The 264093-nt window shown below is 41.8% G+C and overlaps 22 protein-coding genes and 1 long non-coding RNA gene across 41 annotated transcripts; 13 read left to right on the top strand and 10 right to left on the bottom strand.

The window, feature by feature from the left end:
* The first annotated feature begins 37693 nt into the window (after positions 1–37693).
* si:ch211-183d21.1 lies at positions 37694–54355 on the top strand. Its single transcript, XM_037082217.1, has 12 exons — positions 37694–38189; positions 40281–41139; positions 41280–41460; positions 43336–43475; positions 45398–45963; positions 46934–47207; positions 47304–47499; positions 48853–49037; positions 49207–49302; positions 49769–49933; positions 51112–51205; positions 51718–54355. Exons 2-12 carry the CDS (start codon positions 40317–40319, stop codon positions 51779–51781), a joined length of 2784 nt encoding a protein of 927 aa, XP_036938112.1. The 5' UTR covers positions 37694–38189; positions 40281–40316; the 3' UTR covers positions 51782–54355.
* Positions 54356–54949: 594 nt separating this feature from the next.
* Positions 54950–70302, top strand: nlrc3 (NLR family, CARD domain containing 3). Of its 3 annotated transcripts, none has more exons than XM_037082282.1 (19): positions 54950–55181; positions 56514–56681; positions 60425–60688; positions 60983–62729; positions 62817–62903; positions 63185–63268; positions 63991–64074; positions 64182–64265; positions 64375–64458; positions 65345–65428; positions 65546–65629; positions 66148–66231; positions 66828–66911; positions 67421–67504; positions 67802–67885; positions 68141–68224; positions 69170–69253; positions 69680–69763; positions 69924–70302. In XM_037082282.1, exons 2-19 carry the CDS (start codon positions 56558–56560, stop codon positions 70012–70014), a joined length of 3405 nt encoding a protein of 1134 aa, XP_036938177.1. In that variant the 5' UTR covers positions 54950–55181; positions 56514–56557; the 3' UTR covers positions 70015–70302. The 3 variants fall into 3 exon arrangements, with proteins under 3 accessions (XP_036938177.1, XP_036938176.1, XP_036938178.1); XM_037082281.1 differs by having other exon boundaries at positions 56509–56681; XM_037082283.1 differs by lacking the exons at positions 54950–55181; positions 56514–56681 and adding an exon at positions 59959–60112.
* Positions 70303–78656: 8354 nt separating this feature from the next.
* Positions 78657–86973, top strand: LOC119009886 (glucagon receptor-like). 2 transcript variants are annotated; one of them, XM_037081603.1, is made up of 15 exons: positions 78657–79421; positions 80278–80321; positions 82080–82163; positions 82284–82386; positions 82576–82686; positions 83110–83231; positions 83786–83892; positions 84604–84760; positions 84893–85052; positions 85295–85355; positions 85461–85530; positions 85674–85765; positions 85968–86106; positions 86234–86275; positions 86449–86973. In XM_037081603.1, exons 3-15 carry the CDS (start codon positions 82092–82094, stop codon positions 86518–86520), a joined length of 1308 nt encoding a protein of 435 aa, XP_036937498.1. In that variant the 5' UTR covers positions 78657–79421; positions 80278–80321; positions 82080–82091; the 3' UTR covers positions 86521–86973. The 2 variants fall into 2 exon arrangements, with proteins under 2 accessions (XP_036937498.1, XP_036937499.1); XM_037081604.1 differs by lacking the exon at positions 80278–80321.
* A 323-nt stretch (positions 86974–87296) lies between these two features.
* Positions 87297–107222, top strand: wdr90 (WD repeat domain 90). Of its 2 annotated transcripts, none has more exons than XM_037081683.1 (43): positions 87297–87629; positions 87756–87847; positions 88233–88409; positions 88791–88929; positions 89024–89194; positions 89590–89716; positions 90209–90255; positions 90613–90725; positions 90822–91052; positions 91205–91267; positions 91373–91441; positions 91566–91676; positions 91894–92039; positions 92169–92226; positions 92439–92557; positions 93925–94086; positions 94210–94340; positions 94461–94577; positions 95065–95300; positions 95784–95920; positions 96136–96266; positions 96430–96560; positions 96772–96933; positions 97384–97512; positions 98144–98271; positions 98376–98416; positions 98523–98639; positions 99295–99423; positions 99553–99635; positions 99727–99829; positions 99929–100050; positions 100323–100479; positions 100881–101071; positions 101166–101334; positions 101538–101661; positions 102040–102211; positions 103422–103532; positions 103867–104035; positions 104276–104406; positions 104861–105004; positions 106025–106141; positions 106251–106335; positions 106466–107222. In XM_037081683.1, exons 1-43 carry the CDS (start codon positions 87617–87619, stop codon positions 106621–106623), a joined length of 5463 nt encoding a protein of 1820 aa, XP_036937578.1. In that variant the 5' UTR covers positions 87297–87616; the 3' UTR covers positions 106624–107222. The 2 variants fall into 2 exon arrangements, with proteins under 2 accessions (XP_036937578.1, XP_036937577.1); XM_037081682.1 differs by having other exon boundaries at positions 103422–103544.
* Positions 107223–107875: 653 nt separating this feature from the next.
* rhot2 (ras homolog family member T2) lies at positions 107876–118643 on the top strand. The gene is made up of 19 exons (XM_037081694.1): positions 107876–108115; positions 108914–108972; positions 109826–109907; positions 110032–110075; positions 110493–110546; positions 110645–110697; positions 111073–111181; positions 111325–111426; positions 111564–111662; positions 111767–111875; positions 111974–112094; positions 112296–112380; positions 112468–112613; positions 112744–112844; positions 114966–115096; positions 115229–115309; positions 115402–115524; positions 116954–117156; positions 117348–118643. The coding sequence occupies exons 1-19, from the start codon at positions 108079–108081 to the stop codon at positions 117463–117465; spliced, it is 1857 nt and encodes a 618-aa protein (XP_036937589.1). The 5' UTR covers positions 107876–108078; the 3' UTR covers positions 117466–118643.
* Positions 118644–118887: 244 nt separating this feature from the next.
* Positions 118888–172622, top strand: rhbdl1 (rhomboid, veinlet-like 1 (Drosophila)). 3 transcript variants are annotated; one of them, XM_037081697.1, is made up of 8 exons: positions 118888–119295; positions 139811–139969; positions 147851–148075; positions 148965–149113; positions 149266–149378; positions 167202–167302; positions 169406–169466; positions 172351–172622. In XM_037081697.1, the coding sequence occupies exons 2-8, from the start codon at positions 139904–139906 to the stop codon at positions 172620–172622; spliced, it is 987 nt and encodes a 328-aa protein (XP_036937592.1). In that variant the 5' UTR covers positions 118888–119295; positions 139811–139903. The 3 variants fall into 3 exon arrangements, with proteins under 3 accessions (XP_036937592.1, XP_036937590.1, XP_036937591.1); XM_037081695.1 differs by lacking the exon at positions 118888–119295 and adding an exon at positions 132314–132799; XM_037081696.1 differs by lacking the exon at positions 118888–119295 and adding an exon at positions 132835–133009.
* Positions 120078–121462, bottom strand: LOC119009943 (histone H1.0-B). The gene has a single exon (XM_037081700.1). It carries the CDS (start codon positions 121212–121214, stop codon positions 120627–120629), a length of 588 nt encoding a protein of 195 aa, XP_036937595.1. The 5' UTR covers positions 121215–121462; the 3' UTR covers positions 120078–120626.
* On the bottom strand, positions 162169–164402 carry LOC119009944. Its single transcript, XR_005071853.1, has 3 exons — positions 164224–164402; positions 163055–163192; positions 162169–162621 (listed from the first exon to the last, which is right to left on the bottom strand). It is a non-coding gene; the product is annotated as an uncharacterized LOC119009944 (long non-coding RNA).
* A 5791-nt stretch (positions 172623–178413) lies between the features above and the next one.
* zgc:112496 (uncharacterized protein LOC541336 homolog) lies at positions 178414–181035 on the bottom strand. Its single transcript, XM_037081698.1, has 6 exons — positions 180895–181035; positions 180658–180807; positions 179572–179665; positions 179238–179397; positions 178868–179020; positions 178414–178688 (listed from the first exon to the last, which is right to left on the bottom strand). The coding sequence occupies exons 2-6, from the start codon at positions 180780–180782 to the stop codon at positions 178513–178515; spliced, it is 708 nt and encodes a 235-aa protein (XP_036937593.1). The 5' UTR covers positions 180783–180807; positions 180895–181035; the 3' UTR covers positions 178414–178512.
* Positions 180983–187789, top strand: wdr24 (WD repeat domain 24). Of its 6 annotated transcripts, none has more exons than XM_037081691.1 (11): positions 180983–181072; positions 182203–182285; positions 182551–183031; positions 183227–183404; positions 183536–184208; positions 185070–185182; positions 185273–185400; positions 185507–185611; positions 185737–186074; positions 186498–186682; positions 186985–187789. In XM_037081691.1, the coding sequence occupies exons 3-11, from the start codon at positions 182551–182553 to the stop codon at positions 187151–187153; spliced, it is 2370 nt and encodes a 789-aa protein (XP_036937586.1). In that variant the 5' UTR covers positions 180983–181072; positions 182203–182285; the 3' UTR covers positions 187154–187789. The 6 variants fall into 6 exon arrangements, with proteins under 6 accessions (XP_036937586.1, XP_036937582.1, XP_036937579.1 ...); XM_037081687.1 differs by having other exon boundaries at positions 180984–181072; positions 182547–183031; XM_037081684.1 differs by having other exon boundaries at positions 180992–181072; positions 182207–182285; positions 182547–183031.
* A 2531-nt stretch (positions 187790–190320) lies between these two features.
* On the bottom strand, positions 190321–195056 carry anks3 (ankyrin repeat and sterile alpha motif domain containing 3). 2 transcript variants are annotated; one of them, XM_037081692.1, is made up of 16 exons: positions 194958–195056; positions 194334–194538; positions 194045–194243; positions 193758–193879; positions 193595–193676; positions 193379–193496; positions 193137–193286; positions 192791–192916; positions 192490–192605; positions 192233–192397; positions 192021–192145; positions 191784–191925; positions 191417–191684; positions 191267–191338; positions 191091–191182; positions 190321–191009 (listed from the first exon to the last, which is right to left on the bottom strand). In XM_037081692.1, exons 2-15 carry the CDS (start codon positions 194498–194500, stop codon positions 191100–191102), a joined length of 1935 nt encoding a protein of 644 aa, XP_036937587.1. In that variant the 5' UTR covers positions 194501–194538; positions 194958–195056; the 3' UTR covers positions 190321–191009; positions 191091–191099. The 2 variants fall into 2 exon arrangements, with proteins under 2 accessions (XP_036937587.1, XP_036937588.1); XM_037081693.1 differs by having other exon boundaries at positions 192266–192397.
* Positions 195057–195516: 460 nt separating this feature from the next.
* Positions 195517–197500, bottom strand: c20h8orf33 (chromosome 20 C8orf33 homolog). Its single transcript, XM_037081479.1, has 5 exons — positions 197239–197500; positions 196418–196872; positions 196247–196337; positions 195993–196139; positions 195517–195905 (listed from the first exon to the last, which is right to left on the bottom strand). The coding sequence occupies exons 1-5, from the start codon at positions 197264–197266 to the stop codon at positions 195697–195699; spliced, it is 930 nt and encodes a 309-aa protein (XP_036937374.1). The 5' UTR covers positions 197267–197500; the 3' UTR covers positions 195517–195696.
* Positions 197501–198830: 1330 nt separating this feature from the next.
* On the top strand, positions 198831–200850 carry h3f3d (H3 histone, family 3D). The gene is made up of 4 exons (XM_037082211.1): positions 198831–198989; positions 199773–199915; positions 200112–200265; positions 200378–200850. The coding sequence occupies exons 2-4, from the start codon at positions 199788–199790 to the stop codon at positions 200504–200506; spliced, it is 411 nt and encodes a 136-aa protein (XP_036938106.1). The 5' UTR covers positions 198831–198989; positions 199773–199787; the 3' UTR covers positions 200507–200850.
* Positions 200851–201487: 637 nt separating this feature from the next.
* c20h16orf91 (chromosome 20 C16orf91 homolog) lies at positions 201488–203293 on the bottom strand. 2 transcript variants are annotated; one of them, XM_037081361.1, is made up of 2 exons: positions 203069–203293; positions 201488–202072 (listed from the first exon to the last, which is right to left on the bottom strand). In XM_037081361.1, the coding sequence occupies exons 1-2, from the start codon at positions 203158–203160 to the stop codon at positions 201748–201750; spliced, it is 417 nt and encodes a 138-aa protein (XP_036937256.1). In that variant the 5' UTR covers positions 203161–203293; the 3' UTR covers positions 201488–201747. The 2 variants fall into 2 exon arrangements, with proteins under 2 accessions (XP_036937256.1, XP_036937257.1); XM_037081362.1 differs by having other exon boundaries at positions 201488–202069.
* Positions 203294–203645: 352 nt separating this feature from the next.
* LOC119009781 (uncharacterized protein C7orf50 homolog) lies at positions 203646–214937 on the top strand. Of its 2 annotated transcripts, none has more exons than XM_037081357.1 (6): positions 203646–203797; positions 204217–204368; positions 204478–204579; positions 211372–211583; positions 212708–212789; positions 213196–214937. In XM_037081357.1, exons 2-6 carry the CDS (start codon positions 204231–204233, stop codon positions 213373–213375), a joined length of 714 nt encoding a protein of 237 aa, XP_036937252.1. In that variant the 5' UTR covers positions 203646–203797; positions 204217–204230; the 3' UTR covers positions 213376–214937. The 2 variants fall into 2 exon arrangements, with proteins under 2 accessions (XP_036937252.1, XP_036937253.1); XM_037081358.1 differs by lacking the exon at positions 203646–203797 and adding an exon at positions 203871–204015.
* LOC119009776 (G-protein coupled estrogen receptor 1-like) lies at positions 204628–206076 on the bottom strand. Its single transcript, XM_037081350.1, has one exon. It carries the CDS (start codon positions 205795–205797, stop codon positions 204712–204714), a length of 1086 nt encoding a protein of 361 aa, XP_036937245.1. The 5' UTR covers positions 205798–206076; the 3' UTR covers positions 204628–204711.
* Positions 208494–211363, bottom strand: LOC119009777. Its single transcript, XM_037081351.1, has 2 exons — positions 210366–211363; positions 208494–209841 (listed from the first exon to the last, which is right to left on the bottom strand). The coding sequence occupies exons 1-2, from the start codon at positions 210366–210368 to the stop codon at positions 208780–208782; spliced, it is 1065 nt and encodes a 354-aa protein (XP_036937246.1). The 5' UTR covers positions 210369–211363; the 3' UTR covers positions 208494–208779.
* On the bottom strand, positions 213503–217478 carry gnptg (N-acetylglucosamine-1-phosphate transferase subunit gamma). The gene is made up of 11 exons (XM_037081352.1): positions 217337–217478; positions 217141–217195; positions 216984–217051; positions 216801–216855; positions 216589–216672; positions 216406–216499; positions 216067–216181; positions 215898–215980; positions 215157–215288; positions 214975–215056; positions 213503–214870 (listed from the first exon to the last, which is right to left on the bottom strand). The coding sequence occupies exons 1-11, from the start codon at positions 217401–217403 to the stop codon at positions 214791–214793; spliced, it is 915 nt and encodes a 304-aa protein (XP_036937247.1). The 5' UTR covers positions 217404–217478; the 3' UTR covers positions 213503–214790.
* Positions 217479–217783: 305 nt separating this feature from the next.
* Positions 217784–221216, top strand: tsr3 (TSR3 ribosome maturation factor). Its single transcript, XM_037081353.1, has 6 exons — positions 217784–217937; positions 218678–218888; positions 219309–219502; positions 219620–219787; positions 220572–220626; positions 220885–221216. The coding sequence occupies exons 1-6, from the start codon at positions 217817–217819 to the stop codon at positions 221012–221014; spliced, it is 879 nt and encodes a 292-aa protein (XP_036937248.1). The 5' UTR covers positions 217784–217816; the 3' UTR covers positions 221015–221216.
* A 296-nt stretch (positions 221217–221512) lies between these two features.
* On the top strand, positions 221513–229969 carry pdpk1b (3-phosphoinositide dependent protein kinase 1b). Of its 3 annotated transcripts, XM_037081345.1 has the most exons (15): positions 221984–222019; positions 222720–222785; positions 223619–223909; positions 224119–224161; positions 224263–224400; positions 224511–224655; positions 224743–224840; positions 224990–225065; positions 225179–225247; positions 225491–225587; positions 225909–226082; positions 226240–226457; positions 226682–226739; positions 227460–227612; positions 227746–229969. In XM_037081345.1, the coding sequence occupies exons 1-15, from the start codon at positions 221999–222001 to the stop codon at positions 227857–227859; spliced, it is 1761 nt and encodes a 586-aa protein (XP_036937240.1). In that variant the 5' UTR covers positions 221984–221998; the 3' UTR covers positions 227860–229969. The 3 variants fall into 3 exon arrangements, with proteins under 3 accessions (XP_036937242.1, XP_036937241.1, XP_036937240.1); XM_037081347.1 differs by lacking the exons at positions 221984–222019; positions 222720–222785 and adding an exon at positions 221513–221692; XM_037081346.1 differs by lacking the exons at positions 221984–222019; positions 222720–222785 and adding an exon at positions 221831–221954.
* A 265-nt stretch (positions 229970–230234) lies between these two features.
* Positions 230235–247582, top strand: LOC119009780 (BTB/POZ domain-containing protein KCTD5-like). 2 transcript variants are annotated; one of them, XM_037081354.1, is made up of 7 exons: positions 230235–230747; positions 237094–237202; positions 237709–237800; positions 237923–238018; positions 238213–238317; positions 241102–241227; positions 244227–247582. In XM_037081354.1, the coding sequence occupies exons 1-7, from the start codon at positions 230526–230528 to the stop codon at positions 244254–244256; spliced, it is 780 nt and encodes a 259-aa protein (XP_036937249.1). In that variant the 5' UTR covers positions 230235–230525; the 3' UTR covers positions 244257–247582. The 2 variants fall into 2 exon arrangements, with proteins under 2 accessions (XP_036937249.1, XP_036937250.1); XM_037081355.1 differs by lacking the exon at positions 238213–238317.
* Positions 247583–248600: 1018 nt separating this feature from the next.
* Positions 248601–255945, top strand: LOC119009782 (SUMO-conjugating enzyme UBC9-B). 2 transcript variants are annotated; one of them, XM_037081360.1, is made up of 7 exons: positions 248601–248661; positions 250581–250659; positions 250798–250881; positions 251222–251294; positions 252082–252191; positions 254135–254214; positions 255255–255945. In XM_037081360.1, the coding sequence occupies exons 2-7, from the start codon at positions 250594–250596 to the stop codon at positions 255316–255318; spliced, it is 477 nt and encodes a 158-aa protein (XP_036937255.1). In that variant the 5' UTR covers positions 248601–248661; positions 250581–250593; the 3' UTR covers positions 255319–255945. The 2 variants fall into 2 exon arrangements, with proteins under 2 accessions (XP_036937255.1, XP_036937254.1); XM_037081359.1 differs by lacking the exon at positions 248601–248661 and adding an exon at positions 248686–248843.
* Positions 255870–262877, bottom strand: LOC119009775 (interleukin-21 receptor). The gene is made up of 9 exons (XM_037081349.1): positions 262572–262877; positions 261380–261583; positions 260270–260411; positions 259961–260163; positions 259703–259857; positions 258021–258204; positions 257827–257929; positions 257657–257735; positions 255870–256843 (listed from the first exon to the last, which is right to left on the bottom strand). Exons 2-9 carry the CDS (start codon positions 261507–261509, stop codon positions 256382–256384), a joined length of 1458 nt encoding a protein of 485 aa, XP_036937244.1. The 5' UTR covers positions 261510–261583; positions 262572–262877; the 3' UTR covers positions 255870–256381.
* Positions 262878–264093: the final 1216 nt, after the last annotated feature.

Here is a 264093-nt window from a genome sequence, read left to right as displayed (position 1 = left end):
TCGAGATGCGACATGAACACACAGTCCCCGCTGCTCAGAATATGTCGCCGCACCCCTCCTGTTCGCCTTTCATTTAATCTCCCTGCCTCTCTCTGTGAATTCATCCAGACATATCAAGTGGAATAGCCGAGCCCAGCTGTTTATTGTCTGGAGGGGTGACTTCTGTGTCAGCAGCCGGGCTAATAAATTGATCCTGGCCGCCGCGCAGCTTCCAAGATATAGTGCTAATTATGAAAGCATGAAAAAGCCTGTGCTTCACTCATTACCATTATTTCTCTTGCCTGAGTTGCATTACTGTTATGTCAGTCAGCTGCGTGTGTATGTGCGACTGTGTGCTTCTCTTCATTTGCCTTATTTCTCCACTCCACTCCCATGACAGCCCATCAGCTCCATTGCTATAGTGACGGCGCCGGTGCTCCCTCCGGTTTGGCTTCTGTCCTCTTCTTGAAAATCAGCTCTAATTGAGCCCAAATGAAACAACTGGTCACCAGCCGCCCCTCCCAGTCACCCACAGCTCCTCATGAAAGTTGCCGAGCTTATTATGCTCTGTGACACATTTTGTCAGATGCGCATTTTCCTGGATTTTATCAGCCATTTCCGAGAGCAGACAAGCCTTTACCCAGTCTCATCAGGCGTAACTGAACTGTTGATGGTCTCCATTGTTTCGCTCGTCTCCCTCCATCGTCACTCTTGATTCTGTAAAGGTGACCTGATTGAGGGTGAAGACTTGTCAAGTGGATGTATTGTCTGCCTCATAGCATCTGTCAAAAGGCAATCCATCAGTAGATCATCGTGGAATGGGAATTACCGCTTACCTTGCGTCCATCCGCGCTCGTGATAGTGAAGGATCTATGTTGTAGACAAAGACAGGGATTAGACTGTTGATGTGCATGAGATCTTATAAGGTAACACAGCTCAAACATAATACAACTTAATGGACGTCAAATTAATGTAATGCAGTTCAAAGTAACGCAATTGAATATAAGGACCCAGATACACCAAATCAAAATGTAACTGGCGGTGAAGGTTGTCGACTGTTGCATCGCCTCATGTCAGAGCAAAGACTACAGCTGATGGCCAACTGGCATGTGCATTCTGCGCCAGTGTGGGAGGAAATAAGTCCCAATACCATGAGGTGGCGGGAGTCTGTGAGCGTCATTCAAAAATTAAATGCGGATATACATACTGTTGTATCATCAATAAGAATTTACCTACCATTTTCCCACCACTCTCTCTAATGTAGCCACTTCTAATCGAAAATATCGCTGATGATAAGTTGGGTGAAATACTGGATACTACGGCAACAGGCTCCCTTCTCTTTTCCATTTCATTACTCATGCATGGATTCGCTTAGCTGATCAGCCAATCAAAGTTATATTCCTATCCTTCGCTGCAGTTTTCACAAGCTCGACAGGAGCCGATCTAGTGGCGATGGTTCAAGATACATCGCAAAAAAATAGGAACCGACATTTGGCCGACATCCGACCATCAGCCTGGAGAGTAAGAATCAGTACACAACTCACGACAACGCATTTCAGTGTAACACAACACAGCAAAGCTCAGCATAAAGTGGCACCAGACAACTTATCCCTCTCAGCGCTTTCAACTGGCATTACAGTTGGCGGCACTGCTGCAAAGACAGTCGGATCATTTCCGTTTTCCTCAGTGTTGAAAATAACAAAATAAAAAATGCTGATAGTGACCAACTTGTGGAGAAAACATTTTTTAAATCCCTATTATAGAAAGGGTTCGCCAGTCAACCTTCCCTTTCTCGGGATCGATGTAAACACTGGTGGTGTCTTTATTCTGGCAGAAAACTTGTCTGTTGCCAGTTTAACAAAATTCAACATAACACAACATAACATGGCACATAACGACACTACACAGCTTTATACCACACAGTATAAAGTGACTCAACGTGACTTTATAATAGTACATAATTACACATTATTGCATCACTTTTTGATTTGTGTATACATGTAGCCTCCAACTCTGTGGCTTTGTAATACATCAGAGCCACTAGCATCATTAGACTTCTGTCGGTCGTTACAATGTGCAATGCTTTCATGGACTGTTATGACAGGAATTCTCAAGTTTAATTAAGACGTGTCAAATTATATCAAGTTTTATTGAAGCTCTAGAGAGTAGCCTTCCCAGTTCATCCTGATCCAGTGATCAAACTGTTTTCTGCCAGCAAGTGTTGTTGTAGGATCTCATGTAAATACTGTATGTATTGTGTCTTTAACAAAACAAAAAAAATTATAAACAAAATGTTAATATATGTTGAAATAAATTTATGCACCACATTTCCTGGCTCTGGGGTATTTCTGTGGCTAGTTAGAATTACTGTGGTATTTTTTTTTTTTTTTTTTGCAGGCAAAGCTAATTCAGCCCAGCTTTGTATGGTCCCCAGACTGCACATTAGATGAAGGTCAGTTTGAATCACATGCGATTTCCTGAGGCTTTGGTCTGGTTCGCCAGCGAAACTCCAGACTATATTAATATGCTGACTTCCTTCTGAAAGCCCAATTAACACATCTGTAGATAGGAGTTATCTGCTGCCCTCAAAGAGCAAATGAGTTCAAGGGCGGTTAGAGTATGGGACTGAAGACGAGTGCAGTTATCTGCCCACCACCCCTTCATCCTCAGCTGTTGTGTCAGAGTGAGGGACTTTGCTCAAGTTCTTATCAGACTGGGTTTAGACACTGGTGGTAAGCTGTGGTGTATCTGCCACTGAGGAAGGCTAATCAGCTAAGACAGTGCAAGAGAAAGAAAAGGTCAGCCATGACACGCAGGGTTTGTGTAGTGAGTGGAAGCTTGTCCTTTGTCATAGCCTGTTCTCTGCCCTTAAAGGGCTACAGCAGCCTGGTGGCAGTGCAAGAGTTCTAAAAGTGTTAGCTGAGAAGATGGGAGACGCTGAACTCAGGCTGAGCCAAAAAAGTAGCATTTTTGAATGTAAAAAACACACATTCTCCCCAAGTATACCTTGTGGAATTTACTCATTTTCTGGTTGAGGCATCACAAAAGTCAAAAAGTCTTTCAAGAAACAATGAGTTTCTTGCATGTTCCGGAGGCGGACCTTAAAGAGACGGGAACTAAAACAGAGCAGAGGGGGAATACAGAGTTGCAGCACTGGACAGTGTGAGAAAAAGGTTGCAGTTTTCGAGCATTAAGGCATGTAAACCTGTATTAGCATTAGCCCAAAATAAATGTATGAACCTAAAATTGAGTATGTCTACTAAAATAATTCAGAGATATACTGCATATATCTCCACAACTATCTGCATGGTCAGTAGGAAAATATATATATTTTCTGATTGGGCCTGAACCGAACTTGTAGATGTTCAGCATTCTGGATTATTCCTGAGCTGCAGCTTATAAAAGACTGTCAGCTAAACCAAATTGATTCCCCGGACTGGAGGAATCTGGATGCTAAGCCTTCAGTAGGTGGTCCAGAGCGTGGACAGCAAGGAAAGTGATCTGCCTGGATGCAGCTGTCTCCATGAGATCAAATGTTAAATCCTCTTCGGTTATGCTCTCTCAGCAAGGGCTAATGTCGGTAACGTGAGGTGACTGTGTGACTGACGGGGAGACTGTGCAATGTCCCGGATTCGTATCTCAACTGTCAATTCCCCGGTTTCACCGCCAGCTCTGTGATGTACAGCTTGGACAAATATGACAAAATTTAAGTGCGAGCAGAACAAAAACACCCCACTCAACTCTCAGCTTGATGTTATCACAGCATGAAATGTGTGGCAGGAGAAAAAGGAAGCTGTCAAATCCTCGTAGCTTTGCCGGGTAGTATAAATCAAAGCGCATTCGGAGAAAAATCAATAATGCAGATGCTCTTGCTGCACGAACTCCAATGCAGACTCAACTGTTTCACTTTTAAATGAAAAACGTTAATACTTAAATTCGAATGTAGCTTACATATTTTGGACCGAGGCTGTTCAGCTAGAAACATCTGGCTGTGCGTGGAGACCACATCCTCAGAATTCTGCTTGGTAATACACGAAATATGTTTTCATGGGGTTTTTCACAGTTGAAAATGAGGACAGATTTGAGCAAACAGAGGTCGCAGGCATGTAATTACAGAACAATGTCGTCTTGCTGGTGAACAATAAAAAGATGCAGCTGCGGTGTCTCCACATAAGCCACCTAATGTGGTCACCTTCAAAGGAAAATTCAGCTGTGTAAGTGGGCAAAACAAGTAAAGGCGAAGCATTCTTCTGGAGGTTGAACGCATAGTAAACAAAAGAACAGAAGGGGTATTTTAAAGTTTTCTAAGTTGCAGACTTGCAGAGTAATATTATTTTCTGCTCGTTTTAATACCACAGGGAACATACTGTACAGTAATAAACCTCCTGCGTCACCTCAGCTTCCTGCCTCTGCACCTAGAGATGAATCACTCCGAGAGCGTCAGATGCACCGTGAACTATTCTTCTGTCCCCAATGTGTTTTCCTTTTTTTTTTTTTATAATTTTTTTTTTTTTGCAAAACAGCTGCGGGCGTGATGCTGGCTATGCAGCCGAGGATTTTAGAAAAAAGTCGGAAAACTCTGAAAGTGATAGAGATCTCAGCAGGGGTCGAATGGGTGAGGGATGTTCCCCACTCTCCCTCAGATCAAGAGCCGGGCATCATGCGAAACAGTGTCTGATCTCAGCTGGAGAGCCGGGAAGAGAAAGGGAAAGAGCGGAAAAGAATGCCAGTGCAGCGACGAGGGGGAGAGGGATAGGAACAGGAAGGGATGTGTGAAGTGGGACAAATGTGCTTGAGAATGAGTCACACAAGGACGAAGTGAATGCATGCCAGAAATGTATATTCAGACCGGTGGGTTCACAAGAAAATAACCTTGTTTGTCCTAAATCTCCACCGCTTTTTAGGTCGCTGCAAACACATAATGCATCTGATACCTAACTGAGTGTGTGTCGCCTGAGGTATGCCATTAAATTTTGTCGGTGCCAGTCAGACATAAACTCTTAGACAGTATGTGGTCATCTTGCACCATTGCTATAGCAACTGAGATGTTCCCAGTTTAGAAGAGCTCTGAAATCCTTCTTCTTGTTTTAGAAACCAGCCCCAGAGGCACTCTACAGTATGGGCACTTACTGAGTGTTTGATTGTGTATTTTTGTGTTTTGGGTTTTTTTTTGTTGTTTATAATGAATACCGAAACATTTCCTTCTTTATGTTGGAGTGGGCGTACTCTCTGCCACGGATAGCTTATTAAGCTGGAGGTTGCTTGTTTGTGCTGCATTTTTTATCATATCTGTACTTTTGTGTACAGCTGGCGTGCTCTACACAGAAAAGCACCCAGTACAGTCTGTACAGGTTTCAGTCAACAGTACTATGTGTGCATATAAGGTGCTGCGTTTTATAATGACTATAGCATCTATTTCCCACATAATGCAATATTAAATCAGTCCAGACATGATTTAATATTAAATTAATAATTCATGAATCTAAAGACACTCTGACCTTCCCTGTAGCACCACTTTGATGGACAGATTTTTATCTAATCGAATCAAAGCGCCTCCGGTGACCTCTTGTCTTTCCTTTAGATTCAAAGTATGTCAAAAAATAATCTAAATCTAAAAAGAACTAGCATAAAGTGAACAAAGCGATTCATGATCTTGGAAAAGCTCTAATTTTTTCATCTTCTATCATCTGCCACCAACTTTTTTTTCTCTCGTGCAACTCAGGCCGATATTTCAGTTTCAGGTGCAATACGTAGCCTATGAACTGGAGTCAAAATTATACTAAAGAAGGGGCATTCTCTGCAACAGAATATGTCATCATGGTAAAACTGTTATTTCTTAACATTGTGTTGATAATCTAATTGTCAAATTCTTACACATTACACCTTTAATGTACAAATTAAAAAACAATCACCATCTTGTATGCAGTTTGCAGTTTGTGTGGGTTTAATAGATGCAGTATGGAGGCATAAAACAGTGTATTTAAAGGGAGTTGAACAGCAGGTGTTCAAGCAAGCCAAGAGACGATATATTGTCGGATGTAAACATCGTTTCAAGACGCTGGTCTGTTCAGTTGAAATGCCATACATTATGTGCCAAAAATTATGTCTTCATCCTGTTATAGTGCTTGAAATCAAAAGTCACATTTTGAATCCTGTCACTCATAAAAAAGAAAAAAAAAAAAACCTTTTGTGGCTTCAGATGAATCATGACCCCAGGGAGCTAAGTATTTTCATTCATATTCAAAATATCCCCACTCAGGGTTCACTTATCCTCACTTACCCTGCATTTTAAAGCCTGGATGTGTGCTGCCGGCTGCCACGAGACCAGCGTGTGCCACCCACCAACATCTGTCATCTCCCGTATGCTTCAATTCTTTCCAGCTCTTCATCCCCAGCGCAAAGGACAAACCCACCACCTTGTTGTGTATCACCAATCTGTGACGCTGTACTTAAGGAAGCTTAATGAAACATGTCCGTAGCACAGCAGAAATGCATACGTGAGGGCTGAATGACGACAGAAATAGCATAGCAAACAAAAAACATGCACAGCTAAAACAACAGCTGGAGCTTTATAGAGCTTGTTTCCTTAGTTTGTGCAAGATTATTTTTTTACATTTTAATCATAATTCCATAATTATTACATGCATTAATGCAAGATTTCAGTATAGGCAAGAGACCCACATCCACACAAATACCACAGCCAATGTCACTGAATGTGTTAGCTAACTGTACTTGTGCTCACTTTGGCTATACTTTTGCCAAAGTGGACACAAATGACAATCATATATATAAATGCTAAAAATGTTGATAAGCAGAACCACAAGTTTAACATTAGTGAAGTGACGCTACCAATGTCTATCTTAAGTATGCTAACATGGTGTCGCTATGGCAAGCTGCTGGTCATACTGAACTGTCAAGTCCCCCTTCATCTATGAGAGCATTAATGTGATATTTCTTCCTTTAAAAAAATCACAAGGCCTCGCTATACAGCAACGGTTCGACATTTTTGGAAAACCACTTACTTGCTGTCTCGTTGAGAAGATTCATACCGCTCTGGTTTCTGTCCAAAAACATGCCACAGCTAACAGCCTGTTAGGTCAGCTGTGTCCGACTAAAAGCCAGGGAAAACTGCCTTCTTGGCAGTGTCCAAATGTATAAACCTCCCAACCTTTAAAACTAACTACATCTAAATTGTTAACTTAGTGAAAAAGAAATGTTAGCAACTTTTACCACTTACCTGGTATGTGAATTGTGTTTCCCCGATTTCCAGCTAACCAACTGCTAGCCGTGGGTTTTTCTCATCCTGCTGTCAGCAAGAAAGCAAAAAATGTCTACAATATTCAGGTTAGCGACTTCATCGTGTGAATGCTACTAACACTTTTTTTTAACGCTTAGCCCACTTAGCTAACACTTCAACAGCCTTGATAGTGCCCCCAGTGCGGCAGATATAATGAAGCTTTGCTAATTCTGTGGAACAATAATACTTTCCCCAGTAACCTCAAGCAGTGGGCTTGCTTGGCAATGTATTGTTACTGCTGTAGACGGGAGCAGTAATCACAATGTCCATATCAGTTTGAAGTGTACTTTACCACTTTACCTTATGCTAACTCAAACAAGCTGAATGAGGCAGCTTATCCCTAGGCCTTTTTTAGTTGGCTACAACATTTTTCTGCTGTCCCTGTCCACAGCAGTACATTCATTCTTCTTGGTAAGTCTTGGGGATGATTTTTCCTTTGGCGAATATTATGTTTTTTAAACGCAGTCCCCCCCCTAACTCAAATTACTTTTTCAACAAGTGAGAATTCAAACTTCACAGCTCATCTCGGAGGTCAGTATTTGTGATATTGACGCAGGCATGCCGAGACACAACATAATAGTTAATCACAACCCAAGATTATGTTTTCCTTACCCGTAAACAGCACACCTCCCCCTTGGATTGTGGTAAACAAAAGCATCGTCGGGTTGTCACTGCCAGCTTGCAAATTGCAAAGACCCCCGGGATGCTGCTCGCGCGCTTCTCATAATCAGTGTCGTTACTTTCAATTATCTACTAATGACTTTCGGTAACAAGTGGGGAAACAAGAGGTGCAGCTGTGACAGAAGAATTACAGCAAGCGGCTCTGTGGGGTTGATTCATGTCCAGCACAATTCCCTGACAGCGAGAAGTAGACCACCATCTTAGGTCGGACATGGGAGACGATTTTCCTGCATTGTCTCGAGTGGATAATTTAAATGAATTCCGTTATTGCTGAGACAATGAGAGATTTATCATCATTTGACTGATTACAGACAGACCTGAGCAAGATTTACTTCCTGTGAGCATGCTGCTCACATCGGTAGCTGTGCATTTCGCAACACAGTACCAGGTAGGACACACTTTAATGACTCCCCTCCTGGCTCTCATTTAGGGTCAGGGGCATTTAACCTGCATTCAATTTGTTGGATTCGACAACTTGCAAAGCTCCTCCAGCGCCACAGGAGACATTACAAGTGTTCTGGGTAGTGGGGTGAGTCCCCATGACGACGTTTAAGGGAGTAATTTGTAAGAAATGGCCAGAATGTTAGCTCTAAACATTCAAAGAATTAACCAACATTATCAAGAGAGTGCGGGATGAAACAACAGTGTTGTTGTCGTGTCAAAGACGTCCATGGACTGTGTTGCAGGGATGCCAACTGTAAATGTTTACAGTGCTGGTAAGCTGAATTAGAAACGGCCTTAGTTTGAAAGTCACTGTGGGCTTGTGTAACCTGTGGGATATTCCTATATAGCCAGTTGGGTCAGATGGCCGTTTCACAAGGTCACGCAGAGGTAAACGCTGTGTATCACAGCGTGAAACCACAGTCGGGCGACAGTGAGTCAGTTTAATGTAATACACACCGTCTCCAATCCTCTATTAATCTCCACTGAAGGGCGTTTCTATTCTCCCAATCCGACCACCTCACGATATGATTTCCCCAGCGTCCACGTGTTTGCTGCCTATGACCTTGAGCAAGTTCCTTAATGCGATTTAGTTCGTCCTGCGCCCTGAAACATAGAAGTAAAATTTTTCACCCAAAGGAAAAAACAAAAAAACCAAAACAGCATTTTCCATATAATTGAGCTTGAACCCGGTATCCACCGTGCAAGACAGGCAGCCTCACATAAACCGCAGACGTCTCCGGGATGTCAGTGTTTGTGTTGCCTGAAGCTGCAGTGAATCAAAGAAGGAAGCTGCAGCAAGCTGGATGGAAGAAGGAAGTCAGCCGTCTCTGTGTGCACACATTTATCTGACTGGCCTCTTTTTCTCACCCTGTATCGAATAACTGACAGCCTCAGCATATCCCGTCCCCGCACTTCTTGAACATCGGAGCCTGGTTTGATGAAGCTCGGTGACAGCTAATAAAGGAGCTTTGACGTCACACGCCAGACTTGCTCACCTCAGAGTGCGCGGCACCACCACGGTACTCTGGGAATATACTCTCTCGCCTGTAACAAGTAATTCAGCCAGCGGTGACCCGGCACAGCATGCGGTCCCTGCCGGAGAAAGAATGAATCTATTTCTGTGTTACCGTGTGACATACTTATGGGGGAAGATTAGAGCCAGGAGGTATGATATTGGAATCTGTCACGCTCATAGTGAGTTGGTTGAATAAAAAAGAAAAAAAAAAAAAAAAGAAAGAAATGTGGAGGTGAATTTAAATTGGCCTTTATGAGGCACAGCTGGGAATTAAAACGCAGCAGCTTAAAGTCGACTTCTAGCTGCAATTACTGATTATGTTTTCAACTTCTGGCTTATTATTTATACACTTCGTGGCAAATCTAAGGACATTTACTCAACGCTACAATCTAAGTTCTGTTCTGTTAAGTGTAATATTTCCCAATTTATTATTTATTTAGAACTCGAGTCACTACTTACTTTCAGATTAACATTTTACATCTTAATAATAAGAGATTCCAGCTAAAATCGGGTGTATTGTCAGGTATGCCTTTTCAACAGATGTTGGAACCTTGCCTTTCTTTACTTTCAGTTCTTAACCTTATGTTGTGACAATGCTGTTCTTAAGGTCTCCTTAGCTTGAGGCACAAAAAACACTCTTATCCAACCAATCCTATGTATACATTAACTGTAAATGTGACGTAAAATATATTGTAATAATGTCGCTGTGACACATGCAAATTTGAACTTATCTGTGATTTGCATGAATGTAAAATGCCAGCGTTTTAGATTCTGGCGACTGGGCTGCATGTCGGATGGTGCTTTGCTACAGATTCACTGACTCCTGAGGGTGTTATTAAGTAGATAAACTTGGCTCCTCTGCCCTGAAGCGTCAGCAATGATCACCCAATAACAATATGTAACGTACATAATAATAAGATTGGCTCCAGCACTGCCTACAGTGCACTAGACCTGCTGCCCTGACAGAGTGGAGGCAGGTTCAGATGCTTCTGTGGCTGAAAATAAAAGTGAAAAAGTTTGGCATATGTTTATGTGCTACAGATCGAGACCTGAGTGAGTCATACTGTACACTCCCGTGAATGAACCGAAGGTGTGAATCACGCTCGCCGATTTCACTCCCGACAGCCTTCGCGCCACTCTGGATCTCTCGTCACAACCCATGATCTCATGTGCTCCCTCTGTGGGGCGGAGACCGAGTTTGACTCGGGTGATAACACGAGCCGCCGGTTTTACCGTGAGGTGATGAAAACAATCCCCCGTGCGGTCTGAGGGGCCTGCACTGTACCTGGAGTTAACACGCCTGTTCGTGTTGCCACGGTAATCTCAGTTCAGTTCAGTGACAGGATGCTTGTTTCTTTTTGTCGTTTAAAACGTCTGAGGAGAGAAGCGGCTTTCATGAAGCAAACCGGGCTCCGACTGAGGGAGCTCCATGTAAAAGATAATATATCATGAAAAAAGATGAGGTGCCTCAGAGCACCGGCAGCTCGGAGGATTTTCTTATTTGACTTATGTGGTGTGAATGAAAGCGAAGAAATGACTCGGGCAACCCACTAGAGAAGGAAGGAACAATAGCTCCACTTCTCATTAATGCATTTACACACACACAAAAAAACATAAGGCGCCATGGTCTACCTCATTAATTACCTCATTGTGTGTAATTGAGACAGCTCTGCCGGCTCTTCAGTTTCAACACATCATTAAAGAGGGCCGAGGGTGCGCCGGAGCGCTCGCAGACGAGGTCGAACAAACAGCTGAAGGTCAAAACTGATTTCTGAGCAGAAACTTAAAAAAAGCCGCATTTGTCAAAGGCTGAAGTTTGGTGGCAAACAGAGAAAACTGTACGCACGGAGAGAGGCAGATTTATTGTGCGAGTTTGAAAAACGCTGCTCTCCCACCCTGTCATATCTGTGGCATTCAGACTGAAGAGGAAGGCAATTTCTCTCGGCCTTTGTGAACACGTTTGTCACCGGGCCTGCACTCGCCTTGCACTCCATTCACAAGGACATAAATAATTTTCAATCCGGGTGAAACAAGGTCTTTCTTCCAAAGAGCCCCGGCCATCAACACAGAGCGAGAGAATACTTATCAAAGTAAGAGCGAGTCCAGTGAATTACTTCCCCTTTTCTCATAGTGACGTGTCCTGCAGGAAGATATCTCCATCTGAGTGATGGACCGTTTTTAATCAAGAGGGAACAAGAGGTCACAGGAATGCAAATGAAATGTTTAGAGGCTCATATGCCCAATTTAATATTTATCATACAGCCTCACAATAAGAATCCATTTTTAAAGGATTGCTGTTTGTTTTTGTAACGTTACCACTGTTATCAATAAAACACAACGTTTGAGTTGCCCAACAGGATGCGAGCCGCACTGAAGTGAACCATCCTCCCGGCTGCCAGAACATCTGGGCTGTGAAGAAACATCAATCAGGGACCACCGAACGAACATAAATTGTTGAAATTCTGTTTGAATTTTGAAAATCAACTGAGGGATTAATTATTTGCTTTGAGGTAGGGAAAATTCTCCTATCCCAGCAAAATGAAAAAATTCAAAATGCCAGAAGCAGTGTTGAGTCTCTTTCCCTCCACCAGAAATGTTCTTCGTCTATTATGCTGCCAAGGAGTTTTCACTTGTGTGAGTCTTAAAACCCAGAAGAAGCAAAACAAATTTTTCCTTGTAACAACATCCCGTGTAGCTGTGACAGTGTTCTCCCTGAGATATACATGTACACGAGATGCCCAAGAAGAAGATTTCGTCTTCTCTTAAACTATGGTATTCAAATAATAATCATAAACTTCTTGATGTGCACAGAAAAGACTGACATTTTATTCTTTTTTTGTTGATCTATAGATATTTTGTGATCAATGTTTTGATGTTAATGTACAAGTCTTTTATTTACTACTTTGGTCAGTTTTATATGACGGACAAATAAATACATACAGTTTTGGGAATGAAAAGGCTATTTCTTTGTTTTTACATGTATTTACATGTATTCATTTATACGCTTGTCATTTTGTCCTTGATAGTTTTGTGTGCATCAGTGAAAAGTAACTAAATATGTTATATATATTAAAGAACAATTTTGATGTTCACATGCTTTACTGCTTTAATTTCACTCTGCTTTTTAGTTCTACTCCCCAATATTAGATATTGTAATTCTTACTCCCACGTTTATCTGACAGCTGAAGTTACGAGTCACTTTTTAAAGTAAGCCTTTTATGTTAGAAATGTGACAAGCTGACAAAATGCATTGTTGAATGTAATAATTTAAAAATAACAGTGGTTCTCTAATGTATACTTTTCCACACTTTTCCATACTTTACTATGTTGAAGAAAATTGTGGCCTTCGCCTATTTATTACGTAAGTTTCTGCGGGCTGAATTCACATCAAATCTTGCCAGTTACATTATAAAAGAGTCTGGAAAAAGATACAGCTCCACCTACTGCAGACCAGAGCTGTAATCAGAGCTCACGAAGCGCAAAACTGAACCTGAGAATAAATCCAGTCAATACAATAAAAATGAAAGCATTAACAGCGCCTGATTAAGTATCAAATGACCCATTATGTCCTCTATATCGGGATCAGGTCACTCAAATATAATTACAATATGTACTGAGGTTTGGGTCTAAGCTTGTTACGCAACACACTCGGTGGTTGATTAAATTTTGCCACGTCACGTAAGCATTTCTTGAAAGCTGGTTTGCTGTACAACGGTGGGCAACAGGAAAAGAGTTTAATAATGTAATCATTCTTAAAGTAGTTTGGCCTTTCTGACTGAACTGGCTCAGTCCAGGCAAGATTGGCTCAAATCAAAACAGATGGATCAAAGCAGGGGAGCCAATTTGGGACTTTTAGTAACATTATGTAACTATTTCACCTAAAATAACAACTCAAAAATTTTGATGGTAGGCTGGCTTCTAGCAGGGAGAACTGTGCCTCTGCTAGTCCGACTCTTCACCTAGAAATTTGGTGAGCGGGAACAATCTACTACGAGTGGGGCGTAATGCCTTATGGAACAAACCACCAACTATCATTGATTGTGTAAACAGGCTCATATTTTATGGAGATTATATTTTATCTGGTTTTGACCTCTGCCTCAACTCTTGCTGATTTACGAGCTTTCATAATGGAGAAATAGCTTAAAGCTGCAGTCTGGAGTTCTGAGGTAAAAGTGAACTTAGCCAGAAAATGGGAGCGATACAGCTCCCAGGTCCCTCCTCCTTCCTCTCTGCTGCTGCAGCCTTGCCTTCAAAGCTCCTCCCCACAGAGAGGCAGGCTTGTAACCATGGTAACAGAGGACACCAGATAACCAAGATGGCGCGTTCAAAATAACAACAACAACATAAAGTCCGATTGTTCTATTTCTGATCAATACAACTGAATCACAGGGACAAGTGCCTCATGCAGATCACTGTAGTGACCCGAGTACCAAACACTATTCCTCTTGAGCTAGACGAAGTTATCAGCTAATCATTACCAGGCAAGACATTTTTTCTCTGAAGTATGAGTGACATTGTTTCTCTAAACCAATTCAACCACTTCAGAGCGTGGTATCAAGTCCTTACTTGTCCAGCAGAAAAACAGCAAATTCTGCATTGCTCTTGAGTCTTTACAAATCCCACAGCTCCCTCTACTTCTGAAATGACGCTCCAATATTTATCCCAGTTTTCTCTCTGGCTCGGTCCGATTCTTTGTTTTTAAACTGCTTTTCTTTATCAGCGGTCTTATTTATTCTCTTTGACGTGGGCAGTGGTGGAGCATTTTTCATCTCCGTTGTTGTTGTTGTCTGTTCTCCACCATTGTTTACAGTTTGGACATGAACGTACCTAACCAGGTAAGAGCAGGCACTGCGTCTGGAGGGGCACTGCCCAGTATGCGCGAGAATGATTGACACTTCTCAGACACTCCCCTTTGTTCTGATTGGTTGCATTGACCCGGGAGCGGTGGATTCTTGCAAATCAAATTAGAGCCACTGGGTGGATCCACATACAGTGGATTTCTACACAGCTGACCTGTATCTTATTCTACTGTCAGATCATAATGACAATTTTAACAAATACAACAAAAAAATAGTTACAGTCTTACAGGCTTAACTTGTTGGTAAAGTAACCACTAACCAGTGCTAACTGTAGCCGCGTTAGCTAGTTAGCTCAGCTCACCATGAAGTTGGGTGATTTTGTCTGGACCGGACTAGAGATTGGAGCATATAGTGTTGGCAGGAGGAGGTTTTTTTGAGGTCCATAATGGGGAATGCTGGAAGAGGCCGATAATGGAAGAAGGAGGTTTCTTCTTTCAGGACTCTTGTTTCCATTGGCTTTTTGGGATCAAAAGTACACATAAAAGTAGATCATACCATACAAATATTTACATATAAAATACATATACACATTAGGTGACTGTATACAATAAATCAGCAGTTCATAAATTTTGTTATCCAATTGCTGAGTTAATAAATGTGGTGGAGTAAAAAGTAAAACATTTGACTGCAAAATGTTATGTAATGGAAGTTAAAAGTAGCAGAAAATGAGTACTTGAGTAAATGTACTTAGTTAAGTTCATCACTGTCATTTGACAGACGTTTCAGGCAACCATCATGTAAATTCATGCCATTACAAAACCCAGACAGGAAGTGTTGCTTTGGAGGAGAACGGATGAACAGTCTGGCGACTACTGCACACACGCCGACACACACACACACACACGCACACACACACACACGCACACAGGCACGCACGCACTCACACACTTCCGCCAATCTGCAGCTTTAAAGTTGAGGTTGCCTAGCAGCAAACAAAGGTAGCCTACACGCTTCCTGTCTGCTCTCCTCAGCAAACCCTCTGTGCTGCTGCGGGCATCGCTGTTTTGGATAAATTACTGTGATGAATGGAATCATCTCCGTCTGCAGTGAGCATGTTCCTTTTTGTCCTCCACGCAACCATTCATTTCATCGTGGTGATAAAAATCCAGACAGCAATTTCTGCTGTGGATAGGAGACGTAACTTTCATCATAATGGCAGGAAAAAACACCCAGAATTTACCCTCATATGACAGCTTCCAAAGTTTTGCCATATTAAACTTTTCTTTTTCTGGGACAAAAGGAGAAAAGTTAGTTTGCTAACTAGCTGCTTTTACCCAAGAGTCTGCAACAAAAAAAAATGCATTATCAGCCCTTTTTTTTTAAGATTGTCTGCATAAGATTCATGACTTTTGTGCAATTACTGAGATGCAGCCAATGAAACTCAAGGTTAAAAATCAGTGCTGTGCTCACTTAGTAAATTCAATTAGCACCTGGCATTAGTCATCATGATGAACTGTGTTGTCTGATTCCGGCATTAATTCACAAGACTTGGACAAGAAAAACTGCAGGTCTAGTCTCTTTCACCTTGTGCAGGTGAGCATTGTTTTCTGTCTCATATTAACTCTTTTGTTTATTTCTCACATAAATAAAGGGCTTTCAAGGACTTAGTACTCCGTAGACAGAAGGCTACAGGAAGTGTGCCAAAGCAACAAGAACACATTAGCATCCTCTGCGTCCCCGTCTTCATAAATTTTTCCTCATCTCCTTCTCTTGCATGCATGAAGGTTTTATTCCCGTCTGTCACTCTAAAAATGCTGTAACACAGAGTGCAGCATTTAGAGGTGTGAGTAATCTCTGGCACGCAGAGTTCTCATTCAGAACCTTTGTCAATTTGTACTCCACTGATTAGCCCAGCACGGCTGGAACAATTCAAAAATATGATAATTGTGTTTTCACGCCGTCCTGATGAGTCGACGATGCTCACGTGGAGAAGGAGGCAAACCGCTGCGCTTTGCACCAAATTGCCGTCATTCCCCTCATCATCAGCTAAATTTTTAAATAAGTTAGTCACACATGTTAAGAGCTCTGCACGGAAAACGGTTGTTTGGCATCACGATAGACGTGCTGTAGGTCTACTCTGTTCTGTGTGAAGTGCACAGAGAGCGAGCGAGGACGGTATGTACTGTATGTGATAATAGGGTGAAGATAATAGGGTGAAGATAATAGGTCACAGAAGATGGTAGAGACGGATGTACCGAGGTAAGTAAAGTACATGAAATTATGGTTCATGGTTTTGAGTTCACATTGTACAAGTATGAACGTACAAGTTCTTATTATATATTATATATTTTATAGGCTACAAATTCCAGTAATTTTAAATGTGGGGTGTTGAATTTGGCTGCTCTTAGTCCGTTCAAACACAAAGGATTTCTCCATCAGTGTATGTCTTGGAGATCAGATGGTGGCCATTTTCCTCTGATGCCTCACTCAGGAATTCTGAGATTAAAGTTGTCGTGTTGCTGTGTTTTAGGTTGCAAGTCGTAAGTAATCAGACAAATTTTCATTCCATCACTGAAAAGATGATGGATAGTGAACAACATTTGGAGGGACATTGTGTCATATTCAAAGGTAAAACAACATATTCAGTCACCTATTAGTTAATGTTAGCATTCGTGTGCTTTCTTCTCAGTGTTTGGTCAAATCCCTCTGAGGAGGGTAAGGGTCACATTGAGAGGACTTTCATGATACAAGTAGTTGATAAAAGTAGAGTATGAATGCATTAACATCTTTCAGTAACTCTCTCATCACTTGTTTGGATCAGAGTCATTCTGATTTTTGGAAACCTGTGTACATCTTCCTTACGTATCCTGTTGACAGGCTAGCTGGGCACATTACAAGCTGTCCTTACTTTAAGTATAATATTTTGAAAAAACTGTTTGGGGCATATGTTCACACACACACACACACACACCCACACACACACACACACACACACACACACACACACACACATTATTACCAGCAGCAGCCCTAGATACATAAATCCTATTATGTGCACAGCCACGCTCTGTGTTATGACCATCATTGCATTGTCGCCATTATCTGTTTTAAGAGGCTTGTTTTTCCTCGGTACTGCTGATCTTTAAATATCACTGAAGATGGAAAACAGATTTAAAAGTGATTCACCACAGATTGCTGCACTATGTAAATTGATTTATCCGTTCTTCAGCGCGCCAATCTCTCAAACAGACTCAGCAGGAGGCCTTTCAGTGCTGCGGATTCAACGTGCAACATTTAAGGTGCGATCATCCATATTTTTGTAACAACGAGCATAAGACGAAAGTGTAGAAACAATGTGATTATGTGAAAGGCGTTGGTTGTCACCTAAATCTCTCTTCGGTTTTACCGAACTTTGCTGTCAGTTTCAGTTAATTGTTTGCCTCAGCTGCACCAAGGAGTCGTGCATTATCCTCAGACGTTGGTGGGGACCCAAATCAGAGCTAAACGAGAGTGAATCTTGGACTTGGATTCATCAGATGGGAGTGAAAAAATAGTTGGAAATGAGTTCACAGCTTGTTTCTGCTGTCCCAAAGTGGACAAAAAATAGGCTTTTGCAAGGAGTAACTGTATAAGAGCAGAAACAGGTCCATATATGATGTCAAACATGTAGATTTTTAAGGTCAGTCATCTGTGCAGAAAGGTTGCAGTTTAGAAGATTTTGCTATTCGGCTCCTGTAGCTATAGTCAAGTGTACCTCTGCTCACGCGTACACCTGTGACTGTTATTTTGCTGTGCGATGCGTGAATAACTACTCTCAGGCAGCGGTTAAATAATTTGTTTAGTTTATTTTGGTCTTTTTCAAACCCCACTCAGGAGGGATTTGAAGATGAAAACAAGGGGGAGCTTTGAAACCGAGTCGATCCCCCCTCCAGTCTCTTTCTAAACATCACTTCAATTCGAAACACTCACTTGGTGTAGTAAATTGGCATTTGCCTCGCCGCGGCATGCACAAACATTCATTCATCAATCTGTCCCCTCTCACATTCCCCCTCTTCATCTGTCTCTCTCAGTCACCTCCTTTTCCACTCCCATTTCCTTGTCTCCTCTTCGCCCTGCTTTCTCCATCAGTCCCCCTGTTTCCCTATCACCAAACCCCCCGCCCCCGATCCCAGCTCTCTCAGCATTTCTCCGTGGGACTACACCACCTACTCTCATGAATACATCTGCGTCATTCTCTTCATGCAACTACGTCAGACCCACTTAAGGATCTGGGGTGGGGGTGGGGATGGGGAGAGTTTTTTTGTAATGCACCCTCATCCATAAAGCCGGGTATGTGAAGTGTGGACGAAAGAAAGGGGAATTGATTAGGCTAAAGTAATAGGGGAAGTAGAGAGAGTGGAAGTGATAGAGCGGAAGGATGGATGGCTTTGAGAAAATGGGCATGAAGGAAATGTAAGCGAGAGGAAAAATTCTCGAGGGTGAGAAAAATGGGGTGCAGAGAATGACTCAACATGTCGCCCTCCGCGTGCACTCTGGAGATATGATATATGGTCAATAAGCAGAAATCGTTTACGTACGCACATGCATCTGTTTCCTAACCTGCAGCAATGGTTCAGCGCTAAAAAGCAACGTTGTCCTCATCTCATTTTAAGCTCCCATTCCCAATCCGTTGGCAGTATCAGCCAATGCAAACACCAGATCTGATTTGATATTTCTCATCTAACACTGTGTGGTTCCATCTTTTTTGTGTGTGAGTGTGTGTTTGCGTTGCGTAGTGGAAAGTTTTTGACAGCTGGTACAAACAAAGGACAGGAAATGGATCAGGTTTTACTGCACATAGTTGAAACTGGTCCACAGTCAAGTTCCTAGACCAGGCGTGTCCTGGTGGTCTGGTAGTTAGATGGATAATGCACGACCGCAACATCCCCAGTGTTTCCTGTCTGTGCGTACATGGACTGTCATAGATACAATATGTGTCCTGGATTGGCCCCAATTCTGATTTTGAGGATCAACTGAGGATTCAGATCACATGCAGCTTCCTCTGGAGTCATGAGGCTTTACATTACTTTTTTCACATATGCAGTACTACTCCACAAGACCTGTAAACACACTTCAATGTGTAAAATTAGTGGAGTTGCCCTTTAAAATGGATTTTAAAGTATGACCAGACATCTTTTCAGCTCCACTATCTATGCAGATTCACAGTGGAAAATTCAGAACAGCTTGCAAGACATGAGATACCTGATAAGATAAGCTCTTGTTGATCTCCAGAGGGGGAATTCAGGTGTTGCAGCAGCACAAGGACAGAAATAAACACAGATTAAGAAAGTGAAGTAAAGAATAGACAATAGAAAACCGGAACACTAGTGCAGGTTGTCAAAATAAATGTTAAAAGGAGGGATGGGTAGATGTGCTTAATAGTATTTTAGCAAAAAAAAAAAAAAAAGCAAACAAGTCAAACCAACATGTGTTATGGTTATTAAAAAAAACACTAAGGCAGGAGGGAAGGCGGAACAGATAGCCATAAAGCTGAATCATCCAAATAAAACAAAGGTAGGCACCAAAAGACAGACTTAAATATGATAATGAACAAAACCCACACGGGTTTACACAGGAAAAGGGCGGGAAAACGACAAAGGCGGTAAGTGGAAAGGCCCCACACAACACGTGAGGATGAGTTGTTCACTGAAAACCAAAACCATGACAACATGATCAAATCTGATATCACAACTATTACTTATATCAGAGGAAAATCTGTTTAAGACCAGCTGGGACCAGATGGAAGTAGGCTGTATTAATTTGAGTTTTTTTGTTGACTGTGCTTTCAATTTTCATTCAGTTTTCTGTGTTTTCTGGTTTGGTTTTCTTCTTTTTGTTGTTTTTTTTTTTTTTGTGTGAACATTTGCCGTAGTCTCTTTTGTGCTACTTAATTATGACTGAATCTGATCAAATGAAAAGCTGAAAAGATGCCTCTGGACATGTTCTTATTGCTCTACAACTTATTATCATGCCATCCAGATGCTCTGTATCGTGCACTTATTCAGCAGGCTGCCAAAACATTGCAGAGATCCTGGAAGCTGATGACATTAGAAGGACATCTAATAAGCAGGATTTGGGGGCAATGGCAGAGGAGAAGCTCAACCCTGACACTGAACGCTGCTCTGTTATTATTGCTCCGGGACTTATCTCTAATTAATCGCCTCTGTCTTATCTCCACAAGACAATGAGCTTTCAGACATGGAAGTGATGAGGGAGGCAGGGGAAGCTCTAGCCTGAAGAAATGGCTAATGACACAGTCATTTAATATGGGCTGTAAAAGTCTGTCACATAAATTCAAATGCAATGTTTTTTTTCCTGCAATTCATTATTTTTTGCAGAAATGTAAAAAAAAAAAACAACAAAAAAACCCAAAACACTGGGTCCCTCGCAGCCGTAAAAACCCACCGGAGATCTTACATCATCATCAGCGTCAGAGATGCCCCAGTCTGGATCGCTAAAGATGGATCACATCTAAACTGGCAGTTATTAAAAGAAGACCAGAAATACTCTTCCCAGCACGCTCGCCAGGAAATCTAAACAGGGAATCGGAAATTCAGTTAACCGCGGTTAAAAAAAGGACCCGGCGAGGTGAATTTGTCCGTTCAGTGCGATCCTCTGAGCTCTGTGACTCAATCCTCAACGGAAACATACTTCCACTTCTGCATTACAGTGTTATCACTTGTATGGTTGCCTACATCGAGCATATTCCCTTTATGCTGCGATTAAATTTTTATTTTTTTTCCCACCAGCCTAGTTCTTTTCTCCCTGAATTCTTTATGCAATGCAATGCTCTCTATTAAAAGGCTGTGGCTTACAGTGGAAGTGCCATCTGTCCTTGGCAGACTTGATCTTGGCGCCGATTCTGACGAGCTACTATAAATACGATCAGGACATGTGTGATGGAAACACATACGTCTGCCGAGATTAAACAGGCTGACGTGACTGCGATGTGTACCATTTCACGTGTGGCGATGTCAATATTGACTGCACTAGCCTAGCATTTTGAAACATGGGAGGAACGAGTTGTCGGCCTGAGTGACGAGGGTGATGATTAAGAGTTAATCCAGAAGGTGAGCAAGCAAAAACAGACACTACTGCAAAGTAGAGCCGAAACACAACACACACACACACACACACACACACACACACACACACACACACACACACACACACACACACACATACAGAGTCCCCGACACACGTCCCCTCCCCCAGGATCATCAGATCTTCATCTGCTGCTCAGTGTTATTCTTCTGGACGATTGATTTCCCCGATGCACTGAGCAGCCTCCTCCCTCAGCGCGGGAGTGCGTGTGTGTGTGTGTGTGTGTATCTGTAACTCTGCATGTTAGCGCGGCAGGCTGAGGCCAGTTGTGTGTGTTCCTGGGTTTCTGTCCCCTCTTCTCTGTGCCTGTCTGACCCATTTTCCATCAGCACAGTGAGGCCGTTGGGACAGCGGAGAGGCCACATGTGGGGAGGGAAGTGATGATCCATGGTGAGAATTTAAATGGTTCAGAAGGAACAGCTGACCACGCACTTGTTTATTGTCTCTCACGGAAAAAAAAAGCAGTCGTGTTGTGCCATTTGGGTTTTTTAAGGTAACGAGATTTGCCTGTAAAAGTTTTAAGAGTTTGTTTTGAGGATTTGAAGGGCTCACTGTTGTCCCATGTGGTTGTTTGAAATGTTGACAGCTAACGCTTCTGCAACTGACGTGTTCATGTGTAATATCACATCGACATTATGAGTTTATAAACTGACTTTTGTATCAGGAGACAGAGGGTGTTGTGGTGGTGTTACAGGTGAGAAGGCTGCCAAGCCAGTGACCACAGTGAAAGACTGTGTTTCAACATTTGTATGTGTGACACCACTGGATGTGTTTAAGGAGAGCTCGGGACAATTTATGATTTGTAATGTTTGTGGTGATAAAAAATGATATTTTGGGGGGAATCAGTCAAAACATGGTATTTTCCCTAATCCCAACTAAGTACAATGTTATCACAACAGCAACATAAACCTAGAGAAATGTACAGAAGCCCAGAGAGGCAAGTGAGAATTATTTCATTTCTGATGCTCCATTTTCTGATTTCTATCATTTTATTTATTGTGACATTTATTTCATCTGTGAAACAGAGTGGGAAAACAATTTTCATCAGCATTTTTTTTTCCACTCAATGACACACGGAAAGAAAAAAGCAAGAACTTAGAAAATAGAACCAAGAACAAAAATCCTCAGGGAATGAAAAATAAACTTTTCAACAGGAGATTAATGCAAAGTTTATGTTTCCGTATTTCTCATTTTGACCACAAGAGGCTACATACATACATTATGGTGACTTGGGAAACTGCTCGACACAGAGGTGGTTGATTCAAGCCAGATTGTAGAAATTAAACATGAGAGGCGCTCTGGGATTTTATATCAGGTTGGCTGCCATCCGAAGGCGCTCAGTGAGACTCAAAAATCATCTTCCCATCTTACAAACAGGAGCTTTACAGATTCTGAGGAAAAATGGTTAAATGTTGGGTTTCATCACCAGGTCATCAAATACCCGCTCTGGCTTGGTGGCTCGGGTTGGGCTTGCTGTAACTTGAACATGCCCACACATGTCCTCCATAGGCACCAAGTGTGCTCTAGAGGTGCACCCATGTGCTCATCTGCAAACTCTGTGAACAGGGTAATGCAGGACACTGTCAAGTCTGTGTGAGGTCCAAGTCGCACCGAGTAGCGGCGGAGCAGAATCACTTCATCGTGATTGCTACTGCAGCACCAGAAACTAGTTATTAAGCAGTAACGGACAGCCATCTTCACCAGACTTGACACCAGCAAGTAGCTTGTCTCTCTCTCATATTTGTGATCGGCAGGAAGGATGTGAAGATGCGTTCCCGGTCTGGATGGTGTCCGTAACGTTATGATGATGTAGTCTCTCTTGTTTGCCAATGATGATGTCATTCTGTGGGACCATGGCAGTGAAGAGAGATCTCAGCCACAAAGAAAAGCTCCTCAATTATGAAACAGTTGTCATTTTTCATTCGACTTCCTCTGTGGGTACAAGCTGGTTTGTGTGCCTGGTAAGGACGGACCAGGGTGTCTTCCTTTGCAAGCAGTGGTGCAAGCAGTGAGGGGGTGGACAAGTTGGTGGACTACATGTTCCAGGTGGCCAGGAAGGATTTGGGAACTCCCAGCAGGAGATGGATGGATGGATGGATGGACGGATGGTTCAAAGTGGAAAGTTTTCCTGTCCAAGCATTTCTCCATAACTGGAATTAAATTTAAGGAACTGAAATGTTAACATTTAAGGAGAACATGCCGAGACTTTTGTTGAATTCATTGGAACACGATTCACGAAACTGTTACGTCACCGGCGTTCAAAAGTACATATTCCCCAAACCATAATACACATGTCCTTTCTCAGGACACCACCAGTCATGCACATAGGCACTTATGCAAACAGGCAGACACACACGGCGCAGGCAGCCCGTTCTCCCTGAGGAACTTTGCCTTTTTAGCAAACCCTTGAATAAATAAACAGCACCGCCATGCAGCACGACGTTCTGGAATAGGCTCGGAGTTGACGGGTTTGTTTAAGAAAACATGAGCAGCACGCAAGCAGTTCAGCAGACTAATGTCAACCGCTGCGCTAGATATTTGGAAACAATATATGTGGAGAGAACAGATCGCACGTGGGGGGTTAAAACTTTTGCTGCGGGCAAAATCATGAAACGCATGAAGTCGTGGTGTCATTCCTGTGCGTTCAGATAAAAATGTGGTGGTCGCAGCTTTAAACTGGCTGCGGCAAATAAAGCGAAAGACAAATATGGTTAAAAGATCAGTGTGACTAATGCACAATTACCCAAAGCCTCTGTGTGCCCATGAGATTAACGACCACACACACACACACACACACACACAGTCGCACAACTGGGACCATGGAGAATACACATTACAATCACGTTATACTTTCGTGCCTTCATGGCTAAGACTCGCGCGGCTGACAGTGAAGAAATGAAATCCCATGCTTCCGGCACTCAATTGAGGACCTGCTGGCGAACTAAACAACCTTCTACATGATTAAATTTGTACAACTCATTAGGCAGCGGTGATTGAATATGCGGACGTCTGAGCGGCGAGGCCCGTGCGCCTGTGACCTTGCAGGCTGCAAACACACCTGCCGCACTCTGTCGCGTGGAAAAAGCTCCCTTTTAACGTTCTTAAATCTGCTGGGATCATTTCCAGCACAGCCGGCGGCGGCCAATCCGAGCTGCTTCTGTGAACAATATTCCCATGGTGGTGACCAATCAGGACCCCTGTCACCAGAGCGGTGGAGTTAGACTTAACAATCGATTCATTTTCTGCTGACAGCCCGAGGCCTGGGGAGAGAGAGTTGCATTCAGGGAATAGAGGTCTAACCTTCAGGTAGAAAAGATACTTCAGTGGTCGCGGGTGATTTGAGACACTGAAATGGCGCCTTTGCAGTCTGTTTCTGATTTGTCGCATTTTCATTCTATGCAGCTTTTTCAAAGAACACCGATCAAAATATCAATGAATACTTACAAAGTGTTCGGTATTCTCAGCACTGAGGAGGCTGAGATTCACTGTTGCAGTAACCAACACAAGAACACATAATGTGTGGGTGCCTTTTTAAAATATTTTTATTTATGTCCTCACAAATGCCTCAGAAGAAAGAACCGTGTGACAGTAATGCGTGTATTGTAGCAGTGAAACAAAAGCTCCCTCGCAAAGTTGTAATTATGGCAGAAGGCGAGAGGGTCCGGTAGGATTTTTCCATCACAAACGGTGACGCACTTAAAAACGAGTCCTCTGTGTGTGATTATATGTCTAAATGTCTGTATGTGTTTTTATTCACGTGGGCTGAGGCTATCATTCCTCCAAAGGAAAAAAAAACAACCTAATTATGCATGGAGAAAGGCACTGCAAGCAAATGATATCCATTGATCACACTGTACTTTCAAGCGGGGTGACACATCTCCTCGACTGTCATAGCGTCCCTGCGTGAAAACACAATGACAACTGTGGGAAAAACAATGTGACGAGGCACGGAGGAAGAGTTGCTAAATGAAAGGAGACGTCCCGACGTGATTAAATCCGGGTGCCGAGTCAACCAGCTCGCCCTCAGCTCAGGGTAAAACACACAAAGGGGTCCCGACAGAGAAGGATGCCTTCGTTTGTTTTAGGGTTTTTTTGTTTTTGTTTTAGTATTCATCACTAGTCAGGTAGTCAGAAATAGCTCGCTCATGCTACAAATGGAGAGATGAAAGAGTGTAAAAGGGCACGTCGGGGACTGAGAAGGCTTTCCAGGGTAATTGTGTGAGCTTCTGATAGTGAATGTGTCAGCACGCAGGGTGCTGTGTCTGTAGACTTCATGCCAGCAGCAGCAGTGAGGAAATGAACTGTGTGTATGAAGCTATTCTATCTTTTTAAAGTGCTAGAAAATGTAACATGCAGAACTTTGCCTTTACACTGCACACAGAGAAGTCGTGACCGGAGGAAATACGGTGTCAGGTTGTCCGTCTGTCCATACGTCTGTGTCCCCCTGTTCTTGTGAAGGCGATAGCTCAAAAATGCCTTCGAAGGAACATCAAATTTGCCAAAAATTTCTACTCGAACTGAAGGATGAATTGACTATATATAGACATTTGATATCCAAAATGTCAGAGATTAAATGCCTACGATATAATTTCAGTTTTAAAAATATCTGATGTTCAGTTGTGACTGGCTTTTTTTTTCACATGTGGAGTCAACGTGGCAGAAAACTCAGGACTTCTGAAAGCACTTCAATTTGAGGTTAGGAAGATAACAAATAAGGCATTCTTGTATCACCACAAACACAGCTGGAGATGCCACGACTTCATGACAATATATGTCAATATCTGGTGGTTTTATATTCACAAATGTTGAAGGGCAGTCTTGACCCGTGGTCACTGGCAACACCATCAACTCCACTTCCTGATATGAAAGTCAGGTTTTGGTATGACACCTTTTGTGTCTGAAACTGCAGTAGTGTTGAATGTACGTTGATAACATGTAAATAAGGTATCCTTGTGTTTGTGAGGTAGATGTCACAGTGCACAGATCGTACATTAAATGTACCAGTTGTTAGCAGTTCATAAACGTACATGTGTATTTGGAGCGAGATCTAAAAGTGGACTCCCTGTTAAGCTGACGCCTTCCATTGTTTGCGCTGTGTGACTTCAAAGTGTGACGTGTGATCTTACATAATTTCCCCCCCAATCCCATTCTGGAAAACCATAAAAAATTAATGAAGCTTCAAAAATGGTTGCTCTCCGGACTATAAATTCCATTTTAAATTATTATGACGCATTCAGGCGGGAAGTTTTCCCGGGGATGTGTGCAACTGAACGCCATGACCTGTTCCTGGAGGAAGAGATAGCACAAAGGTGACGATGTGCAATTACGGCCCAAAGCCGCGGCGCTACTCCTTCATGGTCGACCACACTGTGGACTGAGTTCGCGGGATAAACGACACATTCCCCTCACAAGGGAATAGAAGTGTTATCATGCACTTGGATCTTATTTTTCCAGTCCGCATGTCTCGTCTTGCCTCGTCTTAGCCTTTATTAAGTCGATTTAGCCCTCTATAAACAAAATGCAGACACTGTTGGCTGAGCTGTGGCTTTGCAGATGATTAGAAGCAACCTGCTATAGAAAAAGGATGCATGTTTTCTCCTGTTTAGGAATCTGGTGCTCCAATATTACACAGCTGGATGTGACAATGCATCTAACTTTGCCGTCCCAAGTGCACATTGGTCTCCACCCTGACTTCCCAATCAGCGCAACACAGTTTGTACAGACAGGGGGGGTTTGTGCCGTAAGTGCTGCACAAATTGTCCTGTTTTCTCACAATGCTGTGACCAGACACGATCGTTACACGTCTCCATTCTCCCGGCCTAATTTTCAGCATAACTGCCGCTAATAGTTCTCAGTCGTGTATCGTCAAGCATTTTGTCTCAGGAGATGTGCACTTGGTTTGCTCTTTCCCACTTACCTGATGATAAATAGAAACGAGACATTAAAGAGGTCTAAAGAAAACCTGGAGGATTACTCTGACAGACAGACTGGTGTTGTTTTCAAAGAGGTGAGTCATACATCGCATTTTCTGGTAGTTTCTGGTTGTGGCCTCTAGCCTTGCACTGCTATTCCCAGTCTTAAAACACCTGGCATTATTGAAGCCCTTCATTACTCATGCAGTTATCTTCTACGATGTGAATTATTTTAGTAGGTAGGTAGAAGATAAAGCACAGCTGTTGCATGAGGAATACGTTCTCTGATTCAAAATGAGATTAAATGAAAACAAAGAGTATATTCAATTTCAGGGGAAAACTTGTTTAAAGTATAACTGGTGTTACAGTAAATGTTTGCATACAGCCCCATTCAAAACCAGAGGCCAGGGCAGTTTCTTCTGAGGCTGCCAGGGGGTACAAAGACAGTACTCCAATGATTTAATCACACGAAATGAACTGGCTCGCAGAAAAGTCTTGAAGGTCCAGTTGTGTAGCATTTAGGGAGATTTAAAGGTAGAAATGAAATATAATATTCTTAATTCTGTTTTTGTAAGTGTATAATCACCTGAAACTATAGACTCACTGTGTTGCTGTTACCTTAGAATGAGCCTTCTCTGTCTCCGGAGGAAGCAGGTCTTTTTCCACAGAGTCAGCCATGCTCCTACAGTAGCCCAGAACGGACAAACCAATCCAAAACCTCTCTCTAGAATGTGTCATTCACATTTTTTTTGTGTGTGTGTATTTTAAGTGGTCAAGGAGTCATGACTGAATTTTTTTTTTAAAAAGTGATGGACAGTAATGAATAGACAGTTGAAAGTGGAAAGTAATAGATAAACAGGGGAGCTCTGAGTAATAGATAGCTTGAAGCAATGGATACGTGGTTAATGGTTATTATATAGTAATGGGTAAATGGTTGAAATAATTTGCTTAAAGTAGCCCAATAGATAAATGGTTGAAACAGTTAGCATGAAGTAACGGATAAATGGTTAAAATAGATCATCGTGATGAATTAACATTAGAAATAATTAGCTAACATGATAGGAGATGGTGAGTTAGCTAAAAAAAAAAAAACATCAGCAAAAACAGGCAGGAACCTAAAGTTCTACAGTAGCTGTTTTACCTTTATTATTTTACAGTTTTACATTAAAGGGTAACAATTTGAATCATTTTGCATATATTAATCAATTTACTGGCCAAATGTAAGCGGATGTGTACTGTGGCCTATAGCAGCATGTGGATGATTTAAGTGTTTTTAATGCTCCTGGGCATAAACTAAACAGCACAGATGTTCACAGAGCTCCTTTCACTGACATTCTTCTGTGCATCAATTCAGTTGCCAATACTTTGTGCATTAAGAAACGTCCGGAGTCTTGAAATGAGAAGCGACTCATGAAATTATCATCATTGCTGTGAAAACACTGCTGTAATTGGTATTAAAGAACTGGCTGGCATGAAGCAGACACATATTCAGGTGAACCTCTATGCTACTTTTTCGGCCCACTTTCCTCCATTTTGTGGATATATTCGTCTGGGTGAAAAAGTGGGCCAGAACCTTCCCATGAGCCTCCACATGTAGACAGGAATAAGATTTATTACCCAGAATGCCCCACAGGGGAACACTGTCCCCTGCCCTGTCTAGGCAGAATCGATGAAACATGGAGGGAGCGGAGTGGAGAAGAGCGAGACGAAGAGGAAACGTAACAGCTATTTTGGATCGCGCCGAACCCGAGAGAAGGAGAGAACGTTTTGTAAAGAAAAGAAAACAGAAAATGAGTGAGGGGGCAAGCAAGAGAGCAGGAGGTCCTCAAGTTGCATTAGGTTCTGTTACACCAAGCACAGATAAGCTCGAAGGTGTCATCCCAGCTGCTCTCTGCCCTTTTGACTTTTGAGCTGTGAAGATTTAGTCACGCTCACTCACCTCCCAACTCACAAGATGCACACGCAAAGCTGTGAACAGTTCAGCCGGAGAAGGTTTTATTTAGATGTATCAACAAAACGTTATAGCCCAACTCTACGCATCTCTTTATGCTCACTGTATTGGTTTTGCTGGCCTGCAACGTCACTGTTTTAGTTCACCCTCAGCGCTCTCAAAGCATTGTTTTTCTTCATCTTCAGTGACGCCCAGTGTTCACTACCTGCTGAACACCGGGTGGCAGAGCGGTTTCTGCTGCTAGCTGGTTAACAGCAGTGGAGCATTTAGTCGCCGAACAGCGAGATATTTCCCCCAGGAGTTGTTAGGCACCAAAAACAGAGCTCAAAGCAGAGCAAATATTGAACTTACATTCAGTGGTGTCGTGTTGCCTAGAGAAGTGGGACTACTCCTAATTTCTCCGGCATTTTTTTTTTTTTTTTTTTTGTAGCAGGCCCATACAGCGAGATATAAATGCCCTGTGATGTGTCAAGAGACATGTAAGACTGCTACTGCATATTTAGTTAACCACAAATGGGACATAAATGTTTGCACATTGTCACTTGACTATCTGCTGCATAATTTCAGTAGGAAGGACAGTTATGAAATTAAGATTAGCCACAATCAATACAGATCCACAGACACCTACATAATGATTAGCATTTTGAGTGAACCATCTGTACACACAAATTGGATAGCTTTTTTTCTCACCTTGCAAGAAGTCTAAGTCCACTGAACAATATGAGAAAAAGGACGTGGTTCTTGAGCATTAAAGCATGTAAAATTGCTCTATTAGTAACCCAAAATAAGCTACCTCTTCTACCTACCTATCTATCAGTGTGTGACTGGCCGTTTCTCCTCCGACACATTAACGTGCAGATGTTAATGATTAAGCCTGACATATGTTATTAACATAATTTACAAGGCCCTGCTATTAAAAAGTGCTCACCATGGTTGACGTCTTTGACAAGTTGCCGTCAAAGAGCTAAAAAAAAAAGAGAAAAGAAAATGTCCTTCAGTTCACTACTTAAAGATGCACATTTAAGGTAATTGAGCAGTGGATATACATTATTCAGATTTTGAGAAACCCAACCCCAAGTGAATGTTGCTCTGGTACTGCTGGATGTGTAAATAATACATTGCTTGCTAACATGTGCAACATATCTATTTATGATGCTGATGGTATCAGTATTGTGTTTTGGAGAGAAGACAAAAAGGGCTGAGGGCTATTCTGTGTTGAAAGACTGCTTTTCAGACATGTTCTTGTCGTTTCTTGTTCATCATACTGCAGCACAACACGTGTCTCTGAGCCACAAGTTGAAAACCACCACTGTTAAACTCGTTAATGCTCCTCTCAAAGTCATCTGTTAAGTGTCACAATAAAAGACGGACCCTCCATCACTCTCTATCTTTATGTCAGCTGCATCCCAAGTCACCATCTGACCATAAATCCTGACGCTCGATCTATTGCTCGGCTCCGGCTTGACGTCCATTCCCTCATCCATCAGATATTGATAATCTATTAGAGTCCGCTGTGTAATTCATTGAACTGGACTTTGTGTGAGTGGTGGATGGTGTCACAAAGGCAATTTAAAGGCAGGCATCAGACAAAAAAGATGCATAGAAAGAATGTAGTATACAAACAGATCATTTCACTCTCCTGTCATGTCAGGCAGGCATTTTTAAGCCAAACCATGATGTTCTCCTAACCCTAACCAAGTGGTTTCTATGCCTGAGGCTAAGCCGACTATAAGCACAGCTTTGTCAATGAGATAAAACTGAAACTAGAGAAACATAAAGTCTGCAACGTAAAGAAATGTTTAGATCTCTCTGTGTTTTGCAGAAACACACATTGCCAACATTTATTCTGGCAATGGGTTTGAAGTTTTCTAGCTGTTGAGCCAAAGTGAATTCCACATTCCTCTTCTCAGTTTTCTCTGGTCACGTTGTAGTACCAATTTCAAAAATGTTTATCTTTCGACTGCACAGACAGAACAGTTTTCCGAAAAGGCCGCCTTCGCAGCGGTGATATACCCCTTTAGAAAATTGCACGTTTTGCCATCTTTTCACAAATCATGTCAACACACTTGCAATAATACCCTCATGAATTTACAGTGCCTATTGTAAACAAGTGAAAGGCAGCTTGTCTCGATGTGACTTCCAGCCATTGTTGACACAACTCGCTGACAGCTTCTCAGAAATGGTGAAAGCAGCCTCCTGGCTCCTCTGTTTGTTCTCGCCATCACTGATAGACTCATTCAACAGCCACTCAAAGTCCTCATGAGCCGCTGTACACAATGACAGTAACAGATGTTTAGCGCCCGTTTGTATACATACAGCACATATGTAGGTCAGGTACAGCCATGGTCGCCGGTTTCCATGGGAACTGGGTAGCAAACATGAATGCAATCTCTCGGAGAAATCGACCTGTGGCAAAGCGGCTGCTCTCGCACCTCTCATCCCCTCGGAGCAGTTAACCCTTTCGGCTTATCCCGCAGATTATGTGGGGGATATTCACCGGGTGGAAGTCAACATCGTCACCTCTTAACATCGGCGTTTGACATCGTCCAAACAAGCTCAGACTCAGCCCGCCAGGGGAGAAGGGAGATGAGGCATCTCTTTAGATCAATAATCCAACACACATCTGGTCGGGCAGAAGCACACTGGTGGTGCCTTTGCTGCCATTAACCTAAATGTACTGTCGAAAATCCTAATCCCACACCCTGACCTAGAATATCATCCCCACTTCACCTCACACTCTCTGCCTGCGTCGAATCTGTTCACGAGTGCCTGTACATGACCTTGGGGATTCACAGTGAGCAACAAAAGGGATTCTCCCTGCACTGTCTCTGCCTGTCTCCCTCCATCACACACACACTCATTACCCACACACACACAAACATGCACTCTGTATGGTAAGCTCACGTGATTGGATGCAGTGAGCTTGGTGATGCATGTTGAATGCTGATGAGGTTCTTTGGGTGCTTTCTTTAAAAAAAAAAAAAAAAAAAAAAAGAGAGGGAGAGAGAGAGAGAGAGAGAAAAAAGGAGAAGCGGTAGAAAGCTTCCTCTGTGCCTGCAAGACAGAGAGGAAGGAAAGGAGAGGGAGAGAGAGGGGACGGGTGGGGAGAAAACAGACCTCCCCACATTATTCATCAAAGTCAAACCCTGCTCTCACCTCCTGGTTAGAGCGTGCACATGCGCCCAATCACGTATCGACACAGTGAAATACTTCTACACGGTCACATGGGGCTCTCCGTGATGCATGGCCGCCCTTTCATATCACATAATTCATCGTCGATACACCTTTGAGAAACCGTGCTGTACAAACACTATTGTTAACATGGCCTCACTCTCTCCTCTCCGCTGCATTGTCCCCACGTCTTCCCGCGGTGTGTGTACACATTACAAACCTGCTTTGTCCTCACGGCGTCCCAGTTTTTATGTCTGTCCGGGCTAATGAGGTGAAAAATTAGCTTGAGGCACACCAGGGAAGCTTTTAGGGTCAGCAGCATGCAAAGCAATTCTTGGTGTAAGATAGCTGCAGATAGGGCATCGGGTATTTATACGCAGGATGAACAAAAGATCGTACAAAAGGCCATTGTTGACGCCGCCTGTGCCAGGCCAAGTTGCAGATGCCCAAGTCATGAAAAATGTTCTCTGTTTTTCTTTTCAAAGACCAGAACCAAGGGCGAAGTGAGAGTGCTAAGGGGAGGATTTCGTGTGCAGCCAAATCCTGACATCGTGCCGTAGACTTTAAAACACATCGGTTAAAACACACCTGGAAGCTGCTCGGTACACCTGCAGCTTGATCTGTTGGCCATGAAGCAGCTCCATTGCAGCAGCTGGGGGTGGGGGGGTGTTCCCCTGTGGTCCAGGGTATTGAACAAGCAACAATACACTCACAAGCTCTCTTCATATGAAACATGAGACAAAAATGTAGAATACTAAGCCAGGGCTGTATTCATAATATATGTTGGGGGCCCCAGACCCTCCCTCAGATTTTGTCTTCTCTAAAAGCGCACTTTGTAGTTTTGGAGGAGAAATTCAAACTCAGAATTTTAATATTTACATTATTAAAGAGGTAATAATACAAACTCAGAAAGGTCAATCTTTTCCATTACTGACCATCTGTTCTCCAAGGAAAGTAAGGTCCCCTGAACACAGTTTGAAGCTAGAAAGGTGGCAAGGTCTGCCAAATATAAACAAAGTAAAACAGTACGAGACTGTGTTGTCCTTTAAGGTTGGTTGTTTACTCAGTTTATTAGGTTGTAAAATGCAAAGAAAGCTTATTCATTTAGTCTGTTTACTATTCGTAGACTTGCTTCTGAAAAACCCCAAGAAGAGTCCCTACAGGAAATGTGTTATCCTTTTAATACGACTATTTTGTATGTGTGGTGGTTGAATTTCCAATTTCCAGTGTGATGACAGTCGATCTGCATCCAGGCAGAACTTCATGCTGTGAGCTGAAATATCCTAATATTGCAATACTTCAGGGTAACATGTCTGCATTCCAGACTGTAGGTGGTCTTCAGTGAGAAGTCTGGGGCCGGATGCTCTGTGGTTTTGTTTGACCTCGCTCGCTTTTTTAGCAATTGATCCATCTAGGAAGTTGGTCCCATATTCCCAGCAGGTGAAAAATACACCCTCCCGTGGCTGCTACCGCTGCCTCTTGAAGCTCAAGCGATGATTGAGTCAGGGATGATGCCTGCTGTCCTCACTTCCCGAACAAAATGACTCAACACTCACATCCAGTCGCTGTCACACTCTGCACTGCAATCAAACAAGTGACATGGCAGCACTTTCACCTGATCTAAAAATAAGCGTCCTGCTGTATTTAGCACCGCTGGCATGCAGATTCATGATGACTTTGAGTGTCTTTGTGTTTTCCTAAATGACTCACTCAACCAAAGAAAACAGTGGGTTAAGGTGGCCTCCAAACAGCTTTGAAATTCTCTCAAACGGCAACCTGCACGAGCTGCTGACGCTTCATTTGATGTATCACACTGGAATGGCATAATAAAGCTATGTCACTGTTGATTAATAGCCCGTCAGCAGAGATTGAGTTCACCTTCTCCTCAGTTACTTATGAGTTTTAAAATGAAACTCCAGTTGACTTGCTAATGACTCTGCTGGACAGATGAGCCCACATTAAATCTTCAGATTAATTAAGTTAATCTCCTATGTTACACTGAGTATACCATCTTTCCACATTATCTGGCAGAGAGTTTTTTTCTCAAGCAGGGGCCGCGGATGAATCAGATGCAACAATGTCTAAGTAGTGAGTCATCAAAACAAGCCAGCCAAATGAATTAGATGTGCCTCGTCAAAGGCCTGTGGAGAGAGCAAGGTTCTGACAGCAATTCAATTGCAGTGTTTAAATAGGCTACCTGCACGCACACAAACTGTGCACGTTGTCAGCATTTTGACTGACCTTTTTTTTTTGTTTTGCTTTGTTTTTCGAACAGTGCCACACAAACACCAGAATATTACAGAAAGGGCTTCCTGTACAACTATTTCGCCTCGGGAAATCACATTTATTAGGTTTTTCTGTGTTATTTTTCCCCAGCTGACAGTTTGGCTTTGTTCACCAGCCTCAGATGAAACGTACCCACATGCTGATGGGGCCATCTTGTGGTGCTACAAGGCATTAAAGCCAGCCACACAATGTTCAGCAGAGGCTGTGTTGCTTCAGAAAGCACACTGTAGTGAATTGATTTCAGAATTTTAGCTGCTGGATATTTGCTTGACCTGAATCCGCCATTTTCCAAAGAACGACGAGCATACTAAATCTGACACATATCTAACCTGTGATGCACCACAGCTTCCACCATCGCCACCTCCCTTCAGCCGCATTATTATTATTATGTTCTGCCTTTATCTTACAGCAGAAACTATTTTCTCACCTATTTAGTTTAGTCACTTCCTGTGTGACTAAGCTCCTGTGAGGGAGATCAGCACTGTGTGAAAATATTCTTTTGGTGAATTTATGCGTCTAAGACATCCACCTACGTGATGGTTCAAAGTGTGGAGACATTAAAAGACCAAAAACATCCAATTCAAGACTCTAACGTGAAGTTGAAAAGTACTATTGCGCACAGAGTTTGCAATATAAGGAGTAAATGACAATGCAGATGCAGTCAGATTAAATTGCTGTGGACATCGGGTTATGATCTGAGCTCAAAGGGTCACAGAAACCTCTCGCTCACAGACCAATCCTGGCCTTCAAAATGATAAGCAGGACTTAAAGCTCATTTTAAAACTAACCATGCCACAGTGACCGCATGCAATCGTGTCTGTTTGTGCTATAAACAGCCTCTGACACAACTGCTCATTCACAGGAGGGTCCAAATACTACGATTTCACTTCCTCAATTCACTTCTTATTTGTTTTGTGACTGGGGGATTTTATCTGTGTCTATCTATCTATCTATCTATCTAAGTTTAATATTACATAACATATATTTTATGTCACAGCTACACCCTAGTTCCTCTAGCTTAGTCACTGAGTTAGAGCAGTCACTACAAATAGTTTCAGTTCCACAAAATGGACCCTCCATACAAACCAACTATTCAAACATAAAATGATTTTACATTGAGAATAATATCAAGGACAGTTACAACTAAAATGACAAAATGTAATCCTGTAGGACATAACTTTAAAGTATTTTTTATACCTATCTCTGGATATTCAACTAAATCACAAAAATACATGAATTAATTTATGTTCCTCAAAAGTTAATTATATTTGAATGTCGTCACTTTTATTTAAAAACTTGGGAAAGTTGACTTTTGGCTCTTTCACCACATTGTAAACTCCCTGACTCACATTGTCTCTCAGAAGTAGAAATGAAACCATGACTGTTGACATACTGACTACGCAAATTATGTTACAACAGCGTCCCTGACACGAGATTTGTTGTGGTCATCATGAACACGAAACATGAAATGATTCCACCGGAAGTTAAAAGACAGTATGTGAGGTGAGTCTGAACACAAGTCTGCAGGAGAACTGAGGCTGAAACGGTTTCCCAGAGGCTTCGGTGTGTTTAAGGTTCAACATATTGAAACGTTTGTTACACATTCTTTTAATTCTCAAGAGAGCCATAAATTAACACGTTCAAGATATAAACCCCATTCAAGTCTTTTGTTTGTTTGTTTGTTTGTTTTGTATTTAGAAAAGCATTTCAAAAAATTATATTTATATAATACATAGTGCTATGGTACTTCTAAAGATGACTTCTTGGTCATGCTATTTCTTAATTCTACTGTAGGGTCACACAACAGTGCACAGCCTACTCATCTTTTATTCACAGCTATTGATATAACACAGATAAAATTCTTCTTCCTCCTCTTCTTCTTCTTCTAATAATAATATATTCACTATGTCATCAAAGTTTTGAAAAAAAAAGAAAAGAAGATAAAGACATTATTATTTAGATGCTTATATATCTGTTATCTAACTCAGGTAAAGTTTTGGATTCAGGACATTTACAGGTAACAGAGTACTTTGACACTGCGCTACTTCTACTTTTCCTATGTTTTAAGATACTGTTTGGGCCACCTGTATGGGGGGACCCAAACTGCTAAAGTCAAAAAGAAAGAAAGACAAACAAACAAACAAAGGACTCTGTAAATTGATTAATATGCTATCAAATGCACCAAAATCACATTAAAACTAAATGTAGTCGAATTAATTCATCAAATTTGACAAAATGGCATTTCTGTTTTAATTTGCTTCTGTACTAATAGGCCTGAGTCTCAGTTCCCTCATCTGTTTACTTCCCATTTTAGTTAATTGACTGACTTTTAATTAATTAGGGAGCAAGGCATGTATCGTTGATCTAAGTGAAAAGTTGACCCTGACACAGTTTCAATGACAGCCACCCTCATTTGCATAGTGAAGCAGAAATGTTTTTTTTGTTTTTTTTTTTGTTTTTGTTTTTTTTTTTAAATGGGAAAAGAAAACACTGAGGTAATTAAATTAAATGAGGAGAATGAGGGGGACATACAATGGGAAAATAATACAGACACAATGCATGAATTAATATATAAATATATTTGAAAATGAATAAAATGGGAAAGCGAATGAATGGGGGAACACACAGAGAGGTGAATAAATACAATGCAAGACAAATAAAACAGAAGTATCAGTTTATATCACATTTGATGAATTAATTAATGCCAGCATTTTTTTTAAATATCCTGTTTGGTCCATTTAATGCTATATTAAACAATTCATTTGGTCATTTATTTTATTTTGGTAGTTATCCATAATCTCAGGCCTTAATCTAGCACTGAATACAGGCTATAAATTAAAGATAAACCATTAAAGTAAACTTTTTAATCATGTGGTCGGGTCGGACCTGCTGCCGGTGGGCGGGACTTGGGCTTCACTGAGGAGTTACAACTGACCCCAGTCTCCCCTGTTTCTCACAGAGCGGGGTCAGGGGCCCCTTCAGGTCTTTTACAAGGCTTCTTTGAATGAACCTAAAGCCATTTATTTGAGCTCTGAACGCATAAACTGGCACAGTTTTACAGTAACAAAAAACATGTTGCAGCTGTGGTGGCCGACAGGAGTGAGGATGCTGGGGGGAGATACCTTTACCCGCCTTTTATAGCCCAGCGGCGTTTACGTGTCGCCGGATTTACTGGTGTTTTATCTTCAGCTGTGGATGTGTGAATGGTGTACTGAGCCGTGGAAAGAGGGAGAAAAAAAAAGGAAAGAGGGCGAGAGGGAGAGAGAGAGAGAGAAAGAGAGAGAGAGCTTCCCTGGCAAGGCATCATCCCCCTCAGTCAGTCTGACCGCCCACAGTCCGGGGGGAGAAAGTGCTGCTTTGTGAATGAAGGGAGCGGCGGCGGAGGGGCAGGAAACAAACTTTACCAACATTTATTTCCGACGAGGAGGACGCGCTCACATCCAGCAGCAGAGGTTCCGAGGCAAGCAACAGGCGACACCTGGCCGACGAGCACCGACGACAAACACACGCAGTAAGTGACGACGCGGTTTTTTTTTTTTTTTTTTTTTTGGGTTTTTTTTGGTGTGTGGCACTGATAGAAAGCAGACTGACAGCGTTTCTCTCCCCCCCCCCCTCTCTCTCTCTCGACGGAAAGATGCATGCATAGCAGCCTGACCGTGACCGGAATAGCTGTCGTGAGATGGGAGATAATTTCCAGGATTTAACTCCATAGGCTCCTTCTCTCACCTTAAAGACGTATTAATGATTCTATCCCAGCGTGCTTTTGTTTGTTTGTTTGTGTGTGTTTTTAACCGAGAGCTAATCTAACATCTTCAAGATCTTTCTTTAAGAAGAAAAGCTGTGACCATTTTTCTGGAAGGGAGAGAGGGAAGGAGATGGGGGGTTGATTTAGGGATGATCGCTTAAATCGCATCATGCGTTCAACTTGAGCTCCGACAAAAATGACCCAGCTGCTGTTTGACATTTGTTTCTGTCCACTTCGTCCTGTTTTTTAATTCGCAAAGGCTCCAGCGTGTGTCATTTCGCCCCGGGGCTTTTTTTTTTTTTTTTTTTGGTCTCATTGCAAACTTTTCCATCTGGGTGCCAGTCAGTGTGTTTCGCAACGTTTTCGTGAGTCATGCAGAAGACGTGCCTCCCCAGTGTCACCACGCACAGAAAATAGCCTCATAGAAGACTCATTCATGGTGTTGTGATGAGGCTTTCTGCCCGTTGGGAGTCTGCCCTGCAAGTTGTAAACAAAAGGTTTGATTACAGTACTGTGGGCACGCTGCACATACAGTGGCAGGCCCTTTTCTTTTTATTATTATAATTTTTTGTGCTGGCTCAGATCTTGTGTCGCCTTTTTATAAGTCAATCAAAAAAACACAGGATTAAAGCTGTATTGTGCAGGATTTTCCTGCTAAACAATGCGTAGACTCACACAGATGCAATCCTTGTCAGACATCACTTCTGACCAGACAGAAGGTGTGTGGAGGTGCCAGGCCCTCTGACTACATTGTCTTATTATATTGCTGTATGTGGGACAGCGTGACACGGTGGAGCACTGCTGCCTTAAAAGAAGCTTTGGATCCACCACCTGGAGTCCGTCTTTGTTGCAGTTTGCATGTCCCCCCCCTTGTGTCTGCGTGGGCTCCATCCGTGTGCTCCAGCTGCCTCCCACAACTTAAATGGCAGCTCTAAATTGCCAGTAGGTGTAAATGTGAGGGTGATTTGTTGTCTGTCTGTATATATCAGCCCTGCGTTGAACCGGCGACCTATCCAGCCCCCCATGATCCTGCACATCCAGCCCCTCCTGCAAATGACAAGCAGTTGAAGATCATCAAAAAGCGTTTTTTTGGGCATCAGTGATTCTAGAGAATGACAGTTGATTGTTTAGTCTAGAGTCAAGTGGTTAGTCAAATTTTGGCTACAGTTGCGGCTGCCTCGAAAATGGCTTTCAAAAGCATGTCTTGAACAAAATAGCGCGGTGCTGTCGTATGTAATTGAATGGAAAAACAACAGTGCATCTCTGCACTGTGCACTGAAAAGTACAAAGATATAGAAAAATGTGCGCACAGCATAGAATCGCCTGCCGGCTGCTGCGTACCAGAGGAATACGGTGGTTTTGTTAGCGACGCGGTTCCATTTGGGACATCTTGGTGTGATTGGCCGCTTGTGCCACCAACCCAGAGTGTCTGTGTTTGACTCCACTGAATCACAGTTTGCAAACATAAACCAACACGTCTTTCATAATATGCCTTTTTAAAAGTCAAATTCATCCTCTTGCAGCATATCACCAGATTCACAGCTAACTGCTGCTAAGTGTAGCTCCTGTTAGCTATTTAGCGCAGTTAGCAGTGCAGCTAGCGGACTGCGAGCTCAGGGCACAGGGGGAGTTTTGGTGTTTACGCTGCAAGCCAGGAAACTTTAGGGCGAGTCTGTGTGGCTAGCTCATCAGCATGCTAACTTCAAATGTGATTTTTACAGTTAAAACAGTTTTTATATCAGGGAACATTCACTGTACACTGATACTGATATACCCTGATACTATTGCTAAACCGATACATTGGTCTACTTTTATTTTACTGAGAAATCCAACTGGTTGTCTTTTTTTCTCCTGGAGCTCCCCTGTGCAGGTCTTTTGGAGAAGCTGTAAATCATGGCGGTCAGTTTAGCCTCTGTGGCTTGTCTCTGCCTGGTGGCGGTGGTCAGCGGTGACCCCTGCCTCATCATCAGCGAGATCAACGCCGACAACCCGCGGCTGGACACCACTGAGTTTGTAGAGCTGTATCACACCAGTGGACAACGGGCTTCCCTGGATGGCTACACCCTCGTGTTCTATAACGGGAATGGAAACATAGCCTACAAGGTGCTGGACCTCAAAGGCATGAGCACTGATGACAGAGGATTCTTCCTGGTGGGCTCGGTGGACATGCTGCCCAAACCATCCATCCTCCTGCCTCCCAACACGGTCCAGAATGGCCCGGACGCCATCGTCCTCTACCACACATCTGCTGCTCGCTACAGTGAGAAGATGAACGTCACTGCTCACGGGCTGGTGGACGCCGTCGTGTACATGACCCGCCGCACTGGTGGAGCGGAGTTCCTCGCCGAAACTCTGACGCCCGGGGAACGAGCCTTCGTCGAGGATGAAACGGCACTCGAGGGGGACGAGTCGATTGAGAGGTGCCTGCTGTCTGAAGATCGCTGGGGCTTTCAGGTGTCCTCGCCCTCCCCGGGTCAGAGGAATAACTGCACACCGCCCGCTGTCGCAGTGACCGTTCCAGTCATCAATGAGCTGAAGCTGGGGGGAGGCCAGGTGGACGGGTTTGTGGAGCTGACAGAGGCCTCAGCTGCAGGTCCCCTGGTGCTCGTGGTGTTGGACGGGAAAACTGACCGGGTCAGCGTGAGTGTGGACGTGGACGCCACCACCTCGAGGAATGGGTTGATCTCCGTGACCATTGAGAAAAGCTACATGAAAGGTCGGTGTGCTCAGGTTTTCACTTATTCAGGTTTCACATGTGGAAGCTGCATAATGGCTCCATGTTTCAGTCAATTTTCATTAATTCCTTCAGTTTTGTTTAGTCTGAATCCAGGGTTCCCGTTTCTGTTTCTCTCTCAGGAGACGAGTCCGGAGCAGTGGCTGTTTACAGTGGCACAGCCTCAGACTTCCCCGTGGGCAGCCCTCTGAGCCAGATACAGCCTCTAGATGCATTTGTGTTCGCTGGACCCGGAAACAAGCCTAGTGCCAACCTCACAGAGACTCTCATCCCAGGCAGACTGCCCTACCAACTCAGCAACAGGCAAGGCACAATAATGGACACTGTAGAGTTTCCCACTGCTTTAATTCAAACAGTAAAACCAGCCCTGTTTGACCTTCAGTATATACAAGAGGCGGAAAGAATTAATTCAAGTTTGGTGGAGCTCATCATGTGTCACTGTCAGTCACTTTTGAGGCCACAGTTTCACTTGTTGTGAAACACGTTCTGTTTAAAGTGTTTCTCTCGGTGGGGAAAATGGTCAACTGATGGCCACACTTCCTCTTTGCTGGTACATCTTTTTCCGTTTGCCATGTGTCATCACTGTAAGAGAGTGGTCACTGTAAGGCTTTCACTGACTCACACTGACCAAAATACACTTCACGAAGTATTTCTACGACAACACTCCCATTTAACCAGAGAGTTTGATTAACGCCGCTATGATTCAAAGTTGTTCATTATACAGCAAGATTAAGGGTTTGCTGCCATGCTAGCAGACCTGTGAGGCTTTACTCACTTGAGAAAAAAATCTAACTTTGGTATGCTAACAGCAGTGACAGTGCCACAATGCTGAAGAATAGCAGGTTTCGGTCTGGTACCATTGTCCACATTTACAGTTTCCAGCAGGGAATTACCCACAGTTCATAGCATTGTAACATTTAAAACAGGGTAACCATGGATCACCAGGAGACGCCCCGGAAACTCCTCTTGAAACGATGATGATCCGGCTGCTTTAGTTAATTATTCTATATGCAACATTTTTGATTCACAAAGGATTTTTTTTTTTAAAACACTACCTTAATTCTGACATTTTCTCATAGAACTGACGCTCTACTAAAATATCTAACAACATTTTAACAAACAACAAAAAATATATAAGCTTTTGAAACAATGTGGAAATCCGTCCCTGAAATCTCTGACTTAATATGTTTCTATATGCATTTACTCCCAATGTTTGTTTTTATTGAAAGGCTATATAGTTGTGAAATTAAAAATCCAAACCCCACAAGGTAAAGTTAAATGTCACAAAGTGTTGTCCAATTCCTATTATACCATACTGGCCCTTTGCAGACTCTCTCACTCAAACAGTGGCCGGGTGACGTCAGCTAAGTCCATGAGGGTTCAGGGTGGGACACTGGGATTGGGCCTTAATGTCAACCATGCTCACTGCCACAGTTTTGAATGTAAGGATGTCATCATTTGCTAATTCATTAAGCAATTCATTGTCTGAACACCAAATGTCATGGCATTTAAAGCCAAGAATGTCAAACTGCATGTGACACTAGAAGAAAAGTCAGGCGATTGCCAACCTCAGTAAGATTTACGAACCCGGAACCATAAATGTCTGTTAAAAAATTGATTTCACTGAATTGTTGGTAGTTGATACTTTAGTCTTGGCCAAAAAAAGTTGCACCGGCTGACCCTAGACCCTTGAAAACGTATTACTAGCACGGCTAAAGACAAATGTAGCAATACAGTTAGTTTCTTTGTTAATGCTATATTATTGGATAGCATAATGTGTCACACTAACTAATTGCAATATAATAACACTTCATAATAAGGATAATACTGTGGATCCTTAATTCTTTACTGAATACACCTTAGATTACACAAAGTGGTTTCTCCTCTTCTTGGGGTCCTAATTGAAATACCAAGCACAACAAGTACAAATCAAAATATCAAATAATGAAATAACTATGAATAAAACAACCCCAACATTTGTATGTCCATACACAAACAATAACCCATGATGAAAACTAAAACACAATTGTCAAAAACATACAGCAACCAGAACAGCCATAACACAACAATATCTATGATATTCAGTATCTGTTTTATTGACTTCTTAGCACAAACTCCACTTTGATTCTCTTTTTAAAAAACATTTTTGTTTTCTCGATGATTCCATTGTTTTGTCAGTTTGAGAGAGGGAGGCTTCGATCTGAGTCGCTGCGGTGTGGCCGACTGGGAAAGAGATCCCGGGGTCTTCTGGGAGGCCCCGCAAACTCCTGGGCAGCCCAACCAGTGCCCCTGGCCAAAGATCTGCCCTCACAGTATTGGTGAGTGTCTTGCTGAACGAGCATCATGACTCTTGGATTTAGATACAAGATGCTCAACGTTAATAAGATTTGCAGGTTATGAGATGCAGTCAACTCTGCAGAGAAAGTGGATTTCACCCCCACTCCCACCCCCCCACCCCCCTTTTTTTAAGCCAGGCACATCTTCTGTCAAAACAAGTAGTTGTAAAATATATTTGACGGCAAAAACATATTGTTGCTTTCTCGCCACAGCTTGGAAATTGATGCTTTCAATATGCATTAGACATAGACAGTTAAGAGAGCAGATGAGATTTGTGAAAAAAACAAATAGTGCATGCCCACGACCTAATGACGCGTGGGAACAAGATCATCAAGTCATGCCTGTGACTAAATAATGTGAGAGAGTGAGATGATGTGTGGCTGTGAGAAAATTAGGATGACTCATTCTCAGAAAGAGATCCGTAATTCAGCTGCTCAGAATCGACACCGTTAAAGGCTCACGGTGCTCTGACCTCAGGGATGTCATGGATTTTAGTGTTAACCACCTGGGCAACAAAAGGGCACCGGTGGACCAATTAAATTAAAACCCAATTAAAGAACCGAGAGTTTGTGGGTGATGGTATTTTGGCCTTGAATGATTGCGAAAACAAGATAATGGGGATAATAAGATTGTTCTGCCACGCCCTCGCTCAATCAGGCTGTGGCATGTTTAGTTCAGCTCAAACCAAGATCACGGAGAAGGCGCCTTTGGCAGAAAAGATGGTAGCACAAAGTAAAAACCTTGCACAATTAGATAGAAGCCACATTAAGAGCAGCTGCCTCTAAGTAAATTGACTTCCAACCACAATCAGAGGAGTCGGGGGAGGCACGCCTACATGAGCACTGAAGTGTTCGATCAATTTCAACTTGCTGTAGGAGGGTGAGAAGACACAGCTGGTACAGATGTATGGTTATGTATCAATGTATTGATATTTCTAAAAAGCACTTAAGTCACACACACACACCCTATCGTTGGTATCAAGGGTGTTTTAATACTGAACAAGTTAGAGAAATGTGTCTTTTTATGTATTTCAGTTGAATAATGTTGAAAAAATGAAAGTAAATCCACTGTTAAAAAGAAAAAGTGTTGTTTGTCATATAAACTTCTATAACTGCATGATAGTTTCTAAAGTCAGTGTGTTTAATAATCACCGTCTCAGTATTGACCAAAATAATTGTTTGAAAAAATGATGTTATTTGCCATAATGGAGTGTTCTGACTGCTTTCATGGATGCAGATAAATTTGTCAAAATGTTACAGTGAAGTAATATAAATAGAATTTAAAACAAAATAAGTTGACAAGACAAACATCCTCATGAAATTCTAGCCATAATTGAAACCTACTGAAGGGACCTTGTGGTGAGATGTTTTTCCTGACCCACCGCCCCATCCCTTGACTCCGCCAATGATCTGTGAAAAGACTTCATGATCAAGAGGCGTTTTGTCTACTCGGATAAAACAGGGTTAAAACAGATAAACCAAACTTGTGTGGAAGTGACAAAAAAGTGGCTGAACTTCAACAGAACTTCAATCAGAGACACATCAAATGAGTAGGAATTTTGAGAGAAAGAGTCTGCTCTTTGAAGGAGTCAACAATATGGGTGCTTCAGTCCCATTCGTAGGAGGTTGCGGAGGTGGAGGGAACTGCAGCAGGAAGCGGTGCTGGCAGCAGTATGTTGTCAACAGCTTCTGTGCTCATTGATGCTCGTTTCTTGCCTCTCTGGACTTTGTTGTGGACCAGTGCCAGCATTGTTACGGTCCTTGACCATAACATTATTGAGTACATTTTCCAGCCCAAAACTTTAGCATTCTGTTGTTTATTAAATCCATAGAAAAGCCAAAGTGAAGTAAAGTGGAACTCTTTCTTTAACGGCAGCTTAGTGATATCTCATTTTATGCTTTAGTTATTCCAGGGGGCACAGATTCGCCGCCTCACCTCCCACCTTGGGGGAACAGTGACTTCCTGATCAATGAGCTGAACACGGACACGCCTGGGGCAGCTGAGGATGGAGAGTACATCGAGCTTTGGCACCCATCGGGACGCCGCGTCTCCCTGCAGGGCATCTGGATCCTCCTCTTCAGTGCGCACAACAACAGACCCTACAGGGAGATCAGCCTGAGCGGACACTTCACCACGTCTAAGGGCTACTTCCTGCTGGGCAGCGACCGGTTGGTGCCAGCTCCATCACTACGCCTGCCCCCTAACACCATCCAGAATGGACCGGATGCTGTGGCGCTCTATCGCAGCCCCTTTGGGCCACCATCAGCCAGTCAAAGGGGGATCCCCACAAAAGGTCTGCTGGATGCCGTCGTATACCGACAGAGAGGGTCAGATAAGGAGGCGCAGGAACTGAGTAAAGCTTTGACCCCTGGACAGCTGCCTCTGCTGGAGGATCCAGAGGTGCTGCTTGGTGATGAAGCCCTCAGTCGCTGTAGAGGCCTTTATCCTTATGACCTGTCTGCTTTCTCAGTGAGTATGAAGAGCCAAGGGTTCATGCTGAAACTGAAGTCACGAGCATGTGCTTTATTGGCTAACAGACATACCTAGTTCCCCCTGCTTTCACAAAACACAGAAACACAACAGAATTCTTATTCAAACTTTAATAAGAAAGACTAATTAAAGGGATAGTTCACCATTTGGGGAAATTTGCTTACTTGTTTCTTGCCAATAGGCAGATGATAATATCAATCCACCCTCATATCGGAATGCTAAATATTAAGCTACAGCCAGCAGCTAATTAGCTTAGCTTAGCCAAAAGACTGAAAACCGAACGAAACCAGTAACAAAATCCATTACTAGCATGTTCTTAGAGGCACTAAATAACAGATTATACCTAAATTGTTTAGTCTGAATACAAACCAAAGTGTTCAGAGTGTTGTTTTATTTACATTCCAGAGCAGTAACGTCCTTGTTGTCAGCATAGGGTTGCATGGCAACCCAGCAGAGACTCTGGGAAGTGACATGGCATGTTTTTCCAAAAATGTTGAACGATGTTTTAGCCGGTTTCGCCATCAAACTGCAGCAAGGTCTTTTAGGCTGGTCATGATTCATTTTAACCAGCCACAATCATTGAGAACCAAACACAGGATGCCGTTGAGCCATTGAGCCCCTGTCTGCAACGTACTGTCGGGGGGGAATATGTTTGACTTTGTGGAGTGGTGGACCCTAGGATTTAAGAGGCCAAAACTCCCCAAAAGACAGCGTAACATCTTTCAGTTTGTTCAGGTCAGTGCTGAGTCACTTGCCAATTTCAGCGTGTATGTTGCTAGTTCATGCAGCAGCCGGGATTTTGAAAACGTTAACACGCAGGTAGCTGATAGAAGAGGGGATGTCAGCTTAAGTAGGAGCTCATTGATAGGCCAACAGTCTACATCTGGTGAGTCAGACTATTTTAGAAGTAATCTGTAAAACAAGGTATGAAACGCACCTTTCGCCACAGGTGGCTGCACCCACGCCTCTGAGGGAGAACAGCTGCCCCCGCCCCCCTCCAGCCCCAGAGGGTGTGGTCATCAGTGAGGTGGCCAGTGGCTATTGGACCAATAACAGCCAGCAGAGGGCTTTTGTAGAGCTGCATGGCGCCCCCATGACAGACCTGCGGGGCCTGGTGCTCACCGTGTTTGACCAGGTGCACAGTGGGACCGTCATCGCCCTCCCTTTGACTGGATCCATTGACCAGGACGGATTTTACGTCGTTGGAAATGTCACTGGAGCAGGTGAGGACAGTATGGGTGCCTCTCGCGTTTCTTGTTTTGCACCCACTCCCCACTGCCTCTCACTGCACTCCTCCACCTCTTCTCTCCCCTGCATAGATCAGACTTTCCCGGAGGGCTCCACTGTGCCGGTGCGAGGAGCGGTGGTCCTGTGTTATGACCTGTTCAGCATCTGCAGAGCTGGCACTGCACTGACCAACTCCAGCCTCAGAGATGTGCTCGTGTTCAGTGAAAACCAGCAGCTGCTGTCCTCTCTGTCCACCACCAGAGGGAGACAAGTGATTCCAGCGCTCAGGTAAACACAGCATACACCCAACAGCATGAATCACTGAGGAGATTTACATGTTTTAACTTTTACACTAAGAATAAATCTTACGCCCAATTATGGATATTAATCTGACTGCTGGATATGTCATGTAAAGACTTTCATCTTGTTATTTAAATTGAGCTGATGACACAGAGCCATCCAAAAAGTAATACCCACGCAGCAAATGCCACATATTAATGAGTCGGGATCTGTCAGACTCAACTCAGCAGATGGCAGTGATTAATTAAGCTTACGCATTTCGGTAGTGCGCCATGTTAATTAGCAGAAGCAGCTTGAATAAGTGTCAGGGGGTTGGGTTTTTCAGATGGAAAATGTGCAGGGTAAACAGTTCAATCACTCACAATCAGCTACGCTAACCACTTTCCTGAGGGAAACCCTGGATTTCTGACAGTGATTGGCTTAGTGAAGGCTTCACCGCGGCACCCACATTCCATCATTTCTGCTTCATCAATGCAAACTTTCCATACAGATAAGATCGTGATGATCCTTCTTCTTTTCTCCACGAAGGGATCGCCACAGCCACATAAACCCTTCACACTGAGAACATTACAGTCTACATACAACATCTGGGTCAGATCTAATTAAACATTAATCAAACACCTGGTTTCTGCTGCAGTTTAATTAACTGCTTGTGTTGTAGATTGTGGTCATTATGATCAAGACCCAAGACCCTGAAGTGCACATTTTATTATTTTTTCTTTGTGTTCTTTGTGCAATTCAGAGGCAGGCATATTATGCTCTTCATCGGATTCTTGATTATATTTTCGGTTACTGCTAGAATAGGTTTACATGCCTTAATGCTCAGAAAACACATCAGTTTTCTCGTACTGCTCAGTGCTGCAGCTTTCTATTCCCCCTCTGTCCAAAACACTCCTGTCTCTGTGATGCTGTCCTCCTGAACACCCGGCCTGCTCTGATTGGTTTGCTCACACATGCCTGAGCCAGCAACCCAAAACAAGAACAGAGCAGCTTTGCTGACGTAATTATTACAGTAGTAGTTGCTAGGCATAAGTAATGGAAATATGTGACATGGCGCCGTAATGTGACGTCACAAAGTCACAGAATTAAAGGCGAGACAACTGACAAGGCATTTCAGGAGCAGTGTTTTCTGCAGGAGAGAGGAGCTTGGAGAGCCTAACTAAAACCACAACCATGTAAATGTTAAAAAAATACACCATTTTCTAAAACACATTGGTTTGCAAATAAATCCTAATTCTGTTTTACCTTGTATCATTATGGGCCGACGTGCTCGTGAATACTTTATTATCGTAATTATTACTAAATGCATATACTGTATGCGTATTCATACATGTCTTGCAGATCAGTGGAAGCCGGTCCTGTTTCGCTCAGCCGGTGTTCATGCTGCGAGGTGAGGAGCCCCTCGTCCTGGACGAGCTCCTCACCCACACCTCACAGCACCAACCTCTGTCCGAGCTCCGCCTTCTCAAGTCACATTGACATGTGCCTCGGACCGCTGTCCAGTGACTGGCAGGAGCAGGCAGGAGGTGAGGCATCACAACTTGAGAAAACCGAAATGTATGCAAGCTGATTTAATTACGCTCTAAGGACACACATTTGATTTGTAATTTTGGCTGATACACAGTGAATAAAATAGAAAATGGTCTGACCTACGATTCCAAAAGAAACTGATAGCTTCTTCTCTCTTTGTCCCAGACTGTAGCAGTCTCATCAAGGGGAAGAGGGTCGCCGAGGTGGCCGACTACCTGGAGCAGAAGTGTCACTGTGGCATCTCGGCCTTGTACCTCCAAGGTGAGGCACTTTGACTCAGTCTGAACTGAAAACATGTTTTGATGTAAGACAAGAAAATTGTGTGTTCTTTCAAAATAACGTTGGTGAAAAAGACAGATAAGATTACTTACAATCAATACAGTGGGGCAGGTCGCTGGAGTTGCAAGAGTAGTAATAACTATCTGTGGTTATAGGGCAGTATTTTTACCAAGAGTGAAGTGGCGCGAGAAAGTGCATTTGACTTTTGAAAGCAGCCCACACATAACAGTGTGAAGCAATTCAGATGAGAGGAGCTGCACTCTGCAGCTGCAAAGAATGATTTAACAACCACCTTCAAGCACTCCCACCTCTGGAAGATAATTCTCTCGAAGGATAATCACTGGGATTAGTACCATCTCCTGTTTCCTGTGCACACAATGTTAATATCTACCAGGTTATCTACCTTTTCATATGCTGCTGGTGAAACATTTCCCTGTCTGTGTTCAAGGAGCCAACTTTTCCTGTGTGTCCGGGTGGCTGCGAGTGTGGGGGAACATCCAGGCGCTGTCGGACCATCAGAAGGCCCTCATCATCCAGACATCACACGTGAATCCTTCGTCTGCTCAGGGGGACGTCTGCTCCGCTCCATCCACAGACCGTTATACGAGCGCAGGTAAGCCACCAGCTCTCAGTCAACAGTACCTTTAAAAAAAGTCTATGTATACATGTAGACACACTGCCATGGCAACAAATAAGAGACTCAATTATGTCAAGCATCTTCCACATCAGACATGGAGAATTGGGGGGGAGGGACACTTTATCATCCGATGACTCATCATGCTGTCAGCATATGCTGTACATTTTGTTCCGCATAATTCATCGTTTTTGAAATTGTAGTCACTCATAAATAACATGCCCTCCCTTTTCCTTAAGGTCCATGCATTATTCCTGTCACAGAGACTAAATCCAAAATGTTCATATACAAAATTACACAGGAGAATTCATTACCGCCAGGAGTCATTTTCACCCTTTGAATGTTAAATAATGTTTCATGATGTATAGCTCTTGTTTCATGGGCTGCAATTACCATAAATTGAAAGCACCATCATGTCCAGAGCAGCTCCGAGTCCTAACAAAACCCTAAGGAGGGACATAAACAGATCTCTTTGTAAGATATAATGATGTGACAAGAAAGAACATTGCAGCTAAACCCACAGTACTGGCCTGTTGTTACCTGCTGTTATGCTCAGCACAATGCTGCAGTCTGAGTTGGCTTCATGGATTATGGAGGTACTCAAGGCAACAGTCTGTAACTTGTTTACCTTAAAATAACAGCTTCATAATCATTGTGATGGTACAATGTCTTGTAATAGGGTGAATGGTGTTTCTGCCTCAGCCACTCTGCCCCCCACCACCTGTTTGTGCACTGCTACTTCAGTGAGAGGGATCACAGCGATACACACATGTTCAAGTTTAAAGACGTAACATCACTGTGATGTAATGAGCTTTGTTTTTAGTTGGCATCCGCATTACATCTGACCAATTATTACAGACCTGGGATTTGTATTTACGACAGTGGTATTGCACTCAGAAACTGCCAGTTTCTGCATAAGGTTGCTTTAAAGTAATACTCCTTAAGAATTTCATGAAAGCAAAGCCCTGTACAACATTTTTTGACTGATTCTTTTTATTCTATTCTATTCTGTTATATTCACTGTTGTTATGTGGCGTATCAGTCTGAATTAAACCGTAGATGGATTAAAATAAACCAACAATATCTGCTGCTGGTTACTGCCATGAAGTATACATATTAATTTATTCTGAAGTGAGTTTTTGTATTTGTCTCTCCAGCGTCTGCCCTGGGGCTACAGATAGGGCTGATAGTCGCAGTGCTCCTGCTGCTCGGACTAGGAGCAGCTCTGTTCACATATTTCTACAGAAGAAGGTAAAGGTCTTCTTATTTCTCACTTTACAGCTGGATGTACTGGGTTGCTGCAACCTTCACGAAGCCCAGATCGTAAACATTTATCTAACCCCTTGACTTGTAATCCCTCTTGCAGTTGCATAGTGATTAAGTGTTATGAATAGCATACTGCAGTTAGATGTGTACACTGCAGAGGGAGGAATGCTCATTAGGCTCCATTGTTGGGAGTCTTGCACTCAAGGTTGTTTCTTGTTCATATACATTATTGCCTTTATACCTTTCTGGTCCCTTTTTGTCAAAGAAGGCTTTGCTTATATCAAGAGAAGTCACACTCATAGTGCCTTTTTGTTTTGTATGTTTTATATATATGTTTAGACATAAAGATAACTAAGGTTGAGGGCAGAGTAGGAAAAAATGTTCTCTGTATATCACTCCTGGAACACACTTAACAATAGTTATTGTAAACTGATTGCAGTGAGTAGATGTGAAGGCATTATGGCTTGATTGTGTTAACATTGCTGTCTCTATTTTAGGCGTCCTCTGGACTATTACACCATGGAGCTGAGTGAACATGCAGAGGGACTTTCAGATCTATAATCCAGGCTTGGAATCACTTGCATCTGGATGTGCTCTGAAGAGTGTCGGGGGACTTCAGCAGAGAGAGTGTGAGACCGGGGTAATCAAAGGTTATTCGACCTGTACGTACGTAACTGATTGTCTGATTGTTTTAAAATGAATGCCACCACAAGTGTCCTTCTCTGTATCGCTGGGAAATCACTGATGAAATTAATCATTGTTGTCTGTCTCTAAGGATATGACGCTTACGACATCGAATCAGGAAAAACGTGTTGAATTGAAAAACATACAGATAATAACATATTTTTGTAGAGGTCACCTTTGCCTGTGAACAGTGCTGGTTACTACTTTTAAAGGAAAAGGAAGATAAAAAGGAGGATTTTTAAAAAATACTTGAGTCCTAAATGGTCATTTTTGTTGACTTGTTGGTGTTACTGTGGAAAAAGCCTTTAAATCCTGAAAATTAAACAATCATGCTTTTGATTTGTGCAGGAAGCTCCATCTATTTAATGACATTCTCAGCTGGTATTACGGTGTTTTAACAACAGACTTTATAACCAAGATAATACATGTCATGCTCACATTTATTCTTCAAAACTTCTCCCGCTACGTGCTGTAACAGTCCATTTCAGACTCACTCAAGGGCTTGATTGTCTTTTTAAATGTGAATGTCTTTAGCTAACTTGTGGTGAGTGTCTGTAACCACTTTTGTATGCTTACTTAAAGCAAACTGTTTACATTTACTTGTAGTAGAAAATTTGAAAAAAGGGATGTGAGAGGCAGATGTTGAAGTGATATCCTGTATGACAAGTATTTGGTGTGTGTGTGTGTGTGTGTGTGTAATGAGCGACTGCTACGTGTTAAGAAAATCAGAGCTATTATATGTTTCACTTGTGTTTTTTTAGTGGCTCAGAAACCGTCACTGTGCCTTTTACTTGGGTGTTATTTGATCAGCTGATTCCTCATTTATTAGAGGGAATGTACAGCCATCTCTGCTGCAGCCGTGAGTGTAAATACTATGGATGTGATGATAGTATTCTCGGGGTGGGGGGTGTTGAAATGTTGACTTACTGTAGAATTACAGTAAGTAGGTATAATCAGAGAAAAAGTGAAATATTTTGATTGGTTCCGGTAGTTTGATTCCAGCTTAATTTGAAAATAATCATACAAATTGATCCTACAAATAGCCATGGAATAAATCATAAGTGTGGTTATGCTGTATAATATAGTGAATGTGCCGCTTGCCTTGTAATGTTGCCTTACTCAGCTGCTGTGGTGCACAGAATTATTTCCTCTGTTTTTAATGCTTTGATTACCTTGGTAAGAAGATTTTCTTCCTCACTGACATGTAATAAACAACAAAATGTAACTTCCTTGAAAAATTGAGGCCTTGGGTTAGCAGCTCGGATTGGCTTCCAATCCAAAGAATAAGAATTTGAAGGAAAAAACTCAACTATCAGATCTTTCTCGAGGAAGTTACAGTTTGTTGCTTCAGGACCCATTTGTAAAGCAAAAGTCAACCATAAATCAGTTTTGTTTTACAGCAAGTTTACCTATTTGGATGAAAGCCCAGAAAAGTCATGTAAATTTAGGGCGTTTAACTTTTTAAGGTGCAATTTGTAAGATATGGCCTTTTAACAACAATTAAAAAAAAATTGAAGCTAAACATAATCAACCCAGTGTGGGGGAAAAAAAAGTGTACACGTTATTTCAACGATGTCTGCGTACTGTGTTGTATAGATGCTAACCAGCTAGTCCCCAGCCCTCGTCATACCACTTTGTACCACAAGAGGTGATTGTCCGATAGCCCCAACAGGAAATGCAAAAGCACCAAGTTTGCAATAAACTCTCAAAATCTCAAGGAAGAACATATTTTTACATCTGTTTTTTTTGTTTTTTTTGGTTTTTTTTTTTTACTAAAGAGAAAAACTGTATACCGTTCCTCTCTTTTATTGATTTGTTTTATCTGTACTTAATCGTCTGGTCATCTGGTTCAGTCGAAAACAAATCTTAAATTTGCAGAGTAATATGTGAAAAATATTTCAGCTTAATGCGCTGTATTAGCCCGCTGATGATGATGATCATAGCCCTGATTGGAGCTGCTGTAAATCGCCTCCATACCATATTCAAACTGGTACCTGTGGCTTAGGGGCTGTTCAGTCCCAGTCTGGGGTCCAGTTGTGTTCATTTGGAGCCAGTTGACTGTGCCCCGTTGCCCATGAGTCACCCAATGTGGGTGTACTCCAGTCAGCTAATGGAGCTATTAGTTCCACAGCTACCCACGCTACTTGCTAACAACAACAAGAAGTAGAAGTCCTGTTCAGTGAGCAGCAAAGTGACCAGTTCTGCTGCCCTGTACAGTTTTGGATCTACCTTAGAATTCTGGCCATTTTCTACAAATTACACCTTTTTAAAGTGAAAATATGGTGTTTCCCTCTCTTGAAATGATGTGATGTTCATAAAATGTGTTTTACTGTAAACGTTTATATTTTTAGGTTTTGTGTGAAATGGTACATGTAGAAAGTTTAAAACAACAATATATTGACATGCAAGTGTGTGGACTATTGAATAAAATGTGAGATACTTCTGCTCAGAGCACTTGTTTAACATTCCAATCAACATTCATCTCTCTATACTCTATACTGTATATAGTGCACTGATAACCATCAAAAGAAGTAGAATTATATGGCTGAACAAACAATCTTGGTTAACTATTCACAGATCAGGAGCAGCAGCATTCAGATCGAACATAAATGTAAGAGAAACTCAAATGTTAACACTGGGCACTAAACATCTGCGTACATGCCGTAAATATTTGTGGTCTACAGATTAAAATGTCACAGAAAACATTGGCAAAGAAAATGTATCATCTGCATTGCCAGATTGTAATTTAAAAAGCGCTCTTTCCGGTGTTTGCCTTCCACTTTCATTCCAGTGTCATGCACATGTAGCAGCAGATCTGAAATAAAATGCGTCCAAGAATGTCCAATCAAGTTTCACAGTTGTTTCTTGGCCTGTTGTTCCGTCGCTCTACATTCAGAGCAGTCTGAATAGCATAGACTGAAGCGTGGTTACACCCTCAGGCCTTGGACGATGTCACATTGCGAGCACACCCTTGTTTCTTTTTCACTGTACAACCCTCTAACCGCAGCACAGGAAGTCAGATCAGACAGACAGGAAGGAACCGCGGCATGATACCTCCAGCAGCAATGCTGACTGAAGATGCTGTGCATTTGCGACTCGTTTCATCAGCTCCGTAGTCCTCAAACAGATCTCACTCCGTTAGAGATCCTTCTGATTCACACTTGAAATTGTCCTGCGCCTGCTTTTGGGATAATTATGTCGCTGTCACATAAAACATCTGTGTGGGCAGCGTTTTACATCCTCTGAACACCTACAGGAAACTTCCGATGAGCCCATGGTGAGTGAACAGTTTTTTTCTTCTTCACACACTTTGCCACAGTGTTTACTATTCACAGCTACAGAAGGTGTTTAATGTTTAACACTGACGGCAGTTGTAGACTTCGACTTTCCGTCATGGCTTGAGTCTGTATCTGCTCCAGAACAATGAATATTGAATAGAATAAACACTAGCAGACTTCTGTTCACTTTTCCATAAGCCACAATACATTTCTGATGTATACAGACACTTATGCATGATTAACAAGTCTTAATCAAATTCACAACGTGTCTGTCTAACTTGTTTTCTTTGTGCAGCCTGTTGCATCATGAAAATGATGCTGCTACTTTTGCTTGTCACTGATGATAATGTGTAATTTTGCCGCCTTGTGTTTCTGTACCGGCGCATTTGTCAGTTTAACGCAGTCGTAGCTGTTTGACACCACCAACACATTTCTACAACATCATCAGTATTTCATTATGTGACTTTGGCCATTAAGGTTGTACACTGGAGATGGCAAGCTGTCACGCTCTGAGGTCTGGGCTTTTGAATCGGCTTCCTTTTGAGCGAAGTTACGTGATCAGCAACAAACCACACAGGAAGGCATTCGCCATTTCCCGCTTGTCGCTGTGAAACCCCAAGCATCGTTTTAAATTGCTGTTTGCAGTACTTTCACTGCAGTTTTGCTAATATGCTGTGATGTGTAACACAACATATAAATGTGCACACCACATTTCATACTAATAGACGCAATATAATGTGTTTTGCAAAAGAAAAGGAATAAATATGGAGGGCAAGATACTATAGATCATAGAATAAATTAAGTAGCCCCCCCCCCCCCACACACACACACACACACACACACACACACACAGGAGTTTCTACCTTTTTACTCAGGGTATTATAAAGTTAAACAGAATATGAATTGCAAGATTTGTCAAAGCAGATCCTTCAGATGTTATTTGACAACTACACATGACTTGGCTAACAGTAGTCAAGTGCAGTGATGGTCCTTAAAGAGACTGATTAAGAAAAGTAACAAGGTCATAGGCCTGAGGCAACTTATGTCAATTAGTGTTGCTGGAACTGATGGTGCTTTTTCAAGTTTTAACAAATCTGTTTATCTAACTGGTTTCATTCATATTCAAAACAGATGCAAACTTTAGAGCACATTGTTCTGTAAGCTCTGGGCTCATCTTGACAGTTTATTTTCTTTGCTTGTGAACAGAAATACTGAATAATAAACACACAATTTAATAAACTTTTGTGTTTATCGACAGTGGAGGAAGTTATGAAAGATGCGATGTGTGGTCGTCGGACTTTGAGTAAACGATGCTGTTTTGTGTAGCATAGACACAAACGGGAACTTCTGACGGCAGAGATTATCAGACTGTCTCATGGAGAGGAAGGCACATTACGATTCGATCCTGGACCGAAGCAAACGCATTGTGTGGCAGGACGACTGCTACGTGGATCTTCAGTCCACGTCCGGCTCCGTCTCTTCACAAGCAGACACAGAGGGTAAGAGCTTCTTTAACAGGTTCACCTATGAAATGATTCACGGCAGAAGAGGCTTTTCTGTGCTTCCCAAATCTATTCAGAAAACAACCATAAAAGCAGCCAGTCCAAATTACAGTATGGAGGACCGAAGCTGCCCAAAATAAATAAATAAATGGTAGTTACTATTAATGTATACAATGGGACATAAATGTATAATTCCTTTTCGTTTTGGTATTTATTTATTCATCATGCATTTATTTATTTATTGAAAATAGTATGTTTTTTTTTTTTATTTCAAGTAATCTACTTTTACTACTTTTCTTAATTAACTGGGTTTATTACTTTAATATTTTTTTTATTCTATTGGTGCGTTAGTGAGACTTTTGTTTCTAGCACCAGGCAGAGGAAGATCATTTTGTGGTTTTGTTCGGCGACACTATGTCATGAGTGATGAGTCTGACAAGAACGGCTTGCTCCGTCAACTTGCAAAAGACACAAACAGCAGGGTCGTTAAGTCTGTTCAATTCAAAAATGAGACTGACATCAACCAAGATCAGACCGGTTTGGATGGTATTTAACTGTTTGCAAAACAAGTGTTATTTAGATTTGATGTGGGGGTTTCTTGTTTGTTTTTTCTTCCTCCTGTTGATGAGGGAGTTTTCAGAGAATCAAATGAGGGGCATGATTACAGTGATACTGTGGAGGGTGGACGGATCACAATGAAGAGGACAGTGAAGTCTGGTTCTGGTCGTAAGATGAAGCCAATTTTTTCATGGAAATATATGAATAATGATTGTGGATACAACAACAACGTTAAATGTAAGAGATATTTGTAAGCGCATATTTTTATTCATAACAGAGCCAAAACACGATCTCCAGTTTAATTATACTGAAGATCAAGCTTTCATTCTGATTAATCTTCAGCTACTTTATTTATTTATGACACTGTCTACCACAAATTCATATTCTGCTCAGCCACAGGAGTGAGGTTGAAGTCTTATCAGTGAGGCAACAAGACCTATGATTGATGAAATGAGATGAAAGGGCGACATATCCGCCGTGGTTTGAAGTTTTTTCACTGAGCTCTTTCAAATATTATGAGAAAAAGTCATTACAATCAAAGGGTTTAACAAGTTTATATGGAGAGACCAGTGGTTTTAAGTTGGTCACTTCTTTCTGTTTGTAGTTGAACACAATGACTTTTGTTCCTAGTACTAGACGGAGGAGGACAATTTTGTGGTTTCGTTTGGCGACACTATATCACGCAATGAGTGACAAGTGTCTTTGCTCTGTCAAATGGCAAAAGACACAAACAGCAGGGTTGTTAGGACTGTACAATTATTAAATCAGAAATGAGACTGGCATCAACCAAGTTCACACTGGTAGGATGATATTCAACTGTCAGAAAAACAAGCTTTATTTACATTTGGTGTGTGGGTTTTTTTTTCCCCCGTTGATGTGGGAGTTTACAGAGAATCAAATAAGGGGACTGATTTTAAAAAAAAAGAGAGAAAGAAAGAAAAGGAAAAAAAGTTCACACTCAAGTTTCCCACAGTGGTCCACTTCCACCATCCTTATTTATCGTAATACCCGGTATACACCTCCATTTAATTTTTAGGCTAAAAAATGTCATATGTCAAATGTATATTCTCTGTTACACAAAAAATATACCATCAGCTATTGTTTGTTACTGTCGCCTAGTTACTAATGATCACAAATGACATACTGCTCACCACGTCCGCTCAACAGTTTCCTGGGGGGAGACCCTGCTAATGTTCAGGAAGCTTTCAGGTGTTAGAAATTACGTTGATCTTTCTCGAGAATAAGGTGCCAGAAAATGTAGGTGCCACTGTAGAGTTATTTTAGAAATGGTTAGTATCCGGATATTCGGCAGATACTCACAGAGGATGTAGAGTCTTGAGGACAATTTGGTGCTATTGATGTCACTGATGCTCGTTTTTTCAGGTTTGTATAGCTTAAATAGCAAGAATTGGAGTTTGTTTGATTTCGGTTGGATTATTAATGCAGCATGAAAAGTTTTCTATTACATCCTTTTTTTTTTTTTTTTTCTAAAAGCAGCTTACTGATTTTATGTTCAAGTGCCAGCAGGGTGTTTCATTGTGGATTTTTGAGGACTTCATGATAGCAGCATGTTACGACATTCAAATGACTTTAATTACGCAGTTAAGTGAGGTAATTAAGGCTGAGGAGAGACGCGGGTACTGTCTCTTTTAGTCACTGTTGTTATATATCTGACAAGCACTGATGATAATTACTGACCACAATAATTGCTGCAGAAAATTGCTGCAAGGAATTGATGATCTGTACCTGTTAAACTTAGGTTTCTAACAGTGATTAAATTGGCTTTTGGAGTTTGGAGAAGAGGCCAGAGCAAAAATCCTCAGCTGTACTTGTGTGGGTTTATATGCTAATTGGCTGTTGTGCAACACGTTATGATTTTTTTCTGTAATTACTTCATTATCGAGGAGGTTATGTTTCCACACGTTTGTTAGTTTGTTTGTTGGTCTGTTGATTTGTCAGCAAGATTATACAAGAAATAAATGGATTTCCACGAAACTTGGGTGGAGGATGGGTCCCATTAACTTTACAGATCCAGATAAAGGGACGGATCCAGGAATTTTTTGTCACTTTATTTAACATTGCCAAATATGTTTGTTAATTTCTCATCCAATTCATTTCTCAACAAATGCATGGATCTTTGAAAATCAGGCCTATTTAAGTGGCCGATATCTTTGAGTGAGCACAACACCAGTATTTCCTGAGTTGTGGGATTGTGAATGCAGTATCGTTTTCTCCTCCCTGCATCCTTTTTGAGGATGCATTAGAAATGCATGTTTTGGTACTGCATCATGTTTTTCATTTTTTCTATTATGAATTTTGGATCAATGGAGCTTTTCTTTTTCTTTTTTTTTCCTCCAGCTTAAAAAAAAAACTATTATAAAAAGAAAAGCGTCTATGGATCAAGCGGGAACATATAGGCGGGGCTAGCAGGAGAAATGTACATAATCAGTGGGCACCAAAGTTGTCATCCTGAGTGGATCACAAACACAAAATGACATTGCATCCAGTAGTTGTTGAGGTATTTCAGTCAAAGCCAAAGTGGTGGACCAATCATGTAACAGACAGACCAACATTGCCATCCATAGAGTCAGGCTGCTATCACAGTCAGAAGCAAGAGAGAGGGGTTGGAATAGAGTGAGGATATTTTTATTTTATTGTGTGTGTGTGTGTGTGTGTGTGTGTGTGTGTGTGTGTGTGTGTGTGTGTGTGTGTGTGTGTGTGTGTGTGTTATAAGATGGATGGTCAATTGAAATGTTTTACAGAACAAGCCATTAAATGAAGGGGATGAACATGGCCATACTCATGAAATTCATTGTAAATACCAGGGGAGGAAATGAAAAAGGAGAACAGACTGCTTCTCAGAATAATAGGTATTGTGCAATTTGATTTACCCCAACAGAAGAAAAACAATATGACGAATGCCGGATAAAGACAATATCTACAATTTTCTTTGAATGTCATGTCATGGTTAAGTGAAGCATTGGGAAGCAGCATGAGCTCTCACTAAATTTTATTGCAGAAACAGTTGTCCTGTGTCAGACATAATGACAGTAACTGGCTTCTGTCCTTAATTGAAAGGGCATGCATTTATAATTTTCAGTGGCTGATGAATCCTTATCAATTGATAATCGTATTCGTCATTCTTTTTTCTTCTTTTCCTTTATCTTTCTGTCTTGCTTCAGAGGTTGGCTGGATCCAAAAGCATCAAGAGCAGCTACGTCGCTTCATAACAGCCTCCTTCCTGGAAGGGCTGTTGAACCACCTGAGAAAGATGGATGTGCTGAGCTCATCTGAGGAGATCAAGATCAAGGAAGCGGGCAGACTTCAGGACCAGGTTAACATGCTCACGACTATTGTCACTGGCAAGGACACTCAAGGGTCTGATGTCCTCCGTGGCTTCATAGAGAGCTCAGACTCTCAGGTGGCCCAGCTCATCATAAACCATGGTAAGGGGCAAGAAATGGTATTGGTGATTTTTAAGAAGGTGACAAAGAAATGTCAGCTATGTCATTTAACCAAGACATTGAGCCCTACACTGCTCCTCTTGAGTGGCACAGTGTTGTACACAGTGATTGAATTTGTGCACGTAAACTAAACACATTGGAGAGCACCTGGCACCACTGTTGAGATAAAAGCACACTCACAAATGCAGTCAATTTCCTCCTTGAAGTTGTCATCAATAAATAAGAAACCTGATAATTTCCGTTTTACTGACTACTATAGCATGCTCTCTTCTGCAGACTCCATGGTGAAGGAGCACAAAGAAGCGCTGTTGCGTCGATATGAGCAGTACAGAGACAGAGATTCGGTCAGCTGCCCGAAACTGAACATCCCCTCCAGATCCTTGCTCATGGTCGACGGACTCTCTGACCTCCAACAAAAGGAACATGACTTAATGCAAGTGGGGGTGACTCGAGGAAGGAAAAGAAATCATCTCCGACAGCTGGGGCTGCCCAAACTCTTGGAGCCCCTGACTCGGGTCAGTTTACCTCCCAGGGTCTCCCTCACAGTAGGCGTGGCTGGTATTGGCAAGACTACCTGGGTCCGACACTTCGTCAGACAGTGGAGCCAGGGGGGAATCTGTGCAGATGTGAGCTTCGTCTTGCCTTTCACTTTTTCTGAGCTGAACTCACTGGAGAAACTTTCTGCAGAGAGGCTGGTGAAGATGGCTTTTCCTCATTTAACAGATCCCAGTGTGGTCCTGGGCAGCTCCTGTCGCACACTGCTCATACTTGATGGTCTGGACGAATTCCGCTGCGCTTTAAACTTCTCCGATGCAGTGCCATGCAATGACCCGAAGAAAGAAATGTCCATTGATGACCTAGTTACTAACATCATCCGAGGGAATCTGCTCCCTGATGTAGCAGTGTGGGTGACTGCCAGGCCAGGAGTGGCCTCTCTCATCCCCGGAGGTTTGGTTGACAGAGTCACTGAGATCCCAGGATTCAGCCCGAAGGACATCCAGATCTTCCTAAACCACCACTTCTCAGAGAGGGATTTTGCCAGTAAAATATGGGCACACTTGGAGTCCAACAATATCCTAATGGTGATGTGCTACATACCGTGCATTTGCTGGATAGTAGCTGATACTCTGATGTACATAATGCAGAGTGGAACGCAGGAGAGCCTTCCGAGGACTTGTACTGAGCTGTATGCTCACTTTTGCTCCATGAAGGCAGAAGTAGGAGAACCAAGAGGCAGGGAGCCTGTGAAAATGGAGCAGCTCCATGGGACCAATCGCAAACTGCTGGGGAATCTTGGACGACTGGCGTTTTATGGGCTCCTCAAACACAAGTACACCTTCAGCGAGCAGGACCTAAGGGCCTATGGGATAGATCTCCTGTTAACTCAGTGCAGTCTTGGTGCTGGAGTTCTTGTTCGGGACGAGTCACCAATTTCTACAACATACCGGTTCACTCATTTGACTCTACAGGAGTTTCTTGCTGCTACTTTCTACCATGGCTCCTCCAAGCGGGCCATCTTTGACTTATTCTCAGAGAGCACAATGTCTTGGCCCAAGATTGGTTTCCAGAACCACTTCAAAAGTGCCTTTCAGCACTCGCAACAAGCTGAAGATGGTCACTTGGATGTATTTGTGCGCTTCCTGACAGGCCTGCTGTCCTCAGTGGCACTGAAACCTCTTGCTGGAATCCTGGCGCTTGGGAAAGAAGATGGCAATCTGAAGGCATGGGCAGCAGGGTTCTTGCAAGGTCTCCTGGTCAGTGGGGGTGCTGTTGTGTCCCTGCGTGCAGTCAACCTGGCGTATTGTTTACAGGAGCTGCAACACACAGAGCTGTTGCGGAGCGTTGAGGAAGATTTACAGCTTGGTAGCCTAGCAGGGAAGCTGACGCGGGCTCACTGTGTCGTGCTGGGCTACCTGCTGCATGTGTCTCCAGACTGCAGTGAACAGACCAACTTAACAGGCTCTCTGAACTACTCAACAGTGAAATGTTTGCTTCCGCAGCTGCTGTACTGCAGCCATCTCAGGTCAGCTACCCAAAGTACTTTCTCCAAATACACTAAAACTTAAAAGACAGATGGAAGGTTGAAACTTTAAACGTATGTACTCCGCAGGTTAGAGAATAATCACTTCAAAGACGATGTCATGGAATTGCTGGGAAGCCTCCTCAGCGCCAAAGACTGCCATATCCAGAAGATGAGGTGAGAATAATAATAATTTCAATTCCCTGGGGAAATACATCATATGAAGAACATGTCACAGTCCAATAGGGTTGTGTCAAGTGAAATGCCTGATTGCTCACATAAATGGTAAAACTTAACATAATTACGAGTCAGTGTCAGTCTTAATTATTACGAAGGTGTAAGAGCCTCTTGATTATGAGTCCAATCTTTTGCGGGATTGGTGCAGTGATGATGGTGAATGTAACTACCTTTACTACTTTGTACCATATGAATGTATTATCTTTGATTCACCTCCTCAGTTTGGCGGAGAATTCCATCAGCAACAAAGGCGCCAAGGCCCTGAGTCGAGCCCTCTTGGTGAACCGGACGCTAACCTCTCTTAAGTGAGATCTGTTTTTTGCCATTGACTGATTACACAGGCCGTAGATCAATGTGTTATCACCATGTTGGTGTTGTACCAGAACATGATGATTAATGTTACTCCAGAATCATCATTTGAATTTACGAAAGACATAGAAAGTCTTGGGTCAAGTGTAGGATTCTCATTTAGGAAGTCTGCTTCTTATTTCTCTCCTTCAGTTGTCTGTAGCTGTTTGGTTAGGTTTAGGCTTCAAAAATACTTGGTTAGGTTTAGAAATTGTTTTTGAGTTGAAGTAGGCCGTTTCTGAAAACAAAAGACCCGGGTAAAATGGCGGTCGAGAAGGTCATTATTTTCAAATGTTTTAATTTGAAATGAGATGAGCTATAACAGAGCAGTTTTTTGCAATACACCACATTACAACATAATCTTTTTTAGCGTTGAATAATTTGTTGATTATTCATAATATGAATCTGTGAATAATATTGCCAATTCCATATCAGAGATGTTAGAAATGTTTTGGTAAACAATTGTTAAACATGAATCAGGGAAAACTTTCATGCTGATTTCTTTAACACAACTACTTTCTAATCTTATTTCATTTGAGCAAATCTCCAACCAACCAAATTCCTGCAGCTCTTATGGTCTTTCTCTTCATATTTCACTAGCATATTCTGTATATGGCTACATAGGGTTTCTGTTGTGATTTTCCATTGCTGTATATCTGACCACACTCTTGTGATTTAGTCTCCGGAACAACAACATTGGCTCTAAAGGTGCGAAGTTCTTGGCAGAGGCTCTGAAAATGAACCAAGTCCTCGTGTCAATTAAGTGGGTGATACTGCCACACATTTCAGTTTAACCACACAGTTATCCTGCAGTATGTCAGTCTGACCCACAGTTGCTGTAATTGTTCAATTTCCCAAACCACTCATCAGCTTCCAGAACAATGCCATTGAGGAGGAAGGTGCTCAGGCCCTTGCAGAGGTACTGCTGTGCAACCGCAAACTGGTGTCTCTGAAGTGAGTGTTTTCTGCTTTTTACTCATGTTTGTTCCATGCTCTTTGCATAGTATATGTGTTTGTTCATGCTGATGATGTGAAGTAAACAGTTGTTCTCTCATCCATTCAGTATACAGAAGAACACGATTGGAGCAGGAGGAGCCAAAAGGATTGCAGATGCACTGAAGACAAACCGGACTCTCACAAAGCTGATGTAATCTTAAATCAATACAGTATATTCATTCACTAAACTAACCTTGATTGTACTACACTGCGCTTTTCTGCATACTATTGAGCTGGTACAAGTATGCAAACATTCAACGGGGCAGTTTATAAGATATGGCCAGAATTTGAGCTTAAAACATGCAACAAATAGATATCATCAACAGAATGTGAGGAAACAAAAGTCTCAGCTAGCCCCGGCACATACTATCTCATAGATGCCCCAAGATGTGACAGTCCAATAGCTTCCCTAGTTTCGTCTGGGAGATCTAAACGCAGCACGCTTGCCACAATCAACTTGCAAAATGTCAAGAAAGGAAATCTTTTTGCACTTATTTTTTCTAATTTTAAACAGAGAAATGCACCTGTACACTGAGTTCAAGATTCTCTCTCTCTCTGAACTATAACAACTTTAACTGCCTTTTAAACTCATCATTAAACACACATCAGAAACAACCATGTTGATGTTACATCAAAGATATCTACGTATGTGTTGCAACAATGTCTACTGAAGTTAGCATGCTAAGGGGCTAGCCCTGGCACATGCTGTCCCCTAATACCAATTTGTACCTCAAGAGACAAAATATGTGTTCCCAAATGAAAAAGAAAATACAACCACACTCCTACTGAATTCAGTTTCTCCTTTTTTACCAAAGAGACCAAACGACGACTTAGCTTAATTGCCCTGTTTGCTAGCTACAGCCAGATTAGCTGCCAAAGAGCAGCAGGTAAGCATTTCTCTGATGATAGCTCGTTCACTAGGCTAGGCATCACCGTTGTTTACCACAGAGCCTTTAATTGAGTCACATACTGATAGTCAAGATTAAGTATTTGACCTTTTCTTAATGCATCCATTGTATTGTCCTTCTTGTCTGTAGTCTTTGTAGCAACCAGCTTGGGGACAAAGGAACCGTCGCTCTGGCAGAGGCTTTGACAGTCAACCACACTCTGCTCTCGCTTCAGTCAGTACCTTCTGTAGCCATCTAATCGGCCGTCATGTTGATTATAAAATTCTGCCGATCTGCTGATCAGCCTGTCTTGCGAGTCGTTTTTAGCATGTGTTTTCTCTCTTTTGGCAGACTTCAGAGTAACTCAATCAGCAACAGAGGGATGACGGCCTTGACCAAAGCACTCAGGCTGAACCGGGGTCTCGTCTCCTTGAAGTAAGTTTGAAATTTCTCTCTGTTTAACCAGGTCGCTTTCCTCCAACATCCGAAGATTAACGTTGTTCGGGACTTGATCCTGGAACTTTGTGGAAGTTTATGTAATTAAACTTAGTGGTGTGGTGGTGATGAGTTATAAGTTATACAGTTTATGTGACTTGGAAGAGATGGAGGTTAGAGCATTAGTTTAGGGTTAGAGCTTTAGAAGTGCTCATAGGGGGATTTTATTATCATTTGAAGGGGTCAGGCTTGCTGTTTCCCCAACTTTCAAGTCTTTATGGTAGGATAAGCACAGGAGCTGGTTGCTGTAGCCTCATATTTACTGTGCAGACTTGAGAGTGGTATCATCTTTTCATCATCTATCCCAAAAAAGGTCAATAGGTGTATGGAACCATCTCTGGATTTACAGTAATTATGAGGCTTTACTCTGTGCATGATGTACGCAAATTGATCAGTCAAACAATCAATCTTTCTTTCCTCCGTTTTTCCTTTGTATGTTTTTTTTGCTATCTGCTCAGTTTAAGGGAGAACTCAATCGGTGTGGAGGGAGCAAAGAACATGGCCCACGCTCTGCATGAGAACAACTCTCTACAAAACCTTGAGTGAGTCATTTCATTAATTGCAGTGTGTCCTGTAATGCCCCATAGAGGCGCAGAAATACCCAGCTGTTCAGAAATTGTTATCTTTGGTATTTCAAAGTGTGGCTAATGCATCCCGGGACACGCCGATGCAACTAATGGCCCCAGATTCTCCAACAGCACCGCAATCAAAAAATCAAAAGAGGCGTGTTAGTTCGTCTCTGTTGCTGCTCTGTTACCACCCCCACTGGGGAATCGGAGGCGGAGCAAAAATGTCCCTCACAAGTGTGAAAGCTGTGGCTGTTTTTTTGCAACGTTAGAACTTCACTGCTTAATATTAATGGCATTCATCAAACCATTTTTTAGGATAATTTCACCTTTAATCACTTTAAACTTTAAAGTACATGTCATTTTTTTAGCTTCAAAGCCATGTGTTTTATTAGCTGGAAAGCAGACATATTGCCAAACGCAGTAGTAGAATGACACATAATGTAGATAATGATGTCTTTGTCTCTCTGGCACTTTTTTACTCTGTGGGATCTTGTGTAATGTATTTCCTGTGTATATGTGTGTGTGTGTGTGTGTGTGTGTGTGTGTGTGTGTGTGTGTGTGTGTCTCAGTCTCACAGCCAACCTGCTACACGATGAAGGAGTTCAAGCCATAGCCGGAGCAATTAAGTTCAATCAAGGCCTCACATCTTTGCAGTAAGTGAGGAAATGTCGGCACACATAATGATACACAAACCTGCTCGTGGATCAGGCATAACCTGCTGCTTTATAAATCCTCCTGAGTACCACGATAATGGCGAAATTATAGACCCCGCGCCACTAGTTCCTTCAATAGAGTCGTGCAATCAGATCACAATATCAGAATGTAAAAAGTTAAGTGTCAGTGACAGTAATTCTTGCATTCTTGCACATGCTATTTGCTGAACCTGGTCGATATCTAAATACGCTACTCTTTGCTAACATGTTCACTACATCAAATTTATGAGGTCACAATATGCCAATGTTTTGTATACATCGCGTTGCTGCCCACCAGTGGCCAAAACATAAATAAATGTAAGTCGGTCACAGTCACAGAATCACCGAACATGATACTTTAGCGCTTCATCTGTACCTGTTTTAATTTTTCATGGCTGTGACATTGAAAAACTACACATGTAGTTTTGCCCCACAGTTGACTTGATATTCCTCTCGTCCTCTTTCCACAGCCTCCAGTGGAATTTCATCAAGTCCTCTGCCACCAAAGCTCTGGCCCACGCTCTCCTCTCGAACTCCACGATGCAGCTCTTGGAGTAAGGCCAGCAGTTCAGACGGCTGGTGGCAGCCTCACTTCACCCACCCCCTTTGTCACAAACTCTTTTCTCTGCAATTACATTGATCCGCTCAAATTTCAAAGCCGTATTCTCTCGAGGAAGCCTGGGCCAACATTACTCAGAACAAATGACCATCTACAGGGTTTCATTGACTGATCATGGTCCGATCAGCCACTAAACACTTAGGGGTACTTTCAGCCACAGGGTTGTATTGTAATTTCTGATTGTCGGTGTGTCCGCATCTAAGTCTGTTTGTGTCTCCATCTTTTGCTGCAGCCTGCAGGAGAATGCTATCGGGAATGAAGGAGTCGTTTTTCTTGCTGAAGCCCTGAAAACCAACGCTTCTCTACGTACTTTATGGTTGGTAGTAGAATTGTTGATCAGTATTTATTTCAGTCTATAAAGGACCAGTTGGCGCCAAATCAAAAATGCATATCAGTCCACTCACCTGTAGCATTTTATCCATCTAGACTGTTTTGATGTAAGTTGCCTAGTTTTGGAGATGTCAGCCGTAGAGATGTCTCGGCTAACTAAATGGCACTCGGCCACGTGTGTCATTTTGTGGCATCCAATTTTTGACCTACATCTTAAGTGTGTTGCGTGCTGTCTCTTTAGCCTCCAGGGCGTCTCAGCGGGAACAAGTGGCGCCATTGCTATGGCAAAGGCTCTTCTGACAAACCAAACCCTGCAAACATTAGAGTGAGTAAAACCTCGAGCTCTCTGTCTGTTTGTCTTTGCTTTGTTATGGGACATTCAGCCGCACACTCTGAAACAATCAGGCTTTTTAAAACCATCTTGCTCCTCAGTGGTACTGCGACTTTCTGCTTTCCTTTTCAGTCTCAGATGATTGTATCCTCAGCATAAGAGGAGAAACACTTTGGCTTGAATGTGTAAAGCAGGTCTGCTGGGTTAATGAGAAACACTGTTGCTCGCTCGAAGCTTATATCCTGCGATTACTTCATCCATCTGAGAAAAGCGTTTCCACTCTCATTTGTGTGGTGTATACGTTTGACAGCTTTTATGTTGTTTTGGACTTGAAATGTATTTGTCCCCTCAAGCCCGACAATGCCAGACCCAGTTTAACTTGCCTGTGCCCCACAACTCTACAGACAAGATGGATATCATTTTGACAGGGACTTTTCAGAAATTTTGAACATTTTCTGAATCAGTCGACACCATTCATTGGTTTATCAGTAATTTGATTTTATTAACCAAAATAGACATTCTTGTCAGGTTGTTTGATTGTGAAACATATTGATTGTCTGAAAAAGTGGACCGCACACTGACCATAATCTAGAGTAAGCCCCAGCTCCCTCATATAACCTTTCCGTGTTTTCCTTTATGCAACAAGCACAATGCAGCTTATTCTGAAGCGGCTGGCGTCCTACTTCATGGCAAAGCAGAAATTCTATCATTAGAAACAACACAAAGTAGATGCATAAGGAAAGATCTGGTTCAATAACAATTCTGTCTCTGGATTCATGCGTCTCTGGTGCCTTTTATCCTTACGGTCCATAATCTAGTAATCTAACACATCCTTGTATTTCTTGATGATGCCAGTGTTAAAACACGCTCTGCTATATTGCTTTGTGTCATACTTAATGTGAGTGTTTGTTAAAGTCAACACGTTTTCTGCTGTTTCAGTCTACGTGGGAACGCTGTCGGGATGGAGGGAGCCAAGGCTCTGGCTAATGCGCTGAAAAGCAACAGAAGCCTGAAGTCGTTGAAGTAAGTCCTTACTGGAACTGATCGTGACCCACGAGAACCATCATTTCAGAGTCCAGATTAGAAAGCATAAGTACAAATAGTACTCCTTAATTACTGTTCGACCCCAGTTCTTCACCGTATCAAACACACTCAACAAACTGAATTTTCTGAATATGAATCTGAATACAAACATTACATTTCTACAGGAAATTGACATTGAATGAACTGTTTAACTGAATCAGCATATTTTCTTTTGATTAAGATTAAATCTATTGATCTGTAATGGCTCTGAGGGATTCATTTACTGGACTCCCTGTTTGTTTCTATAAAAATGTCAACACAGTCCAGCATTTTACCTTTGAAAAGAAAAGCTTTACACTTTATACTGTAAACAACTGGACCATTTAATCAGAGAAAAATATGACTTGTCTCCATGTGCATCATCAGTCTGCAGGAGAACTCTCTGGGGATGGACGGAGCCATATTCATTGCAACTGCCCTGAAGGGAAACCACCAGCTGACGTACATCAAGTGAGTTTTTTTTCTTTTTCAACACCCCTCACTTTTTACTGTGTGTGACGGTGGCTGCATTTTATCACAGAAGGTAGTATTTCAAAGATGGGCTTGAAATTACTGTCCATCTGATTAATAAGTGCTCTGCTCGTATTTAAACTGGTGTCTGTTTTTGCAGTTTGCAGGGAAATGGCGTTGGAGAATCTGGAGCAAAAGTCATATCTGATGCGATAAGAGCCAACGCGCCGGGCTGTGTGGTCGACATCTGAATGAGAAAAGATCGGCTGCGGCTGAGGAAGGTTATCAGAGGATGGTGTAAAATATGTAATATAGTTAGCTGTATTTTTGTACTTGAATGTCACTCTGTAACTGTAATTTAAGATAAATGTATATTTATTATGACATTATCATCATTGGAGTATCAGCTGCCATCCAATGGATAGAAAAAGAGACGTGTCTCAAATGAGGATACATCCTAATTTAGACTTCCTGTCATTCTGTACAGTCGCTCTATTTGCACATATAAATCTGTTGTAATAAAAATAATAATAGAAATCCTCACTGCTCATTATGTGTCTGACTTATAATTCATTTAGATTTCCACAGCTAAATTATCCTTTCATTGCTAATGTGTGGCATTACTTCTTAAGCCTCTTTAGCATATGCACCAGTGCCAGGAAGAAAAAAAAAAAAGTTAAATACAATTATAGAAAACAGTAGTAATAATACTACTGATGCTATATATCAAAGTTAAATAGTAAAATCATGATCAGCCATGTGGATATTTGCATCAATCAAGAAACCACACAAAGGTCTCTTGCAAGGGGTGATGTGATGAAGTGGCTCAGGAGGCAGTGGTCAGAGGTTCAAGTGGGATCCATGGCAACAAGCGTCGTCTAGTCCCACAGCCCAGAGCAGAGGAGAAGGCTTGAACAGGGTCTTATGTGATCGATCTATTTTGTATTTGTTTGGGCTTAAACTGGCGGTCACTGTTGAGGAAAGGAGAGACAAACAAACAACTCCGATCCGTGCCAGAGTCTACATCACATATTAAAGTGGATTATGTACCTCTCTAAATGGAGTGAGACTTTACTTAGAGCCCCTTACTGGGTAGGGATGCACTCTCCTCCAATAATAATCCACTTGGACTTATCGTATAAAAAAGACAAAAAAAGAAGGCCTGTGTGTTTCAGAGCCACTTCACTTTGCCACACAGTATTTGAAAGATGTTTTTGAGAAGCTGCGCTGAATTAATTTGTATGTGCCAAAGTAGCTGCCAGGCATAGGAAATGCAAATGCGTTACATGGTTACATAGTGTGATGTCAGAGAGTGCTCCGAGACCCACTAATGGTAAAAATGCCAAACAGCTGGATCCAACTGGCCACAATGAGGAATCCAATTTTTGATGATTTTGATGATGGATGGTCAAAGCCACTGCTGTGTTGAAACCATGCTGATGACGGCACAATAAAACGTGACCATCTGCTGCCACCGTTGACGGCCTTTGTAAATGTGCAAATAGATTTTGAACACAGCTCTTACTGGTCATTTACTGACACGTTCATCAGGTGAACAGCCTATTCATTCTTTCCAGGAAGGTGATTTTGTATTAATCAAGTCTCTGGACAAAGTGTCTTTGTCTCCTCGCTGGTTGCCAGAGCTGTGCTATAGGTCAGTGAACACACACCAGCCAGGTGTGGACCATCTTCTCTAGGTAGAGGGGAAAGTGGCGCGGGAGGTGGCAAAGGGCCCTTCTCATCCTCTTTGCTTTCAGATGAGCAATCCGTGGTGTGCCCTCTATGTGCTTGGGGGACCAAACACGTAATTGCAAGGTTCTAGCAAGTTTTCCTATTAAATTGAGCGAAAAGGCTCGGGAGAAGCAGATAATGAGTATGCAGGGTCTCTGTGCCACAGGACGGAGGCCACACAGAAAAGGCTTCCCAACAAAGGGGCCTGATTGATGTCAGGCTAAGGTAAGTGGAGCTGACTCAACACAGGTATTCCACTAAAAGTCAGATAGTCCAGATTTTGCTGTGTGTGTGAAGTGAGTTTTGTGTATGTGTTTCTCAACCTTACACCCCCGTCATTCTGAAGCTGAAGTGGCAACAGAGGTGCAGTGATGGTTTGGTATTCAAGCAACTACAGGAGTTATGTTGTGTGTGTATATGACAGCTCACCAACAGAACAAAATGAGAGAGCCTTATGCATTTTGCGTAACTGTTCGGTCCATGTACCCACCCCCGAGTCGCTGCCCATGACTTAGCAAATGTGTCACTGTGTTCCTGTGGTGTAGGTAAAAGTTCAGGTATGTAATTAGCGTAGAGTCATTTCAACTGTATTTGATCTGTGGAGATAAAGCATATCTCTTCGCTGCCGTGTAGTGAGTCTCAAGTGACATGGGCTGTGGCTTACTTAATTCCAGTGATCAGAGAAGTAGAGTCAAAAGAGATAGCTGCGGAGTACCTTTCAGCACACGGGCCACATAAAAAAGAGTGCTCTCAGATCCAGCAAATAGCAAACGCTACAGCAGATGTTAAGGATATGGTTCATATGTCGATTTCACGCAGGCCGCTGCCAGCTGCAGGCAGCAGGCATTCACGACCAGGCTGCAATTACGAGTCAGATGGTTACTCACATAACTAATCAATAAGAGACATAGGAATAGGAAGGAAGCAACGTCAAATAACAACAAAAATGTTGCCACTGTGGTTTGTTTTTCAATCAAGCCCTAACTGAAATTGTGTGTGGCAACACAAGTGGTGCCCTTGGGGAACAATATAATTTGAGAGACTGAGCAAACACCTGAAATACACAACTGTGAAAGGTTGTGAAGTCATCGACTAACCGCCACAGTCTGACTGCGCTCTCTGACACGTGTCACTGAGAACGAGGTGCTGATTGCAACACTTAGAGCCAGCAGGGCAGCAGCGTGTCACTTTCGTTGCTTGGCTTTCCTTTGGAAACTGTGGACAAGCGGACACACTTTTCAGATGTTTTCTTTAAAAGGCCTGTTGTTCACTCTGCACTTGGGTTCTAACTGTGCTGAACTACATTCAAGTTTACACAGTGATTTGAGTAGTTAAATTACTCATTCCACATATTTTTGTTGTTGGCTTCTGAAAATGCAGATATTTTCGAGCCATAAAAGAAGAAGTTTTGTGAACACACAGACACTTTAGTCACTTGCACACCCTCGAGTCCTGGAGTCTGAGTCAGAGGCCAGATCTATAAATACTGCAAACACTCAAAAAGTCATGCATACACCATTTCCGACACACTGACTTCTCCTTTGTCTGGTGGACCAGACTTTTGTCCGCTGAAAGATGATTGCAGGCAATTGTGCATCCACTCATGGCTGCAGGGTAGGAAACTCTGCTTGTTTCCATGCGCGCCATTACCTCTTGATTGAGATCCGTCTATAAATCTGAGTGGAGTGGCCGTTCCTTTTCATATTTCAGCCTTTGTTCATCATTCCTGGGAGTACCATTCTGCTCCCAGCCGTAATCACTTGGAGGATCATCTCCGCTTGCATTGCATTGAAAACAAAGGCTTCATTTGATGTTTTGCAATCTCACTCATTTTTCTTACTGTGTTTCTTTGGCATTCATCATTTGGTGCAAACAATACCTTCAGATTTCATTCAAGCTCACCGACTTTTCCATAATTGGAGCGGCAGCCTGAATATTCAATGAGAGCTTTTTCCTCGCTCAACTTATTGTACTAAGCTCAGTATGCCAGTAGTATGTTAATTTATTATACTAGTCATTATATTACATATATACAACACATTACAATGCATTATTTAAGCTTTGTTAAGCAGTCTTTGAATATCAAAGATGCAGTATGTAGTATTTGGGGGAAAAGAGTTTTTTTTTTTTATGCCTAAACAAACTGAATTAAAAATATCTTCACTTTCACATCTGAATAAACACACTGAGCTCAAAGGAATAATTTCATACAGACTGTGAACGCCATCAGACGGACACACCCCTGTCCCGCCCTGCCGGCTTTTCCATTCAAACAGTGGTCATCTCGCCTCTGTTATTGACCTGCTAATGACAGAAGACAAAACTGACGCAGCACTAACGGTTTAGTGGGTGTGATAATCAGAATCTCGTTGCACTCAATAATGGAAAGTGTCCCCGAACAAAGCATTTTCTTGAGACACAGGGACTTGTTGTACTTTCACTTGGTCCATCGGCAGATGCTTTTTTATTCATTACAAGCAAGAAACACCTAATTTTCTTGATGTAGCCTCTTTTTCCAGTCATCAGCAGTAATCAAAAGACTGCTTGTCCAGCTGAGCCAACAAGGTGACAGGAGCACCACCAGCACGGATGCAGCACAGCACACTGAACCCCTCACTGCGACAGCTTTTTTTCAAAAAGCCCAACGTAATAACTGTAACCATAGCTACTTCACTCGTGCTTTTATTAACAAACACTGAATACAGATCCTGCGTGACTACGCACAGCTGGATCCCCCTTTGCAGAGGAAGAGCTACTCCCTCTTCAGAATCGTATGGTATACTACAGGTAGGAGAACTCAGATCAGCAGAAAGTTGTACCAGTGCCCTAATTTTAATCTGTAATATTTGAGGGATTTTAGCTCACGAACTCGCAGACTCTTGGGGCTATCAATCTATCAGTGAGAACAGTGATGAAGAGCTTATTAATACCCATCTTTATTCCAAGCGCTAGGTGATCACATGTACAACTCGGACATGCTGTCTAGCTGCCACTTTGACTCCCCGCCACTGCTAAGTAAATTTCACATTTGCAGCTCATCCACTAATCAAGACTCTCGGACTCGGGTCCACTGTTCATCTGCAGTCCTAACCAGCCTCCTTCAGACAGTCTTCTGCACTGCATCAATCCAGAATGAAACAGCATGTCTAGAATTATACTGATCAAGACTTTTGAAAAAATATATTTCAGTGTCTTCTGTATGTGTTCTGATGAGGTTCCTGCTGCTTTCTGCTGTTTTCCCATCACATTTGAACATGAAGAACATGACATGTAAGGAGGTTAAAAAAAAAACTGAAAGACAAGAAGAACAAACCTCCATTCTTTTGCACTCTGAGATGAAAGTGTCTGTACAAAGGGTCTGTTCACAAAAGTTCTCCTCAGCTGATAGTATAGAAGATCAAAAGGCTACACATGCCTTGAGAACAGACACATAATACCAGCCAGATTGTTTTTTTCAGTGACTACATTGGATTCCAGTTTGACGTCAGACACGTGTAGCATAATCCATTTCTCCTCTGTGCGTAAATGCTCACCACTAAAATGATTTTTCCCCAAAATGTGGCTAAATGGGTTTTGGCACAAAAGAGTGTAATGTTCTAATGGTTGTTTTAAAAATTGTGTGTGGAGTTGGCCAAATGTCTGTCTTTGTATCCCTTTTATTCAACCTCTACTCACGTTAAGTCAAACTACGCAAAACAAGAATATTGCTGCTGAGTGGCATGAACAATTGACAGCTCATTTATTCCAAATAACTGAACCATTAGTTACCCTTTTTGTGCACCGTCAAGTTAAGTGAAACATCATACTGAGCAGTTGACCCAACCGGCTTTCATGTGGGTTGTCAGAACTAGGTGAATCCAGATGTGAATGGCTGTTAAGCTGTCTGGGGAGGAAACTCGCCACTGCATTGTAGGTGGGTGATAAGTAACGTCTGAGGCCACCTCCTCTCTTCAGAGATGGACGTTCCAGTTTTACATAGATGGATTTTCCTTCTTCTCTCCTGTGTTGTGCCATTCGCTCATGGAGGGGTTGTTTTGTTTCCCCTTGAGTCCTCCTGAGTTTGCATTTTTCCGTCTCTTCTTCTCTGTTGTCGAACTCTCTATAAGGAGATCTCTGTGGAGATGCCCGTCTCCTCTCTTATAGAGAGTTCGACAACCCCTTAGCGTAGCCACAGGTCTTAAATGTTCCCCTGGTGCGCTGTCCACTCACATCTGACGGAGATATGTCAGAGTTCATGCGTGACGTTAACGATTCAACGGACAAACCCAGACAGGGTCAACTCCTTTCCAGTTACTTGGAACTGAATAATCCTCTCTGATGAGAGAAACATCTCCAAAAAACTGAAACAAGTCCAGTTGCCCACAATATAGCACTTAGAAGTACTATTACCTGTGTGGCTGAGAACCCTCATCAACTTCATACTGAGTAGTTACACAATATAGATTCATTAGTTACTCATTACTTGATCATTAGTTACTGTTTTTTTGTGATAACCGAAACACTCACCAGTTTGTGCATGCTTGACTCCTTTTCTTGCTTCCTCCCCTTGCCTCCTATGCTCGAGGCTTAGTACCCCCCACCCACATGCGCCACGGGCAGTTCGATTGTGCGTTTGATCATCTTACATAATCAATACAGTTTTTCGTAGCTTTTCCTCTCCACAAACTATATAGTAAAATGCTCTCTCTGTTCACTCAGCAAAGACACAAGATTGACAGGTAAATGTACTGTGACGTCATTTGTAGTGAGCCGTGAGTGCTTATGTCACATCGCGGTGAGGTTGTCTTGTCTTGGGATCTGTCTCGTGAATTTCATGTTTTATTTTGAAAGTAACTCTCCTCTCGTTTCAGGTCACTTGCCCTTCCTCTTGTGTCCCTGGTCTGACGTCATCCCTAATTCCTGATTGTTTTCACCTGTGTTCCCTTCCCCCATGTGTATAAAGTCTTTGTCTTCCCCTGTCTGCATCGCCAAAGTATTTCGCCTTCCATGTCGTGTACCGAAGCCCTGATCCACAGTCTTGTTCCTAGTCCTGATAAGTATTGTTCTTGTTTTATTTATTTGAATTTTGTCCTCTTGAGAAGAGTGATTTTGAGTTTGTATTTTTCTGGTTAGATTTTGTGTTTTACATTTTGATATTTCATAGCTTTTCTTTTCTCCTCCTTGTGAGCGATTTTTTTCTTTTTGATAAGTATGATAAGAGAGTAGATATTTTTCATAGCCTTGTGCTTCCTCTTCGGAGTGATTTTGTTTTGTAATTTTGATACTTTACTACATTTTGAGAATAGAGTAGGTTTTCCTCCTGCAGGAGCGTTTTGAGTTATTCTGTGTTTCATGTTGTTTGTCTTGTACGTCTTCCAGATTTTTCATAGCCATTCTGTTATCATTCATTCTGAAGAGTTGCAAAAACAGATTGATAAAACTTGACATTACTTCTGCCAATACTGCATCTGAGTCCTCTTTCCTGTCCAAGTCTGACAGCTTAATGCTCTGCAACAGCTACAGCTCATTCAGCGTGGCATTCCTGAACACCCATGTGAAGAAAACAAAACTCTGAACGTGCCCTTTCTTCAGGCGTTCCACACGACATTGACACGTGAGCGCAGGAACAGCAGAGGTGTAATTTCTTACATTAATGACAGCTTCAGTCCATTAAGTTGAGCCTGTTCCAGGGCTCTGGTATGGTGCATGTTCACTCACTGGCATGCTCACTGTGCTTTTCCTGCTTTCGCCCTGCACTCTCAGTTACTTTCATTTAGCTGGTGACATTGAAGTCCTTTGAAGTTAAAGGTCTTACTACTTGTGGCTTTTCTCAGTGGCAATGAACATAATTTGATTGTGGACACCTGTTTATTTCTTCTACCAGGAATCATGTGGAAATTGACTAGTGTAGATGTTTCTGGAATGAATGACAGCGACGCCTCCGTTTAAGTCACAGGTTCATTCCTGTCACAGACCCTCGTATGAATTTAGAGAGGGAGCGAAACGGAATGAATTCTCAACCCCTGGAAACCCTCAATCCCTTCACATTTCAACAGTTTTAACATGCAGACTGGGCAGACGGCTTCTGTTCTGCTTTCCAATGAAAACAAGAAATAAAGTTCAGCTGAGGTCCGCCTCTGAGAGGCGACAACAGAGAATTAAATCAAAACCAGAATGATATAAATCCCAAAACATCCCCCAGGTAGGTTGTGCTCAGAACTTCCTCAACCTCACTTATCTAATGGCATTTAAAACACAGGAGGACATCTATCCTCAGTTTCATTTTCATCGCAAACGCTTTTTTTTTTTTGCACCAGCGGTTTGATCTGAGCTGCAATTGTTCCACTTCTACTGCCTAAACATAAACATCTAACCTGTCGATCTCAAGGAGCTCTTATATGAAGCTCATATAAATCTAGTCTAAAGTCGAGTAACTGTACTATAAATGCACACAGAGAACGCAACAAGCCAAACAAACAAGCTAACTGGGAGTTGCAGGCTTTTAAAAGTCTGTGTGGAAGTGTCCTAACACAGTCGTTAAGGACACGTGTGAGCTCTGAATTTCGGAGATGTTAGGGCCATTTGTGGGTTGCAGACCCAGCCGGTCTTCACATGGGTTGCTAGGGGAAGGTGAGCGCAGGTGTGAATTTTTCCTGCCCAACTTCACACCTGTCTACAAGTGAATTATCACCTTGTAGCTTACCGGCTCTGGCCTTCCTCCTTTAGGTACTCCGGTGCAATGCTCATTAGTATTTGGAATGCTGACACACAGTTTCATTGAGCTCTCAAAACAGTGTTTTGGGACCTTAATTTTCCTCTGAGGACAGCTTGTTTATTCAGTTATGGAAAAATGAAATAAGTCTGAGTTTGTGTTATTGTCTCAATAATATTGTAAATTGTTATGGTGAGGGGACACACACATTTATACAAATGCAGAGGGATCCTAGACACACAAGCCAGAAACAGCTGGCGGAGGAATAACCAGGAACAACAGAACATCACAAAACGAACTGACAAAGGCAAGAGGGAGGACAAAGACTATATACAGACACACTAATGACAGGGTGAGGAACAGGTGAGGTGACAGAGGAGGGAAGAGGACAGGTGATATAATGAGGGGGAAAACACAGGAGAAACTGAAGCCTAAGAAGAGAGGCACAAGGGCAGTTTCAAAGTAAAAGCTTGAATTTCTTCTCCGAAACTCAGGCCCCTAGTTTCAGACAGACAGAGAGCTTAGCAGCTCCAGTTTGTGGCTCCTCCACAGGTGGCAAATCCTTCAAATTACATATTGCACCTTTAACTCCCAGATGTTCCCATAGGTGATGTTAAGTTGGTTCTCTACATTTACAGTTCCCCATAAATGTGCTTCATTGCACACCATAGCTTGAGCAAAGATTTGTGCACCATCAGCCTGAGTAAATTCTTTTTTCTCTCTTTTCTTTTTGCATTCTTTCTAGATTGGGCTCCGTACCAATTGATTTCTATGAAGGCACCTTAATTTTTAAGCTCTCTTGGTTTGCACTTAAATCCTTTGAATTGAACCAAAACCCACTATGAAGGCGGTGGTTGGTTGAAGATGCCCATTCATACAAATTATGGAAACGTGTTGCAGCGCCCATGTGTATGTACAGCTGCACCCTTTCCCCGCTGCGACTGGGCTCGGAGAAAACGCAAACGCATCACGTTCCCCGCTCATTACGCGCGCGCTCCATGGATAACTGCATGCAATAAATGACAGTTTTGAACAACCGAGGCTGTGGCGAAGAGAGGCTTGCTTTGTAAATGTTCTCTGTGTGATGAATGCCGGTGGAGGAGTGGGTGAATTTACAGCGCTTGTTGTTGCGGGGAGCGTCGCGCACGGACCTGCTGCGCTGAGCGTGTTCAGGTGCGTCGCGCTCAGGACGGAGCACACAGAGCAGCTTTCTCCTCGCCGAGGGACGCTTCATCTGTAAGTGCTGGTGTTTTCTGTTCTTCTCTTTTGTTTGTGCGGGGCAGTAGACTACCACAACTGCTTTATCCGGAAGATGTCCCAAAAGGGAGAGAGAGGGAAGGGGTGTATTGATCCAGAACGCATCATACATCTCTCGGGAAATGTGAGATGTATGTTGACATAACAAAAACAAAAACATCAACTTAATTAACAGTGAAGATAGCTTTCGTGCGTGCGCATGTCTTTTTTTTCTCTCCCTTTTGAAAGCCACTAAAAAGAAACACCTTTATTTTTCGCTTATTTTTGAAATCGCCATTGCAATTCGACAGAAAAAAAGTGCAACATACAAAACATAAAATCTGTCTTTGTAGGCAGCTTTTTGCAGAATGTGGAAGATGCAATGCCTGTTTTTTTGTTTTTTAATGCAACTGTTTTGAAAACTGTTCTGAAAGAAGCCTGAAGCTGTGAAAGTGCGTCAGGTAACTGCTCAGGAGCCAAGTGTAGTTCATGTGATCGTGCTGTGTTAGGGAGGAGGACCAACAAGTGTCACTGAAAAGAAATACTGATTAATAAAGCCTTGGACTAAGTGATACAGTAACTAATGATACAAAAAAAAAAAAAAGGTATGGATAGATTTGGTTACAAATTAATGTATCAATCAAGGCTATAAATAAATAGAATACATTTAGCTAATAAATACAAAAAACAAAACTTATTAAACAAATATTCAAACATTAACTCATAATTTAAAGGGTAATAAGAGATGATGTAGTTGCTCTCTTTATCGTAGTTACTTTCATCCTTGGCTTATGTTTCTTACAACCTTATAATGTGGGTGACATGACACTCCTCTGCTTGTTTTGTCACACAACAGAAAACGTCACAGCAGTATTCAACATCCTGTTAATCGTGTCAAAGGTAGGCCATGCAAGCCACACGGGAGCACCATATGAGTCAAACCAAATGGGAAATGTACAGCAATTATCCAACCAATGAGGAAAAACAGAAATAGAAAGAAATAAGGAATCAAAGAAAACAATGCAATACTTGCTGATGATTACAAATTGATGGGAATCGAGTTCATCGATTAGAATCACTCACATTATGTTTCCTGCCATTATAGAGTAGGGGGGATCTCCACATGGGACAGCTCTTGGCCTTACAAGGAACCAAACCCAATACAGCCTCATTCCTTGAGCTGCCACAGGCAATGACTGTCAAATGCCTTCTACCAGGAGACAAATCAAATCCATGCTTTGACAGTCTGTTGGTACACTGACGAAGGCTGTGCTGAGCCTGAGGTGGCACTGCCACAGACGGCTGACCCTCTGAGCTTGTTTTGCGAATAAATGTGATTCCACTATGCAATAGCGTGGTTTTATCCAGGGACACATCACTACTATAGACCACACTGCTAATCTAAAAAAAATGTCAATATAATATCACATTTTTTGACATGTGGGGAAAATCAAAAGCAACATTTCAGACATCACTGTGGTACACTGTGCCTGTCAGAAAGCTGCCACAGAAGTTCATGCCTGGTAACATGAGGGTCGACTAATACAGCAGTCACTGATTTAACACATGGGCTACACTACTGTCATCTATTCCATTCCAGTTTCAAAGAAGAATAGTTACATTTTTCTTAATGACTGAATCCTACATCACTCATCATCTAAGTGAGTGTCTGGGTTTAAAGGGCCTTGCAAGACCCCCCAGCAGGCCTTGTCCACTGACGATTAGATAGACATCAGAGCCATTATCAAACTGACCACTGCAGAAGCCCGATCCTCTGGCCATAATTATGGTGGTAATGTTCGATGGTAGAAGCCACATTCAGAGTGTATCACAGACTCCTTGGTATTATTCTGTTGGTGAAAGGTTAAATTTGAAGCCAAATGAGGCAGTGCTGGTGTGTCCTTTCAAACTACGCCAGTTTTGAGCATGGTGCAGGTATGCTGGAAAAGTGAATATGATAAAAATACAGTATATTCAAACATGTTAGTATTAAAAAAAAAAAAAAATCAAACCCCTTTAATTTTATTTTGAATATCTTCCTTTTTAGCTTATTTTTATCAAAAGAGTTCACACCAGACAGATCATGTTACAGATAAGTATTGAAATTGGGGAAGATGCTTTCAGTTGTTAGCGAATGAGGGAAATCTTTAAAGCTGCAAATTACTGTTAAATCCTCGTTTTCTCAGAGAACCAGACAAGATTTCTGAGTGATATACATCTGTACACTCCAGTTAATTTATGCACCAAAGGATATATTCTGGCTCTCTATATTCCCCCATTTGTGCATGTTTTATTCAAACTTCTTTTATCATTTACATTTGAATAGTTTCATTAAACAGCAGTATTAAACAGTCTTCAGATTTTAGCTAAATGTCGACGTATTTTGTCTAGATATAGGCCCGAGTGACGGAATAATACTTTGGTGCATGCATTTTGGCATGGGTCCAAAAGTTCAGTGCTTGTGAAAGGACACGTGATTGTGCCGAAAATGGATGATAATTCATATGTTTGATTGCGAGGCAACAGGCACCCACTTGCTCCATCTACTTGCGATGGATGCACAGCTGGTGGTACAGGATCCCAGTGGCCCTTGCTGAGCTTAATGAATAAGACCTGCTCTATCATTAGTGAAAAGAATTCTGTTCTTTCTCCACTCAGTTCGGAAAGAACATGTCTGCAGCGATGAATTGGACACAAGACGTAATAACTTTGATCTGCCTGCTGTTTCTTGAACTGCCACAGGTAGGCTTGACTAATGATGATACAATGATGATATATGTAATCTCATTCCCAGTAGCCCCTCAGAATAGCTTGACAAGTGAAGAAAGGTGTTTCTGAGGTATTTTTGTCTTTGCCTTACAGATTGAGATGGCCAGTGGGAAAGTCTTGGAGGAGACTTATCTGAAGTGGGTCCAGTACAAAGAAGACTGTGTGAAAATGATAGAAAACGAGCCGCTCAGTCAAGGTACGGAAAACTTAATTCGTTAATTACTGCGTCATTGTGTAAAAAGGGTTTGTGGCAACAGACGGAATTACAGGAAGAACAAACACTCAAATCATGCCATTTAAATGTGTGCCAGAAATCATCATCTATGGCTGTCTTGTCGAGTAGCAGAATCCTTTTCAGTTCCTTGTTTTTTGCCTTCCTTTCTAGTGGGCTTGTTCTGTAACAGGACGTTTGACAGATACGCCTGCTGGCCAGATGCTCCTGCCGGCTCTGTGGTCAACATTTCATGCCCCTTCTACCTGCCGTGGTATGAAAAAGGTAAGTCACACTTTTAGTCAGTCTGACTTTGACAGAACAGTGGGCTGAAACGTACATGTGATCCCGTCGGTTCCCGTCGGTTCGCGTGCTTTTGATTTGTGGTGACATTGGCCGGGCAGTGTGCGAGGGGAGTCGCTCCATCCATCTTCGCAAAAATTACGTCAATTCTTTCTACTGGTCAAGTAAAAAACTCGCTGTAGATTATATGTAGATCATTTTGCGTGTGTGTGTGTGTGTGTGTGTGTGTGGCCATTGTGCCAGAGTTTCTCTGTATCTTTGCGTTTCTTTCCCCCTTATGTTGGATGCTCAATATAACTTCTCCAGGCATTCAGCCTGTTTTCTGCCCACTGTGTGCTGCTATTAGTCTCAATCCCTGGGGATCCTAATTAGGAGTAAGCGGGTAATGACTGTTTCTCCTTCCAGTGTCCCACGGTGTTGTGCTTCGACGGTGTGGCACTGATGGCCTCTGGGAGAGAGATGACAGCGGGCAGGTGTGGAGAAACATGACCCAGTGCGAGGAGGAAAAAGAGGTCACATCTCAGGAGGTAGGGGGACTGAAATGAACCCAGCTCGGGGCTTAATTTGTTTCGACCGCAAGCACTTCTTGACACTCAAACATTTGAATGACACGTGTCCTCTACTGGGGAAGTTTTTTTCTCTTTTGCGAAGCCCACACGGCACCGATGAAACTGGGGTTGGTTCTTGTCAGACCAAGGTCATCATGTAAACATGCAATGGAAAAGAAAAAATGCGTAGGTAGACATAAGTGGGGTATATATCTACTGTGAAAGGGAAAAAGAAAAAAAAAAGAAGTAAACCATCAGGGTTTGTTGGAGACATGCGCTGTTGGACAAAATACTTTGAATTACCATCGTTGGCTTGATGGTTATTTGACATCAGACAGTGACTTGACTTAAGGACTCCTGTCTGCAAGACTGTGTGTGTCAACAACCAAGACGTTTAATGAGTTACTGTCCTTCAGCTCTTTTTTCCATGACAAGGTTTCCATACAGCAGCTCACATCTTCCATGAAGCTCCCGTATCTTATGCGTCTCTTGTTGCCTCTTGTCTCTCCTTTGTCTGTGTTGTCTCTTCACAGCTGTGGTTCAAGCAAATGATGGTGAGCTTCAGGACGCTGTACACTGTCGGCTACTCCTTGTCCCTCTTCACACTCACAACGGCTCTCATCATTCTCCTGGGCTTCAGGTAGGCTGTTTAACACAGATTGGATTACACGGTTACAACATAAATTCTAGATATAAATCAGATACCCAACAGCTGACAATATCTTCAACATTCACCTCAAATAAGTTGAGTTTGAGTGTGTATATAGATTAGATAGAAAAGTCAAGTGATGAAAGGGTAATGCCAACAATTTTAGACATTTAAATGTGTTTACAGGTCTCGAGGAGTTCTGCTATATATGTAAAGTACTTAAAAGCTTTTTGTGGCTCTGGAGGGAGTTGCGTGTTGTCTGATGAATTGCCTCTAGTGATGTCAATCTGTGGCTAAGTTGCATTGTGGGTAATGTAGGTGCCAAGTTTTGAAAGACTGCCCAATGAATGATAATGCATTGCACTGCTATAACACTACTGAATATCATTATGGATAGTTTTATGACAAATATACCGCAGAACTGGAGATAGTGATGTTTTTTCCCCAGCATTCCTGCTCCTTTTCAAAGCATTGTGCCTACATTACCCACGTTGCAACTTTGTAACTGCGTAACATCACTGGGTGCAAATGTATGTTCATTATCGGATTACATACAGCGTCCTCTGGCAACGTAAAAGGTTTTATAATACTTTACCAGTAAAGACCAGTAAACACTCTTTCATGTGTAAAATAGGTGGGGTTACCCTTTAAAATTCTGATAAGCAAAATTAAAATTTGTGTTACCTTCATATCACCTGACAGGAAGCTGCATTGCACCAGGAACTACATTCATGTAAACCTCTTCCTGTCGCTCATCCTGCGAGCTGTATCTGTCATCATTAAGGACACCATGCTGGAACGCCACTGGGGAAGAGAGATCATGAAGCAGACTGACGTGAAAGAGATGCTCAGTCATCAGGTAGATCATGACGGTTCAAAATGGTTCATGTGTTGAAAATCACAGCTAAAAATGACAAATGAAGAAAAAAATGTCTGACTTTAATGAGTTCCAACGTCAGCCTTGTGTTATTTGTATCATTATCGCCTCTAGGCTGCTATTGGCTGCAGGATAGCACAGGTGATGATGCAGTACTGTATCCTGGCCAATCACTATTGGTTCTTTGGAGAGGCCATTTATTTGTACTCTGTGCTCATCGCCTCGGTGTTCATCGACAGCACCAAATACTTACCCTACATCTGTCTTGGCTGGGGTAAGTTCCATCTCTGTTTCTGGGACTCACAACCTACATTTGTGGTGGAAGATCAGAATCTCTCATTGCATCAAAAACACATCTCACTATGGAGAAACAGTTCATAACTATGTAGACACATTGCAACCGCAAACACTTCCTCGTCCCATATTGCAGACCCTCTCTTCAGTGCACGTAATTACAGCCAACCAACAAACTGGATACCATGAAAAAACAGCTTTCTTTACTTTTTATTTCCACAGGAACCCCACTTCTCTTTGTGGTTCCCTGGGCAGTGATGAAGCTATATAAAGAAAACAAAGAGTAAGTGTGTGTGCATGCGTGTGATCACTTCATGTGCCGACCCCGTGACCCAACTGATCCAGATTAGACAGGGGAGAAACAGTAACACGAGCCTTGTCCTTGCAGGTGTTGGGCCTTCAATGAGAACATGAACTACTGGTGGATCATTCGTTTCCCAATTCTTTTTGCTTCAATTGTAAGCATGCAAATAGTGTTCGCAGTTTTATGTTGGATTCCATGCATGCGTCCTCATTTTACTTTGTGTCTGACTCCGCTGTATAATATGCGACGTAATGCTTTATACCTATCTGTACCTATTTTTTCTCTTCTGATCAACAGATCAACTTTCTGATTTTCATGAAGATCCTGAAGGTCATTCTTTCCAAATTACGAGCCAACAACCAGAGTGAATACGCGGATTACAAACTTCGGCATGTGGTCTCAGCGTATTTTCAGTGATGATAAATTACGTTTGTTTGACTCATCTGTTTTTCTTTTCCCAAGCCAAGGCCGTGACTGTTTTCCTTTGAAAAACATCCATACATTTTTTTTGAGGGAGAGGGAGCAAAGATTTAGAGGGGTAAATGAAAACTTATGTGGCTAATTGCTCTGCTGTTTGCTTTGTCCTCGCAGGCTTGCCAAGGCAACGCTTACCCTCATCCCTTTATTCGGGATTCATGAGATCGTATTCATCTTTGCTACAGACGAGCAGACAACAGGCATTCTGCGCTACATTAAGGTCTTCTTTACCCTTACTCTCAATTCATTTCAGGTAGGTTTCAAGAGAGAGTCTGATACTGTACAATAATTTAACTATCTAAAAATGATCTAATGTGTTCCTGTTTGACAAATATTGTATATATTCCTTAAATTAACTGGGCTTTTCTTTATATTTGCAGGGCCTTCTGGTGGCGGTGCTCTACTGCTATGCCAATAAAGAGGTCAGTTGTTTCATCTCAAAGTCTCATTTCATATTTTTTTCTCTACCCTCACAGCAATGATAATTTAATCAATACCACAATGAATGACTTTCCAGTTTCCATTCAATCACACTGGAGAAAATCACACAATGGCACATTATCTCTGAAATAGTTCATTTCCACTCTGGGTGCAGGTGAGGACAGAGCTCAAGAGGAAGTTACGTAGCTGGAGGATAGAGGCTGAGATTACATGCTGTGGACAGTGACTAGGCATGCATGAGTCTCGAGTAGACACTTTCTCCATCACCACGGGGCCAGAGCGCAACAGATCCTCTGGCACCATGGCAAGGCCACTACCAGATGGTTCCCCTACTCCTGAGAGCTCACTCGTTTTTAGACGTCAAGTTCAGCCGACTTCCCCACAGCCTGATGAGTCTTTGCCGCACTGTCCATCGTCGGAAAATAGAGACAACACCCTGCAGCTTGGGGATCAAGATGGCATCGGACAGTCATCTGTAGCAATGCAGGTGTCCTTCATCATTCATCTTCAAGACCCTGTAGAGGCACTCCCACATGCTGTAAATACAGATTCAGACTGAATACATTCTTGCATTCACTGTAATTGTTTGAGAATATTTGTGGTATGTTGTGAATATGTTAAATTGTGAATAAGTCATTGTTACTATGTATGATATAAAAATTGTGAATACGTGAAAGGATTATTTGTTCATATTGTCATTTTCTAAGAAATAAGTGTGTCTGTGGTGATCTTTTCCTGTAAGAGGTTGGCATCATTAACAGTAGGATAGTAAACAAAAATGGTATGTTTGACAGGATGTAAAAAAAAAAAGCTGTAAATTTCAAACTAAAGTTAATCTACACCACACCCATATGCAGTGTCTTCTTAAAACATACTTTATGTTGCAATTTGTAGACTCCTTGATTCCAAAAGGCTGCAGTTCTCTTCTCTTTTAGTACCCCTTTTGTTCTATGAACTTCATTACCCAGAAAGCAACGCACCGACGTCATAAGCGTCGCGCTGTCGTTGGCAACGGCGGAGGCTGGAGCGGGAAGGACATAACTGCAACTGTGCGCGCTTGGCGTCATATCAGAAATAAACAGTTATTTACCTTGTGTCCAGGAGAACTGGAGGAGCCCTCGCACCTCATGATGATATGGAACAAAAGGTTTTATGGTGTTGACCTCTGGGAAACGGAAAAGTAGCTTTCCTGCTCATTTAGCTGCGTGTTTGCTAGCTAACATCTCTAAATGTGAACTAGGTTAGCTGCAGGAGTTTGAACAAGTTGCAGCAAGGCTGAGACTTCAACAGGTGGATCTTTCCTTTTGCGACATTCGCTAGCAATGGCCACCAAAGGTAATATGAACATTCAAGTGTTTAATTGAAGTCGCTTGGTACATTGAAGCATACAGCAACAGAGACTGGGAGAGCAGTCATAACTTGAAACAGCAGCTGACGATGAAGCTTGTTTTGACTTTGCAGGTTGGCAGCATCCTTATGTCAATATATTCAAACACTTTCGAGTGGAAGACTGGAAAAAGTCGGCAAAAGAGGGAGATGTGTCAACATGCACGGTAAACTATCTGCACACTATAACTGTCACATGTCAACATATATCTGAACCCCCAGCTATATTTTTTCAATATTAAACACCTCTATAGGCTTGAAAGGTTGGTGCTACGGCTTTGCTTGAATTTCTTGTCAGCTAGAAGTAGGCCAAAAAACCAAAACCTCTATTAAAAAACATTCAAAACAATCCCTGAAAGTAATCCTTTTATATCTCCTCCATCTTCCGTTTTAATATGTCCTAACAGTTAAAATGCTGCTGTCTTAGTCCTCCTTGCCAGTGTTCAAGCCTAAACAGGATGACCTTTTTCAGCTGGATCATCATTTTGAACTGTAAATATTCAAACTAAAGTTAGTTTGTTTAATTTTCATCTCCCATGATACCCCCTCCAGAACAAGACACTGAGGTGTTCAGTGTTCCAGATCAGGGGTCCTGTTCCCGCCAACAGCTACATCCTGATGCCCAAAAACTGCAACCAGTCTCTGGGGCTGACAGGACGCTACTTCTACCTTCTCTTCAGGCCCACCCCAGGCAAATACTTTGTGGTCCATCTGGATGTTTCTGCTGAGGTAATGATCTGATTTCATTGATTGACCTACAGTGTGTGTATGTGATGAAATGAAGAATATTGATACATCTGTGTTGTTTATTTTTGTTCTAACAGTCATAACTGGCAACAATTTGAGCTTTCTTTACAATGTTTTGACTTTTTAAAGCGTGGCTTTTTTAATCTGATGGCATTTAAATCCAATTGAAATTCTCTGAGTACTCTTCACTCACTTTAAATATCATCCATTTGTGTGGGAGAAAAACACAAATTACACTTTTGTGTTTTATCAATTTATGTAATTATGTAGGTAACTGATTTGACTCCTATTCAGTAATTCCCTGTTGCACGTGAAGGTAGAATTAAAATGCCAATTCCCTATCTCTCTGCACTGGATGTGAAGGAGGGCCAGGTCGTCCGTATCTCCTTTTCCAATATGTTCAAAGAGTTCAAGGCCACAGCTACCTGGCTTCAGTTTCCTTTCCTGTGCGGAGCTGCAAAGGATTCAGTCTATGAAAGCACGGCCAAATCCGCAAAACATGGTAAATGTCATGCACACACGAAGCAATGCTTTCATACACATGATCTGTTGGTCACATGCATATATCTTCTTGTAACTATGTTTTTGTGGTCCAGGTTTGGTGGGTCCGGCTCCCACTTCGGTGCGTTGGACCTGTCTTATGCTGGATCTGCAGTATACACTCTCTGTCTACCTCAGCCGCTGCTACAGTCACCTGAGGAGCATCAAGCTTTGTGCCAACATGGCAGTGAAAAACATATTTACCAGTGACCTGCTGCTAGATCCAGGTTAGATTTGCTTGTAAATTTGATTTCTTTACATATATAGTCAAACTTCCTGTCTATGTGAGAATACTGCTGTTGGTTTTCCACTAGTTTGAAATGATGTTATGTGGAGAGTGAGAGGAATGTTACAGTGATCTTTTATTGAAGGGCACTTAAAGAAGAGAAAAATATAGGTTTGTCATTGTAGCATTTCAAAGACCAAACATCTTCTTTGGTGGAATCCACTAAATGCTGAGAGTATCTTGAGCTCTCTGAGAAGCCTCTATTAGCAAACCATTTACTTTACACACCTATTGTTCTGTGTTAAATTCAATCCGATTTCTGAATAAACTACATACCTCTTAATGAAAGCACGACATTTTGCTTCACTCTTCTGCTGCTCTTTTCTCTTTCAACAGGAGTTTCCTTCAGTGAAGCCAAACTGTTGGGTCTCTCCTCTTCTCAGGGAACAGGTCCAATGCCAAGAGATATGTCGTTTCCTGTGCCCAAGGGAGCCTCCTGGCATGACCTTTATGATTACATCAGGTATTGTGTCTTCTCCTGGGAACAGCATGTGCGTCACTTGAATTGTGCTAAACGCAAAATCTGATTTAAACTGTTTATTCTCATTTGTGGGGCCACAATGTTTGGTAGATGTTTTGTTTTTATTCCCATTTTGGTGACCAGTGCAATGCGGAGATTTAACAGCCTAAAATATTTGTTAATGTGATCTTTTTATGTTAAGTGCCCAAGTCAACCTCTTACGCTGGTTAGTTTGGACCAACAGTATCATCTGTTATACCACAGGAAATCCCTGTGGAAGGCCACTCAAATTCATTAAAATCATCATGTATCTTTAAAGAGGGCATTTTCCTTTTGATATTTCAGAATCACTACTAGCAGTTGTAGGTTACTTTTGGATGTTTTTCACTGAACACAACTTCTATAAACTAAGAACTAAGAGTCTATATTATAACTGATTTAAGAAAACCACAGTCACACTGCAGTGTAATCTCTCATCTTTTCCTCTCTCAACAGGTTTCCCTCAGAGGGAACAAAATTACCCTTTGACTCTATTCAAAAAGGTAATCCTAAGCCTGAGGCTCGTTAGTCATAAAATATCACACTACTCATCATTCAACCCTTGCATGCTATTCTCTTGGATCTGACTGTTTTTAGATCTTCCTTAAAACTGTGTTAAAATATATATAAGAATCTGTTTTTTCCACTTAATTTTAGAATTAATTCTAATACATTTTTCACTTAGCTCTGCAACAGAAAAAAAATTATATGATTTCTTGCATTACGCTCATACTTGCTGAAATTTTTTTAGAAAGTATTCATCAAAGTAAATCAGAGATATTGGAGCTTAAGAAAGAAAAATCGTAGGATGCTGTTTTCCTGATAGACACAAGTTTATCCAATGTCCCTGTCTTTTTCAGGATGTGTCTCCAAAATAAGAAGCCCTATCCGAGAGGAGCGTCACTCCATCAACCTCAATAAACCGGTTCAGGACCGTGTGTCCCTCATCCAGCAGATAACCACTCCCAGAACAGTAAGAGTGATAACATTCAGTACTTTTAAATCAATCTCTGGGATTCCAGGCTGCTATTTTTTAAGATCCATCTGTTTTCTCCTTCTGTCTTCTCAGCTCACAAGAAATCAAAGCCCCTTGGTGACCAAGATACCAGATCTGGTGTCCACTCATCCGAAAGATGACTGGCTCAGCCATAATGATGACCAGTATCAGCAGGACTCTGCAAGCTTCAGTTTACACCATCTCAAATTCAAGCCATCCTGTGATTCTGATGGTAGGGGAGTTCATGTGTACGTGCATCCTGAAGACGGCTTCAGCAAACATGGGGAGGAAAGTGAAGAAGAGGTGAAGCTTCACTCTGACTAGACTGTACATTCATTCTGAAGCTAAAAGCGTACAACATTTTATAAATGGCATTAATTTCTCTTTTTGGCATCATGTTTAACACAATTCATGACTCAACATTTTAAACACTGTTGATCTTGTTATATTCTCAGCTTGTCTGCACCCCTGTTCCACATTCTGTCCATCTAGCCTCGTCCAAAGGAACCAGGAAGCAGGTAAGAGTGAGGACAGCCGAGGGTGAATTGAACAAGCCGATGAGGAATCATCAACAGCTCATTACAAATGTCTGTCTTTATCCTTTTTTCTGCTCTCCTTGTTAGAAACTGCTTCCAGATCCGATTCTCAGGCTTAATCGAATCATCGGCTTTGGAGGAGCCACTACTAAATATGTACGCTTATTTGGAGTAAAGCCCTTACCAGACTGGTCTCTGTCATACATTTTGAGTTTGAAGATCACAAAATGCATTTTAACAGAGAAAGAGAGACCAACTGCTGTACACTGTTGCTCTATAGGCCCTATGGACCAAATCTGGTGATGCGGTGGTGTACCCGTGTCACGCTATTATCGTCTCTATGAAGATTTCCTCTAACCAGCAGAGGTTCTTCATTGGCCACACTGATAAGGTAAATGAGCTTTGATGTGCTGTGCATCCTCCGCAGCTAAATCTCTGCCAGTGTGTAGGATGGCACAGCTGATGGTGGCACCATCCTAAATATAACACTCTAGTGATTCAGTCGATTCCCCGTCTTTTTGTATTCAGTAAAGAGACATGATTTTTGTTGTCATTTCTGGAATTTAATTTTTTGCATCATCTTCATCCATTATGTGTTTACTCTGTAGGTATCTGCACTGGCTTTCAATGGCAACACAACAGTACTGGCCTCAGCTCAAACTGGCAACCACAGCGTAGTTCGAGTGTGGGACTACCACAAAGGAAACTGTCTGGCCATGTTCAGGACTCATGCGCATTCATTATCCTGTCTCAGGTAACCATCCACATATGCACATGCACTCATTCTCTTACATCTTACATATACAATGAGGTCAAAGCTTATGTTGAACACCATTCATCTACACTAATTGTAAGTATTTTGTGTTCTCTTTCCATTTCAAAGCTTCTCATACAGCAGTGGTATTCTTTGTGGAGTTGGTAAGGACAGCCACTGCAAAACAGTAAGCACCACAATGCAGATTTTCTTACATTAAAATTCAAAAGCTTAATTTTTAATTTGTGTTTAAAGGTAATTAGCTCTGGCTGTGCTCGGACTCTGTAAAGAGAGCCACAAGTATATTAGATACAAATTAAAAAATGCTAAGCAAAACTTAATATCATTAGTCAGTCACTCAGCTGTCTGTATTTGTTATCCTCATGTATCCTGAAATAGATGGTGGTGGTGTGGAACACTCTGAACGTTAGTAAAGGTGGAGAGGTGACCATCTTAGCCAAAGCACACACAGATGTGGACATCCACACCATGAAGGTTGCCTTCTTTGATGATACAAGGTACCTCGCTTGTCTGTGTTTGTGTTTGTGGCTGTGTATTTGATTATTTTGTTAGCCAACAGCGCATGTTTGCAAATTTGGGAACTTTTATGCATATGTCCATTAGGGCTGTAACGATACATGTATTAAAACTGAAATCACATTCAGATCCACAAGCCTTTGAGAAGGCATAATCACGACACAGCTTCTAGTCCAGATCCAGCTCTATGAGCTATAAGTAGCCACACAGAGATACCACATTAACATCACAGCGGTGGTTTGCCAGTTCTCTGCCGTTGGTCGTTCACACAGAGCGAAGCACCACTGGAGTAAAGACAAACCGCTGTGTAATTCACACAGAAATCCAGCGCTGCGGCTCCTAAAGAGACGTGACCGTACACGTCATGATGGTGATGTGTGTTTTCAAGGTGTTTCCCCAGTGTCCTCCCCATCAATCTAAACCCGCAGATAAGTTGTAATCATATGGATGCTGTTATAATGTGTAGTGATTGAGATCCTGCCCCACCAAACATCATGGAAAGTGACAAAGTTATTTTTTTCGCTCTAAATTACATAATTACATAATCGGCATCAGTGAACAGGTCGCTGTCTGACTCCGTCACTCCCAAGGACGGAGGCTGTTTTCTGAGGAAAAGTTCACTGAAGTCTCGGCCGGAGGGCTGACTGTTGCAAAGATTTTTTTTCATCATAAACACTTGGTGAGTATAAGTTTTTTTCCGGTGACAGACCCTGTTTTTCAGGCAGAAATGTGATAAGGAGGTGGGAGGACAGACAAGAGGACAGACGCTTCTCCACAAACTGCTGCAGTATTATTTTTCTCATTGCCAAAGACATTTACAGTTACTGCCTGACCTTAGTTTGGTTCTGTAACGTTGCATTGTGGGACATGTCTCAGTATTTAGTTGAGTGAGGGACCTGTGTAGTTAAACAGACTGTAAGATGGACACACCCTCCACACGCACAGCCAGCTCATCCATTCACACTGGTTCAGTTTGCCAATACTGCGCCTCTGATACTATCCGACGAGTACCATATACAGCGGTTATTGAAATGTTACATAATTAAAATGTTTAATTTGAATAAGAAAAGAGTGAGTTTAGTGTATCGTTACAGTCCTAATGTCCGTCCATCTGTTGACCCAAGAAATGTAAATGTTGATGAAATGGGCACATCTGCTCTGTTTTATCGAATTATGCAAATGTAGTTGAGATATTGTGTTTCTTTCCAGTGAAAATAAAAATTCTGATGCAAAAATGATAATTCCCACTAGCCGTTAATCATATGGCAGTCATAATATCTGTAAAAAATAATTGTAAATATTTTGAACTGTGAAACCGTTGATTAATTTTTGGGTGTGCTGGTTTAAGGATTGTGTCATGTGGCCGGGATAATGTTCGCCTCTGGCGAGTGCGGAATGGGACTCTGCGATCCTGTCCAGTCAACCTGGGTGAATACCACTCAGTGGACTTCACCGATGTTGCCTTTGAGGAGGGAAACTTTTCAAACCATAGTCACGATGATCGAACACTGTGAGTGGGCAAACCAGTCACTACTTTACGTAGCACTAGAAGAAATATGAATCTAATATGAATCCACTGAAAAGGTTCTTTTAAAAAGCTTGATATTTTGCCTCTGTGATTGCTTTCCCACAGATATGCCAGCAGTCGGAGTGGGCATATTTTTGAGATCGACTACAGCAGAGTTGTTATCAGAAATGTCAGGAGACTGTTGCCTGCACAGCAGCAGCATGCAGATCGTAGGGAGAAATTGACTTTTAACACAGGTGTGTTTGAAATCAATGATTTTAAGTGTATTATGTTATGTTTTATACATTTTCTGGTAGAGGGGGGAAAACATATTGCCTGTGAGGACATCAGAGTGTTCTTGTGTGGCTTTGTCCTAGGTCCAGGCATTGCCATCAACAGCATCAGTGTGTCCTCATCATTCTGTTGCACGGGCTCCGAAGATGGCTTCCTGCGGCTTTGGCCCCTTGATTTTTCTGCCGTCTTTCTGGAGGCTGGTAGGCAGAGGGGGGCTGTGGAATAACATTTACCAACAACAACCTAAAAGCAGTTCCCACTCAGGGGGAAATATTTATTCGGTTGTCTACTAATTGGCCATGAAACAAATTTAAAAGCAGAGAGTTAACTAGAGGTTCACACTTTTTGCACCACTTTGTGTCATGTATCACAAATAATTGTTCACAATCCTCTACAACTCCTGAATTTTAAGCTGTACCAAAACTCTAACATCAATTCAGTTGTCTGTCGACTCTGCAGAAGGCAGCAATGGTGATTGAATGTTAAACATCTAAACCTCTAAACTTAATTTTTCAACAATGACCAAAAAATAAACAAACCTGTCTCCATATATACATTATTTGTTTTTTGGTGATCATGTCATTTGTGCATTAACATTCCTATCCATGATTATAAGATTAATAGGTGCACTCTGACATCGTCACCTACAACAAACAAATAACTCTGACATTTGTCATCATATTACAGAGCACGAGGGACCTCTGAGTGTGGTGTCAGTCTCATCTGACAGCCTTCAGGTCCTGGCAGGCACCTCCACTGGAAACCTGGGTTACCTTGATGTGAGCAGCCGCGGTTACAACACGTTGATGAGATCACACACAGACACTGTGCTCGGCTTCAGTGTGGACGGCATCCGTCGGCATCTCACCACAGCCTCTTCTGATGGCACAGTGCGCATTTGGAATGTGGATTCCTTGCATCAGGTCTATCAACGCCACAATTTAAATAAGAATGATTTTTTTCAGTAATTATTACTACCTCTTTATTATAATCAGATCCTACTATTGAATGATTTATAATACATTTGCCAATGCCTCTGAAAGCCTTGAGGCAAATCATTTTAGTTTTGTCAAGGAGGTTATTTTTTGGTTTGGTTTGTTTGTTTTTTTGTCTTCTAATCAGAAAAAATATGGAAAGACTAACTCATGAAAATATATTGTAGTTGTGCTTGCAAGTCTGTGCATTGGCCAGTTTAGTGTCATGTCTGAAATCTATGGCCATGTTAGGCTGTTTTTAGTTCCCCGTTAGAGTGATTGGTGAAGTTTAAAAGTTGTCAAAACTTACTAAAAGTCTGGGTGTATGGTTAAGTTTTTAGACCCTCATTCTAAGTTTCTGACATTGTCTCTGTAACTATTGGATAATGTACTCTTTCAGTGAATGTCTGTTCTTTTGTCTCCTGTGCCTAGTTGTATGATTTTGTGTCAGAGGAAGGTCCCTGCTCCGTGGCCTTCCATCCCAGTGAGCAGGTCTTCTCTTGTGGTTTCAGCTCTGGCATCATCAGAGTCTTTGACATCTCCGGTGCCAAACTGCTCACTGAACACAGGTTCGTTCAAAACAAAACTAACTGCACATTCACATGAAAATTGGAATTTCTTGTCTGGTTTGATGCACCAAACCTCGTATGCTTTTGGTTTGTCAGTTGTGTGCATTTTAGGAAACTTTCAGAGTTTGTCTTCTAAGAGAGTGTAATGACTGCTTTTATGTTCTTGTTTCTCTGTATGTGTGCTTGTATTCACAAGTACATTTTATTTTTTACAGGCAGCACAGAGGTGAAGTTATAGGTCTTGCCTTCTCACCAGACGGGGAGTTCATGTACAGTGCCGATTCCCAGGGCTCTCTGGCACTTTACAACGCCTCTGACGAAGACCACAATGTGATCAGAGTTGTGTGTATGTATACAAAAAACAAACCTGAAATTAATTTCAGTAAATCATATGTGACAATTTACTTTAAGATCATATTGTAAAACATTCATACAGGAACATTATCAATATAGTGAAATGGTGAATCACACAATAGCATACCGGGCGCTGTTGTTTGATTGATTTTTAGGCAATGCGGTGGCCCGAGGCACTGAGCGCACTCCAGATGCCCTTGCAGTGAGCAGTGACAGCCGCTGTCTGGCTTTTGTCGGTCCCTCGGAGTACATTGTCACCATCGCTGACTCGCGGTCTCTAGATGAGGTATCTTGCACGATGTCTCTTTTAAACCCCATGCCATTTGTCGCTTAGTTCAGGGGATTTCATTGCAGTATTATGGTGACTACATACCGTACAGAAAATGTTCATAAGATTGACCCAAAATGTTTGTGCTGTTATCATACCAACCAATTGATATGGTCTTCTTATCACCTGTTCTTAAGTGTCTTCATTGACCCATTCTGTCTCTGTCTAGTTGCTCCATGTAGATGTGAGCATTTTGGATGTAGAGAGCTCCCGCCTTGATTCTGCACAAAAGGTCTGCTTCTCACCAGCCACAACTGAACACTTGCTCGTTGCCACATCTGCCAACAAGATCCTCTGGGTCAGCACCAAGACAGGCCGTCTGCTCCGAGAGGTAACACTACCGAACATGAACATATTAGCTGACCATGTTAAGCACTAGAAACTTATAAATTGGCTGCTCAGAGGGTCCAAAATGAAACATTTTACCCGAGACATTAATGGGGTCTGTCAGCACTTAGTAGCTGAGTCTGTATCCCGCCTATTGTGTTGCTGTCATTACACACATTAACAGTTGAGTGATTAAGTCTTCAAGATAATGGGGATTTCAAAAGTAGTGATAGTAAGATTGGCATAGGTTTTTGAAAATAGTTAGAAGATGGATGTTGGATAATAGCATCACCTAACAAGAAGCTGCAAAGATAATGATCACAAGAAACCAAGAGGAGAGTAACGGCAGTAAGAGGTTTATAAGCACATTTTGTCTCCACACTATTGTTTGATACATTTTCCAACCATATAATGGAGCTTTTTTTTTCTGACTGGACTTCTCTCCTCCTGACAGGTGTCTAAGGTGCACAAACACCAGTGCTCATCCCTGGCTGTGAGTGAGGACAGTCGATTCCTGCTGACAGCAGGACACAATGCTGTCAAAGTGTGGGATTACAACATGCAGCTCCATATTAACTCACAGGTAGAATTAATATCCTTCAGCATAAAAATACTACTGGAATCTAAACTTTAGAAAGTCCCTGTTGCTGCTTCATGTATTTTACAAGTGTAAGTCATCTAGTTGTTAATTGGACTGAATGCAGGTATGACAGGTCAGTCATAAAAACGTATAATTTAAACATCATGTGAAAAAACAAACACCTACAGTAGAGGAGCAACTAATAAACATCAACATTAATGATTAATCTGCCGATTATTTTCTCTATTGTTTATTATATAATACATCCAAAAATAAAAGTACAAGTTGAATATGAATTTATTGTTTAGTCTGACTTGCGGTCCAAAACCCAGTTTAATTACTCAGATATTTAGTTACTATAATGGAAAACAAAGAAAGTGATACAATATATTTCTTCATCTTTAAATTACTAGAACAATTTCTCAATAATCAAAAACTTTTTTCAATTAATTGTCTGTCATGCAGGTCATGACTTAATCGACTAACTGTCTAATAAAATTGTGGGAGCGGTAAATCAGTGGGTAGAACTGCAGTCATCATGATCATAGAAAGTATGTTGTTTCTATTTAATTCAGCAGAAGGAGTACTACCAGTTTATCCAACAGTTGTAACTTGTGTTGTTTCTCTGTACCAGATGTTCATTGGCCACAGTCAACCCATTCGCCAGGTGAGCTTCACCCCTGACCAGCTGGGTGTGGTCTCAGTGGGAGACGCCATATTCCTTTGGGACTTCCTGGCCCATCCTGCTGACTCTGACAGCTGGTAAGCATCCCCGTTACATGTCTGAATCTTATCATTAATGTTAACCTGTTACATTTTGTAAGTTTTATTGGAAAATATCTGGTATGATCTGTCTTTACTCACAGCTCACCCCTCAGATTAGGCTGCATTTCAGCCCCTAAATCAGGTAACTTAATTCAGAGCTCATATACAGTATCATAAGATGATTCGAATGTTCTTACTGATCTCAAATAAGTTGTTAATCATGTGTTTTCATGTAACGGTTCAACAAGATGCTGAAGTGAGTGGAGTTCAGTTGTCCAATGGGATGCCTCGACAGACAGCACCCCTCCCCTTCTCACCGCCACAACCACTAGATGTCAGCACCCTTGACCAAGTTGACCAAGGCGGTAAATTCTGTTTTTCAGTTTTAAGTTACCCAACACATCCTTATCTATATATGATTAGCTGTCAAAACTGAACATCTTTGTGAACACACATTTGTAGCTGATGTCGTATGTAACTGCAAATTTCATGAGAAAAAGGATGTATTCCTTATTAGCAATAAAGAAAGCGGGAAATAACCATAACTTGCTCTTAACAGTGCATAGTATATGTACCTATTATGTGTTATGTGCTATATAAAGTGACTGGTTGTTTAATTATAGCTATTACTGGCCAAGAAGCTTAATAAGCATCCGTTGATTGTGAAGTTTACGTGGTTGTGCCAGTAGAAACTAAATTGACTTCTTAAGTCTGGCTGGCAGTGTGGAAGCCCAGTTACTGACAGCAATGGTCAGCACAGTAGTTTATCATATATTCAAGCACAGCATATTGGTTCTGAATGAACTAATTTAGATCTGGGTATATACTGACCAGAAACAATTATATTTTAGCACTGAGACTGATTCAGATCACTGCTTTGAATAACAAATAAACTGTTTATTTAGTTGTTGCTAGTAAAGTATGTGTAACACATGTTTTTGTACCAAGAATTTGTTGCTAATAATGCTCAGTGGTGTTCAGCCCTCAGTTACAATGTCTTTTCCAATTTCCCTCCTGCAGTTTTGGGCTCCCTGTCCATTAATGATGAAACTCCGACTATCTCGACCACTCAGGTAGCAGCTAATGGTTTAGGTCCCTCCTCTGAACCCAGACCTGCAGCATCCTTCCTTAAAGTTACCGAGCTGGACAGTACGTCTCCTCTAAATACCAGTCACATGGAAGTACCCCAATAGATAGTTTGACATTGTAAGTTAACTATCATCTTTATGGTAGAACTGACCCTTCTGAACTGACCCTTTTTTGCCATGTTGTCATTAGCTGAGCTGAAAGCAAGGAAGCCAGTACGTCCTGATTGTTACAGGCACTTCATCCCACATTTCAAGACCTCCACCACTGATCCGGTAAAGAGCACTTTGTTCTGTGTAATGATTGCGTAATGACTGAATGTGTTCAGTTGCTTGATGTCCAGTCTTAATGATTTCTGTGATCCAGGCTGCCACGGCTCCCCTGCCAGGAGAAGAGGGCATAAAACTGAAAGCAGTGATTGGCTACAATGGCAATGGGCGTGGTAACATGGTGTGGAGCCCTGACCAAGGTTATTATAATATACTCAAAAGGAAAGTAACAACTGTGTAGAAATAATGTTTAGGAGCACTTATCTAAATTAGATAAAAAACAAAAAAATCTGTTGCAGGTTTGTTTGCGTACTCGTGCGGCTGTGTGGTGGTGGTGGAGTACCTCCATACAGGAAGTCAGAGATACCTACAGGGCCACAGCGAGGAGATCTCTTGTCTTGCAGTCACAAACGACGCACAGGTGCTTTTATTAGTTCTCAACGTCAAAGTTATGTAACAGTGATGTAAAACACAGTGACATTAGCTTTTTTTCATGACTGCCCCAGTACCCCAAATACTGTGTAGTCACGTGATTTGGGTCTTTCTAACAGGGTTTTGAGCTTTGCAGATGTCTTTTTTAAACAGTGTGCATGCAGCTGGTGTTGTTATGTCTAACAGAAAACCAAACTGTGAAAAAACAATTTAAATGATGAAAAATGAGGGTGATCTGTGTCTGTGTTTCCTCCTGTCCAGACGGTGGCATCAGCAGCTGGCGGCACTAACAGTGGCGGTAGCCTCATCTGCATTTGGGATGTCCAGAATGGAACTTGTCGTAAAACCATCTCCTACCACAGCAGCGCAGTGCAGAGTCTTGCTTTCTCCAGGGATGATCACTTCTTTCTCTCTGTCGGTCAGTAAAATATGGATTTAATTGCATCCATCCATGAGCATCTGACCTGTACATTTAAAGGGATAGTTCACTTCAGAATCAAAGACATATATTTTCCCTCTTTCCTCGTTTTTTCTTATGACGTTTGTGTGGTGTACGTCAATAGAAAGTAGATCTTACATAAAAATGCAGACAACTGTTTATTATCTACCTGTTCATGATTTCTGGAAAGAGACATTGCTTTTCAAATGTATTTTATTAGCACTTTGAGCACCACAAACCAAGTTGACACCATAACTTATTGATAGCATTACAAGTAAGAGGAAAAATATATATTTGGGATTTTGGGGTGAACCATTTCTTTAAACTAGATTTTTTTGAACCACTTGAAAATGCTACTGACCTCTGAAAATCCTTCGTAGGAGACTTTTCTGACCCAGAGGTGGCTCTGTGGAGCAGCAAGACCTTCCAGTTGCTGTCCAGTGTGAGTGTGTCAGGACCGATCAATGACGCAGCCTTCAGCCCCTCAGCAGCCAGCCAGCTGGCCTGTGTGGGAAGCCAAGGGGCGTACTTTTGCTTCATCCACACGCATGGCTCGGATGTTGACCTCAAGGTTAATTAGCACAGAGAAACACACAGATTAACTTTGAGGTTGTAGTTGTATTTGCTTTGGTACAGGAGGATTAAACACTGCATCACTTTTGTAGGTCCAGAGGGCGAAAGCACCGGCGGAGGTGGGTGATGTGGAGCAGACGGCTCTGTGCTACCACATGGACTCCTTTCTGTTTACCGCCACCAACCGAGGACATGTTTTTGTCTGGGACATTAACACACAGCGCTGCTTCATGACGTGGGAAGCTGATGAGGGCGAGATCGGTACAAACGGACCCTCTGTATATAACAATCTGTTTAGATAACTATTTTTTTAAACACAATTCGCTTTGTGTAGCTCTCTAAATGAAGAAATGTTATTTATTTCTCTTGGAGAAGTGCCTAAAATAGTCCTGTGATTTTGAGTCATGTGGCTTTCATGTATTTTTCCCAAATGCTAATTGGATTGCGGCAATTTCTTGGTGTAGGCGTGCTGCTGTGTCGAGGGAACCGTCTGTTGACAGGCAGCAACACTCGCTGGTTGCGACTGTGGGAGGTAGAAGCTATGTGGGGTGTAAAGCCTCAGGAAAAGGTCTGCAATGTGGAAGACAGGTCTGTGGCTTATTCTCTAAGGATTCCATCACTTTTCTTGAATTATCTTAAAGAACATGCCATTCTGAGTCTGTTTACTGAGTCTGAGGAACACAGTGGGGCTTGTATCATGTTACTTCAGTTCCAGTAGAGTTCTGCAAAAGGGCAATTATTTGGGCCAAGGTGTTATTATTGCTCTTTTTCTAAAGTGTCCCCTATATGTATTGCACTTCATTATTAAAGTAAGCAGCTTCATGGTTTTTCTCTCCTGCTAGACTTGATATATGATTTAAAGAGCACAAAAAGTGTCTGTACTATGTGAAACAGATCAAGAATGAGAGTGACACGTCTGCATTACAAATGGGCTCATTGTTCTTGGTTCATGTGTCTATCCTTCAGTGGGACCATGGTGGTGTTGGAACAGGAGATGATGCTGGACGGGACAATGGTCAGTGCAGCCTTTGATAACACAATGGACATGGGAATCGTTGGCACCACAGTGGGAACCCTCTGGTACATCAACTGGTCAGACAACAGCAGCACTCGGCTGGTCAGCGGCCACAATACCAAGGTACCACTGTCAACTTTAGGCAGTGAATGATAATCAACTGCACATCCTGTGTCTACAGCAGGAGAACATATTTATAACCAGGAGATATATTAGTGTGTTCTGTTAAATATTTGAAATAACAATTTTGAAAAGATGATACACTACTGACTTTGATTATTATCTGGCGTTTACTTTTGTGCCACTGTTATGTTCACATTTATGGTTTAAAATTACATTTAATGACTGTAGGTGGATTACTATGAAATTTTATACTCAGGTTTCTGTCCCCCGGAACTATGATAACTATGGTGATTTTCTGACATTAAGCGCCATTGTCGGGTCAGAAGTGTCATTTTTATAATAAATGCAATTTATGGCTGTTCAGGGCGGAGTGTTAGAACCAGGAAATTGAATTAAAGAAACAGCAGGGAAGCAAATAACCCTTACTGGCAACATTTTAATAAAATTATGTCAAGCCCACAAACACAATAAGAGTTTGATTACAAATTTGTACGTAACGTCAGCAAGATGAAATAATTCCAGGTCTTGGACGACTTTATACATTTGATGCTAGATAAACGCTGGCTGTCACCTCTTTATTAATACCTTTATCAAACACAGCGCCTGTTTCATATGAAAGTGCGCTTTTGCCTCTCCGGCTTGTGGACCGTGCAAAGTCCCAAAGTGAGGAATAAATTGTTGTTAATTATTATTATCAACATGTTATGATGTTGTATTTCCCCACTTTTAACATTATATTTGAATGATTCTCATTAACTGATACATATTCATTTTTTGTCTTTTAAGTAGTCAACTGATTGTCCTTTACTTTATGCACTGAAATCTTTTATAAATTCTACCTATGAATTATGAACTATGAATTACTTATATTTGCAATATAAGTGTACTTTTTTCTTCAGATAATATTCCAGAGTTACATGTAGTCATAAAGATGAGTGGGTGGATATAGATCATTAAACATTAAAGCATTTTCTCATTTTAGCTGATTATTTAACAATTCATTAAGACATCAAAAGTGTTTTGGTTATTCCACATTTCTACCAAGACCCCTGTTCCTAATACATCTAAATAGCATTTATTGTTAATTGATTGTTAAATGATTTCAGGATCAACAGGTGATCGTGTGTGTTGAGACAAGAGAATCCTCTAGTTGTCTACTCTCAAGCACAGGAAGCTTAATTTCCTGCATGCTCTCCCCTCTGCTGTCCAGGTGAATGATGTGGCGTTCAGCTCTGATGAGAGCCATTATGCAACCTGCAGCGAGGACGGCAGCGTGAGGGTGTGGTCGGCCCCCAGCAACGAGCTGGTGGTGCAGTTCCAGGTGCTCAACCAGGTGTGCCACTTGAGAAAAGGGTCAGCTCCAGTATAAACAGAAGGAACTCGAAGCTTTATCTAATAAACACCCCGATGGAGAATGTTCTACTTCTGTGAATTTCACACTTCAGAAATATCACGGAATTTTAAAATAAGAAATATCAAATCATCAGCAATCTTAGACGCAATCACATTTCCATTGTGAACATGACTACAAGAGTGTGTTTCCTGTACTTTTTGTAGGTAGGTGAGAGGTAGAAAGTGTCATAATTAGGTTCAAGAACACACACTATGCACCACCGTAACACCACTCTACCACTTCCTGTTTTTCTCTATAATAGGCCTGTGGCTGTGTATGCTGGAGTCCTTCCTCTAGGAAGGACAGTGCATGTGTGGCTGCAGGATACAGCGATGGGACCCTGAGGATTTTCCGTCTTGCCTCCTCAGAGATGGAGATGAAGCTGCATCCCCATCATGTAGCTGTCACTGCCGTGCAGTACTCTGCCAACGGTGAGCGATACAATGATTGTACTCCTTGCTTTGCAGGAAGAACTTTTTAATGAACCACTTTGCCTTAGTCTTTCTTCATTCCTTCACTTGATAATAATAGATAATTCTTGATAATAGAATAATGTCTAAATGAACAAAGAATGGGTCAAAGTGGGGTTAAGTAGTCAAGAGGAAAATTTCCCTTTGAAAGAGAACACCTATGTGCTGGCAGTGAATGACTGTTTTTGGGTCCCCTTGCAGGTCATGTGATCCTTTCAGCAGGGAAGAATGGTCTGGTAGCTGTCAGCAGCCCGGTGAATGGAGCGACTATCCGTGTCATCAGGGACCACAAAGGAGTGCCGATAACCACCATCCAGAGTGCGAATGAACAGGTCAGCTCACTGAATCAGACCAAGGAATAAAGCTTTACCAGAGATTAACACGGCAGAACAATAGAAAACAGTGAAAGAGGTCAGAATGACCCCTGAAGGGCGACGTTTACAGTGATCGGCAACAGAATTTTCTTGCCTCAGTTAGATGTGCTTCGTATGTGCAACACCTTATCATCATAAAATGTTAGCTGGGAAATGAAGTAGCACTCGGCTTCTCCGTTACAGTGCTGGTGACAGCTTCTCTGCCTTCCCTTCATACAAAAAATTACTTGGCATTTCCTTTCATCAGCCCTCCTCAGCTACATAACACAAGGTTATAGATCTGTCACAGTGCTATTTAAATGCAAGGGGGGAAAAAAACCCAATCTGAAATACTTGCTTTTGGTTCTTGTGACATTTTCTGACATTTTTTCAGCAGTACTTGTCTAAAGATGTTTTATCTTCTAATCCTCAGTGTCAGAAGTTCGGCCTGGAAGGAAATGAGATGTGGTTGGCTGCCAGTGCTGACAGACGCGTCAGTGTATGGGCTGCCGATTGGTTGAAGGACAAGTGTGATCTGCTGGACTGGCTGACGTTTCCAGCTCCGGCCTATTTTGGGGTACAATATGCTAATGACTAGAAATGTTGTTAACATGTGTTTAATGCTGCTTCATATCTTTTTGTTTTTATGGATCGTGGATACTCAGTCGCCCTTTTGTGTAGTATAGACATATTGTAATACTTTAACATAACTAACTAACTTCAACGTAACTATAAAGCTTTATTTTTTTTAACCTCAAACCCTTTAGCCATATAAAACTCAGGAATTTCTCTGTTAAATCACATGCTTACTAATGGTCAGCACTACTGCGCACTGATTTCATTGGAACAGAACCTTTAAAGGTACCCTGTTTGACTTCTAGTAGAACTATCGAACAACATGTTTATATCATGCGTGCAATACACGCTCTTGCTGATCAATCTACACAATTTCACTGATCAGATATTGGTATCAGAAATGTGTAAATAAGGTAGCACTGTGCCCGCAAAGGAAATGAAGATGACGACAGGTACATTACCCTCTCGGCAATTGAGGCCCTCATGCAACCTTGGAAAAGGACGTGATGTCATGTCTCTGTTAGAGGTCATGAACTTAAACATTGACCAGAGCAATGGCAGACTCCAAACAGTGTGTGAGAGCGACAGTGAAGTTTGAAGTTTGGTGGTGTCCGGCCTGCGAGCCTGCCAGAGCCGACTAGAGTTGCAGCAAAACAGTAAAATGCCTGAGAGGAATGTGTGTAATCTTAAACAAGGATGCAGAGGATTTAAAGGAGGGAAAAGCATTCAATGTGACCTTTAGACCTTGACACTTTGCTTTTTGGTGAGAAACACTTAAAACAGAACTTTCATCTGCTCACAAAAAAAGAAATCTCCAAAGGCCATGTCTGAATGAGATTTAGGCACCTGATCATGTTGTATGCTACAAAAAGAAAATGGGTTTGTTGTGAGGTAAAGCACAAAACGGCCTCAGGTGAGAGAAAAGACCGGCTAAGCCTTTGGTACTTCAGTTTGATATTAAGATCAGTCTATGTTTGAACATTACACATCTAACAATTTTTTCTTTTCTTTTGTGCTTTAGGATGACAGCCCACCTCCCAGCCTGGCTGCCTTCTGCCCTACAGACCCCGGCCTGATAGTCTACTCTGGCTATGGCGTAGAGAAAGAACTGTCTTTCTACAGCCTGGCTAAAAAACAGGTACCACAGCTCCCCCTGCTCTCACCACTGTGTTGTGGTTTTTCCTATCATCAGAGCATCCAAAAATGTGTGCCATAAAATATGATTGTTTTGTTTTTTGTTACTACAGATTATAAAAAAGATTGCCTTGCCCAACTGGGCCACTTGCTTTAGCCTCTCTTGTAGGAGTCAGCTCATAGCTGTGGGATCAAAAGGTAAAACCCAGATCTTGTTTTTAACAATACGGATTACATGTTTCCAGTAGGTAAATAAGATCTCAGCATTGTGTACATTTGGAGCTTGTTTTTAATTAATTTCTCATCTTATTTTCTAATCCCTTATCAGAGCGAGTTTTGAAGTTAATCAAGTCAACCAGCGGCAGGTTCCAGGACTTCACGCAGCACAGTGACTCACTGCAGACCTGTCACTTCTCTCCTTCCGGGACACTTCTGTTCTCCATAGCTTACAATGAGATCCTGCTGTGGGAGGTGGAGGGCCTCTGAGGGCCTCGTGTCTGTTTTTGAACATCAGACCTCGGATGTTTTGACCACTTTCACAAGTGCCTCATTTATACTTTTACTTGATGTAATTTATATAGTTTATATTTTTACAACCTGTAATTTTTTGTTTTTATAGTTCCATAGATTTGTTTTTATCTGTTAAATATTTCAAAGGAAATAGAATTTGTGGAGAAGATGTGTGCGATTCTTTCATGTATATAGTTTTTAAATACAGCCATTTTTTAATGTTAAAAGGATTTTTTTTTTTTTGTTCGACCATCTATTTTAGGGTTTTTTTCCTGTGAGTTATGTACAGATACTGATGAGTGACTACCAGTAGCTGTCATGTCAGCTGCTTTTTCAATGGTAGGTTTTTTATGAGTGGGTGTTTTTCTGTTTGTTTGTTTTGGTTTTGTTTTGTTTTGTTTTTAAGAAAGCGGCATGTAAAATAATTTTTTGAAATGAATGCACAAATACACGTGCAAATTCTGCTGACTGCTGCAATGACCTTTGCATTTTTAGAGTGAGAGAGGACAGTTGAGAACATTTTGCATGAATCAATGTTTGTTCAAGGATTGTCTGATTAAAACTCCTTTATGTTACGAGGGCGACTCAATTTGAAAGACTTGGCAAAGAGAGGGCATTTTTTTCACATGGTTGTGTTTTTTTCTTTTCACTTGCTTGTGCCATATAGTGTGTTGGGGATTCAGGCCTTGAAAATTAGGCCATAAATTTTCAGTCATTTTCTATAATGGTCATTTCATTGTGATTACAGCATTGCAATTATAGAAAATCGATATAATTATCTGAGTAAATGTGGTCTGTGTGACAGAGAGAGAGGATGTTTGTGTGTGTGATGCACTTGGAGGGATCATCTCTGTCTATATGTCCATCTGCAAAACGTAACTGCCTAACTGACTTTGTTTCAAAGAAGGAAAACAGTGTCTGAATAATGTGCAAACATTAAGTTTGTGCGTGTCATTTAACACATGGCAATGGATTTTTTTTCCCACTCAGAATAATCACTTCATTGTTTTTAAGGTAGAGTTGGATTATTTGCTACTTTCAGTTAATAGATTTTTTTTAATCAATCATCTTAAACATCTGTATATTTTGAAAGGGTTCATTTAAAAATATATATATATAAACAATTAAATTGTGTACAATTTTTTTTTTTATGCCACTTAATTTCAGGATGAAATATTTGTATTCCTTTCACCTTGTTCGCGCCTGCTAAATAGAAGTCAACGTGGGCAGCAGGGCGCCTGCTCGGCCACCAGAGGGCGTGTTTTCTCCGTCTCCTCCGTGAACCGGAATGATATGGTTTCACCTTGGGTGCATACATATCGCCGCGGAGGCACACAATTTATTGTAGCTGGGGATTTGACATTCAAATGAAAGATAAATGTCACTTTAGTAACGCAGTGCGTCTGGCTGTTCTTCAAACAGAGGGGAAACATGAAACAAGACGTCAGGATACTTCTATTGGGGGAACGTAAGTCCTCTTGCACTGACAGTTGACTACAGGCTAAAAGACTAGCATCAGCAAACATTAGCTTTGGTAGCTAACATACCAACTTGCAACTGAATTTACCTCGGTCCCTCCTGGTGGCATGGTGCCGATAACTCTCTGGAAAGGGAGATAAATGTCTCTGCGCTGCATGTGTGACCTGTCAAATACACGTTTTCTTCGCGGTTGCCGCTTCCCAGTTGTTAATTTCCGCTATGCTAAGTTAGCAAAAAGTAACTTTCAGCACAACTTGTTAACGGTTAGTAGTTAACTGCTAGCCACCACAGAGAAGTTAGCTAGTTAGTGTGATTCATCTTAAACCACATTATAAGTTATACAGATATATTTTAAAGGTCTGTTATTTTTAAAGTTGTCCGTTAGTGAGAGAGAGTTGGCTAACAAACATTAGCTGTGGCATATGAACTAGGTAGGTTAATTAACTAGCTAAATTAACGCTAACGGCTGAACAGTTAACTATTCAGCGTCGCGTTGTCTAGAGTTACATCATGTTATTACTGTTAGACTGATGCCATTTGATCAGGCTTTGGCTGAAGTGAAACATTTTCCTTTATCTTAGCTGTACATAGAAATGAACGGTTCAGTATAATAACAGTGGGGCCTTAGATGTTGCATAGGTCAACATGGACGGTCAGTTGTTTGATTTATGACTACATAAGGAGTAACGTTAGTCAGCCTCTTGCTGGTACATCTCATAGCAGTCATCTCATCCTTGAGTCCTTCCTAATTCTCCTCACATCCACATCATGTTGTCTGCTCCAACAGCCAAGGTGGGGAAGACATCACTCATCATGTCTCTGGTCGGTGAGGAGTTCCCAGAGGAGGTGAGTGTCAGCACAGCTATTTACCACCAGCGTTTTTGCTTAAAAGTCCTTTTTTCCTTTGGAGGATGCAGCATCCATGAAAGCTGATAGACTGCTGACCACAGTATGCACATTATTGCTACAGTCACCCATGCAGTGGTCAACATACTAGTTCCTTGTGTGCAGTAAATATGGGGCTAGTTAATGTGTGCAAGCTCATATAATTTCTATGTTTATTTGCCACTCACGTTGCACTATGTACAACTTTTTTTTTATTCCTCTTGGAAGTAGGATTTCTAACAGATGAGATGTCAATGCTTCAGTTTTAAACCACTGATATTGTATTGTAATATCAGTAAACAGTAATGTTTCTTTATGATGTTGGATCAAGGTTTCATACTAGGGTCATCAGTTGATTCCTCTACTCAGTATGTTGGTTTAAAAAAAAAAAAGATCCAAAAAGTAGTTCCCCTGGAGTTTGGAGGTCACTTAAAACCTCAAATTCAGCGTGGGGTTTCCCATGTTTTTGTGACTTCTGCAGCATGTTTTGTTTTTGTTTCAGAGCATGTAGTCAGCCTGCTCTGCTCTGTACTTTTATGACCTATTTTTAGTTCCAGGACACATTTGTTTCAAATGTGTAAGGTTGTAGTACATAGTGTGTATTTACTACTCAAAATCCCTTGGAGAATTTTTACATCTATATTCACATAGTATTAATGACTAATAGTGTCTGCACTGTTGTTGTCACACATTCCTCTCAAAGTGTTGTTCTTGTTTACCAGAACTAGAGCTGTATCCATGCTTAAAGCGAAATTGAAATTGTGCGTTTGTGTTGCGGGTTGAGAGTTAATTTGTGATCTGCAATCTCTGCTAGGTTCCCCCCAGAGCTGAGGAGATCACCATCCCCGCTGACGTGACTCCAGAGAAGGTGCCCACACACATTGTGGACTACTCAGGTAACATGATATGTAGCATCGTTCACTTTAGCGTGCGTGCAGTTTGCTGAAGCCACACATGATGCACGTGGGTCCAAATGCCAAGACTTCTATATGTGCTTACCTTTTTACTTGACCCCAACAGAAAAAGAGCAGACGGATGAAGTCCTTAGAGATGAGATTGTCAAGGTAGGTACACCGTACAGCACTAATGAATACACTGAACATCCTGATCATCATCTTTGTAAGAGATGAAACTCTCTGCGCCAGCCCTGATTTAAAAATAACTTGGAGCCATATAAGTGAATGATTGAGGTTTTTTCACAGTTTTGTTTAGGTCGAGTCATATGTATAAGAGGCCCAGCATAAAGTTGTTTAGGCTATTACTATAAACATGCAATGCCTTATCCTTTTTATAGTTGTTTTTCTAATTCTGTGTATTTTTCAACGATAACTCTTTTGCACTTTGTAGCTGTAACCTGAATATTTTTATTCTTATTTGTCAGTCTGTGTCACTCTTTTTATTGTCTTTCCTTTGGTCAAGTTTGAACTATAAAATGTTCATTGAATTCTTCTTCTCAGCTGTTCATTCTTTAACCCATACAGGCTAATGTGGTGTGCGTAGTGTATGATGTCACCAATGAGGAGACAATAGACAAGGTAGGAACAAGTACTCCACATTCTGTCTATAACAGGTTAATGAAACATATGTAGAAATACAACTCAAACAAGACTTACGTCATACTCTTCTGTTACAGATCAGAACTAAATGGATACCTTTAGTGAACGGAGATGCAGAGAAAGGGAACAAGTATGTATCAGCTGTGTGTGTGTGTGTGTGTGTGTGTGTGTGTGTGTGTGTGTGTGTGTGTGTGTGTGTGTGTGTGTTACCTGGGCTATTTAACTTTGTACTCCTTCCTGCTGTTGAAATGTAATGTTGGCAAACTAGGAATCAAATCTAGGAATTTGAGCCTATTTCACTAAGTTGCCCTGAATATGACAGAAGTACATGAGAATAATGCCCAAAGTTTGGGAAGTGTGAGTGCATGCAGGTCACATAGTTAGAATGTAGACTGATTTGCATTATATCTTGTAATGCAGAAATGGGATATCACTTTTATACACAGCGTGTCATGATAGTGTTTGAGTATAGTGTATTGAGAGTTGTCTCCTTATGTTATGTCAGAGTTCCCATCATCCTCGTGGGAAACAAGTCTGATCTGCGCAGTGGGAGCTCAATGGAAACCATTCTTCCCATCATGAACCAGTTCTCTGAGATTGAGACATGTGTTGAGGTCAGATTAACTGTACACACCTACTAACTTTACCATTGAAATGCAGTGACCGGGTATTTACACATGCACACTTTATCTGGCCTTTTAGATTGTGGAGATTATTGCATCTGACATTTTCTCTCTGCTGTTTTGTCTCTTTCAAGTGTTCTGCAAAGAACCTGAAAAACATTTCAGAGCTGTTCTACTATGCACAGAAGGCAGTTCTTCACCCCACTGCACCTCTTTATGACCCTGAGGACAAACAGGTCAGCCATTTTTGGAAATGGGATGCCAACTGTGGAGTCAGCCTGTCCGTCTGCCTTAGTCCACTTGTTTCTACATGTGCAGACAAATGATTGGTTGCATACTGATAAGGTTTTTGTCCTTCAATGTTTTTCCCCAGCTAAAACCATTGTGTGTCCGAGCTCTTAGCAGAATATTCTACATTTCAGACCAGGACAACGACCGTATCCTCAGTGACGCTGAACTCAACTGCTTTCAGGTGCCAGACTAAATCACTTTTCCTTTAGTCCTCTCAGCTCTTATATGAATCCGTGGTTTATTTGCTTTAATAAAAAATAAAAACCCATCCATTTGTATCTGCAGAAATCTTGTTTTGGGAATCCTCTGGCACCTCAAGCTTTAGAAGATGTGAAGACAGTAGTTTGGAAAAACACCAGCGATGGGGTGCAGGACAACGGCCTCACCCTAAATGGTAAAAATCAGTCATGAATGACAACATGCAACTTAAAACCATGTTGTTGCAAGGCCACACTCCACTGATGGCCAACTATTGTGTCTGTTCTTTTTCAGGTTTCTTGTTCCTTAATACATTATTTATCCAGAGGGGCCGACATGAAACCACGTGGACTATACTCAGGAAGTTTGGTTATGACGACAACCTTGAGCTGACTGATGATTACCTTTACCCCGAGTATGTTCTGTGACAATCCATTCATCTGTATTTTTTATATTGCTGATAACAATAGTTTTAAAGCAGGTTTTATCGCAGTAGTATTGGAGAAAAAAGATCCCTGTCCCTGTATTGTACTTACACACACTAGTCAGACACACTTGTACACACTAGATAGAAATCAGGTATCTCAATATCAAACTGTTTTATTTCTGTTGTAAGACTTAGAGTTCCAGTCGGCTGCACCACAGAGCTCAATCATGTAGGTCACCAGTTCCTTCAGCGGCTGTTTGACAAGTACGATGAAGTGAGTAGCATTCCTGACTCCCTTTGTTCACAGTGTCTCACTCGACAAAAAGTCCAGCATATTCAATAATGTTTTGTCTGCTCTTAGGACAGAGACTCTGCCCTGTCACCGACGGAGCTCAAGAACCTGTTCTGTGTCTGTCCTTACATGCCATGGGGCGCAGAGGTCTACATGACCGTCCCAACCACAGACAAGGGCTACATTTCTAACCTTGGCTACCGCTGTCAGTGGACGTAAGCATGTCTCTCAGCTTTTAATGATTTCATGTGATCGGAAGCATGTTTACGCTTTTGTACACTTTATGTTCAGCAGTGTATGTTGTGATCCAGAGTTCACATGTGTTTCAATACCTTTTACGCGCAGGCTTTCTGCATATCTTGATATCCACCGCTGCCTGGAGCACCTAGGATACCTAGGCTACCCTATCCTCACTGAGCAAGAGTCACAGACTGCCGCAATCACAGGTGTGTGTGTGTGTGTGTGTGTGTGTGTGTGGGTGTGGGTATGCATGTGCTTAATTGACTGTTCATTTTAGGAAATCCTGACAAACAGCATGTAAATTATAAAGGCTGAGACCATCTTACTATGGAACATGATAGACATTCTGTGCATCCTCTTTGAAAACTTAAATACAATTCTCATAGTCAAGCACTGTTCTGTCGGAGGATTACTAGACTTAATCCAGACCAAAGGCCTAATAGATTTACATACATGTACATTTGTCCTTGAGAGGCGAAGGACTTCAATTTGAATGAGAGTTTATCAATTGCATGTGATTTTAGACACTTTTATGCATGTTTGGATTGAAATGTATTGCTCTCTCTACATGTCATATACATTTTGTTCTTGTGAATATTAATCAAGGTAATAATGATTGCTGTGTTAATTTAGTGGCTGTGAGTCTTGTCATGATACTGGAATTTCTAACTTTGATACTATACTTTAAAAAAAAGAATTAAATCAAATTTATTTGATATTATGTTTGACATTAAGGGCATAAAAACAATGTAATTAACAAGGCTTGTGTTTGAACAACAGCCTCTAAGGTATTGTACCCCTGGAGGATGTGGCTGATAAGAAATTAGTGTTGAAACTGTTTGAAATATTAGAACTGATATGTATCGATATTTCAACAACACCAGTGGGTGCATAATGTAGTAGTGTCTCTGTGCAGACATCCTGTGTGTTAAGTAGTGGCAGACAGAGGACAGTTTGCCAGGACAGCTTTAACAAGATTGGCCAGTGTGATGTAATACGTCTCGCTTCTGCTAATCACATAGATGCTTAGAGGTGAGCTCCTTTAGGCCAGAGAGCAACAAAGATCAACAGAGATCTTTTAACAAGGGGACTACTACAGAGCATTATGTAATTTCTGTTTTTAGATAAGTAAAATCAATCTTTTGATTAATTACTTCTGATTTTAATTATTATTGTACATTTATTTTTAGATGTGCAAACAACTGTAATTTGGTTGTCATTCAAATACATTGCTCCATAGTGAAATGTATCAGCAGCTGTTGGATGCATTGCCACAGTGTTTAGTGCAGACATTCATTGCACCTAAAGTACCAATTGTAAGACCACAGCTGGGGCTGAAAGTACAGTTTTGACTTACTGATAAATAGTTCTGACAGTATAGATTGAAGTAAGATAAGCTGAGTCCCAGATATCATTATGGTTCAGACCATAAAACCCTCTTCATGTTGGTAACAACATGCATTTTTTCCCAGTTACTGGCTACAAGCTAAAATTTAGTTTCTTCTTTTTTCTTCTTTCAAATATTTACCTTTTTGTCAAATTTTGTTTTATGAATACGTATCCTATAACTACTAGTTTTGTTTCCTCTGACTGTGATGTAGCAGCATAGGCTGCATTTACACAGGTGTAATGTGCGCCTGCATTATATTCTAAACCTAGTGATGATGACTGTTGGAAATCCCCAAATTGCCACTAGATGTCACCGCCATTAGCCATTTGCCCACTAGATATTTATTTTTATATATATATATATATATATATATATATATATATATATATATATATATTTTTTTTTTTTTTTATTTATTTATTTATTTTTTTCCCACACTAATATCAGTATTTTCATTCTTCAATCATTCTTATCTCGATAAGCTTTATTGATGAGGTCTGTGGTGCAGTAGCTACAAATCCCCAATAATGACCACGTCAGCACAAGAGATGTTTTTTTTTTAATCACCTGAACTTTAGCCTGTATAATCTGTTTGGTAGCCAAGACAAAGCAAGCGGTGATGAAACTGGAGAGAAAAGACACATTTTTTGCCATGTAAAGAACTGAAACAACAGCTTCTGTGTCATGTTGATCTTTCTCAGCTGGTGGAGGAATTAATTGGTCTGCTTAGCCTTTTTAATAACAATGTTGGCCTGGTAAGTATCTCACAAATAATGTCTATCAAAGAGCATTTTCAGTTTTACCATTTGGTGAGGTAGGGCAAGGGTTCAGCTGTAATCTTTGAGTTTAGTAGTCAAATTCTAACTGACAGAAGGGCAACCCTGTGTGTTTGTGCATCATGCTTACGTTTTGTGTTTCTGCTTGTCTCTGTGTGCAGTAACACGGGAGAAAGAGGTGGACCTGGAGAAGTGCCAGACACAGCGGTCAGTGTTTCTCTGCAAGGTGATTGGACCACGGGGGACGGGCAAGACAGCCTTTCTTCAGGCCTTTCTGGGCCGCAACGTTGTGGTATGGCACCATGTGCTAGTCGGGAACTAAAAATAACAGATGTTGTATTATTAAACTGATGAACTTGTGCTCATCTGCATTATCAACACTGATAATGACAAGTAGTGATAGTTATGTTTTTGCCCTCTACAGAGTAAGGGAAATCCTAGCAGTGCCTTCTCCCCCTATGCCATTAACACTGTCCAAGTCAGCAACCAGGAGAAGTACCTTATCGTAAGTAGCTCCCCTCCTAATCTTAATGCTGACCCTTTTCCCTTTGACCCTGACTAAAGCTTGGGCAAAACACTCCTCTTCACTCCATGCAGCTCAATGAGGTGGATGTGGAGGTGGAGTTCCTGAAGGCATCAGACGCCTTCTGTGATGTTGCTTGTCTCATGTACGACACAAGTGACCCACACTCCTTCGACTACTGTGCCAGCATATACAAGGTCAGTCACAGCAACGGTTAAAGGAGCATTAGAAGAATAATGCAGTGCTTGTTTCTTATGAATTAAATTTTCGCCATTCACATAGGTTGCCTCTCTACTTTACACAATGTGTGCTGCCTTCTACACACACTCAGCTTACTTAATAATACAGCTCCCTTAGTTGCCCTCAGCAGTTTCTAATTCTTGTTTTTGTAATTACAAAGTGTTGAAATTAGCTAGTGTAAGATAATCCATCACATTAAAAATATGAGTTTGGCAGAGTTTGTTTTTACCGTTTTCAGATATACAGTAATTTCATGGTGCTCAGATTCAGTGGCTCGATCTACATGTCCTTGTTGTCTCATGAATCAGAAAAGTCCAAATGGCAAATCCATCAAAAGTATTAACCTGTGTACAAAAGCGAATTACGCAAAGATGTTTCCTTTTTCCATGCACATACAAAAAAGTGCTCCAACATTTACATCAAAGGAACAAGACATCGATCTTCCATTTGTGAATAGTACTCTGCAGTTATTTAATAGCCACCCCCAGCCACTGCCGTGATTGCTGTGAGAGGGTGTACTTGGTCTGGAGAGGTGTTTTGGGTGGGAGGTGTATGTCAAAATTTCATCCACATGAATGCCAGCCGAACATAGCATTGTAACAAGATGATCAATGTTGTTTACTTCAACTTTTAGTCTTTTAAATCTTAAGGGTGATGGGTGAATATGGTTGTCCAACATATCTGACATCGCTGCTGTGCTTATCTCATTATGTACTGTAAAATGTTGCCAGAGACTTTGGATCAACCAAATGCTAGTGAAGGTCTTGTTAATAAAGAGAAAAAGAAAATTAAGATGTGTACAAGGTATGTGATGCAGGGGTATCCTACGCAGTCATTATGGTAAACAAATATTTTGATTAGTTCTATACACAGTAATCAGGACTGTGTTTGTCACCTCTTCAAAAGTAAAACAGTCCTAAGTGGCGGGGTCATTTTGATTAAGGTGTTTACAAGAGGACATTTTGTTTGTTATTGTCAGTTGTTTTTTTCCATGCAATGAAAGTCTCCACATAAACAGTTACTGTTTTTACTATCGGTCATTTGACACCCACAGGGAGAAGTGTCTCTCTCTACCAATGAGTAAATGAAATAATCAGCAGAATGTTAGTGTGCAGGCGTTACCCTCATTTCATCCACATGATGTCCCGATACACCTACGTGATGTACGTGAGGTGCGTGTAGCCAGCCTTATCTTCTGCAGCTAATTAATCAACAATTTCATGTACAAGTCATGATAAGGGATCCTGACTTTTCATCTTTTTGTTTGCATTTAGAATGTATTGCAGTGAAGTTACCTGAATTTCATTATGAGCCCATTATGAACACAAGGCGGGTTTTCTTCTCACTCAGCTGAAGTTTTCTCCCTTCATCTCAATTTTTACTTAGCAACATTACATGGAGAGCAATATCCCATGTGTGCTGGTCGCCTCCAAGGTGGATCTTCCTGAGGTCAAGCAGTTTCATGGAATGGCTCCAGCAGAGTTCTGTTATAAACACCGCTTGCCTCCACCGCTGCCCTTCTCCAGCCTGCTCCTCGATGCCACCAGCAAGAACATCTCCACCAGGCTCGCCTGGGCAGCAACATACCCGTAAGTCAAATCAGACATTATTGAAAACCTGGAAAATGTCAAGATCAGTCAGAGGAGATATCTGTTTTATAACATTGAGTGATTTAATGGTGGTAGGTGCAGATGTTAAAGAAGCAGTTTTGCTTATGACATCAGCTTTGTGTTGCTTTCTGTGACTGATCCTCGTTGTTTTCTTTCCCTCCAATCTCCAGACACCTGAATGGTTCAGACATGACCAACACATCCTTTTGGCTGAGAGTGGCCTTAGGCTCGGCTGTGGTCGCTGTTCTCGGCTTTGCCATCTACAGAGCCATATCCAGACTGAAATGATCAACAACCAGCCGATGTTTTTTTCACCCACGCTTCCATCCATCCATAAAGACCAATCCTCCAAGACCAGATCCAGAACCAGCGCAGTCTGAAACTAGTCTGCGTCATTTTACTTTTCACGCTGAAGGCTCACAAGAAATTCTTCATATCTCTGCCCTTTCTCAGTATCTGACTTCTTGACTTTGTCCTTCCCTCTGAGTCGGTTGATCGCAATACTTCAAGGGCAGTTGGAAGCTAGTGATGATATTATTCCCCACACTGCTGTGCCCAGCTTTTTCTGCCTTATATTGTCCAGTCGAGCTAAGTAGGAGTTAGCCTGTCAGAGCTCGGTGCATTGATACATGAAGGCCAGTTCATGTCAAAAAGGTGCTTTATCAGAGGAGAAGAAATGTGGGAAGACGATTGCGTCTAATCTATTGCTCCCATCAATTATTTGTTATGTTTTGATGGTGAGATTGGAGAGTTTTTTTATACATGCAGATTTTCAGAAGCATATATTAGAAAAATGCCAAATTAACTACACTAGAGAACCAAAGGGCAGTACATGAAGCATTTTTAAGACCAAACATCCTGATTGGCTGCCACTGAATCTCTTGCTGCAGCTCCTCAAAGAACACTTCCTTTTCATCATGCCACCACAGATATAAGACGTGCATAACGGATTTGCCAAATAACTCCAGCAGCAATGAGCAGTCGTAGCATGTTATTAGCTCCCTAGGCATATTAGTTTGCCTGAAAATGAAACATTTTATTGTTTTTAGCTGTAAGGCCTCCACTTATCTGCTGTGGCAGGATGAGATGTGCATGAAGAAAAAATGGCGGTTTGTTTATGCGTCTACAAGAACTCTGTCAGAAATATGTTTGTCCTGTGAAAGGAGGGCGGCAAAAGCTATAAATTACAAATTGTGGAAGAAAAATCTGGTCGTGGTTATCGCTGCTTCCACTCATCTTCCCTATGTTCATTTTGAAATGGAATTAATTTTGAAACTGAAATAGATAGATAATCTGCTTTTTTTTCTATTGACACACACCTGACACTGTGCATACACTTTGACCTTACATAATCTGCCATCTTACTGTTTTCCCAACATGAGTCATTCATGTTAACGTCTGTTCTGTTGCTTAATTTGGCTGGGGACCTGCTGTTTCTGCAGAATACACTTGTGTGACTTTTAAAATATGGCTGTTTTCTTACTTGAAATTGAACTGATTTAGATGCTTAATAAAAGACCAGACCAGACTGGATGGGGACTTTTGCCCAAAAGACATAATGGCTGTTGGAATGAAAGATATGTTGTGAGGCTGTATGTTAATATGCCTGTGTTTTTACAGGTAGCACATTTCAGACCTGACCGCACACATGGTGTTTAAACTCTGCAGTACTTTGAGTGTTTATGACTGAACTGTTTAAAAATGTTCCAGAGACCCTGTGATTGCAATTACAAGATGTTTGTTGCTTAAAGTAATGGGTTCCAAAGGTAGTATAATGCTGTGGGTGGGCAAAATTCAGGATGGATTACTCTGTGATGAAGCAACACCAATTACTACCCCTCTGCACGTAGCATCTCAGAGTAGAACAGCAAGCCTCGGCAAGTTTGGGTGCTTTGATCGTTCAGCCTGAAGCTGCACATCAAGGTTAGTTTGATGCTCTTACACCTGTCATTCAAGATAATAATAAATAACAGTATGTGGAGGGTTAACTGGTGTGTAAATCTTGATCTTTGTATCAGTTTGACTCCTGCTTGTCTGCTGGCCTCTCAGTCCTGGCTGCAGTGACGAGAAGTCGCCTGTTCCCGTAAGACGCCACAAGATGGCAGAGTTGCATGTCAGGTGAGAGGCAGGACAAGTTAACACTGGGTGTGTCTTTAGAGCCTCTGCCTCGTTTCTCTGCAGCCACCCTTGAGGAAAGTGGATGTTGGGATTTCGAGCGCTAGAAAACCCGCGACTGCTGTAAATGTCCTGCATTGCTCACAGATGTTTAGACCCATTTTGCAGAAAACTCTTATTTTATCAGGTATATTAATGTCTTAGCCTGGTTTACCACTGTCCCATCCTCTTACGGACTTTTATTTATATACACTTCTGCTCTCTGTAGAACTCTTACGGTCTTCAGGTTTTCAATTCATATCACAAGCGCAAGCGTGTCCTACAGATCTTGCCTGTCCCCATGACTGGCAGATAAAGAAGTTAAACTAAAGGTCGGCCTAATCAGAGGGCAGGACTGTTGGTCTTACCTGATGATGTTTAACACAGATTTTTCATGTGACCTCTCAGCTCCTAATTTGTGTTACCCATGTTTATCAGCCTCTCTGCATCAGATCACCCTCCCTCTCATCGGAGCGTTCATAGGTGGGCTTTGTCTGCAACATCTTGGCGCACAACCGCCCAACTTTCATTCAGCAAGTTAAAAAATATATATATTTATATATCTGCCTCTACATATAACTTATATATGTGTAGTATACGTCTATCAACATGAGGTAGGCAGTATTATTGGTCTACAGTAAAAGATTGTTTTTTGTCTAATGTCTGACATGCACAGAAATTCCTCCGTCCAACTCACCAAGAATTTTACGCATGCGTAAAACGCGCGCAATAAGTTGTCAAACACATTTCGTAGAAGATGACAAAGGTTTATTGGATTGCAGTATAAACAGTCTTTAAAAGTGGCTGAACACAGTGAGATGCTTGTATATCATGAGTCGTCTGAAAATGAGGAAATTTACAGAATGGAGCTTGAATGACAACTATAGAGCATTTAGGAGAATCTTGCTGACGTCCACTGCCCATGGTCTGTACATTGTCAAGGCTCGACAATGCACACCATTGACACATTTGTATTTTCAGTATGACCTCGTGCAGAAACAATAACTATTCAATAGTTCAGCTGTATATACACATCTTTTTTTTTCTTTCTCAGCAAGACCCTATAATAGCTTATTTGTATCCAAGGATCAGACAGAAATTAACAGTATTATTAACTCGAAATAAAAAAAAAATGCTCACAATTATGTCTACAGCATCTATAGGCAATAGTGCAATGGAGAGAAAACTACTAGTAAAAACAGCATAAGTTTGCATCAGACCTTACAAAAATAATACATATACGAAAACATTTCCTGAAGTATTTACAGTGATTCTGTCTCTCTCATATTGTCCATTTACTTCTTCTTTGCTGTTTTGGCTGCCTTCTTCGCCGGTTTCGCCCTGGGCTTGGCCGCCTTCTTTGCTGGTTTTGCCTTGGGCTTGGCTGCCTTGGTTTTCTTAGCTGGTGCCTTTTTGGCTTTAGTTGGCGTCGCCTTCTTCACGACCTTTTTCACTTTCTTTGCAGCCGCTTTCTTGGGCTTCTCCGGCGTCTTGGACACCTTCTTGGGCTTGGCTGCCTTCTTGGGTTTGGAGGGCTTGGGTGCCTTCTTTGGTTTGGCAGACGCCGCTGCCTTGGTTGGTTTTTTGGAGTCCTCTGGTTTGGTCAACCTGAAGGATCCGGACGCACCGATGCCTTTGGTGTGGCGCAGCATCCCGCTTGCCACCAGTCTCTTCAGGGCCAATTTGATCTGCACGTCGACATTGTCGCCCACCTTGTAGTTCTTCTTCACGTACTTCTGGATGGACTGACGGGACGCTCCGCTCCGGCTGGCGTCGTGAGCGATCGCCGCTTTGATCATGTCCGAGTACTTGGGATGAGAAGCAGGTTTCTTGGGCTTTGCTGCCTTTTTGGCTTTGGCCGGAGCTGCCGACGTCTCTGCCATGTTGACTTTTCTTTTAAGTTAGTTGACACACACAAACACACACAAAAAGAAAAGTCCTGGAGGTGTAATTTCACCCGGCTCAGCTGATACACCAGGGCGTCAGGAAACAGCGATATGTCTGCTCGGCCACAAATAAAGCTTCTCCCAAAAAAAAAAAAAGTCCCAGTTGTTGGAAAATATAACGCTTAGAGTTGATATAGTAGAAATATTGTAATAATCGTCCACGCAAAGTGACGCGTCAATTCACCGGACCACTTAAGTGTCTTATTCCACAGGCGCTCCAGTGAGCCTATGAAGCCTTTCTGCGGACGTGATTGAGAACACCAACTGCCAGCAGCTGATGTAGCGGACTCCATGGAACTGGCGCCGTCCCGTTTGTGTTTCTTCATCCTCCAACTCCCGACAAATATAAAAGCTACGGCGGAGAACTGGTCCACAAAACATTATGGGCTGATAGCGGAGACATTGAGCTTCCCGGGGACACACTTGTTTCCGCTCGGACGCGCCGGCGAACAACTTTTATTCCAGGAAAACCGGCTGGAAGTCACGCGTGCTGTGAACAATTTTGCACATTTCGCGTTAAATTGACCCAAACGGACGGAACCCCGGCCCGAATCACCGCATGCATGTCGAAATTGAATCTATGCTCCGACGGATGCACGCGGTTCAGTCGCTCCAGGGCTCCGTTTTTGCTTTTAATACATCGATACATTTTCCCAACTAACACAGTCCGGCCATTGACTTTGAGTGACGTGGTCGAGATTATTTAGTGTTAAACCTGCTATAAATTAAATGTCACAATATCTAAGTCGCGGGTGACGTTTGGGACGACAATATGGGTTCATATAGGTCGGAACGGGGCGGGTGGCTTCGCTGTGTTTGCTGTTTTTTGGACAGAAGTGCTTATAACTGTCACTATGGCAGTCGCCACTCGAGCTCCATTGTCAGGAAAGTTGCCAACACCTCCAAAGATCAGGGATTCTGATAGTGCATTAGAAAATCGATCACCACGTTTCGGATGTTGGGTGCGAGTGGGCGTTGTGTGACCAGGTGTGGGTCCAGCTGTAAGGGGGACCGCAGCCGACACCAAAGTCCTTCAATGTAGGGCGCAGTGATGGCTTTCTTTTGTTCAGGAACTGGCGCATCAGGGCACTGTCAATAACAGGTCTGAGATCTGGCTCTCCTCATTCTCATGAGGGTCCGTGGTGCCGGTCCAAAGCAGCAAAAGCATCCCCAGTGACAAACTTTACAATAATTCTCCTGTTTTGATTTGTTATTTTAATATCTGGCGTGATGTCCCTCCCTGCAACGCCATTTTGATTCTTATATGAAAGTCACAGCCACTGGAGGATTGCTCTCCCCCGAGTTTTCTGGTATAATTATCAGAGTTAGTTAGTGGACACTATTTTTATTATTTTTTTTTAATGTGTGTGTATTTTAGTGATAGTAACCACATTTCTGCCCTCATCCACATCACAGGCAGTGGTGCGAGAGAAGCCAGGCAGTTAGTCCAGGGAGGTGGGTCCTCCACAGTCCAGACTACACTGGGATACTGTGGAGCAATGAAGTGTCCACTGTCCAAATAACATGATGCCCGTTCACCTTCAAATCTCACCTGTCTGTTTGGAAAACAGAGCCGGTAAATAATGTAAATGGTGAAAATTGAAGTTGAATCCAGTGAGGTAAAATGTCAGTGGCTCTGTCGTTGTGTCTCCACCTGTGTCCTCACAGGGACTTGATGACTGTGTGTGTGTGTGTGTGTGTGTGTGTGTTTTAGTAGCGCGTGTTTTTAACAAGGAGGGTGGGCGAGGAGGGAGTGAATGAGTGAAAACTGGGAAGGGAGGGAGGGGTGAAGGAGTGAGGGGTTCTCTCTCTCTCTCTTCCAGCTGAAGTAAAGAGGGAGGGAGGAGATGAGAGGGTGAGTTACACACTGTGGCACAAGTGCACAGGAGAGGGAGGGTGGGGGGAGTGAACACATGAGCGGGTGAGTGAGTGAGTGAATAAAGCGGGTGAGGAGAGCTGGAAGTGACTGAGTGAATGGAATATGTGCATGGCGATGGATGGAGGATGGGGGGGAGGCAATTTGGCTGTGCGATGATTAGAAAATATGAATAGTGGTTAAATGGCTCTGTGGTAATATGACCAACATGCCTATTGTTTCACAGCCCTGTTCGAGGCAGATGTATCCCAAATAGCTTTCGGCGTGTTTTGGTGGTATTTCTTTTGGTGGAGCGGTGAGTGTGAGTGCGTTGTTTTTGTCAGCGGTGGTCCGGAGTGTGATGTGTTATTGTCTCGTGCCCCGTTTAGGAAGCGCTGGTTGAGAAGGCAGCACAGCCCAACACACACGTAACCCCCCCCCGGTTAGACCACTCCCTCCCTCGGCCGACAGGAGGGACGTCCTCCACGCTGACTGGACCTCCCGAGCACCACCTCACCATCACAGTAATTATCACCGTAATGAGATGTAACTTAATGACCCGGACATTTTATTAAGCTGCTCTGTGTTGCGTTCCTGATAACTGGGCATAATTTATTGTTAGGCCATCCAATGGTTGGTGCTGAATTGTCCATGATAGAATTTTATTTTTTATTTTTTTTGTGTGTGTGTCTTTGTGGTGTGGCTGTGTTAAACGATTGATTGATTAATCAATTAATCAGCTGACAGACTATCACTTAGAAGCTATTCTGTTGATTCATTAATCATCAAGTTGTGTTTTTTAAGCAGGGATGCCAAAATTCTCATGATTCAAGCCACTCGAATGCAAGATTTTCTACTTCTCCTTGTCTTCCATTCAAGTGGATTCGATATCTTCCAGTTTTTCACTGTAAGCAACTGGATGATGTCACAGTGGGCTCCACGAAATTAAAATGATAATCTAATCAATATGAAACTAGGAACTGTTCTTATGATATTATTTATTATTATTGGTATAACTCTAAGAGCCGGGTGATCTAATAAAATAACATTAAGCAATTTTTATATTGTGATACACAGGGTTGGAAGGGTTACACTAAAGATGTGTTCTGATACAGTTACTCATTACATAATCTCACTTTATAAATGCCCAGTCTGGGCAACAAAATCATATATCAAGATTTTTTACCAAGTATTTATATTGATATTATGACAATGTTGTGATGAGGTGAACACAATGGCACAATGTGGTTTTTGATGATAATGTTCAGTAACGTGGATATAAATGACTCATTTGGTAAAGGTAATTATTAGAGGTAGTAAGTTCAGGAAATGACATCACTTGACTAATTCAGCCTTTAAAACCAGGACATTCATGCCATATAACAATACCCAAAGTCACATATCCGAACACCAAATATAGTCTCATGTCATTATAATGATACAATATAAATATATTATCCAGTTATTTTTATACATACAGCAGCTGTAGTACAAAAATACCTTAATGTTGTGATAATGGCACATCAACACATACAAATGTGGTATCCCTCGTGCCATTACTGGTGTGTACACAGTACAATCATACATTCAGACTGCTGCCAAGACATTGAATTCCAGCTTCCCAGGTTAATCTTTGGTCATGTCAGTGTCTGTGGCGCAAAGACATTCAGGTTACATAATGCTTAATCCATTGCTGGTTTAATTGTCAGAAGTTGGAGAGAGTTAAGTTAGGAGGGTTATCTCAAATACATTTACAGAGGACGGCCACACCATCGTGTCAGTGTCGGCGTTTTTAGCGTCGCGCCTCTAAATTTATCTGATGCCATTTTGTAATTTTAGCTGCCTGAAACCCTATTAAGTCTCTGCCCCCGGCCCAACATATTCTGGTAACGTCACTCACCGTTTCACTACTGAAGGCCTCAGTGTGCTCCATATCAGGACTGTGGATCAGCTGTCAAAAGGTCCAAAACTATCTAGCGCAAGATCACATTGTGCTCCGTTAAAAGCATTCTTTCTGAGTTGCTTTGATTCAAAGACTGTACGGTCGTTTACTCTAGCTTGAAAAAGTCAGATAAGGGCAAATTAAATCAGATCTTTTTTTATTTACTCTGGTGGAAAGAAAAGAAGGTCTGGAGAGAAGTTTTAGATTTGATCATTACTGTTCTGCTATTAATCCCCAGGGTTTCTCTACACTTTAAGGATAACAACTCACACATGATTTTGCTGGTTCTTTATACATGTTTTGCCAGCAGTATCTTAGTTTTCATGTGAAGTGAACAAAATCCCAGAAGATTAGAGATTGGTTGCTCTTTAAACAACGTCAGTGGTTAAAATCCTTTCAATACTACAGTAATATAGCTTTGCTTCATGCAGACTTAATAAATGAATTAACAATCCTCAAGTGTATTTGCTCATCAGATTTGTTGGTGTATGCATATTTACGGTACGTTGTTATGGAGTCGTCTCTGTGAAGAACTGAGTATGTGTCCAAAATAAGTAAATACCCAAAAAGTCATTCAGCTAGTCAATAAAAACAAACAGAAAAACAATGAACAGTAACTATGTTTGACTGCAATCTCACAACACTTTGATTTAATCTTGAAGCCAGAGTTTGTAATTGTGAGCAGTTCTGTTGTTGTGTCATGTAGATGGTCAATGTACCATTAAAATGAGAGCAGGATGTTTTCGTTATTTACTATAGAAACAATGTGAGTCATTCCAACCATACTGCTAAAATACATGGTGGGAAATTCCCTCCATTTTATCCCTTTGTTCGTTATTTGGCGCCCAATTAGGTTATTTGGAGTGGTTGCTAGATGTCATGGGGCCCACACAACAACCATTTAAGTTCAGACGGCAAAGTATGACAAGAAAATACAATAAAAATAGTAGGAGCCTATAATGTTAACCAAAAAGAAGATTGTCACAGATTCATGGCACCAAACAATAAACAAAACTAGCAACAATTATCCAAAATAACAATGATTTATTGTGACATAACATGATTTCAAATAACAAATGAAGTGTTTAAAAATCCAAGTTTAATCAGCTTTTAAATGAAGATGTAGGCAGGATGTGGCATGTTTGTTATTAACCAGAGGCCTAATGTGTTTTGGTAGCTGTTAATTACATCTACAGTCTCAGATGACTTTACTGCAATTAGAGTCAGGAAAACAAATGTTTGCAACACCTCCTGAACTGCCTAAAACACTCTATTGTTATTATTTTCAATCAACATATGTTGTGTTCTGCTGTCGTCTGCATATGAAATGAATGCTATATTGGTTTCACTTTGAGTAAAACTCGAACAAAACAGCATGGAAGCATGTATACATGTGTAGATTAGAGTGTATGAACAAGAGACAATAGCTAAATCTATTGTATAATTGCTTGTTTTTGAATATTTGACCAGTTGCATCTTCCATACTTGCATTTATCACCAACATAAGCGTGTGTCCAGGTTTAAAGTGCCAGTTATGCCTTTGAGCTGGACATCATTCAGCTCACCTTCCCCAAATGAAACTGTTTTATGTCATTGGTGGTCAGAGCTGCATTAAACTAACAGTGCGCTTCGCGAGAACAAGTCATCGACACACTCGCACTTTCAGTACACTTGTTCTTGGGTCAGCCAGGGGTGTGAGCGTGTTCATGAGAGGAGGTGTTTGTGTGTGTCTGGGGGTTCTGACAGTTGTCACAACACTTGGATGCATGAGCAGGTGTCGGTGGCCAAGTGCTGCGCTGAAACGGAGCCAATAGAGGCTCGTCAGTTCCGCCCACACCAAGGCGTTCTTTGTGAACATCTTACCCCCGCTCCTAAAAACACCCTCCCTCATCCCAGCATGTAGAGCAGGTAACTATTTCCACAATGTCAGCTGTCAAACCGCCTCTCACATGTCAGAGCACCTGCTGGCTGTCAGTCAAAGCAGCAGAGATTACTCTAACAGAAGCCATTGTCCCTCGTGCTAAAAGATGACACAGCATTTTTGTCCAACAGTTAAAAGAAAGGGCTTACAAACAGGCGCGCTTCGTAAACATTTCATATTACTCTTAAAAACTAAAATTCAGAGTTTTAGAACTACCTGTGTGATGCCACGCATGTGACATATTGACTACGAGCTATCACAGCTGATTTGGCACTGATTCACTGCCATTCAAGAATGCTACATTTAGCCCTAATCCTGACTGCAACCTTTGACCCTTTAATTCTCGGAGACTTAGGTAGAGTACACGAGTAACACAAGCTCCTGCAATAAGCCTGCCACTAAACTGTAGCTCTCCGGTATGTGTAGAACTAAACATAATTGGAAATTGTTGCCTTTAAAAAAATTGAATTTTAAAACTGTCCCTTGTCTTGTCTGAGAAATGTCTTGAATTCACTTTTCTGCCTTTTACTTTATGTTCTGAGGTTCTGATATTATGCCAAAGCTTTACTCTGAAAATAGCAACAGATAAGTTTTCTGTAGATGTTGATGGAAAACATTTGCAACATTTATGAGAGCAGACAGAAGCCTTCTGGTCCTCTGGTCGGAGCTGCTCCAACCAACAGAGGGCAGTAGCTGCTAAAATACTGATCAGAATCAGGAGTATGTTATTATTGATTCCCGAGGGGGAAATTTGGTAGTAGTAATTAATTGTGCTATTTACATCCCATTCAATCTCAGACCTGGTTTAAGTATAACACTGCTGCACAAAATGAGCATATATAACAGGCGGTTATATTTGCATCACATTAGATAGTAATTAAAGTAGAAACAGTGCAGTAAATGTGGGCATCAGCAGCATAACTTACTGTAAGTTATGTTGCGTCATAAGCACGGTCTTGACAACAGTACAGGAGGAAAGAGCTCCGTTTATTTCAGGTAACTCTGGAGGGACTGGTTTCGTCAGCAGCCTTTGGATACACGGTGGTTTGTTTATGTGGATGTCTGCCAAAAGGGCTGCCCCCAGTGCAGGATGCAGCTGCAGGTTTAGACAGCAGAGGTCTCTCCACACATCACCACTCTGCTGTGAATCTTAAACAAGAAGCTGCTCAGAAAGCCTGTGCTCAACTCCAACTGGAAGTGACACGATAATGTCAAAAATAGCGCTTGATGTTCTGGAGGCAGGCCCTGCCCCCCGTGTTGGATGTGAATATTGCAGAGATGGGGCTGAAAGTGCGGCACCCAGATGAATTCAGATCAAGGCGTTTTTACAGAAATTCAAATACGGCCCTCATTCTTTTCCACTTCCTCCTGTTTTAATGCTCTCGCCTTTTCAACCTCCTCCCTGTAAGTCTCTACTTCCCCTTCCTTGCCGCTTCTGTCCCCAAGAGATTTTCTAAGTGGAGCAGTTTGGAGTAAAACTGTGTCATTCAGTGACCTGATTCATTTTACTGCCATTTTTCTTCATACGGGTGATTCCCTCTATTGCACAATCACTGCTCGACATTCAGCAGCACGAGTGTGAAGCACCATCTATTTTAATCTACACAATAAGTTGAAGCTAACAGGTTCCAGAAATTCCCCAGATAAACGTGTCTTCTTATTCACTGACAATAAGTGTTGGTGTGTTAAGTGTTAATTCCCACACACATTAACAGAAGTCCTAACAAAGGTTATCATCACTTGAACTCTCAGTGTCGTGGTTACCTATATTTGTTAATTTTCCTCTTCCCCTCATTGTTTTTCAGGGTGATAAATGGCATGCGTAATTTTCCAGCACTCCACCTCACTTATGTGTCAGAAACAGAAATCTGTTTGCCGCTGGTCCACTTCGACAAGAATTGAGGTAATTTGCTTATTGCTTCCTGTAACTACAGCTCAGCTGTAGCTTGGTACACAGAAGCTTAACTCTTTGATTTTTTTTTAGCAGCTGTATGCCAGGCCAGTTTCCTCAGCCAGATGTGTAAAATATTGTTTAATTGGTTTACTTGGGGGCATACAAGACACTGGACAGTAAAAACACCCGAGGGGGTCACATGAGAGATCATACCATGCAGTTCCTCAAAATTAAAAACAGAACATTTCAAACAAAGGGTACAAAGTTCCTCTTTGTACCCAAAATCAGCTCATTAAAGATACAACTAAACATTTCAATTTTTAGACAACCTGTACAAATCATGATTCTGAACCGCATGTTTTGAACGAGCAAGCTCAAGAGGTAGCTCTATATAGGGGAATGAAACACGAGGGGAAATCGATTTTAAACATTAAGATTGCAAAAGAAAACTCTGTTCTTGTTTATATCTGCCGCTCTTAGTTCTCAGGGGTGAAGCAACAGCCTTCTTTAGAGTGTATAAAGTATGTTAGCTGGGTAAACACGCCAAACCTGTTGTTATATGTTATTATGTAAGGTTAATACAACAATAATATGCAATAATAAAATATCTGCTTTAGAAAGGAATCCATTAAAGATGAAGAGCTGGAAACTGCACAAATTAGCCTGAAAATGAGACGATCTAGGTTTTAACTTTGATCTGGTTCTAGCGGGTTGCCTGGTTGTAATTTAAAAGACTTGCAGAAATATGACAACTACCAACTTTATTGCCCCAAGATATTGTGATATTGCAGCCTCGCTGCAATAACAATCTAAATTGAATAAACCACAGAGGCCCATTTGATTGACATCTGGAAGTCTAGACCGAGTTGAATTTCATCTCGTCGGTGCAACTCATCTTCAGACTGTGAACTTGGAGGAGCTTGAAGTGCACAGAGACAAATCCCTGCAGTGTGCAGACACATACTGTGCGGCTGCCTTAACAATCAGCATGTACACACCCCTCATGCTAAAATCCTGGCATAGCCTGAGCATACTAAAGACTCACTGGATGCATTTATAGCTAACTATCCACACAGCGATAAATAAACACCTGCCTTATGGACCTCGAGGTCATTAAGCTGTTGAGGTAGAGTGCAGACTGGCGGTCTAATTAGTGCTTCTTTCCGCCTCCCTGAAAGGCCTAGTTATTCTCTCCCCTGCTCTCGCACGGGGTCTAGACCAGCCAGTGTTTTGTCTGCTGCTCTCAGGCCTTGTTAAAGAGGAGCAGGCCGCCTGGTTTCACCCTGCCGTCTGAATCCATCCACCAACGCTGAATAGATCCTGAAGGGTTTAGTCAGGCTCATGAGAGGCCATTCATTTGGGGACGCTTCAGGCACCAGGGACCATATTTCACCAGAGGCTCATCTTGCTCTGTCAGTCACCTGGATAATGTCACTCGGTGGCAGCGTAATGCAAACTATGATACTGGCATGACCCTCGGTGGGGCTGTGATCCTTGTTGGCATCTTGCTGTTTTCCTGCTCCCTGTGCCATTTTCGCTTCATCCGAGTCTTTTATGCATTTGATATTGTACGATTGAATAGTGCGACATTTATTTGGCTTTTGTATGCCGTGCCTGTGCACATACACTGTCATAATAACTCTTTCTTTTTCTCAAGACGCTTTTGCTTTGTCTCCTCATTGCACTCTGCTTGTAGTTCATGGTTCTTGTCTGTCGTTGTTTGATAAGAGTCCTTTGAGGCTACAGAGGCACAGAGTTTCATTTTGGCTGTTCTTTCAATTTGTCTTACTTATTGCAGTTTGAAAATCCTCCAGCAGTGACCTTATAATTAGATTTGTCTCATTCATGCTCACAACCATAGAGTATTGGAGACAAATTAATTCCAAACATTGATTAGTTGTAGAAAGAAAGAACCCTATGAAGTGACTTCAGTCCTTCCTCGTAGGAAAGGGAGTACTGTTGTTCCCGCAGACTTGGATGGCCATTATTAAGGTTTCGTTTTAACAAGAGTGTGTCAGGTAGGGATAATGGAAGGTGACAAATGGAAACACTAGGAGCTCTGCCATGTTCAAGGTGGCCGAGGCCCAATCAATTAGGACAAAAACAGCAGTTATCTGTGGCTTCATGAAGTCAGCAGCCTTAGTCTGAGCCAATAAAGAAGATACATGGCCGTAATGAGTAGGTCCAGATATTTTAAACATTTTTCTCACGTTGAGAAGGATTTATAAGCCTTCCCGCCTGTGAGAAATGCCCAAACATCTGGTGCAATTATGGTACTTAAACAGGCAGAGGCACTGTTTGTCACCAAGCCAGAGGCAAAGGTGGTAAATCTCACAGGACAAGAGAACACGTCCACTTCAACCATCGTGTGCGCTGAAGTCATCACCAAGTCGCGGCCCCACATGACGCCCTCAGCCGCATTCATCTCCGGGGCATTTAAGTCTGTTTCTTATGAGTTAAGATTTACGTTTCCCCCTTACCGCCATTGTCCTGAAGAGGAGGGGTCACTGCGGATTTGTGCAGAAAGAAAACACCTTTTAAAAGGGCGTTTTAGTGACTGGCTGCCTCCCTCACTAGCAGTAACAAGTTCCTTTTCATCACCCGCGTGTTCTGACCCTCCCGCTCTGCTCCCTGCATGCCACTCTCGTCAGAATGCGTCAGATTAGCATAAAAAGAGCTTTTGTTCTGGCATTTCTTGTAGTGAACTATTGTGCTGAGGGTTCTGGTCTTGCCTTATTGTTGTAGTGGTATTCATTTGAGCTCACTGGGGGATCAGTGAGCCATCCAAACAGTTTAATTCAATTTTATTTTTGTGCATGTGTGTCAGGAGGTGGGAGTATGCTCAATTGTGCAGCAGTGCATACAATGTGCTAATGTGCCAGTGCTTATAATTAGAATGCCGATGTAAAGGGTTGCCGAGCAGGCTATGGTTTTTCTTCTGGGGGCACCAGTGCTATTGCTATCATAGTAGCTTTATGCTCTCCATCATCCCATTCATCTGCTTTTGTCCTCTGTCAGCCTAAAATGAACACAATAATCGCATGGATGGGATTTCACAATATGCTTGTGCATTAGTAGTCTTGTTTACAGTGTGTGGGTTTGTGTGTGTGTGTGTGTGTGTGTGTGTGTGTGCATGCGCCTGTCAGTAGCAGCCCAGACAGTGTGTGTGTGTATGTGTGTGTGTGTGTTTAAGGGGGGGTCTGTGCTAGTAGTAAGCGCAAAGCCGCAGTGGAGCCCATCCCCTGCTCCCTCCCTGAGACGCCTTACTTGTAGTGAGGAGAGGAGCCGCAACCCAAGACCACTCCTTCGCCTTCGCCGATTGGAAGAGCGAGGCCACCTCCCTCCCCTGCCTCATTGGTATGCAGGCGGCGCAGTGTGTGTGTATGAGAAGAGGGAAGAGAGAGAGAGAGCGAGCGAGGCAGCAGCCAGTGCAATGGGATAGAGGAGAGTGAGGAGGAGGAGGAGGAGAGTGAATGAGAGCTGCTGGATCTGCCTCGCCTGCGTGCCTGCCCGTCGTCTGCTGAAGCTTGGGTTTACCGCCGCGCCACGCTGCACTGGCACAGAGCAGAGTCACGGCCCATTTGCAGCGCCGTCCACACTCTCAGCACCGACGCAGAGCCACACAGCGCCGGCTCGTACTCCAGTGAGGAAAAAAGCCAGGGGCCGAGCTCACCGGGCTTTCTCCATCACCAAGGGGGGGACGCAGCAGCTACGAAAGGGGCCTGACGCTACGATTTAGGCACCAGCTGCTACCTCAACCACATCCCCCTCCACCTTATCCCATCCTTACCAACACCACCACCACCACTCCTCTCTTGCTCCTCCCTATGCCCTTGTCCTCGGCGGCTCCTCTCACCTCCCTGGCCAGTATATGGATAGAAGCTCCCTGTTTCAGCTCATACAAGAGCAGGTAAGCGGGCGAGCAGGCAGCGGCAGAGGTTTCTATGGTTACGGGCTCCTGGCCACCTCGCCGTCTATCCAGGGATTGAGACGTGGAGGCTGGGGCTGAGAGCTGATGGTGGGATTGATAACAAGGGGCTGTTTGCTCGAAATGAGAACGTGAGACGAAATAACAACGGATGCGAGCATCATGGAGCCATGTGGGCCCCGAGAATGCGAGGTCAGATCATGAGACACAGCAGGAGGGGGGCATCATGTCATGGTTTATGGAAAGGAGGGAGGGAGGGAGGGAGGGGGTGTGTGTCTGTCTGTCTGTGTGCAGATAAATGGAGGGTTAGATATAATGTATGAATGGATATGAGAATGGATCGATTGGTCTTTTCTCTTTTTTGAGGAATGAAGGAAAAATCTTTAAGAAAATAGCTGATTACAGCTGCTGCATTAGCGTTTGCAGCAATCACACTGTGTGTGCATGGAATTGTGTGTCGGTACCTGAATGTGTGATTTTTTTTCCCCCCCCTTTTTTTTCACGTGCTCATTCTTATCATCTCGGGGACCAAAGATAGGAAGATCATTCAGCTTTCATTTCCGAGAGTCGAGTAACGAGCCAGTTCCTGTGTAGGTCGTGGGTTTCCTTCCAGAATAGAAGCTGTTATTTGGTTTAAACTTTTGTTTTCCTATGCAGCCCTGCTGCTGAAAAACACAGCGTTGGTGGCCATATGTAGGCCAATGAAAAATGCCTCTCTCGACATCTGGTTTCTGAGAGACCTCTACCCAGTGAAGCTTCGGTCTACCGTCTCTAAAATTAACAAGCCAAAATGGAGCTGATGGCAGATTCTGCCCAGAAAGCATGTGTATATTTGGACGGCGCAAGCGAAAACATGTGATTGTGTGTGTGTGAGCATTTCCATCTCTATTTCACGTCCTGTGTTTAACTCCAGGTTTTTGCGCGTCTCGTGTTTTTGTTGATGAAGCGGTCTCTCGCGGTTGGGGCTGATTGACGGATAGATTGAGCAATCATTCTGTCCAAGAGGGAGAAATTGATTATCTGGCTGCAGGGTTTAGGGGTCACGGGTGGCCCATCAGCAACTCATTGATCAACAGAATCAAGAGCCTCAGGGAGAAGCATGTGTGTATGTGTGTGTCTGCGATCATGTGCACACTTGCATTTTTTATGAATGTGTGTGTGTGTGAAGGTTTTTCCACCAAGCAGAGGAAGCCCGTGTGGGCTGTGTGAGGAGATGCTCTGTGGACACGCTGTTGAGTCATTTGCTGTACAAGCTCTTCAGCGATGATAACAGCTACTCAGTGATACTTCCACAACACATATTTTTTTTCAGAGACACATTCTAATGCGCTATCAAAGAGGCTGACTCATCTGTGTCAACATCTATTTCCATGTAGCAGGTCTTTGGGCTCGAGATGAAGCAGATATTTCCTCACCTTAAACGGCTGGTGGTTTTATTGATTGCGGGGTTTCACTCTGCTCGTGCCAATATGTTGATGTAGACAGTTTGAAAGGCCACAGTTGAGCAGACTGTGGTGCTATTAAGCGCAAGTCTAGACCAAATCACTCACACAGGCTGACGGCAGGCTTCCTCAACCTTTTCGACTCTGTATGACTGCATTTGGTTTGGAAATGGTGTCACTAATTAAACTAGAATGAGGAGAACTGTTCCAAGCGGCGAGCCTCCTGCCTGCATAAATATTGGGCGCTTTGTCTCAATTTATCCAGGAGAATGTTTTGCAAAGTGGGCCTCATTTGTTTTCCTGCAGCCCTGCCCTGGGGATTTAAGGCAGATCCACAAGAGCACCTGGAGGTCAAGTGCTTTGCTAAAGGGCATCTTAGTGATAGTTTTTTTTTTATGAAAGGAAAGGATTTGTCCGTAGGCAGGCAACTGGCCCAAACATTGCCTGCAGCCAAACCCAAATTAGATGACGAAGTCCATCAACTTTAATGTTTATGGAGTTTCCTGGAGTTTTTGCCCTGAAAGAAAACTTGACGTGTTCAGTGTATATGAGCACTGCAGGTGTAAAGGGGCGGGGGGGGGCGTTACAGCCCTGTCACACTGAACCACATGAAAGTGCTGCAGGGGAAGAGAGGGAGAAAGCAACAGTGGCAACATGAGTGAGTTTATTAGTCTTTGTCTGCAGGAGGTTACAATGCTGAGCTCAGGCTATTTCTGGCCTATGCGGGGCTCACATATGCTCCATATCACCAGCAGACGCACTTTCTCTGAGAGTCTTTCTATTTCAGCGCCACTGATAAGGCAACTTGATGGTCGTTAGCACTCAGCCACTAAAATACGCTATCATTAACTGGTGAATAGCTGCCCCATGTGTCATTCAGGTCTTATCTGGCTTATTTATAACTCTGCCATAAGGACCTCTGAATACAACTCTGACATAGTTATTTCAAGCAGAGAGAATAAGACTCTTATACACTGTCCCGCTTTATTCATTATGTGAGGCTGATTTGCATCGAGATCTATCTGAAAATGCCTCTGGCTGTTTGGATTGTGCTTACATGCCAGGAAGTGTATTTAGATGTTTGTTTGCATCAAGGAAATTTCTTTGGATATCTCCCCTCAGTCGCCTCCACTCGAGGAGAGGGTATTTTGGCTCCGAGGGGCTGGCACATCGTAGTACCACAGTGGTAAAGTTTGAGGGTAATGATGGTAACAGCAGGACAGGACATGCACTGTGATAATTACAGAGTCAGTGGCACAGTTGTTGGTGAACGCCAGTGAGTCCTGAGGGCAGCAAAGACAATTCAAAGGGTTTTCATCTGGTGCCATGCAAATATGCGCTGCCCTGTAAATGCCACTGCCCTCTGCAGACACACGCAGCCCTGTTCAAGCTTGACGGGCTTGTTCGCAGACACCAAAGTGGTTTGTAGTGTTGGCTCTGTGCCATCAGGTAAGCACTGGGTCGCCGTGACTGGGAACCATATCAGTGCTGTTTTAATTGGTTTCGGAAGTGAATTTGAAGCCAATTTGCACAGACGGCAATGTATCTGACCAGTTGGTAATAATACAGAGGTGGGTAGAAACGTGGGTGCCCCTACTCAGCTTGAGGCCCTCTGGCACCATCTAACTAAATTCTGATGCAAACATTTAGGGCTACTTAAAGTCTTGATGAATTCCGTCTATAATGTCAGACAATAGTGAAAAATATCAATCCTAGTTTACTGAAGCTCACAGTGTCATCCTCATGTTGCGTATTTTATCCCACCAGTAGTTCAAAACCCAAATGAAATTAATTTACTTATATAGAGGACAAAGAAAAAATTAAGCTCTTGCTTTGACAGACTTACAATAGTTAAACAAAATTAAGCGTGGGACAGTTCCAGAATTTCATGTCCAACCATCTTATCTCGTCTCCCAGTGTTTAGTAGCACTGGAACGATGTGGAAATCCCCTCTGTGGCAATTAAAGATCCGTAACAGAAAATCAATATATGAGTGTTACAGAGCTGCACAGCATTTTCATGTGAGGATATCAACAGTTATCCAGATGAAGGAAATTCAGCACCAACAACTTAGTCCGAGTGCTTTTAATGCAAAATATCATATTTCCCCATCCTCAGCTACAACTCTGTTAGTGCTACATACAGTCGGTCTCGTCACTGAGTGTTTCAGTCGTCTGCACGTACTTCCATCATATACAAGTTTCGTGGTTTTTGCTCCGGGGCTGGAGGGTTCACTCTTGAGCCCTGGTGGAACAGACTGATAAGTCAGGCGTGCGCCGGCGTTGGTTGGTGTCGCTGCACTGGAGGTAATAGAGGTCCTGGGGGGTTAACATCGAGATTATTCTCCTGCAGTCAGCATTCCGCTCCTCCTTGCCCTCCTCTTCCTCCTCCTTGCACTCGTGTGTACGTTCTCCTCCCGTGTCTTGTCCACGTCCTCCCACTTGCTCTTGAGCTGGCCAAGTTGGCCTGCTGTCTCTGCCGTAACACATCCACCTTCCAGCCATAATCTCCCACCCAGCCTCACTTTACATCTAAACCCTGCCTTCGTCTCGCGATCTCCTTATTCTTTCCACCCATCTGTATTTGGTTTTCCCATCCACTCTGTACCCTTCCCTCCTTTCGTCGTCTCTTCCTCTCCCCTCCTTTGTGCCTTTCCTTTGCCTCTTATCCGGCAATATGTTGGGGAGGGGGGGGGGGATGCAAGAAAGGGATTCTACATGGGCGACTGGTAACCATGGCAACGAATGCAGCTTGTCGGAGTGTCGCCCTCACCAGTGTTGGATCGCTTCAATAACTGCTTTTTTTCCCTCCTTCTTCCAACCTTTTTTTTTTCCTCTCCATCTCTCCCCACTTACTCTCACATGTCACCAGCCTGGCTGAGGAAGGGGGGGGAAAAAAAACAAAAAAAAACGGGCTCTTCTTGCCAACTCTCATTCATCTCAGAGTACCTCATCTAGCTAATTGATAACCTCTAATTGGCTACAAGAACCAATCCCCCACCTCCTTGTATCCTCGGCAGACAGTGTCCCATGCGTAACGCTCTTCCCGAATAAGGTCAGACTGCGAGGGGGAGTAGTATCGGAGCGGTGTGACAGCTCCGCCTCGACACTTGGTTTTGCGTAAATGTGAGCAGCCACATACAGTGCGCCTCTGTGTCTGTGCTGCTGCTGTATGCGTAGTGATGTGCTGACATATGGAGGCTGACAGTAATCAGACGTCCCCAGTGTGGCTCTCTGTTCCCCCTGTCAGCCCAAGATGAGCCAGGAGCACATTAGAATCTGATCTATCTCCCCTCCGTGGCAAGTGAATGCGGAGCGCTGGAGTGTGTCACAGCCCTCTTATAGGAAAGAGAAGAAGCGGACTCGCTGCCAGACTGCTGGGTTAGGCAGATGCATGGAATAACAGACAGCGGCGAGGCATTTTTTATTCTCCGTGCGTCTCTGTTTCATTTCTTGTCTGGCCGTCCCTGTTCTCCTCGGCTCTCTTTTCATACCTTCTCCTCCTTCCACTGTTCCCCCAACTTCGTCATTTTTCATTTCTTTCATTTCGCCAAACAAGACCACCCACCTCCCTCTGCGATTTCCACCTCACGCCTCTCTGCTGCCTTTTCTCACCCACACCTGTATTCTCCCACATGTCATCCCCTACACATCATGAACACTGGCCAGATCTACATTGTTTTGCTCAGCGAGCCTCAAGGGGAGTACGGGGCCATGTTTTAACAAACGTCCATGAAAAATACAGTTAAGGGGATTATCTAAAAATAGACCTGGGCCTGTTTTCTTTCCCATCTTGGTTCTCTTTTTTTCTTCACAAATTTGTTTTAACTTGACAGGCTCAGGAGCTGAGTTTTAAGATCAAGAAGAGATGCATGAAGGGAGAATGACCAAGAAGGGAGATCAGGGAGATTAAACTCTGTGTGTGTGTGTGTGTGTGTGTGTGTGTGTGTGTGTGTGTCGTGTTGAACAATATCCATTCACTGCATCAGGCAGCAGTGGGAAAACACTCATTCTGAGTCAAGCATCATCAAAACTAACCCATTATTTCCTGCCTCCAGTGGCCGCTCCCAGTAGAATAAAACAAGTTTTTAGGGGAGTGGGAAAAAAAAACAAATGAAGTGGGATTAAATGGATGCCCGTGTTCAACAAAGTGCTTGTAAAAAAAATTAAAAAAAACAACCCTTGAACGGTGTAGAGGGAAGGACATGCAAAAAACATGATCAGAAGGTGATGCACACCAAATGGATTCCCTGATGGATCTTCCTTGTTTCTTAGTTGAGCAACAGAGCGTTAAGCTTTGAGCCTCCTGCAGCAGAGACTGACACGGTGCAGTGTCATTTAATGCCACTCTCCTCGTGCGGCCAGCGAAAAAGCCGCGTCTAACCGTGTCAGAGCAGGCCGGGTCCGGAGTAAGGCGGCCGAAACGGGATTCTTCCCTTGGACTCATGACATGGGCAACGATGATCCAGCATGGCTGACTCCACACTGATGCAACATCTGCAAGCTCACTCCTCCCCTGAGGCTGTTGGTTTACGATGTGAAACCTAATGAGGCTGTGTTAGCGTTCAGGAAACAGTAAAATGTGAAGCAGCTAGGGCTCTTCCCATGTGGTCGCTTTCTACTGCTCTAGCTTGTCCTACGGCACATTTTCACGAACACTATCGGATGCACTAAGGAGAGCTGGCATAAGGACTTAACACTCTATTGCAGAGTGAATGGATTTAAGTGAGGGAGGTAAGAGGGGAAAATTTAGAAGATGCTGCCCAACCCCCCAACCCACAATACAGAAAACCAAGCATAGATACACACCCTATACTTTACAAGCCATTTTTAAGTCAGTGCTGACGCTGTCCCGCTTAAATCAATTACGAGGAGCAGCTCTGGCATACAGACATCAGCAGTAATAACCCGTGGGGCTGCGGGTCTCAATGAGTGAGTGGTGATTATAAAAAAAGCCACACTGAGTGTGAGCTGCAAATGTGACCAAGGGCGGACTCACACAGTCAAATGAAGCATCCGCTCAGAAGAGAAGAGCTGAAACCTCGACCACTTTTAATGCCAGGGGATTGTTTGGTTTTGTTTTTTTCTCAGGGAAACTGCTGGTCACTGCGTATTACAATGACACGCTGCCTGTCTTCTCTGGCTGCTCCCTACAACAACAACCATCCTGCAGTTTTACTTTGACAGACTTGCGCCTTTAATAAGGTTGAATGGGGCGTTTTCTTGAAAGCAGCTCTTATTCTTTCAAAGGCATCATAGAGGCGGGCACGGCTTAATTAATACCAGTGTCACTGTCTGAGCTTATGCCTTCAGCCTTGTAGCTCTCATTTGTCTTTATGAGTATCTATTGTGTCTCTGTGTATACGTCTCAGCTGTCTATTACTGCTGCATTCTCCCTCAGGGCAAACTGACACTTCATCTCTGCAGCGCTGCTAATTAAAAAATCACGATGCATAACAGAAACATCTTGAGTACGACTGTTATCAGCGATGCAGTGTTTTGTTTTGTTTTTTTAGCGTAATGGTCTGAGAGCTGGCTGTTGTTCTTTCCAGCTGGACCCAGACAACACCGGTTTCATCGCAGTGGAGAACTTCACCAGCTTGGTGGAGCACCATGAGCTGCAGCTGGATCCGTCCAAACTGGACATGCTGTTAGCCCTGGTCCAGAGCAATGAAGAGGGTCAGGTGTGCTACCAGGAGCTCATCGAGCTGGTGAGTGGAAACCAGCTGCACACATGCGCGCACACACACACACACACACACACACACACACACACACACACACGGGTGTATAGATATATAGATATATATATAGATATAGATATGTACACATATAGAGATATAGATATAGAGATACAGATATATAGATATATATAGATGCAGGGGGAGTTGCATGAGGCATTTTCATGTCCTGCAGCACAGGCACAAATTTCCACACATCCAGCCGCTTTCGCCGGATTTCAGAAAGGTTACAGAATTGATTCAGACAGAGCCGGCGAGCTCTGCAGTGGCAAAAATTGACTCGAGCATTCAGGTCGTTGTCCTGCAAAAAGGCGGATCAATCTTTCCAGTTAATGTGTCGGTAAATCCAGACACTTAACCTCACAAGCCGCGTAACAGCGAGCAGTAGAAAGCACCCACACCAAGCTGACAGAGCAACAGCGTTCGGAGCGACCGACAAATTTGTTTGCACACACAATTATATTCTGCAGAGTTAATATATTAGATCGTGGAACAAACACAAAACTAATACAGTGAGAACAGTGTGTACTTTTATATCCTCTCAGCTGAACTGTCTGGCCATTTTTGTCACGTTTTCGTAGCCCTCTTCACCTGTTTGTGTTTACAAATGTGCCCCTATTAGAAATTCATGTACAGCTGTATATGTGAAAGGCTGATACTCTCTGAGTGCTTGGACGAGCACCTGCCTACACCTCCCAGCACCGCACAAGCATAAAGCACTTAGATTAATTTGACGTAAAGCCATTCCTGGCATATTTTAACTTCTGTTAAGCTCGTTCCCCCTCTCTAGCCTTCTCTCTTTATTTATCTGTCTATTTATTTTTTTTATGTCTTCCTCTCTCCTTGTGTTGTGCTGCCCGTGGTTTGTAATGAGAGCCTCACAAGGCCACTCTCTTTGGAGCAGGTCCCATTTCTGGAGCTACTACAGAGGAATGAGCGTAGAGGGTGCTGCTCCCACAGTGCGGCCTCTCCATTTCACCAGCTCTCTTTCCTGGAAGTGCACAGCTATCTTCTTCCTCCGCCATTCTTGTGAAGTGTTTTTTTTTTTTTTTTGATCCATCTCATTTCAGCGCATCCTCATCTTCAGCCCCCCGTCCTCGAGCTGTGTAATATTACCCCCCTTCCCTCCTGTTTTGAACCTGCCTCCTTGAACCCTCAGATCTGATTTCCTTCCCTTTCATTTGACGCTCCTCGCGAGCATATGTTAGGCAGGAGGGGAAAAAAAAACCCGGCCTCACCTCCGACGGCATCAGGGAGACACTTTTGAAACTGCCCATCAGCCAAATGCAAATTACCTTCGATTAGCCCAGCATTGGTGGTAGCAGGCAGTAATCTGAAGCAATTTGAGAACGCCCAGCCTCACACAGATATCGACCCCCAGGTCTGATTTTATAGATTTGTCTGATACCCACATGTGAAGGCACGCAGACCATACCCATGCATACGATTAGCATATGTGAGCGCTTTAAAGCATTTAATTATTAATTAATTCAGCCGCCCACTTCCTGTGAGTCTGCCTCACTACTCCTCTTCTCCCTGATAGACACACACTGTCTCAAACACAGACAGACTCTCATTCATACACATGAGCCCTGCCACTACAGATTTGCTGACTAATTTAGAGGATATTCGAATGTTAATGTGAACCTGGACTCCCGTCACGCAGCACGTGATGTCGAGGGATGAGCTACAGGCAGCTGCTAGGATAGTGCCACACAGAGTATGACATTTTCAACCAGGTCATGAGATGAAATACCTCTGGCCTTCTTTCTCTCCTCCACCTCCTCCTCCTCTTTGCTGCTCTCTGACTTTTACAATTTTCACTTGTACATTCTAGTTTCCTGTTTATCTTCAGTTCCTGGCATTGCTCTCACGAGGCTGTGTTCCTTGCCTTTCATCCAACCCTTCTCTTCCTCGGCCGCCGTCTATCTCCATTTACCTCTCTGTATCTCAGGCAGATTTATAAGCAGCTCTCCATAATGTGTGACAGATGACAGTCGTGTTTTGATTTGCAAAGTTCAGCGCTGCCATTATATCATCGCCATTGCCTAAATTCTGGCCGCTCCATCGATTTGATGTCTGGCCTCGACTCCCCTGCACCATATTCAAATGAACGTGGCAAGGAATGTGTGTGTGCATCTGTGAGTGTGTGCTTAAGCCATGCCTTTCCGACGCTTTCATCCCACAAGCTGCCGCGATTTCTCTCAGTTGTGTCTCTAGCGGGTGTGTGCAACATCTTTCTGATTTGTTGTTCTACATTCGCTCAGCGCAGCCGTGAATCCATGCCGCTTCTCTCAACCTCAGTGGGTGTAAATGTTTGAATTGCACCGACAGGCAACAGCTTCTCTGGTGTCTGAGTGTGTGTGCGTGTGTGTGTGTGTGTGTGTGCGCGCAAGTACAAGACTGTCTCTGTCTCTCGTTCGTGTTCAACCCATCTTTCATGCAGGGCGATCTTAGCCACAGAGTTCCATCAGTTCAGCCAGAGGGGTGAATAAGTAACGCTCCGCTAAAACCTCTCTTGGGGAGCTCGCGCACACACGCACGCTCACACTCATACAAATACACTCTCAAAGAGTCAAGATGTGTATCTGACTGCTAATCGACATACAGCGCACATTTTAGATGTGGTGACGTTTCCACACCATTAAACACAGACATTTTGTCAATGCAGGAGGAACCGAGGTTCACGCAGGGTCGGGCTTTGAGGGGTACAGTTCTGTGGCAGACGAGCATCTTTTTATGAATTGAAGGGATAACCAGGCCAATCTGAAGTCGGATGCGTTCCCACGTGTGTAATTGCACGTATTGATTTCTTTAAAGAAACCCATCTGATGCTATCATGTACCTGCTGTGTAACTGAAGAAGTGTGTCATTGTTTTCATTCAGTTGCTAATTTGGCTAATGTTTGACGGCGATCCAAAATGGCTGCCATGTTTTTTAGAGATTGTGGCAGGGGATTTTCTTTGTTGAGGTTGAATGATTTTTGCTGAACTGGAGGACGACTTGTTGCTTTGTGCCTCATTTTTACATATTTTTTTTTTTTGTTTTTTTTTTTGTTTTTTTTTTTTACCCTTGTGCCCAAAAGTTGCACTTACATTTCCCGTCCCCTCAGGAGGAGCAGTCAGAGAAACTCTTATGTAACAATTCAAATGTTCCGCTGTAGCCATATGAGTCTTTTGTCACATTGGAGGCAGCACTGGAAGAAAGAGAGCACTTACAGAGAGCAGAAACAAACTTCGGGAGACACTCTGCAAGTAGCTGATATAGAGTATTTTAAAGTTTTCAAGTCACATTAAGTGCCCACAGTGCATCTGTCTCCAGGGACACAGATGCTTCCTATCAACATCACATCCCACACCAAACTCCAGTCAAGGCTTTCTGATTCAGACGGGTTACAGGCTAAAAGTGCAGCACTTTGCTTAAGTGTCCTAGAGTGAATGTTTGTTCTCTTATTTGTCTCTCTCTTTTTTTTTTTTTATTCCTCCAGAGTTTTAGCACCGCAATGATTAAAGCATGAAGGGGAAAGCTGCAAACTGCTGAGGGGAAAAGAAATAACAGGTGGACTCTCATTTGAAAAGGATTTGGGGCGAGAAAGAATCTGAGTATCTGGGTCAAGGTAGAATCAGCAGGGGCTGAGATCTGCAGTGATTTTGATTCTGCTGCGAGAGCGTGTGCGTGAGAGAAGGGTGGGGGGGCACGGGAGCAGCAGACTTTTGGGCTTCTGAATGATTCACAAATGAGATAGTAAATGGGGGTAGTGACTCTGCTGGTGATGGTGAATCACTTTGGAAGCTTGCGTATTTGGCACAGCCTTAACTTGCAACTTTAAATGATTTACCCCGCGTGATAACGAAAGTTAGTGAACGGTAGTCACCGCTATAAACTCTGTGGATATATATGTATGGATTTCTTCTGTATCTGCAGTACTGACGCCTGAATGGCCTTTCAACCACTTTTTTTTTTAATTATTACTAATGACTATTGAGCTGTGAGGTATTGACCATGTGGTGTAGCTAATTAATCCATCAAGGACAATTGACTGGAGTTGAGAGCAGCATGTACAGTAGGCAACACACAGCTACCAAGAGCAGGAGGATGGACTCTTGCTGTTTGACACAAACACACACTGCTGTCAGTCTGGCCTGTTCAGCCATCCCTAAAGGGGATACTATCTTTATCTTTGTGCTCTTAGCCTCAGCATCAATTATTCCCTGGCAGATGTTGCTTCGTCAGGGAAGCTCCGTTGTTACTGATGCCCAAGTCAGAGCCCCCCCCCCCCAACCCACCCCCTTCATGCCTCCAATGTGTTGTTGTGATATCGCATTATTATTCGCTCCACTTGAATCTCATGTTTTTGGCAACTCACACGCACCTTATTGTGTCGTTCGGCGTCGCTCTCCTGTCGTCACTTCAAAAGACTGCTAATGCTCGCTTTAGAGGTGCCGGCCTTGCATGTCAGGGAAGGGGAAGCGGACTGACAGCTGTGCTTAGCCGCGTCTCGTGGGAACAAATTCTCGCAGAGGCAGTATGAATGGAAGAGAGGAAAAACGGTGGAAAGTGGAAAGGCGGTAGGTGTTTTGTCACCGAGCCCAAGACGGATTGAAATAAAGTCAGACACAGAGACTTTATTTAGAAAAGAAAGCCAGCAGAGGGAGAAAACACATTATATTTATATTCTCTACCCTCTCTGCTCCATCTCTCTTCTTTCTCAACGTGAAATCGACACTAAGAGGATATTTAGCAAAGGAGACGTCTCACCTTCACCGTCCGCTGGTGGTCTCCGGAATCTGTGAATCGAGCTCACCCAGGCAGGCATCTCCTCTTCCCTCTTTAATTTCCCCCCTCTCTGCCTGCTAATGTCCCTCTACTCCTCTTCTTCTGCTTTCACTCCCTGCCTCAAGTATAGCATAATTGCATTTTCCAGGCCTGATTTCCATACTAAATATGCCTCCCTCCCATCTGCAGGAGAGCCAGCAGCCCGAGCTTGACACCGTTCTGGTTATCATCGAGCAACAGGCTCTTGCACCCTCACTGTACAACCACCAGTGTCATAATTACCCACAGTTAGGGTAGTTACCACATTTTGCTCTGCTAACTTCCAGAAGGGATCAGCATGTCTCCTTTTTTTTCCAAGTTTTTCTGAGTGATTTCTTGAAAGGAAAAATAGACAGCTGCTCCATTTGTGAAGCGATCTGTTCATTCCTTCTTCATTATTTGCTCATTTATTTACAGTCTTTGTCCTCCAGTATATTTAACTCATTAGCTTTCATTGCTATTGACCCACAGTTTCTTCCACCATGCCCCTGCTGTGTCTACATATAACGAGCCTACAAGCAGCAGGACCTGGCTAATGAATTACGGATGTTGTACTTGACTGGGGAGTTGTACTTCCAACAGGCCCCCTCCTGACGATTTAATACACTTAATATGAAGCTGCCATGTTGTCTGACGTTGCCATGATGAAAATTATACTCATAAGGTCCACTGATTTATACAGTTAGTGGGAGCAGCTGCTGCCCACATGCCCTAGAAGCTAATTCTCATGAAGGGCCACATCACATCGTAGCACAGGATTTGGAGAGAATTGCTAAGTCAGCAAGTCGTCCTCAAAGGAGCTGTATTGTTTTAGCTCCACCAGCGACAGAAGGCATCTGGCATTGCCATGAATTAAATCTTTACCTGTAACAGCATACACGCTTGTCGCCTCTAAGGAAATGCCGAAAGGATCCCCTCTGTGGGTAGCCGGTCAGACAGTTTTTTTTCACGGGCTACTGTGGCGGAAAAAGAACTCTCTGCGTTGTTATCCTGACGGTTCTCTGCCTCGGCTGTCAAAATAGCGGCATTAGGATAGTTTTCATCATAAGCCTCTATTAAAGAACTTATCAGGAGCCGCTCCTGCTGGCCTGCAGGCTGCTGCAGAGCTCCTGCTCACTAAGCAAACCTGGAGTCTGTGATAACATGAATATACACACACACACACACACACACACACACACACACACATACACACATCTTTGCATGCACACTCTCTCTCTTTTGGTAGAATAGTTCATCTTAACAAAGATTTGCTTTTCTAGGGCAAAATCACTTCAGCAGCCCATTTGTTATGTTGTCTGCGCTGCAATCAAGCCTGCTAGCAGTCACGCTTGCATTCCGTCTAAAACAAAAACCACTTATACATTATTTAAGTTTCTTATCAGCCACGAGTGTTCGTCTGGAGCTCTGTCAACTCTCTCTTGTGTCACAAAAGTTATCGCCACTTGTTTATACATGATACAAAATAGTTCAATAAAAACACTCATTGCAGATTTACTAAGCAGTAAGTGCCGTTCACCTCCTAATTTCTCGTTAGTTGGTGTAAAATCTGCCATATAGACAGTATTTTCACCAAACAGCTGCATAATGCTTTCATTACCAGCATCTATTCTTTATCTCTGCGTCACACAGATGGGACTGAAAAGACTGTCAGTGTGTTTGTTGAACAAAAGAAGATTTGAGCACATGCAAGATGCTGATTAATCATTTTGTGAGAGAATCTGTTCTCTGTCTTTTTAGCCTCATTTTGCTCAGAATACGTGATTTCCATTAGTCAACACTTCCCCCCCAAAAAAGGGTTTGAAAACCTTGAAGTCACACAAAATGAAAGTTAGAAATAAAGTCAAAAATACAGACAGGAGTTAACCACTGAATGCAGCAATACCCAAAAGAGAAGCTTAAGAAAAGATAAGTATAACCTGGGCCTACATAAACCGTCATGCTAACCCTTGAAATCAGTGCTTTATCAGTGTTGGCTCCCCGTCTAGAATGATTAGTCACACTGATGAGCTTCCCACAGATTATATGAAAAGAAGCTATCCTCCTTTACTGATGTTTGATCCACTTAGCATGAATAAAGTTATGGATTTAATTGCGAAAATTAAGAATTCAGCAGCAGGCAATGATGAGATCCGAGGTGTCCTCCAGCTGCTGACAACAGTGCTCATAAAAACAGCTCGAGTTTATTGCAAAAATGACATCAAGCCATCAAGCAGCAAACACGTACACAACAAATGAATGCAAAGCTGTTTGCTGTTCGACATTTTGGGAAATGTGCTTATTTGTTCTCTGGCCGAGAGATATATGAGACAATTTCTACCATTGTCATATAAATGTCCAATAAATATAAGGCTACAGCTAACGGCTGGTTCAGCAAACTTGGCTGAGCGTAGTCCGTCAAAGATGACAAAAGCACATCAAAAGATTTATTGGCTTTGGATGGTTAGTGGTTTCTCCCTGTATCTAGTCTTCATGCTAAGCTATGCTAATCAGTTGCTGGCTCTAGTTTCAAATTTTGTGTGCAGGCTCCTGTTACTCTCAGCAAGAAAGCCAATATGCGTCTTCCCACAGATCCCACAGTGCACAACGTGAGACTCCCATGTCTGTTTTTTTATTATTATAAAAGCAGTAAAGGTGCTAAATAAATACTATGATACATAAACATGCCCTGCTCAGACCTGTAAGCGCTGACCAATCAGACCAGAGCCTGCATTTTTTGCCATGGGCGATAAAACAGAGCTCTCAGACAGAGGGTGAACAGAGGAGCGGACAGTTTGAGCAAAAGTAGTATGTTTTTTGATCATTATAGATTGAAATCCTTCTTGTAGATAACCAAAATAAAAAGTATGAGCTACCGTCTCGCTATAATTATGGCAACTCCACAAAGAAAAAGTAAACAGATTTGTTTCAGCTCCTGTGAGTCTAATTTTAGAAAATGATTATTCTTAGTTTTCTTCAAAATCCTTGCCTTGCCTCCAAGATATTGTTCTGAACTGTTGAGAGTGATATATTCACGTGTTTTAACCTTTCCCTCAGATGAGCAGTAAGCGCTCCAGCAGTTTCCGACGGGCCATTGCCAATGGCCGCCGCACACTGCAGAGGGAGATCCTGCTGGATGAGACGGGGCTGGGCCTGTACAAGCGCTTCATTCGCTATGTGGCCTACGAGATCCTGCCCTGCGAGACGGACAGGCGCTGGTACTTCCACCAGAACCGCCTCTGTCCCCCACCGGTCTTCATAGCCATCATTACTATCGTGCAGGTAAGATTTAGTAGGTGATTTTGGGCCCACTATATTTAACTTCAGCATGTGCTACTAACCCACAGCACTGACTTAAGGCTGTTCTGTTGGCTCAGTTGTTCGCTTCATACCCACTGAAAAGACTTTGTGCCTTTGATCACACACTTTTACTGTGAGCTCGATACGAGCTGGTAACCCATTTGGGAGCGAGGAGCTTAGTGGGTGCATTTAATGCCATTCCTCCGAGCTTGAAACCCCTCAGACAGCCTCCATTTTCAGACCCCGATTTTGGGAGTGGGAAACCAGGTCAGTGAGCACCCTGGCCTCCACAATGGCATTAAATGACCTATTATGTTCATTTGAAAAAGAAAAAAAAGAAAAGAAATAAAGGAAGCCACTAACGCAAAAACGCCCTCACAGACCACTGTTGAATGGTTGGGGATTAAGTGGCGAAAATAACCTCCAGCTTCTTAACGAAACTTCAACCTTTTCCTCCTGAAATCATCATAATTCTGAGTAAAGAAAGCCAAGTGCTCTCATAATGCCTCCGAATGGCACTGAATGGTCTGTAATGACAATGAGGATGTGATAATAACGGTTCACATTCATTTTAATTCACAGAGACAATGAGTCATTATTCTATGAAAAGAAATTAATGGAATTGAACCAGATGTGGCGGGGGTGGGTGGGTGGGGGGGTTTCTGCAGCACTAATTGTCTCCACCAGTCTAATAAGCATCAGCTGAGGAATAGAGAAAGACAAGAAAATATCACGCATCTCTCATTAAGCACAATGGGTTTTGTTTGCAGCACATTTCCCACCTTTGTACCAGCAGTCTTGCAGAGGGAGCCTGCAATGGGTATGTCAGCAAGAACTGACAGTTTCGTGTCGATTTTTGTGTCTGTTGCAGATTATCGTGTTCATGTGCTATGGCATCATGCTAAACAAGTGGATGCTGCAGACCTATCAGCCTGACTTCATGAAGAGCCCTCTGGTCTACCATCCTGGCCACCGAGCGCAAGTGTGGCGCTTCTTCAGCTACATGTTCATGCACGTTGGGTACGAACCTCCACTCTGTCGCATGTTCATTTCCGCCGGACTGGTTTGATTGATATTTGTTCCGCTTGTTCCAGATGTTGCAGTGTGGCGGGGAGGACCAAATGTTACATGTGGTCATTGAATCTTGTTTTCTTTCTTTGCTGTCTCCGCAGTTTGGAACAGCTGGGGTTCAATGCTTTGCTGCAGCTTATGATTGGCGTTCCTCTGGAGATGGTCCACGGCATCTTACGAATAAGTCTCCTTTACATGGCTGGAGTGCTTGCTGGTGAGTGTCTTATCATACTAGAATGTAGCATTAGTATGTAAAGCAGCGGTTCCTAAAGTGGGAGCCTCAAGACATAATTAATTTCAGTTTGTTTTAGCTTTTTAAATGTTTTGCCTCTTAAAAAGGGATTCAACATTTAGAGGCATCACACAAAAAGTTTTATAGTGCTTTATTTGTTTTGTTGGTAACTTCATTATTTGTCAGGTTAAAGCTCTTATGTTGCATTTCACGTTTGCTGCATAATAGCATCCACTGCACTTCCAGTGAGACTGAATTAGTTTAGCATCTTGTCCCGAAGTTGACATCTATGAGTCAGCCAGTTTGATGGTTTTGACAAATCCGACCCGGCTGGTGGCCCAGGCCTTTGAAAAGAAGAGTTACCAAACTGAATGCAGCGGAGTGACTCACTGTGCCCAGAGGTCTGGCTGCAGCACTCGAGTCTTTGTTGACATGAAACCTCATTAACTTTCATCCTCCTCCGAGCCAGTTTGCAGATTGGAAATTTTAAATCCGCGCTGATTGCTGGATGTGGTTCCTCACTGCAGTTTTTTTTTTTTTTCGTTTTTTTTTCCCTTTTTTTTTGCCGTTAATGCGTATTTTTAGAAGTCATCACAGCTGCGTAAACCTCTTCTCCCTTTCATCTTCACTGGGAACAATTCCTGTCTTGAATCTCGTAAATCTCATGCTAACTATTATTTGATTACTGTCGAGAGCAATAGGCTGATTCATAGGGAGTTATGTTCACTCAATTCCAGTAACGTGATTTTTAGGCCTTCTATTCTATGCGAGTAAAAATTATTTATTTTTCTTTTCCTGGCGTCTTTCTGCTCATACAGTAAGAAAATGGAGTTAAAGCTGCTCAAAACTCCTTGTTCGCTGTAAAAGAGAGAGCCTCAATCCCCTATCCATGCATGCATACACACTCTTAACACTCATGAATTATTGTAACTTTGATTTATTTTAGCCATGATGACAGAGGGAGGGAGAGCAAGCAAGCGAGCATGGGAAAAGTGGGAGAGTAATGCACGGTACCTCTCCAGGGAATTAGCCTAAGTGCAGTTTGAGATGCTGTTTGGAGATTTAAGCTGCATCCTGAATTAGAAAGCAGGAGAAAGCAGCAAGGAGGAGATGGTGATATTTCTGCCCCTAGAGCCCGGACTCGAACTGCATTCATTAGAAACTTCTCTGCTTGAGTTACATTGTGGAGATGAAAAATGTAATTGCTGTAGTACACAGTGAAGCTGTGTGTAACTACCTGGAATTAAATTAGAATTTTACTGCTTTTAATATGCAGCGCAGTTTAGCACAACATAAACTATATCTGGTCGATTTTGAGTTTCAGCTGAGTCTTTTTCCTCATTCGTCAAACTGAACAGTGTGGACGAGCTGAGCTGTCTCGTGCTCGCAAGATGATGAACAGCTTTTTTTGAAAATAGTTTCACTGTCTCTTGATGGATGGTTGGTGGGGGTTTAAATTGGAGCAGCGCTGGCACAACATTTAGAAAGCAGGTTGGAAAATGAACCTGGAGTTGTGAATGTGTGTAATTCTTCTGTGTTTTGGAGGAGCCAGTAGGTGTTGGTGACACTCTCAGGGTTTATGACAAGAGGCAAGTTCTCTCAGTCTGGTGTAAAGAGACGGTGCTGCTGCCTGAAGGTGAGACGTCAGACGAAGGCCATCAGCCAGGAGGAACAGCAGGCGTCTTCAGAAAGTGCAGAATATCTGCAGCCCTGAATGGGCCAAGAGCCATAACTTCACTTTAATAGAATCACCAGTCAAATCTAAAGGTTTGATGACTATGCCCCCAAAATAAGCTGGTTATCTTCTAATATCATCATATCAACACCAGCTTCCTTTAGGGTTTAATCCAGAATGTCGTGATGTTACACTGGCAGCTTGAGTTTAATATCTAATAATGAATAATCTCACTTGTTATTAGCACGTTAGCATGCTATCATGCTAAACGTAGAAAATGTTTAACATAACGAACATTATATCTGCTAAATGTCACGTTAGCATTATCATTGCTGATAAGTTAGCATGCTGATGTTAGCATTTATCTCACTGAGTCGCTAGCATGGCTGTAGTAAAGTCATAATGTTACTGTGGTTGTTTTTAACAGATGCTGCAATGTAGATGTACTGTAACTAAGATTTTATAGACTCATTTTTATGTTTGCATGTGTCATTTTGGTTTGAAGTGGCTTTAAAGTGCACACTGCAAACTAAATTGAAAAGCATGTAGATCTAACAAACAGATGTATGTGAAATATAGGATCCTTTCTCCTGACCTTTTACTGATCTTCCTACTATTTGTGTCTGAGTTTGTGTGCAGGCAACACACTGCCTCACACATTGCATTTTCCCAGTATTCCCTCGGCCTCTGTAAGCTTAGGATCGCCCGTGGTTCAGCAAACTCACCCGTAGAAATGCCCGGTGCATTCGATTACTCAGTGAAAGTCTTGATTTTGTTTTTTCTCCTCCTCCTTCCCCATTTTGTTGCCCGTGGCTGTCTCATGTTTATATTCATGCAGTTTTATTCTCGCTCATGAGTTCAATCATGTCGGCTGTTGCTATCAGCTCTTATAGGCATGTTGCTTGTTATTTTTGTGCGGCAGCGGGGCTTTCAGGTTATAGCTTGCACTCGCTGCGTTGCATTTATGGAGCAACTCGCTGCAGGTAGTGCACTTTTATGTGTGTGACTTAACACACTACACAAATGTCTGCACCGCGGGTCTTGCTTTCAGCGCCAAAAGAAAGGGGTTTGTTCTTTTTGAAGATTCCTCAATTACTGCAGTTTAGAACTGTTACTTACAAATATGCATATGTCACATGCACAATCGCATCTCTGCAGTTGTTATCTTGAACATATTGAGTGCTGCAGTTTTAAAAAAAAGACAAATTAGTTTCATAAAGTGCAAGGATTCAATCTCGGTAGGTCACATAGTGCTATATGCTCATCTGTAAACCTTGGACATGACCTGATATTAACTCTGGTCCTGACTGTAGTGCACCCTCTGAAAATAAAGCATGACATTGCACATTCTGTCCTTGGATGTGTGCTGACAAAAGGAACAATTGAGTAATTATTTTCTGACAGTGCTGTTCAGACGCTGGTGCTTGTCCTTGCTCACTTTGCATCCACTCAGTATTCCTTCATGGCTCTGCTCTGCCTCACCAACAGCAACTGAGGAGCTCCAGTTGAATTTCATCTTTCCAAATACGAACAGTCAGAATTGCAGAGTGCATTGAGTGGGTCAATATAAATGTTGAGTTATATTCAATATTTCCATCCAACTTCCACATTAAAGAAAAGAAGCAGGGACTTTTGTTTCCCCCGTCCTCTGTCTTTTCCCCCCTTCATTCTCTTCCGGGGCTCCTTCCCTCGGGCCATCGGCTCCTTCAGCTCCTTCATGCGCTCCAGGACATCAACAGGTGCCAGAACACCATGTTTTTCCTCGTAGCGCTTTGTGAGCCTCGGGGTGTCTACCTCCCTTAACACCTTACAATTGAGACGAACCAAATCCTCCAGCAGCCTCTCACAACATCAAGACCGATTCTGCTGTCTCACCGTGTCCCCGCTCAACCCAGATATCAGCGTGTGGATGAGGTTTGGTGTTTTTTTTGTTTGTTTTTTTTGTGCTTGCTGCCTGTCAGAGTTGGTTCTGCAATTCTTCAATGTGACAAAACAAAGACTTGGGGCAAAGCTTTCACTTTGAGTCATCAGATTTTTTTTTTTGCTGAGATATCAACAAATTCTGTTGGAAAACCAGAAGCTGGTGCTGGCCTCACATTTGGCTGTAAAGAAAATGTTGTAATCCAGCATGAAGGAAACGCGTGTTAAAGACCTCATTTAGAGGAATTAAAAGTGTTGGTGTGCGTCCTGTGGTCCGTGCCCTCTTTTCTGTTTGCAGCTGTAGAAAAATAATCTGTTAGCCCTGGCCGAAGGCAATATCTCTTGGGTTGCGCATCTGTTCGTCCCATTCTTGTGAAGGCAATATCTCAGGAATGTTTTGAGGGTGAATATACAGCATGTTCTTTTACTGCAATCATATGTGTCAATATCTTCGATCTTGCCAAGAACTTCACGTATTGCTTTTATTCAATTCCTATTCAAAGTCTTCTCTACATACTTTATGTGAGTCCTGATAGAGGTGAGATGCCAGCTGCAACTTAACTGGTATACGAAGGCATACAACTGCAGTGGCTGTAAATCTAGTTTAAAAATCTCTTAATTGGATTTGTTTTGGTTTGTTTATTTATTTATGTTTGTTTATATCAAATGGGGACAGAGAAGTATGCAAAGACTATTCACTGAGCCGGCTAATGCCTCATATCATGGCATTTTAACGCTCGCCCCCAGATGGGCTTTTATAAGAAAATAAATATATGCATAGTGTAATAAAAAATATAATAAAAATGCAATAAAATACATATGTTAATATACCAAACAGACAACAAGTAAAAGATACCAATGGTAATAAAAATGCAATAAAAAAAGAATACAAATTCATGAGGACAGACGCCTCATCTCACCTCTGGCAACGTGCCTGATGATTCTTTAGAAACCGTTTCGAGTGCGTTTACTGTGCTGAGATACATACTTCATGTTACTCTATACTTCTACTCCACTGCCTCACTGTCACTTTGTAATTGCTATAGTTATTAGGTACTTTTGAGGTTCAAATTAACATGAAAACATGTGATCAGAATATGAGATGCTGTGTGATGCAGTGTCATAGATTAAATAGCCCATAAGTAGAAGAAGTGAAACTTGGCTCCAATGCAACCAGCTACAGTATTAAAGTACTGATTACATATTAATTCATGATAATGGGCTAATCATTATTACCTCTAATTTAACACTAACTTATAATGGGCCATTATCCATAATGAGTGCTTTTACTTTTCATAATTCAATTAAGATTCACTTAGTGCCAATTATAATTGTAAGTAATAATTATTTCCAGTATTACTTAATCTGACGATTATTAATTTCATTGTTTATCACACCCTCTCTGAGCTCTTCTCACGTCTTATTACACTCAACCAAAGGTCCTAAACCAAAAGATCTCCACTTTACAGTAATGTGTGGTAAAAAAACAAAAAAAAAAACAGACATTTCAGAAGCTGGAAGGAGAGAATATTTTTGTGAATGCCTCGTCCGCCGACGTCCCTGGACAAATTAAGGTTAAAGATATTCCTGTATATGCACTTGAGTTACTGAACAGGAAACCCTGAGAGGTTTCGCTGTGTCACTGAGCACCACAAGAGCAGGCAGATTGATTCTCCAACCTCTGAGGGAGAAAATTATGCAGGAAGATGTTCTCCCTCTTGTGTCCAGGAGCCTGTTAACAGAACATTACCTGTTAACCATAATAAACTGGCCAGCCGCTGTTATTGGTGCTTATTGGTGTCTTCAGTCAAGAGGAGACGTTTGGCCTGGTGTCATTTGAGGCTTGTTGGGAAATATGAATCTCTTTGTTGTGAGCCAGTTGGTGCTGTCATTACTTCAAAGCACCATGCAAAGCCACATGTTATGTTTAATCCTTCAGTGGTTGATTAACATTGTCAACTTTCGACCTTAAGACTCGCTGTACCGTTGGTCCTAATTTAGCCTGATGATTGTTTGTACTCATGCTAATAAAAGCCGATCCAGTCTGTGAATAACTGATAGTAGACAGTGTTCCACTATCATTCCCAGGTTCTCTGTTTTATAACTCACTGATGCTTTAAAGCACACTGCACATATTTATGCGGAGTAAATATGATTTTATATGCTGCCAGTGAGTAGAGGGCCTTGGTGCAGAGCCAAGAGTGACTCTGTCCATCATCCATTTTGCTGATGTTTGATGTTTGGTCAAAGCACACAAGCAGCAACTTCTTCTATTCCATGGAAAACCCCAAAGGCCTAAAGAGTACAGTTCAGGGATCGAATCTGTGAATTGAATGAACACATTCAATTTAGTTATCAAAAAACTAGAGTAGAGTTTTCCTACCTTGATGTTAGATTTCCAAACTGGTAACAGATTAACTTTATAGGTCTTTTTCTCAGTTTTATGTTGATTGTTTCAATTGTTATGTTTCTTTTTTGTCCGTGTGATGAAGAGGTACAGCAGATACAGGTTTTCTTTAGTAGTTTAGTAGTAGAAGCAGTATTTGACCGAAAAAAATTGACTCAAGGTTTGCCTATTGTCATTTTTCAGAACTTTTAACTGCAATTCATGGTCTTTCTTAGACAAACACTCTGAAAGCTCTGTTAAGCTCAAGATGAGTTTATAAGAAGACTTGAGTTGGGTTGTTTTGTGGCTGTTTTTATTTAAGTAAGTTATGAAACTTCCTGATGATTTTATAGTGTATTAAACTTTAACTTCAAAAGCTGATTCACAGCAGCGCTCCAGAAAGTTAGACTGCCAACTGTGGGATTTTGGGAGGAAAAAAAGAAGTTGAGTCAGACAAACCGACACCTCCGCACCTTCAGATTGCATCGGCAACCGAACTCGGTTAATGAGGAAGAGATGGAGGTAAAGAGATAAGGAAGAGAGAGGAAGCACCGGAGAACAAAAGGGTGAAATAAACAACTCCCAGTGCCAGAGGGGTGTGATTTGGTCCCTGGATCTCAAACTTTGGGTCTCACTTGTGTCGAGCTGTGGTGTAAAGATATTCAGCAATGCGCCGATTTGATTGGTTGGAGTCTGGGGAGGTTTGTGGGGAGCAGGAGGTGTTTTTAGGACTATATGAGCTGTGGTGTCATCTTTGTGTTGCTTTTTTGTCAGTCAAATACCAATTATTTCCTGCTCAGTTTTACTTGGGTGGGCCAGTTTCTCTGTCTATTCGCTAACTTTAGCTTTGGAGCAATTTATGTCCAAAAACCACGGTGTTGCGCACAGTGCTGAAGAGTCTGCCCCTGCGTTTCTGATGTACTCCCCTGGCGCCGAGCTGAACTGAGGAGGCAGGGTGACCTTGGTGCTTTGCAGAGGCTGCCAGCGTGATTATGGTAATTCCTACCCCCCATCCTCCATCCCACCCCACAGTCAACTCTTCCTAGGTGACACCAAGCTCACTTCCCCTACAATCCCCCCCTCCGTAGCCTTGCTGATAACAACACCAAGGATGATGAATATTTCTACTATAGTGCTGCCTAATTGGAGGTAGCCCATTTGTGTGCGGCGCGCCCGCTGTGTTTATGGGTGTCCGTTTGCATCTGTGAAGCCAGTCCTGGACAGCAATATATGTCAGGCACTCTGTTGGATTAGAGATGAGGCTATTCCTCTGTTCAGTCTACATTACATTTAGTTAGTGGTTAGTTTCAAGGTCCTTCGAAGATGAAGCACATCACCCACGCCGTACCCATCTCCGTGGCTTAATAACCTCAGCACAAGTGATTTCATGCTTTTTTTTTCTTTTTTTTTATTGAAGAATTTTGAGCAATTTCCATCCAAGGTCAGCCATTGTGCTTGCAGGCTGAAAGGTGTCGTGAATGATAACCGCTCTGGTCGTGACGAAATGTTATGTTCTTTGTATATTACGGCTCTTCTTGCGGCATATACAACTTCTGGAGCATTTTTTGGACGTACGCTCACTGATCTCTAAATTTTCTCTCATTGCCTCGTCAGTTAAAGGCAGGCTCGTATGCCCACACACACTCTTCCAGATCAGATATGATTATGCTTCTTTCCGCTCGTGGTGGGAGCTGTGCTGAGCGGTTTCCTCTCAGCAGCTCCGAGGATGTGACTTGTAGAGACTATTGATTTTTCCTGATCCCCCTTGAGCTCTGGGGGAGTATAAATATTATCATATTTTTTTTCCCGTGTGGCAAATTTGGACGGGGCAGAAAAGTGTTAGAATAAACAGAATCAATCTCTAAGGAATCCAAGGGCAAGGTGTGTACAGTGGCAGCGTTGGCACATGGTGAAACTGATGAATCGTATCCATCCCCCCAAGCTTTGATGGGTTTGGCACAATGGGTCTGTCATGATAACTACTTTTGACTTTTCTAGAAATAATTGCATTAAATTATATTATTTTCATTTTAGGACAAATGTGTCCCAGTAATACAATGATGATATAATAGCATAATATTGCAAGTACACCCTTTTTAAAGAGAAGCCCAGAACAGAAAAAACAAGCACTGGCTCTGAACAGGGCCTTTTGCATTTGTTTTTTGCCCCTTTTGTTTATGTTTTTCAGTCTCTGTATTGGAGGGAGACATGTGCGCCGTTCAGTTGGTGCCAGTCTGCAACCACACTGCTATATGCCAGTAAATCCTACACACTGGTCCTTTGACAGCCAGTTTTCTGCCAATCGATTTTATGCCACCTCTAGTTGGGAAGCATCCAAGGTCATGTCCATTTATTGATAAGTCGATAAGATATGTACGATGTTGTATAATATTTGAAAAAAAAAAATGATGTGCCAAGGGGCCTAATATTTACATTTCCTATGTCTGACTTGTGAAGCTAGGAATTTGAATGTGTTAAAAAAAAAATTAACTTGTATTATTTTTAATGATTTATTTATTTATTTATTTATTTATTTATTTATTTATTTATACATTTTGAAAAGAAACCCTCTGCATACAAAGTGCAGGAGAAAAAAAAAACAATACTCCTTTTTTTTCACCTTTGAAGTAGGTTTGACTTGCTCTTCAGTTTGACTCTCCTGAGCTCCCTCTGCTTAAACAGCCTGAGTTCAAACTTTTTAATCTGATAGGAGCTTTCTGTGCTTGGCAACAGACAGTACGAATGAATAGGCCGATTAGCCTGCTAATAAAAAGATCAAAGGGCCTGAGTGAAGTTGTTAAAGGGAAGCATTCAGCCCACCGGTTAGATAGATGCAATATAGGATATGTACAATACCCCGATAACCTAATTTTCTTGACAGGCGTAGGCATTAGCGCTGGAGCTGGTGTTTTTTTTATTTTTTATCTATGTATACAAGAAATTCTTATTTATGTTATGTCCTGACTCTGGAAGTGTGCCTTCCTATTGAAGTTTTCCGTCTAATGATCTGGGTCGACTGTAGCGTAGGAGCGCGGGTGAGCTGTGTTGTGTCGCTTTGAGGATGCTGACAGTTTGGATGCTCCTCCGCAGCTTGAAACTGCAGATGAATAAAACTTTGCAGGCTGCGACTTTCCCTTTACATCATCTTAGGGGCTTCTTCCCTCCTGCCCACGCTCCACCAGGGCACGAGGAGATGGATGAAGATGTCAGATTGGATAAGGACTGATTGCGCGTCATGCTGCTCCACTTTAAGGAAAGCATCAGTGACAGGGATGATATTTCCCTTATCTCTTTCTGTCTAGATGACACAGAGGAGTCCATCTCCTTCCCAGGTGGAAAATATCTTTAATAAAGCTCCCTCAGTCTGACAGCACTATTATAGTTGAAATGACGATTTCAGTGGACGCCCATCTATTAAATGACATTTAAATAGACTGTAGAGTAGACAAAAGACTGTATGACAGACGACCTGCCTCCAGCTGGGTCACCCTGACATTTACTTATATTTACTTCAGTCACCAGTAAAACTGCGTCGGCTCATCGATCAAAACGAATATAAGGTTGCCTTCCGAAGTCAAATATCATCCCCTTAAAGTTCACGCAGGGCTCGTGCTAAAATAATTAATCAATTGATTTTTTTTTTCAATCAATCAATCAATCAATCAATCAGACTTTATTTATAGAGCACTTTTCATACATAGTAATGTAAAACAAAGTGCTTTACAGAATTAAAACAGCAACAGTTTCAACACCCTCTCATACATAAACACACACACACACATATTCAGCTACTTAAACACAGTAAGTGAAATAAAAGAGTGAGTTAGAATAAATAAATAAATGGTAATAAATAAAACAGGGGACTAACAACAGGTACTGCGGAACTGAGGAAACGCCATCATTGATGTATTTCACTGAGACACTAGAGTCAGTAAAATAAGATGAAATAATAAAACACTAAAACTAAGACTGATGAAATACTAAAGGAGGTTAAAAGTCTAAAACTGCTGTGAAATCAATAATATAAATAAGTAAATCGTGAATAAAGTAAAACAAGATAAAACATAATAATTAAAGTAAATAGATGAGTGGTGAGTGAATAGATAAAACCAGGTTTAAGCAGAATAAGAACCAATAAATAATTGAATTCAGCTAAAAGCCAGCCTGAAAAGGAAGGTCTTAAGGTTGCTGTTAAAAGTATCAACATTGTCCAGCGCCCTCAGGTCCTTTGGGAGGTTGTTCCACAGACGTGGACCGTGGTAGTGAAAGGCGGCCTCACCGTGACTTTTTGTTCTCACTTTTGGAATAGCTCAAATGTCGTGACCAGAGAACCTGAGGGCTCTGGAGGGTTCATACGATAAAAGCAAATCTGATAAATAAGTTGGCCCATGGTCATTAAGAGCTTTAAAACCTAATGAAATGATGTTAAAACCAATCCTGAAGCAAACAGGTAGCCAGCGCAGAGACTTTAAAATCGGTTTGATGTGTGCTGTCTTACTGGTCTTAGTCAACACCCGTGCTGCAGAGTTTTGGAGCACTTGTAGTTGAGCCATTATTTTTTGGGAGACCAGAAAGTGGAGCGTTGCAGTAGTCAATGCGACGGGTGACTTTTAAATTCATACTGTTAATCAATGTATGAATTTATGTTATGCCTGTATAACAAAAAACAACTGTTAAACAGGAGCATCTTCCTCAAAAATCGAGTATTATTCAGCTATAATGGGAATTTCGTAATATTTGCTGACATGTAATAGACCAAATGTTAAATCATTTCATTGCAAAGTGATTGAAATAATTGTTGTACATGCAACATAATTAAGAGAGCTCTGTCTATTTATAGGCCTTTTAAAAACTTGCATACAACACTTGCAACATGCTTCAACAGTTTTTGTTAAAATATTTGAAAAATGTACATGAATTTCAGAATATCTTAGTATTTGGTATTTCCCCCTTTTTGATTTAATGGCCATATACATTTGGGCTTGCATGGACCCGATGTTTCCACAATGCTGCTTGGTTTTCTCTGCCTCCATAAATGTTCAGCGGGGGTTGAGGTGAGGTGACTGTGGAGGAGAGTCCACGACAGTCAGGACTCTTTGGTCTTTAAGCGGTTCTCTTCTCGGTGGTGCTTCCCCTTGGTCAGGATGGAGTCAATTCTGTGCTCCAAAATAAGGCAAAACACTCCCAGACTTGGATATACCACCATGTTTTACTGTGGGTTTGAACCTCTATGGTATCATTCACTCTCTTGTTCGTCTCCATACATACACCCTTCTGCCATAAATCTTAAACTTGGATTCAATAATGAAGAGGACTTTTCTTTTCCAATTGGAAGTGTTTGGCCTTGTTTCATCTCACAGCGAGGGTTTCTAAGTTGGGAAACTAAGCTTGATGAATCGATCCTCTGATGGTGCGGTCACTTTGGGTCCGCCTGACTGTGCTTTCGATACAACTGATCCAGTTTCTGTAAAGCGTTTTGGATGCAATTACAACAAGACCTAATTACCAGTAACCACTGTTTGTTGCTGAGGAAAGCCCCTCTTGCTTCGAATAACAACTTTAATTTCTGACAGTTTGATTTACTTTCTTGCTTTACCTGAGGTTCATCCTTGTCTGTTCTCTGTGTCTTTAGTTTGAATAAGACAACAATTACAGCGAAAAGATCAAAACAGCTGCATCATGATCAGCTAACTTAACAGAAACTATCTTTTCTTTTGTATTTTACAAGCAGGATCTTAAAAATATAACACGGATTAAAGAGAGGAAGAACTTAGTCCTGATTGCATTAATGCACTTTTAGTTTGTCGTCTGTAGCACTGCTCCCCATGCACTCACTCTTCCACTCTTTCAATCAGTCTCGCTCTCTTCTTATTTGTGCTTAGTAAATAAATCTGATCAGGCATTTCCCCAGTTTATTAGCCAACAGAGGCAGCCCTGTGACTATAGGAGTGCTGACTGCAGCACATCGCTGTGCAGGGCCAAGAGATTTAATGCATACAGGATAGATCTGTCTGAGGCGGCTGCACAAATGAAGCGAGCCGAACCTAAAAGGCAACAATCGCACAGCATCAACGGGTCGAGCTTTTTCTTACTGACACTTTCATCTGGGTTTTCTATTGAGATATTAATGTTTTTTTTGTTTGTTTGTTTGTTTTTTCATGAAAATGTACTGTTTAAAGTCAAAACCAGGCTTTCGTGTCTCATAATGTAACGTGCCAAATTACATATTTCTTTCTGTCTAGGTCTTCACTCAAAGCTTATATCAATATATTGACTGAATAAATGAATAACAGGGTCGTACTGGGTGCCAGACGTGCTCATATCCAATACCGACCAAATTACTTGAATAAATAAGCACACGTTGTCCTTTGATTGTCCTCGCTAAAAGTGACCTTGTATTGTTTTCCAGCCCACAGCTTCACTGTTAGGGTCAAGTATCATGGCTCTCTTCAGCTTTGTTTACAGATGCAGCATGCAGCTTTTTATTAAGTGATAAAACCCTGAGAAACTCACTGTACGCTACCTGTCCCGGACCGAACTACAGCAGACTGTCTTTTCCTCGCGAACACTGCAGAGCATTTAGCAGCTAGAGCCAAATATTTCCCTCACGGGTTGATGAAAACCAAACAGTTCTAACAAGAGAGTGAATATTGGATTTACATTTGCCTGAAGCACGACTCATGAGTGCTAATGTTTTTCTGTGAGCTAGATTTGTTAATAGCCAAAACCTTCTCCATATCAACTTTATAAACTGAGTGCATGTCAGGGTTGTTACGCTGCCCACCAAAAAATCAATACATGATAGGACAAGTTATGAATATGAAAACGTGGACCAGGCAAATCTGCATCCACATGAATGCTATTTTTATCAGAAACGGGGATGGAAGGGTTATGACATGCAACAAAGGTTACGTATCGAACCGATGTGTAACGTTTAATAGAATATACTCACTAAAATCTATTCGACAAAATGTGATCATTAAAAGTCGACATCAGTCACACATATAGCTAGTCATTAATCACAGTGGATAGCAACCCACTTATTTAAACTCTAGAAAGCAGACAGTGGAAAGTGTCAGGTTGGAAAGTGTTGGAGATTAGAGGATTTTTTTTTATTGCAGCATTTACTGTTCTCTGGCGCAGCCTCCGCTGGAGTGGCTACACGGAGGCACAGCCTCGGGCACTGTCAAACCCTGGCCTTGGATCAGCTTACCATCCCCTGCCTGCACCTTATCCCACAGAGGCTGAAACACACAAAGTTGACCCATAGCTTAAGGGCAGCCTGGAGTAACAGTAATGTTGTAGAAAGTATGGTTTGACAGAGGCTCAATTCTCTGAACTGCAGCGGGGATTATACTGCGGTAGAGTATAGTCCTGAGTGTGTCTGTGACTTCTACTCTATGCAAAATACATCATTTTTACTGTCTACACTGCAGTGCACTTGTGGATGTTGAGACCTCACAAAAAGATTTGAGGATGTTGATGATGACTTCGGAGTGGCAACAATAAATAATCTGTCCGTTAGAGGGAATGTGTCAAATTGGCACCGGAATAATCGTTCACCTCACGTCTCAGCTCCTGCTGAGTGCGAGAATCCTAAATCTTAAATCCCCCCTAAGCAGGCGAGCCCACATGACAGCCTGTTTAATATTCATACTGTATTTGGGCGCCTCTCACCAAAGCAGAGCGAAGCAGGAGGAGCGAGCAGTTTGTTTCCTCTCTGTAGCAGCGGTGTCGTCTTCTGATCCGGAGGTCTCAGGTTGTCTTCTCCCCTTCACCCACAGATGGTGGTGTCACATCCCTGGCAAGTGTCTCCTGTGAAGAGGTGGTCCGTGATGGTGTTAACAGTCATGTTAGAAAAACAGCCCACCTCGCTGCTCTGAAAGCTGCTCTGCATTTTTGTAGTTACTGTGTGTAATGTGAAGGAGGTCGCTGGCGGTGATGAACCCACAGAGGAGTCTGCAGTTCCCCCTCAGCTATATTGAGCTGTAACTTCATTTTCAACTTATTGTTTGGATTTTTACAGCCTGCAACTTCACTGTTTTGATTCACCTCTAATGCTCTCCTGGCTCACAGTCAGCTGTTTTCAGCAAAAAAAAAAAAAAAAAAAAAAACTCACTCCAGAAGGTAGCCAGACAAATAAAGTAAAAGTTGGAAACTAACTGGTGGAGACAGTGAAACATTTAGCAGTCAAAGAGACAGATATTTACCTCAGGAGTTTACCGAGAGGAAAAGAGAGCTTAAAGGAGTGTGAATATTAGACTTTAATTCACCAGGGGGCCAAAAATGCAGCTACAAGTGAATGCTAATGGTGCTCCTTTTCTGCTGGATGTTTAAATGTGCAAAACGAGGGGAAGGAAAAAGATTAATATTCATTTCACTTTGCTCATGCAGTGAAATAAATTAATAAAATTCTATCTATTAATTGTACTGAATCTTTAAGAGCGGTAAAAGACGAAAATTTAACCAAAATCACAATATTACCCAAGCTAAAACTCCAGACGGTGTCTTTCATGTCATTCTATCAATATTTAATTAATACATCTTCCGGCTCCACTGTACTGAAGTCATAAATGAACTACATAAAAGTTGCGAAGCTCCGGAAAGCTGCTGCTGAATTTGCTCCAATTCAATTTTTCCTTTACTTTGAAGAGATCAGAGACCACACACTGTATGCTACGCTGTGTAATTGCAATTTTGTGAAACTACAAAAAATGGGGCACTGTGAACCTCCGCAAATCTTTAGCTGAAGCGCCAACCTTCATGTGCCCCATAAATCCACATAAAGTAGCCCATAGGTGTCGGAGCGAGGGGAGATGAATGACTCAGGAATCTGCTCTGATTACCATCTGTCTTTCCGTGATCATCACTGCCACCGAGGGCTGACGAGGCGTTCTTTAAGACGATGTTTACTCAGTCGCCCCTGCGACACACACGCACACACAGAATATGAACGTTACAACATGCATTATAGATCTGAGATCACAACTCCAGCAAACCCCAACTGTGATTAAAAAGAGGCTGTTTTGTTTTATCAGCCCTCTCCGCTTCCCTTATCAGCACATTTGCATAATTAACAGCGTCTGACGCTGTCCTCGCCGGCAACTGCCACTGATTTTCTCCTGCTTGGAATTCTGTCCTACTTCACAGTGTCACTGCAGCCCTGAATGCAGCAGCAGGTGTGTGGTGCTGCATACCTATAAACTCTTTGACGCTGTTAAAAGTGGCCTCTGGCTCCATTTGTTTGGCATATTTTTGTTGTTGTTATTAACGACCATCCAAACATCGCACCGAAATATTTCCTAAAAGTCACTAAATTTATACTAAAACGCATCACAAGCTATTCTCCTGTGCACCTTCATATACCAAAGGGTTCGGGCATTTGACTGAAGCACAGTGACGTAGTGGTCAACAGGGCCTTCTTGTTCCCATGTTCTCCCCGTGCTGGCATGGGTTTAGCCGGGTTCTCCGTTTTCCACCAACCATCAAAAGCCTGTACATTAGGTTGATTCTCCAGTCAGTGTCCTTGACCAAGACACTGGCTAAGATCTGGAGTTGGTCCCTGGGCCTGTGCACTCGCTGCCCACTGTTCCCACAGGATGGATCAAAAACAGCATACCAATTTCAGCTTGTTGAACATTGTATGATGTGTGTGATCACTATATATATAGAACACCATATTATATGAAATTATAAGATTATATACCATAAAGTCATGCTCAACTATTATTTAGAGGCGGACTGAAATATCAGCTTTACTTCAAAATATCTGCAATGGCCACAATAACCAAGTATCAGTCGGGCTCTAATTGTCATCATTCTTCTTATATAAAATAGAGCATGTACTGTATTTTAAATGTCTTTTCAGACTATTCTTTAGCAAATACAGTCTTTGATTTTAACCCATCCAGGGCTCAACATGACAAAGAATCATCCTCTACCCTTTAATACTTCTATATTCATCTGTGAGTCAGCAGCAGATTTACTTAGAAATCGAGTTAATCCTTCCTATATATTCAATTGTTCTGCCCATCAATGGCTTCAGCTTAAAGATGGGTTAAATACTTAAGGACATAAACAGCAAATATCCTTTTTTGGGGGAGCACTGACTGAAAAGAGGCAGTAAGTGCTGCAGCAAAAATAAAAACGCAGACAAAACTGACTTACAGACATTCTGTATACAAACCTTTATTTAGAGGTGGGGAAAACATGGAAGGAAACCACCAATATGAAAGAATAGAGCTATTAAATATCCTTTTTAATTCATTCAAATAGCATGAATGGTAAATATCAACATAGATAGATCTCCAAAATCAGGAAGAGTGTTTTTGGTAGCTATTTGTGGACCTGTAATGAGTAAGCAGGGGGCCACTGCTACAGCCCATGATCAGCCACAAGGCATGTTATGTATCAGGTAGCAAAGACTGTGTCAATGTACTATATGTAATATGATGGTTGTATCATGACATACTGTTCTGCAGTTAGTATCCAAAGATTTAAATACTTTTATCTTTTGATACTAAGAGGAAATGATACACTACAAGCGGCATCAATCAAACTTTGAATGTTTCTGCTTTTAAAACTTCCCGAGCAGATGTCAAAATGTTGTTCCTGACATTAATAACTTTATTTTTGTTTTCCCGGGTTCTCTCTGACAGATTGATGGTTAAAGACCATTCTCACAGCAATCATCCACCCACGCAGGTGTTTCCACTTCACCTGATTAGACCTCTGCTCGACGCTCTGTGGGCGTGTACGGACCGTTCCTGATTGACAGCCCCCCCTCGGTTTCCTGTTATGGTTTTGTTGCGCCTGTCAGGGCGGGACAGCGCGCAGAGTTATTGCAGACATTTTGACTTATCAAAGCAGGAGAAGCACAGGTGGAATTAATCACACCAATGACAGCTGCATTATGTTATGTGGGTGAGACAGATCCGAGTGCCCGCGTGAAGCGCATGCTTAGGCTGACACTTAAAGGGAAGAGGCCACTGTTTATGTTATTATATATACATATGCTTGTCCTGCTTTGAAAGGTCAAAATGTCTGCTGGGACCAATGTCTCTTATTGTTTGAGTCCACAACCATCTACCCTCTACCCAACATCACTGAAAAGTAGGAATTTAGACAGATGAGTGCGTGAAAGTGATTAATTGTTCATGTAACAGTGAGAGTATTGGTGGATGTAGTTCTAAGTGTGCAGTCACTTCACAGTGTCATAATGTTCACGCCTCTGTCACTTCTACAACTACCACCCTACTTTTCATGAAATAACTTACGTCTTTTTAAACAGGATATTTGGCTTCTGTCCATATCTGCATCTCCCAGATTACATTTGGCTCATGAGAATAACAATGAGCGTAACAAATTAGAACTCGCCTTCTTCAGCAAGGTTTCCCTGTGTTCTCCTGGCCTTATTTTTTGATCAGAGATTATTTTTCGGACGAGAATTTTACACGGGACTGCCTCCCTTGCAGGAATAGCCGGAGCACCGTTGTGTCATGTGTTCCAGTTCTAAATTTAAAGGGCATGTGAAGGTCAGCTGATGTAGCACAGTTCCTGTGAACTGAGGGTGATTTTAACTCGGAGATATTTTAAAAAACGCTCCGAGGAAGGTGACTTGTGCTGCTGCATGATGAGTAATCTGACTCTGCCTTTGTTTTTCTCCCCTCTGCTCTAAAATGCTGTCCTCTCTTTTCCTGATAGTGTGCGCACACACACACACACACACACACACATACACACACTTCTCCCTGCATTGCGTGCTCTCCTTCACTTACGTCTTCACTCCTAATCTCTTTTTCTCTCTCTCTCTGTGTTTCTGCAGGCTCGCTGACAGTGTCCATCACCGACATGCGAGCTCCAGTGGTGGGGGGCTCCGGGGGAGTCTACGCTCTGTGCTCCGCACATCTGGCCAACGTCGTCATGGTAACTGTCATCATCATCATCACCTCCATTGTAACGTCTGAAAGCAGCTTTCAATAGAGACGGAATGTCAGAGCTGTTCGCGTGGCATGAGACCGAGACAACTGACACTCCCACTGACATCCCGGGCTTCACTGTTTACATTCATTTATTTCACAATAGATGTTAGTTGTTTGTTTTCCCTGCTACTGTCGGATCACATCAATGGGATGTTTTTTATTAGCCTGCAGTCATTGAATATTCCCTGTGACCTCCCGGAGAAGCTCTAGCTAAGTGTTGCCGATGAGCAGCGTACCCAAAAAACTTCCACCAGCTTCTCATTTTGCTAAACCACAATATTTTTTTCCCCAGTTCTTTTCATTTGTATTGATGAATCTGACATGAGCTGCCATCCCAGACACTTACATTAATTATTAAAACCATGTTTATTTGTGTCTCCTGGAAAAAACAAGCAGTGCAATCCCCTGATGCTGCTTGAAAGCTTTTCTCCCCCGGGATTTATTTGTGTGGGCCCCTGTCACATGGTTTACATGTGAAATTCCTTTCATATTCCCTTCAACTGTCGAGGCAGAGTGTTACATCTGACAAATCACTTTAACTAATGTTGCTGTTTACTGTGGGCAGTGGAGATGCCAGCAGGGATAGAAATCCTAGTGCTCTGATGGGCCCCAAAGCAAAGACTGTGTAACTGTAACTGCGCTCGCAGCAGCTAACAGTTTATTTGGTCTGTTACACCCGATGCCCGTTTGTTGTTGGGAAATCCTGCAAGGCACGTCTTAGTTCTGCTCCGATAAGTTCGCTCCTAGTTTGTGTCTGAAGGAAATCACGAAACCTTGTCCAGTCTCGACCCAGTAAGTTCCAAGCCATCTGCCATCAAGCATCATCATCCATTTTGCTCAACAGACATTTTCAGGTCCAGTGAAGTTTAAGGGGCTGCTGTGGACGTGACTCCCTGGAAGTCATGCAGCTCCAGCTAAATTGTCAGAATACATCTTGGAACCATGTAGCGCAAAAAAGTCAGCCTCACTTTCAAGTGTCTGCCTGTTCAGAATTGGTCTTTTTGCATGGCCTTTGGTGTTTCTGCAAGCAGCTCTCTCATAAATTGCTCATCCAAACTGCTTCACACTCGACTGCGTAGGGTTATCAAAATTAAAACTCAAATTAGCTGATGCCTCATTAGGGACAACAAAGCCATATTTTTTTCTCCCTGAACGACAATTTGTTGCACTGCACTAATCTCCATTCTGTTTGTCTCTGCTTTTGTTTATGTCTGCTTATGACCTGTCAAGTGTGAAGAAGATTGGATGAACAGTTTTCGAGATATGCGGTAAACGGACAGACAATGGTTCCTTGCTTCATAGTTAGATGAGCTCTCACTTTTTGGATTTTAGTCTTTGAGTCTCTGAATGATCCTCTGCACCTGATCTGTAACAGTCGAAATGTGCTGGCTGTCCTTCGGTTACAGATTCAGAGAGCAGCGGCACCATATTACACACACCCCCCCCCCATCATATTAATCATTTATTTGTAGAAATAGTGTGACATTACAAGACATTGCTGCCACTCCAATGTATGGTCACGCCAGGTTTTATTTATAATCCCCCTCTCTCTTTAATATTGCATGGCATTCACCTTTTTCTTCTGCAGTGGGAGAAAAGGAGAAAACACGAGCCCTGGATCATGTTCCCACAGCCAGATTCTTAAGGAGGGATGTGACGGGTACAATTCTTCATCCTGCAGAGTAGATGTGTTATTCTAAGACATGGCGCCATTGTTCCCCCCCCCCCCAGGAGAATCAAAAGGGCTATTTATTGGCCCGCTCTCCCCTTCTGCTAAATTATCTCGGCCCTAATTAATAGAGTGCCACTGGGTTGGAACCAGTAAGTGAAGAGCAGCCAGGTGTATAATCGTGTCTGTGTGTGTGTGTGGTGTAAGCGCTGCCTACTCTCTCTTAAGGATATGGATTATCTCACTTTAAGGTCTAAATATGTCCAGAGGATGGTAACTGAGGTGTTTCTTCGCAGACTGTATATACACTCGCATATGAAATGCTCGTTGGTGTCGTGATTGTTTGTGCTGACGAGACACTTTGGCTCTGTGTTGCAGAACTGGGCCGGGATGCGCTGTCCATACAAGCTGCTCCGCATGATCCTGGCGCTAGTTTGCAGTAAGTTGTCCAAATTTGCTCTCGAAGCCCTGTGCTTTTTTTTTTTTTTCTCCTCCCTACTGTTGCTTTTTAAATTTACATTACAACTTTTACTTTTACTGTCAGCATCCTCACACATACTACAAGGAGCTTTTAACTGGTCATGAAGCTGTCTCAACCTAACACTGATCCCTCCATATAACCGACATCAGTACTATCAGCAATGAGTTATTAAGTTGTTGTTAATGCCCTTCACCTGGTCAGATTCAGACATTTATGGGTCAGATAAGTTAGAACATTTAAATGTGCTGAGGAGGGATTAAGGAGTCTCACTGCCTGATTGAATGATGGTGCAGAGCGGCACGAAGCAATTTTTCTTTGTTTCACCGTCCTCATATTACAGCTATTAATCTTGGATACAAATAGATGCATTACCTCAGCAATGTATCCTGCAAACAGCTGTGTTTATAGACAAAAAATAGCTCAATAGTACAGCTGATGGAGGGTTCAGGAGTGTCTAGTAACATCAAGGCTGTGCAGTTTTCGTGCTATCCAAACATTTCCAATAACTTCAGAGCATCAACCCTAAGGTCGAAATGTATTGAAAAAAGATGGATGTAGTCATTTCCCACATCCACAGCCTGTTTTTGTCTATTTCAATATTCTGCTTCTGTCTATATTTATTGGCGTTTAGTCTTTTAAAAACAACATATTTTTCTCTGCAGTCACAAAACTGTTTACTCGCCAGCTCGCTGCACACGAGGGAGCCACACACCTGCATTAACAGGGCACCATACATTAAACTCAATGAAGAAAGCTGATTTAGTAAAAAATTAATCACTTCTATAAGTATGTTGCAAATGCCTGCGGTTAAGTTTAAGGTGCGAAATTTTTTCATCAAGTTCATTATTATTTAATACGTTTTAATTGAAGAGCTGATGCAGATAGACAAACAGAAGGTCTCAGGTCCACTCTGGGCTGTGATTTATTTTCACAAGGTAAAACTGTTTGAAAACATCTCTCTCTTGGAGTCTTTCACGAATCACACCCTGCTATAACAATAACAATTTTGGCTTTTGCTCTGGCAATTTACAATGTTGCCATGGAAATGACGGAGTAGTATTTGAGTAAGGTGTGCTGTCATGCCGATTTGAGTGTCTAAATTTCTAGCTGACCGATCGGAGTGCTCGGTCGGAGCTACTTGCTGTACACAGTACTTTGTCTGATCATTGCACCCTGACCTTTGACCCTTTTGCTCTAACATCCATCACATCGCAGAATGAAATTAAGAGTGACAAGAAAAAGCAGGTATTTGGAATACAGCTTTGATAAGCTTCCATCTGTCAGTGCTAAATGTGCAGGCTGTGTGGTTCTGTGTGAGTACTGGAACGCAGCCACAGTGCATAATCTAAGTGAGGGTCTAAAAACCTCTTAAAGCTGAGGGTCAGACTTCCTCCTGAAGCTATGTTTGCTAATTGCTCAGAGTGAGAGGCTCTGTGATTGGACATCTTGCTTTGTTTCCAAAGCTTTTGAGTCATACTACTTGTCCTCTTTCTCCACACGAGGGCCGTTACACTGTGACTTTCATTAGTGAGCAATATGTTCCCTCCATCTGTCCCGAGCCTGCCGCCCCCGAACTGAGAGAGCGCCGAGTCTCTGCCGGGACGTGGTATTTCTCCTCGGTGTTTTACTAACAGGGAATACAGCCTTTCAAAATAAAACGTGACACATTGTTTGTGAGAGAAACTGTGAAGACTGAATTAATATTTGCTTTGGTTTTATAGAGTATTTATTCGGCTTTGGCAGCGCAGCAACAACCAACAGCAAATAACATTTGGAAGTAATTTTTGGAATAAAGATCCGTTAAAAATCCTCCAGTGACCTTTCTTTGCCAGCAGAAGCAGACTTTGATAAAACACTTTACTACAACACACTGTATAGCTCATCGTTGAGCGTTGGCATAAAGTCAAGTGTAGCACTAGACCTTTTTCTTTATATGTGGGGAAGGTGAGACATACCAATTACCTCTGCTCTTATGAGTATTAGAAAAAATATTGTGTGTATAAATGAGAATGTGTCAATAATCACTAAAGCCATAAAAACTCCAGAACAGCTGCAGACCAGTGGAACCAGGTTACCATCGCATTTATGTCATCGTGATGGGGATTTTTCATTTCAACACCCAAATGTATTAAATGTATTGATCTAGATTCAAACTCTCAAATCAAAATCGATCATATACTTAAGCTCTGACAACATGAGGGGCAGTGTGGCCGGCACGAATACCTCATCTAATCATCAGTCAGCCAATCATGGCAGTCAACGCATCATGATTGATATGGGGGGTAGACAAAGGTGACAAGTCTGCCAGCTAGCAGCTATAAAGTTTATATCTCATTTTTTTTGTTTCTGTACAAAGACTGACATGTCAAAAAGACAGTTCACTATAGTTGGATTAGGCTTATGTGTTGGACTACATCTTGGCTCTGAGCAGGTGCCAGGCAACAAGTGGTGATTCCAGGAAGTTAATGGACCCAGCCAGGAGATGGTCACATAAACGCCCCCGCAGAACATCAAACTGTTGCTTTTACAATTGGCTTTTTGTAGGATTAAGCAATTAAGATATAAGGTGTTCATTTGAGAACTTTTAGGGTCGTGGTAGTCAAACATTGTCACCTTTGCTGTTTCCATGCCTTTTGCTGAGCTAACTGTCTGCTGGCGGTAGCTTGCATATTTATAGCGGAGACAGCGACATCAATCTTGTCATTTAACTCTCTGCCAGAAAGCAAATTAAGCAAATTTGTCAACATGTTGAGCAGTTCTTTTTTCCTCCCGGTCCACTCAGGAGCAGGTGCTTGCAGCGATTCCTCCACGTTGATCCTGTCTCTTCCTCTGTCCTCCACAGTGAGTTCGGAGGTGGGTCGTGCAGTCTGGCTCCGCTTCTCGCCGCCGCTGCCCTCCTCGGGGCCCCAGCCCAGCTTCATGGCGCACCTGTCGGGAGCCGTGGTCGGTATCAGCATGGGGCTGCTGATTCTGCGCAGCTACGAGGAGAGTCTCCAGAAACAGTGCTCCTGGTGGGTCATCGTCTTCTCCTTCATCACCTTCCTCCTCTTCGCCATCTTCTGGAACATCTTTGCGTATGACCTGCTGGGCGTGCAGATACCCCCTCCTCCCTGATGAAGGCCCCCACCCCCAATCCCCCACTCCACAGGCTCCCCTCCATTTACACACTGACTCCAACCCTGATCCAAACGAAAAGTCCCCTTTGATTATAGTTAACTTTCCCATTTCCTCTCAAGTTAGACCCAGATGAAATGATATGAGATCATTCAAAACAAAAAAATGACCAAGAATCCTTTTTTACAGATACTTTGCAAATCAAAGAAAATATGTCTCTTTTATTAAAGAGGGATTACAGTAGCAACAAGTACAAGTGAAAGCTCCTCAGATCAATTTTGAGGGGCACTATATCTTTTTATATATACTACACGTTGAAATATCATCCACATTACCAGCACTTACCTTTCAGTGAGCATTTAGCCGTTGTGCTCCTTTATTTCGGAAGCTATTTGAAGAGCTGTCTCATCAATCATTTGTTTTGAGTGCTTCATCCATATTTGTCAAGACCTGAAGAGAGAAGGGTCTTACTTGTTCATCACTGGTGCCTCTGGTGAAAAGGGATTTAAATGGATAGTAGGAGTGTGCACTGCGGCGGCAATAATGCTGGCAAAACAAGAAATTTCCTGGCTTTTTTTAAGTTCAGAGGTCAGGATCAGCTGCGGCAGCACCCCTTAAACTAAGAGGGTCTCTGTGGTTTGCATAAAGGCACTTGAGCAGAGCAGAAGCTTGAATCTGAGCCTTCACTGTGCCACAAATCAGAGCTACAGGAGAGGATCAAAGAAAAGCACCACTGAAATCTGATGATTTTTTTTTTCTTATTTCACAGCCCTGCTCACACACGACTCACAGGATCAGTGTGACCTTTTGTAAAATTGCTAAAGAAACAAAAAAACAGGGAACAAAACGTTTTCTTCAAATTGAGCCGCTAAGTGGTTAAGTTGTCAGTTAAAATTGTACAAAGGATAAATGGAATAAGACACCCTTTCTCAGAGAAGTAGCAGGAAAAATGGAGGAAGATGAAGGCACATTTTATGTGGATTCTGTCATCCTTCAGGGGTACATTAAGGCGGAGGCATCACTGTCATTTTCGCTTCATGTAAACGTTAGATGCATTCTTTTTTTTTTTTTCCTGTATTATTTCCTTGACATTAAACCTACACTGTGGATACAGAAACATAGTTCACACAACATGGACAAGACGTGAAGACAGGAAATGAAAGTGACCGCGTGACAGGAGAGAGAAAAGAAAACAAAGTTTGTGAGAAAAATGCTGAAGTTTCCTGGATGGTCATCACTTCATCCAGCGAGCTCTTCCTATTGCCGTGTCAAACGCTATCCACCAACTTCCTAGGCGCACCGTGTAAAATATGCCATGTCATGCTCTATGGCTCTCGGCGAGACAAGGATACACACACATACACACACACACACACACACACACACACCTTTCTCCTCTTTGTCTTTGAGAGCAGCCACTGCCTGATTCTGTGGGTCAACGTGGACAAACCGAAGAGAAGAGCGCACACACACACACACACACACACACACACACACACTGGCCTCTGCCTGTTCTCGCTCTGACAGACTGAACTGGGGGGGGCGCGGATGTGTCATCACCTGACCTCTGACCTTTCGCGTCCCAGAGGGCATTGGGGTCTGTCAGGCCCAGTCTATACCTCAGTTTCTCATTCTTAGGGACTGTATACTTTTGTAAAGGAATGTACCTATAAAGAAAAAAAAGAGTGTTATTAAGTTGTCCCCGTTTTTCATTTGATAGTGGATGTGTATATTGTATGTTCATAACCAAGAGTATATTTATTTGTATTTTTTTTTTCCTCTTTGAAGGGGAAAAGAGAAAAATTTCAAATGGTGCAAAACGAATGCTATGATTGTTGTTCTTCTGATAACTCCTGTATGGCTTCGATCCTCCGAAAAATAGTCTATGAGGCAGAATCCCCTAGGTTTCTTTTTTTTTTTTTTGATGACCAATGACAACTCGAGCTCACTTGGTTTTATAAATCTTCAGTGCTTTACAAAATAAGCCATAGAAAGAACTAATTCGAGAGAGCAAAAGCAGAAGAACAAAAAAAAGGGTTTTAATTGGTTTGAAACCTGCTGGTTGGTAGCTTCAGAGAAACTTTATTTTTGGCGTGTCTGATCAGACTTCACTTCTGCATTGTGAATATTTAACAAGCGATGAAAGAAGACAAACTGTGCAAGTACAAGCCTGTGAAACTCTCATGTAGCTAGACTTATTTTCCCAGCTTGTTTGTAGTGGATGCCGCTTCATTTTTGCAAGTGCCCACATCTCTAAACTGTCTCCTGCAGTGCGCAGATGCCTCGCCGCAGTTCTTCTGTAAAATTGCAGACATGACTCCTGTCATATATTATCGGCAGAGTGGTTCAAGCTTTTTTGGAAAAGCCGAGGCGAGGATGGCAATTACATTTACTCGTGCTACGTTCCATTTTTCAGTCATTTAATCAATAATTCATTTGAATGTTCGCTGGCTGCCTGGGATTTTTTTTTTTTTTTTTTTATGCATTAGCCAATTTTGATAGTTGGTCATAAATACAGTCCTCAGCATTTGCTTCCACATGAAAATGTCAGTAGTAACAGAAGACTCTGTGTTAAATGAGGGAATCTATATGAAAGAATAAGCCATTTTTAGACCGCATAAAGAAAAAAAAGAGAAGATCAGCCAATTCTTTGGTCGTAATGGAACTTTGATGGAAACTCTTGTGTGTACTAGGAAATATTATTGCTTGCGATAGCAAAGATACATCAATGAATAATGCATACATACCCTGTTAGCCTATAATGAAGATAAAGGTGATGCCTGAAAGGAGGTTAATGTGCCTCTTCAACTTTAAGATTCATAGGAACCCAGAAGGGTTGTAAAAAAAGGGCTAGTAAATGGCTATGTTTTTGTAGAACACGTTAACTGTGAATATTACCCCTCTTGGAAGTACGTGCAGGACTGAAATCGAAGGCTCGTGAGTTCTTTACGCCCCTGAAAACACAAAAACATGATACTCGCTTATGTAGCTGTCATACAGAGTGAAATGCCCAGTGTGTATGATACAAGTCTCCTCTGAAGAAAGCCAGAGAAAATGAGAAGTATCTTAAACAACCAGGTGGAGGGAAAGTGTCCGAGAGTAGTTTTATTACCCCGCTGCAAGCCAAATCTCCTGCCCCTGAGCCTGAGCCGACCACACCTCCTGATTTAAAAAAAAGCATCTCCTGCACTTACACAGCAGCTCGTCTTAAAGGAGAGGAGCGATGGAGGCCTCGCTCTCATCCTCATGGCTGACGGCACGTGACGGTATTGGTTTGTGAGGGATGGAGAAGGGCTGTAAAGCGGGCAGCGTTCATGCTCTCACGTCCTGTCACGCTCATGTCACAACACCCCCGGTGTCAGGATGACGCATGGCTGTTGCAGGGATACAGTGTAGCCCGAAGCTACAGGCCGTAAAACAGGATATCTTCCCTAAATAAGTGAATCTGACCGGCTGCATGATGTTAATTTAATTGCCGTACTTGGAGTGACATATTTGTTTTCAACAGTATAAGGGCGGTGGGACTATCAATAACACTCAAAAGTCTCATTTGTACTTGGACCCTTGTCGATGTGTTTGCACCCGAAGTACTGTTGATTTCGATGCTCGTCTGACTCAAAAATGCAGCACACTTGACATTTCTCTGCTGTCTCTTATTTCCATATTTGCTGTACTCCGTCCCACCCAGTCGCCAGAGTACATGTTGGCAGTTCATTTTCTGCAAACCACGGACATGTTGATACTCAACGTTTCTTTATCAGTTTTCAATTTTCGTGTTATAAAGCATTGCTGTGCAGTTAGGGTTAGACAGATTGCCTCAACGCCTCGTCAGAAAATATCTGATTTTGCTGCGGCTTATAGAGCTCGAAAATGTCCCAGCCTCTCATCAAAAATACCCACTGGTTTCATGCATATAATGTGTAAATGCCATCTGGAACCGACGACAGTGGTCGCTACGCCATGACAATCCCGTCCTTCTCCTGACACAAGTCAGCTCACACACGTAATCTGGTGACGCGTTAGGCGTGAAACATACAAAACTGAACATATCCGTGAATTGCAGAAATGTACACTGCCAACGTTTGACTTGCTGATTTCCTCATAATGATTATATTTTAGCTGTTCTGTCATTAATTGACGTGTTGCCGTGCCATATTCTCTACTGCCATAAACATTCTTTGAAGCTTTTTTACCTCCCTATGCCAATCCATCGTGCTGTGATGCCCAATGCCTTGTTATAGTATATCAGTCTGAGCACCAGGCAGAGAGGCTGCTTCGCTCTTAGCTGTATGGTTCATTCTACAGGATCCATGAGAGAAAGACGTCGCAGTGCAAGTAACTCAAGTTGTTAATATATCCAGTAGCTGCTCTGAACTGCTGCTTGCCAACAAGCCGGCCAGGTTGCCTTTTCTTAGTGTTTATTGCTACTTAGATATATATATATGTATGTGTGCGTGAACTCACTGCAGGACTGTGCAGCTAAAGCAGGCTACTGTAGCTCCAGAGATGGACAGAACAACAGTTGTTGGATGCTCATCAGTGCATACATTTAGACTTGTAATGTTTTACTAAAGATGTTGAAACCTGATATGCTGGTTTATGTGGTTCTAAGGCCCCATAAGTTGCAGATATTTGGCTTTAGTTCCCAAATTATCCCTGATACTCACAGATTAAAATGTTAAAGTCTTATTAAACATTTGTGTTAATTAGTCAGTAAAACTGTCTTGGACACAAAACTACACTGCAGACTAAATGTGCATCTGTGAATGCCAGTGCTTGCAGATGCTCAACAATTTATGCAGCTATCAATCACACTTAGAGTCAAAAGTATTCAACGTTAAATTCGGGATGATCTGGACCCAAGTGGATAGTGAACACTGATTTCAGTCAGCTGAAGCCAGAAACAAGCGTAAAAGAGTTTGTGACAGAAGTCAGAGTTGCTCTCTGGAGATGAGGGTATATTTTCTGGTTTATAATGGAGAACGTTGATAAGGTCTCGGTTCCCCAGTTTCTAGCTCTGGCGCGGATTCTTCTCGTGTTCACAAATCCTGCCTGAGCCGCTCGAGGTCATGCAAATATCACAGGTGGTTTCCCTCCAGTGGTTGAGAATTTAAACAAGAAGTCATATCTGTGCTGCTGTGGTAGTTTTTTCCTGAGCTGCTTACTTGTATCGATCAAAATGGTGCCAAGCTTACGAGGTTCAATCTCTCAGACCAGACAAGAGGTTGTGCCAACAACAGCGTTTACAAACAGAAAAAGCAGAAGAAGCTATTTTTCTCTCGGTCATGAGGAAACTAAAGGAAAACTAAATTTACAAATGGATAATTTATATCAAAGTCCTCATTAATTATTTCACAATCTATTGTACTTTTTAAATGTTCTGAACGGAACCATTTTATATTGTATATATATGAATATATTTTGTTTTATTTTGTACTGTTCAATGTACTTTGCTTTAATTTAGAAACAATATAAATAAAGAACAATACTGTGGCAACATCCTACTGCTGTTTTGTGTGTTGAAGCTTAAAACATTTTGTTAAAAGGACACTTGCTTTTTCTTTCTTTTTCTTTCCTTCAGTGTTTTGTATGATTCTTGTGCATGTAAAAGATCTTGAAAGTCAAACAGCCCAAAGTCCATGACAACAGGAGCTCTTGAGTGGTGCTGGCTCAGGCATGTTTGAGCTGACCAATCAGAGCAGACTTGATATTCAGCATATGTCTCATACTATTACATACTCAGACATGTAAACAAAACTGAACTTGAAAATATGTTCTCCAAAACTCAGTGTTCTCTATTGGATATAAATGCTTTTACTTTTGGAAAATTTAACAAAACAGACAAAACATTAAGTTTTATATAAAAAATATGGTGCAATAGTTATAATTTTTATCTTGTTTTGAGCTTCTTTGCTGGTCTCAGGTCAGTGTCAGCGTCTGAGCAGTTCTCTGCCACACTGCCGGCCTTCACATCCTTCAGAAGTGGGAGCTTCTGCTGTTCGGCTATAGTCATCGCCCACAGACACAGCTCCAGCCTGTGGGGAGTCCAGTCCTTCTGGGGATCCACTGAGGATGACCATGGAGAACAATTATCAGAACAAAAGCAGTTTTGATTTGACTGAAAAATACCAGAAAATGTGTTTCAACAGTGATTGATGAGGGTCATAAAGCCACATCAAAAAGAACCCAGTGCTGTCAGACAATAAAACATGAAATTTCCCAGTGTATTCCGGTCATGACCTCACCTTTGTTTAGTTTTTCAGTCCTCTCAACCATTTTGCCCAGGTACAGAGCATAGTGCTTGGCTGTGTACTGGATGGGCTTCAGTCCCGGTACACTCTCCATGGCTTCATCAGACATGAATGCAGCCTGTTCTGGAGCTCCTGCCGCCAACACAGCTGGAATAAAATGAGCAGTCAGCCCCCAGCCAAGATGAATGTCGACATGAAGTGAATACAAAGTATTTAAACAGAGAGCAGGGGGTCCAAGCCGCTCAGGCCTGTACACTTACTGAGAAGGTAATCACTGTGTGCTCTAAGAGGATCACAGAGATGTTTTATCAGTATGGATTCATACGCTTTGATCTTTTTGCCTATATGCTGATCGTGTGCTAACCTGAAGCGGTGGCTGGGCCGACTCCTTTCAGGGAGCTGAGCTCTGCGATCGCTGCCTGCATGTCAGGCAGGAGCCTGAAGGCCTTTCTGGAGCATTTCTCCACAGTGTCCTCGCTGTTGGAAGCCGCCAGCTGCTGCAGCCTCGGCCTGAACTTCCCTCTCTGCGGAAAAGCACACAGGGCCACTCAAGGACACGGCTGACGCACCTCTTTTTTTGCCTCTTTGTAGCTACTATATGTTAGGAGGAGGATTTGCTGAAACAGTGTGCCATCTTTTGTGTGGGTGTGTTAAATTTCCTCGGGAGTATTAAGAGTTGGTGTCTCGACGTTACTTACAGTGAGCTTCCACTCCATCAGTTTGACCAGCTCTGAGTGAGTGACATGCTTGTCAGGTCGACTTGAAATGAGCGTGGGCAGATCCTCTTGGTACCTGAACAAAGATACACACAGATCAGGATCAGTTATGTTCAATCAAGTACTCTCAATTCACGCAACTTTATATATTATTTATAGCCATATACACAGTTTTATATTTACTTTCATGAAAAAAAAGATGTGCTATAAACCTATTGTAACTGCAGGGAGAGAAAAAGTAGGAGATTTGACAAAACAACCCGAAATTCAACATCCGCCCACTGGCTGAGAGAGACAGATGAGAGATGTGTGGTAACTCAATCATTCAGCCTCTGAGCTGAAGTGTTAACAAAGTGAACAAACCCTCTCTGATGATGAAGACGCTGCGAAGCTCTGCAGAGGAAAGTAAATAAGTTAATTTACTCAAGTGCTGTCCTAGATTCAGTTGTGAGGTGGTTGTGCTTTTACTTCAGTACTTCCAGTTAAGAAAATATTCAACTTTTGACTATGCAAATTTTACTTTTAATCCTGCAAATATTGTATTTTTTTCTCCTCTACATATTTGACAGCTTTAATTACAAGTTACACTGAGGACTTATAAAATATACAATTACAAAAATATAATTAACAGACAAATTCTGTTGTGATGTTATGCTTTAAGATTAAACTCTATGGATCCATGATCCATTTATGAAATTCCCACAAGCTGTCTAGAAAATAAACTTCAACATTATGCTGACAAACACCTCATGCATCAGTAATTTTAACCCCATAATATGATACACAATAGTCTGAAATGTTCCTTTCTGCATAATGAGTACGTTTATTTACGGTTCTTTAAGTTTATTTTGATGCCAACTCTTTTATACTTCCACTGAAGTAGAAATGTAAATGCCTGACTTTTATTTGTCACAGATTTGGGACTGTTTTGTGAAACTGCTCTTTCAAGTTTTATTGTAAGAAGCCAGGAGATAAAACAGACTTGCTACACAGTACCTACATCTGTCCTTTATTCAGTGAAGATGAGTGTGATTTGTTTAACTGCTGCCATAAGGAAAGGGGATTTACCACTTGTCAAGGTTCAGCAGCTTTCCAGGCTTCTTGCCTTTGGCCTTGGCCTCCACAACATCCCGGTACTTGTCATACACACCCCTCCATGTGGCTGGATCCTCACAGGCAAACAGAGCACTCATGGCAGCAGAGAGCTCACAGCATCACCTGCAAACACACAAAACAAAGTGTGCAGAGCCTCTATCGTACTTAAACCACACTGCTTCGCTTTAGCCCAACACATACAGAACCCACCTTCATTTGAAAGACACCTGGAACAAAGTTCTACCGCCGAGAAGCTGAAAATGACTCATACACTGAAAGTATTGCTGTCGTGTGACGATACTTCCGGTAAGACGGGCAGAATTCCCGCGAGGTGATAGAGCAACATACTACTTCCGGTACTGCAAGCGGTGAGCAACAGTTTCAGAAGGTTTGTTCCCTCGAATATTTTATTGTTGACCTCACATAGACAGTTACTCTGGTAGAATAGATTGTTTTCACATTGCTCTAAATGTTTGAGATGCTTGTGAAACTTGAGTGGTGCACGTTTCGTCTTTGCAAAAGTGTTCGCTAGCTAGCTTAGCCAGCTAGCCATAGCATCACATTCCTGTCATGTTTGTAGTACAAATACACTGTAGGGAGAGTTTAGCTGGCTGCAGCAGTCAGAGGACAGCTGAGCTCAGCGGAGACACTGACAGATACACAGCTCTAATTTAAACCTTGCTGTGGAGTGAAGCGAACCACCACAGCACGAAATCAAGGTTATGATATCAGGTAATGTTTAGTAGTATTGTTAATTCATCCTAGTAGTGTTACTTGGGTTGGTAGGTTCCTTCACACTGTTTAGTCTCTCGCTGCATCATCATATCTTCACGCGAGCACAGTTAGTTATTAATCAATAACTAGCACGTGGTAGAGGGTGAGTAACACAGAGCAAACGAGGAAGACAAACAAGACAGGAGTACATATAACATTTGGAAAGTATAAGACTCATCAGCCTGTTATATGCTTTCTTGGGACTATTTCGTTATTAAGGGGGTTATCCAGATATAGAAAATGTGATTAAGTAAGTAAAATGTATTTATTATAGCACATTTAACAGAGCAAGGTCACAGGGTGCTTCAAAAATAAAAAAAATATTAAAACATTAGACTGTTAAAACAGTTAAAGCAGTAAACATTAAACATACGTAGCAACAGATCATTAAATACAATGTATCAGCTAAATATTTCTCCCTCCATGTTGTTACATGTCATTAAACAGTTTTGTTATAATATAATGTTATCCAGTTGATACAAAAGTAGTTTGGCCTTTTTATATGCTTACAGTTCCAGTCAAAACTAGAAACTCAGTTGATGTGATGGGATGTGACAGAGTTTCCGTTTTCAGTTTCAGGTCTATGCAGCATAGATTGCACATGTGACAAAAGCTTACAGAACAGAGTAGCTTTCACTCCATGTTGGTTTTTGTTTTCAGATTTAGTTTATGGTGTAAGTATTATATCTGTACTAACTTTAAACTCATGCTCTGTGTTGCTCTCATGCCAATCTCTCTCATAAGCAAGTTGGCTCACATGGGAGCACATGAAGAGGATTCTGTGCTGCCGCAGACATTGACTAGGCGCGTGGTTCTTCACCAAATAGGTACTGTGGCTGTTTTGTTTTCTAAAACATTGCAATACAAATTATACTGTGATCTGGTGTGTTTGTAACACAGTGCCTCTTCCCCGTTCCCCACACCAAGTACTGCATTAATCTACCATCTTATTTAGCTGGAGTGCCACCTTGTGGTGGATGGATGAACTGCCTTTAAAGCATTTTAAATCTTGCTCATATACCTTTCATAGCAGTGCTGTTAAAAAAAGCAAATTCATTTACAATTCACTTGATTCATCTTCTCCTCAGGAAGATGGAGAAGATGTCACGGGTTACGACAGCCCTCAGCAGCAGTGCCGTCAGTGGCCGAACTATGTTCTGCCACTTGGACGCTCCTGCCAACGCCATCAGCGTGTGCCGTGACGCCACGCAGGTGGTGGTGGCCGGCCGCAACATCTTCAAGATCTACGCACTGGAGGAGGAGCAATTCATGGAGAAGCTAAATCTACGCGTCGGCCGCAAACCCTCTCTCAACTTCAGCTGTGCAGATGTTATGTGGCACCAGATGGAGGAGAACCTGCTGGCCACGGCTGCCACCAATGGGGCGGTGGTCACCTGGAACCTGGGAAAACCCTCCCGTAACAAGCAGGACCAGCTGTTCACTGAGCACAAACGCACCGTGAACAAGGTGTGCTTCCACCCAACAGAGGTTTACATGCTGCTAAGTGGCTCACAGGACGGATTCATGAAGTGCTTCGACTTGCGCAAAAAAGAGTCTGTCAGCACTTTCTCAGGTAGAATATAATGTGATGTGCATATGTGGAAAATTATATATTCCCCCTTGAAGTGAAGTACAACTTCTGAGAGTTTTAATAGATGCTTTGACTCCATGCAGTCAGTGTATTTCAAAATTAAACAAGAAAATTATGCACGAGTTGAAGCAGAAGTATTGTTTTGTGATGTGACTTTGTTGACCCACTTTCTTCCAGGTCAGTCAGAAAGTGTAAGGGATGTCCAGTTCAGCATGAAGGATTATTTCACATTTGCTGCATCCTTTGAGAATGGCAATGTCCAACTGTGGGACATCAGGCGTCCAGACCGATACGAGCGCATGTTTACTGCCCACACTGGTCCCGTGTTCTGCTGTGACTGGCACCCTGATGACAGGTAAAAGAAAATGACTTTGCCCCCCTGAACACGAATGACAAGTTGTTTCTTAAGCTATCTTGGGTCATAGTGTCTCTGTCACTTGCAGTTAGTAGTGTTTTAGTTATGGGTTCCTTTTCTTTCCATTTCAGAGGATGGCTGGCTACTGGAGGCAGAGACAAGATGGTGAAGGTGTGGGACATGACCACTAACCGAGCCAAAGAGATCTATTGTGTACAGACGATTGCCTCAGTGGCTCGTGTCAAGTGGCGGCCTGAGAGGAAGTTTCATTTAGCCACCTGCTCCATGATGGTGGATCACAACATCTATGTGTGGGATGTCCGCAGACCTTTCATTCCCTTCGCCACCTTTGAGGAACACAAAGATGTGACCACCGGTATTGTGTGGCGCCACCAGCATGACCCTCACTTCCTGCTTTCTGGCTCTAAGGACAGCACGCTCTACCAGCACATGTTCAAGGACGCCACTCGTCCCGTGAACAAGGCCAACCCCGAGGGTCTGTGCTTCGGACTGTTCGGTGACTTGGCGTTTGCAGCCAAGGAAAGTCTGATCAGCAGCGATTCCAACAGAAAGCCTTACCTTGGAGGCGACCGTCGCTACCCCATCTTTTTCTTCAAGAAGCCTGACCAGACAGAACAGTTTGCCCATGTGTCCAGTGCGCTTAGCGTCTTTGAGACGGATTTGGACAGTAACCGCATGGACTGGTTTGTCAAGACAGCACAACTCTACCTCCTCAGTGGGAAGCCGTTTGCTGAGCTGTGTGATCACAATGCCAAGGTGGCGCGGGAGCTCAAAAGACCTCAGGTCAGACAGATCAGCACAGGCACAAATATCCTCTTAGTTTTGTTTGTTTATTTGTTTCCAAGATATCAGTAAACCAGCTAGGCTGTTATCAGTTCTAAAACACAAAAATCTATCTGATGTGACTCTTCAAGTTACATCTAGTCTTGTAACTTCACTCTCTGACTCTCTCCCAGAAGTTCTAGTGATACTGAACAAATGAAATGCACTGTTGATTAAAATGAAGAATTTATCAGGATTCGAACATTGTTTTAAACATTTGGGATAATGTGAGTACACAACTTCAAATACATCACAAAGGTTTAGTTGTTTTTTTCATATTTTAATGCAGAAATGTTACACATTATATTGTTAATATTTAGACAGAAAAACTTAAATGTTCTCTGACACAATCTGTGGGACAGCAGAGACCATACAGTCGCATTAAAATACATCATAGACAAAACAACAAAAATCGTAGTCCTAACAGTAAAAGTTAATATTAATATTAACTCAATCAATGCTCAGACAAACCCCAAATTACCTCAAATTACTTAAAATTAAACTTGTGATTTAAAATATTACAAAAATCTATTACAAATAATCTATTACATATGATTATTACATAATGAATAATGAATGATACATATCACAATCCTTGATACTTTTTGAAATGAATAAATAAATTACCAGTTACTCTCTCAATAAAGTGAATAACTGCCTTGGGCTACAACTACAAATAATCTTTTTATGATCTATTAATACAAGTCATCAATTTAAAGTCATGATATTTCAGTAATCAGTCCTTCACTTCACACTACCTCCAATAGTAATTTGTTTCTAAAGTAAATGTGATGGTTTTGTCCTTTCTCTCAAATTATAAAGGTTTCCACAACATGGACCATGTTGAGAATCATGTTCTCCGACCCCGCAAACCTCACAACTCCCGGTCCAAACCACAACCTCAGTAAATTGGGCACCTTGCCTCTAATGAACAGGTAAATGAGGCTTTTAATGTTCCATTAGAAGACAGCGTTGCCAGCCATTTACACACGATCGTCTAATGCAGATGCACGTTATGCTTTCAGTTTCAGCATGAAGGAAATGGGTTCAGGGATGGGCACAGAGAGCAGACTGGAGCGCAGTAAAGGTGAGAGCAGGCAGGACAACATCCACCTGGACCCGGGAAACTCGCACATCAGCAATAATAATGAAGGTGAGAGCGGCCATCAAAACTCTGAGAAGCCAATCTGGTTGTCCGTATGTTCTGTGTATAACATTCGAGGCTTCTATAAATATTCATTCATTAAAATTCCCTTTAGAAAATGAGGAGACAGAAGGCAGCGAGGGCCAGGCCGAGTATATGTTTGGCGATGCGGAGTTAGATGACGATGACCTCTACTCTATGGAGCACGATAACCAAACCGGTCAGTCACAGTCCCATCTCTACAGAAATCAAAGTGTTGCTGACCTCAGGAACTGCTATTTATATCTTCTTCCATGCTCAGTGCTCCTTTATCTAATATTATCTCTGCTCCTTTTGTCACCACAGAGGAGCAGGAGTACACACTTCCCCAGGAGGCCTTCCAGCTGCGCCACGAGATCATGGATAACCCGTCAGCCCCGGAGCACCTTCAGCAGGACAAGGCTGACTCCCCGCACGTCAGCGGTAATGAGGCGGAAGTCACCTGTCTGACGCCCATCGAGTCCTTCTCGCTCATCTCCATTTCCCAGCCGCTGTACAGCCCACATCTACCTGCCAGCTTCTTCTGTCCCATTGTGCGGGAGATGTTGAGCTACTACGCTGAGCAGGGCGACGTGCAGATGGCCGTGTCTGTGCTCATCGTCTTGGGGGACCGGATTCGTAAAGACATCGATGACCTCACCCAGGTCAGACAGGAAACACTGCAGGGTGTCTGCAGGTCCTTGTTTTAGATTAAAGCTTAAGGCTTTCTTCAAATGAGAATTTTGTGAATTTGTCAACATTTTATCTGATTTCTTTTATTCACTTTTTTTTTTTTTTTAATATATCTTCTTCTCCATATTGTCAAGCTCTTCCTCAGGAAAGTCCACATTTCAGATTGCACAAATCCTTCAACCTACCACTAAACACAATACTTTCCTTTTGCTTTATACTATATTTTTCTCAAAATGATCTGGTAGATAAAGGAGAATGATGAATTTGTCTGTGCAGACAAGTGAAGGGATTCTGGAGTTGTGAATGGTTCACCTGTCCATTGCCAAAACACCCAAATCTTTAAAACTGTACTGCAGTCTGGAAAAAATCTTGACCAAGTATTGTTTCCATTTCAGGAGCACTGGTACATGTCCTATATAGACCTGCTGCAGCGGTTCGAGTTGTGGAATGTGTCAAACGAGGTCATCAAGTTGAGCACATGCAGCGCCATCACCTGCCTGAACCAGACGTCCACGACGCTGCACATCAACTGCAGCAACTGCAAGCGGCCAATGAGCAACAAGGGCTGGATCTGTGACAGGTGTGAACATTTGGACTGGCATTTAATTTCAATATACACAGGGCTCCAGACTAACTTTTTACAGTGGCTGCACTGGTTCATTTAGGAGCACCAGCACAACTAATTATTGGTGCACCCAATAAAACTTTTTAATTTAATTTCTAAACAAATTTTGTAAATGATTTTAAACAGGAAAGAGGTGCTAATACAAGTCTCTGCCGGTTGCCTTTCCCTGCCTATTAATTTGTCTTACTGCAACCTCTTGACAGTTCAGCAGATATGAATTTAATTCTGACATGAACCGCCCTGTCTCTCTACTCTAGGTGCCACCAGTGTGCCAGTGTGTGTGCCGTGTGCCACCACGTGGTGAAGGGGATGTTTGTGTGGTGTCAGGGCTGCAGCCACGGAGGACATCTGGAGCACATTATGAACTGGCTCAAGAGCAGCGCCCACTGTCCTGCTGGCTGCGGTCACCTGTGTGAGTACACCTGAGCTCACCAGAAACACCGTTCACACAGTTGGTGCTCTGTGGGAGTGGGAACCAGTCCTCACACCAGCCTGGATCTCTCACACACACGCACACCACAGACAAACAGGATGTCTTTGTTCCACCACGTGGGACTGGAGCGATCTGTCACTGTGGAACTACGGAACTACGTGTGTGTTTGAGTCAACGGGGGACGAGGTGTGTATGCGCTCTCCTGGACAGCCATTCAAGAGCAAACACAATCACATTTGGATTCATACTTGTGCTGATGGATTTGTATATAAGCAGATGTTACAATAGGTATCCAGATAATATAACAATATTTTTGTGAATTCGCATTTTACATTGTTTTTAAACCCTGCAGTAAAATCCTGAAGGCTGTGCAGGACGAACTGTCTGAAGTGGATTGTTAATGTTTGTACATAATGCTTGGAAGATGCTGTAGATAATGTTGAATTAATTTATATGAGAAATAACACTATTCAAGCAATACATATTGTTCTCACACTTGAACTTGTCCTGGACCAGTGAAGTCTGTTTTGTCACCTACATTGTGATGTATGTGTACATTTTGAAGTATCGCATTTTAAAAGCTTATTGGAAAAAACGTCCCTGATTTCACAAAAAAGTTTTACACTCGCTTGCGGTGGTTCTGCCTTGTTATTGAAGAAGTCTTAAGGCGCTTAATAGAAGATGATCATCACCTTTTCCGAATGAATAGCGAAGATTAAACTCGCCTGACGGATCAGCTGTTTACACTTCAACTGAAGCTTCTGCTCTGCTGAAGAAATGAAAATGCACCTAGATCTGATGTAACTGTCAGATTTCCATCATTTTTTTCACTGGTTGAAGTTTGACTGGCACTTAATTATTTCATCTTGTTGTGCCTCCTTCTTATGTGAATGTATTATGAATTTGTGAATGGAGAATTGGCGCCACCTACTGCTAATCTTGAAGAACTGTCTCCCAATAATCACAAAACAGTTGTGGATGCAACTAATGAATAATTTCATTGCAGCAATTATGGAAAAATGTGCGATCAGTGCCTCCCAAAGCCAAAGATGACATCCTCAACTGTTTTGTCCACAATGCAAAGATGCTCTATTAACCTTCTTAGGAGTAAAGAAACTATGAAATACTCACATTTCAGTAAGTGGGAGCTAGAGAAATTTGACTTTAATTCCACTAAACATTACTTAAACTGATTAATTTATAAGCTTATCAATAAATCATTGGAGCTCTAATGGAAGCATTTTTAAACCGTTTTTCTTGGCCAGTTCTCTCAAAAAGGGGTTAAAATTTAGCGACACATTTGGACCCCTGTTGGAAGCCCAGGTACACTCACGGTACACTGAATTCATTTGAACTTGCTCTGAGCTTCATGGCTCCAGTCAGCTGCACATATTCCAACCTGGCAGCTGCCCAGGAGATCCATTCCTCTACTCTTGTCTGCTGAGCACTCCCACTGGAGCAGTCGGGGTAAAAAAAAAAAAAAAGTCTTGCTTGAAGGCACCTCACTGAGAGGAGAGAACACCACTTATTCATCTTTCTCCCAGCCGCACTTAACTCTCATGGGCCCAGAAATCCCAACTGGCAACCCGCCAACATCTCTAGCCTCCAGTCCAGCAGCTAGACACAATGTGCGCTGCTCAGAGTAACAGCTATTTGCTTATCCTAGTTTGTATAGCTCGCTGCTGGCGAGATACACAAACTGATACGTGCAGGAGCCAAAAGAGACAGATAAAGCTCAACAGAACAGATTTGACTGTGACTTTGAGAAAACCCTGCTACATTTCAGTACCGTCTGGCAACTGGTTAAAAGATTTTACAGTGTAGTTGACGGTCTTACCGACCCACATTCATGACACAACTAAGTCATCACCAACAATTGGACATTATTTTATCAGTCAGGTTTCATTTCTCAACACCGATTGTGTATGTTTGGGCATTTTCAGTGTGATTGCTGCTCAGAGCAAAACATGTCGCAGTATTCTCCTAAACAACTGAAGTAGATGGAGACTAGATGATGACTGAATTTTCATTTTTTGCCTTGATCTTCTCCTTTAACATGTTTGTGGTGCAGCACTTATCTCACGTATTCATCCATCATTCCCATGAACAAATCTACTTACTCTTGGAACCTGCAGGCCTGAGGTTTTCTGTATGTGCTCTGCTGCCAAAGTGACATAACCTCAGTCAACATCAATGCCATGCCAAGGTTGTCACTGAGCAGCAACTGTCAGCACATTGATTTACAGCCAGGGCTGCGAGCATATTAGTGGATTTTCCCAACAATCTGAAGGAGGGGGATCCCTGACCCCGACCGTCTGAGAGTTACACATTCAAAGCCTCGGAGTGCAGACAGGTAATATTAGTGTTGCTTAATGAGACACACTCTAAAGTAATATATTCCACACACCTAAGTCTAACTCGGAGCCCAATATGCACCATAAATCCTGTTAATTCAGAGGTTTCATTGTAATTTCTTATTCCATTTTTCCCCTTGATGCATTCTGAATTCATCTAAGCACCACACATTGGCACAAAGTCCAGAATACATTTGCAAAATTTAACAGGAGGTCACAATCCATAACACAGTCTCAGAGGAAATGGTCTACAATCACCTCTTGGATATGAAGACTCACTAAAACATATTGAAATCTAGTTGTGTTTATTTTACAGTACTACTGAAACAGCTCCTTCCAGTGTTATAAACTATGTTTTTCTGCTACTTGACCTCTGAATATTTTCTGTGAAACTGCTCAGGGTATCTTTCCCAAAGACTTCACTGCTGGTGGGTATTTCTTTTATTTTCTGTTTCCACGTAGGTACATCAACCCTTAGCCTTTAACCTGTCTCTGCTTACATTGATACTCACATGTGGGATGAAACTAGTGTATTTGTCACACAAATTCTTGTAGATAACTAGAATTACACTCAGCCACGTAAATACGCCTGATGTAATTAATCAAGACTGAAGCATTGTTCCCTGAGAAATTCATGAAAATACAGAAAAACGCTCCGGAAAATAAAGTGAGATAAATCCTGGACCCGTCTGTTTATCGAAACAAGATTATCTGTTACCTAGAAAAGTAGAAACCATATTAAAGTATCCACCCTCAACCTTCAGGGAACAAGGTTTTCATTCCAGACCAAATACAGCACTTGTATCTGTGCTTTAAAAATGTGATAAATCTCACATTTCATTGCCATTTTATTTCTCTGCATCTACATATAAATGTCGACAGCATTACAGTCACGGGTTGAAAAGATCTTCCCTGCTGTAACATAACATGATGGAGTAAATGATTAACTGACAGGTTCACACATCTCTTCTTGTTAAGCTCTTAAATGCATTCAGCAGGACGTTATTTTCAAACAGCATAGGAATCATTTCATTCAAATAAGGCAGAACTCCTTCAAACTACTTATTTAAACTTCAACTACTGTTACGAAATGTACCTCTTCAACTAGTGGATGAAAACATAATTTAAACCACATTTCATATTGGAAGAGGGTACAGTTTTAAGAAACTTTTCACAGTATCACACCCTCTGAACCACCATCAGTCCCTCCTCTCTGTGCAACTACAGGAGTCCAGTAAAACACCAGCACAGGCGTGTGAGGGCCAGGTACCCCTCCTGCCTGTTTGTCATTTCCCTGCAGTAGCTGCCGTCTCCCGGGGCCTTGTCCACATCTGGCGAGCTCCGGTCGATCAGCACCAGGTTGGCTGCTTTGCTCCCCGAGCCGCTCTGGTCCGGCAGGGTCAGCCTCGTCTTCGGCTTTCTCCCATTTCAGTGAGATTGTTCAGGGTGGTTAGATCACCCTCCGTCCAAATGTTGGCAAAAAAAAAAAAAACCTCTTCAAACACAAGAAACAAAAGTTATTTTCTCTTGTTTTGTGGAGCTCTTCCAGAGCAGTCCTTGCAACATGGGTGCTCACCTGTAAGGATTAAGGCCGCTCCCAGCTATCGGAGACTTTTTCAGGGGCACTCAGTCGCCTCAGACTCTGCAACACGGTTTGCAGATTTGCTGCTGTGGTGATGAAACAACCAGACAGCGTCAGACTCCACTGACGACACAGAAAAACTTTAATCACTGTGTGTTTCACCATCTTACCCAATTCTTCTTCATGAGAATCCAGCTTTTTTAGTAGCTCTACCACATTGGAGCGTTTCAGAACCTCCACAGCTGCAAGAAGAAGTAAGACAGTCGTTATTAATAAGAAAATGTAAAAGGTGATATCCACCAAAGGAGACCTAGACTCACCTTTACCACCTGTGTCATCTTTTGTGTCATCGTCTGTATGAGAGCTACTGTTCTCAGTAGTAGGTAAACAGGAGAGCAGTTCAGCGCAGCAGGCCCTGGACTGTGCCACTGTGGCACTCATTTCCTGAGCCAGTCGGTGGGTCTCCACCAGCTCCGCATGGACCCTCCTCCACGCCATCTTGTCCTCCATGAGACATCCCTCCATCACGGTACGCAGCTCCTTCTCCTGAGACACCTGGCTCTGCAGGCTCGCCACCTCCTCACAGCGCTGTGTAGGGAAAGAGTTGGACGATTGCAGGTAAAAGCTTTTCTATTTGGTCAAGAAGAGTCACATTTTCATGACGGCGAGCCCTTCCTCTTTGGTTACCTTGTGAAGCTGAATGGCCATCTCCTGCATCTCAGCCTCGAGCTGGTCAGCATAAGCCTGTTCCAGGGCGTCACCGGGGGGTCGAGCACTACTGTGCCACCTTGCAATAGCCGAGGTCATCTTCCGTTTGGGTCCAAACAGTCTGGAGAGCAAGAAAAGATTCAGCATATCATACCATGAGGAAACATCTGCACATGTGCTGAGGTAAATGTGAAACAGGAGTCTGAAGCCTCTTACGTGATCCCGATTTCTTTGAGATCATTTTCAGTCAGGGTGAGAAAAATCCGCAGGTCAATGTCTTGCTCCTCAAGCAAGGGAAGATACTTTGAGAAGCCGATTTGTTCCAAGAACTCTCCCAGATCCTACAGGAATAGAAGATTTTAGGGCTGAGCCACAAATACACACAGTTCGATCAGATTACTGATATGCCAAAGAAAATGTGGACATGCCTTTGGACCAGTATAGGAGGGTGGAAGACTAACATGTGAACGTGTCCCACAGTTCACTGCGCCACTGGAGTGAGCTACATCGTTGCTTCCATGGCGACCCTTTCCTTTTGAGTGATGGACCTTAATGGCTCTGCGGGAGCTGCTCTTTTTACACTGGTCAGAGTCCTGCAGGAGAAAGAAACTGTGTCACACCAACACCTAAATCAAATCTGGTGTTTTACTTCCGAACAGATGGATCCATGATCTGTCGCGTTCACCTCGTTACTCTCCACGGAGCCTTCCCAGTTGAGCCCAACCACCTGAGGCAGGCCTTCGCTGCTACTGCTGCTGCTTCTCATGGTGGGCATGTCGTTGTCAAAGAATGGACTGTCATCTGTGGCATGGTGTCGTATAAAATGAATTACTTGAGCAGGTGTCAGACAAGCTTACTCGTCTTTATCAGTGATCATGCCAGGTGCAGAGTATTCCTTCCAAACATGTATACCTCCTTATATTATGTAACTGTGTAACTGTATGTTATGTTACGTAATCCAGATGCTGTAACCATTTGCCTCTCACCTCTGCTGCTGTTGCTCTGGCCGTCCAGCTCGTTGATGGGTGAGGTCACGTCGCGGTAGCAGATGCGCTCACTCTGTTCACCAGTATCGCGAAACGTCATGTAGCCTGGTGGCGCAGCAGGAGGCTCTGTGAGGAGGAAAGCAGTATTAACAAACCAAAACATTAAAGGTGCAGTTTGTAGAAAGAATTTAAAATTGCCAGAATATAGTAGCTCCACAACTATTGGGGCATTACTGCTAACTGATTCCTTTTGTTGTGTGATATTTATATAGCAACTTGAGCCACGGCAATCTTGACTTGTGACCATTATGAATACAGGTTTACTGGATGTCTCATGTGACACTACCACATAGTTTGCTGGTGCCTCCTACTCGGAACTTGGCGATGGCCTGGGGCCCATCATGGATGCTAACGCCTTTAGCTCGATTTCGACTCAGTCTTATCCTTGGCGGCGCCGTGTCTGAGTCCTCTGAGGAGCTCAGGTCCTCAAAGTGCCCTGACGAGGATGAACGAACACATACGAAATAAAACCAATCAGAGAAGAAAAGAAAAACAAACAATGAGACGTTAAGCATTTTCAATAAGTACCTGGTTTGATCCTCGGAGAACGTGAGTCAATGAGGCTGATGATCTTAGTATATCCGTACATCATGGCGAGGGCACGGGCAGTCTCTCCTTTAGCATTGCGATCGTCTACTTTAACTTTCTGTGAATCATAAGAACAGATGTGATGATCATAACACAGCCATGCTGTGGCTCTGTCTTTTAGTAGTAGAGAGCAAATCTATAGAGTCTCCTCCTCACATGGTCGAGCAGGTTCTGAACAATGATCTCATGTCCAGAAGCAGCAGCCTCCATCAGGGGAGTGAAACCAGACCCAGGCTCCCTGTGGGAGAAGGAAACATAATAAAAGTCTCCTGTCTGGGTGGAGCGTTGCAGCAGTTTGGGGATGAATGAAGATGCTCACTTGACATTGGCGTCGGCGTTGTTATCCAGCAGGAACTTGACCAACTGCTGGTGGCCTGTGCTCGTGCAGTGGAACAGAGCAGTCCAGCCCTGACAGTCCTTCTGTTCCAACTCAGCACCTTGCTTTGGGAGTAAGAAAAACAACAATCGTGTCATACTCTGGTAACAGAGTACACCACATTAAGAGAGAAACTTTCATCCTTCTTACATCCTCCTTCTCTGAGATTTCTCAATACGCCAACACAGCATGGCGAGGACTGGTCCCATCTGACAGTGCTGTTTTTGTACCTGTAGCAGGAAGTATGCGATGCTTTCATTCCCACAGCTTGCTGCCAGCATCAGGGGGGTTAATCCTTTGGCGGTGGTAGCATTTACATTCACACCGGCCTCCAGCAGGAGATTTGCGATGTTGTCATGGCCGATGTAAGACGCGTACATGAGAGGGGTCCATCCTCCAATGTTTTTGCCATCCAGGTCCACCTCACGCCTGAGAGGACACACAGACATCGTGAAATGGATCAAAAAGGCTGAACACATCTGGTGGCATTGTTGTTATTATTAGAATTTGGGCTCTAACTTTTTGATGCACTCTGCCACCACGTCGTACTGTCCGATGGAGCAGGCGGTGTGGAGGTCCAGGGGCACATTCAGCTCCTCGGGTCGCACCGGGGTGTTACCCAGCCACAGGGAGAGGCTGGCACCCAGCTGGTCTGATTCACTGGCTTCGTCGCTCAGCTCAGACATTTTTTCTACCTTCTTCTTCACTCGCCCCCTCCACACACCTGAAAACAGAGACAGCCCCGAGACTGAGCACCAAAGTTAAGATGAAATGTTCAAGACTGTAAAAACCTGGATTAACACCTTAAAGACACGTTACCTTAATATCAGACAGTGAGAGCTGTTAAAAGTTTTAGGGTTTAGCTTTTTATATACATACAAATAACGCCAGGTGAAACTAGCCACAAACTTCGTATTACTTTAAGTCTCGTTTAAATGTCTATCTTTTCAAACTACACCTCGTAACTCTGATTTTTTTTTCTAGCTAGCTTGAACGTTAGCTCGGCGAGAAAACGTTCAGCCTTTTCCTCAACACACACCTACCAAAGTAACTCTGTAACATGAATTAATTAAACTGACAAATGACTACCTAAACAAACCAATATTTCACAATGCGGCCGAGTGTCAAGAGTTAAAAACTTACAGTCAACAGGTCCCGTTAGCGTGACTTTGCCTCTGCGGCTGAAACTTTTTTGTTTTGTGTGGCACACTCAAATGTGCTCGTGTTGACCCATGCCCCGCCCTTTCCTGTTTTAAAGGCACCTTACTTTTGTTCCTACAGCAAAATTTAACAAAAAAAATGACCTGGCCAGTTGTTTTTAGCTGCATGAATTACCCTGAAAATAAAAAAAAACTGCTGCGTTCACCTCTTAATGCCTAAAAAAAATCCTTTTAAAAACAATTCTGTGAACAAGCTAATCACACACTAGTTGGACTGTCAACAAGTCCACATTAATACCAGTAAAGGGTCACTGGTGGATGTAACTTCATTGTGGAGGCCTGCAAGCCAAAAAGATGGGAAGCACAAGGGCTATGAAATGATGAACTGACATCTCCTAAAAGCAAAATGAATGTAAATCAGGTCATAATTAACAGGGAAAAAAAAATCCAAGCAAGCTTTAATCCAGAATGTTTTTACTCACTGAGCTACTGTGTTGTCAATTTCTGCTTTCATGAGAAAAAAAAGAAAAAAAACAATACAATGCAGACAAAAATACATAATTCTTTATTTAGAAATGTGGAGCGCTCGCAAGAAATTTTGATTATCACCTCTTATTGTTTCACGCAAGTTTCCATCACAAATAATATCCAGCACACGACTCAGACCAGATTATCCAGGCACATAACATGATGTACAGTGAAGAGTGTCTTCGGGGAACAAATCAGAGGAAGTTGAAGCGAAACTCCTCCTTTGACGGGGTAAAGACAAAAGCTGACGTCTCTTGAGTCTGTGATGTTTGTGGTTCTGTGTCCTGGGTTTCAGCGTGTCGCCGGTTCTTCTCAGTGGCTGCTTTCTGGGTTTCGGCTCTCCGGTGGAAAACACACTTCTTTGGAGAATTTGACACTTCTTTGACCTTAGCTGATGCAATTTCTGTTGGGATTGGAGAAATCTGTTAAATTAACCGGACTCTGACCACACCTAGACGCTCAGAACGCTCTACTGCTTCGATACACTCACCAGTCTGAATGAGTTTGTACTGCTTGCTCTTCTCTTCTTCCATTTTTTTCCTGTAGTCTCCGGTCATGGCCCTCATCACCTGCCTCTTCTTGGCCAGAGGAGCTTTGGAGCTTCGCAGAGTCTTCAGGGCACGGGAGGCTTCTTCCTCTGCAGGGACACGATATTCATGTACTTAAAATTCAAGCGTATATTTATAGCTCTAAACTTCTAAGAAAATGGGTCAAGAAACATTTAAGTTTCTAGTGTAAACATACTCTGTTTCGGTGTAGCCTTCTGGGTCTTCAGTCCTGATTCCAGCTGCTCGATGCACCAGTCCAGCTGTCTGTTCAGCTGCTCTTCTGCACTCTGAAAGACACGCAGACTTCAAATCAGCATAATGAACTGGAACATATCACGATTACTTTGAAATAAAATATTTAACTTACCAACTCAGTGTCCTCGCCTCCTTGACTCCCCTCAGCTGAACTTGGCTTCTGCTGTGACTCGCTGCCATCAGACCCTTTTTTCTTTCCAGATTTCTTCTTCTTTTTGGATTTTGACTGCGCTGACGGCTCAGGTGGAGCGTTAAACTCCTGCGGCTGGGAGGGCTTTTCCTCTTGGACGCCCTGTTGGCCAGCTGGAGCGGAGGTGTCGGGGGTCTCTGTCGTCTCCATGTCCTCTACAGGTGAAACAGCAGGAAGTTGAAAGTTGAAGGCAAAAGCGGAGCCCTGTCCTGTGAAGGATATCTGGCTCGCTGCTGGTTCGGTCCTGTTGGGTGATGGAGCTGCTTCCTCCTGAGGTGCCAGAGCGTTATCAGTGAGGAAGTTAAACTTGAAGGCGTTGTCACTGCGAGTCCAGAGGGGCTTCTCAGCTCTGGAGCTGTTTGACCTGGGTTCAATATCTGTTGAATTAACAACCACATGAATACTGGGGTAACTCACTTGTGACTTTGCATTGCATTTATTAATTTAAATGAGTACAGATACATATATAACATACGTTGACATCAATGAGAAAATATCTGAAGAATAAGTTCACTCCAAAATGACTCTTAAGTCAACTACTCGCCCCTGTTTTTGGGTGAACTTATCCTTTATCCTGTAGTTTTGGTTTACATAGGTAGTAAAAGAGGCTTATTTTAAGACTCATTTCCAGCTCCTACTTACAGTATAATCTATTTATTTTTCCTAAATGCTTATAGTAACAAACCACTCTAGTGCATGCCTCGCTCGCAGACATATTTAGGTTCTAATTCATTAACAAGTACCTATGGACAGCAGCCTCTGCTCGGTCATGCTGGTGCTTCCAGTGTTGCAGGTTCTCAGATGAAAGGCGCCTCAACTGATTAACTCGACGCTTCCGGGCGACACACACACTCACTGGAACAGGTTCTAGCCAACATGTTTAGATCAGTACCGATATTTTTCTTCTCAGTTTCCACGAAGTCGTGCTGTGAAACTTGCCAGCTGGTTCACTTGATAATAGGACCGACTGGAAATATTTCCCCAACGCGTACCGTTCCGCGTGGAGGTGGCCTCGTGACTCAGTTGGTTGAGTGTGTGCATTGATACATATACGAATATGAATATATATACATATAACTTTTTAATAATGAAAAAAAATGGCATGAAAAGAAGATGTTTAGAGAAGAAATTCAACCTCAGGATTTAAATATTTACTATATTAATAAGGTAATCATACAAACTAATATTTATATTTTTGATAACTGAATAAACAAGTTGGTCTCCGTCTCTGTTATTATTGATATTCAAATATTTTTGTTATTCAAAAACTTTATCAAAGCCTGTTTTCTTCTTCATTTCTTCTCAGTCAAAAATATCCCCTCCCCATCATTATTAAACAGTGGAATACTGACAGCCAGACAAAAAAACAAAAAAAACAAGACGGAACTAATAAAATGAACACAGAAAATTCATTCAACTCATCATGTCTCAAGTCAAGTCTCGAGTCTCTGACATCCAAGTTCAAGCAGAGTCTCATGTCACTTTTTTTTGTAAGGCCAAGGTGCAAGTCATCAAAACACTGTAACACCGTATGCCAAATAGAGTTGTTTTGTAACAGGAAATGTCATAGACAGTAAAACAAGATGTTTTTGTGTGCAGGATGGTGGTGGCTGGGTGTTCGGCTCTCTTTGAAGCTGAGCCCTCGTCTTTTAACACACTGACACAAAAGATCAGCCTGTTCATGCTCTGGGCCTGTTGCCTGATGCTTGACCTGGGTACTTTTCTGATCAGATGTCGAGCTAAGCAAGCTCATTTGTGGAAATACAGAGATGCACATGCTGAGTTAAGTACACACATTTTATTGTGAGAGGGGCAACGCTGTATTATTAAATGCTCTTTGCTGTATTTTCACATTATAGTCAAATTAAATGTTATGGGTAGTTAAACAGCTGACCCATGGTACAGACTGAGGAAGCACGATTACATCTGAATCCAAAACAAAATCTCCTCTCTTCTGGATGTAGGCCTCAACGCATCTCCTTCCCATCATCACCTGACCAAGTTTTGGTGAAGGTAAAGGTAAAGCCGTATTTCTAGATATAACGTAGCATGTCCATTGTTCAATACGGAAGCTTTGTTCCCTTTCGCTCCATGTATCGAAAAGAGAGGGATTTCATCGGTGAGCACCATATTTAAAGAGATCGTTTGATACATCTTACGGATATACAACCAAAAAAATGAATGCCAAAACTGTTCGAACTAAGAAGAGGGATTCTAGATCTATGAATCAGTGCAAAAACACGTCGATTTGTCGATTAAAAAAAAAAAATAGAGACTTCTTCTCTTTCAAATCCAGAGGCAGTGATCCTGCCTTTTTCTTCCACTAATCACATTCCGTCAGGGACTTGAGTCTGAACCAATCCGAGAGGTTCAGGGGCGGGACTTTGAGTGACGCCACGCTTAGACTATAAAAACAAGCCCGTACTCCCCCTTCTCACCAGACAACCGACACGCACGACGGAGAGCTAGTCTTCCCGGAAAATAAACACAAAAGGTAACGTGTGAGCGGTTACTGTATTGTATTGTATTTTCTTTTCTTCTAGTTTTAAGAATCAGAAACTATGCTTTGTATTTCTTTTTCAAGGTCGTATACACGTTAAAATACGTTTGATCTCATGTAGATCGACAGTTAATTGACAACAAAACGGGCGCGCTCTGTAGCCAGTTGGCTAACTGTTAGCGACATTTGAGGTCCAACGTACAAACTTTTCTCACCACTAAACTAAGCTTATTGCAGTTAAACGTGTTTTCCAGCTTTAAGTCACTTGTCCTTTATGTTTCAAATTGACTTATTCAGCAGCGATGTCTGGTGTTGATGTGAACCACTGTGGTGGCTAGCTGGCGCCATTTTGCAACCGTCCCATGCTAGCTTTAAATTTGCTCGCTAACGACAGCTTAGAAACGTGTGTGTCGCTTGTAGCTTAATGGTGGCGGTGCTTTGGCTAGGCATGTTTTATTAAATTAAACCCGTCGGCGTGTCGACAGACGGTGCCTCCTACTTGAATCTAAAGAAGCGTCCCACTAATAAACGAGGGGTTGCCGCCAATGTAAGGTGTGCTTTGTCTCTGTCCGTAGAAACGTTGTTAGTGTACAGAATACCAGCGGATTGTGTTTATTTCCTTTTTTACCGAGAAGGCGGGTCATAGCTGAGACGGTGACGTTAGAGCTTCTTCGCTGTGTACTCTGCTAGAGCGGGAATTTGCATTTCGAGAGATAATTATACCGAGGACAATGTCTTGTGAAATTTCATTTTTTGTCTCGTCTTTTTGCTTTTCAGACTCGCAGGTAAAGAATGGCTCGTACCAAGCAGACCGCTCGTAAATCCACCGGAGGAAAGGCGCCTAGGAAGCAGCTGGCCACCAAAGCTGCCAGGAAAAGCGCGCCCTCCACCGGTGGAGTGAAGAAGCCCCACAGATACAGGTATACAAGCTTCTCAGTGGTCAGGCTTTGATGGTAGTGCAGCAAGGCTACTGTGAAGGTTGTACATGCAGGTTTCCTTTTTGGGAGTTGTGATTCCAGTTCAGCATTTTTATTCACATGTGTTTGATGGTTCGACAGGCCTTGGAACACTGTCGTTCACAGTATTAAAGTAACCCCTGATTTATTCTTCTGCCAGGCCTGGTACTGTTGCTCTGCGTGAGATCCGTCGGTACCAGAAGTCCACTGAGCTGCTCATCAGGAAGCTGCCTTTCCAGCGCCTTGTCAGGGAAATCGCCCAGGATTTCAAGACAGATCTGCGTTTCCAGAGTGCAGCTATTGGCGCTCTACAGGTATAGAACTTAATTTTATTTATATTTTTTATATTTTATTGTTCAAGCGGTTTTTTTGTTTTGTTTTTTTTTCTCACTTGTGCCAACTCTGATTTTTCTTCTTGCTGTGTAGGAAGCCAGTGAGGCATACTTGGTTGGACTGTTTGAGGACACCAACCTGTGCGCTATTCATGCAAAGAGGGTCACCATTATGCCCAAGGACATTCAGTTGGCCAGGCGAATTAGAGGAGAGCGTGCATAAGCGATTTGGTTTTTATCTTTTTAGCGGGGGTGGGTGGGTGGGACTGACTGGGGTTTGTTTTTTGTAAATCTTGAACTATTACCAGCATGTGTGTCACCTAATTTGTCATTTGTAGTATCAGGCATGATTTTGTTTTTGTACTTCATTTGTCATTTCACTCTGACTTTCTCCAACTGTCCTGTTCACTGTAGAATAGAGCTTCATGTCTGTAAATGCTGAAAAACAAAATATTCCACCGCCTTTCTCAGGTTCAACTCCATTTTAGAATCTGTAACTTTTTAATCCTGTGTGTGCATGTCATAGGATTTCTTGTTGTGCTGTAAATAAACTTTCCGCTACCTCAACTTCTTGGCCTGTTTTTTTTTTTGTTTTGTTTTTTTTATTCAAGTGATGTGGATAAATGACAAGATCAATGCATTTAGAGTATGCCCCCAGTAGTTAACTTTTTTTAGTGGTTATAATTAGAGCTGCAGATGCTGAGAGATCAAGTGTTCAAGATCAGCTTGTTTCTCTGCCATTTTATCTGAAATGGGTGAACTGAGGGCTTTGTGTGCCCACACAAATTTTATTGCGTTTAGCTGAAGTTTGGGCACCTGGGACACTTTGTCAGTTAGGAATTTAAGATGGAATCTTCTGACCTCAGACTTGATGGCATGCATCTGAAGCCACAAGTTAACAAGCACCAGGTACTAGATGTATACTAAACAATCAAAAATGGCATCTCATTAAAGTTGCTTCTATCGTTGTGACTGCCATATCTTGGAACTCCTTACCCCATGTCGGCAATAAGCATTTGGCAGTACTAAGGCAATGGAAAATCTTGTTTCCTCCACTGGAACTCTCTGACTTAACTTGATTACATAAAATCTGGATGCGCCTCCTTTGAAATTACATGTGGTCTGATGCCTGAGAATGGTAATATGCTGCTAATTGTGGTTAAAGTACTGTGGAACACCAAACAAAATAGACACTAAACCCAGGTACAGTTGTTCAAATCAAGGCATTTTATTCCACATGTTAAGGACAAAAACTCAACTAAAACCTGAGGCAATGCATGGTCAGAAAAAAAAAATCAATTCATTTTTTGCTGAAAAAAAATGCATTTCTGTAGCACTGGACGGCTTTGATACTACACCTTCTGCGATGTCAGAGCAATAAGTGTGTGCCATAGCCAAAAATACTACAGACACTTTTCACAATAAATACAGCCCTAAATATTTACATCCAAAGTCCCGGATTTGTTAACTTGAATCATCCGCCTCCTCTCCATCTGAAAGCAAGCCTGGTAAACGCTCGTACAGATTCTCCTCCAGCTTTGAATCAATGTCCGACTCTCCTCTCAGGGCACACCACAGGAGGAAGATCATTCCAAACAGGCTGATGGGGAGGACTTTCCACCAGGGCCGCTCATACTGGCTCCCCATGGAGCCCTCGACTCTCCAGCTTTTGTGACTGGCTTTACTGGTGGAGAACTTGATGGGCTCAGATTTCACCTCTTCCTCGTCATCTGTCGACTTGGCTGTCCTCTGTAAGCTCACAGCTAGGGACCGCACACTGTTCAGCCTGCTGACAAAGAAGAATGAAGTGATGTATTTATATGCTATTTAATTATGCAGTACTTTTACCACACTTCTATATTTAGATCTCGGAGACTTACATGACTTGATGACTTAAGTGACTTTTACCTACGTAAAAGCAATGAAATGCTACTAAAACAAGTCAATAACCTGATGATATAATCTTTGATAACATAGTAAACCAAGTGCCTTTAATCTTGACACGTAGTATAGACATGTAGTATAGACATATATCCTTGGGCAGTGTATTCACAAAAGTAATTGAATGTGCAATGGAACTCAAAGGTGAGTTGTACAAGATCAACCTCAAGCAGGAATAATTTGTAGAGGTAGACTGACAAATGTCTGCTGATATAACACCATATATTATTTTAAATTCTGTTTTCTGACTCTCAGTCATCAGTATTGATCCCATGCTGACTCATTTCTTCAAAAGGATCCCCAACATTTACTTGATGTTCCCTATTGTTGATCAGGCTGTAGACAGGACACAGTGATGATGCCATCTGGAGCTGCTCGGTGAACAGTGAATTATACAGTAATTATATTACGTGATCTAATTCATAACTTCAGGCCTTGGAAGCAGTTCAACATCATGATATTATTTATCTCAAACACACACAGTTACTAGATCACACTGACGGTCCTGCTGCACTGACTTCTGAACTGATGATCTGATGTTGGTCTATGGACAAAACTTTACATAACTGGTTATTAAAATGTGTGACCTTTCTTGTATCCATCGGGTCGGAAATTTAAATTGACAATTAGCAAAACGTGACTGTTTTAGAGGCTCCATTTTTGCTCCCAGGCTACAGCCGTTTAAAGTATGTAACACTGAATTGAATTTCTTATCAGCCGTCAAAAATATATAGGTGGAAGCCCTCAGTGGAACCTGCATTACAGTTAAAACCATGTCACTGAGTCACCCCAACATGACAGTCAACATGGTTTCTGTTAGCCTGCCACAGATTAAGTCACTCACCTCACGGTCGAAGTGCCGTGATGATTAAATATCCCTCGCCTGAGAGCAGACCGTGTCAGGCCGGTCAAAACGCGTCCTGCTGTTGTAGACATCTCGGTCAACTGGTCATATTAGGACACACGACGTTAGGCAAAAGAAAACCGAGGATTTCATTACAAAACGGACCCTGGTTAGGTCATGTAACACATCGTTGTCCAACCTTGAAATCCTTCCGGGTGACGCTGTTGCTCGCCGGTTTTACGTTCCACCAACATGTAGATGAAAGTTTAAGGTTTTTTTGTTTTTGTTTTTTTTAACAATTGTATTATTTATCTATTTATCTTTTACTATTTATTTTTTCAATTTGCCATCATAGCTGAAGCAGAGTCTGTTCAGGGGTAGATGGAGTTTTCCCCAGGTGATATGCACATGGATATGATAACATTTCGTTTTTCCCAGCAATTAAATGGGCCTTGAAATTACATTATTTGCTGTCAAACAATAACTTAAAACCTTTATTTCAGTATTTGGTGTAATTTCAGGCATTCGTACCAGCTGCTTCATATTTGTTTTACATAACAAGTTTCCTGTTTCGAGGGTCTTTAAAGCAGTCACGGCCGTCGACCAATCACAAAACAGACAGAGATATCTGCCCAATCACGCGTCTCCTAGGCGACATCACTTCCTGGTTAGGTTCCCATGCTCGTTGTGTGTGCCTACCCAGAGTGTTGCACGTTTTTCTCAAATCAAGTAAGTGAATGTATACGCCAAAATAGTGTGATAGGAACAATGTTTGAGGTGATGATTTTTTTTGTTGATGGCATTTTTATCTCTCGGCTGCTGAAATGAAATGCCAAGCGCAACATTTATGTTTTGGGCTGTGAAAAACCGTTTTTCCAGTGAAACTGAGCATATTGCTTCATTTAATCATGTCCATGGACACCATCATCTATAGTACGATACATTAGGTAATAAAAAGTTAAAAGCAGTTACACTTGTTGTGAAGGTTTTTAGATTCAAAAGCACATAAAGCCAGTAGTTTCTTCTGTTTCACCTCGTCATTGTCATGAGACGTTTAATGCAACACATTAAAAAGAAGCGATCTGTTTAGTAAGGCATACGGTATGTCTGTGTATTGTTCTTTTAATAACACAAATGTGTCTTTGCAGGAGCAAATCAAGTCATGGCCAAAGACAAATCTTTGAAACTGGGCACAAATCCGCCTAAAAGGAAGAAGTTGAGCTCAATTGCCACAGAAGGGTGTGTGGAAGAGGTGATGGACACTAAAGTACAAAAGAAAAGGAAAAAGTTGGAGGTGGAGGTGAGCGGCACAGTCCCTTGTACATATGTTTTGTTGTTGTTGTTGTTGTTTTAGAAGACACAGCTTGAAATTAAAATTTAAAAAAATAATGAATGTTTATTTCACTCAGGAGGCTCCAGTACAGATTCCACACAAGCTGATCACAGCAGATGATAAAATGCAGAAAAAGGAAAAGAAACGTAAAAAGAAACAAAAGACAGATGAAACAGAGGTAAGACTGTTTTAAATAACTTATTCAACACACAAAAGCTGAACTCCTTGCTTTTACACTATCCATTGTCTTTACACTGCGACATTTTTTTTTTATGTGCATTTGCCATTTATTTGAGGGAAGTATAACAGTTCATGGAGGCATGTTAGAGTTTTGATGAGTGGACTGGCTTGGTGTGTCACATGTTTCGTGGACACTTGCAGCTGGTTCATAGATGGATTTCCCTGAGGCTGACCTGTGCAGTTTGGCAAATCTGCTCCTCTTCTGGATAAAACGCCTCAGTTTGTGCTGAAAGGTGTCCCCAAGGAAGCTGTAGATGAGTGGGTTAAAGCAGCTGTTGGAAAAGGCTGCCAGCCTGACAGCATGACCTGTCAGGGGGTAGTCCTGCCACAGTGTGTGGCCTTCGTCTATGTCACTCTGCAGAAGGTGAACACTGATGAACACGTTCTCCGGGAGCCAGCAGAGGAAGAAGACTAACACGGCAGCTGAGATCATCCTCAGGGCTTTCTGCCTATGAGGCTTCTGCTGCGGGTCCCTCTGGCTGCGCCGGAGCACCTGTGCTATTCTCCAGTAGCAGAGCCCCAATATGCAGAAAGGCAGCAAGAACCCCAGCATCACCTCCAGCCACTGGATCTGTGTCACGTTGGCGAAGCAGAAGCGGAGATCTCCAGCGTGCTGCCTTTGAGCTATGGCAAAAGGAAGCACAGTGAACAAAGAGGAAGACACCCAGATGAGGCAGCAGCTGAGGCGCGCCCTCGACATGCTGCGCCCCATGAGGCCGGTCAGTGCGACGAAGCGGTCGAAGCTCATCCAGGTTAAGAAGAAGACGCTGCTGTACATGTTGACCTGCTGGAAGAGGTTCATGAAGGTGCAGAGGCCAGCTATGTCGTAGTAGCCCTGCTGAAGGTTGAACACCTCGATCAGAGAGTCAGCCACCAGGGCGAGGTCGGCCACAGCCAGGTTCACAAAGTAGAGGTCCGGGGCCGACAGACGGCCCCTGTTGTCCAAGTTGACCAATAAGATGATGATGTTCCCAAAGAAGCCAACAGGGAACAGGAATATTATGTAAAGGCAAGAGAAGGAGAGGCTGATAATATACTGCTGATGCTTTTCTGAAGGCTCAAGCTGATAATCAGAGAAAACTACCATCTGTGTCTTATTGCGCTGAACAGTCATGTTGTATTCAGTGTCGATTCCACAGTTCACATACATGTTCATGTCTGTATTCCACTGTTGTGTCGATCTTGTGTTAAGCTGCCATAGTTTTTACACTGGTTTTTAAGCCCCTGTGGATTCCCTTGTGCAGTGCGTTTCCTTTTGCTGCTCTGTGGTCTCTGTGGATGTATAGAGGAGCTGATGGCCACTTTCTGTCCTACACAGAGAGGGGAAGTACAGTAAGTCAAAGGTTGGATTCCAGCTTCCTAATAGACTTTATTGAGCAATAATCTCCACACATTCGATTTAGGTGCATTTCCTGTTAACATGTTACATACCCAAGTGATTATAACACCCCTTAAAAAATGTCATATAGCATGGCACTCGAGACGATCATGCTAGATCGGTCAGGAAACAAAGCATGTCAGATTTCCTGCAGTTTTTAAATTTGTTTCAGACTGAGGATGAAGAATGCTGCACAAATAAGATGCATCCTTCTTTTGAGTCTTCTAACTCATTATGAGGATACAAATGTGTAATAGCGGGGTTCCTTGGTAGTCAATATTAATAATTCTTTGAGCAGCACCAAAATGGTTCAGTAAAAAAAAAAAAAAACACAACTGTACAAATAGGATTGAACAACATGGACATGAAATACAGGGGTATAAAATCAAGTTAAAATTGTAACATGATGAAATTAATGATTTGCTATAGTCTAGGGCAGGGTTGGCCAAACTTTTTCTCTTGGAGGGCCACAACTAAAACTAAAAGGTGAGCATCGACCCAAAAGCAAACACCTATTGTATTGTTGTTTAGTAGCAAAATGGTCCCAACGTCTCTTAAGTGACAGCTCAAAAAAGTCCCACTGCCTGACCTGCAGTTTTTAGGTCATGACAAATGATAATTAGGAATTGTATGTATTTAAAGAACATTTCTACATCACAAAAAAAACAAACTACACATATGCAGTTTTTGCATTTATTAAAGTAAATCAAATAAATTATTGATTTATTTTTCACTGCAAACCAGTATTGGCAGCCTTGGTCTAGGGATTTAAAGTGTCAACCATAAACTGCAGTATCCCTGGTTTGTCCCAGCGAGGACCTTTGTTGCATGTTAATCCTGTTTTCTCTCTTTCTCAACTATCAAAGGCATAAGAATCAATGTATTTTAAGATTATTAGTCATCTTGCATTGGAATTAATTAATTTGTGACGCACACTTTGACATAAATTTTATAAAGCCTACCTCAAATTTCCTTGCACTGCATCGTGGTCTTTGTCATCTACCCTGTCTTCCTGGCGGTGACTATGAAAGCAGGTGTCACAGTAAATCTACAGATGGGTTACGGTGCCACCCACCATCACAGCAAGAAACACAAACACACCATGCACGCGTGGGCTCGCACACACAAACCTCTTTTTTGTAATCATAGTTAACTATTTATAAGCAACACAATAAGTAACCGCATCGAACATCACCTGTGTTTTTTTTGTATGAAATTATTTTATTGCATAAATGATTATGTCGAGTTGGTGCGTGGAGCCAACTTGTCAACACGGGCACTGAAGTGGGAGCACAACTATGATTGTAGAATGTTAAAATATATAAATATGGGCGGTTGGATTTTCAGTACAGACAACCGACAATATGTTTACACAAAACAAGATGAGGGCCAGGCCAGGATAGTCTCTCTTCTCCTTAAAGCATAAGGAGAGCTTTGGTTTTGGTTCACATGCACCTGTCTGAGACCGAGGGGGATGCTGTCATTTACTGAATCTTGTATTTAATGATTTTGTGACATATATTTAGATCTTCAAGTATCGCCACCATGATTTTATACTGTGTGAATACGGTCTGACATTTCACCTGACGCCATCATCTTATGCAACCTTGCTGCTGTTTTTGATTTTCCTGCTGGTACATGGGTTTTATGCCACTCCATGTTGGCACCGATTCAGTATGTGATCCGTGCAGGTCAGTCATTCCAGGAACTGGTGCCCCTCGGTTTCTTGAAAGGAGCAGTGAAGTTTACACTGTCACTTGTTTTTGGCTTGTGTTGGTTCTTTAACAGCTGTGAAAATAATGACATTAAGAATATTGACTCTGTCGGTCTAAAGTTAGAGTCTGACCTTCATTTTCTTTGACTAAATGTTTCCTATGTGGCATTCTGGGAATTACTGAGCTTTTTCCAGGCATTTTGTCTGAATGGGCCTTTGTGTAAATCATGTTAATGCAAACGGGGCCTGTTTTTCAAGAAAAGAGGTGCATTTCAGTGACGGAATATTCCCTTTTAACCGTCTTATTCATGGTTGTGTGGTTATAACTATATGAACATGTGCTTATAGTTGTAGCAATAAGGAGTGGAGCTGCAATAATTAATTAATTAGTTGTCTGTTATTAAATTAACTGTCAACAGATTTGTTTATCAATTAATTGCATCATTAATTGAGTTATTTTTGGAGACAACAAAGTTAAGATTCTCTGATTCCAGCTTCTTAAATGTGAATATTTTCTGGTTTCTTTCCTCCTCTATGGCAGTAAACTAATTTTATTGAGGCTCAGGATAAAACAAGACATTTAAAGGTGTCACACTGATCAACATTTTTCACCATGTTCTTACATTCTATTGACCAAACAACTGATCGATTAATCAAGAATAAATTATTTAAAAAAATCAGTCAAAAAGAATTAATGGATTGGTCAACAGATAAAATAATTATAGTTGCAGCCATAATAAAGACTAAATCAACAAGTCCATAATTCTGAAGATGTCCAGCATGGTATTTATTTTTTTGTGAAATAGAAATGTACAAAAAAAAAATGATATTTTCAAACTTCCAGTCACTGGAAATATAAAAAAGAGAATGCCTGCATGTCAAATATTTACATTGTTACTTTGGAGCAAAATAAACAACAACAGCATTTAGAAAAAATATGATAAAATTAGAGTGAGAATATGGTTCATACAGTCAGATCTGCAAAGTCTTTAATTCAATGTGTCAGAGGGTTATTTTCTAATGTCAGAGATGAGAGTTATTGTCCTCTACGACTCGATGTCCTGCAGCGTGTCTGTGATCTCGATGTGGGGAGCGATGATATTCCTGTTGGGCTGCGCGTGCCCCGGGCTTCGACAGCAATCCCTCAGCTGCCGAAACACTCCGTGGAGGCTCTCTCGACACGGCCTGTGCATGAACAGCACGAGCAGCAGGCTGATGCTGCTACCAGAGAAGAGCACGAACTCGGCCACGCTCAGAAATGCCCGATCGTAAGGGAGCAGCTCCTCCTTCCCTGCTGAGAGGAGTTGTGCTCCTCTCACCAGCGCCACACTGTAGAAGAGCTGGCAGAAAAACGTGACCACGGTGACTGTCAGGAACACTGGACCCTCCTCGGAGCCGGAGAGGAACCGTCCTTTAGACTTCCACTGCCGGACGCAGCCGCATATCAGAAGTCCCAGCTGGAGCATGTAGGGAATCATGAAAGCCAGGCAGAACTTTGTGCCTGCGTATGAAACACCAGCGCTGACTAGATCCATAAAACAGTTGCCGTTATCCTGAAGACCACTGTGGGGTCCACGAAGCCCTGCCAGCAGCAGACAAATCAGGACAGAAGTCAGGATCACCAGAGCCATGCAGACCACAGGCTTCCTCAGTAGGGAGTGGGATGGCGGGTCCAGAGTTAGGACGTAGGCCATCAGAACCAAGACCAAGAGGCCGCTCAGACAGGCCGTGTTGATGATGAAAGAGAGCGCGGCGCAGGTCAAACCTGAGGCCTGCAGGTACTCGGGTTTGTAGGCCACAGCGTGCAGAGAGAGGAGCAGCAGCAGCAGCTGGAAACCACAAAAGGCCCAGAGCAGGGAGTCGAGCCACGCCAGCCGCCTCTGGGCTCTGTAGGTCTGGATGAAGCTGTAGAGCAGGAAGCAGCCTGCAATGATGCCCAGCCCCGCCAAGAAACTGTAGACATGGTTTGCTCTTGAAGTTATGTCATTGGCTGCGATTATGTCTAACAGTGAGTCCGTCGCAGTGGAGGTGGCGTCCATGATGGTGGAGCTGTCATTAGATGGAGGTGTGGCGCTCCACTCAGTGGGGAGCACGGTGGTATGATTAGACTGGAAGCGAAAAGAGAAAACACCCACTGATGAGATCCTGTTCTCTTAAGCATCACCCACCACTGTTTGACAATCATTTCCCTCAATCAGGGGACGAAGAGAAATCTACTGAACTAGCAGCAAACATCAGATAATGTGGGCAGAAGTTTGACTTGACGTCACCGAATCAGCTCCTTTTTTTAGCGCAAAGAAACAAGTGGAAATACATCATGTAGAGCTGTTTTTATGTATTCTAAACTGTTTACTATTGCTCAGCCTGTGAATCATTACATGGGAGTTCCACAGGAACACACTATTACAAAATATCATACATTTCCTTCCCATATTAACTCAGAGTTTCAATGAAATTTGGAACTAAGCGTCATCATTATGTATCTCTTAAAATATCTACAGCGCTGACGAGATTTAGTGAAATACCTTTTTGTTTCTAAACTCTTTTCAGCCACCGCACTTCCCTGCGGGCAAGTCTTTGTCTTCCTCTTTGAGGAACTGCCTGCTCAGTAAAAACACATGTTTCCACTTACCATTTCTTTTTTTTGCTTTCACCACCCGCTCGTCTTCTGTTTTGTTTCCACAAACACGACGCTGCCGATCGGCTCAAAGCTCTGAAAATGATGCTCGACGCATGGACACGTTCACTCACTGTGGAGGGCTTTTGTGTTTCTGCGGGCAAATACACCGCCAGCATACTTTCAGGATGACTTTGAGGCCATGTGATCAAAATCTTTTTCCTCCCCTCCCTCTTTTTTTTTTTCATCACCATGAAGACTGTGGTCCGTTAAATCAGAGGGCACACTGAGACCCTTGTTTAACTTCCCTGAGAGTTAAATGCACTCTTTAAGTTGTGCAGTGGTGACTACAGAGTAAGATTTTTTTTTTTTTTTTTTTTTTACCAGGCATCTGGAATTCTGCAGGCAAACAGGCTGATCTTAAAGAGTGACATTGTTTTTCTGCTTTATCTCTGTGGTGATTTTGTCTTCCCACACGAAACTGAAATCTAGATTTGTTTTGGTGGCATAAAGCCGAACAAACAAGCAGTTATTATGAAAAACAAAGAAAAGAAAAGGTGTGTTGTAACAAGCGTGAGTGTTTCAAATGCAACGCTGAGGGGATGTTGCAGCACCACAGTGAACTTCACCACACAGAATACATGTGTCTGACGCTGACCTCATAAACTGTAGATACAGGAAACGTCCCTCTGAGCTACAGCGCAACAGGAAGTGATCAAAATTCAACAAGTGCTTTCAGAACAACAAAATGTCACATTTGCTCTTTCCTAAAAGTCATACTTTGTTTAAAGCACAATGAAATCACCCAGAACACTGCAGTATAACTGAAACTGTCAGTCCAAACAAAAGTGTAACGATTGTTTTGACATTTTTGTTATCATCCAATCACAGTCAATGTGAGTTATTGAATGATGTTTGATAACAGGTTCACACGAAAGCACAAAATGATAAGAGTCTACAACGGAAGGTCTGTTTTGTGTAGATAATTCCCATGAGCCTTTGTTTTGTTTTGCCGTGACAGACTTCCGATCCACCCGTTCACCAAGAGGAGGCGAGCATACTGGAGGGAGAGGAGGACTTGACCCCCGACGAGAGACGGGTCCTGGAGAGGAAGATGAAGAAGATCCTGAAAAAGGAAGCGAAGAACAGGCTGAAAGCAGAGGGAGAGACCCAAAAGAAGACAGAGGCATCTGGACCCATCGCACCTCAGCAGGCTTTAGATTACCTCAACTGGTAAGAATCTGATCTTCCTGATTTAGCACAGGACAGGCCTCCTGCCTATGATGTCATCACCTTCTTCAGCTTAAGAAACCATAGCTGCAAATTTACCTCATGTCTGTTTGTATCCATTTCAAAGTGAAATACACATCAAGTTCACTGTGTAGCTGTAACACGAGAAAGTTTCTTACATGGCCGTGGACTTGTGACCAAACCAGCAATAAAAACAGAGAACGCAAATGCTGAGTTTATTTATTCACTTAGCAAATAGTGTCTAGCTGCTATATTGATGTTAAAAATTGTAGCAAGGAGTAGGAGTCACTCAAAAACACCACACATACAGTATGCAATATGTATCCGTCATATTTAAGCTATGATATGGATACAGAAGAACAAAAAGGGTTCACATGCTGGCTTGTAGCCTGTTTACTGCTGATAGAACTGAATATGAAATAAAATAGGAGTTCCTTTGTAACATTTCACAGTGAAAATACAAGGACACATAATCGTTGGGAATGCGAAGGCAAATGCGATGTTGTTGAGATGTGTTCATTATAGTTGAGATTGTTATATAAAGGTCAGTTTACTGGTCATTAAGACTGCTACCCAGCCTGTATCCTCTGTAGCTGTGATGGGGCTGTTCTTAAGTCTGAGAAAATAACCCTGATTGTAATTTTTTTTGGCCCATACAAGCAAAACTGAAAGCTTGTGGTACAAACTTGGGGCAGTGAGTTTGAAAGATGTTTGTGTTCATCGGACAGGCAGAGTCAGTGCTTGATATTGACGTACTTTGAGGGAACAAAACATTTATCAAGCAGTTGTAAAGGTTTATACACATAAGTTGCAACTTTACAATAAACAATTGCTTAATAAACAGTTTCTAAAGCATTTAATTGTTGACAGTGAAATAATTAACCAAAGTTAATGAACTATAAATTTACCAGCTATTAATGATGGTTGTTATAACATCTTAGCGGGCTGAAAAAAGCAAGCCAAAATCAGACAACAAACCTGAGTATCAGAAAAATAATACTCAGAGCTCCTCATTATCCTCCCATCTACATGTAAACAGCATCTGCTGTTACGTGATGTTAGGCTGCTGCTCACATCTACATCTCACTCTGGTCTTGTCCTCACAGCTGGGCTGAAAACCGCACAGAGTGGAAGTTTCAGAAGACCAGGCAGACTTGGTTACTGCAGCACATGTTCGACTCCGAGAAGGTAAAGTTACCATGTGAGAGCAGCTTGACGCCTGTTTTTTTTTCTTTTGTCATAGCTGAGGTTCAGAGTGAGAGAGGTGCTAACCTCAGAGAGGCACTGTGTGGCTTTCTGTTTGATCACCATTCAGAAAGAACATCGCCTCTATAAGGCCGATGTTTAGAGCAGGGTTCGAACACTTCTGTAGAATAAAAAGGTGAATCTATGCAAACTTCATTAGAAAGCTCATCATTTGTGTAGTTTTCACAGTGTCAATATTTATGAACTGCCCCTTTTTAAAGATGCTGTCTTGAATTGCTGTTCAATACTAGTGTACATTTACAACTTATTCACTTACTTGTATTAATACGCAATTAATGTACAGACAACATGATTTGTGCAATGTGGTAAATTAAACACTTGTTGTCAGATTCCAGATGAGAAGTTCTCCGTGCTGCTGCAGTACCTGGAGGGGCTGCGTGGAGCAGCCAGAGACACCACGGTGCAGAAGGCCCTGGCCCTTGTTGAGGAGTCTGGACAGGCGCCTGAGGACAAAGCCGTCCAGCAGAGGGCGCACAGAGCCAGAGAAGTTATCCAGCTGCTTTCCTGAACCCACCGCCATCAAAGAAAGACACCAGAAAAAGACTGAAGCATGTTTGTTGATCAGTGGACTGGATTACTGCCTTGGTTGGTCTCAAGCGAGGACTTCAGTTTGTTTTATAAATCACTTTTTTTTGTTTTTGTTTTCCCCAGAGGGGTACTTTGGGGAAAAAGATTGCTTTTGGTTAAGTAAGCAGCACTGCTTGCATTTCTTTCATTTTATGTTTTCTTATCCATTTCTTTAAATCATATTGCTGCCACATGGAAATCAACGGCCTAAAATCTTTTTTATAAAAACTGAAATCTCACATGTAATTTATTCTTTGCAAGTTACACTCAGTGTACATTCACCAGTACCCTATTGGACAATGGCCCGTTTTCACAACTTCTTCCAGTTCCCGACGTGAAGAATTCAGTCCAGTCCTACCAGTGTGGACAGATGAGTTGTGAGTCCCTAAAGATGATACTGAAAGCTTGAGAGACTGCTGGAGTTAAAAGTCTCAGGAATGTTTGTAGTCGAGACATGTTTGTACCTGTCAAAGCCTATAATCTGTGAAGTCACTGATGAGAATAACTTTTCTCATCCACACAAGGTTTAAGCATGGTAAACATGTTTTGGTTGTATAACTATGTTGCAGTAACTCCCTCCAGCCCAGGAGTTGGTGTTCCAAACACATGCATTTGAGGTTTATGTTTATCCACTAATTGATATCTCCTCTATACTCAAAGCAGACATACATTCAGTACAGGAGCAGCTGCCAGTTCTGGCTGCAGGATCAGGGAGCTTGTAGGCCTCCTGCAAAGGCACATGTTTGACTTCTAATTCAGGTTACAAACTTTTCAGGAAGGAAACTGAGTCTCTGTATGTGGCTGAATGCTGGTGATGTCACTTCCTGGATTTTTAAAAATACACCCAAATACAATACACGTAATACTCCGGATACATTTTAAAAAGTTACTCTCAATATTTTAAGCAGTGATCAGAAAGAAACCAGTGATACATTTAGTAGATGTTGCTCTCTTTGTTGATATTTTCTTTGAGTGCCTCCAACCTGGCACAAGTCGCCCACTTCAAAAAGTTGGAGGCGGAAACCAGCTGTTTTTAGGGACTCAATTTTCTCCTGAAAAAAGTTTGAAGCAAATGTTGGGACATGAATACAAAACTTTACATCTTGTCTTAAAACCACGTATTTCACAATATGTTTACAGAACTTGACTGGAGAGAGCCGTAACTCCTCTAAAAAAAGAAAGGTCTGATGAAGTCCAACAAGATTGAAATCCAAAAATGTGTTCAGAATTAACTTTTTGTGTAGTCACAAGCAACAGTAATGCTGTCCAGCAAGTGTCTTTGTCACTCATGTTGACCATCAAAATTCTCAGATGCAGTGAATCCACAGAGATGGAGAAGGTGACTCGAGGAGATTTTCACTGTTGGTCAAAAAGGCCGATGTCTCCTCTTAGGTGTTGGTCCTTAACTGTTGCACTCACTGTGCTTTTTGCTTCTTCTACAAAATATAGCAAAGATATTGCACACAAAAATGACTTAAAAGTTTTGACAGACATTGTATATAACTCTGTGAGTTAAGGCAGCATGGTTGTGTTCACTTACTTGGATTTGAATCAAAAGGAATGTTGTGTTGGGTGAGGAGAGCGCGCAGCCTCTCGACCTCATCGCTCTGTTTTTGGAAATCCTGCACCGAAAAAATAAATGAAGAGAATACATAATTTCTGTCACACACCTTAAAGTAGTTTCATAGGATATTATTTGGAAGAGTACAAAAATAAGCACACCTCTGTACATTTCTGTAAAGAGTTGTGTGTATCAGTTGAAGCTGCTGCAACTTCTGGCAGCTTTATCTTCACTTTTTGGCTCTTCAGAAAACCAGCATCCTCAAAAATATCCCTTAAAAGATTGTTGTATCCCTGCACACACACACACACACACACAAAAACATTGTGTTTCAATGGACTCAACCGTTGCATACATTTCTTAAAGATGCAATGTATAAGAATTGCCAGTCTGTCTAGTCCATATTCAAAACAAATAGGGGGCAGCATATTGCCAAGGTTACCGCTAACTGCTGCTAACTATAGCTGCTGTAAGCTAGTAAGCCCAATTAAACGTGCAGCTAGCGGGCATATGAGTTGACTGCCTAGACTGAGAGCTCGGAGCTCCGAGGCAGTGTAGGTGATGTTCTTTACCGGACCATAAACTCTTGAGGTACAAACTAGCAAGAGGCTAACTAGGTAGCATGCTAACTTCAACAGATATCTCTGCAACACAGTATTAAGATATCCTCAACATAATGTCAAAACTGTCATTACTTACTGTTACTGTTAATGTTAAGTTAATGGTTTAAACTAAAGTTTGTACAAACTGCACTTTTAACTTTAAAGGGCTGCGTTTTGACATGTAAATCACAATAGAGTTTTCAAGGCAAAGGATTAGGAGAATACATCTGAGTTTAGATCACCGTGGAGAGTGTATCTGGACATTTCATCAGCTTGCAAGTGATCATTTTATTTCTTCACCTGTTCAGTAATATAACCGTCATACCGAGCCTGCTCAGCCTCGTCCCATTCCCTCTGCAGCTTCTCACTCAGTGTCGGGTACACTTTAAAAGAGCATACAAACAATGAGATATCAATATTAACACTGACTTACACTAGTGTTTTTCTGATCTGTGAGATTGTACCTTACCTAAAAGAGAATGTGGATGGCAAACGAGTGGAGTTTCAAAAGTTAGCGAGTAAATACAAGTGCTGGGCTCTGAGACCTGAGCGAGCTTGCTGTTCGCACTGCAGACAAAGATCACCTACAGAAACATGACAAGAGCCAAGTTACATAACAATCTGTTAATTGTGTATAATGATGTTGAGTTGATGTGCTGGTTGGAGATTTTCCCGTTTGAATTGGCTCGGGGGGGACACTTTGTGTTAGATTAAATGTTGAGGCTAGTCTAGACCTGTAGTTGCCGCTCAGGGTTTCATTCATTATGCTGTTAAATGACAACCCGAGTATGTTAAAAACCACACCGACCTTTGTTTCCCTGCTTTTGGCTCCACAAGCGTCCCCGTCTCTCATCCACATGCCTGTGAAAGTGTTGTTTACTATTTCCCACTCCTGCCAGATCCTGTGAGGAACAAACAAAAGGCTGCTCTTAAAACAAACCCACAGCTTATTTTCATACTTATCTTTACAATTGAGGTAACTGAATCTTACCCCAGTATCCCACTGTATGCATTCCATCTAAATGACTGCTCATGTTGGGTGACGTTGTGGAAAGGACAGAATTCATATTTATACCTGCAAAAGGACCATACACATAAATACCCTGTAATTACTTTTTTTTCTCCCCCAGACACTCTTGATGTACATGAATCCAACAATCATAAGGTAACGTGTGATCTTGATATGTAACAGCAGATACTTACGTTGACTCTGTCAAACTGAAGCACTTTCCAGCGAGCCGATGAAGATGTGCTGGGCCTGGAGGAAGACATTTGTGTTCTCATGAGAAGTGAACTCAGTGATTAATCGATGAACATGAAGCCCCTTAGTTCTTTTAGTCAACATCATCAACATAAATGGAATGAAGAATGGCAATGGCTATTTACCAGACACTGGATATGGGGTCACTCTAGGCTGTAGTCTGCTTCCCTGAGCCAGAAAAGGATTGTTCAACCTTTAAGACAGAAGCAGAGGACATCAGTCAGAGAGGGGCTCGTGTCAACACGCTGCACACGGTGACAGAAATGTTTCAGCTGAACGTACCCAAATGTGTTTGGCTCCTCGACTATCTTCATTTTACCGGCAAATCCGTGGTTTACTGTGTCAAAAAACAAAAAGAAAGTCGAAGTAAGAGTCAACTTATTACATAATTACACACCACCGCGAAATGTTGAGGCATATGGTTTGGTAGTAATGGATTAAAACAAGCTGCGCTCAGAGAGGAAATAGAGGAACTTACTGAGAATAGATACACAGACCATCCACAGTCTTAACAGACGATATATTCCCTTACAGAAACAGTTCATGGTTGATGTTTCCGCGTATAAAATGTTGATTTCGGTGACTTTCTAGCTACATTTCCTGCTCTGGTGCTCGTTCGTCAGGTGACAGCCCACGTGATCAAAATAAGACCCGCGCATGCGCATCAGCATTAGACTACGACGTGCTTTCCACGATACAAAGTAGCCGAAACCGAGAAAACTGTATCTAAAAAGACGTAAAGCAATTCAGCTCAAACGGAGGCTCATACGTGTGGTAGTGTAATAACATATTATGCACTTGTTAATTATGTACGCGTTTATCAATACGAAACGTTGACTTTTAGCTGGTGTCGTTGAGATAGCTAGCTAGCTCATGTCAGAGCGAAGCTAATAAACAGGTGCTGATTAGTTTTAATGCAGACAGACAGTAGCTAACTAGCTGTCCACTGGTTTGCAACATGGGACGAAAGAAACAGGGCAAGTTTGTGCGTCCTGAGAACAAGGGCAAAGACAAAAGGCACAAAATGAAGGGGAAATCCGTAGATGCTTTTACAGAAGAATTGCACACTACTTTTGAAGGTAATGCATTACAACATCTGTAACACAAACATATACTTTAACTGTTCACCTGCTTTATATTCTACAGTCGGCTCTACGACCGAAATTTTAAATGGTTCAAAAGTTTTCCTGCCTAAAATGCTTAATTATATACTGTGGAGGGGATACATTTACAAGATTTACATGACAGTCCTGTTGGTTAGGGGCCATGGGGCTTTTGAGCATTAATCTCTTAAGGTTATAATTCACTGGGTGAAATAATGTTGGCTGTTCGCATTCTGTCAAATCTGCTGGTTTGAAACATGAACCCATACCACTTCTGTTAATATGTCCCATAGTAATAGCCAGTATATAAAGTGATCTATTTGTTATTTGTGTTTGTGTGTGTGTGTGTGTGTGTGTGTGTGTGTGTGTGTGTGTGTAATGCATGGTTTAACAATTAACTGTCAAACATGTCATCACTGCATTGAAACAGTAAACATTACTGGAAATTTCATAATTATACATTACCCCAGGCATGTTTTCTGCATTTAATCTTGACTCACATAGGACAATTTATATGCCAGTACCGATTTATCTGTGATAGGCCAATAATGTCGACTTTAGTACATTGTAGGTAAACGGTAATTGATTGGTTGAGTTGGTGCAATGGTCTAAAAAGTGCAAACCCTGCAAAGTATAAGCAGGTATAAGTTTTTGAGTAAAATTGTTAACACCCACATTTTTATTTACACTTCATTCTTTGTCACTGTCTTTTTCAGCAAGCCTCCATGTAGAGGAAGGAGCAGATGCTCCTCAGGTGAAACTGCCTTGTCCACTCGCCATGTGGGAGTTGGGTCACTGTGATCCCAAACGCTGCACTGGCAGAAAGCTGGTACGCAAGGGTTTCGTACGCAACCTGCGCCTCAACCAGAGATTTAATGGACTCATACTTAGTCCGATGGGCACGAAGTATGTGACACCAGCAGACAGGTGCGTAAAGTCAAGTGTGTAAAATCTTCAGCCTTCACTGAATCTTGAACATTTTTATATTATTTTAACATATTCGTGCTTAACAAATTTCCCCATTTGTGGGGCAATAAAGGAATACTGATAAGATTCCTATACCTATAACAGTTCACCCAGTTGTTACTTTTTAGGTTGATCAGTTGTTATTTTAGGCTATGTTGATAGATTATTTTTAGTTTGATCAACAGTCGAATAAGCATGTTTCGTAATGAAATGGAAGGATGCCAAGCTAATTTAGCATTTTTTTAATCTGTAGTCCCAATCACCAAATGTTTATGGTTTTGTGTTTATAGCTAATTAAAATGATTGACATTCTATCAAAATAATATCACCATTAAAACACAACTATCTGATTTGTTACTATTTTCTTTACTAAATGCACAGAGAGATTGTAGCTCAAAGTGGGGTCGCAGTGATCGATTGTTCCTGGGCCAAACTGGAGGAGACTCCCTTTAATAAGATGGTCGGGGCTCATCCCAGGTTACTGCCATACCTCGTAGCTGCGAACCCCGTCAACTATGGCAAACCTTGCAAGTTGTCTTGTGTGGAGGCCTTTGCAGCCACATTCTGCATTGTGGGTAAGGCTTCAGCTTTGGTTATTCAAGAATTATTCACAGTGCTGCCTTCCAGACTTTTTTATATTCTGTTCCGAGTTACAGCAATGGTGTTCTAGCATATCGTATCTGATTTTGCAGGTTTTGAAGAACTAGCAGTGCTCTTGTTGAAGAAATTCAAGTGGGGGACAGTGTTCCTAGATCTAAATAAAGTTCTGCTGGAACGCTATGCTGCATGCCAGTCAGAGGAGGAGCTGCTCTCTGTTGAAAAGGATTTTCTCACGTCTAAACCCGAAGAGGAGGACTTTGGTAAAAATGGGGCAGAAATTATCTGGGTTCCTATACTATGTTTTCCCCATATATTTATGTAGCAGAGGTGGTTGGGGTCATCTGGGTTTTAGTCCCACATCTGTCCTTATTTTGGTGTTGGTTTGGCTTTATGTATAATTTGGAGCCCTCAAATAGCTCATAGCATATTTATTAGTTTGTTATGGTGAAAGCTCTCCTCAAAAGTGTCTGAATCATGTGCCACATTTTAGGGAAATTGGAGTAAAATGTAATAATTTTTATTGTATTTCATTGGCGCTCCAACACTCTTTTGGGTTTTATTTCTATGGTGACTCACCACTGGCAAATTGTTATTTGGAAACTCTGCTCTCATAGAGGATGTGAAAATCGTTAAACAGTTCTTGAGGCTTTTAAGTTTTAATACTTAATTATTAGTAACATGATTCATTAAAAAAAGATCACTGTAGATTGTTATTTCATAATCCTAGAATTCTCCAAAACCTTAAATACTGATGTGAACATTCCTTGCATTGTTTCCTAGACCGATAGTCAGTTATCAGATGAAATTGCCATTTTTCATTACTCTGTTCATTTGATTTTGATTATTTTGATTTAATTTGAAATACTGAACAAATCAGAGATGTGGACAGTGATTCAGAAGTCTGGAACCTGGCTTATTGTTTCCAGCATCTCTGTACATTTTCCCTGTGCACAAGGAAGGTTGCATTATGTCGCTGAGTTATGACCTCTATTGCTGAAGCAGTTTTCATCTTAATTAAAGTGTAATCACCTATCTCATTCGCAGATCCATTTGATGTGAACTTGGGAGTAGAATGTAGAAACCTCAACAGACCAATGTGGTAAGCAATTTATAACTTATGTCAGAGAGAGATAATCTTTCAGATGAGCAGTTTGTACATCATGTAGTAAAGCATATATTGATAAATGAAGTATCCATTTATTTTATGAAGTAGTGTGCTACTTTATACAGCTGTTAAATTTGCTACAGATAGTGATCTAACATCAAAAAAATAATTCAAATTAAAAAAGCCCTTATTGAAAGGAAAATGTCAAGTAGGCATAGCTGCTAAGTTCATCAAAGTCTTGTCTCTGTTTAGTGCCCCTGAAGTGGATGATTCCAGTGAGGACACAGAAACTTCAGAGGATGACGACAAAGAAGAGGATGAAAAAACAGAGAGCCACATGGAGTCAAGAACATTGCACGATGAAGAGGAAGAGACTGAATGAAAGACATCGCAATAAAGCCTTTGTCAACTATGGAGTCTTTTACTAAGGACTGGGAAACCTTTTCAATGCTCATATCTCATATATGAACTGAGAGCTATTAAATGTTGTACAACTTAACAAAAGAAAGATACAAAAAAAATAATTGTGTATTTTTTTTCATGTAAACAGACTCAATAAATGACATTTTGTGACTTTCGTTTAATTTGAAGTTTGTATTGTGATGCATAAGGTTCAGTGGGTTTGCTGGATACAAAAATGGTCGGTAAAAACAGTCTCTTTGGCTGAGTGAAGTCGAGTTGCCTCAACAGAAAAGTTTGGTTAAACGGTGTGAAAGACCTGTAGAGGAACATCTCTATAAAGCTCTCTAACTCTAAAACATACCGGCGCAAAACATAGTTCGTATGCCACGTTTACTGTGGTATTTGAATATCCCAAAAAAAGTGCTGCCGCATGACTCAGTCCCTATCAGTAAGATGAAGTTCAGTAGGTTGTAAATGTGGCGAGGGGGGCGGACACAGCGGGACTCTCCTCTGCTGTCCTGCGGTAACATTGTTGTGGAACGACGTCACAGCTCGAAAATGAAGGCGCAGAGGCAGCCATTACTGGAGCTTCTCTAATTATTTTATTCCAAATAAATACTCGCGGAAAACTCCCATGGCAAGAGCTACAAGTCAGCTGGTAAGTGTTGCAACTTTAACGTGAATAACAGTTCGAAGCCGGTGCTGAAAATGTACAGTGTGGCGGCTGTTTGACAACAAATAGTTACGTCGGGCCTTCATTTGAAGAGCGGTGCTAGCCGCAAAAGATCGTTTAACGTTACGACTCACTAGCAGCGCTAGCTCGCTAATGTTGGCTAACACAACACCTAATGTTTGCTACGTTACTCGAGGTTGTCCAACACCTGGCTTCATTCATGAGTAACGTTTCATCGAATTATTTGGTACTGATTTAGCTTTTGCCAGCGCTTGCTACCAGTTTTATGGGATGTATGACCATTTCCCCTTGGTCAGTAGCGTTATCTGTTGGCTGACGTTAGCTAAACATGTTCGCGCTTTCGAGCGATGCTCCTGCTTGCTAACAAGCTAACATTAGCTTTATTGCGTTCTACCTTTTGGTTAGGAGATAGCTTTTAAGGTTAACGTTGTTTAGTTTGCGTGTCAACCCATTAACTTTCAAATTTCGATATTAGTGTTGGCGCACTAACTTTCAACACAATTAAGCAAGGTTATGTGAAAATGGCAGACGGTTTAGAAGTTACTTATGTTACCTGGCTTGCTAACGTTAACGCTAGCTAATTGACTGGCTGTTAGCGTTAAGTTTATAACTCGCTGTCAGTGATGGCCGGCATTATTTGACAAGGCAGAAGGAGCTAACGTTAGCTTGCTAGCAGCGTTAGTTAGCAAAGAAAGTTCGCACAGGCCTGTTGTTTCCCGAGTACTCGGGGCTAAGTTAACATTAGGTGACAATGTCTATCAATAATAATGCGTTTTGCCAGTAGTAATTTGTTCATAGATAGATATTCGACCTACAGATAACCATACAGTTAAGCCCGGATAAGGTAGCTAAATGGCCACACCTTGGTTTTGAATGAGAAGAAGCTAGGCCAACTGAACTAACTAACACTAACTGACTTGTAAACTGAACAACATCACCACTGAGTGTTGCAGCAGTTCAGCAAGTTAACAAATAACTAACTTTGGTACAGGCATCAGTCCGTTGGGAAGCACAACCTGTCGCTGTATGTCGTCTTAAAGTTTTCAGCAATCATATGGTGGGTTACTCGTGTGCGTTAGCTGCCATGTCAGGTTGATCATGTACATAGAAATGTGATGCGTTCAGAGCAGTTGTTATAGTAAATGTATCTGTCACATGAAAGTAGTAACTCTGTTTTTATAACTGAGACACTGGACGGTGGGACCACCGGACTCAGACGCGGCTCCTTCAAGAGTTCTTACATGTCCTTATCAATTTTAGACTTTGCTCCTCAAGTGGTCTCACTAGAAATTGTATATTTAAGTTGTGATTCCCTTTTAAGTCAGTGAAATTGGAAAGTTCAGTATGATCCGGGTCACCTAAGGTTTTAGCTCCTCTTATGTTGTATGCAAATTTTGCGGAATAGGTTGGGTAATGTCCTGTAGTGTAATATATTTATCTGCCACACCATGAAACTGCTTCAAATTCTATGAAGTAATCTGGGTTGGGAAATTTTTAATATTTTGGTGTTGCCATCACTATTATGTCATGTTATTTAAGGGGGTTTCAGATAATGTTTAAAAAAATATGTTTGCTAAATCTGAATGGTGACAAATGCTGAAAAGTACCAGTTCAAATGGGTGTTTTAAATCATGAATATTCTTTATAGATATCGATATTGGGAACAGCTCTCACTGTTATATTCTGTATCCACAGCTTGTATATGGTTCCTTTTTATAGTTGGCTTAAGCTTGCCAACATATCACCTATTAAGTCACAATGAAGGGATGAATTAAGCATTTTCAGGAGTTGTTTTTGAGTGCATTAACAGGTGCATTTTATATAACATAACTACTATAACTTCATCCCTCTACTGACTGGTATATTTATATAGTTTCCTCTCTGTTTCAGTATGATGTTGTGCCCATTCAGCCCAGCGTTGTCATCTGTTCCTGCTCGCATCCATCAATGGTAAGAAACCACCCTGACTCCTGCTCGCCACTTGCTATCCCAGGCGCAAGCAGTAGCCACTGTCCCAGCATGGAGGGCTCAGCCTCAGAGGCCCGTGCTGTAGGAGCGTCTGCCAGCAGCCAGGGCTCAGACCTCCGCGCACAGCCAGCTGCCCAGGCCCCTCAGCCACGCAAGAAGAAGCCAGAGGACTTCAAATTCGGCAAGATACTGGGAGAGGGCTCGTTCTCGACGGTATGTAACTTGCATTCCACTTTTAAATTATACCTGGGTAGATGTTGCTACATGCTAGCATTCTTTTGATTAATGTCCTGGGATGAGTCATCTTGAGTTCATTTGCAGTGAATAGACAAAACAGGCCCTTAGAGTTACTACATTTTCTCTCAAGTCCATCAAGAGAGTAAAATGTCTTGTAATATTTTGTTCTCTTCTTTTATCCAAAGGTTGTCCTGGCAAGAGAGCAGGTAACGGGGAAAGAATATGCAAGTAAGTACTAATATATTTGGTTTTGGAGAATTTCACTCTATGATAAATATGGAAAAGTTGGTACTATGGTTTCCTAAACATTTTCTTTTCTTTCTTTTCAGTTAAGATTTTAGAGAAGCGCCATATTATGAAGGAGAACAAAGCCCAGTACGTGAAAAGAGAAAGGGATTTGATGTCAAATCTAGATCACCCATTCTTCGTCAAACTGTACTTCACATTTCAAGATGATGAGAAGTTGTGTATCCTTTTAACAAGTCCAAGTTCTCATGGCGTATAATAATAACTGATCAGTTGTTTTTGTGTCACAAACATGCTTTGATCACAGTGTTCCTTAACTAACTTTTCTTAGATTTTGGTCTCAGCTACGCTAAGAATGGAGAGCTCCTGAAATACATTCGCAAAATTGGTTCATTTGATGAGACCTGTACTAGATTCTACTCAGCTGAAATAGTTTGTGCTCTAGAATACTTACACAATAAGGGGATAATACACAGGTAAGACTTTGTTTTAGCCACACTAATATTTAAATTATGAGTAGTATTTGTTCTCCCCATATGTTACAACTTGTTCTTTCATTTCAGAGATCTGAAACCAGAGAATATTCTTCTGAGTGAAGACATGCACATCCAGATAACAGATTTTGGGACAGCAAAACAGTTATCATCAGACAGTAAACAAGGTATAATGCCAGTCTTGATTTTAATATTGCTACTATTGTTTCAGCATTAGGTATAACAAGTGTATTAGTTACACAAATGTAACATTTTACTTTGTGTGAGCTGTATGAAGTTTTTTTTTATGTCTGTTAAACATTTATTTCCATTGCAGCGAGAGCAAACTCCTTTGTTGGAACAGCACAGTATGTGTCTCCAGAGCTGCTAACAGAGAAATCAGCCTGCAAGAGGTAAACAAGTTTGATCATCATGCAGCTTGTTAATTATTGTTCTGATATTTATGTTTGTCTGTGAAGAGCCGCACCTAATATGTGAGTTTATTTCTCTGTTCTTCCTTTTTAAGCTCTGACCTCTGGGCCTTGGGATGTATTATCTATCAGCTGGTGGCTGGTTTACCACCGTTCAGAGCTGGGTAAGTACTAACGGGATGTGTTGTCACTGCTCAGTTAATCCTTATTATTTCCTGCTGCAGTAATGACCTAACATATTGTATTACTTTTTCCCATTAAAGTTTACTGTTTATTTAAGTTTTTTTCAAATGCAATGATAATTATGTTGCCCCAGTAATATTCATCCAATAAAAAACATTTAACCTGTGGTACACTTCCTTAACTATCTCCTTTTTATTTTTCCTCTTGTGTTTCACATGTTGCAGGAATGAGTACCTAATATTCCAGAAAATAATAAAGCTGGAGTATGAATTCCCAGAGAAATTCTTCCCCAAAGCCAAGGATCTGGTCAAACAGCTTTTGGTAGGTCATTAAGTTCCGTGATTCATACATGTGGGATACAATTAAATGCTACTATTTAAAAAAAAAAAAAAAAAAAAAATATATATATATATATATATATATATATATATATATATATATATATATATATATATATATATATATATATATATATATATATATAAATATAATATAATATAATATAATATATATATATATATATATATATATATATATATAATATAATATAATATAATATAATATAATATATAATTTTTATTTATTTATTTTTTTAACTTTATAAAAACATGTTACACATCTGTTTCTTTATTTTTGACTTAGTCACTGGACCCTTCCAAGCGGATTGGCTGTGAAGAGATGGGAGGGTACGAACCTCTGAAGGAGCACCCCTTCTTCGACACTATCTCTTGGAGTGACCTACACATACAGACACCTCCCAAGCTTACTCCCTACCTGCCAGCCATGTCTGAGGATGATGAGGACTGCTACGGAAACGTAAGATATTTCAATACAGTTCAGGTTTTTCTATTTTTATCCATTCTTTGCTTAAATGTTATGCCTTGTTAAAAGATTTCCCCACGATTTGATCAAACACAAATCCTCTTCCAACCATCACTGTACTTACCTATCCCCGGCTTGTATTCTATCTCAGTACGATGACCTCCTGAGCCAGTTCAGCAACATGCAGGTGGCCCAATCCAGCTCATCACACTCCTTGTCGCCACATGAATCGACACCTCCACAGAGATCCAGCAGCAACATTGAGCAGTACATCCACGACCTAGACAATAACTCTTTTGAGCTGGATCTGCAGTTCACTGAAGAAGAGAAGCAGCTATTGCTGGACAAACAGACCACTGGAAACCCCTGGTAAACCCCTCCGGTGTTACAAAATCCTCATCCTGTTATTCTGTGACCATTAGAGTTCTAATCATTGTTTTATTTAAATCTAAGTTATTGTTTGGGGTCATGTGGAACAGAATTATATTGTTTTAGATAAGTATTTGGCTGTCAGTACATATATTTGTTGAGGGTGAATGTTTAAGTGAAAGGGAGGGTTAGTTTGTAATCTGCTGTTCCTTTTTTCTGTGCAGGCACCAGTTTGTTGAGAATAACCTGATCCTGAAAATGGGCCCTGTGGATAAACGGAAGGTGTGTGAATTGTAGCCTACATATTTGAAATTCTAATTTTACAAACATTACAATCCCGGTTCCAAAAAGGTTGAATGCTAATTGAATCGAAATAACACAGATTTTGAATATTTGCTGATCCTGTTTGACATATACTCCCAGTAACAGAGGTACAACAACAATATCATGTTTTAACTCATCATCTTAATTGATTTTTGTAAATAAATGCTTATTCTGAATTTGACACCACCAAATTGGATGAAACAAATTAGGGCAGTGACAACGAAATACTGGGTAAGTTGTGGAAAGTTAAAAAACACAAGTTGCTAGATGGGCTCAGGAACACTGTAAAGCTAAAACTTTGTTTGGAAATGATTGTGACTGGTTTTTAGTTGCGTTTTACACAGTGTCCCAACCTTTTGGAGTCACGGTTCGAGTTGTTTCATGTGTTTAAAAACATGAATAGTAGCAATTATAGTAATTAATCATTTTTAAATAAAATCATCAATAAAATAATCATTACACTAGCTGCATTTGGAGTTGGTTTCAACGTCAAATGTGACCTGCCTTAAAGTTGAAGTTGGCTCAGCATAAATGAAGTCACTTCCCATGGCATTGCTTTGACTACTAGTGTAGAGGAAGTAAAGGGGAATTCCCTGCTGTGGGAGGACTGTCTCATTGGCCTCATAGCCCCCTCTGTTGGTGAACTAATGTCTCGAGACATGTGGCATTCCATTGCAGGGTCTGTTTGCTCGACGGAGACAGCTGCTTCTCACTGAAGGACCACACCTGTACTATGTGGATCCAGTCAACAAGGTCCTGAAAGGGGAGATTCCTTGGTCCCTAGAGCTACGCCCTGAGGCCAAGAACTTCAAAACCTTCTTTGTTCACACGGTACAGGACTGTTTATTATGATGTCTGTCCAATATATTGTCCTGATACTTGCCCATTGTTGTGAATCTCTTCTTCTTATACATGGTTTCCTTTTTTTAAAATACATTTTTTCTTTTACCTGTGATGTTTACAGCCTAACCGAACATACTATTTGATGGACCCCAGCGGAAATGCTGACAGATGGTGCAAGAAGATCCAGGAAGTGTGGAGAAAGATCTATCAAAAGCACCAAAACCCTGGCCTATAGGAGTACAGTTCCTCCGGCGGCCACTCCTCTTTAGCTCTGAGGCCAAACACTGAGCAGAGTAACACCCTCTTTAGTGCCCTTCATCACCGCAATGTAAACAAACTCTTAGAGACGCTGGCATCTAGACCTTGTTTGTTTTCCTGAGTAGAACCATGGGAAAAATACAACTTTGGATTCAGGGTTGCTTTGCTTGTTCTTTGTGCTCTCTGTGAGGCTTCTATTGCATTTTCCATGTATGGATGATAAGACTGCCACCATGCACATCTGCTTTTTGTACATTCTGCAGGGGGAAAGAGAAGGGCAAGCTTGTCCTGTCGAGTGACACAAGCTTGGGTACCGCTAGGACTATCTCAAATGCAAGGACTGGTTTCCTGCTTCAATGATACCATAACACAAAATCTAGCTTTTATGAACCAGAGCCTATCCTGATATCTTAATTAAAACCATATCCTAATCCTACATCGTACGTGCAAGCTGTAGTCACGCCCCACTTTCAATGCATATACTCCATAGTTGTAACAGATACTGTAAGCTGATTCAGTCTCACACGTTTACCAAACTCAAATCCTATATATATTTTTGTCAGAGCCCAGATGTTCCCATGGTATTTGAGTTGTTCTTTTTTTTGTTTTGTTTTTTTTTTTAAGTCTCTTGGTACTTGCTTATTGCAGTCCAATTAAGGTCTCGATGTAACAAAGCAGAGTGCCGGTCTGCAGTGAGACATGGGTCTGAATCAGTCTCTGTATAAGTGTGAGCCTTCCATTGCCGTTACTGAGGATGTATTGCTAACAGGGGGCGGGTAAACATGCCACTAGCTTGTACTTCCTAATCATAACTTGCTTATCTTTCCTGCATGGCCAGTTTTGTAGCTCAGCCTTGTCCGCTTCTCTCTCCTAGGGCACTGGAGATATAGTTTATTCAAGTTTAAAGGTGGGTTATTTTTGACTGCATTGGCATCCATAGCGAATATTATTGGATGATTTGGCTGTTCTGTACCATTCACTGGCTATTTCTTTGTGGTGTGAATTCTTCAATTTCCTTTTCGGTGGGATAGTCGGCTCATCTTCAGTACGTCCTATTGAAAACAAAATCTTATGTGCTGACCACCCCATGCTGAACAGAAAACCTTCATCAACAGAGACACATACACATACTATCATTCTCGGAAGCAATCACAGTAAAGCTGTTGTCCCTGGACAAGATGGCAGAACTGCCTCATCGGGCTCATTGGCCCGCCTTTTTTTGTTTTGTTTTGTTTTCATTCTGACGTTTGGCCCAATAGAAATTAAAGCGATTGATTTAACTTGTGCTCTTGTTTTAGCAATATGTATTATCATAATGCTTTTAATTTTTGACATATTACCTTAAGGTCCTTTCCAAAGGTCCTCTTCCTTCAGCTGAGTCTGTGTGTGCAGTGTGTGACTGGAGTATAGGTGAATAGGAACCTCTGGCCCTGGGGCTCGGGGCTCGATGTGGTTGGATGTCAGTTAAAGGATATCTATCTGATCCAAATAACCGATGAAATTGCTGTATCTGTCTATAAAGTCGAGGAAGCACTAGAGAGGTGTTTTCCTCCAGTTAGAAAAATTGTTTGAATCAAGTCGATGGCAGTCGGTTACATTGTGTATGGAATACTCTACCTGGCTTGTAACTGACTAGAACTGTGATGTACAGATGATGTATTATTAAAATCTGAAGCAAGTAATGCAATGATATTAGGATACAGTTTTTGTATTTTTATTCTTGTATAAGGTTATTTGATGGCTATTGTTTAGCCTCTAGTTCATTCTGTGTTATTTAAATTCTAATATATGAATCATATTTGGATTGAAGTCATGTTCAGGGGCCATGTTGTGTATGTATTGAGATGTAAAGCCTTTGAATGTGAATAATTATTGTAAACTATAATATTTTACAGCTTTTTTCTTACTATATCATACATTTTCTATTTGCTCAGTGATTTAATCATATTCTGATAATTTAATGAATCTGTTCATTCTCTCTCTGATTATTTGTGCGCTAGGTCAGTAGATGTTGAATGATGAATTTTCCACTTAATGCTTGGTAGTCCAGTAATTAAAGCATGTAGGGATTTAGGCATACAAATAAAGCCATGTGTCCTGTCTTCTGTTAACAACTGCAGTCATGACACAGTGAAAGCAGCAGCATTCAGTGGCAATGGCATCTCACATTTTGCAGCATGTAAATAAAGTACCGGCCCATTATCAGTGTTTCTGTGTCGTGAAAATTACTTTAATGCACATTTGAATGCAAACATCACAGGAGAAACCCTAAAGCTGGTTGGTCTTGCATACTTTTAAAGCGCATTATTCCATGCAGCAATCATGAAATACAGAGGGGTGGGGTGAGAATTAAGTTTACAATTAGGTGTTAAGATGTTACATTTGCATACACTCTAACTTTTGCAGACTAACAGTATGAAAAGATCAGCGTCAGTAGATAAAAGCTGGGGAGGACCTCTGTTCTCTGGAATAATTTATGCAAGTGTCTGTCGGTGCTGGTGGAGTGGGTAGGTAGGAGTGGCCGAGGCGCTGGCAGTCTGCTCTACATGAATCGTGGACTCCAAGTTAGTGGCTGCAGCTTAGATATTTCCTGTCAGCCGCACAGTCAGAGCCGAGCCGAGGGCGGAGGAGACGAGGAGAGGGATGGCAGACAACAGCTCCGATACGAGCAGCGCCGTTCCCCGGAGATGTTTGGCCCATTCTCCGGCGGATAGAAACCTTTCAGCCGGTGTCGGGGCATCGAAATGGATTCGACTGAACGTCGGCGGGACGTATTTTTTAACAACGAGACAGACGCTGTGCCGGGATCCAAAATCATTTCTGTACAGACTGAGCCAAGCTGACCCCGAGCTCGACTCCGACAAGGTAAATGCTAAGCTAGTCCGGCTAGTTAGCGCTGTAACGTTAGTTGGGAGCGCAGTTGGTTAACTCCATTTTATTTCCCACAAAAGTAACTTATATCGACTCACTGCATTGTAAAGCCACCAGGGTGGCTGGTGGCTGCGCTTACCAGCTTGCCGAATCATATCCCCAGCTTTGTAAAAGTCGGTGTTTATTAATACTTGGTGCTCACTCGAATTTTTGTGGCTAGTTAGCATTAGCCCGCTATGCTAGCTAGATTCCGACAGTCACCACATGACATACGATCTTGATGCTAGCTTGTGTGTGTAGCTGGTTCGTTGTGTGTCTTCAACAATGCAAGATGCCAGGCATTGTCTCAGTAAGAGTGCATGGTCTTCACTGTTGTTTTTATACGTTTTATGTATAAACTATCAAGTTGCCCTATTAGTTGGAAACTTTGCCCAAATTGAGGCGGTTGCATTGCGTTGCACTCATCGAGGTGGAGGTGTCAAATGTCAAACAGTGACAGCAAGGTAATCTCCCCTCCCTAACCTGGACAGCATTGACAAAAACTATCGTTATATATTTGTCTCTGGACATCTCTAAGATGGTGTAGCGATATTTTGAGTGTAACTATATATACTATCGCTAATATTTAATCTAAACATGGGTGGGTTTTGTCACTCCTCTTTAACAGCCAAATAGGTGCAAAAATTGTGTACATTTGTGTGCTTTTGTGACACTCCGTCTCTCTTTTTTCCTAGCCCATCCAGCGGTTGTGATGTCTGCAAGTGCTTGTGCTATAATTAACTTGCCAAATGATCCACACATGCAAGATTTTATTGCCCGGTCAATTTGTGTTTTTCCCTCCTCCCTCTGTGGAGGTTAGTCTGATACTTGGCTCTGTTTGCTCTGCAGTAATCAGCCCCTGTGCTGGTGGTGAGGCTCCCCTAATGAGCACATAATTCATTGCCAAGTGGGGTGAGGTGCTGCTGACAACCGAGAGCGAGCTCTGGATGAAGTCACTTGCCTCCCTGAATGGCCTCAATGCTCCAGATGCAGCCCTCTCTGTTTTTGTCCATCTGCCAGTTTTAACGGCAGAATGTGCACTCGTTAAGGCCCCTAGCACTGTCAAACACAATGTATTAGTGTCTGGATATATATATGTATAGTGTAATGTGCTCCGCTTTTCATTGTTCATTTCACTGCCCCATTATTCATTGTTTCCATCTACTCGCACATTTTAATCTTCACCTCTGTCCCCCTTTATACTAAGCTGAGACCGTGGCTCATCTCCTATTTTCATGCAAATATCTTAATCTCTGAATAATCAGCTTGCTTTTTTGCCAGTTTATCCTCCCATGAGCAACGGATCAGTCCATCTCAATCCCTTGTCTTAAGGGTGTATCAGAGTCTCATGTCATTACTGTACCTCTCTCCTGCAAACAGTCTGGTTCGCAGTCTGGCTCACAGCAAAAGGACAGGTTATTATTAGATATTATTTCACTTTGCCACTGTCTCAAACTATACACGTCAACACAATTTCATTTTATTTGCAACTGAGCCAACAAGGATCTTGTTGTTTTTGCGTCACACAAGCCTGCATGTGAATAGGAAGACCGACAGAGTAACAGATCAGCGGAGAGCTCTGTTTTTGGGCGAATGCAGTATTGTGTTTCCCAGCCAAGGAAATGAGTGGTTCAGTTCTCAGTCACGCAGGCTGACGTGCTTCAGCAGGACTCTTGAGGAGAGCTGCATTATTCATGTTGTTGACTGGAGCCTGTTTTGCACATTGGGGTAGATCAGGGAGAAAGTGGAGGGAGGGCTGTGACGTGCACGGCCACAGCCACTGATGGTCTCTTCAGATAGTTTATCTCAGAATTGACACACCACTCTTTGCTGACATTTTAGAGTGATATTGTTACTAGCTTTGTTTGGCTTAAGTGACTAATTCTTGCTGCAAGACCAGGAGTGGCTACTCCTCTCAAAAATTTAAATTGTCAACAAGCTGAGTGATGCACATCAATGGGAATCCATCCCTTTGGCAGACTCCTGCTCTTAAACTACTGTGGTCAGGACTACTCAAGTAGAGACCCAGCTTTCTAGCTCTGAGAGCTGCATCAATTTTTCAAGTACCACATCACAAAGGATTCTTGTTCCTTCAGCATCTTTAATCTTTTCATATTCATATCCTTTCACTGCTGGAGTAGTTCTCTCTGCGGCATGCGTGAGAGAAATATGGCCGCATTTAATGCTGGATTCAGGAACTATGTCATACTTGAGCTCACTGTGGGAAAGAACGTAAATATTTAAAGGTGATATCTTGGTCTCCTCCTGCTCAGTCTTCTAATAAGTGCTAGGCGGACACTGCAGGTTGCCATTGGCAAATTGGCAGGTGCGACTCATAGCTGATTATTTGGGCTTTATCAATCCAAAGCAACTTTATGCACAAAAGCCAACTGCTGTCAGCAAACTCTGTCTTTTTCATCTGTGTTCCAGATTTCACATTCGTCCTAGAGAGGACTCCAGGTTGCAGCTTTTTCCTGGCTTGCCAGCTTTAGCCGTGGAGCTACTTAACTGCCTCTCATCATGACAGCAAAGCTTTTAGGGGACTTTTGAAAGGAACCGTTCATTTACTGCCTGAAGCGCTCCTCCATCATAAATTGTTCTGCAAAAAGGCCCCGACGGTGATGCCTTTCACGGTTGAAAATGGTAGAAAAGGCGAGGGGTTCCTCGCAGCCTTGGTGAAAGGTCAAACTCCCATTTATAAGACAATGGTTAAAATTCTTGAAATATGAGAGAGTTTCACGTAACACATCCTTGAATCTATGTGTGTGTATTTAAAAGCTGAAGGCCTATTTTACTATGCCATTACTGCTTGTACTCCAGAGGGACTCCTGGCTCCTGCTCTTGGAGAATCAGACTTCCACTTGGCTAAGTAGCTCCAATCATGTGACTCACAAGATCTACTGCAACATCTTTAAGTACTGTTCCTGCAGTGGGCTCGGCCGCAGTAAAGGACAAACAGTATTTTGATCATTCTGACATTCTTTTTGGATTATGTCAATTGTTTGAATCTCCTGTGGAGTTTCTGCCTTTTTTTTTTATTTATTTATTTATTTTTTTTTAACACCAGTTGGTGTATTATTTGAAATTCTATGAAATTGGACCTGCCTTGCTTGAAATAGTGAGTGGTTACATGCAAATTTCTAGTGCACACTCACTGTCATACTCTGGAGCAAACAGGCAGCGACTTGTTAATTTTGACAAATTAGGAATTGACTTTCAGTGTTGATGTGTCTGCAGAAAGCCTTACTGGACATCATGTGCCTGCAGGGGTGGGTCACCATGGTATTTCCTGTGGGAGGATATGTATTGTGTGTAGGAGAGGAATGATAAGGTTAATTCTCTACACTCTAAGTTGCCTCTGCTGTGAAGTCCACCCTTCTAATTAATGTTTGTTTACCTCAGTTTAATTTTAATTTTTTAAGTATTGAAGGCTTAGCAAGGCCATATCAGAATGAAGCCCTGTAGCATGCCTAAGCCACACTGAGCTGACCTATTTCTGGTGGTTATCGTGGGCGGTGTTGACACGTGTCGGCGTATTTGTTGATATCATCCAGTCGCTCTTTGGTTGAAGCCGTTTGTACAGTGCAGGTGTAGAGTTTTTTACTCTATAAGGTATGAATTAAGATTAAGTATCAGTCAGGATAGTTAGTTGGTAATGACCTGATACAAACTCTTAACAACCTGGTAGTTTTGTTCATCATCACTATCATAGTATCACACAGAAATGGCGAGCTTTCTCTGTCTGGGCTTAAAGCTTTCTAATTCAATACATTGCTCCACTTTGTCGCCTCCTTTCCTGCAGGTCCACAGCACACCCCATCAGCCCTCCTCCTATTCTATCTCTGTCCCCACCCCTCTGTTTGTTGCCCAGCGCTCCCCAGCCTGGGCCCCCAGAGACCTAGCCTTTTGTTTTTAATTAAAAACAATGTCCCCTTTGTGCAAATGGGCCCATATCAGAGCCCCTATAATCATCCCTCTCTGAACTGGGTCACCCCAAGTCCTGCAAAGATGGACATGCACCGAGAGGGACAGCAACAGGCTTGTCAGCGGGACAGATCAGGAAGCAGTTTACAGAAGAAGAGTGCACGCACAGAAGCCAAAAGTGTTTGATCAGTGGGTGTATTTTGAGGTAGTTTATTTGTGTAGTGCAGTTGGCCTTTTCACTGCAGACGTTTTGACTCTTCATAGTGGGATGAGTGCAGGTGTTGCTAAGAACATTAACACTGGGTCTGTTATTCAAGTGTCCCAGTGTGACAGTGAGCCAACTAAATGGAATTCAGTCAAATCATTTTGTGTTCTCCTTTTCTTACTGTAACATGTCAACATGTCTTTCGAGAAGAAGAAATATATATCACATTGGTTTCCTGGTGGTCCTTTACAGGCCAAACCCAGGTTTGATAGATTCAGATAAGGAAATGAGTTTAATGAAACAATGTTGCTGTGGTGCTGGCAAAGCTATCACGATTCAGGTTTGCACTATTTATTTGGAGAGAAAAACGATATGTAAAGTACAAGATCAACAGGTTTTTTGACCGAGATGAAAGTAAAAACAGGTGATCTCCTCAGGCAAACACGTGAGTAGTATAAACAAACCCAACCTGCGCTCAAGTTCACTAGAAGTACGAGAAAAACATGCCAGTTCACGAGGGGCAAACTGGGAATGCAGAAAATTTCTTGGCTTCATTGATGGCCATAGTGGCTTTTCAAAGAGTGTTGACTGCATTTTTTTCTCTCTATTATGTGAACAGTAGTTACTGGCTGGAAAATCTGTATATGGCTTGTGTTCAAATATCGGGAAAAGTGACCGTATGTTTCAGTGGAAAGGGAAATGCACCTTTTCAGTATTCTACCATCCGGTGGGGATTTTCGTTAAATTATTACCAGTGGATACAGGTTGTCATGTGAATGTAGTGTAGGTCAACTTCTTGTATGCAGAATCTCTATGAGCCAGGGGCTTTCTGTAAGTTTAGTTTGAATGAGGTGAGTTGTGCCACTTTGGCCATGTCTGTTTCCTCCACACAGGCCCACCTGTGCTTGTGCTTAAACTTCAGTGACTATGGAAATGTAAGACCAGAATAGAGCTTCATCAGGCTCCGGTGGGATATTTTTGCTTTGGAAATGAGGTCAGCCAGCTAAAAGGGTTCAGATATTCATTACAAAAGAAAATGCACAGGGACCATTTCTCATTATTGGAAAGATTAATGGGTTTTGAGTTGAATTCGTGTCTGGACTTGAGAAGGCGAGGTAACTACCAATACGCATGTCCTCATAGGTGTACACTTAGCTGTATTTTTCAGTCTGCTCATGGACTGGAGTGTATGGCAATATTGTTGTGTTGTTGCACCAACCGGCAGTGCTGCCAGTTTTCCAAGGATTGGCCCTGCAGCCATATACTCAACTGATGCAAAGTCAAACATCCTGCGGCATTTGAGGATTAGCACAGAATTTGCTTAAGGCCTTTTCTCTGCGTTGGTGTTTGAGTAAATGTCATACATGTTTGCCTCGCCCAGTTTCACTTGGTGTTGAATAGCCTCTAGTAGTAAACAGTAAGTCGATGCACTAGTTAAACAGCTGTTCAAACTGACTTTCATATTATGTTTTAGGCCAGCTATGTAATGGACCAGACTGGGCTAATTGTCGGTTGTAAGCCAAGGTGCTTTCTCCTGGTCCCCTTGGTGGATTCAGCATTCTGTTCCAAATCTTTTTTTCTTCTGTTCTCTAATTGTTTTAGCCTACATTTCCCCCGTGAGCCAAAGACTGTCTAATCACAGTACTTACAGAAATAGGGGAATACCCAGCGGTTGTGAAGGAATCGAGATCAAACCCAAGGCCTTTGGGAATGGCGAAGTGATATCCCAAAGCTGTCGTACGTGTGTGGTTCTGCGCGCGCATGTCCTCTCAACCCCTGTAGAGATTATGAGCACAGGAGCTGACCTCGTAATTTTCATCCCTTGAGTTTTATCCACTGATGCACAATGTTGTTTTTTTTTTTTTAAACACAGATTATGTTTCAGTTGAGGTATATGCTCGCTTATTGATTGTCTATCTTTAAAGGAACATTTTCGGGGAAATGCCATTTAAATTTTTAGTCTGGGAAGATTTGAAATCAATTTAATTTCTATGCCTTCGTTGCATTCTCTGTACTGTATTCATAGCCTATTAAGTAAAATCACTGTTATCTAAGCGTGGGTTTCAACAAAAATAAAAACATTTTCTACATTTTTTATTCTGAACACGGTGTGGGTTTTTTTTGTTTGTTTTTTTTTAACTAATGTCATCCTCCTTCTCTTTGACTTTTCAGGATGAAACTGGTGCCTATCTCATAGACAGAGACCCCACATACTTTGGGCCAGTGCTGAACTACTTGAGGCATGGCAAACTGGTGCTCAACAGGGACCTGGCAGAGGAAGGTAATGCCTTTTTGTGAAGAGCTAATGAATTTTAATCTTTCCCAGATGAAAATACAGTTGTCTGGAGCACAATAAAGCCATTGTTAAGCCACTAGTGTATTAAGGGTGGGCAATGACTTACATCAGACCAATCAGTGTAGTTGGTCCAATATTTTTATTTATTTATTTTTTTTTTTACATGCATACCCTATTGTGGTGGCACTTCTCTAGATGAGTTCAGTGTATTAAATCATGTGGGGCATCAAGTTACAGTTAAATCTGGCTGCAGTCCACAGGGCATTTTGAAATGAAAAGAAATTATCCCAATTTAGATTGTGGTTGTGTTAAAAAGATTATATTTTTTGGCCTCCCTTTTCGTGAATATTTTGTCTGTCAGTATTTCACTTCATTTAATTCTAACTCACCTAAGCATTTTTGTAAAGCCTGAAGTAGATGCCTTAGTTATCAGTTAGTAGCAAGATAAACTGCCTTAAAAGCTTCATTGTTTTTTTTCTCGCTGTTTGAAGGTGTGCTAGAAGAAGCCGAATTCTACAACATCACATCATTAATAAAGCTCATCAAGGACAAGATCAGGGAACGCGACTGTAAAACATCACAGGTATTTGAAGTTCTGTTTAGAAAGATTTCTTCATGAGTGTGACGTTCCTGTTTATTAATGTTATGAACCGTTATCTCTTCGTTTCCATCCCATTTCCCTCATATGTCCATCATTCCTCTCAGGTTCCGGTCAAACATGTGTACCGAGTGCTGCAGTGCCAGGAGGAGGAGCTGACACAGATGGTGTCCACCATGTCTGACGGCTGGAAGTTCGAACAGGTAAATCTCCTCCTGCAGGTTCCCAGCTGCAATCCTCCTTTCATGTGCTTCACCCACCCCGCTATGCTCACATTGACCCAGAAAAGTCCAATCCTCAATATTGGAAAAAAGCGGTAAAACAGCAAATCACATCTTTCTCAATGTCCGGATACATGATCCGGGCATCCCTTCTGTGCTCTGATTGGTTGTTGCAGCTTGTCAGTATAGGTTACGGGCGGGCCCACCAGTCAGAGTTTCTGCTGATTGTGTCAAGGGAGGTGAAGGGAGAGGAGTCTGCTTTGCCAAACAACAGCGGAGAGGTGTGTCCCACAAATTTCTGTCCACGGGCTGGTCACTGCATGGTCCCCATGTTGTCCATACACACCCGTTGGCCATTGTTTGTCCCAAGTAGACACATAGCTGTTGGTCTCCTCTTTTTTTTTTTTTTTTTTTTTTTTTGTTCTTTTCATTTCAATTTTCTTTACAGTGTTCATTTGTACTGCTTGCTCACCAGTGAGGCTAAGAGAACATGACACCTCTTTTCTTGTCTGTGATTTTATTTTAATATACTGGTCTTTTATTCATACTGCATTCACAGTTTGTAAGCTTGTCAACAGCCTTCTGTGTTTTGCTTTGATGTAGCCACTTAGCTGTTTTGGGGGCTATGCTGTAAAATAGAAATGGTTATTTAGCGGTGAAACTCAAAAATATGTTGTTTTGTTTTTCAAATGGGTAAACGCAATAGATTTAAACATTGAGACAAAATAATCCAAGTTTACATAGGAGTTCGTGTTCAGCTGGAAAATTATCCTAATGAGAAACCACATGTTTGGATGACGAAGTGTGTACTGTGTGTGAATGAATCTCTCTGAGACGAGGGATCACTGGACCTCCCATTAGAGCAGAAATCTCTCTAATCTCCTTACACAGGTCAGGTGGGAAACCCCTAGAAACACTCGTTACGCAAAGCCGAGATCTCAGTCGGCAGCCCAGGAGAGTTTTTGGGGAGATGAGTTTTAATGACCTACTGCCGTCTCTAAGACTCCCATGAACATAGACAATCTGTCAAAGTGTGTTTTAAGCTTAAAGTCTTAGGATTTGGTGTGTGTTGAGTCTTTAGCAGTGTAACAAGTCATATACATGTTAGCTAGTTGAGATTAGTTGGTCCCTTTTTTTTTCTTTTTTTTTGTTTTTTGCTGCATTGGTGCCTAATGTAAGAGAGAACGCTTAACAACAACAAGTCTCCGGCAGCGGTGGCTAATGAGGTGGTGCATGTCTGAACATGCAAACTGGGGCACAGGCGGCATACATGTAGCCTGCAGTGTACACACACTTAACATTCAGCAGTAAAAGCAGTCATTCAGGAACAGGAATTGCTATGTGTTTTCTTTTTTTTTTTCTCTCATGTTTTTCCAAGATGTGCATGCAGTTTGTTTATACAGATGTCGTCCCTTTTACTTGTCCTCTTGTCTACTTTTGTGTCTTTTATTTAACTGACATGACTGGGAACAGGTACATTAAAAATAACTCATAGTAAAATGTGACATTATATGAGGGATTTTCTCACATGAATTATTTCCCTGACTGACACATTCATTGTCATTTGCTGTTACCAACAGTACTGACGTTTTAAATTTGTTGAATTTTGATTGTTTTGCACTCAGTTCCCTTTAAAATCGAGTAAGCTCCTTTTATGGAAGCCCATTTCCACAAGTGTGATTTTAAAAATAAATAAGTGAATAAATAAAAAAGCCCTGAATCATTACTTTGTCAAAATAATGACTTAGTTTGATATTATGTCAGTCTCTTGACTGTATCTAAAGGAGAGACCTTTTCATTATGTTGAGATACTAAGTCATGATGACTCAAAGGATTTATTTTTCTCATCACATTGGTGGAAATGGGCTTCCATACCTCTGTGATAGACTGGTAAGATGTGCATCTTAAGCAAGTCATCGTGAGTCATGGAAATGAGATTATACAATGCAGTACATAATATCTAGCACTGATGGTATTGATCTTAACTAATATGGCAGTTGGAGCACTTGAGAAAATCCTGCACACATTGTCTGTGTCCTAGCACTACTAACATTCAAAACAGAGCTAAAAAATGGAACTGGTGTTGATTATTGAGTGAGCTTCTTTGTAGTTTGCTCCTTTTTATTAACGCTGTGGGAGATACTATACATTTCAACACCCTTGATTCCATCTGTTCACTTGAATCAAGCCTGGTCCGATCAAGTCAATTCCACCATTCCCCATCGATTTTCAACCAGCATGTTTGCTTCTTGTGGTCCTGAGTCCCTGCATTTGTGTTGACGATCTGCTGATTATCCTTTTCTTCCTTTGACATCTATGTGTCATTTCTTTCAATAACATGTTTATTTTCTGTGGACCACCATTTTTTTGATTTCTGAGTCAAGTCTTTGATAACTCAGTTTTGTGTGCCCTTTTGTCCTCGCTGACATTTTAGTTGTGTTTTTTTTATTTTTTTTTTTGTCTTAAGGCTGACGTGCCTGCAGGTCCTGAAAATACTGTTTGAAATGTGTCATTGTATACACAAAATGCATTTTAATGTAAACCTAAAGTCATAAAATAGTTTTTTAAGCTTCTAACTTTTATCTTTTCTTGATGTGTAGTTTCCTTTTTAAGTGGGGTACTTGTGCAACCATGACATCCCAGGTTTCAATATAAAGGACCATTGTCCACACCTGTCACCCCCAAAATATCCCCATAATATATGATGTTCTCCTTTGCCATCTAAATAAAGGCAAAAAATAAATGCTAGATAGTAAATCCTATAAACAGTATTTAGCATCATACTTATTTGACTGTATGAACTGTTTAATGCGTAATTATGAAAAACATTTCTAATTTATTAAAACACCTTAAAGTTCCAGGAACCTGTAGACTCTCTGTGCTCTTTAATTGGTTGTCAACCTCTTTTCTTTTCTTTTTTTTTTTTTTCCTCTCCTTCTTCACATTACTGTTAACATCTCCAGTCCTCTGTTTTCCCACCATGAGTAACCCAGTTTTTGCTTCTGCTCCCTCACCAGTCTAAGGCTAATTCCTCCTCTGTGCTCTGCTCTCGTGTCTCTCCCTAGCTGGTCAGCATAGGCTCCTCTTACAACTACGGAAACGAAGACCAAGCCGAGTTCCTGTGCGTAGTCTCCAAGGAGCTGCACAATCAATCATACGGGACAAACAGTGAGCCCAGTGAGAAGGCTAAGGTGAGTGTGTGTCTGTGTGTGTGTGTGTGTGTGTGTGTGTGTGAAGAGGGGCCCAGTTTAAAATCCATCCCTAGCAAACATGTGTGAGTGATGGCCTGTGCTGGATGTTTTTAAATGCACTGCATTTATGAACACGCCACCAGGGGACTGAAAGCACCTCTGGTTTATTGATGAGAAGCCTCTATGAAGGAGAACATTGTGAATATTCAGGCCTTCACTTGAAAAAGAAACTGCCTCTATAACCGCGAGTAGTCAGAGAAAAAGATGATGATTTGTACAAAATAAAGCAAACCAGACTTTAATTTAATCATTTCTTTAACCACCTAACCCAATCTAAACAGTCTCGTCTGTGCCAGGGGCATTAAGAGCACAAGTCTGCCGATTAATGCTGCAATTGGCAAGGTCTGTCATTTTCTCAAGGGCTTTGGAGGGAAGCAGGAGGCACGCCCTGAGGAATTCAAAGTCCCATCAGCTAGTCTCCAAGGGGGCCCGACTCCTTAAAGGCAGCCACACGTGACGAAGCGCAGGGTTAAACCTGCCTTGATGTTGCTGTTTATTTTGATAGGAAGATTTAAATGCTACCAGTGTATATTTACAAAACTTTTAAAGAGAGAGTAGAGACTTTGTTGTGTTTGTTTCCAGGGGCGCCATATCCAAAAATTGACATCTAAAATTAGCTCTACTTTTTGGATTAAGCTTGTTTTTAATTTGTGACAAGAGGCACATTTTTTGATCAGTTGTGACAATGAATTAAGTTTTGTAGAAGGGTGCCCTTGGATAATATTTTGTACTTTGTTTCCCAAAGTTTTTCAGACACTAACTGCAGTTAATTCCCTCTGAACATAAGCCATTAGTTTTATTTGTCTCCTTGTTCTCCTTGTTCCCCAACATTTTACACCTCCCATTCATTTCCATTATTTTACGCCATGTCTTTCTTGTCTTCTTCTGGGCTGTCTGCATGCTGCATGTTGCTCAGAGCGAGGACGAAGAGACGGATTATGAAATGAATGACTCTGATTAGGGTTGAGCACTTATGACTCAGTGGTGAGCGCTCAAGTGCTCGTAGTCCCTCCAGCGCACCTCCCTAGTTCGCCCCTTTTCTTCCTTCCCTTTGCCTCCTTGATGCAGTTTACACTACTTAAAACTTTGTTCACATTTGCTTTCAAAGACAGCTTGAGCTGATAATATACTTAAACCAAAGCAAAGTGACTGAATCCAGGTTGATAAATCAGCTTTGGCCTTTCAAGTGCCAAAGCTAGATCAGAAACCAGATGGTTCCTGCTGAGACTGGTCCAGTGCTTCTTTGCAGGTGAAGCTCTCTTTGAAACCAGATGGTAAGAGCTCCTTTTTGTTTCAGTAGTGTAAATAAGACCCTTGTAATTATCGTCATGCTCGCAGCCTTGGTTATTGGAGGGCATGCTGAATCATCAGCTGCTGCAGCTTGACTCATTGTCCCTGATTCAATGACATTTAAAGAGACGGGAGGGTTACTGTGCTTCTTTTGTCCATTTCATTGTCAAAGTAGTGGCAGTTGAAGTGCTTCTTAGATGGTACTGTTGTGTTTGTAAAGTCAAATCACTGATGTATCTGATGAAGCAGTGGCTCAGTGTAGAGGCAAAATGTTATATTTTTTATATTAACAAGTTAATGTAAAAGTGTGCTATCTTCAGTTGTTCTATGTGAAAGTTCACCTCTCAAACAGAAATACTCCCTGCATCTGTAGTGTGCAAAGGGTCCGCCAGGTTCCAATTTCGTCATAAGAGGGTGTATGTGTAGGCTGCATGTGGACAATTGTGTACCTCTTATTTGTAGTGATCAGGAAGCCACTTCATTTCAGACAACAAGCTATGGGATATATACATGCATGTGTGGAATGCATCCTCCAAGAAAATGTGATGATGTCTGCATATGCACCCATTTTTATATTATTATTTTTAATAATATGGTCACTTGGTTTAGGGTTGAAATTGATGCTTATTTAGCCATGTTTCCACCGCAGAAACTGTCCCCCAGGACTAGGAACCTTTGGAGTACAGTACAAAGCAGGACTTGTATTTGTGATTGGTCGATTACTGACAACATTTTAGTTCAATATTTTCTTAAAAATTTGCAGCAGTAAACCACTTTGTTTTTGACTTGTTTATAATGCTTTGACACATTAGCTGAGCTACAGAAGAAAGTATACAAAAGATGGCCTGTTGTTGTATAGTTGTGCGCAGAAATGTTGTGTAAAAACAGCCAGGTCAGCATAATGTGCCTCAGATTTGGACATCTTTAGACCACGGTGGAAACGCGGACAACAGTGGTGTAAAGCAATCTTCAGTAGTCACATGAAAAGTAGTTAATGGGATCCAAAGTTCTGTTTTTCATGAGGAACATGGCTATTGATTAATCTGCTGATTATATTCTCACATAGTCCATTATGTGTTTAAAACATCAGAAAATGGAAATAAAAGTGAGTCATAATTTTCCAGAGCTCAAAGCAACCAACGGTCTCGAGCCCAGAGATATTCAGTTCACTGTTATGTAAAACAGGAAAAGGCAGCAAATCCTCACTTTTAAAAAGCTGTATCCAGTGGATGGTTGATGGGCTCTAGCTTAGAATTTTTCCCATCATCTCTTTGGCAGTTCATAATCCCTCGGGGAGCTGTTGTTAGTGTCAGCAGCATGTCTTTCGAGTACCAAGGTTGAGAACACCTCGCCTGGCTTTTTCTGCTTCATGAGCTTGCCCAGAATCTGCTCTACAACCACATACTGCATAGTCTCTGGCACAACGCTTTACTTTCCTCACTTGTGCAAGCTTTGTGCAAGCTATCAGCCAGCACGTAGAGTAAATATGAGAGCTCCCAGCTGTGAGGGGTATGCACTGTGGCAGGAATAAGTGCTTCAGCAAAAATCTATAAAGTGACTTTGGCTTGTGAAATCCAGGTATGTGCAGAGTCTGGTACCAAATGAATTTTGCTGATAATGACTGATGTTTTTCCTGTTGTTCTCTGCAGATTCTTCAGGAAAGAGGTTCCCGAATGTGAAGAGGACTCAGTATTATGAGCTCCAGGTGTTATGATGCAAACATATCATCTTTGTGGAAGAACGTTTGGCACAATGGAGATTTAAAGGGGGGTGTGCATTTATTTTGTGTTTTCCCTCTATTTTTTGTTTTTATTTCTTGATGTAAATAAGTCTGTTTACTGACAATTTGTGCCTGTACATTTAAACTGGACCTTTTTTTTTTTTTTTTTTTGAATTAGCGGCAAGTTTTTGTTATTTCTTTTTCTAATTGAAAATAAGTAATTGCAGTCTACATATGTCTTATGCTATAAAATATGGCCATCATCCTATAAGGCCAATGATTCACTCAGGGTCCTCTATCGAGTTAATTCTTATATCCTCTAACTCAAGGTTCTGGTAAGGGATCAGTGTGGTCTTTTTAACTCAAAACTATCAAACTCAAAATCATTGTTTAGAGAGGTTAAGAAGGGAATTATGAATCTATTAAGCGCATGTTGAAGAGTCAGGCTACAAAATGTGAGAATCACCCCAGGAAAAAAACAAAACAATTCAATGAAATATTTTTCCCAAGACTTCAAACAGTTACACTGAGATTTTTGATCATGAGGATCCCAGCATTACAACACTAATTTTCAGATGCTATTGAAAATGTTTACCGTCGTTTGAGAAAGTATTTAACTGCCAAAGAAGTAAAAATCACTTTCTCAGACTGGGTTGAAACTTGTGTGAACTAAACGTCAGTGATTTTGATACTGTAATTAAAGGGGCATTTGGGAATTTATCACTAAAAGGCCTTTTATTGGTGTTGAGGAAGTGACCTGTAATGAAGAGAAATATTAAAAGTCCCATTCACACATAGATAAATCAAGCTCACTTTAGAGATACAGCAGAAATATCTGCCTATTATGGCAATGCAAGATGCTTTATATTTAACTTTCGTGGCTGTAAATGTGTTGCTTGTGAAAGCTGCGTGTGGCACAGTGTGGTTTATCTTGCAACCTTAGTAACACAGTAACCCACAGATGCAGCCACTGTGTGCTTTGGGATTAAGTCATTATTATATTTTCAGGAAGTCCACTTACCTGTTTTATAAGGATGAAACTTAAAGGTATTGGGCACAATTGTTATCGCACGTTTTAAAGCTTTTCGCTGCTTCTGCAAATGTGGACTGTTTTTAGTTGAATAACAAAGTAAAAATACTCTAAATGTTTAAAAAAAAAAGTTTATCAAGTTTGAACTGCCAGATATTTTACTTATCTTCTAAGATAGTTTGAGAACTCCTCATGTTCATAAGTCTAAAGTTAACTGCCAAAATAGTCTAAGGTGTTTAAAATGTGAATTCTGTTTTACAGTGACATTATTTTTAAAACATCAGTGTCCTGTTCCCTGTCAGGAAAAACATCCTTGAAATCGGTGGTGTCTTCATTTTTTTTTTTTTTTTTTCATCCCCACTGACTTCTGAGATTTCCTTAACTAGTTGATTTTTTTATGCTTGAGGGAACATCATGTTTGATTATCTGTTATTTTTCTTTTTTGTGGTAAGTATTTGTGGTGTGGGAGGTTTAGGGACTGGAACTGTTTGAAGGCAGTGGTGAAGTACTTTGTGTTCATATCCAGAGGATTTTGTTTTGATGTAAATATTCCAAATTCAATATTAATATTTAACTCTTACAAAAAACTGCACGTTTTGTACACTGTATAGAAAACACAACTTCGAATTGAAGTTGTTTATACTGGATCTTTAAAGATGAGAAAAATCTTGACAATGTTGACTTCCGTTTTGCATTGTTTGTACAGGAGATTTTCGAGTTAGGATTGAAACAGCTGATGCTGAACATGGTGTCTTTCACTGAGAACATGCCTGGATCATGTTTCGATTACCAATAACAAAGCTATTCTTGGCTGGCTATGAAGTTTGACTGTTACATTTAAAAACAAATGTATTTTTTCCTGCATTGTGATAGATTCTTCTAAGCATTTTGAATTGTGTAGATTTGGTACACAGCATTACAAGCACTACAGTGGGAAAACAACACTGTGCACATTGCTTACAAGCCTGTAATGGTGTTGATGTAAATATTGCATTTTAGAACACTTTTTGTTTTTATAGAAAGTTTTTTTCAGGTTTGATGTGTGTTTTTTTTGATAGGTTGGATATTTCATTCACAAATAATTATTTTAGTGTTGCCTTTTTCCCAATGACCAAAATCCAATGTCTTATGTGTATTGTACACATTAATCTTAGTGTCAGGGATGAGTAAACTTTTCTTAATGCTGGCACACTTTGTACATACAGACATGTTAACGACACACAAACCTCCATTTACTCACATGTACACGTATACACTTGACTAAACTAATTTTTATATTGTCGGGGAAACAAGTATGGATGCATGTTTTTGATATAGATATACACATATATAAATACACAAACACACACAAGGGCTTTCAAAGTGCAAAATTTGACATCTGCAAAGAGGTTCAACCAGATTAGACTGGATTTCCTGCCAGAGCTAGGCTATGTTTACATTTGCTATAGTATTCTGAAGCCTTCCAATTATGTACTGTCTTGCACTCCCTCACACACGTTAACAGTCGTCTGACTTGTGTGACTGCACCAATGGCAACTAGCACTCCCCACTCCACATGAACTGATATCCACATGGACGTGCTGACTGATAAAATACTCCATCCGATTCTGACAGCCTATGCTTGAGCGTTGCAGACAATCTTGCTTTCCGCCCTCTTTGACGGCAGAGATGCTCACTTTTTAATAGGATGACACTTGCCTGCGTTGGCTCAGAGCACAGGTTTATTTGGGGTCCTTTTTTTTTTTTCTTTTTTTTTGTAGACTTTTCTTCTGCAATGAGATTTAATGTGTTTTTGTGTTTGATTTGCTTGGTTAAGTTGTAACCTCATTTGATATACTCTGGTCTGAGGTGTTTAACCCCTCTACGTTTAGCAGCTACATTACCTTTAATGCCATTCACAAGCAGGTCATCTGGTTGAGCAGTTGGCATTGATAATCATTTCATGTGATGGACAAACTTATCAAATCTGTAGCCTAATACTTATAAGTGCCCAGTTTGTTTTTGCATTCAAGTCATAAGCCACAGACCACTGTAATGCATGATTGAAGATGATCACACCTGTAATCAGAGGGAATGAATGTGTCATTTTTCCTCAATCTAGCAATTACATCAATAATAAAAGTTCTCATATCACTACATAGATCACTTCTATATGATCTTATGCAATGTTAAAGATATACAAACTTAAGTATGAGGTTAAGGGGATAGATCTAAATGGTCTTGCATAAGGTAACTCAATAAACTGTTTTCATTCATGTGGCTGTGTCTTTTTTTCTTCTATTTACCAGAGTGTAAATGATTCTTTACAGTAAGTTAGTGTTGTTGTTTTTTTGCTTTTTTTTTTTTTTTTTTTTAAGTAATCGGTCGTTATCATGTTCAGACATGACATGTACATCATATTAAGGCACCCATATATCGGTAGAGACGAAAGAAAGAAATGTGAAAGTCACGACAGCTAATGATAAATTTGATAAATAGCGACATCTTCTGTCACTAGCTTAACAACATGTAGCTATAGCATAGTTGCCCTGAAGAATGCCTGTTTAAATGTGGACGACATTATTTTTTTTTATTCGTTTTTAAACACGGGAGAATAATACAGTGCTCGAAAGTGTGTGTTTTACACCAAAAATCTCAGGCTGAATCTAAACTCTTTTGCAATCATACACGTAATGGTACGCCACTTGTCCAACGCAGTCGTTTGTGTTAACGGTCCTTGATCTAGCCAAAGATTCTATATTAGAGAAGATAGAAATCCGTATGTGTTAGCTTATTGGGACATCTCGCTCTTGGATGTAAGCAATCGGAAAATGTGTTTCCTATAGTTATAAACGGTTTAAATAGCAGATAACCTGTACAATATTTTGAATGTTCTCTTAGTATTTGATTAATGTGAGAACTCGGCTCCATTTATTTTCCGAGCAATTGTAGTCAGACAGCCAGCAGCACATCAACGCAGGTTAACAACAGCAAATCAAAGATGATCGCAAAGTACTTGTAAGCAGCAGAAGCCTTGCGAGCATAACTTAAAACCTTTGGCTGAATCATTGGAAGCAGAAAAAACATTCTAAAACATTTTAAAATCTGTTGCACAGAAACAAAAAACAGCTGAATTTTTTTTCAAGGACTACTGCCGCTAGATGGCCAAAGGTATTAGAAAGTAGAGAAGGAAAAGTGGACGTTCCTATCCGCCACGAGCCAATCATAAGAGAAAGTGGGCGTTCCTGATGGCCAGGACTGACGAATGAATCCAGTGGGCGTAAAATCAATAAAACCAGTGAGCTCTACAGGAACGCCCCCCGGCGGCATCAATCAGACTCGGCTGCATCTTCCTGTGAGTGTTTCAGCAAAACCGGAAGTAAAGCTCGGATGATTGTTTCGCTTCACTGTTTCTGTGTCTGGCTTGACTCGGAGCGGGTGGTTTTTCAGGAGGGAAACTTTGCAAGGTTCAACAGGATTTGAGCACGATTAATACATTTCGCTTATTTACCAGAGCCAGTGCAGCCATACTGAAAGGTAGGAGCGCGCCTTTATTAAAGAACAGGTCAATTTTGTCACGTATTATGAAATTTTACCCGCTTCAGTTTGCGCCATTTTCGCTAGTTTGGTAATGCACAAATGTGCGCCTTTTAGCTCTGGCGTTCTTTGTTCCTATTCTTTAATGGATTATGATATGGTTTATTTCGGTAGAATGTTTCACATCCCTGTTTGCCAATCCAGAGAAGACGTTATTAAGCGTTTGAAGGAAGGTGTGATCACTTCTCGCTCATCCAAAATTGTGTCCAAATCAAGTGCAATTGCGCATTTTTGTGCTGCATCAGGCCGTGTCAGACGCTAACAGCGCCAGCGCCTGTGAAGATACAGCACGATTCTGGCGCACATGAGTTAGCTTATCAAGCTAGCCGGCTAGCTTCGACTCGCTAATCAAATAGCTCCGATAGTCAGTTCGTGGACCCTTTGGTTGACAGCAAGTTTGCAGTGGAGCTTCACGAACATGTTACAGATAAAACGCCAATGTTTCCATATCCCGGGACGCTTAAGTTTGACACTAGGCGAAACCAAAGAGTAGCAGAAGCATTTTATGTGGACATGTATCAGCACCAGCTAATGTTAACTCGGCTAGCCCCCTTAGCATTACTAGACACTTGGAGTAAAACAAGACTTTTGACACGCTCGTGTCACATTAAGGCAGATGAAAACAGACAAACGATACGACATAAAAACTTGTTAGATAATGTAGAGTGCAACTCCACCGTGATCAAGTTTGTAAATACTGCGTGGGCAGTTACCAGCTTGTGTTCGTTGCTACTGTGTTGTTGCTTTGCCTCGTTTTCATTAATTCCTAACCGTCGTTGCCATAGAGAACATTAGTTATGCTAATTGAGCGTCTTAATTAGAGCCCCTAATTAGCTCTGACTCTAACTGCGAACGCCGAAGGTTACTGCCCCCAAAAAGATAAGCTTTCAAAAAGTGAAGACAGTCACAGAATCCTTCATGTGTATGTTGGTTAGTATATAACCATTATGACAATTAGGTTATTTAATTCGCTAATACAGCTTAACCTATTGAGGAGGGAGTTTAATATACGTGTATATACCAAAAAGTATGTGATAATTCGTTTTAAAGCAACTGTAGCTGTTCATTGGAGCTTCAGTGTTAGTTGGCAGCTTTTCTACCATTACTGCTTCAGACCAGGAGCTTACCTGTCACTCTTAGCAATGATATTCCCACTAGAATCGCATGAGCAACCTATTATGTCCGAAAAGCTCTCCGTATCTCATAAAATGTTGTAAGTGTGCCAAAACCATGCCCCTCTATAACAACGTGAAAGCATGCTCCCTCTCATCCTGCAGTACCACAGTTTAGTCCACTCTCCAGCCAATGTTTTTATCTATTAATTAATATGACGTTTTACCCCATTAATCAGTTGGTTTATAAAGTGTTTGAGAATAGAGAAGTAAGCACAAAGTAGCATTTTAAAGTTGTATGTTTTGTCCGAAACCCAGAGATGTTTTATTTGCAGTGATATAACAATAATTATCAGTATCTTATCTAAGATCATCTTGTTCTTGCCTCTGTCGCTTTGTAAGTGACTAATTATTTGAGCTTTATGACAATGCATGATTGTTACAAGGCTAGTTCAAGTTTTCAAGACAGGGCTCTCCTCCACAGGCTCCTTGTGTCCACACTGCCAAGCTGGACCAGATGTTGCGCATGGTTTAATGTAATTGACTTGACACTCATTCATTGCAGGAGTCCCCGAATCATGTCAGGCATTGCATTGAGCCGGCTTGCCCAGGAGCGCAAGGCATGGCGGAAGGACCATCCTTTTGTGAGTAATGTCTTCTGAGATGCACCTGCTCTGGCTCAGACCAAGAGAGTTTATTTGAGCTTTTATGAAATATTCACGTTCTCTTGTACAGACTGATGTCCTAACCGCTACTGTTTGTTCTCCTGTTCAATTTTTCAGGGATTTGTTGCTGTACCAACAAAAAATCCAGATGGAACCATGAACCTAATGAATTGGGAATGTGCTATTCCTGGCAAGAAAGGGGTAATGTTGAGTTTATAGTCCATTTGCTCAAAATACATATTTTGTTTAACATAGCAACCACTACTAATTTGAAAACTTGTGGGGTCTATAAGACAAAAACATTGCTGTACTTGAGGGGCAAGATTTTATTTATTTTTTTCTCAAGAAGTTGTATTACATAACACAATTTTAGAGGCATGTCCTTCATTACCTATGGTGCTAATATAGGAAGTGAATACCAACTAGAGCACTCAGCTGAATTATGGTATCAAGGTTGTCAACAAGGTTGTCAGGGTCATTTTTGGTGGGAACTTGTGAATATGATATGGCTTTCTATTAAGAAGCTGATGTGTCTTCTCAGACTCCATGGGAAGGCGGCCTGTTCAAACTGCGCATGTTGTTCAAGGATGACTATCCCTCTTCACCTCCAAAATGTGAGTTATTTTCTTCTGACCCATGTTCAGTGTTATTTCTGCTGCATCAAATGGTTGTAGATATCTATCAGCAACTTTTCAGCCAGTAGATGGACTGATCTGGTGCACACTGCAGTACTTGTCTTCCTCAGAAGAGTATCGTAGTAGTTCTATGTAAATCTTATAATCAATTGGATAACCTTGTGTCTCCTAACTGCAGTAGCAAACACAGGTTTTCTCCCACATCGTCAGTATTTGGAGGCTTATTAATAAGTTTGAAAAACTTGGAAGGTGGATGAAGTTGATCCCACTTCTACATACATCTCCTTGGAGGCTTCATATTGAGTCATTGTAAGCAGTCAATTAAATTGAATGTGATGTTAGTTGGTGGCCCAACACCAGTGCTCTCTCACACACACACACACACACACACCATTTTACAGCATTTTATAGCATTTGCAAGTAATGACTTGAGAGCTGACACGGTCTGGTGATATACCTGCTGTGGAAATACTGGCCCGTTGTGTGAACCGTGTCATTACATTACCCCTGTGGGTCACTCACAATGTCAGAGCACTGTGATGTACCGTGTTCCTAATATCCAGCAACAGGGGTTGTGTTGTCTGAATGTCACATTAAAATAACATTAAGCGGTAGCTTCTGTGAGCAACAGAAGCTGCCTCCTTTAGTGAGGCATTTTAGTTAGCGTACACCGTGAAAAAGCCTCGTGACATTTGTGGAGTTTGTTCATCTTGTTTGACATTTGTAATGGATCTGAAACTCAAGTGCCCTCATGTGTTTGTTTCAGGTAAATTTGAGCCTCCGCTCTTTCATCCAAACGTGTATCCATCAGGCACAGTATGCCTATCTATTCTAGAGGAGGACAAGGACTGGAGACCAGCCATCACAATAAAGCAGGTATGAACTGCCAAGCACACCTCATTTACATTACAGGGCTTTGGGTTTGTTTAGTTTCATACTGTACCTCTTAGTTACCAGTAAGTGGCTACATCAGTGTCACATTTGCAGTTATCTATGTTTATTAAAACTAAGAAGAAAAGATGTGTTTGATTAAAATGTTGTCTTTTAACCAGTTCATAGCAGTCAAAGCCTGATGTGGCTGGGGGCCACGCATACAAATATCCTATATCAAATATCAGTTTGCGTCACTTTTGACGTGTTCGCTTGGTTTCGCCAATGTTCATCATGCCAGGTGCCTCAACAACAACTTCCTCTTAAAATGTGAAACAGAACTTGAAAGCTCATAATCTTCACTAGAAGACATCATGAGTTTTCCATCACTCCATTAGCTCCACAAAAGTTGGATTTATTTTAGAGAAAAGTAAATCCTTGCATTACAGTAGTTGCACAGGTCAGTGGTTGGGCCCTAATAGTCTTTACAAAACAAAGGTTCCGTCCATGCAAAGATGTTGTTCAGGATCTAAATAAACTAGAATGCTGTAAGTGACTGGATACTTTCATTTAGCCTAATGTTTTAAGCCAAATAAAATGCATCTTATAAAAGAAAAACCCAATTTAAGATTTTGACTTTGTGACCATAAACTTGCTCTTGAAACTGGTGGCTATTAGAGAAAATGGTTATGATTGAAAACCTTTCTCGGGGTGTGATTCTTCCGGATAAATCCGAAAATCCAGCTTTTCCGACCTGAAAAGGAAGCTATTGTAAATCATGCAAAGCCGTTCATAATGACCACCGCTGTCACCGTTTTTTGCGCCTCTGATTCATTTCTTCATGTCACTCCACAAGTAGTTCATTCATTTATCACAACGGAACTTCATTCAAAGCAGAGCTCCACCAAAGAGCCTGCAATTGTTGCAGAAGGTTATCTGATGTGTCAGTGTTTCTCCTGTATGCATTTGGCAGATATCCACTCGGGTCCAGCCGAGACTTAACTGAGGTTCGCCCAGTGATAACAGCAGGAGGATGGTTAGCTCACCTCCCAGAGCCTTGCGCTGAATCGCTGGAAACTGATTTAGGGACCGTCATTAAATTACTTTGCATAGACATATTAATACAAAATAACTGCAGACGAATGAGACACAGCTCTTTTTATTGTTCTTTAGTGCTTCCTCCATTTTATACGAATATTGATATGCAGAAATTATTTTTTTCTCAATACCTTCCATGTCACGTGGCCCACCGACCTCTGAAACAGATTGTTTCCATAAACGATATATAATAATAAAGCAAATAATGGTAAAAAAAAGTTCTCTAATGCTCAAGAGGTTAACATATTTTCAAGCAGCAATGTCAACTTCTACACTATTTTGTCTCATGTCTTAGATTCTGAAATTCTGAAAATGATTTTTTTTTTTTTTTTTTTAAATCTCACCAGTAGGGTTATTTTTCAGACGCACTGCAGTAGTGTTAACAGTAGAGGGGGCTGCACATGTGATTGTAGAATGCACTGTGCTGCAGCGGGTTGTAATAACATTGAAATCCTATTTAATGTGATGCTGGCATATTATCTTTACATGTGATGTAGTGAAGCCAAGTGTTGCTTTTAATCTGCAAGTTCACTTTTAAAAAGGAGCACATTTCTGAATCGAAATTTCCCAGTTTCTCAAATGACTGACTTTCTATCAGCACCCTCAACTCTGGCTGACTTCTAGTGTTCCTGCGCCAGGATTTTCTATCATTCATCACTTTAGCCTCTCTTACACCACACATCAAACAACCACATCTAGCTCTTCTTGATATTCTCCCTCTGCAGCAGCAGGCTGCATGCAGGAGGGTCTAACACAGTTTTGCCAACTCAGTTTTGTGACTGCCAGGAAATGCAAAATAGATTAATTGATTGTTTCATCAATTAGGCTTATTTTTTTCATTTCTCTTACAGATCTTATTAGGTATCCAGGAACTCCTAAATGAACCAAATATCCAGGATCCAGCCCAAGCAGAGGCTTACACAATCTTCTGGTGAGTGACAACAGATTTGATCTTTTCAAGGATGGCACTCAGATGCTAAATTGATAGAAGTGACACATCTGTTTTGAAAAAGGTGAATATAATGAGATGTCAGTTATTGATCTCTAATGAACCATGCCAAATCTGTTTCTTGGTTGAAACACATGACTTATGCTTCTGTTGTAATACCATAGACATATTAAGGTGCTGTATTTACACCACTGGTCCCCAACCACTGGGCCACAAACCAGCACCGGTCCGCGAGTCGTTCGGTACCGGGCTGCAGAGAAAGAATAATTACGTTATTTTGTTTCCGTTATATTGATGATTAGACTCGGAAAGTTGTTTTATTTTGAAAAACGGATTCTCTTTTAACTACATCCGTCTGTTTGTCTTGGCGCGGATGACACATACTGCTGGAGACTGCAAATGACAGTGGCCTTAAAGTATGTTACCTTAGTAAGTTACGGTATTGACTGGAGAAAGGAATACACTTCCAGTGTTTATGCACTTTGTTGTATAATTATATTTTATTTCCGCGTAATAAAGTGCGCACGTGCATTTGATGCTTGGTTTAATTGCATTGTGACCTAAGTAAATATGTTTGTTTCAAACAAGGCATCAACTCAGACTTTCTTAAACCTGCAGGTCTCATTTTATCATTAGTTTAACCACTAAAGTATATTGATTTTTATTTGACTGAGATAGTGTTTCTTCCTCAATTTTACATTGCATTGCTAACCACCAGTCCTGTTAGCAAAGCAGCTCCTGTGATTAAGACCGGGCTGATTATTGATCAATCAGACAAACTTGTAAAAATCTTAAAATATCCACCAGAGTCCTGAAGTATAAATCAAGGTAGAAGGACATCTTTTGATTTTGTTGAAGTGTGTGCGTGCGTGCTGGTTTTCATCATATTGACATTATGACATTTTTGTCTTATTGGTGAAAAACAATTTAATTCTTTCCTCTGATTGCTGATATGATCAAGTGATCATAGCACTACGATAACTGCTTTTTTATTCTTTCTTCTTTTTTTAACCCCTTTTCAGCCAAGACAGAACAGAATATGAAAAAAGAGTTCGAGCACAAGCCAAAAAGTTTTCCCCCTCGTAAGGACGAAGGCTCTCCGCTGTGGCAGAAGGAATGGGTTTAACAAGAATCACCTCCCCGCTCAGTCTCTCAATGAATGTGCTCCTCTCACATCAGGACTTGCTTAAAGACTTCTATTTAAACTCCACACATTCTGTGCCATCCGTTCTCCTTTGACCTATCATTTTTTGTTCTTAATTGCCAGTTTGGCGCATAATGCTGGGAGGGGATGGGTGCTTCAGCACCCTGGTCATTTCTTTTTAAACATTAATTGTCTTATGAGGTGCAAGGGACACAGCTCGGTACCAGTTTCATCAACTCCATGCAAGCTGGCTGTCATCAATGTCCAAGGAAGAAAATGTCTTTGTTTTATTTTGTTCTTTCACAGGCTCTATTCCTTTATGTTTCCCCCTTTATTTTCCATAAATTTAATGTAAAATTAGCTTATTTCATTGTCAGTATTTCAACTGCTGTATAATGAATGGCACTTTTATACTGTTGTATCTCACTAGTGTCTCTAGATGGCTCTGTCTAATTCTCTTTCCCAGGTTTTCTATTCAGCATGCTGTAATATATGATAGAATCTGCTGCCTTGTCTTTTTGTTATGAGTGTTTGCTATGGAATAAATAAACATGGCCATGATGACTGAGGCAGGTAGGCTTACTTCTGTATCAGACTTTAAGGTTATATGGTGCTTTGTTCATGTATGTGTTGGCGTAAATAAAACTTTCTAGAAAAAGTTTATTTCCTTTATTCAATGAGTAAAATACATGCAAAGTACAGCTTTGTCTATAAATTTCAGACAAATTGTTCAGTCATTAAAAAAAATCAGTTGGCATGTGTTTGTCTTGAACTTTTGTTTACAATTAATACATTTAATGCAAGCTAAAGGCTATGAAAGTTATTCATGTTTTAAAAATAAAGTTGCTCTAAGCGTCAAAGAAAATACCTCTGCTGAAGAGACAAAAGTAAAGAGTATTATCTTTGGCTTCAAGCAGCGGCAGTGTTGTTACAAAGCATTATACTGTCAATCCCTGTGTAGTTGAACTTGAAGGCCCAGCATTAAACTGTCACAGATACATCCGCTTATGCTTCAGTGACAGCATCCACTCTGATCATCTCTGTCGTGCAGGATTTAGTTGACAGGCTCCCATGGCGCTCTGCTGTGACTGGACTATTTTGCTGGAAGGCGCTCAGGGTGCAGTACTCGTTGCAGTAGAACAGCGGATCCCTCTCCAGGGACAGCCAGCACCCTGAGTCGCCTTCAGCAGGGCTCCCTGGCCGTGAGCTGAGGGCCAGACTCTTGAGCGAGCTCCCTTGGGCTGACGGTGGGGTCATGGTGCTGACAGCATACGGCATGCCCAGGAGAGAGGTGTCACAGCCGGGGTCGGTTATGTTGCTGTAGCTGCTGCCCTGCACGAACTGGTGGTCAAACTGGGGCGAACACTCGTCCTCCTCGATAACCTCCAACTCGGTCAGCGTGTTGATTTGGAGCGTTTCCTCTGCCTTCATCATATCTGTTGTGTTTTCCTGTATGACCACCCAGCTCTGTAATCACAGTCATGTTTAGGAACAGTCACTTGAGATTATTCTGAAACATTCACATTCACAGATGGCAGACTGACTGATGTTTATCTGATGTGTGCGCCTGCATATTTATGAGCTTTATGACTCGTGACACCCATGCCAGCAGTTTTTTTCTAATTGTATTATCCTTACTGCTTCTTATTTTCTTTACTTTTTATATTTTTCACTTAAACCTTGTGTTTCATTGTATAATGGCATTTGTGTCGGGAAACTTGTTTTTAACAGTGCATATGACAGGACAGGTTAGGACTCTTCTTATTAGCTACCAACTTACTGAGTGGGTAGCTTTTAAGAAAACTAAAAAGTGTTTTTAAAGCAGTTAATAATATTAATAATGAAAGGTTAAAGGAACAGTTCACCCAGAGATTAAAATTTACCATGCTGATAGAAAACTAGGTGACGTTATCCCACTAGAGTCGAGGTGCATTCCAACACTTTCAGCTCTGCAGCTGCAGTGAAGATTTTGGGTTAAACAGGGCGTAAATACCGTCTTTTCAAATCAGTTTTGGGATCTCTGGATACTTGGATTACCCTGAGCAAGCTTTATGGAGCCATGTTATTTTATTTTAGTTTTATTTTTTTTCTGTTTTTAAAAGAAGTCCCCATCTACTTCAGTTGTTTTGGAGAATCCTTTAACACTTTTGTGGACCATAAACTTCACCCAAATTTTCATCTGCATGACGCCAAAATCCCCTGTTTGGGGTGAACACATCCTTTAACTAGAATTTCACAATTGGTGCTTCCCTAACATTCTACATAACGGGCTGAACTTACCTTGAAATCTCCCCGGCAGTCGCTGTACAGGGAGCTGAAATAGGGCGCTGGAGTCGGGATGAAGGCATTTTGTCTCCATCTGTAAGAGTGAGGAATATAAAGGTAATATCTAACAGCTGCTAACTGCGACATTACATTTACTGAGGAGGAAAAAAAGAGCTGGACCTTACTTTTTAATAGGAGCATAGCACAGAAATAAGAAGACTGTAACCACCGCACACAAGGGGATGATCACCTTCCCCAGTTTGAAACCAGATGTGTTTGGTGGGAGAGCTGCAAGGACATACAGTTACAATACACATTTCAGCATAGGTAGATACAAAAATGTATATACTTTTTTAATGTGCAGTAGTTACTTTCTCACCTGACTTGCTAGTGACAGCTGAACCCGTCTTCCATTGAACTTCAGAGGACCAGTCACTCCACTGCCCCATGTAGTGTGCCTGGCTGGGACTGGAGCGCACTCTGGCAGCATACTCAGTGTCCGGCTCAAAGTTTTCATCATCCACAGAGTAATTCTTGCTGTTGGCGTTAATTATGCGTGACACCTGAACAAAACAAATGGGGTAGCATGTAATGAAAGTAGAAAAACTGAAAATGATTCCGTCTTGGAGGCTCAATAGTGCTTCCTCAACAAATCAGACGTATGTATTCACCAATAATACAGCAGGAAGATTGTTGAAATTGAGAAGAGCGAAAGATTGAATTAAAAATTTACTGGAGAGAAATTATCAAAACACAGTGCTAAAAGAAAAAAAATGAAATAAGAGCACAAATTGAAATTTAAAAATGTTTACAAAAGATTTTATCTATTGCAATTTTTACTTTCTGACAGCCCTACGAAAGGAACTCTGTCTTGTACATCATACAAATCCTATCATGACTTTATTCACTGTTAATATTTTGGCATGACGTGTAAGTGCTGTTTTACCTATGGAGTCTATGGATACCATGAAGGCCACGCTTCGTGGACTGTCACCTGAATTTTTGGTCATTTGATTACATGCATTTTGTCCCCTTGAGAAATGTTATTAAGTACAATGGCAACTTAGGCAAGTTCTGCATTATGACCTCGTCTTGATTCTCTTTTTGAACAGGGGTCCTGTGTCAAAATTTAGATTTAAAGGACAATCAGTGAAGACAAATAGCAATCTTTTCACCTAAATACAAATAGTGTATTTATTTATTTTGTGTTTTTTTGTGTGATGTTGCTAAAAATAACTCCAACTTAATTTAATTTTGCAACCCTGGTATTGTTAAATGATAAATAAGTTAATTTTGTCGCCTTGTAACAGGTCAATCTGGCCATACTCCTTGGGACACTTTAATTGAAACAGAGCCATCATTGTGTTCTTAGTTAAACGAGTCGTTTCTTGCTTTGACTGAGCCCAGATGTCTGCGGTGACCGAGGGGGTCAAATAAAGTCACAGTCACCCACAGGCCGTTACCACACTGAGCGTAGCTACTGGTGAAGTCGCTGTGGTGGTTTCTCATTTTTTATTAAACATCTTAGCAGCTCAGATCAGTCGCAGTCACAAGACAAAACACAGAACAAGGAAAATTACTGTTATTAAAAGCAGTTTAGGTCAGAATGGCAACTATGTGATAGACAAAGTGAAAATAAAACACACACACACACACAAAAACACACCTCTAACTATAAGATCATTCAAAGTATCATTACTTTTGTCTAATTTTGTTGATTTGTTGGTTGTCACAGGATTGCGCAAAAACTACAGAATGGATTTCTACCAAACTTGGATGGAGAACAGGTGTCAGCCTAGAAAAGGCCCAATTTATTTTTCAATAATCCAGATAAATGGCGAGATCCAGGACTTCTTCTCACTTTCATTTTTTTTCAAAACATTCTCGGTAATTTCTCTGTTTGCCAATAGATTTTACTGCCCCAGTCAGGCTGCAAATGAATAATGAACTAAACTTTTTTTAGACACTATGTCCACATCAGTATAAAAATTATAAAGATTCCAAAATCCCATTCTCTTATCCCCACCAAAAAGGAGTCCTCCCTTTATTACTGAACCTTACATTTGGTCCCTCTCTCCTTGTGTAGTAACGGAGCTCAAACATCAGACTGTGAACCAGTTCGGTATAAGTGTATTCCTCATAGGTACTCATCCAGGTGAAGTGGTGTTGACTTGCGTTGTGGCTCACTGTGAGGCAGCACGGGGTGTTCGGTTTAACTGGTGAGAGGAGCACATAAAGAGGCAGAGGTGGATTGCATCTGAATATAATATGAATGTGTTCGGTGTGGCTGTGATGAGAACGGACCAGTATCTTCCTTACTGTTTCTCACAGGCTCATACTCCTCATCCAGCACCTCACAGGTTGCAGATTCATTGTTTAGGTAGTAGCAAAGGGAGATTTTATAGGTGTCTATATCCGAAAAGGTCTCTTGGTAAGAGTCGTCGTCAGGTTCTGGAGGGTATTTGTTGGCCGAACAGAAGTAATCCCCATCGGCCTTTGTCAGCATACACTGAAACTTTGTTCTGCCCAACGAGGAGAGGAGCAAAATTCCAATGAAACGCACTGTCAACAATATATTCAAAGTTTTTCATAATTAATAAGTGCCAGTAAAAAAAAAAAGAGCCTCACTGGTCATATGTTTCCGTAAAGGTGAGCCAGTAGGAGCCGTCGCTGTCTGAGGAGTTTTCTGATGGTGCGATGCTCAGGGAGCAGTTGATGGTGAACAGGTAATTGTTCGAACAGTGAAGCTCGTGGTTCACACCTTCAAGGACTATAAAAGACAATGTTTAAATAAGACTGTCAGGAGTCAAAACAGAGATGTTACCAATGTGTCAGTTCGTAAGAAGCCATTTTGCACGGATGCAAGCCCCGATCCCTTTTCCTGGTGAAATGGAAATTGCTTTTGCTTTTTTGAAACATTTGGTTGTGGTAATATTTTTGTAAAATGGGTTGAAGTCTTATCTTATGACCCTCAAGCAACAGTTGGGTTAAGATCAAGGTACTTATATGCACCGAGGTCTTCTGCCACCTGACGCACAGCTACAGGTTGAAGAGGTATTTCATGAAATATCTCTGTACGCTGATAAAGTGCCAAGGTTTTTGTCTAATCTTGAGATAACTCTCAGTAGGATGATCGACATGTTAAGTAGATTTTCTGGATATATGATTAACTTATCCGAACGGTAAACATCACAACCAACTGACTTATCATCCGGGCATTTCATCAGTTGTACAAAGCCAATTTTGTTGAATTATTCTGTAAACAGAGGCAAGATTTAGAGCATTGGGCCTCACTTCCTGTTTCTTGGTCAAGAACAAAAATTCCTGTTTGGCTGGACGCTGAATCAGTATTCATTTTAGATAATTATGCACATCTGATGACAGTCAGCGCTATTACAGTAAAACGTCAACATTTTCCCCAATAACTAACAATCCTTTAAGTGTTGAAATAAAAAAAAACATATTAACATCCATGAGTGATTAACCAGCATCTAAAACTGCATGCATATTGGTTTGTTGTAAAATGAGAAACCTTAATTGACACATTGTCATATGTTTTCTACACCTTACAATAAGTTATCAACTAGCTTTTTCCCATCATAAAGTGAAAGTTACGCAAACCGTTCCCCACAAATAAAGGTACTGATGAGCATTTTCAGATTTCTCTCTGAGAACAGACAGTGATTTTCTATCACTTTCTTAGAAAAACTAAAAATGCTGGCTGATCAGCTACATAACCTGTGGTAGGATTTCCGTGCAGACAGAAGGATGTGTTGGTAGATGCAAGCAGAAACACGGTCAGCTGCAGGAGCATCAGCATCGGCCTCGGCAGGGAGCACCGGTCCATCACACCAGACGGTCCAGACATCAGCTCGGCCCAGAGAGGTGTCGGTTAAGTCATGCTGCCCTGAAGCTCTCGCTAAAAGCTGTTTTCACTGTACACTGAGGGAGGAAGGCTCTCAGTCAGTCTTTTCATACTGATCACTATCACTCACATGTCAGTAGTGGGAGAGGATGTGCTTTTTTAAGAGAGCAGTTGTAAATGGAAAGTGTGTGAAAGGACGTAAGGCTTGAGTCTCACGTCACAAATCAACAAATCAGCACAATATCATACCGACCTTGGTGTGTCTTTTCCGAAAATTGTGTTTCATTTTGCTCACTGTCAGATGTCAGCCTGTTTCAGCTGCTTTAGAAACCAATTGAAGTACAACACCTGAAAGTCTCTGAGTCTGTTAATGTTTTAGTCTTACTGTCTTAGTGAACTCGAGGTGCAACTGAATGCTTTTGGAGTGTTCTCGGAGTGTCTGCACTTCAGGTAACCTACTGAATAGGTGCAAAGTTGCCTAACATTTATGTCAAAACAAAACTGTGGTCAGATAATATTGATTGAAGAGTTGATAAGACACCAGTGCACACTTGCAATGGTAAGGCTTGTCACGCAAACAAATCATGAAATGCTGCTCTAACTTCTCAATCAAGCTCCACACAAAAGACTTGTCCCACAAATCCAGCTGGACTCTTTCTACAGTTAAGTGCATGGTGCCGCTCCTGTCCTCTGATCCATAATCAAATACAATAGAAATCCTGTTTAACTGAATATACAATGAAAATGAAGAAGTCACAGTAGAGTCTAAAGTCTGTTTACAATGAAAGGTCGCAGGTTAATCACGTGCTCTGGTCTCTTTCTCCCCACTGTAACACCATCAAACATACCATACCAAAGAGTTTAGTTCATATCTTGCATTAGTCATCTTTTGACATTTCTTTATACATGACAAAGAATTGTATTCGAATGTCCCTGAATATTGCAAAGTAAACCAAAACATTATATTAATTGTTTTTAACCAAAATAAATATTATTGTAAAGAAGATCTTAACTTCCATCTGGAGCGACCTGAAATTGAAATGTATCAATTATTGTGCAACTTACAAGAGTGTTGTGCAATGTGTTGGGTGGTGTCAGGAGATCAGCTGAATGTAGTCGTGTGTTGTGGTGATTCTGTTGGAGATATGAGCCGTCTTCCTCTCAGATGATTTTGTCGATTTAGAGGCTGAAACGCAGGTTACACAGTAGTAGCGTGTCTGTGTCTTGCTGTGTTAGGTTGCAGCAGGGCACGAAGTACAGTAATCTGCCATAGATCAAGCGGAAGTCATCGTTGGCGAACTGGCAGCTTGACTTTGATCAGCCGGGCTGGCGTGCATACTGTACATTTCACTGTTTGTGTGTTGAAGCGAGTATAAGCAAAGGTTAAAAGTTAAGGAGGCGATTTTCTCTACAATTTAAGAAGACTCGAACAGGAAACAACTAAAAAGCACATTACCACACAGGTTTCAGTTTAATTTGGGTTATTATTATAAATATCTATGCACATCTGATCGTCTGACTTCACCACAGAGCATCAGGGAGGCCTATTTTTATGTGGAAAGACCTTGAAGGCGCTCTGTCCCCCTGTGTGAAGCACTGCGAACGTGCTTCAGATCAGCAAAGACACTCTCTTGAGACCGGAGTGTTCAAATCTTTATATTTCACAACACCAAAAAGCCTGATATGTGCAGCTCTATCTGCAACTTGTTGCTGCTCGGTGGCATCAGATACGATTTTTTTTTTTTTCTCTTTTGCATATTTTGATTAAAATGCTTCCTCCTTTTGCGATAAAGACTCTGACGATGATAGCAAACAGCTATAGATAGAATGTTTAGAGCGAGAAATAACATGCAATCTTACTGAAGAAGAAGCGAGGGGATGATGGGGGAGAGATAGAGTGTCATGTCAATGTTCTGGAAACTTTACTGAGATTAATATTGATTGAAAACAAAAAGGGCACTTAAATACTTTAAAAATGCATTCCCAAACAGTTACTAATGACCTGTTAATTAATGTAGAGTAATGGACCTTAATGACCTTTTGTTACTTTTGGACTACTTGAATATCAAACATATGCAAAAGAAGGCAAGAGAAAAGAAATGTCATTAAGATGAATGTATCTGTAATCTAATGACCCAACACAAGTGTATGTCTCTTGAGCGTTACAAAAGATGTGAGCACTAAATATTCAAAATGGATAAAAGTAGCCATAACCACTGTGAACAGAGTCAGACTTAGACACCAAACGAAGAGTGACCCTCCAAGCTCTCCAGAATGGCTGAATACCAGAGTGGAAACAGCTTCCCACCAGCACCTCATTTATTAGACAACAACAAGACGAGATGTCCATTTTTGACTCTCTTAATATATCTTATCTCTTTGACGCAGCCAAAACCCAGTGGTTCAGACAGATGGTGTGTATTTGGGGTAACAGAGTGGGAGCATTGTATCCTGAATAGTTTTGCTGTAACCTTTATTGAATTTGTTTTTCATTTGTACTGTTAATTTTCATATTTTGTTTTGCTTTTGTACACTTTGTATATACCACATTAGATTCTGATTTCATTTCATTTGTATAATTTATTTT

The sequence above is a fragment of the Acanthopagrus latus genome, chromosome 20, assembly GCF_904848185.1.
Source record: "Acanthopagrus latus isolate v.2019 chromosome 20, fAcaLat1.1, whole genome shotgun sequence".
Lineage (NCBI taxonomy): Eukaryota > Metazoa > Chordata > Actinopteri > Spariformes > Sparidae > Acanthopagrus > Acanthopagrus latus.
Note: the sequence above shows the minus strand (reverse complement) of the source record. Positions and strands in the feature narration are given on the sequence as shown.

Coding starts and splice junctions, on each gene's coding strand:
- si:ch211-183d21.1 (XM_037082217.1), top strand. CDS start 40,317: ATGGCGGTCAGTTTAGCCTCTGTGGCTTGTCTCTGCCTGGTGGCGGTG. Junction 41,461..43,335: donor CCCTACCAACTCAGCAACAG/GCAAGGCACAAT, acceptor TTGTTTTGTCAG/TTTGAGAGAGGGAGGCTTCG. Junction 47,500..48,852: donor CAAGTGATTCCAGCGCTCAG/GTAAACACAGCA, acceptor CATGTCTTGCAG/ATCAGTGGAAGCCGGTCCTG.
- nlrc3 (XM_037082282.1), top strand. CDS start 56,558: ATGGAGAGGAAGGCACATTACGATTCGATCCTGGACCGAAGCAAACGC. Junction 56,682..60,424: donor TTCACAAGCAGACACAGAGG/GTAAGAGCTTCT, acceptor GTCTTGCTTCAG/AGGTTGGCTGGATCCAAAAG. Junction 67,505..67,801: donor TCCACGATGCAGCTCTTGGA/GTAAGGCCAGCA, acceptor CTTTTGCTGCAG/CCTGCAGGAGAATGCTATCG.
- LOC119009886 (XM_037081604.1), top strand. CDS start 82,092: ATGTCTGCAGCGATGAATTGGACACAAGACGTAATAACTTTGATCTGC. Junction 85,766..85,967: donor TACGCGGATTACAAACTTCG/GCATGTGGTCTC, acceptor TTGTCCTCGCAG/GCTTGCCAAGGCAACGCTTA. Junction 86,276..86,448: donor ACTGCTATGCCAATAAAGAG/GTCAGTTGTTTC, acceptor CTCTGGGTGCAG/GTGAGGACAGAGCTCAAGAG.
- wdr90 (XM_037081682.1), top strand. Junction 88,930..89,023: donor GGCCAAATCCGCAAAACATG/GTAAATGTCATG, acceptor TTTGTGGTCCAG/GTTTGGTGGGTCCGGCTCCC. Junction 90,256..90,612: donor CTTTGACTCTATTCAAAAAG/GTAATCCTAAGC, acceptor TGTCTTTTTCAG/GATGTGTCTCCAAAATAAGA.
- rhot2 (XM_037081694.1), top strand. CDS start 108,079: ATGAAACAAGACGTCAGGATACTTCTATTGGGGGAAC. Junction 110,076..110,492: donor TTAGAGATGAGATTGTCAAG/GTAGGTACACCG, acceptor TAACCCATACAG/GCTAATGTGGTGTGCGTAGT. Junction 111,876..111,973: donor CAACGGCCTCACCCTAAATG/GTAAAAATCAGT, acceptor GTTCTTTTTCAG/GTTTCTTGTTCCTTAATACA.
- LOC119009943 (XM_037081700.1), bottom strand. CDS start 121,214: ATGGCAGAGACGTCGGCAGCTCCGGCCAAAGCCAAAAAGGCAGCAAAG.
- rhbdl1 (XM_037081695.1), top strand. CDS start 132,761: ATGGATAGAAGCTCCCTGTTTCAGCTCATACAAGAGCAG. Junction 148,076..148,964: donor CCATCATTACTATCGTGCAG/GTAAGATTTAGT, acceptor TGTCTGTTGCAG/ATTATCGTGTTCATGTGCTA. Junction 169,467..172,350: donor GATCCTGGCGCTAGTTTGCA/GTAAGTTGTCCA, acceptor TGTCCTCCACAG/TGAGTTCGGAGGTGGGTCGT.
- zgc:112496 (XM_037081698.1), bottom strand. CDS start 180,782: ATGAGTGCTCTGTTTGCCTGTGAGGATCCAGCCACATGGAGGGGTGTG. Junction 179,398..179,571: donor TGATGGAGTGGAAGCTCACT/GTAAGTAACGTC, acceptor GCTTTTCCGCAG/AGAGGGAAGTTCAGGCCGAG. Junction 179,021..179,237: donor CGGCCCAGCCACCGCTTCAG/GTTAGCACACGA, acceptor ATTTTATTCCAG/CTGTGTTGGCGGCAGGAGCT.
- wdr24 (XM_037081691.1), top strand. CDS start 182,551: ATGGAGAAGATGTCACGGGTTACGACAGCCCTCAGCAGCAGTGCCGTC. Junction 183,032..183,226: donor GTCTGTCAGCACTTTCTCAG/GTAGAATATAAT, acceptor ACTTTCTTCCAG/GTCAGTCAGAAAGTGTAAGG. Junction 185,183..185,272: donor ACCTTGCCTCTAATGAACAG/GTAAATGAGGCT, acceptor TTATGCTTTCAG/TTTCAGCATGAAGGAAATGG.
- anks3 (XM_037081692.1), bottom strand. CDS start 194,500: ATGTCTGAGCTGAGCGACGAAGCCAGTGAATCAGACCAGCTGGGTGCC. Junction 192,917..193,136: donor AGGCACCAGCAAACTATGTG/GTAGTGTCACAT, acceptor TCCTCCTCACAG/AGCCTCCTGCTGCGCCACCA. Junction 191,926..192,020: donor CTCAAAGAAATCGGGATCAC/GTAAGAGGCTTC, acceptor CTTGCTCTCCAG/ACTGTTTGGACCCAAACGGA.
- c20h8orf33 (XM_037081479.1), bottom strand. CDS start 197,266: ATGACCGAGCAGAGGCTGCTGTCCATAG. Junction 196,873..197,238: donor GCAGAGGCTGCTGTCCATAG/GTACTTGTTAAT, acceptor TTAATTCAACAG/ATATTGAACCCAGGTCAAAC. Junction 196,338..196,417: donor GAGGCGAGGACACTGAGTTG/GTAAGTTAAATA, acceptor CGTGTCTTTCAG/AGTGCAGAAGAGCAGCTGAA.
- h3f3d (XM_037082211.1), top strand. CDS start 199,788: ATGGCTCGTACCAAGCAGACCGCTCGTAAATCCACCGGAGGAAAGGCG. Junction 199,916..200,111: donor AAGAAGCCCCACAGATACAG/GTATACAAGCTT, acceptor TTCTTCTGCCAG/GCCTGGTACTGTTGCTCTGC. Junction 200,266..200,377: donor CAGCTATTGGCGCTCTACAG/GTATAGAACTTA, acceptor CTTGCTGTGTAG/GAAGCCAGTGAGGCATACTT.
- c20h16orf91 (XM_037081361.1), bottom strand. CDS start 203,160: ATGTCTACAACAGCAGGACGCGTTTTGACCGGCCTGACACGGTCTGCT. Junction 202,073..203,068: donor CACGGCACTTCGACCGTGAG/GTGAGTGACTTA, acceptor CTTCTTTGTCAG/CAGGCTGAACAGTGTGCGGT.
- LOC119009781 (XM_037081357.1), top strand. CDS start 204,231: ATGGCCAAAGACAAATCTTTGAAACTGGGCACAAATCCGCCTAAAAGG. Junction 204,580..211,371: donor AAAAGACAGATGAAACAGAG/GTAAGACTGTTT, acceptor TTGCCGTGACAG/ACTTCCGATCCACCCGTTCA. Junction 211,584..212,707: donor GCTTTAGATTACCTCAACTG/GTAAGAATCTGA, acceptor TTGTCCTCACAG/CTGGGCTGAAAACCGCACAG.
- LOC119009776 (XM_037081350.1), bottom strand. CDS start 205,797: ATGAACATGTATGTGAACTGTGGAATCGACACTGAATACAACATGACT.
- gnptg (XM_037081352.1), bottom strand. CDS start 217,403: ATGAACTGTTTCTGTAAGGGAATATATCGTCTGTTAAGACTGTGGATG. Junction 217,196..217,336: donor GGTCTGTGTATCTATTCTCA/GTAAGTTCCTCT, acceptor TTTTTGACACAG/TAAACCACGGATTTGCCGGT. Junction 215,981..216,066: donor CCATCCACATTCTCTTTTAG/GTAAGGTACAAT, acceptor GCTCTTTTAAAG/TGTACCCGACACTGAGTGAG.
- tsr3 (XM_037081353.1), top strand. CDS start 217,817: ATGGGACGAAAGAAACAGGGCAAGTTTGTGCGTCCTGAGAACAAGGGC. Junction 217,938..218,677: donor ATTGCACACTACTTTTGAAG/GTAATGCATTAC, acceptor TGTCTTTTTCAG/CAAGCCTCCATGTAGAGGAA. Junction 219,503..219,619: donor AGCCACATTCTGCATTGTGG/GTAAGGCTTCAG, acceptor CTGATTTTGCAG/GTTTTGAAGAACTAGCAGTG.
- pdpk1b (XM_037081345.1), top strand. CDS start 221,999: ATGTATGACCATTTCCCCTTG. Junction 222,786..223,618: donor AAGTTTTCAGCAATCATATG/GTGGGTTACTCG, acceptor TCTCTGTTTCAG/TATGATGTTGTGCCCATTCA. Junction 226,458..226,681: donor CAGACCACTGGAAACCCCTG/GTAAACCCCTCC, acceptor TTTTCTGTGCAG/GCACCAGTTTGTTGAGAATA.
- LOC119009780 (XM_037081354.1), top strand. CDS start 230,526: ATGGCAGACAACAGCTCCGATACGAGCAGCGCCGTTCCCCGGAGATGT. Junction 237,203..237,708: donor CAGGGACCTGGCAGAGGAAG/GTAATGCCTTTT, acceptor CGCTGTTTGAAG/GTGTGCTAGAAGAAGCCGAA. Junction 238,019..238,212: donor ACGGCTGGAAGTTCGAACAG/GTAAATCTCCTC, acceptor TGGTTGTTGCAG/CTTGTCAGTATAGGTTACGG.
- LOC119009782 (XM_037081360.1), top strand. CDS start 250,594: ATGTCAGGCATTGCATTGAGCCGGCTTGCCCAGGAGCGCAAGGCATGG. Junction 250,882..251,221: donor CTATTCCTGGCAAGAAAGGG/GTAATGTTGAGT, acceptor GTGTCTTCTCAG/ACTCCATGGGAAGGCGGCCT. Junction 254,215..255,254: donor GAGGCTTACACAATCTTCTG/GTGAGTGACAAC, acceptor ACCCCTTTTCAG/CCAAGACAGAACAGAATATG.
- LOC119009775 (XM_037081349.1), bottom strand. CDS start 261,509: ATGTCTGGACCGTCTGGTGTGATGGACCGGTGCTCCCTGCCGAGGCCG. Junction 257,930..258,020: donor AGCTGTCACTAGCAAGTCAG/GTGAGAAAGTAA, acceptor ATGTCCTTGCAG/CTCTCCCACCAAACACATCT. Junction 256,844..257,656: donor ACTGCCGGGGAGATTTCAAG/GTAAGTTCAGCC, acceptor CTGTGATTACAG/AGCTGGGTGGTCATACAGGA.